The sequence below is a fragment of the Bos indicus x Bos taurus genome, chromosome 5 (genome assembly GCF_003369695.1).
Source record: "Bos indicus x Bos taurus breed Angus x Brahman F1 hybrid chromosome 5, Bos_hybrid_MaternalHap_v2.0, whole genome shotgun sequence".
NCBI lineage: Eukaryota > Metazoa > Chordata > Mammalia > Artiodactyla > Bovidae > Bos > Bos indicus x Bos taurus.
In genome coordinates this window covers 72,264,843-72,553,200 of record NC_040080.1, presented here as the reverse complement: position 1 = coordinate 72,553,200, position 288,358 = coordinate 72,264,843, and the positions used below count along the sequence as shown (strand labels likewise).

The 288,358-nt window shown below is 40.8% G+C and overlaps 1 protein-coding gene, 1 long non-coding RNA gene and 1 pseudogene across 2 annotated transcripts; 1 reads left to right on the top strand and 2 right to left on the bottom strand.

The window, feature by feature from the left end:
• Positions 1-38,698: 38,698 nt before the first annotated feature.
• On the bottom strand, positions 38,699-39,464 carry LOC113893536 (annotated as a pseudogene).
• An 18,008-nt stretch (positions 39,465-57,472) lies between these two features.
• Positions 57,473-206,927, bottom strand: HMGA2 (high mobility group AT-hook 2). The gene is made up of 5 exons (XM_027542455.1): positions 206,068-206,927; positions 203,380-203,466; positions 192,993-193,043; positions 73,577-73,609; positions 57,473-60,483 (listed from the first exon to the last, which is right to left on the bottom strand). The coding sequence occupies exons 1-5, from the start codon at positions 206,176-206,178 to the stop codon at positions 60,436-60,438; spliced, it is 330 nt and encodes a 109-aa protein (XP_027398256.1). The 5' UTR covers positions 206,179-206,927; the 3' UTR covers positions 57,473-60,435.
• On the top strand, positions 141,819-173,002 carry LOC113892940. The gene is made up of 4 exons (XR_003511177.1): positions 141,819-143,070; positions 160,722-160,853; positions 161,500-167,152; positions 170,259-173,002. It is a non-coding gene; the product is annotated as an uncharacterized LOC113892940 (long non-coding RNA).
• Positions 206,928-288,358: the final 81,431 nt, after the last annotated feature.

Below are 288,358 nucleotides of genomic sequence, written 5' to 3'. Positions count from 1 at the left end.
GATACCAAAAGCACAAGCAACAGAAGAAAAATAAGATACACTGGACTTCATAAAAGTGAAAACTTCTGTGTATCCAAGGGGCATTAACAAGAATGTGAAAAGACAACTTAGAGAATAGGAAAAATAATGATAAATCCATTCCTGTTTTTTATCGAGTCTTTATTCTGTGGAAGGCCCTCTGGCAGGTGCTGGGGAGTAGTATATTTTCGTTGCATTGTGAACTCTTTCAGGTAGGTAGTTTTTTACTATTTTATTGTATTAGCATTTATAAGTCAACATCTAGGGACCTTGATCAAAGAACTCAACAGAACTTCCCCTAGTGGGCAAAATCTTGATTTTGCCTGTCTCTCTGTCTCTCTCTGTTTTCTTTCTCACACACATCTACCTATACACACTTCTTCTAATTATTTATTGAGGTTGCAGTCGGAGGAAGAGTAATATAGCTATCCCATTACTTGAGTGAATTTTAAATTATTTTTTTTTGAGACCTCTTCCATTCATGTCCAGAGAAGCAGAAATAATTTGGTGTAGACTTTGTTGAAGTAAAGTTTCAAGGTGGAAACATTGGGTACTCATTTCAGAAGAAGTAATAAGCAACACATTGTGTTTTACTGCTGAGGTGTGTAAGACATAGAATTATAGAAATCTAAAGAAGGAAGGGTCTTTAAGGGAGGCTGTCCATGGAAATGTATCAAGCTCTGAGTTTGAAGAGTACTAAGTGATTTCTGGTAAAGCCACGTCATTGGTGAGGTTTGTCACTGAACAGTGTTAGCACACGGAATGCTGTAATTCTGCGATAGCTGCAGCCAACGACCCCTAGGTTTTCTAGACAGCTGCACAAATGTTTCCTTTTAGTGTGATATTTAGCTTCTTCTATCATAATTCTTAAGGTTTTTCTCACGCCTCTGCATCTGAAACAATTCAGTTCTATCTTTATTTGAAGTCTCTCCTGGTTAGCGAGCTGGCTGTTGGTGACATGTTATCATATATAGTGGTTTCTGTGATGTGGTTTGCTGGCCATGGCAAGATGAATGAAGATCACAGTCACATCAAGCTGAGGACTATGGTCAGACTTAAATCATTATCCTTGAGGTGTATGGCTGTCGATTTATCAATGTCCTCATTTTTAAGAATGAAATCTTCTCAAGGTTACCATACCTTTTGTGGGTGTATCAAATGAGATATAATGTTATACTCGCTCATAACTTCTTAAATAAGAATGTATTGCTTTGAGGATGGAATAAAATGACAAGCTCTATTTGGCATCTTTGTATTAAAAGGGTCTTGAAGAGATTAATGATTGTTGGCAGCCAATCAAATTTCTTTGATGTCCACTGTTTTTTTTCCCACTAGAATTCACCATTTGTCACTCCCTGAATGAGTTGCCCACACATTTACATACATAAATTACGGTGCCTTTATTACATCACTTCCAACCTATCTGGATAAAAACATGGTGGGATTTTTTCCCTGTGTGCAATTTCCATTTTGGTGGCATTTCCGCCTCTTAATAAATTCCAGACAAAGCAAATACCCAAAGCCTGTTTTTCTTTTTTTTATGTATTTCAGCTTTCTGTTTTCAGTCATACTTTGTTTGGGAGATGTCCTGCTAGGAAGTTACTTAGATTTATGAATATTTGGGAAGTTATTTGCAGACATGGGGGATCTGAAGATTCATATAATCTCATTGTATATTGTATCTCTTTTCTTTTTAAGCTCTGTATTTCGGTTTTTAATAATTTGGATCTGATATTTAATAACTTCTTGGCTTAATTACTTACTTAGTTTTAACTTTGATCTCTTTCTAAACTGTTATCAGAAGGATGTAAAAAAAATTCCAGAATGAACTCTGACAGATATATAAGATGCCTCCTCTATTCATATGGTTTTCTGGTCTTCAGAGACAGGCCAGCTTTTTAACTTCCACCACTTCTCTAGCATAAAATGTATAGGTGCCCTCAAGTGGTCTCCATCCATGCTCATTTTTCTGTTACTTCTTTTCTTCATTTCTCTGCTTTTAAGTGTGGAAGTTGGCTTTTCCTATTACTTGAAAGTAATGTCTCAAGGTGGAGTGTTTATATATTGTTATTTTGGTTTTATAATGTTTTAATATTAACATTACAAAAATGAAAAAGTGAAAAAGCTGGCTTAAAACTCAACATTCAAAAAACCAAGACCATGGCATTTGGTCCTATCACTTCATGTCAAATAGATGGGGAAAATGCGGGAAGAGTGTCCGATTTCATTCTCTTAGGCTCCAAAATCTATGTGGATGGTGACTGCAGCCACAAAATTAAAAGACACTTGCTTCTTAGAAAAATAGCTGGGACAAACCTAGACAGTGTATTAAAAAGCAGAGACATCACTTTGCTGACAAAAGTCCATATAGTCAAAACTGTGTCTTCCAGTAGTCATGTATGGATGTGAGAGTTGGACTATGAAGAAGGTTGAGTGCTAAAGAATTGACACTTTGGAAATGTGGTGCTGGGGAAGACTTGAGAGTCCCTTGAACTACAAGGAGATCAACCAGTCAATCCTAAAGGAAATGAACCCTGAATATTCACTGGAAGGACTGATCCTGAAGCTGAAGCTCCAATACTTTGTTCACCTGATACAAAGAGTTGACTCATTGAAAAAGATCCTGATGCCAGGAAAGATTGAGGGCAAGAGGAGAAGGGGGCAACAGAGGATGAGATGATTGGATGGCATCACTGACTCAATGGAGGTGAGTTTGAGAAAACTCAGGGAGATAGTGAAGGACAGAGAAGACTGGTGTGCTGCAGTTCATGATGTCACAAAGAGTTGGACATGACTTAGTTACCGAACAACAACAACAATATTAACAGATCACTGAGTAAATGCTTCTGGAGCAAATAAAAAGTCCAATACCTAATCGACAAAATCAGTTTGTTGATTTTGCTTAAACCATGAACAAAACAAGAAACATATTACTATCTAAACCTTCAAACTCCCAAAGTAAAAAAATATAAAATTGTTATATTTGTCATATAATTCTACTAGATATACTGAGAAAACACTCTACCTTCTGCAAAGATGTGTATAATAATATGACTCAATTATCCAGCTCAATGGGTTAGAGTTCCAGGCTCATGGTAATCCACAGAAAAATATCAGAGCACGAAATTTCTGGTCAGCATTTTTGACTGCCAGTCTCTATACTTTTTCCTTACCTGGACTTGTGGTGACCTGTTGCATCACTCTCCAGTGAGACACTCAGGAACATACTCGAAGTTGGCAATGCATAGGGTTTGCAGATAGGTGTGGAGAGAATGGAAACCCCTAAACCAACAGATGAGCAATTACCGGCAAGCTGACTATGATGTATCCCACAAAGCCAACTCCAATGTTAAAGTCTCTACTCTAAAGAAAATCACTTAAGGTGTATTTCACATCTATTAGAATGGCAGTTGGGGCTCCCTGGTGGCTCAGAGGTTAAAGCGTCTGCTTGGAATGCAGGAGACCTGGGTTCGATCCCTGGGTCAGGGAAGATCCCCTGGAGAAGGAAATGGCAACCCACTCCAGTATTCTTGCCTGGAGAATTGCATGGAGGGAGGAGCCTGGTAGGCTACAGTCCATGGGGTCGCAAAGAGTCAGACAGGACTGAGCAACTTCACTTTCACTTTCACTTATCAAAGAGGCAAAAAATAACAAGTGTGGGTAAGGATGTGGAGAAAAGAAAATATTTGTACACTGTTAGGATGTAAATTGATGCAGCTACTATGGAAACCACTAAGAAGGCTCCTCAAAAAATTCAAATAGAACTACCATATGATCTAGCAACTCCACTTCTGGGTATATATCTGAAGGAAAAGTAATTACTAACGTGAAAAGATAGCTGCACTCCCATATTCATTGCAGCATTATTTATGAAAACCAAGACAAGAGAAACAGCTAACTATCTATCAATGGATGAATGGATAAAGAAAATGTGGAATGGACAATTACTCAGCCATACAATGGAAAGATATCATTTGTGACAATTGCAGGGACTTTGAGGGCCTTATACTTAATGAAATATGTCAGATAAGAAAGGCAAAACTGTGTAGTCTTAAAAAAACTATATGTGGAATTGTAAACAAACCCAAACTGACTCATAGGTACAGGAAAAAGATTAGAGGTTGTCAGAGGTGGGGGATGGGCAAAATGGGTGAAGGTTGTCAAAGGGTACAAACTTCCAGTTATAAAGAAGTCCCAGGGATATGACGTACAGCTTGATGGCCAGAGTTAACAATTATATTCTATTATTATTATTTACATTAAGCTGATTTTTACTTTTTTCTTTTTGCTCCTGGCAGTTATTTTAAATTGAAGTTTAAAATAATTTAATAATAAAATTCAAAATAAAATAATAATTGATTTATAATGTGTTAGTTTCAGGTAACAGTACTGTATTTTACATTTGATTGCTAAGAAAGTAGATCTTAAAAGTTCTCATTACACACACACACATTTATAGCTATTATGGTGATGGCTGTTAAGTTAACTTGTTGTGGTGATCAATTTGCAGTATCGGTTCAGTTCAGTTCAGTCAGTCATGTCTGACTCTTTGCGACCCTATGGACTGCAGCACGCCAGATCTCCCTGTCCATCACCAACTCCTGGATTTTACTCAAACTCATGTCCATTGTGTCGGTGATGTCATCCAACCATCTCATCCTCTGTCATCCCCTTCTCCTCCTGCCTTCAATCTTTCCCAGTGTCAGGGTCTTTTCAAATGAGTCAGCTCTTTGCATCAGGTGGCCAAAGTATTGGAGTTTCAGCTTCAGCATCAGTCCTTCCAATGAACATTCAGGACTGATTTCTGTTAGGATGGACTGTTGGATCTCCCTGCAGTCCAAGGGACTCTCAAGAGTCTTCTCCAATACCACAGTTCAAAAACATCAATTCTTATATATCTATCTATCTATCTCAGGTTATTACATTGTGCATCTAAAACTAATACAATGTTATATGTTTATCTCAATTAAAAAATCACCTGCATAAGATGACAATGACAACAAAATAAGTCACCAAAAGAAATCTTCCCCAGTCTCAAGGATTAATTAAGGGATGGTTATTTGCAGGTAGAGTTTTTGTTTTAGCCAAAGCTCTTCCCTAATCTTCTTTTCTTTATGTTAAACTCAGTAATCTTTTCTATTGCATTAAAAAATAGTTCACTCAATAAAACTGGAAAAAAACCCATAAATTTTAGTTAAATTTTTTCACTTAAAAAGTTAGGTTTTAGAACAAAGTTTTTGGTAGATGTACTTTGTGTGTCTTGTATGACTTGTGGACTGCTATTACTACATATTGTGGTAATGTTTTCCTCTCTAATCACATAAGATACTGAGTTTTCTTAGCCCGAAACATGGGCTTCCCTGGTAGTTCAGACAGGTAGTTCCCAGGTAGTAAAGAACCTGTCTGCAATGCAGGAGACCTGGGTTTGATCCCTGGGTCAAGAAGATCCCCTGGAGAAGGGAATGGCTACCCACTCCAGTATTCTTGCTTGGAGAATTCCATGGACAGAGAAGCCTGGTGGACTACAGTCCATGGAGGCAAAAAAAGCCGGAGACGATTTATCAACGGGGCATGAGCACGACTAGAATGACTGCAGTCCATGAGGTTGCAAAGAGTCAGACACAGCTTAGTGATTTTCACTCTCAAATCTGAAGATATAGTGTCTTTTGTACTTTAACCTATAACCTCATTTAACCTTAATTATCTCCTTAAAGGATCTATTGCCAACTGCAGTCACACTGGGGATTAGGGCTTCAATATATGAATTTGTTGTCTGGTTGCTAAGTCATGTCTGACTCTTTGCGACCCCACTGACTGTAGCCCTCCAGGCTTCTCTGTCCAAGGGATTTCCCAGGCAAGAATGCTGGAGTGGGTTGCCATTTCCTTCTCCAAGTGATCTTTCTGACCCAGGGATCTAACCGTGTTTCCTGCATTGGCAGGCAGATTCTTCACCACTGAGCCACCAGGGAAGCCCACATATGAATTTGGGTGGGACACAATTCAGTCCGTAACAATCACAGAAAGTTGTCAGAATGAGGTGAGGAGTGGAGGAATGTGATTAGATTTTCTTTTTGAGAGGATCACCTTGGTGGCTGAGAAGCTGGGAGTTCAGTTAGAAGGCTGCCACATAAAATGATGAGAGATGGTGAGTGGAGAACCAGGTGTAGGATCTACTGTGCAGGTGAATTTGAGAATAATATGACTATGACAAAGGACTTCCCTAGTGGCTCAGACAGTATAGCATCTGCCTACAATGCGGGAGACCTGGGTTCAATCCCTGGCTCAGGAAGATCTCCTGGAGAAGGAAATGGCAACCCACTCCCAAGGATGGAGGAGCCTGGTAGGCTACAGTCCATGGGGTTGCAAAGAGTCAGACACGACTGAGTGACTTCACTCACTCACTATGACATTTGTCCTTCCACTGAACTCTTCTGTGAACCTCTCAATTCTTTTGTGCATCAGTCTCTTTGATACAAAATACTGCTGTGGCTTAATCTGTTGTAAACATGTAGGGAATTCCATGCTCATCAAAATGAACATTAATAGTCAAAATATCAAAGCTTGCTAATGAAACTTAAAAATTCAAAATAAAATATTTTGCTTTATTCTTAGTAGGATGACACTTGCAATTACTTGCATTTTTTTTCAAGAGGAGAGTTTTGTTTTTTTGTTTTGATTTAAAAAAAATTTTTTTTTGGCCACACTGCACAGTTTGTGGGATCTTAGTTCCCTGACCAGGGATTGAACTCGTGTCCCTGAATTGGAAGGACAGAGTCCTAACCACTGGATCACCAGGGAGTTCCTACTTGCAATTTGATAAGTTATTTTGGGTAGAAGAAACAAGTAAGCTAAAGAAAAGCATAACTTGGGGGTTCTCTAGGAGAAATTTGGGGTTGAAAATTATGCTTTCCTCCTGTTTTCACATGGGTGGCTTTTTCCTATCATTCATGTCTTGGCGCCAAAGTCTTCTCATCTAGGAGGCCTTCCCTGAATCCCCAGTCTAAGGTGTTTCCCTCTGTCACTTTTCATCCCATCGTGCAACTTTATTTTCTGTGTGGCACGTTCACTCTTGATATTTTGTTTGTTGCCTGCCCCTCCTAAGATCTGCATTCTGGGAAACAAGCTCTTTGTCTTGTTCACGACTGCATTCCTCCATCTAGAACATTGCCTGAATCACAGTAAGCACTCAGTAAATATTTGTCAGATGAATGAAAGGATAAAAGAAAAACTTGAAGGCCCAGCTCACTAAGACTTACAGATTGTGTAAGGGGAAAGAAACCCCTTCTGCATAGTGCAATGCTGGCTCTTGACAGAGGACCACACAGCAGACAAAGGGCTATGTAGATTTCAGGGCTAGAAGGTTTGTATTTTTGATGGTTTATGTGCAAATCTGGGAATCAAGAGATTGGGGGTTCACATCTGCTGTATCTCCAACTCACTGAGGGACTATGGTACAAATCATGGAACTTCCGCAAGCGTTAGTTTCTCCATCTGGGTGGCATTACTGGCTAGTTTAAACATTTAGAAACCTTCATTGGCAAATATGACTCTATTTATGCTGTTTCTTTCAGGAGATTGAGTGCTGTGTGGAAGTGAGCCCTGTTTTTCCCTTTGGTTTCTGAGTTGCCCCTCCTCAGCAAGCAAGGTGATTAATTGCCTTGGATTCCTCTTCTGCTATTCCCTTTCCCAGCCTCGCCAGTAAGGCTGCATAGCTTTGATGGGAAAGACAAGGCCCTGGTCATATTAAGACTGCCCTGGGTTGTCATTCCCAGACTTCATTCCTCTTCACTGGCCTCCCCTCGCTCAATCAATCCACCAGCCCTCCACCCCCCAGGCTCAGTGCCAGAGGAGGTTGGTAGCTTTGATTCATCTTCCATGTGATCAACTGCAGAAATTAAGTCCTGTGAGGGGATTCAAGGGGCTGTTCATGAATCCATCACCCATTTATTCTTCCCTGCCAAGCAGACCTGCTCTACAGCAGGAGGCCTTGTCCCTGTGAACGACTATGGAGTGATTTCCATCTTGACTCTGGGGCATTCTTACCTCCTAAGAGTCAGGCGTCTCTCTAGATAGGGCTCTGCTTTCTGTCCTCTGGCCATACCTAACTCGGAAGCAGGAGAAAAATTAGGCATGGCAATAAAGGCCATAAACTTTGGATTTGGTCAGACTTGGATTAAAATCCCAGCTACATGACTAACTCTGTGAGCTTAGGCAAGTTACTCAACCTCTCTGAGCCTCAGTTTTCTTATCTGTCAAATGAAGATGAGAAAGGGTGATAAGAATTAAAAGAGGTAATATGGGCCAAAAATTCAGTGTAGAGGCTGGCATGCCAGTCTGGGAGTTGCCACTCTCAATGACTAGTGCCCTCTTTACCAAGTCTAGGGAACACACCCGAGAATGCTATGCTCCCTCTCTTTCTTAGTTCCCAGGGTTGTTTTAGAAGGTGTACATGTTGAGGTTTAAAAAAGTTGGTCTCCACTTTTTTGAGACCTCCTTTGTACAGTTAGATAGTCAAATGACTTTCACCCTCGGGGTTATATGTTCATCAGCTCACCTCTGACGGTTAGTATTGCTGGTGCTCAGAAATGTTTCACTTCATCCTTTAAATAACAACCCTGAAAAAAGGAGGTGTTCCATCTAATGCACTGTCTACACAGACAAAACCCAGCAGGAGTTCATGTAATTTCCAGAGAACAAGACTGTGGAGACAAACTGGATTATTCCACTTGAATTATAACATGTTAATATTTTATAGACAACTTCACTTTTCTTTGGACTTCCCTGGTGGCTCAGACAATAAAAAAGATCTGCCCAAAATGTGGGAGACCCAGGTTCAATCCCTAGGATGGGAAGATCCCCTGGAGAAGGGAATGGCTACCCACTCCAGTATTACTTGCCTAGAGAATTTCATGGACAGAGGAGCCTGGCAGGCTACAGTCCATGGGTCACAAAGAGTTGGACACAACTGAATGACTAACTTTTCTTTAAATGTTTGATATGATCAATATTTTTTTTAAATGTCTGTATTCTGAAACCGACCTGATCTAATCTTTTCCAGGCAGTGAATGGTGTATTGGTTTCCCACATGAACCAGATTGATGAAATATTTGCTTAGTCCCATGAATGGAATTTGTTTCCTCTTAAAAAAAAGGGAATATCTCAATAGGGGCATTTGTTATACATTTTCCAACTTATCAAGTGGTGCAGCAGGTTTTCTTGAGTGGCATGTAATGTTACTTTCTGGTTTAAAGTTCTGATTTATCCTATAGGTTAGAACAGTGAGTGGGGGTGGAATCGGCTGGTGTTAAGAAGTCAGCCTCAGCACTAGAAGAAAGAAAGAAGAAAGAAAGACTGAAAGAAAGAAAGGGAACAATGGAAGCATTGTAAGAAATATTTATAAGTCAAATGTTACAGAGAAAAACCCCAAACCAAAACCTATTTCAAAAAATGTTGGAGGAAATGGTATATCTTTTTATGTGCTTAAGAAAACAGTTAAAAAGAACTTCACAGCATTGGGTCTATTAAGTTCATTTATTCCAGTGATTTCCCAGATATTTCCAAGTTCCATTTAAAACAGAAGTCTTCTATCAAGCAATCCTTTGAAATTATTTACTCTTTTATGGTTGTAAAGTATAGAAACATAATACTTTTAATGGAAACCCTAATAAACGGCACATGCTACAAAGTGTCTACTGATGTGCTTTATAGGTTGGGATTCTTACATCACACAAACTTGCCAGTCTATGTTTCTGATCCCAATAAATGTCCCAGGCTGTGGAAGAGGATGGCTGGAAGGGCGCGGCCATGCAGTCAGGGCATACTCATCAGAAAGATATGGCAGCCAGAGTCCTTCTGGAAGCACACCCTGCCAGCAAGGAAGAAACAGAATTATTTGAATTAAGGGCTTCATTTTGTTTGAGGGATGGTGACTTGGTGGGCACCATAACTTGCAAAAAGCTTTTTCTCATATTCTATATAAAGGAATTTTTGTACGAACCTGGTTGTGAATCCCCAGAATAAAATAGTATGTAGTATTTTTAGCACATATTTAATTGGCAACAGAAAAATTAAAACCACTTGACTTATAATGTTAAAATGGTACTCTGGTTAAAGTCAACTCCCAATCAAGAAAATTTAATGCACTTCACCAAATGCATATTTTCATACAAAATAAATATATTTTAAAGTTATATAGCCTTAATTTTATGCTGAAATAGTACCAGCAGTTCACAGATGGATTTTTCCCCCCCGGCAAATTATTTTTCATTGAAATGTTTTCAAAGCGTTCTCACTTGGGTATGCTTCCATTTAACAATTCAGGCATTCTACATTAACTAGTAATTGATTTATTGACATTTGATGGATTCATACTCACGTTCCTTGGTTTAAAAATCTTGTTAAAATGTTGTTAATAATCTGTGGGTATATATTTCAAATAACTGTCATTAAATTTAGAATAACTGTCATTAAATAGAGAGAATTAAGTTTAATAGAGTAGTTATTATATATTTAAATACCAATGGATGATTAGAAGCAGATTTATTGAGGGTTTAATCATGGCTAGACAGATTCATGCCTTTCCAGCAAATATATTCATTTGATTTCTTTTGTTTTTATTTTTCTATTTTAAAGTAAATGGTTAGTAGGCATTTAAATTGGTAGTGTATCAAAAGCGAAAGCTTCAATTAATGAGCATTCAAAATACACAGAATACATTTTACTGCTTGAGATAATTTAAGCCTGTATATTAATTCTTCGTGAACCTAGAAAACTCTGCCTTTTGTAGGAAGACTCAGAGAAGCCCAGAGAAGAATGGCTATTAGGAAAAGAGAGTTAGGAAATTCACCTGATTGTGTTCATTTTTGCCACTTGGTAAAACAGTTATCTAACCTCTTTTAAAATGTCTTTAATGCTGTGGGTAAAATATCAAAGACTGATGCTTTTAACAACTCTGTTCAAAAATGTCAGTTTGATACAGTCAAACTATCATGTTTTAGTTTTGCTTTTATTTTTAAATAACAAGAGATATCTCCCAAACTATCTGGAGAGGTTGGTTTCGATTCACGGGCCTTCAGCCCACCCTATCCCAGGTTTGAAGCATTTTGTTAGATCTCTTTGATCTGTTTGACTTCTGCTTCATGGAAAAATGCTCATAAACCTTCAGAGAAAGCCTTTCTTTACTTTTAGCTTTATTCAAGAATTATAAACAGTGCACAGATCTATAGCAAAATGATTTTAAGAGCACTTAGGACCCTCATGCTAACTTATTTGCTCCCTAGCGGGAAAAAAAAGGGGGGGAGGGGACTTGTTTGGTAAAAAAGAAGTTTAAAAAGTTCAACTTTGCTTAGTGAAAAGGAACTCCACTTTTAAGTGGCTAAAAGTATTGCATTTCATTTTTTTTTTAAATATTAAGATCTCTAAAGCAACAATCTTTTTAAACATGTTATGCACAAGGATTGGCATGACGTTTGAAACAGCTTCAAGAGTCCTGTTACTCTTGACATGCTGGCAAACGCTTCACAGATGTGCGTTCTCGCTGCAGCCACGCCGGGAGAATGCAAAAGCTGCCTCTGCCACCAGTACCTGCCTGTGGTGGTGCTCCAGTGAAACAGGCCAGAAGCCCAGAAGGTGAAAGTCCCCTATTCTCTGTAATCCCTCCTTACTCCAGCCTTGCTATAGCTTCTCGATTAGTTTTGGGATCTACCAGCTGAGCTCTACACTCTTAGATGTGGGATAACAACTGTTGAGTCAGAAAAAAACATACTAACAAAGTTAGCAATCTTTGGCATTTCTCAAAGTATCCTCAGTATAGAAGTGAGAGAGGGTTAAAGATTATTTCTGCTACTGCTTTTTAAAAATGGAGTCTCCTAGAAATACCGTGTTGTTGCCATTGTTTAGTCACTAAGTCCTGTCAGACTGTTTGCGACCCCATGGACTGTAGCCCACCAGGCTCCTCTGTCCATGGGATTTCCCAGGCAAGAATACTGCTAGAGTGTGTTACCAGTTCCTCCTCCAAGGGAATCTGCCCAACTCAGGGACTGAACTCGCTTCTTCTGTGTTGGCTGGCAGATTTTTTACCGCTGAGCCAACAGGAAAACCCAGAAATATTATATGACATCCCTTATATGTGGAATCTAGAAAGAAATGATACGAATGAACGTAACTTTCAGAACAGAGACTCACAGATTTAGAGAAGGAACTTATAGTTCTTGGCAGGGGATGAAGGGTGGGAGGCAAGGGATGGTGGGTGGAAAGGATGGTTAGGGAGTTTGGGATGGACGCGTACATACACATTGCTGTATTTAAAATGGGTAACCAATAAGGTCCTACTGTATAACACAGGGAACTTCACTCAATGTTATGTGGCAGCCTGGATGGGAAGGGAATTTGGGGGAGAATGGATACATGTATATGTGTGGCTAAGTCCCTTGCTGTTCACATGAAACTATCACAACATCGTTTGATAATTGGCTATACTCCAATACAAAATTAAAAGTTTAAAAAAATTAAATATAAATGGGGTCTCCTAAAGCTCCACGGGAGTTGCAAAATGACATCTCCTGGACAGAACCAGTACTGCTAAGGAATTTTATTTGGAAAATTCACTTATTAATACTTTCAGGTAAAGACTCAGATTTCAGTTTATCTTGAAAAAAATAAAGTCTGACCACATTGGCATTTTCTCCAGCAAACTGGAAATAGTAGTGAATGCACATTTTATAGAGACAGTTTAAATTTTGATCATTTTCCCCACTCTTTAACCATGTCACTGTAGCATAAGATTACTCTGAAATACCAACAATGTTACCCATGTATAGGCCCTGTCCAAAAGACACCAAAACACCTTTTCAGTTGCTGGTATCATCAATTCAATCAACAGATTTGGCTTTCTAATTCCACAAAATCAACTGTGAGGCTGAGCTGACTAATCAGTTCTGGATCTTTCGGGGTGGGAGGACATGGTGTGTAAAGTAAGCACAAAAGAGTTAATCTGTGAACCTGGACCAGAAAGGGCATGAGATACCCCAAGTTAAACTGGGTTTTCAGCCTCAGGCTCTCTCCTCACCTGGCATTTGGCCTCCTTGACCCCATCCTTTCTCAGCTAGAAAGTCTAAAGGATTGAATTTTCTCTGGGTGTCCCCTTTGACCTCTAGTGTGTTCCCTCCATGGCTTGAAAGCCTGGTTAAACTCCCAAAGCTGTTGGCCTTCCTTGCTTCCTGTTGGCTGTGTCTGCCTTGTCTCAGATTTTTCATCTTTGTATACCTAGCCTTGTAATCTTACTCCAACTCCTGATTTCTCCTCTAGCCTGGCAGTTTGGTGAAAAATTGAACAACTTCTGGAAATGGGATCTTTACTTTTTTAGATAACATTTTTATCTATGTCGCTCTTCGTAATTCTTTCATTAAAAAAGTTAGTGTAGTTTAGATAGGACCAAATTTACTTTTTTTTAGTGTAAAGATCTATGAGTTGTATCAGCGATATAATTGCTGTTGTTGTTCAGTTACTAAGTAGTGTCCAGCTCTTTGTGAACCCAAGGACTGTAGCACACCAGCTCCTCTGTCCTCCACTATTTCCTGAAATTTGCTGAAATTTATGTCCACTGAGTTGGTGATGCTATCTAACCATCTCATCCTCTGCCTCCTCCTTCTTCTTTTGCCTTCACTCATTCCTAGCATCAGGAAATGGGTCAGCTCTTTGCATCAGGTAGCCAAAGTATTGAAGTTTCAGCTTCAGCAACAGTTCTTACAATGAATATTCAGGGTTGATTTCCTTTAGGATCGATTGATTTGATCTCCTTGCAGTCCAAGTGACTCTCACAATTCTTCAAAACATAGAACATTTCCACCACACCAGAAAATTTTCTGTGCCTCCTTGAAATCAAATTCTCCCTTCAACCTCAGTTTCTGGAAATCAGTGACAACCAGTATAAAATATTTAGGTTTCCTAACCATTTACAGATATCCTCCAGCCCTCATCAGGCTGCCCTGTGAGAACTGGGGTTAGAGGTACTAGCACAAGAAAATATTGATATTTTGGTGACTGCTATTGTTGTAAGTAATTAAGTCCTTTTCTCTGACCCAGGAATCTTGTGCCTCTGCCAGCATCTATGAACGGGGGCAGGCTAACTTGTTATTTTGCAAGTAGCATAAAATTTCAGACCCTTTATATGTCTCTCAACCAGTTTATTTCTTCCTTTCCAATCCATTTCATCTCTCTCTCTCTCTCTCTATTTTTGCCTTATTGCATTGGCTAGGATTTCTAAGTGAAACTGAAAGTTGCTCAGTCGTGTCTGACTCTTTGCAACCCAATGGACTATATACAGTCCGTGGAAATCTCCAGGCCAGAATACTGGAGTGGGTAGCCTTTCCTTTATCCAGGGGATCTTCCCAACCCAGGGATCAACCCAAGTATCCCGCAATCCAAGCAGATTCTTTACCAGCTGAGCTACAAGGGAAGCCCAAGAATACTGGAGTGGGTAGCCTATGCCTTCTCCAGAGGATCTTCCCAACCTAGGGTCTCCTGCATTGCAGGTGGATTCTTTACCAACTGAGCTATCAGGGAAGCCCAAAGAATTTCTTATGGTGTTAAATAAGATCGCCTTGTTTCCGATCTTATGGGGAAATCTTCCAAACGGATCCAATTTCTTACCGTTAGTTATGCTATAAGCTGTTAAGTTTTTGATAAATATCCTGTGTCAGATTGTAGATGTTCCTTGTTATTCATAGTTTTCTATTTTTGTTGAGGATATTTCTTTTCATCTTTACTTTCAGAGGCGTATTGGTCTGTACTTTACTCACAACATCTTTGGTTTTGGTATCAGAAAAATGAGCTGGGAATTTTTGTCATCTCTTTTATATTTTGAAAGAGTTTGTACAGTGTTGTTATTACTTCTTTCTTAAATAGTTAGTAGAATTTGTCTTGAAGTCCTCTGGGCCTGGAATTTTCTTTTCTTTTCCTTTATTTTTTTAAGAAGATTTTAAATTAGAAATTAAATTTTTTTAAAAACATATGGGACTAGTCAGGTTACCTATGTCTTCCTGAGGGAGCTTAAAGTCCCTGTCTAATAGTCCCAATATCTCTCTATTATTTGTGATTCTGTTGATTGTTTTGTCTTTTAAAATAATGTACTAATTTAATTTACTGCTTGGTATGTCTTGCCCTGGACATCTTATGTACAGCAATATAGACCAAGGTAACTATTTATTCTTGATAATGGGCATGTCTCCTACTTTTGCTAGTGTCTGGGGTTGTCATCCTAAAGGGTGGGGCTGGGTTGGGTTATTTTCTTGCTGTGATCGCCTTCATTGTAGCACAGAGTTCCAGCTTCTAGCATTACCTTGTGTTTAGGGTCGGGAATGGTCTGCTAGAAGGTTTTCCTCAATGTCTACTTCACTCTCAGGTTTAGGTCTTCCCTTTTTTGCCTACACTTCAGAAACTTATCTCGCCATACTTTTAAAAAAATAATTATTATCCAGTATCGTGCATCGAACCTGGACTGGCGACTCGTTTCCTATATGATATTATACATGTTTCAATGCCATTCTCCCAAATCTCCCCACCCCCTCCCTCTCCCACAGAGTCCATAAGACTGATCTATACATCAGTGTCTCTTTTGCTGTCTCGTACAGGGTTATTGTTACCATCTTTCTAAACTCCATATATATGCATTAGTATACTGTATTGGTGTTTTTCTTTCTGGCTTACTTCACTCTGTATAATAGGTTCCAGTTTCATCCATCTCATTAGAACTGATTCAAATGTATTCTTTTTAATGGCTGAGTAATACTCCATTGTGTATATGTACCACAGCTTTCTTATCCATTCATCTGCTGATGGGCATCTAGGTTGCTTCCATGTCCTGGCTATTATAAATGGTGCTGCGATGAACATTGGGGTACATGTGTCTCTTTCCCTTCTGGTTTCCTCAGTGTGTATGCCCAGCAGTGGGATTGCTGGATCATAAGGCAGTTCTATTTCCAGTTTTTTAAGGAATCTCCCCAGAGGGAGGGTATGGGGAGGGAGGAGGGAGGAGGGTTCAGGATGGGGAACACGGGTATACCTGTGGCGGATTCATTTCAATATTTGGCAAAACTAATACAATATTGTAAAGTTTAAAAATAAAATAAAATTTTAAAAAATTTATTTATTTATTTATTATTTATTTTTGGTTGTGCTGGCTCTTCATTGCTGTGCAGCAAGTGGGGGCTACTCTTTGTTGAGGTGCTTGGCCTTCTTATTTGGTGGCTTTTCTTGTTGCAGAGTGCAGGCTCTAGGTGCACGGGCTTCAGTAGTTGTGGCCCAGGGGCTTTAGTTGCCCCGTGGCATGTGGAATCTTCCTGGATCAGGGATCAAACCCATGTCTTCTGCATTGGCAGCTGGATTCAATCCACTGGGCCATCATGAAAGTCCTCTCCATTCTTTTAAAGACTGCTGTTGCTTGTTTTTTGAGTTTGCTAGCCTGATGTTGGGGAGTGGAATGGAGGTGTTTTCCATTGTTCTGCTTCAGTCCCAGTCTTAAATAGGTGCTTCAACCCCAGGTCTTACAGGTGGAGCCTTCTCAGTGGTTCTTCTGCTTGCTCAGCAATAGGAGATCTCTTATATTCTGGGTCTTGGAAGTATTCCTGACCTTTGTCAGAGGATATTTCTGTTCCTGCACCCACCTGCAATATATCTTCATCTGTACTCTGAGGGTGACAAGGTTTAATGTCTTTTCTCCAGTGGGATAAGGCTTTTGTTCTGTAGGAAATATAGAAGAGAAGGAATGGGCAGATCTTCATACCTTCACCTCAGTGGTTTCTCTTCCTTTCCCCAGGTCTTCACCATAAAGGATGCTTCTCTAGACTCTTATTCTGTCTCCAGTTTTCTTAGGCACACTCAGTGAGGTCTCTGTTGTAAACAGGTGTGAATTCTTCTACACCTGTGACTCTCAGTAATTCTAAATGCTCACTCTAAACTCTATACCCTATACTCTACACTTGTCTTTTAAGGATTTGTTAAATATTTAAGTCAATTTTTTTCTTACCAGTGCATATAACATTTGGTGTTTGCTGCAGCTAAGTGCTCTCCTTGGAGGCATCTGTTGTTCTTAAGTTCTGTTGTTTAACCTGTGACCCTATCTCTGTGACAGAGTCAAGAAAAGTTGTAATTTCCTAAGTTATCTAGCTTTTTTGGGGGGTTGTGAGTGTGGGGTGATGTTCTTTCCTGTTTCCCATACCCCATAGTGAAACCTGAAACCCTGTTTATTGACTTATTAAAGAGTTCATTTCTTGGTGTTCAAACCATCTATGGGCAAATCTCATATTATTGGCCAAATGTCAATCAGGTCATCTTGAACCTCAAGTATCAGTAACAGAAAATCCAACTTCAAATATTGAAACCAGAAAGTATTTATTATCTCATTTGAAGAGAAAAACTGAGATAAAAGGTTTAGTTAAGTCAGGTCAATAATTTTATTAGGGTTCTAGGGTCTTTCTCTTTTCTCCTCTGCTATTCTCAGGATACTGCTGTGTCCTTTTAGGGTAACTTCCTCCAGTGTCCCAAGATGGTCACCAAAGTTACCAAAGAAGAAAAAAAAAAAACTACATAAAACTATACATAAAATCAATAGCCTTTTTGTATTATTAGTTGTTCAGAGAAAGAAAATTATCCCAGGAAGATTCCCATTAAGACTTCCTATATGTCTTATTTGGGCTTCCCTGGTGGCTCAGAGGGTAAAGCATCTGCTTACAATGCAGGAAACCTGGGTTTGATCCCTGGGTTGGGAAGATCCCCTGGAGAAGGAAATGGCATCCCACTCCAGTACTGTTGCCTGAAAAATCCCATGGATGGAGAAGCCTGGCAGGCTACAGTCCATGGGGTTGCAAAGAGTCGGATACGGCTGAGCAATGTCACTATATGTCTTATTTAACAGGATTGGATCACATGCCTATTGCTCAATTAGTTGCTAGAAAAAGAATGGGACTACTGTGTTTGATATAACATCAAGATTCACCTTTGGTCTGGGAAGGGGACAAATTCTTCTGAAGCAGATGGCCACCTGATAGCTGAGCAAAATCAGGATTCTATTACTAGCAAATAAAAATGTGAGGACTAGCTGTTAAATGGGTGACTAATTGTGCCTGGTAGAGTCTATAAGTTGTAAAGAAGGACAAGCTTTGCAGTCAGATATATCTGTTCTGGCTCTTTGAATTTTGGAAAGTACAAAATGAATAATATTTTGTAAATATTAAACATTTTATATTTATCTCTCTCCCTTGTGAAATCATATTCTTTGGAATTCATTTCGTTATTGTAGCTGAGGAAGAGGGCATGGATAATGCCACCTAAGGAGGATAGAGGAAGTGATTCTGGACTTGGTAGATGCTCAGAATATGGTAGCTGTTGTTAACCCACAAGTAAATTGTTATAACACATTTAGCTAATGGCTTTTTCTAATGATAAGTCCTTTATTACAGCTGCATTTTCCATTTTGAGGGAAGATAGACAAGTATTTTCTAGCTTAAACGCAGAGTGACAGGCCTTTAGCTGACCACCTCTTCTGTGGTAGCAAAAGACAGGGTTATATGGCAGAAATGTCAATTTCAGCCTCTCCCATTAGAGAGGATAAGGACTTCCCTGTAGCTCAAACGGTAAAGAATCTGCCTGCAATGCAGGAGACCCGAGTTCAATCCCTGGTTCAGGAAGATCCTCTGGAGAAGGGAATGGCAGATACTTCAGTATTCTTCCTTGGAGAATTCCATAGACAGAGAAACCTGGAGGGTTACAGTTCATGGGGTCGCAAAGAGTCAGACACGCTGAGCGACTAACACTTATCCACTTATCCATTAGAGAGGAAGGTCCTATATTCCTGTCTGATTGACATGAGCCCTTGCTGTGGAGTATGGAAAGCCTAGGAAGCGCAAGGAAGTAAGAGAACTCTTCACGGATTGGTGTTTGTCTTTCCATCCACAACTGTGGAACTCTGCAATGAGCAAGGAAAGTTATAGCACCAAACAAGAAATAGTTTAAGCTCCCATTTCTCTTTAGCCACCGCAGAAGAATGAGACATTGCTCAGGTTAAAGTGCAATGCATTTAATTATACCAAAATACAAATGAGTCTTTTTGTTTGCACATCACTGATGCTTTAGTTGAGCAAACTCTGGGAGATAGTGAAGTTCAGGGAAGCCTGGACTGCTACAGTCATGGGGTTGCAAAGAGTCAGACATGAGTTAGCAACTGAACAACAGCAACATGCTTTAGTTATTCTAAAACTTATGCTTAGTCTTGTTAGTTTCTCAACATATTTATTTCCCCAAGGCCCATCAATCATATTAATTCCTTTTTAATCCTGAAATAATTTTTCTAAATTGAAAGTGCCATAGCCATTCTGAAAAATAAGATGGCCCCCCACCCAACCACAATTTGGTTCCAATATAGAAACACACCAAGAGGGTATGAAAAGGTTTATTATTTACCAAACTGAGGATTTTCCAGAGAAGTCAGGGCAGAAACCCTAAGCAGGTCTGAAAATGGCTTGAGAGAGCAAGGAAAGGAGACAGGCCTGGGGTTTTAATGGTGCTTAAGGGAGAGTCCAGGCTGAGGGTTCTTGCCTATGAGTGGAGACTTGTGTGTCTTGAACTCCCACCAGTGCTAACGCAGCAAACACCCAGATTTTATCATCTTGCCCAGACGTGAGGCAAAGGGAAAGAGAGATGTGAAGCTTACAAGCTGTCAGCAGTTAAGCTGAAAAATGGAGTCAGAATCCTTATTAAAATAAGATATCTTTGGGAAGTCCTATTGAAGATGATATTTCAGCTGTTTGGACCTCTTGAGAGCTGGGTGGGAAAGTTGCAAGAAACAGGATGAAGAAAGGATGAAGAAAAAAGAACAAATGACCTTGCAAAATCTTTTGCTAGTACTAGTTACTTATTCTAGTTCTCAGTGAAATTCAAACAAATTTCTTTTGACTCAAGCTCCTTTATAACCACACTCCCGCCTGCCTCCTTCAGCCTCTCTGTAATTCACTGTTTGAGCCTCACTGACATTTTTTTTTTAATGCTTTACAACTGTGAACTATTTCTAACACACAGAGAAAGTCATGTGCTTTTCATAAACTGTTTTAAAAGTATGTTCACATACCCATAACTCAGATTTAAAATACACAGTTAGTTCTCATTGTTCACGGTAGTTATGCTCTATAAAGTTCCTGGGCTTCCCTGGTGGTTCAAATGGTAAAGAATTTGCCTGCATTGCAGGAGAGCCGGGTTCAATCCTTAGGTCGGGAAGATCCCCTGGAGAAGGGAATGGCAACCCACTCAAGTATTCTTGCCTGGAGAATTCCATGGACAGAGGAACCTTGCAGGCTACAGTCCATGGGGTCACAAAGAGTCATGCGACAAACACTTTCACTTTTCACATGCTCTATAAAATTCCTGGAAACACTGATAGTGAATATTGAACCATTACTCCTAGAAGAAATATAGGGTTAAGTTCTTGTGAGCCTCTGGTCACAACATTTCTATCAACTGATCAACACATAACCTGTCTTATTTGTTTCTGTTTAAACACATCTTATTTAAGGTATATTGGTGATAGTGAATCACCAACGTTGAGCTCATGACAACATTACAACTCATGCCTGATCAGAGCTTATATGACATGTGTTGTCGGACTTCTTAATTTTTGCCAAATTACTTAGCATAAAGTGCTATCTCACTTTCTTTTTTTTCTAGTTTTATTGAGATATAGGTTATGTACAGCATTGTGTAAGCTGTAAAATGTACAGCATAATGATTTGATTTATATATATCATTAAATGTATTATCACAATAAGTTTAGTGAACATCCATTGTCTCACATAGATACAAATGAAAGAAAAAGAAAATAAATATTTTTCTTTGTGATGAGAACTCTTAGGTTTAACTCTTTCTACTTTCTTTTAATTTGCATTTTCCTAATTACCAAGGAAGTTGAAAATCTTTCTGTGCAATTATTTGCCAGTTGGTTTCCTTTTATTGTACACTGCTTTTTGAGATAGTTTACCCACCATTATATTTGATGATTTTTTCCTTATTAATTTAGAGATTTTTAAAATGTACATTCTGTATATTAGTATTTTCTTGATTGTATCATCAACATCTTCCTACAGTAGCATGTCTTTGTATTTTAGATGATCTTTGTCATACAGAAATTTCAGTTGCTTTCATGAGGCAAATTTTGTGTTTTATTTAAGAAAATTTCTCTTGCATATTACAAGGTCATAAAGATATTTCTATATATATTGATACTCTCCACATTATCTTCTCATGATTTTAAAGTTTTGCATTTCATAGTGAGACTTTTAATAAGCCTTGAATTCATTTTTATATGTGGAATAAACTTTTAAACATAGAGAGTCAATTTTCTCAGCTTCATTTATTAGATAGCCCATTCTTTCCCCACTATTTATTGTGTCACTTTCAGGGGCCCCCTGACCCCAGAAATAAATATACTGAGTTCCCAACATGTGAGTGTCTGTTTTGTGATTTTCTATCCTATTGTATTAGTCTATTTGTCCTCCAGCTAATATCACACTGTTTTAAGGACCCAAGCTCTATAAGAAATCTTGATATTTGGAAAGACAAGATGTCCCCCTCCTTATTTTTATTTTTCAAAATCTTCTTGATTACTTTTGGTACTTTATTCTTCCATATGTATTTTAGGATTAGCTTGTCAAATTTAGTCCAAAACCCTGTTAAGAGTGAGATTAGAATGGCAATAAATTTATAAATTAATTTGGGGAAAATGTATAGATGTGAGAGTTAGACTATAAAGAAAGCTGAGCGTCGAAGAATTGATGCTTTTGAACTGTGGTGTTAGAGAAGACTGTTGAGAGTCCCTTGGACTGCAAGGAGATTCAACCAGTCCATCTTAAAGGAGATCAGTCCTGAATATTCATTGAAAGGACTCATGCTGAAGCTGAAACTCCAATACTTTGGCCACTTGATGTGAAGAACTGACTCACTGGAAAAGACCCTGGGAAAGATTGAAGGTGAGAGGAGAAGGGGATGACAGAGGATGAGGTGGTTGGATGGCATCACCGACTCAATGGACATGAGTTTGAGCAAGCTCCGGGAATTGGTGATGGACAGGGAAGCCTGGTGTGCTGCAATCCATGGGGTCAAAAAGAATCAGACATGACTGAGCGACTGAACTGAACTAAACATTCTTACAACATGAGTCTTTCCATCTACTGACAGTCTGTACATCTCCATTTATTGGTTTTATAATTGGTCCTTAAGTACATTTTACTATTTCCATTAAGAAATGTGCATCTTTGGTTAAATTCATTGTCTGCCTTATGTCTTTTTTTGCTGTCACTGTGAATGGGATTCTTAGTTACATTTTCTAAATGGTGGTTTATTAGGTATAATGAAGTTACTAGTTTTATATATTGCTTCTCGATCTAGCAACTGATGAACTCTTACTGATTTTATTAAACCAATTATGGATTATCTTCAGTTTCATATCATTGGCTCACATGGACCATCCTGTTTCACTTTTCCAGTTCCTCTTTCTCTCTCTCTTTTTCTGTTCTGGATTCCATCCTGAATACAAATGGTAATGGTGAGCATCCTTCCCCTGTCCCTGACTTTAAAGATAATGTTCCTGTGATGTTGTACACTTGAAACTTTTACAATGTTACATGTCAATTGCATCTCAATTAAAAAAAAATTGAAACATGCCTCTAATGTTTCCAATTTAGTTTGATATTTGCTTTAGATGATTGGCAGGTAACTGTATCAGGTTAAGAACATTTCTTTTTAGTTCACATTTATAATCATTTTTTGTCTTTTTTCTTTCCCTCCCTTCTCTCTTTTTTTCTCTTCCTCCTCTCTCTCCTTCTCTTCCTTACTTTTCCTTGTAAAAAAAGTTAATGAGAAAATGTTCAATTTTACCAAATGCTTGTACAACTATGTTCATAGCTATGTTTAGCATACAATTTGCCTCATTGTATATTGTCCATGTGGCATTTTAATATCAAATTTTTGCCAGTTTCTTAAAAGAAATTGGGGCGCTTATCCTTTTTTTCATCTTTTAGAGCTGTTGTTATATGATCTAAGAAAGTTTGGTGATATCTGAACCAATACTTTAATATATATTAAACATATGTTTGGTAAATTTAATGTTAATAATTATTAAATTAATACATACTTAATATAAAGATTATATTATAGCAATTAATGCAAATAATGATTTAGCATAATTATTAAAACAAAATGTTAATAGTGATATACTAATATGCAGTTATTAATGGACTGTATTTCTTATATTAAATGAATGTAGAGTAAGGCTTGATGTTTGATCTTTCCCTTTTATCTCAAGGTTGAGGCAGCAACTGTACTGCAGCTACTCTGACAATTGTACTCTAGTTTTCCATTTAGCATTTCTTGGACTTATCTTCCTTCTCTGGGAACTTAAAAACATCCAAATTATCTCAGTGCGTTGAGAAACACAGGCCTAGCCTTCCGACCAGTTCTCAGAGGGATTGTCCCCTGGGTTTCTCCTGCTTCCCCAGTGCTTACTGGGGTGACCTGGAAATTACCCTTCCTGTGAGGTTAGGACCTTATTTCAAACACTGAGAGCAACAGGGCTCTATGTGAACACAAGCTTGTCCACCTTTCCAACTGAATCTTCCCAGTGGTGTCTGAATAAGCCTCACCCATAGCAAAAATTCAAGGGAAACTTGTTCTGGTTTTAATAAAGCCCTGTCAAACAATATCATGAGCCATTAATCCATGCCAAAATGAGGAAGTAAAGAGGATGTCAGGTGCTAGGTCATTGACGTTTGAAGGCTCTTTGTTGATTTTTTTTCGGCCACCGTCAGGCATCTAATTGAAGAGACCTGCGTGGACACAGCCAGGCCTCCCCTTCCTTCTGTGAGATTTAGACCTAGACGTGCCATCTCTGATCTGCTTAGGTGCCCTTCCTTCCATCCGGGGACCCGAGAGCTCCTTTTACCATCTAGGTATGAAGCCACCATGGACAGCACAGCTCAAAAGCCCTACACTGGATCTTCTTCGCAACAAACGGTAAGTAATAGCCTTAATCGGGCCATTGAAAAGGAGCATCCCTTGATCCTTCATTCTCATTTCTCAGCTTTGTTTTCTCTTCACTTCCACCTTTATTCCCTGAAATCAGTATTGCCTAGAAATTCTTCCTACCACAATTACGCTTTCCCAGAAACTCTGGAGCTGGCAGGCCAGAGCCGACCCAGCCCACACCCAGGGCTCTGCGTGCCGCCATCCTTACTCATAGCTCCTGTGGGTTTTTCCAAGACAGAGAAGATTCAAAACACACTCTCTGAGGCAAAATGGCCCCAGGAGGAGATTCACGCTAATATAACAAAGTCTGACAAGGAGTGTAACTCATTCCGACCCCTCACTCAAATCGGGATGCATGTTTAAGAAGAATTGCCAAGTATTCAATAAAAAAAGCACACAACTTCATTCTTGTGGTTTTTGTACCCCCATCTCAGACAGGCTTGGACAAATTCTACTAACGCTATTGCTTAGTGATGGCTCCGGAGGCATTTCCAGCAACTTGAGAGAGAAAGGAGACAAGAAAGAAGGGGGAGTGGGTTAGATAAAGCCGGTGGGCTCCAGCGGGGCCACCCAAACTATTGAGGGAAGCTGCTGCCACTCACCTCACTAATCTTTTGAAATTTTGCTCCTATTGAGGTAGAGGTTGGCTGGGGTAAGGGGTACACAGTGAAGAAGAAGGGAGGTGTATCCCCTTCTGCAAGGAGAGGTCAGCTCATTCAGCCACCCTGCATGGAACTGCTGTTGTGTAGAGAGGTAAGCGATGCCCACTTGCTGGCTGAACTAGGGGTAGGACCCTGGATTTAGTGGTTATCCAAGCACCAGGATTGACCCAAGCAGGCCTAAGGCTGTAAGTTTTTGGTGTTCAAAGCAAAGTCTGGAGCTGGCAATGTGAATTACAATAAACCATTAAGCCCAAAGCAGATCACAAAGAATAAAACCAAGAGTTGGAAGCAGAATGAGCGGCTGGGTCCAGAAAAGGTATAGGAAACGAAGCCTGCAAAAATTCCAGGAAGGAGACCCCTTGGTGCGGACAGAGCTGTACATGGTCCAGCCCTAATCAGAGGAGTGAATCCCAAGATTCATCCTCAAAGAAGGAACCATCCCAGAAGAAGAGACAGTCACATAAACAGATAAACCTACCCAACATTCTAGGGGCATTGTGGATATAATCTCCCAGATGTTAAAATAGAAAGGACCCTCATTGGTCCATGGTAGGTGCAGTGTCGTAGAGAGTTTTGCAGAGGAGGTAATGTTTAAGCAGGATTTTGGGGTTTTGTCAGGATTTTGACAATAAGGATGTGGGGAAGGCATGAGAATGGCTGTGTAAAGACACTGAGGTTTGAAACAGCACGGTGCGTGGAGAGCCCTAAGGAGTGAGGTCATTCTGGAGGGGAGGAAGAGAGGGCGAGGGTAAGCATCAAGACTGGAAAGGAGGACCTATGGGCTGGCATAACGCTGGAGGGCTTCAAATCCATGCTGAGGAGTTGCCTCTGATGTGTTTTAACCAGCCTGTGTGACTTCATCTTTTTTGAGTTTTTCAAGAATAAATTTCTGGAGGCTGAAGCATAGAATATTCATTTTGGCTATAACAATGAAAAGACTTAGCTGGTTAGAAAGCTGCTGCAGTGGTTCACGTCAAGGCTAAGAAAGCTGGAACCACAGTGTCGACTGTGGGGTTAGTGTTGGGCATGGAGAACAGATCCAAGATGCAATTGAGTTGATCATGAGTTAGATACGAAGTGAGGTGGAGATAAGAGTCAAAGATGACTGGATCAAGTGCCATTCATCCATCTGCTGTCATCTTCCTTTGCACCTAACGTTTACGTATAATCCACGTGGACCACAAAGTCTTCCTCACCTGCAACCTCCAGTAAACTTTCTAAGCTCACTTCCTACCACTCTCCCCTTGCTCACTGTGCTTCGGCCACACCGGCCACAGCAGACACTCCAAGCATGCTCCTGTCTCAGGACTTTGCACGTACCTGTTCTGCCTGCCTGTAATGCTCTGCACCCAGATATTCTCATGGCTGGCACTCTGATTTCTTTCAGGTGTCTGACCAAATATCAATCGATCAGAAAAGACTCCTGTATGACTCGATCTAAAAGAGAAACCATTTCCTCCCATATAATTTTAAAAATACTCTTAATTGTGCTTGATTTTTCCACAGAATACTTAGCCACTTCCTTTTCCCTGAAAATTTCTGATTATTCTCTGGTAATGAACATTCCCAAACGTAATCGTCTAAACACGCATCTGACTCAGGCAACATGTTCACTGCAGACCAGCAGGGGGCTCCACTTGTGCCAATCACGCAGGGTGTCAGAAAGATGAGGCTTCGTATACCGTGTTGCTACCACAATGACCGCAGCAGTGGTAAGGGAATGTGCTGTGTTTGTGCCTGGACTCCTGAAGCTTCTGCCGGCAAGTGACACAAATAATTACTGCTCCTGTGTCACTGCTGGCAGTAACAAGTCATATTGTTGTTGTGTTTAGTTGCTTCAGTCGTGTCCGACTCTTTGCAGAGTGTAGCCCGCCAGGCTCCTCTGTCCTTGGGATTTCCCGGGCGAGAATAATGGAGTGGATTGCCATTCGCTTCTGTAGGCGATCTTCCCGACCCAGGAATCGAACACTCATCTCCTGAGTTGGCAGGCAGATTCTTTACCACCAAGCCACCGGGGAAGCCCCAAGTCATATGACCACACCTCAGTCCAAAAAGGGAAGGCAAGTTTGTTGTCACAGTGCGCACAGCAGGCAGACAACCAACAATATCTGAGAAATAGTATCCTTGGTACCATAATAACAGACGCATTGAAGAGTTCTTTCTTCCTTGTCCATCTCCCTCCTCCAGAATATAAGCATGATAGCAATGTCTTTACTTTGTTCCCTCCGGTTTTCCCGACACTGAGGACTTACTTGGCATCTAGTAAGCACTTAATAAATATTTGTTCAATGATTAATACCCTTCTAAGTTCCTACTCTTGGCTGAAACTCCGTGAGGACACATTCAAGGTTCCTGCATCTTTGTATATCCTTTGATTTCTGGACAGTGTCTCGGACCTGTTAAACATTCATTAAACAGTTTCTGAGGGGAAAACAACCTATGGCTTAAGGCCGTGCCACTCTGTTTTATCAGAACCCCCAAATAAAATATTTTTATTTGACAGTATAGGAGAAACAGATTGGGAAAATGAAGGGAGAGACAGATGGAGGAACAGGCAGAACCCTTTTGACTAGGCCCCTGTATTAGATAATTCCAGAACCCTCAAAGATTGAGGGGGTCAACTGAGTCCAGATTTCTTAAAATAAATTATATATGCTACCTGTCTTTTATCTGAAGCCACTTGTCCCCCTCAAAATACACAGTTTCACACAATTCTCTCTTATTTGGATTAGAAAATTTTAGAACTTAGAATGTCACCTGGCTGTCTGAGTGTAGATCCAGTCAGCAGATACTGACTTAAAAAAAAAAATTGCTATCCTCTTTATCAGTTCATTTTGAGTACAGATCTTTATTGTGGGAAACTCTGCAGTTGTGGCTTTCCAGGGACAAGCCTGGAAGGGACAGTGAACTGAACAAACTACTTGAGGCATCTGAGGCTGTGACTGAGAGAAAAGTGATGTGTGTGACACAGGTAACTGACTCAAGTTCCCACTTGTTCCCACTCCTGGATATTGGGTGTTAACTCTGCAGAAACGTGGAGGGAGCAGACAGACAGTCTTGTTCAGAAGCTGAGCATTCACGGGAACACATCTGTCCTAGTTTTCTAATTTATGAATAACAACATTGTAAATGTACACACCAGGAAGCATGTCTAGACCAAGACAGAAAACTTTTGGAGGCCTTTTCAAAAATGGAAAATATGAATGTTTCCTCCTACTTTCACCTGCCTGAGTAAAAGCTGAATGTGAGCCGAGCAGAGAGTGCTGTGGTTGTGGATGAGCTGGGCAAGCTTCGCTTGTTCCTTTCTATTTTCCTGAAAGAGCAGTCTGTTGATGGTAAGAAGAGTAGTGCTGATGGAAACACATACCTATGAATAAGCGCCGAAGAAGACCCTGGGGGAGGGAGTTGGTCTGCATCTTGGTCTGAGCACCTCATCGTTGGAGTATGATGTGGGCAGGTGGCACCAGACATCGTGGCAAGAATGGTGCCTTACTGTTAGCAGGCTTCTTGGAAACAAAGGCAGGATTTCCGAAAAATGATGATGATGCTCAAAGGTAAGGTCCTTTGCCAGGTCTTTCTGCAGCTCAATCTGGCACCCACTTCTGCCTGTTCTTTGGAATGCTGGGATACTCACCTGCCTCTCAAATGCTCTGGATTGTAGGAGAGCTCAGAAGAGTGCAGGTGAACATCCAACGTCACCACTAGCATCCTTAAAGTTGGGGGAGCCTAGGGCAGGACTACCACAAGTACATTTAGAGAATATATATGCTGCTGCTGCTGCTAAGTCACTTCAGTCGTGTCCGACTCTGTAGATGCAAGTAAATTTCCCTTTCTTCTGAGCAGACACAATCCGGTACCACTGTGCATGATTTGGCAGGCAGAGTGCTCGCTTGATTTTAGTCTCACTTGCCACCTCAGCTGTGTACTTTTGCAATGAACAACCTGGACAGCTATGCATGGTGGCCTAGCTCCTTCAACTTTCCTCAGCAAACTCTCTCATCATCTTCCGGTGCTCAGTGACTAAGAATCATCAGTGGAGAAATCTCTTTATTAAGTTTTTGTAGGCTGGGAAGTGATTCTTTCCCTTCTCTGAATATTTACATTCTTCCAAACACATTTTTTAATTAATTAATTTTTTTATTGAAGGATAATTGCTTTACAGGATTTTGTTGTTTTCTGTCAAACCTCAGCATGAATCAGCCATAGGTATACATACATCCCCTCCCTTTTGAACTTCTCTCCCATCTCCCTCCCACCTCTCTAGGTTGATACAGAGCCCCTGTTTGAGTTTCCTTAGCCATACAGCAAATTCCCGTTGGCTATCTATGTGAACCGTGAACTTCCTGATGTTCAAGCTGGTTTTAGAAAAGGCAGAGGAACCAGAGATCAAATTGCCAACATCCACTGGATCATGGAAAAAGCAAGAGAGTTCCAGAAAAGCATCTATTTCTGCTTTATTGACTATGCCAAAGCCTTTGACTGTGTGGATCACAATAAACTGTGGAAAATCCTGAAAGAGATGGGAATACCAGACCACCTGATCTGCCTCTTGAGAAATTTGTATGCAGGTCAGGAAGCAACAGTTAGAACGACATGGAACAACAGACTGGTTCCAAATAGGAAAAGGAGTACGTCAAGGCTGTATATTGTCACCCTGCTTATTTAACTTCTATGCAGAGTACATCATGAGAAACGCTGGACTGGAAGAAACACAAGCTGGAATCAAGATTGCCGGGAGAAATATCAATCACCTCAGATATGCAGATGACACCACCCTTATGGCAGAAAGTGAAGAGGAACTCAAAAGCCTCTTGATGAAAGTGAAAGTGGAGAGTGAAAAAGTTGGCTTAAAGCTCAATATTCAGAAAACAAAGATCATGGCATCCGGTCCCACCACTTCATGGGAAATAGATGGGGAAACAGTGGAAACAGTGTCAGACTTTATTTTTCTGGGCTCCAAAATCACTGAAGATGGTGACTGCAGCCATGAAATTAAAAGATGCTTACTCCTTGGAAGGAAAGTTATGACCAACCTAGATAGTATATTCAAAAGCAAAGACATTACTTTGCCAACAAAGGTTCATCTAGTCAAGGCTATGATTTTTCCTGTGGTCATGTATGAATGTGAGAGTTGGACTGTGAAGAAGGCTGAGCGCCGAAGAATTGATGCTTTTGAACTGTGGTGTTGGAGAAGACTCTTGAGAGTCCCTTGGACTGCAAGGAGATCCAACCAGTCCATTCTGAAGGAGATCAGCCCTGGGATTTCTTTGGAAGGAATGATGCTGAAGCTGAAACTCCAGTACTTTGGCCACCTCACGCGAAGAGTTGACTCATTGGAAAAGACTCTGATGCTGGGAGGGATTGGGGGCAAGAGGAGAAGGGGACGACAGAGGATGAGATGGCTGGATGGCATCACTGACTCTATGGATGTGAGTCTGAGTGAAGTTGTGAGTTGTGATGGACAGGGAGTTGGTGATGGACAGGGAGGCCTGGCGTGCTGTGATTCATGGGGTCGCAAAGAGTCGGACACGACTGAGCGACCTGATCTGATCTGATCTGATCTATTTTACATATGGTAATGTAAGTTTCCATGTTACTCTCTCCATACATCTCACACTACCTCCCCTCTCACCATGTCCAAAAATCTATTCTCTATGTTTGTTTCTCCATTGCTGCCCTGTAAGTAAATTCTTCAGTACCATTTTTCTAGATTCCATATATATGCATTAGAATATGATATTTATCTTTCTCTTTCTGACTTACTTCACTCTGTATAATAGGTTCTAGGTTCATCCACCTCATTAGAACTGACTCAAAGGCATTCCTTTTTATGGCTGAGTAATATTTCATTGTGTATATGTACCACAACTTCTTTATCCATTTATCTGTTAATGGACATCTAGGTTGCTTCCATGTTCTAGCTATTGTAAATTGTGCTGCAATGAACAATGGGATGCATGTGTCTTTTTCAATTTTGGTTTCCTCAGTGTATATGCCTAGGAGTGGGATTGCTGGGTCATACGGTGGTTTTATTTATAGTTTTTTAAGGAATCTCCATACCGTCTTCCATAGTGGCTGTATCAATTTACATTCCCACCAACAGTACAAGAGCGTTCCCTTTTCTCCATACCCTCTCCAGCATTTATCGTGTGTAGACTTTTTGATGATGGCCATTCTGACTGGTGTAAGGTGATATCTCATTGAAGTTTTGATTTGCATTTCTCTAATAATGAGTGATGTTGAGCATCTTTTCATGTGTTTGTTAGCCATCTGTATGTCTTCTTTGGAGAAATGTCTGTTTAGGTCTTTTTCCCACTTTTTCATTGGGTTGTTTGTTTTTCTGGTATTGAGTTGTATGAGCTTCTTGTATATTTTGGAAATTAATCCTTTGTCAATTGTTTCATTTGCTATTATTTTTTCCCATTCTGAGGGTTGTCTTTTCACCTTGCTTATAGTTTCCTTTGCTGTGCAAAAGCTTTTAAGTTTAATCAGGTCCCACTTGTTTACTTTTGTTTTTATTTCCATTACTCTAGGAGATGGGTTATAGGAGATCTTGCTTTGATTTATGTCATCGAGTGTTCTGCCTATGTTTTCCTCTAAGAGTTTTATAGTTTCTGATCTTACATTTAGGTCTTTAATCCATTTTGAGCCAAACACTTTTAATAGAAGCAAATGCTTCTAATTTGGGGGAAAAAAAAATTCTGTCTCTCAACTGATTTCTTGGTGGGGCAAATAGACTCACACTAACAAGACTTAAGAACTCTACAGAAGGAAACCCTTATCTCTTAGCTCTGTCAGTTGAGCAACTGTGTTTCCCTATTGGCTGAAGAGTCCCTTAACTCACCACAGAAACCCCAGCACCAATCCATTGAGATGAGTGTGTTTTAGAGATGGGCCAAATGGAAAGAGCCCAGATTCCATCTGTTCGTTATACAGATGTGGCCATTGTCCAAATCCTGTAAAATTGCCAGGAGAGAAAAAACCACAAGGAGGCACATTTTGAGGTTGATCACAGTTCTTTCCCAGGTGGCTCAGTGGTTAAAGACTCTGCCTGCAATGCAAGAGACACAGGCGCTGCGGGTTCAATCCCTGGGTCAGCAAGATCCCCTGGAGAAGGGCATGGCAACCCACTCCAGTATTCTTTTCTAGAGAATCCCATTGACAGAGGAACCTAGTGGGCTATAGTTCATGGAGTCGCAAAGAGTTAGACGCAACTGAAGTGACTGAACACACACGCATAGTTCTTTGGATTATTTTAAATCCCAAAATAAATAGTGTTCCGTGTGTATATGTGTGTATGTATATATGTAAAGGACACCTTCTAGCTCTCTCTAGATCCAGGCAGACCTAGATTTGAACATCAGATCTATTGCTTATTAGCTATATCAGGGCAGGTTATTTCATGCTGTTATGCTTCAGTATCTCCATCTATGTCAAAGGGTTGGTGTGAGAACCAAGAGTTTGTAGATATCCTTCATTTCTGTGTTTTCAAGAAAGTTATTTCTTCTAAACAGTTGAAATTGTCTGCAAGATTTGAAGGGAAAAATACATGGGATAATTATTAACAGTGCATATCAAAATTTTAAATCAAACTTAGTCCATTTTCAAAAAATGCTCATACCAATGGATTGGTGCTGGGATATCCATGGCAGGTTGACTGTGGATAAAGAAATACAGCTGATCACTTTACAGAGCTGAAGTTCATGGCTTACCTCCGCAAGACCCTGTGCCTAATTTACATATATTTAAATTTTTTAAAAAGTTAAATTTCATTATTTTCATAAAAGTAAAATCATTTGCAAATCTAAGCTTTAATGTTCATCTAATTACTAGTATAAACAACCAGTATTATAGTTCATGCATTAGTTATCTCTAGGTCTATACATATAAATTTAAGAGTAATATTAATTTTTTAAATGTTGCATATTTTCTTTTCCAGAAATTATATGCAACGGTTTCAAATAAAGATAGTTGATAGGTATCTCCCAAGTTGGAATATCAAGAGAAGCAAGAAAATTGATGTTCAGGACTGCTGGGAAATGATGCTATTTATGTAAGAGGAAAGATGTGACAATGTCTTTTGTCTCTCTTACCTGAGAACTTGCACTGTTCCAATCCTCTTCTCACTCACAGCAGTATTTTTACCCCAAGCATTGGTAATAGCATAACCTGTACACATCAGGACAGTCATATGCTTGTAGTTCAAGTATAGGAGGCAAGAGGTGTTTCCCTGTGGGCCTGAAGTATGTTAGACTTGAGAGCAGTGTTTGGGATTGCCAGACATGTGCAGGCATTGAATGCCAGATTGTAAGTAACAGAGTTCATTAGCTCTTCAATAAAACGTGTGTGTGTGTGTGTGTGTGTGTGATGTTGGGACATGCTGCCAGTATTCTTTACATATTGTTACCTCCATGGAACTCTTGCTTTCTCCAGCAAGAAACTTTGAATTCATCCTGGATCCCTTTCTTTCTCGCACATCCTCTATCAAATCCATCTCCTAATACTATTGGCATTGACTTCAAAGATAGTTCTTGAATATGACCATGTATGCAACTTCTACCACCACCATTGTAACACAAGTCGCTGTTATCTTTCATCTTGTGTTGACGCTTTGTGCCTCCTCGCTCATCTGGTTCCTCTCTCCCCTCCCCTGATTCCTCCTAAAGTCTGTAACAATAGGCAGTCATCCTCTTAAAGTGAAAGTAACAGCATGGTGATCCTGGGCTCAAATTACTTCAATGCCTTCCTATTGTATTTAGAGTAAAGGCTATGGTCTTTGTCGTGATCTACAAGGCAGTCTCCATTTGCTTCCTCTCTACCTCTCTTCCTTCAGTGCCTACCATTCACTCCTTGCTTGCTGTATTCCAGCCACAGGGGCCCTTCCCTGTCTGTCAGATCCTCCCAGCACTTGTCACCCCTTGCAGCTTTTGCCCTTCTCTTTGCCCACACCTGGAACCCTCTACGCCAGAGTCAACTACTAGCCCTGACCTCACTCCCTGCTGACCCTTTCTAAGAAGCAAACTTTTTCTTCCTCTATTTTTATGCTTCAGTGATTTGTTAAAAACTTGAAGTATAGCTGATTTACAATGTTGGGTTAATTACTGGTATACAGCAAAGCAATTCAGTTATACATATATACACACTTTTTTATTCTTTTCTATTATGGTTTATCATAAGATATCGAGGATGGTCCTCTGCGCTATACAGTAGGACCGTGTTATTTATCCATTCTCTATATAAGTGACCGCATCTGCTAAGCCCAGCTTCCCAGTTCATCCCTCCCCAACCTTCCTTACCTTGGCAACCACTTGCCTGTCCTGTACATCCGTGCTTCTGTTTTGTCTATAGATCCATTTATGTCATAGTTTAGATTCCACATATAAGTGCCAGCATATATGTAGGATTTGTATGTATGTATGTGACATACATGTAAGTGCCAGCATATATGTAGTATTTGTCTTTCTGACTCACATAACTTGGTATGATAATCTCTAGTTGTATCCATGTTGCTACAAATGGCAGTATTTTGTTCCTTTTTATGCCTGAGTAGTATTCCATTGTGTATATGCACCACATCTTCTTTAACCATTCATCTCTCAGCAAACATTTAGGTTGTTTCCATGTCTTGGCTATTGTGAATAGTGCTGTTATGAACACGGGGTGCATGTATCTTTGTGAATTAGAGTTTTATCTGGATATAGGCCCAGGAGGGAGATTGCTGGATCACTCCTCTATTCTTTCACTTTGCTATATATTTACTTAGAAAATAAATTTAAAATATAAGGTTTTATTTAGAGGACTTATCAGTACATATCTATTTTTAAATGCTATGTGTCTTTCATCCAGATTTGTCATTTCAGATTTGGTTTATGTGGTCCGAGGACCTGACTTTCCTCCCTCTGGAGATGGGCATTTTACCCAGGTTTGTCCATTCGCATCCACAATGACTGGTTTGAGATTTTACAAGAGGAGCAAAAGGTATCTGCTTAATACTGTTTACGAAACATTTTGGAGATAGAAGCTCTGATTCTGTCGGATTTGTTAAGTTGAAGCTTCTAGTAGCCATTTCACCCATCGATGGGAGCACCTGCTTGAAAATAAAAAGACAACACAGAAGAAATTGCACTTACAAGAAGGAAAGAGAGTTTCTTGAATGTTTAGTTTGAGCACCTGGATTTTCAGTTCAATAATCCAATGAGTTCATCTTTTCACTTGAGCCAATTGGATCTGCAGCCACCAAAAGATTCTGATGAATATAATTATACTGCATTACATCTATATTTACCTTAACATTCTCATACAATGATTTATGGGTACATCAGATTTTATTGGAGGTTTGGTGTATCTAAGAAGAATTACCATATGGAGGGTTATAGTACTAATATTATATAGCGTATTAATATTATTATGTTAATATAACATACCAGTTATATAGTAATGATATAGCATAATAATAAATAGTCTATAACATAATAATAGTATATAATATAAAAGTAAATTATCTAAATGTTGTACACTAAATACAGCATTTCCAACAGTCTAAGAGAAAATAATCCAAGAAGTTGAACAATTTACAGGGTGTTTCCTTATGAATGTTCCATATCCTTTCTCCTAGAAAATGCCTCTTCTTTTTAAACTCCCACGAAAGAAACTCCATCTACCTTTTGGGAAATCTTACCCTTACACACAGGATTAAAAAAATTTTTTTCTCATTCTTTTTTATTTTTTAAATTATAGAAATATGATTACACATTTACAGGAGACTTAGAAAACACAGAACAAAATTACATATGGTTATACTATATATTACAATTATTTTTTAAGTAGATAAGCTAAGATTTTTAATTGGAGTTTCAATATCAGACTCTCAAAAATTAATAGAATGGATATACAGAAAAGTAGAAGGATATAGTAGACCTGAAAAACACCATGAACCAATTCAACATAATTAAGATTTATACAATTTTCACACAATAATAGGATACAAATTCTATTCAAGTTCCCATAGAGTGTAAACTAGGAGACATTGGAACATATCCAGGGGCATAAAAACAAGGTGCAAGAATTTCATGGTCTAAAGGTATTGAAATCCTACAGAGTCTGCTCTCTTATCACCATGGAATTATGTCAGAAATCACTATCAAGAGATATTTGAAAGTAGCCCACATATTTTCAAGTGCAATATGACATTTACCAAGAGAGATCTATGACTTAGGCATTGAAAGCTTCAGTCAAGTTAGAAGACTGAAAAAACACAAACGGTGATTGCAGAGAAGAAAGCATTTAAATGAGAAATTAATATCGAAATGAGAAAGTAATATCCAAGATACTTTCAAAACCCCATGTATTTGAAATTAAATATCCACTTTTAAAGGATAGGTGTATCTAAAGAAGCCATGACAAGGAAAATGAGAAAATATGGCACAGGATTCGGTTTTATTCCTGGGTCCATCCCTCTTCCCTAGCATTACATTTCCCCAAGTCTGAGTTTTTCAGCCTCTTAAAATACGCAGGAGTGAGAGTGGAATGAGGAATGGTGGTGGGAAGAGGTGGCCTAAGCAGGTCAACGCGAGTGGCCTCTGGCATTCTGAGTGCCTCAGAGTAGCCCAGGGTAGATGCGAGTGTTCCAAACCCTGACTACTTTTCAGGTCTCCCTGTTAGGGTGAGTGGTAGATACTCTGTCCAGCAAGTGTTTCCTTTGGCCTCACGATTAACTGTCAATCACACATGTACAAGCACTGACGATTCTCAAAGGTAGTGTCATCTAGGCCTCCAAGATAGATATGGTTTTTAAAACATTTCCCTGAAAACGTAGAGTACTCTTAGCTCTTTTTCTTGATCCTACCTCTAATCTTTATTAGAAATGCCCCTCTTTCAGGCGTGATGGAAATATGAAAAGGTCTTTTATGTGCCGTAATGGGTATGTGCCTGGGTGCTTAGTCATGTCTGACTTTGGACTGTAGCCTGTCAGACTCTTCTGTCCATGGAATTCTCCAGGCAGGAATACTGGAGTGGGTTGCCATTCCCTTCTCCAGGAGATCTTCCCGACTCGAGGATCAAACCTGGGTTTCTTGCATTGAAGGTGGATTCTTTACTATTGGGGAAGCCCATGCCAATGTGGCTCCTGCCAGTAATGTAGGAGACAGTTTCGATCCCTGGATCAGGAAGATCCCCTGGAGAAGGAAATGGCTACCCTCTCCAGTATTCTTGCCTGGAAAATTCCATGGACAGAGGAGCCTGGCTGGCTACAGTCCATGGGGTCGCAGAGAGTTGGACATGACTGAGCAACTAACATCACACATACACGTGCCGTAGTGTATAGGAGCTGATGAAAATTTTAACCCAGGCTCATCCTCCTCCCCTGGAGGAAATGAGATGGGGATGATCTACAGAAGGGACAGTTTCATTAATTTACTTACAGTATCTTTCTCCACTGTTGGGTCCGAGGCTCCTTGAAGAGTTCTAAGTTTCACAGCCAGTGTAGATAGTTAATAAATAAGTGTTGAACTGATAGATGACATTTGCTATGGTTATATTTAGGAATTCATCATTCACGAATTTGATAACAGACTTGAATTTATACCCATTATTAAATAGAAATGGATTTGGGGTCTTTATTTTGCGTCAAGCTCTTGGTGTTCCAGAGGTTGCTGATTAAGATAAAAATACCTGAGAAGGAAAATAAATCCTCAAGCGCCATTGAAATGGAGTCAGTTCCCATATTGGCCAGAAGAGGGCAGAGTCCCTGTGGGAATGTGACAGGATAGACGTATTTTGATGCTGCAGGAAGATTTAGGAGCACTGGCTAGGGAAGGGAGGAGGAAGTGGCAAAGAGAATCTAATGGGGGACAGAGGAAGAAATAATTTCTAGAAGATGACAGAAGAGGTTTTTTTCTTTTTTCCTTTTGGCTGCACTGGGACTTCGCTGTGGTGCGCAGGCTCAGCAGTTGTGACGCAGGAGCTTCCTTGTTCTACAGTATGTGGGATCTTAATTCCCCAACCAGGGATTGAACCCGCGTCCCTTGCATCGCAAGGCAGATTCTTAACCACTGGACCACTAAGGAAGTACCAGGATACGAGAGTTTAAAAACTCTGTCAACTTCATCCAAGTTCATCCTTCATTCATTCATTTATTCTTTTATCAAACATTACTGTGCAAGGAGATCCAACCAGTCAATCCTAAAGGAAATCAGTCCTGAATATTCATTGGAAGGACTGATGCTGAAGCTGAAACTCCAATACTTTGGCCATTTGATGCGAAGAACCAACTCATTGGAAAAGACCCTGATGCTAGAAAAGATTGAAGGCAGGAGGAGACGGGGATGACAGAGGATGAGGTGGTTGGATGGCATCACCAATGCGATGGACATTCGTTTGAGCAGGCTCGGGGAGCTGGTAATGGACAGGGAAACCTGGTGTGCTGCAGTCCATGGGGTTGCAAAGAGTTGAACACGACTGAGCGAGTGAACTGAACTGAACTGAGCACTTACTATGTGTGAGACACTGTGCCTGGGGTGAGTCAGGCAGAGATGAGCACAGTAGACATGATCTGGGGAACGTCTAGACCAGTAGGGGTTACCGGAATTAAATAGTTAAGTGTATGTATAATTAATGATTTTGCTCAGAACAATGGAAGAAAATAACAGATGTTATGAGAACTTCTTCAAGTAGGAGGAGATCTCTCTGATAAGATGCAACCTGAAGGCTGAAGAGTCATGTGGAAGGTTGGGAGACATGCTCCAGACAGAAGGAACAGCTTGTATGAAGGCCCTGAGGTTGGAGGTGGGTGGCGGGGTTGGAAGATTCAAGGAATTAGAAGAAGGTCAGTGTGGCTCCATGGGGTAGTGGCATAAGATAAATTTTGAAAAATGGGGGAAGATCACGTAGGGCCTTTTAAGCCATGCTCAGGGTTTGGATTTTCCTTTGTCTTTCAGTTTGCAAGAAGTATCTGTTTATTAACAGGCCAGATTACAAACTAATTTCAATAAGCCTATTGATCTTGTGCAAGCATCTCCATCTTCAAGAGAATGGGTGGTCTTTTTCTTCATTCCACCTTGTGGAGAAGATAATTTGAAGGGTCATGGGAAGTTGTTTGCTTCTTTGAAATATTTTTCAACAGAATAGATCTCATGAATCAGATCCTCCATGCAGACGATGCCACATTTACCAAGAAATTGAGTGATCCACGTGTTACCCGTCAGGGCAATTCACTTTCTGTTGATTTTGCCATAGGCAAGCTGGTAGATCAGTTCATTTGCTGACTTCAGGCTTGGGTACCCCCGTGCATTCTGGGTTCCACAGTCCTCAGCATGTTGACTAAAGCCTCCCTGAACTTCACAAAAGTGCCAATGAAGATCGGGAGGAGGTGAAGAAGCTGCAGTTTCTTCGGACCTTTGAGCTCACACCACTGCTACCTTTGATCCTAATGACAAGTGCCAATTTGGATTGGCACATAGGAATGTAGAAGTCACCAGCCTTTCCTGCCATCCTAAAAATTTTACTTCTGTACATCTGCCTATACGCCTTGTAATAGTGCTTAGCTTTATCATTGATAAATTTTCTACTTGCTTTTCAAAGCATGTTTTGCACAAACTTCTTTCCCAGGCTCTTGGTCTTCAGTTCTGTGAATTTCCTTTGCTTTTTCTTATGGGTTTCTAGTATAGCAGGAACCTTCTTTTTCTTCTCTCCTTTTTCTCCATGATTCCAGCCAGAAAAGAACATGTTTTGATACTCTTGCATGAGCCATAAAAAGATCTTAAGCAGAGGCATGGATTGTCTCATTCATATTTTAGAAGATCACTCTGGGGAGTTCCCTGGCAGTCCAGTGGTTAGGACTCTGAGCTTTCACTGCTGAGGACCTGGGTTTGATCCCTGGATGGGGAAATAAGATCCCACAAGCGGCTCAAGCTGTGCAGTGCAGAAAAAAAAAAAGTCACTTTGGGCTGCCGTATGGAGAATTCTCTGAGGGAAGAGGGAAGCAGGGGTTTTAGGAGGCTGATACAGTAGTTCAGGGAAGATATGATGATAGCTTGGACTAGGGTGGTGACAAACAGTGGCAAGAATTGGATGAATTAGAGACGTATTTGAAGACAGGCTTGATGAGACGTGGTAATCAGAGGCTGAGTGTGTGTGCGTGCGTGCTCAGTTGTGTCTGATTCTTTGCAAGGTTGAGAAAAGGTGTCAAATGTTTTTTGATGAGTTTCTATCATGAGCAATTGGGGAAATCTAGGGAAAAGTGGGCTGGGGATGTGAGGATGGGGAGTGGAGAATAGAAAAAGAAAAAACTCAGTGTTGGACCCACGAAGCTTGAGATCCTTGTGAGATCCCAAACAGAGATATTCTGGCCTGGAGCTCTGCAAGGAGGGCTGAGTGAGAGACACAACCTTGTGGATCAGCCCTGTATAAAAACAGCATCGAAAGCCACGAATGTGGATGAAGTTATAGAGTCAGAACACACAGGAATGAGATGTCCCAAGGCTGAATCCTGAGAAACTGTCACCAACGCAGGGATCACAAACGTAGTCAGGATTTTGTGGATGAAAGGGGAGAAAGGCCTTTCAGAAATGTATCTAGTGAGTGGCCACCGTCTCTTTCTTTCCTTGTAAGGAACTCTTATGTACTCATTTCCTACTACCGTTGCAACCAATTATCTCAAACTCAGTGGCTTAAAACAATACAAACTTATTTGCTTAAGTTTCTGGAGGTCAGAAGTCTATAATTGGTCTCACTAAAATGAGGGCAGTGGCAAGACTTGAGTTCCTTCTGAAGGCTTAGGAGAAAATCTGTTCCCTTTTTTTTTTCTGGTTTCTCGAGGTTGCCCACATTCCTTGGTGTGTAACCTGCTTCCTTCTTCAAAGCCAGCAAATGGTAGGTGGAGATTTTCTCAGGCTGCATCACTCTGACACTGAGTCTTCTCTCTCTCACATTTATTTCTAGAGATGTTTTATGATTACAGTGGGCTTACTGGGATAATCAAGGATACTGTCCCCATCTCAGGACTTGCTGATCAGCAACTTTAATTCCATTTACATTAAATCCCCATTGCAGTGAAACCTGACATATTGTAACTTATCCACAGGTCCAGTAGATTATGACATGGGCTTCTTTGGGAGTTATTATTCTGTCTATTAAACCTTACAAGTCTGCTTATTCCTCTTTGGAAAAGTGTGAAAAAGTACACACCATTCCTCAAGTCCTAGAAGAAACTCTTCCATGATAGTCCAAAAGGGGAAAAATAACAAAAGTGTGAGATTTACTTGTGTGTCTGTCTGTGTCATAACTATATTTCAGCAATACACTCAGTTGGATAAGAAAGAAAAAAATAGCCAAGTTATTGATTAGGGATTTGTTTATACTTCCTTTGTCCACTGGAACAGCTGTTTGTCTGGATAAGGAATGCTTGAGTTTTTATCATAAATAACATCTCTGTCTTGGTTCACGGTCCATTATAACTTAATACCACGGACAGTGCTATGCTAAGTAACTTCAGTCTTGTCCAGCTCTTTGCAAACCTATGGACTGTAACCCACCAGGCTTCTCTGTCCATGGGATTCCCCAGGCAAGAATACTGGAGTGGGGTGCCATGCCCTCCTCCAGAGGATCTTCCTGACCCAGGGATCAAATCCGTGTCTCTTATGTCTCCTGCATTGGCAGGCAGGCTCTTTACCAATAACGCCTAGCTTGTAAACAGCAATTTATTTCTCACAGGTCACACACCAAGGAACATGGGCAGCCTCAAGAAACCAGAAAAAACCCAAGGGAACAGATTTTTCCCTAAGCCTTCAGAAGGAACTCATACAACCTTCAGTCTATAGCAGTCTCTTGGTAAAACTCAATGTCACTATTAGAATGACGAAACAAAGACGAGTGTCTCTACCCAATGCCAGCACTGTGTGTTCAGTAACTTGTAGCTGTCATTTGTGGCTGGCACCAGCGTCACAGTAATTCTAGTCTACAGAGAAGGAAATTGAAGTTTTCAGAAATTTGCCAAAGTCGCTCAGGTAATACAAGGTTAAAGTGGAGACAGAATTCAATGCTGTCTGACCCTGGGACCATGTCTGTATTCATTCCTTCATCCTGCTTCTCTCAGAGCTGTTTTCTATTTAGAGGCAAAATGTCAAATTAGACTGTGATATATACATACAATCATATTGCATATACATATAGATATTATATACACATAATTTTTATGACAAAGCTGAATATCTGTTAATACTAACCCATTGATGTTTTTGATCAGTATAGATATAAAAAAGCAAAGAGGGCAGATTGAATGAAATTAGCATTTTTATTACTTGGTTGATAAAAATTTTACTTGGGAAAATAAGTGTTTGTTTATTTACCCAATAATGTTCCTCTGTCCCCCACCCCACTTTTTATTCTAGTAAAATATACCTAATAATGTTTTGTATTAAAGAAAGATGAGATCTTACTTTGGTGCCTAATTTTTTTGAGTGATTTTATGCACTTCCTTGAAGGAAATGCTTATTCATTTCAATACTTTTAAAGAAATATTTGAAGCTATAAATTGATATCTAAGAACCACCATATATTCTGATACTTTGATGGTTGTTCATGTCTAAATATTTTGTAATTTCCATCATCATTTCCATTTCAATTCATGAATTGTTTGGAGGTGCTTCCAATCACAATGTAATATTTCTCCTTTTCTATATGATTATTGTCATTGTCTAATTTAGTAATGATGTGGTTAAAATGTAATCTCTAAGGCATCACATTTTTGAAAAATTCTGTGCTGTCTTTTGTGACTAGTGTGGGATTGATTTGGATAAGTGTTGTATGTGTGCTTGACTAGAATGTGTATCTTCAATTTGGGGAGTACAGTTGCATGTAGCTGTAATTAGCATGTTGAATCTGCCATGTGAGGCCTGTAACAAAGATACAATTTTAAAGGTTTATGGTAGGAGTAACTTTCTCTGTCCCTGGAGATAAATTGTGGAAATGGTGGTGTCTTTTCAGTGAACTGTGACGTAATAGACAGTCCTGTTCTTGCTCTGGTCCCCAGATCACCGTCTCTGATCAGTGACCAGCAGGAGATATCAGTTAGTGCTTCAGTCTGTATTTAGGGTAGACTGAGTCTCCCTCTCCATGTGGTTGGCTGTGGTCTGCCTCAGTGGATAGAGCTGGCTTCTGGATCCTACTCTCTTCTCTCTTCCCACATCACCTTCTTCTTCACCTGCTGCTCCATCTGTGCTTCCGATCTTAGCAAATGGCACCAGCATCCTCTGCCTTGGTCAGAACTGGCAATTATCCCTGACTCCTCTTCCCGTTTCCACTCTTATTTCTAACCAACACCAAGAGTCATCAACTCTCCTTTCGAAGTATCTCTCAAATTGGTCAAATTCTTTCTGTCTCTGCTGCCACTGACTTTGTTCAAGCCTTTATCACTCAATCATTGCAACCACCTGTAAGCTGATCTTCATCTCCATTTTGCCCCCTACTCAATTATTTCTGCTATAGCCAGTAATTTTTCTAAAGTATAAATCTGATTACATCATGCTCTGCTCATTCAGTGGTTCTCTATCAGTCACAGAATAAACTTCAGACTTCTTAACTTTGCTTACATGGCTCTTCTGGCTCTATTTTTAAAAAAATTCTCTCCAGAGTCTTCTGTGATCATTTCCCTCTTCTGAAAATAAACATACACTCTAGCCATTCTTGCAGGTCCTCAAATATGCTATGCTATTCACCTTGAAACATAATGTATAGGATTTTACGTCTTTGAGATAGAAGATATTTCTTAAGTTTATGTATCTCAACTCTGAAACACTGGAATGATGGAAAAAAGATTAACACACACAAATACACGTACATATATACACACATATGTACATACATTTGTGTATACACAGCCATATATAATGTATATTTGGGATAAATTTATGGAAACTGTACATAAATGTATGCATGTATATGATGTAAATTAGCAATCAATAAATACTTTTAAAAATAGTACATGGATATCCAATTATAGACAACAGGTTAGACAATACATTAATATTATCTTCTTCCCTAGATTCCACCAGAATCATAGTAAAAGCATGTGAAACCTATACATCCATGAGGACAAAAAGAATGATTGGAGTCAGTAAAAAATTAGGTTTCCACACATTTCTGGAATACAGATTTAGCAAATTTAACAGAACAGAAGAAGCAGCCTCTCACTGAACACAGAGGGCCATATAGACAAGAAAAATCAGATTTGCTCAGAGGAATCCAGAAAGACTTAGGATTCTCGAATTCCCAGTAGAGCAGTGGGTGGTATTTAGGCTTAGGGCTGAAAACAGGGTGATTGTGTGGGTCAGTGGACTGTCATCCACTTGTTTGGGCATAAAATGTCAGCAATTTAGTTTCTATACTGAGGCTGGAAGTCAGAGATGACTTCCCAGGAGACCTCAGGAGTCTCAAAAAAAGATATATATATATATATACCATATATCTGCAGTATGAAGAGTTAAAAAGATAAAATCAAGAAAATCTCCCAGAAAACAAAACCTTTAAAAAATACATTTAAAATATCCAAGCAGTGTACAGAATTAAACCTGTAGGACCAACATGTGATCAATAGGGCATCCAAAAGTAAAGAATAGAGAAAACAAAGGTGAAGAGCGTGTCAACAATATAAGAAAATTTTCCAAGGATTAGAGTCAAATAATCAACTTCTTGGGCTTCCCAAGTGGTGCTAGTGGTAAAGGATCTGTGCTAGAGAGGCAGGTTCGATCCCTGGGTCAGGAAAAATCCCCTGGAGGAGGAAATGGCAACCTGCGCCAGTATTATTGGCTGGAGAATCCCATGGACAGAGAAGCCTGGCGAGCTACACAGTCCATTGAGTCTCAGAAAAGTTGGACACGACTGAGTGACTGAGAACGCATGCCTGTGCATACACAGTTCTTCAGTGAGGCATTCCTGGACCAACTGTTTAAAACTGTAGCCCCTCCACTTAGCCCTACCTTACTTAACTATTCTCCTTTGAATTTTTAACCACCTGGCATACAATATATTTAATTGTTTGTTCAGTGTCTCTTCTCTTAGAATGTAAGCTACCCACAGGGAAGATGTTTTGTTCACAGTGGCACCCTCGGCACGTGCCTACTCAGTGTTTGGCATACAGTCAGTATTCAATAATTCTTTCTTTCTTTTTCTTTTTTTCAATAATTATTTCTTGAGTGAATGAATAAGAGGATCAGTTCAGAGTCGTGTCTGACTCTTTGCGACCCCATGTATTGCAGCACACCAGGCCTGGACACATCACCAACTCGATTTAAGTCCTCCTTGTGGAAAGAAGTTAGTTAATAACGCCTCAAACTGGTTTCACAATAAAATGATAGGTAAGCCTATAATTTACTAATATGAGACAGCCATCTGAAGCAGTAACTAAAAGAATTAAAGGCACTCAACTGCATCTGAGGAAAGGATGGGAGAGCAAGAAGGAGAAGAGGCAAATCTTTGTTGATCTTCATTACAAGTTTTTGAAAATTATTTGCTTTTCTCACCATGTGTCTGTACTGTTTGTTTTTTAAAAGAGTGTATATATCTTAGGAAATATTTTTTTATTTATTTACTGTAAACATATATCAACACTAATAATAGCTACATTTATTGAGCGCTTATTATATGCTAGGCATTGTGCAGAGATTTATATGAATTATTGAAGAAGGCATTACACATATCTGTTGTCATTTTATGCAAACTGAAAACATCTGGATTCAACATAAAAATAGAAAAAAAACCCCTCAGTTCCCAAATATAAATATTTAGTAACCTAATCTCAATCGAATAAATTCTGCTTCTCAATCTTCATAACAAAGACATGAATTTGATATGCCTCATGTCTTTAAAATGCAAGAAAAAAGCATCATGCAATAATTTTTAAAAGTTTTTATTTAGTAGGAAATCCTTGTAGAACTAAAAAAGCACCTGTCAACAGGAACTGTAGAAATTGAAAGAAAAATTGTGCATAAGCTCTTTTAGAGACATCTGTCTGTATTATCTGCTGGCTTTCCCTCCACCCTTCTTTCCATTCCTCATTTCTCTTTCAGTCTGTTCATCTGAAATGTAAGTGAGCTTTGTTTCAGGAAATTTATGAGATTTTCGCAACATGAAATGGCTTCTGACAGAGTCATTTCTGGGCCTCAGCTGCGATCTGCTTCCTCCCATCTGTGCCCGATATTCTGCTGTGATGCCATCCATCACTAGCTCAGGAACACACAGAGCCGTCACCTCTGCAAATCATGCTTCATCATTCCAGATGTGAAATCGAAACTTTGGTAGTTGTTTAACAAAGACTATTTTAGCACGGTGCTGTCATTTGGCTGTTTCTGGTGTTTAGACTGTGCTCTGGATCTTTTGAGGGCTTCCTTGGTGGCTCCTGGATCTTGTGGGAGCAGCCCCCTCCCACCCTTTCCCTCTTTTGCTTGGCTAAACTCCCTTCCACCTCTCAGGCTTCATTTGAGTGGTGCCCCTGGAGAAGCCTGTCTCAATAGTGACCCCACCCAATGGGGATCCTATACCTCCCGTGGATCCTGGAGGATCCCTCTGACTTTGACTTCATAGATTGCATTGTTGCTGTCATTTACTTTCAGTCTCCACTGGTGGCCCTCAGGTCCCTAGACACAGAGACTGAACTCTGTCTTGCCAGCCCCGCCACACGGTGCAGTGCCCTGGTACACAGAAGGTGCTCAATAACCGCTTGATGAATGTAAGAGTAAATGAAGGGATGAAAGCCACTGTCACTGCGTACAGTTCCACTTTAGTTTGCACATACTGTTTATGTATGAAAAATAATAACCAAAACAACTACACAGCTGGGCTTAACAATTACTGAGTCAAAGGCTAACGAGTTAAATAATCTTGGCCCAAATCCAGAAGTTAAGGGAACAAGAGATAGCGAGAAGCCTGTGCATATTTCCTGTGTTCTGTAGGAAATGAATATTTCCTAAGCTCTTTTCCTCTAGCAAGTTCCGAAGTTGAGAATGCACTATATAATTTTATAGCCCCATGAAAGAAAAAAAAGTAAAAAACTTTCAAAATGGTTTGTGCTACACGCTATAACCTAGCCTCTTATTTATGGCTTGACAAATAGATGAGAGACGGTTGTTCTTTTTTCCTGTTTCTTCAGAGGCTTTGAATAATAGTTAACAAAGATCACATTGAAAATTGAACTTACCTTATCACTCATGAGACCTGTTTCTGAATTATTTGACGTGAAAATGTCTTCAATACAGTCCCATCCCACTCATATTCTCTCATCTCCTCATCTGAGCTTAAGATCCTCTAGAGGCATCATAGTTACATCATGCCTTTTCTATGGCTCTTTACTGGACCAGACCTAATATGTGTGGAATGCCCTTTCAAATGACAGGAAAAAGTTGAAAGGAACTTTAAAGGTGGTTCTAAAATTTTAATCTAAGGCTATTTGAAAGATAATTGTTTAAGATCATTATCTATTGAGAAATTAGACAAGATTTCATTTTTTAGTTCCAGTATGTGATGGGTAAAGAAATATCAAATCAAAGAGAAAAACAGAAGACCAAAATTTTTCTACTTTGATGGCTTATGTGTTTTATCTGCGATGCTAGATTTTCAGTTTATGTAACTCTGAGGGGAAATGATAAATTAAGATACTATTAATAATACTTATGGGAGAATTTTCATTGATTTATATGAGATTAGCCTCTGGCTCAGTTTCTCTTTTCACATAGCAATTGTTTCTTTTGTAAGAAAAGTGCTTTTGTTAAACAGAGTATATCTTTGACTTGAATGGTGTTCCAGAGACATATTTAGTTACAAGTTAAAACACAATTTTTTCCAAATCTATAATCAGAATAATAGCCACATTATCTTTCATTCATCTCTGGGTGATAATAAGTGATGTTTCATTTACTTTCTTTGCTCGCTCTACTTTGTTTGAAATGAAGTGAAAGCTGCTCAGTTGTGTCCGACTCTTTGCGACCCCATGGACTATAACCCCATGGACTGTACAGTCCATGGAATTCTCCAGGCCAGGATACTGGAGTGGGTAGCCTACCCCTTCTCCGGAGGATCTTCCCAATCCAGGAATCGAACCAGGGTCTCCTGGATGGCAAGCAGATTCTTTACCAGCTGAGCTATCAGGGAAGGCCTTCTATTTTGTTTACTAGACCCTAATAGGAATTGTATATTATTATTATTATTTATGTTTAATTATGAATGACTTTATTTTTATATTATCTTAAATTTAAGGAAGGACATATCTCCCACAATGTTTAACTTAAATGTATATTTATGTATATTATTTATGTATGTATGTTATACATACACACACACCTGCAGTGACTGTGAAATAAAGAAGCTATCTCACGACTCTCCACCGCTATGAGGTTGCTATTTTCCTATTTATTGGCTTCAGACTCTAGTAGGTTCTGTTATCAGTACAGGAAGTTCCTTGTTTCTCTAACCTGGAAGCATAGCAGGAAGCCGTGCACACATGAACCGCGGGAGGACCAGGAAGAGTCTGTCCTGATCCCGCACTGTTCTCTTTACGGGCTCTTATTCCCAATTCTCAGCACTTGGAACTAATTCTTTTGCGTTTAGATTCTATGGACATCTTGCTATCACAGAATCCTAGAATTTTAAACTTAGAAAGAATATTAAAGATCTAGTCCAACCAGCTTCTTCAGTCTGTAGATAAAGAAACTGAAATTCAGAATTTCGTCCAAGGTTTCACACTCTGAGGGTGGTAGAACCACAAGAATCAAGGCCTTCTGCAGGTCATGTCTGCTGACTTTCACTGTGTTCATTCATTTCTTCATTTTTTAATTATATACATATATATATACACACACACACATTATTGTAGTATAATTGCTTTACCATTTCTTTACTCTTTAATTTATGTCATAGTCAGGATTCTCCTGGGTAAAAGTGAGAAAAAACCAAATCTGATATTCTTCAAGTAAAGAAGAAACTTTATTAGCCTTTAGGCACAACTAGGCTCAAATGATGTCTTCCACACTTGAACTTCCTCCAGATCTGGCCTCTGGTGTCCTCTGCATGGGTTTCATCCTCAGACAAGCCCATCCCATGCTGCGGCAACATGCCTTCCTGCTCCCCACCCTGTCCTTAGAAGTTACAGGCATGCATCCTACCAGCTTTAATCCCACCAGAGAAAGAGACTCATTTTACTAGTTAGTCTCAGAAAAGTGTTGACATGAAATCTCATGGGTTTGCCTTGGATCATGTGTCTGCACCAATCAGAGGGTCAAAATATATCAACTGGCCTAGCCTAAGTCACATGCTCTCCCCTGCCACCAGGGGAATCTCAGAGGCTGAGAGTGAAAGAGAGGAATTTCCTCCCCTCAAATTTAAAAATAAATAAAAAATAGAGTCTTGTTGCCAGAGGAAAGTAAAATAGAGACTGAGTAGTTTAAGCAACCCCTGTCTGCTTCAAGTTCGTCCTGTGTCTGAGACATGGTGTTTGGTGTTTGGGAAGCAGCCGTTGTTAATTCACTTGCTTACCAGTTGGTGTTTTCAAAATGAACACACTGGCCCAAAGTTGAGCTGACAGAAATGGAGTGGAGGAAAGACTATATTGGATGTGTTGAGGAAGAGATGGGGAGACCACAGGGGAGGGGCATGGGGTGCAGAACCCTGGGTAGGGGAGGAAAATGAGGTCTGAATGATGGTCAGCAGTGGCCCAGAGGACAGGAGAGAGCCGGGAAAGGCTCTGAGGGAGCTGTGGGTCTCTACTGAGTTGTCTGCTCAGAGTCAGTTCTACTCACGGAACAGATGCCCAGTGGAGACACCCTGTGGCTGATTCATCATGCAAATCAGTGGGAGGGGCTGCTGTGCCAGGGGCTAGCATGCAAATATGCTGAGACAGACCTTCCCTCACCCTCCGCCTGGGGCAAGTTACACAAAGCTTACTGACAGTTGCAGGAATTGCTACCGGGGAGAAGTCCAGAGTGTTCCAAGAGAATATACAGAAGACCTGACTGAGTAGAGAATGTGGGCAGGGAGAAAGGCCGCTAGAATAATATTTCAACTGAGACTTGGGCTAATTCACTTTGCTATATAGCAGAAACTACCATAACATTGTAAAGGAACTATACTCCAAAAAATAAAAATAAATCAATAAACTGAGACTTGAAGAACAAGGAGGAGGTTCGTCAGGGTGGAAGAGGGTCCAGGAGAAAAGAATTCCAGGCAGAGGATACCGGAGCCTGTGAGAGGGGTCTCAAAGTGATAGAAAAGAGAATGGTGCATCCCAAGCCTCCTAGGAAGGCTGGTGGAGTGGGGATGGGGGCACTAGGTGGGGAAAGCTGGTGAGAGCTCAGGCTGGGGAAGGAAGCAGGAGCCAGACCATGTCACTTGATTCTGTCCATTGGAGAGAGACTTTGAATTTTAGCTGCAAGCATTAGATTTGTGACGAGATTTGTGTTTTTAGAAAGATCACACTTACTGAGGATGGAAAAGAATTGAGGCAGGCAGTGAGACTACACAGAGCATAAAAAGGGGTTCAGGGCTTGGACAGTAGAAGTGGCAACAGAGATGGAGAGAAAGCAGACACATTTAAGATGTATTTGAGGGACTTCCCTGGTGGTCTAGTGGTAAGGGGCTTCTTCCCTCGTGTCTCAGCGGTAAAGAACCTGCCTACAATGCAGAAGTCAGGAAGATCCCCTGGAGGAGGACGTGGAAACCCACTCCAGTATTCTTGCCTAGGGAATCCCCATGGACAGAGGAGCCTGCTGGGCTGCAGTCACAGGGTCACAGAGTCAAACATGACTGCAGTGACAATTCTGCACTTTCACTGTGAAGGCCTGGGTTCAATCCCTGGTAGGAATTAAGATCCCTCAAGCCACAAGTCATCGTCAAAAAACAAAAGAGGTATTTGAATTTTTTTGTACTAGCAAGGTTTCTTCAGCAGTTGTTGGACAGGCAGTGCAATATACCTGTGGATTTGTGAAAGTTTTAGATTTTCATTAGCTGGTTGAATTGCAGGTTTTATTTTCCATGACAGTATTAAATTGGCTGGGGATTGGGCTGAATATAATTGTTTTATGGCCAAATGTATCCCATTGTAATAAATAATGACTATACATCAGCCTGCCAACTGCCTGATTTAAGAGTACAAGGCCACAGGAAAATTCTTTGAGTCTACAGATTTGGTGACCAAAGATAAAGGAATGGGACTTTAAACTCTGGTGGCCCCACAGAATGTCCTGGGTCTCACAGCCAGCTTGCTTACTACAGTTTAGAAAATCCTTGAAATCTGTTAGAGTTCATATACATAGACCCCAGAACTATATTCTTGGATTGATGGATGGGATGAATAGTTAAGTTCAGATAATCTTCAATGCTCAGTCATGTCCAATTCTTTGTGACCACATGGACTGTAGCCTGCCAAGCTCTTTTGTCCATCGGGATTCTCCAGGCAAGAATCCTGGAGTGGGCTGCTATGCCCTCCTTCAGAGGATCTTCCCAACCCAGGGATTGAACCCAGGTCTGCTGCATTGCAGGCGGATTCTTTACCAGTTGAGCCACAAGGTAGGTCAAACTAAGGCGTGATCAGAAATAGCAATATCTCAGTGCCTTGAAACAAGTTTTCTTTCTTGTTCCTTCTGGCAAAACCCACCGCCTGACTGGCAACTCTAAGGGTATCTCTCTTCCATTCATGCTGATAATAAAGTATGAGACTTCAGAGACCTTTACTCACATTGACCTCACCTCACTTTCTGGTTTTTCAGTGAGCACTGCTGGCTGTACCACGGAAACAAGCAGCTGCTGTTTTCCCCTCTCCTGGATCTGTTTTCCCTTCTGGAAGTTCATTTGGACTTTTCTTTGGGCCATCACAAATTTCATGTTTCACATGGGGCTGGCTCTTCTCACTACCACCTACAGTTCAGTCATCAGGGAAAATTGCAAACAAGGGAAATCTCCTTGTTTCCTCTTTCTCTCTTCTAGTATTCCACTAAGCCGTCAGTTATTCTCAACTGGACAAGGAGAATAGTATCCTCAGGCAAAGGGGAATCTAAGTGGAGACAGAGGTCTGTGGAAGAGGACTGGGCAGAGGAACACAGTGAGGTGGCCCGAAGAATGCAGATGAGCAGGCAAGGGGCAAAGACCGGCTGCAGAAGTGCATTTAGTGTAGTCTCATTAAGTAGGCAGTCCTAAAGGAAATCCATCCTGAAAATTCACTGGAAGGACTGATGCTGGAGAAGGCAATGGCACCCCACTCCAGTACTCTTGCCTGGAAAATCCCATGGACGGAGGAGCCTGGTAGGCTGCAGTCCCTGGGGTTGCTAGGAGTCAGACATGACTGAGCGACTTCACTTTCACTTTTCCCTTTCATGCACTGGAGAAGGAAATGGCAACCCACTCCAGTGTTCTTGCCTGGAGAATCCCAGGGATGGGGGAGCCTGGTGGGTTGCTGTCTCTGGGGTCGCACAGTCAGACACGACTGAAGCAACTTAGCAGCAGCAGCAGCAGGACTGATGCAGAAGCTGAAGCTCCAATATTTTGGCCACCTGATGGGAAGAGCCAGCTCACTGGAAAAGACCCTGATTTTGTGAGAGACTGAGGGCAAGAGGAGAAGGGAACGACAGAGGGTGAGATGGTTGGATGGCATCACCAACTCACTGAACGTGAGTTTGAGCAAACCCTGGGAGATAGTGAAGGACAGGGAAGCCTGGCATGCTGCAGTCCATGGCGTTGCAGCGTCAGACATGACTGAGCGGCTGAACAACATTAAGCAGGGAGCTACAGCTGGAGGCTGGGATCTGGAGGAATAACTGGAGTTGGGTGCTAAGATCTTGAAGGAGGAAGACCCCCACAAAAGTACCTCCTCCAACACTGTGATCCTTCCAACCAAGAACAATGTCAGGAGTCTGGAGCAGCCAGGCCTGAGGGCTGGACTGAATGGCAGAAAGTGAGTAACCCCATGAGCCAATGAAGCTGCAGGGCATCAGGGACCCCTAAAGTGAAAGTGAAAGTTGCTCATTTGTGTCCGATTCTTTGTGACCCCGTGGACTATACAGTCCATGGGATTCTCTAGGCCAGAATACTGGAGTGAGTAGCCATTCCCTTCTCCAGGGCATCTTCCCAAGCCAGGAATCAAACCCAGGTCTCTTGCATTGCAGGTGTATTCTTTACCAGCTGATCCACAAGGGTAGCCCTAAGACCATTGCTGTAATGCAGCCAATTTGCATCTTGCTGATTTTTCAGGGGATGATTCCTTTAAGTAACCAAATCCATTGAGATCAAATACAATGCAAATTGCAATGGGGAAAAAGGAGTCTGTAGTTATATTAATGATTTCTATGCATGGAATATACAACCAAAATGGGGTTGAAGACTTTGATATATTTTGGACAATGTCTGTGGATATTCTTGTGTGCAAAGATCAAATAGCCCCCTTGCAAAGGTGGTGATGACCAGGGACACAGGATGACAAGATATCCTGTTTGTTTTCCTCTAAGTTCTGGAGGAAAACATGCTAGTATTATGCCCACCCTGCAGCCAGAGGCTGGGTAACAGAAATAAGAACCAATCCTGTATAGCATCTTTTATGTGCTGAGTGCTGTTCAGCATTTCACCTGTATTGGCTTATTTAATCCTTACAATGATGCCTCTTTTTTTTTTTTTTTTTGACCATGCTGCATAGCTTGTGAGATCTCTGTTCCCCAATCAGGGACTGAACCCAGGCCACGGCAATGAAAGCACCAAGTCCTAACCAGGGCATCAGGGAACTTCCCCAACAAATGTTTTTAGGTGTATGCTGTTACTATTTCTGTTTAAAAATGAAAAAATTGATCCCCAAATAGTTATGTGACTTGCAAATTAGTGACAGAGACAGGATTCAAACCCAGGCAGTCTAACTCCAGAGTCTGCAGCTCTTGCCTCATATGGGGCAACGGGATGTCTTGTCCTGTGTCCCTGGTCAGCACCACCTTTGCAAGTGGGTTGGACTACCTGCATCTTTTGGAGTTAAAGTGTTAGTCGCTCAGTTGTGTCTGACTCTTTGTGACCCCATGGATTCTAGCCCACCAGGCTCCTTTGTCCATGGAATTCTCCAGGCAAGAATACTGGAGTGGGTTGCCATTCCCTTCTCTAGGGGATCTTCCTGACCCAAGGATCGAACCTGGGTCTCCTGCACTTCGGGCAGAATCCTTACAGTCTGAGCCACCAGGGAAGCCCTCTTTTGGAGTGGTGCTGTCTAAATGGCAACTCCCTTCCCTAGATTCCTCTATGACATAGCTGACATGGCCTGCAGACCAGCAAATGCCAGTCAGTGCCATGGCTCGGGAGGTCACTGGAGCTTCCGGGATTTGGAATATTCAGGGAGACGTTGTGGCTGTGTCACAGGGCTCTTCTTTGCTCTATCTCTCCAGATTCTCAGAGGAAGCAGACCTCTAGGGCTAGATCTGCATCTACTATTTTTCCTCCTATAGAAAGTCTCTTTGTATGTATTTACCCGCCTCTCCCCGCAGCCAGGTTCTGACATGGAAGCATTTTCAAATGTCGTTGCTCCATGTTTCTCAGAATATATGCCTAATCTAGGGTTGGGGCAGCCACAATACAGGTGGAATCCAAAAGTGAGAAAATAATTAATCAGATGAGAGAAGGAAAGATGGGATTAACAGATCACAAGGGGTTGGTTCAAGTACAGTGGGAGGATTGGGGTGCTGGGAGGCTTGCAGGAGTGAGGCAGGGACGACTCCTGGATGACTGGGGTGGAGGCGGTTATTAAGGTTGTGACTCAGGCCTGGAGGCAGAGGACACGAATCACCTATTGTAAACCGGAGATGCTGTTTACTGACATGGGGGTTTTTCCATAGGCTCTACTGGGACTTGGCTGCCTTAGTGTGAATGGAGTCCCGAATGTACAGAATGAAGGGTGTGGGGACGGGATTTTACCTCAGCCATTTCCCACCTCCTTGAGGAAGAGAGCAGAGAGCAAAGTATTATAGATGGCGAAACTACCTCTGTTGTTGCCTTTTGATTGTGGTCGTTGGCCATGTGTGTTTCCTATTTCACAAGTAGTTTTGATTTTTCAATTTCTCTTCCCCTTTTAGACCAGATCTCTTAAATCTGAGAGTAACTGCTCACGGATGACCTTGACTAACTTTAAGAATTACTCCTGTTCAAGAAAAAAATTAATCATACATAAATAAAACTTGATAAGGAGCACATTCATGCTGCCCTGGTCTCCTCTCTTGGGCTTCCCTTTTCTGAAGCTTCATTCACTAACCTATAGTCTCAGCTTGCATCACATCCCACTGACCAGATTGTTACTTATTCTGTAGTACTGTTTTTATTGCTTCCCAGGCAGCTCAGACAGTAAAGAATCTGTCTGCAGTGCAAGAGACCCAGGATCTCTGAGTCAGGAAGATCCCCTGGAGAAGGGAATAGCAACCCACTCCAGTATCCTTGCCTGGAGAATTTCATGGGCAGAGGAGCCTGGTGAGCTCCAGTCCATGGGGTCGCAAAGTGTCAGACACGACTGAGCAAATATATTTTTCTTAAAAAAAGAAAACCTAAACCACTTACCATCCCCGAAATCACCAGAGTGGAGCACACCCAGACCTGTTAGAACATTCCCCTCCCCCTGTTTATGAAATGCTACCCCAGCTGAGACTCACTGTCCGTGAAGTCCCGGGATCCGTCTCTAATGGTGGCGCTACAGCCCTTTTGTGGGAGGACCTACGATTTGTCCCTAACATTGGCAGCAAGTTCAAGATGCTTCCAGCCACTTTCAGGGTAACTTAGTAAGGTTCTATTTACACAGCTCTCCCTGAGTCTAGCCCCCTCATGAGAAGTTTTGACTCTTTGTAGGCAGGAATGGGGCTTCCCAGGTGGCTCAGTGGTAAAGAATCTGCCTGCCAGTGCAGGAAACACGGATTCGATTCTTGGAAGATCTCCTGGAGAAGGAAATGGCCACCCACTCGAGTATTCTTGCCTGGAGAATCCCATAGTCAGAGGAGCCTGGCAGGCTACAGCCCATAGGTCGCAGAGAGTCGGACACGCTTGTGTGACAAACACTTTCACATACTAGATGCTCCTCTGATGTTTGAATACGTTGATATTTTTGGATACCCTCCTTGAACTTCTATTTAAACTTATGAGCTTTCACAGGAGTACAACTTATTTTTTTTTTAACTTATTTTGTAAATGCAATACTTTAAACTTTTCTAGCAAGAAATCTAAATAAGAGATCATTAACGAACATCATCTCTAAAATACGGGAAATTTTTTTATCTCGTTTTTCTACTTATCCTATTCTGGACATGATATGTCCTTTTTTAGTCTTCCTTTTTAAAGTCAAAGATTCTCTCTTGGCTTATTTTTGTTTTCAAGAATTAATTTTTTCTTATCTGCTTTTCTATATTAATAAAAACGAGACTAAATATGGGTTCATTAAATACATTTGTCCTATTATTAGGTTTAATTAATGATCCACTCCAGCAGGAAACAGCTTTCCCTCCTCTAAATTCTTGCAACTTGTTGCCTAAGCAATTTACTTGGGTCTTTTTGCATGCTGCCTGTCATTTCTGCACCTGCATAATTTTTTTTTCCAAGGAAATAATATTTTGAAAGGCCTCTTGGTCTGGGATTTAAGCACAAAATAGGCACTCACAAAATATAGGCTGTGAAAATAAATAAATGAAGGAATGAAGTAGTAAGTTTGACAATACATTTCCTGATAGGTTTCTTAAACTGAGCAAGCGCTTCCTAAAAAGCTAAGCAAAGAGGGCTGTAGTGACAACGGGGGCAGCACAACCCAGAGGACTTAGCTTTTAAAAAACTGTTGGATTTACTTCTAAAAGGCAACAGAGGTGTAAAGATGAACTTGGTGGAATAAGTTCATGGGTGTTCACTGCTTATGGGTGTTACAGAATAAAAAGATTCCTGTTCAGCAGACACTCTGTGACTTGCAATTTTTTATTCTTTTCACCAAACTGTTGGACCTCTACAGATACCAATTCAAAGAGAACTGACAGATCAGTTACAAACTTTGCAGACGCAAGCCTTCAGTGAAAACCCTCTGGTTTTAAACTATGATTATTCTTCCTTTACATTTCTTTGAAGATTGTCTTTGTGGAGTTAAATGTCAGATTATGAAATGTAAATTTAGGACAACTGATTCAAGAAGTTTGACATAGCCTTCCCTCAGAATCCTGGGGGCACGGGTTTGATCCCTGTGCTGTGCTTAGTGGCTCAGTCATGTCTGACTCTTTGCAACCCCATGGACTGTAGCCTGCCAGGCTCCTCTGTCCATGGGGATTCTCCAGGCCAGAATACTGGAGTGGGCTGCCATGCCCTCCTCCAGGGGATTTTCTCAATCCGGGGATTGAATCCAGGTCTCTTGCACTGCAGGCAGATTCTGTACCATCTGAGCCACCAGGAAAGCCCATGAACACTGGAGTGGGTAGCCTATCCCTTCTCCAAGGGATCTTCCCGACCCAGGACTTGAAACTGGGTCTCTTGCATTGCAAGATTCTTTACCAGCTGAGTTACCAAGAAAGCCCCAATACCAAAATCCAAGAATGCTCAAGTTCCTTATACAAAATCACTTTATGCAGTCGGCTCTAGGGAATCCGTGGTTGGTTGAATCTGTGATTGGGAACCCTCGGAGAGCTGTGCTTGAAAACTTTACACTGGTGTGTGCAGAGGTGTGGGTGCACAGTGTGTAGGAGGTGCAACAAAATGACTTGTGACTGTCTCTCTCCTTCACCTGTTTTGACCAAACTTTATTACTCATTTAATGGAGTCATGACAAAGAGGAGGAATCAAAACACAGGGGGATCACAGAGGCTGTTATGTTTATTGTGCAGAACAGACAGTGATAATCCACTAGAGAAATATTTTCAACAAGCAAGCGATTCAAAGTACAATCATAGACAGCAACTCTACATGAAGAACAAAGTTAGAAGACACTCATAGAAACAGGAAGAAAGTCAACTGCAGTTCAACGTCTTGATACTTTTCTCCTGGAAACATACCTAACTTCAGAAATGGTAGAAAAGTTAAATGTCCAGTCTTATTTAGCCTGAGACCAACAACAGCAAAGAACAGTCCTATAAAATTTATCTCCCACAAAAATAAACTATATATATAAAAATTTTATGATGTTCTTACTGTTCCATTGGCCACAAGCTTTTTTTCAGTATGAAAAATGAGGTATACTGGGGCTTAAGAGGTAGTAGTGTGTTTTGATTGTACAACGTATAGGAAATAAGAGAGTAACTTCATCAGAGATGGAAATTGCTGTGTGTTCTGAGTTTGGCCAACATGAGCAACTGCTTCAGTTGCTGGCCAGTGAGGTTTCAAAAGACCCAACCCAAGATAAGGAGTGGGACTTTCATTTTTATGAGCCACTGTTTATTTGCTTATTAAATGCATAGTTAACAGTACTGTTGGGTTTTAATTCTCTCCACAGCTCCTTTGGTGATTCACAACAGTGAGCCCGTCTCAGAGAGGTACGTGGTCTTTGAAACGACCTCCCTGAAGCGGCTGGAAGAGAGATGGTTTTGAATTTCATTTGGCATCAGTGCTAAAAGCCAGACTGACACAAGCCGTCATGAGAAGCTACCTCTTGGCCCAGTTGATAATACCATGTTAAAAAGTCAGCACACTCACTAGGAGAGAAAGGAATACAAACTCTACATAAGAAGCGTTTAAAATAAATCTGGTTGAGACATATTACAAAAATCACATTTGTGTAAAATACATGAAAATATCTGTCAAGCATTTTTTCATAGTCAACTAATCTTCAAAACATATTTTTGATTGCATCATGCAAAAGCTGAGCTTGTTGCATCTCACCTACAAAGCTTCAAGTTTCTTTGAAGGTTGGCTTTATTTTATTTGCAAAAAGTATGTAAAAACGTGTTTCTTTCTATCAAAAAAGCCTTTTACAAAAATAGTTTTGATGAGGGTTAGCTGCAGTCTGAAATATTTCAAACATTGACAAAAATGAAGGCTGCAAGTAACAAGTTCATTCCTTTTGAAGTCTGGAGGTAGGTCTTTGCAAGTCAATTAGTCCATTTCCTTAAACAATTCATGTGAGGTACAAACTTGGAAGGTAATATTTAAACATTACAGTCAAATTTTGTGTGATGTGTAGTGTGATGGAGGAAAATTATCCTTAAGAACCTAGGAGCGACTTGGTTAAAAACAAAAATTCAAGTTACTGTAGAAAATCTAGCAGAGAAGCTGAAACAAGTATTTGTAAAATTTTAATAAAAAAAAAATCCCATAGAAAAATACATAGCCATGCTGAAACACAGTAAGGAGACTGCTTCTTTAACTGTAAATAAGTGGACAAAAAAGAACCGTAGATGATTTGTATCATCTACCCATGGCGTTTTCTTTTCTTGCATTGCTTGTGTATAGCAGCATGTAATAAGTACTAAACTGTAAATTAATTGTAACATTCAGAGGTAGTATTGAGCAGTGGGTTTGTATTGCATCTCTGGCTAAAAGTGCAGTTTGAATGAAGAGATGGTGAGCTGAGGTCAAGCACCTCATCCAACCATCCTATGTCAAAACGTATTACTTGACGTAACACATAAGCTTCATTTGAGGTAAGTGGTATTTAGGTCTTTCACGGAAACTGATAAACAATGAAGAGAGAGAAAGAGGAGAGAGAGAGCCTGCTTTTTTTTTCTGTCCTTTAAATTGTAGTATAAACTATAGCAAAAGAAATTTGGATTTCGCTCCTCCCACCTCATAATCCAGGTTAAATTCTTCATGCATTATTCTGTTGTACCTTTTCATTAAATTACAAAGAGGATAATTTTACTTGTCTAGGTTCCTTAAAAATGCTTTGAGGCTGACAAGTGTGATTTATTGCTAAATGGCATTTGGCTCTGTAGGAAGTAGATTCTACCCGGATGAGGGTTCCTGAAAATAAAAAAACAAGGGCTGTGAGTAAATTTATTACTCCTGCAGATATGCGGTGGCATCCATAAATAAAGGAGTTGGCAATCAGAGTTTGCGTACTTCCCTTTTTGAAAAGTGAACATCACCTTTTCTGGTTTGTTAAGCTCGATGAACGGATACATCAGCATTTCGTCTCATTTAGAAATAAAAGTAAAAATTAAAAAAAAAATCATCAAGTAAGTGTCTACAAGGTTATATGAAAAAGAGAGAAGTAGTAGCTAGTCCTATCTTTGGTGTTCTACACAGAAGCTTCACTACTGAGCGGGCTGGGTGGCGTCTGAGGTGGCCAGTGTTTCCCACCACGCCTGGCCTGGAGGAATGCCCAGTGTCACGTGGGTGACACGTTTCTGGTTTGGATGCAGTGCAGTGATTGACTAAACCCGATTCAGAGGTTTTTTTCTCATCCACCCACTCCTGCTTATCAGATCCACAAACTATTAGTAGGTTAAGGAAAAAGAAAACAGTAATTAAAAGTTGCATTGTTAAAACTGTGTCCCCTGTGTTTACAGCAGTTTCTCACTAAACCTGGGACTGTGAAGGGATTACAAAGAAGGTGATTAATATAGTCCTTTTTAAGGTTACGTGACTTCTCCCGCCCCCACCCCCGCCCCGCCCCCGCCCCACCCCCTCACCCCCGACCCCAGATGAAAGTGGAAAGACCATGGCGATAGAGAGTAAGTGGTCACTGCAGTGTCTTCTCCCTTCAAAAGATTCAACTGCTGCTGAGGTAGAAATTGAATGTTGGTGCCCCCTAATCCTCTTCCGCAGACTCTTGTGAGGATGTCTCTTCAGTCTCCTCCTGGAACACACAAAGGGCGCAACCGTTACATTGTGTGGCTGCTCTGACAAATGGTTCAGAAGTGACCTGTTTCTACAGCACATTATGCTGGCTTCAAAAGAGGATGCGGATGACTGGCAAGCCCCTCGTTCCCAGGGCTTCTTAAACCATAATTGAGGAATCAAGGTGTTGTTTTTTCCCAGAGCCGTCATTAGCCACTGTTGACTTAAGGCTTGACATCATGGCGGCTGCTCAGCAGATTCAATTGTCTGCCATCCAGAGAATGTCAGGCCCGTGTGAGCTTACTCACCAACGAGAGGGAAAAAAGACATGGATAAATTTTTTCCCGATGGCTCACCAGTCATCAGTTTTAAAAACTAGCAAATCAAGTGGAGGGGATCCATTCCTGGGGCACAAAGGAAACATGTCCTGCAGATATTGGAAATCATAGCTGATGCTCTTAGGGTGCTTACTTGATGCTTTTAGGGACTGGCTGGTATTATTCCCATTCTACAGGTGAGAAAATCAAGGCACAAGAACTCATATACCCAAAGCTGCAGGGCCAGGACAGCCAGGCTTTGGGCAGAGTCAGATGGGTGTTGGCACTCCTGTGTGACCAAGATGCCACCACCACCATGAGGGAGGCAGCATGAAGGCAGAGCCTGAGAAAGGGCTGCAAGAGCTGAGGACTCACTTCCTTTCCAAATGGATTTCCTCCTTGTATTTATTAAAGCACATTGTAAGACAATGACCACAGTCTGCCATTAACAGCTCAATCTCAGTACTAAATCCACACCAACCAAACATTTAATGGTGGGCTGACCAAACAGAGAAAATCTAATATATATGTTTTTGCAGGGCCTTCTCTTCATAAATCTAATTCTCCCTTCTCTTTCCCTTTTTTGATTCCTTATGGCTCTGGAATTTGTTGGAGTTTCTGCAAGCCGGCTTGAGCTGTAAAGTTCTCTTTCCTTTTGCTTATTTAACAAATGTGCAGTACCTTTCAGGACATGGGTGGTAAAGCGGAGACAATAAACATTTCTGATAAAAGCGTCCTTAGTGACAGGATGATTTTTATCAAATGCTGTACACTGTCTCATAAGACGGCATGTGAAAAAGATCTGGGAGAAGAAGCAAACATTTACTCCTGCAGCAAACTTTAGGAACGGCCAGCTTCAAACAGCTTATAACAGTCTTCATACTTTAATAGATTTGATTTTCCACATGGCTTCATTTTGTCTGGGTGGCTAACTGACACAATTTATACCTCTCTTCCTTTCCCAGGTCACTACAGTACACCATTCAGTAACGCATGCCTTAAAGCTTGTCTGCATTATATGACCAAACTTCCATTCATTAGTGTTTGAAGCACTTCAGCTGTGAAGGAACTCCTAAATGCTACCATGTGTGACGCTTTTGCGTAAAAGCAGCAAAAGGGAGGGGGAAAAAAAAGCCCACATGAACGGGCACTCACAGGCTCACATGAATGCACACGCACTCACACACTGTATCCTGAGCTTTAATAGGCCACTGCTTATTGCAAACCCTTTGCCAAAGGTTTCAAACATTCTCTTCCCTCTACCCAAGACTGAGGGAGCTGTAAATCCTGCGAATAAACACACATACAAATGAATGGATTACAGCTTAAAAAATATAACCACTGCAGCATCAAGTCATGAGATTTCACACTGGTTTTGTTTAGTCTGCTTTGGGTTATATAGGAAACGTGGAACGTTCGCAGCCACCTCCCCTCTGCTCCCAACGCCCAAACTGGGCTTCACATATTTAAGCAGTAGGTTTATACCTCTTGATAGGCAACAGGCCAGGATCCTGAGATTCTCCATGTATGGAGTCCTGGCCACAAAGGAGGATGGGAGGGGACGGACGCAAGAGTTGAGCCAATGTTCAGCCGCCCTTTGACCTTGTCTTTACATTTAATATTTAAATTCCAGAAAGTCACTTAAGTTGTTCGGCAGATACACTCTTCAACCATCCCCAAAGGACTCATTTCTCATTAGGACAGGAGGTATGGACTTAGGTGACTACCCTGAAACAGACTACGGCATACAAGCTGGCAGATAGATTTGATTGCTTCTTCCCCTGGTTAACAAATTAACAGAAGGCTGTCAAGTTGGAAGGCCCCTGGGGCCCCAGATCAACCTGTAATTATTCCATTCCTAACTGCTCAATTTTTCTAGACTATCTGGAAAAAGGTCTTCCAAATCCAGAAGGACATTGAATTTTTAGGCCATGAACTTACAAAGATCTTGCAGTAGATGGGATGTGATCAGCTTTTCAAAACATTCCCAGAAATGTTGCTTGATTTGAGCTCTTGTAGCTCCTGATATGGAAGTGGTTTATTTAGATCCCTTAGACACAATTCAGCCGAAAATGACAGTCCCTCATCCTCATATTGTTTCCTTTACTTAATGGTTCTTAACACAAGATGGAGAGTTGTTTTATTTCCATGGACACTGAAATGCCTCTGCTAGTACTGGCTTTCTAACCAGGATGCCAGAGGGCGGGAGCCTCACTGGGTCAAACCTTGGGAGGTCATGTAGCTCTCACATGCTCAGGATGAAGGTTTTCACAAGTGTTTGGTCTGTGGAGAGTTCTCTCTTCTTGGCATAGCCCTGACTGGCCAACCTCTAAAGGATGACACGGCTGCCAAGGGGATCATGTTGGAGGTGCACGTGAAAGGTGGCAGCTCTCACTTCTGCAAACCCCAGTTCTCACCCTTCCAGTAACCTGGCCTTTTGCTGTGACAGAAAGTATGTGTGTAATTAAGAGAAGAAAAATCTTCAATTTTTTTTTTCTTTTTGGTTCCACAGTTCATTGACTGAATTGGGGCAGGTGATTCAATAGCAGATTGCAAAGTAAGGCTGGGAGAGAAGAGTTCTTGCTTTCCTTCTCAAGAACCATCTGGGTCGTGGATGCATGATGATAGAGTCAGAAGACTTCCCCGGTGGCACAGTGGATAAGAATCCGCCTGCCAATACAGGGTACATGGGTTCAATCCCTAGTCCAGGGAGATTCCACATGCTTCGGAGCAACTACTGAGCCCAAGCTCTAGACTCACAACTCCTGAGCCTGTGTGTCATAACTACTGAAGCCTGTGTGTCTCAGAGCCAGTGTTCTGCAACAAGAGAAGCTGCCACAATGAGAAGCCCTCACACTGCAACTAGAGGAGCCCATGCTTGCCACAAGTAGAGAAAGCCTGAGCTAAGCAATGGACACCCAGTATAGCCAAAAAAAAAGGATGGGGTCAGAAAATCCATGTTCAGCTGCTGACCAGACTTAACACAGGGCCCTTCTGTGGTGCAAAGAGTGGACAGACAGGAACCAGTGATGAAAGGAAGATGCATCTGGTCCTGACATCCCCCAGGAATCTTATTTTCACAGCAGAGTAGCTGGTAGGAACCCCTGAGATTCAATCCTAAGTAACTTAAAAGACACTGTCATTTGCTGTAGGCAATAGATTGGAACTTGAGGTATTATGTTCGCTACATATGGCCAAAGGATCTTTGAGCTTGGGTAGCCCCCCAACGGCAGCTCTGAGGCAATACTGAGTCGTTGAAAGACTGTCGCCAAGCACTCTCCACATCTCATTAGGGGCTAGTTGGCGAGGTGGGAAAGCCAGGCAGCCGCAGTCTGGTCAAGGAGGCTTACTGTTGGAATGGCGCTTCAGGAATGTAGGATAAAAGGACTTTTCAAAGTGAAAGTGCACAGTGACATTTTTATGAGCACCAGCCACTAAGGCCTCTAAACACTGAACAGCCCCCAGCCATCCACTCAGTTACCTTACAAAGACCACTGAGGCTGCACCACACGGGGTGAAACACGTGGATTTTTTTGGCAGAAAACCGAAGAGAGGGAGAAGAAAGTAGGCAGAGTTGGAGAACTATATTTTTATTATGACTGCTGGAAAAATTGCACTCATTTTGCCTAAAGTTTTTCTTTTGTTCCCCCCGAAAGGAATTTAATAAGTGTAACTCTTTCATTGCTTTCATTACGCTTGGGGGAAAAAACCCACTAAAACCTAGAAAGACAGTTCTCACCTCTCCCCATTCTTTTGATTTTGTTCAGCATGATGCATTTGGCATATACCCTTGGATGCACTTTTGCTCACTGATTCAAAAGGAGGAAGAAGACATCCCAATATACATCCTGATCCCCTCATGCTGGATGGAATTTTTCAATGTCTTAGGCGTTTAACCATAGGTCTTACCACCACAGGCAAGGGTGAGGGTGTGCACTGGAGGAAGGTTTAAGGCAAGAGCCGAAGCTCTGGGTTTAATTTTCAGATGCAGACTAAACAGAAGATCTGCAGTGGAAAGGAGGCCAGCGAATTTTCAATGGAACTGAGAAATGGAAATACTCTCCCTGCAAATTATAGGGGTGCTGTCATCATCATGCCCCTCTTTGTGTGTAGTAAGGAGGGCTAGTCACAGAAGTCCATGTCGCCTAATAAACCCTTATTTGTTTTCCCCATGGTTGCAAAGAATTCTGTGACTCTCTCATTAGAAAGCGCTACAGGCTACAAATGCATCTGTAATTTAAGCTATGTTGCTAGTAAACCAAACAATACCTAGTCTTCTAGAGAGAGTAGTTATGGTTTAGTGACATTCTTTTTGTCATCTTAGTATGTTCAGTTCCTTAAGGACTTGGAATGACACACTCAAGAGTTTTTCATGTTCGTGAATATCTCAAGCCAGTCCTGCTAGAACAAAAATTATGGGTTCCCCTCCTCTGCAGCAGAGACCAGAAACCAAGTTTTCAAGTTCCATCTGCAGCTAAGTGACCCATGAGACCACAAATCGGACATTTTCTATCTCTTGGTCAGATATTTTAATTTAAAATGGATTGGGGCTGTTTAACTTCATGGAAAGTGATTCTTTCCTTCAACTAGGAAAACTTTATATCACATTTTTAAAAAACATGTTCAATGGAACCTATATAAACCCTATGATCTGGCAAGTGCAAGGCATTCTGGTGGAAATGTTTTTCAAAAGGATGCTTTAGAAGTTGGGATATTTATGGTACCTTATCTTTTTATTAATTTTAGTCTTATGTATGTAAAAATATACAAGCGTCTACCTTGCATGTGTTACCATCAACTTAATAAAAGTCAGTTTTAAGATCTTATTGTGTGTTCAGGTGCTCAGTCGTGTCTGCCTCTTTTCAACACTATGGACTGTAGCCCCCCAGGCTCCTCTGTCCATGGGGTTTCTCAGGCAAGATACTGGAGTGGGTTGTCATTTCCTTCTCCAGGGAATCTTCCTGACTCACGGATTGACCCGTCTCCTGCATTGCAGGTGGATTCTTTACCACTGAGCCACCAGGGGAGCCTTTTAAGGTCTTACTGGAGGATGTTTGAGGTAAAGAAGGTTGATCCTAGAGATCAATGAACACGGGCACCAGCCCTAGCATTAATGTGTGTATAACTTGTGCCTGGTTCTCACTGTGTCACACAATAATGATAATACCCATCAGCAGGGTGTGAGAAAAAAATGTGACAACGAAATGGGAAAACTTTGAAAAAAGAGTAAAAATTCTGTAAGACTACAGTGTGGAGCTATGATGAGTCATTATAGCCACTCATTTTGTGTTTATTTCTTTATCTGTAGTTCAATGATAGATAGCTGTGAAAGAAAGGGAAAAAACCCTGTTACTAAAGAATGCCTCCCGAAGAAAACAAAATATGACATCTTAGATTTTAACACACTGCTGTTTGTCTTGGGCATGCCTCTGATCAGAGTTTCATCCCTGAAAATACTGCAAAGAGAGGTAACATTCATCTCTGGGATACTACAAATTCTTTTCTGGGATGGAAGACTATTTAAAAATATCTTCAGAAGGGAATCACATTTTTCAGATAGACAATTCATTTTATATATAAACTAAATGCAAATTTGGGGGGCTTCCTTTGTGGCTCAGCTGGTAAAAATCTGCCTGCAATGGAGGAGACCCCGGTTTGAGTCCTGGGTCGGGAAGATCCCCTGGAGAAGGGAAAGGCTACCCACTCCAGTATTCTGGCCTAGAGAATTCCACGGACTGTATAGTCCATGGAATTGCAAGAGTCGGATACGACTGAGCGACTTTCACACTCATTAACTGCAGATTTCAGGATCCTGCAAGTCATGATTTCTGAGGATCACAAACTTCATCAGTTTTCCACGCATACCTCCCAAGTTGCTTCAGTTGTGCCTGGCTCTTTGCGCCCCTACGGACTGCAGCCTTCCAGGCTCCTGTGTCCGGCAGTTTCTAATTCTTACTGAAGGAATATCATGTTTAAAAAATAGTTAAAGATGCAGCAAAAAGATTTTTATATGAAGGAACCACTCAGGAAAAGGAAATTCATTTCAACATTTCCAAAACTATTGAGGAATGTTCTTCTTTTTACAAAGTAGTTTTAAAATGGATAGATTAAAGGCTGCTTAATGGTTTTATTCAGGATGTGTTTATTGATGGCTCAGATTAGCAGAAACATTTTCTCTTTGTTTTCTATGTATATAAAATTGTTCATAATTTGTATTTGTTGCCAGGAAACAACATTTCTGAGTTTTAATCATTATTGCACCAAACATTGTTTATTATCCTGAGACAAGGACTTTTGAAGATGATTATTAAAATATCAATAATAACAGTAAGTTAAATAATTCTTCAATAGAAACATTTCCGTGTCCAGCAAACATTCCCTCAAAGTTAAAAAAGTTTCTTGGACAAACCAACATACTTCTATTCAAACATTAAGGATTTTCTTAGAAAGACAGTGTTTTAAAGCCAGTCATTATTTATTCATATTAATTTGGGTTTGGATAGTAAGAAGAAATCTTACATATTGAATAAATAATAGCTTTTTATATGACTCACATCAAAATGCATAGGAAAAGCACTGCAATATGCAAAGGAAAGCAGACAGACATGGCCATTTAATTTTAGCCTAATCCACAGGCTTTACCACACAGTTAAAGGCAATCATATTAAAAAAAAAAAACAAAAAAACTCTTATAGGAAATCTGTCAAGTTCAGAAACACTATATTTTGCCTTTTGGAGTTTTATGTTGTGCCCCAAACTGAGTAATGTTCTTTCACTTCTGTTAGATGTTTATGTCATCTCTGTAAGACATCCCATGCCAAGAAACAGCTGACTTCATCTCGCCAATATTCCTTTATTAAAACTAAGCTAATGACTTCATATGTTTACAGTTGATGATCATTTTGATATGCTTCCTCTGCCCTACCCATGTGCTGTATCTCCTTGAGCTACTTTATTATAAGAGTTAAATGCTGCCTTCTACTTGGATCTCTTCTTTTTCCTTGACCTTTGCAATGTCAGAGGTCAGAGGTTAAATAAAAAATGTATTTCCTATACACAAAACAGTCCCACTCGAGGTGGGCTTTGATATAATTCTTTATGTTTTGCCAGTCTGTACCAAACATTTACTGGCCCACAAACTGTTTCACCAGCTTGAAAGAGCATAAGTTGGAAAACAAATAAATCAGTACTCTTTATGACTTAAGCAGCATAAATCACTATTCTCCCTGAGTGAGTAGAGAGTGACTCTTTTTTGCAAGTCTGATTTATGATGAACTATTTACTGCACTGGCCAAGATACCACGTAAAAGATGAGTGTTAGAGAACTCTCCCTTTTTCCTCCTTCCTCCTTTGTATGTCTAGACTAAAAGCCCCCAGTAAAAATGCCTTCTTTGAGAACAAGATGCTGACTGCAATTCATCAACCTGCTTGTCCCAAAGTGAAATCTCTCATTTTGCTCCAAACAATGTTTAGGTTGTCTGAAATATAAACATCCTTAAAACTGCCCTTGAAGTCTCTGTAAAAGCATTCAACTTCTTTTTTTTTTTTTAAGGGGGGGAAAATCCCATGATAACCAAGGCTTAGATTTCTTTGCCCCAACACACACCACCCACAAATGATGTTACTTGCAGGTAAAAGCTCTGTTTCGAAACAGAAAGCTTTGTTTCCAGTCTCTTAGAAACTGAAAACTTTCCAGTTCTCTCACCGGGAAGCTGAAAAGGAGCAGGTTTCTACCTGTCTTAATTGCTAGAGGTGTAGCTTGCCAGGGCGCTACAACAATGAGGAAACTGGGTTGAAAGGAAGGAGAACTTAGGATTGTTTAAAGCTGTTTTTACCTTCTGAGTAGGGCTCACGTGAGAAAAAAAAAAATCTGAATTATATATAAGGACTCACTTCTAATTTCAGTTTAAAATTTTAAAAGGCGGAAATCAAGAAACAATAAGATAGCTAATAAATCAACAAAATCTTTTTAGAACTCTGAGATGGAGTGAGATTTTTCTTCTTATGAAAATTAACACTTGAGAAGCAAAGCCCCCTCTATCAATAATAATAACCCTATATCTTATAAGGTTTCTTTTATAAAAAGAACAACAGCAGCAACAAAATGTACCAATTTCCTACTCAAATTGAGAATGTAATCTGTGTGGCTGAGAAATCAACTGCTTTTTTAGCAATCAATGGCTAAAAAACTAGGAAATTAGCTAACTTCTTACTTTATCACTTTAAATGAAAATATAGAATTCTCTAGTAAGCTTAGTTTTCACTGGTTTTGGAACTTATAAATTTAATGTTAAATATTAGAGATTTTCCCCTTTAGATTTTTAAGGTTATTAACTTTCCCATCAGGGTTACGTGACACACATTGAGGTTTGCAGCTGATGGCACCTGGTGGACTTCCCAAGCACACCTCTGCAGAATGGTTTTCCTTAAATTTTTATTCCTCTCTTGATGTATGTACTTATATACACATATGCACATCTAAATTCTGAGATTTAGCCTAATTCTGAATTTGGCTTCTTGGAATGAATTATGACTTTCTTTAATCCATTTTCAAAAAGTTGCATCCCCAAAGTTCTGAGGAAATTTAAGAAGAAGCAACAGTTAGAATCGGACACAAACAACGGACTGGTTCAAAATTGGGAAGGAGTACGACAAGGCTGTATATTGTCAGCCTGTTTATTTAACTTGAAACACAGAGTACATCATGTGAAATGCCGGGCTCGATGAATAACAAGCTAGAATCAAGATTGCCAGGAAAAAAATCAACAATCTCAGATATGCAGATAATACTACTCTAATGGTAGAAAGCGAAGACGAACTAAAGAGCGTCTTGATGACAGTGAAAGAGGAGAGTGAAAAAGCTTAAAACTCAACATGAAAAAAACTAAGTCATGGCATCTGGTCCCATCACTTCATGGCAAATAGATAGGAAAAAGTAGAAACAGTGACATTTGTTTCTTGGGCTCCAAACTCACTGCGGATGGTAATTGCAGCCAGGAAATTAAAAGACGTTTGCTCTTTGGAAGAAAAGCTATGACAAACCTAGTCAGCATATTAAAAAACAGAGACATCATTTTTCCACCAAAGGTCCCTCTAGTCAAAGCCATGGTTTTTCCACTAGTCACGCACGTATGTGAGAGTCAGACCATGAGGAAGGCTGAGCGCCGAAGAATTGATGCTTTTGAACTGTGGCTTGAGAAGACTCTTGAGAGTCCCTTAGACTGAAAGAAGATCAAACCACTCAATCCTAAAAGAAATCAACCCCGAATATTCATTGGAAGGACTGAAGCTGAAGCTCCAATGCTTTGGCTACCTAATGTGAAGGGCTGACTCATTGGAAAGGACCCTGATGTTGGGAAAAAGTGAGGGCAGGAGGAGAAGGGGGTGACAGCAGATGAGATGGTTGGATGGCATCACCAACTCAATGCACTTGAGTTTGAGCAAACTCCAGGAGATAGTGAAGGACAGGGAAGCCTGCCGTGCTGCAGTCCATGGGGTCGCAAAGACTTGGACATGACTTAGTGACTGAACAATGACAACAAGCATTTGATGGCATTAGATACTATAGATGACAGTCTTTGTAACTCCATACACATGGAATTACATTCAAGGCAAGTGCTTTAGTCCTAATGATAATATGTAGAAATCACCATAAAATTTTCCCTTTGTTAAAAAAATCCTTTATTTTAAAAAGATGCAGTGAAAACACTTAAGGTAAAAAAAGATAGTAGTTTTGAACTAATTAGACCTTGGATATTTTTGAGAATACAAATCTCTAGAAATGAAAAGCCAAGCATCCAAAAATAAGTCAGAATGTAATAATATTCCCTGGAATTTATACAACTCTTAAAATGTCTTTTGGAGTACATGAAGATGCACTGTTATTTTCCCAGTTCATAGATGGATATATAGGGACTAGAGAGATTAATTCATCCATTGACAGGGCCAGAAAGCAAAACCTAGGCCACCTTATACACTGCTGAGTTCTTTTCTTGGATGTAAAATATTTAATTGTCCTAAAATTTTTGTGACCTCAAAACAGGATCTGAATGTAACCCCTCAAAGTAGTGTGGATAGAAAGGATACAAGCCTGAGTTAATCCAGACTGCCACATGTTAAAGCCATCCAGGAGGGTATTTTGACAGAAACAGATGGAAAAGAAAGAGATTCTTTTGAATGTGCTGTAAAATTTACATTATCCTCCACAAACTTCTGTGTAGTCCCCATGTTTATATAATTCATCACTGTGTCCTTAAGACAATACAGATTAGGAAGCCCAGTGAGCCCATGTTCTTTTTTTCTGAGTCTAAACTCTCTTTTCAAGGGCAAATCTGGAACATGGTCTGTAAGACAGCAAGACTGATCAGTGAGGACCAACCCAATCCATCTGTGATTTCTTTGATATTCCTGATTCTCTTGGGACAAAAATGTCTGATGTCACTTACATCATTTCTTGGTGTATTATTGCCCAATTTGTAATCAGTTTCAGCCATGTGGATAACCTCCACCAGTGATTTACCTGTCTCTGCCTCTTTACTTTTGAATATGCCATTCATCTCATCTAAAACATCTTCTATTCTTTCCCTAAAGAATAATCTATGTCTTCATTTTCCCTTCTGCAACTCAACAATAACAAGATCAAAATTCTTCCGAGGATCATCCCCCTTAGGCGACACAGGGCATCCCACTCATTCATCTGTATCACGCTGTGCCTCATATAGACTCTCATTGCACATTCATTTGCTCAACAAATATTCAAATGTCTTCTCAAATGTGTTCACTGGGTATCTTCATCCATGGCTTTACGTTACTCACTTGAGGAGTTCATAAAATACTAATGCGTGTGTTTCCAGACCAAATAATCAGTATCACTGAAGGGTGGGGGCCAGTGGTATGCAGGTAAAAGTTCAACAACTTGCCTCTCCCATAAAATAAAGTCCTGACTTGTAGTATATATCAATTTTCATGGTGTAACTACTCCCACCAAAATGGATTTCAAGTCACCTACTTGACATCACTAAATATAGAGTCTGGAAGAGATACAACTGCCTCACAAGGGCTGGCTCCAGCATACAGCACTGGGTAGGGTTCAGGATGTACACACATTTATAGTTGTCTGTTTTTCAGTATCCGAGGTGGGCTGATTCCAGGATTTGCCTTAGATACTCAAGTCCTATAGTTGGTCCTCACTCCATATCTGTGATTTTGCATCCACCAATTAAACCAACTATGGATCCTGTGGTACTGTAGTAGTTAGTGAAAAAAAATCCCCATTTAAGTTGACCATCACAGTTAAAACCCATGTTGTTCAAGGGTCAACTGTATATATTAATATATACAACTGGATATACATAATTATATTAATAGTATCTGCAGTTGATTCCAATATGCAGCCAAGGCTAAGAACCTCTGAACTAGATTACACATTTCTCATATGCAGTGACTGTGTTTTTGTTTGCCTTATCTTCCCTACAACCCCAAGAATAGAGACTGAATCAAAGCTTTAACAGACCACCTAAGATGATGAACCTGTCATTCACAGCCCATGATGTAACAGTGAACACTGCAATATACTTTGACCCCAATGCACAGAATTATAAATTCATTTTCTCTTGATTTCCCTACTAATGAAGGATGAGAGGATAATATATTTGGGATCTCCTACTTAAAAATGTCAAGTTTTTGTTTATATTTTGCTCTGTTTAATATTGCTTAGAAACATCGTGTGCTTATTTTTAGTGTCCCCTACCACTCTTGGCTTTTAGGAAAGGGAAGAGCTATGATTACGATTTTTTTTTGACGGAAACTCTGTTTTTATTTTAAAGCACGTGTGTAATTATTCAGATACATTTTTCCTGTATGTTTATGTTTGATTAGAAGCTTCAATTCTCTTTCAAGCTGCATTTGCAAAGAATAGTAGATACAGGAGATTGTCTTTCCCGTGCAAACCAACACTGTCTCAAGAGAACAGGGTGAGAGGTACAGTTTTAGAGAACTCTAGGGAAAAGATCCTACAGATAAATTATATGAAAGATCAACAAAGAACTTGGTAACCTGTGATACTGCTTAATAATTTACTTCGGTAGGTTTTGCATGATACACCTAGGTCTCCTGTGCATCTCTTTCAACCCCAAAAGGGAGAACAGCAAGACATTTTTATATTTTATTATTCAAGACATACTTTCTCAATAAACATGATTCTTATGCTTCTAAGTACAGATTATAATTGGAACAAGAGGAACCATAAAGACGGTTCCTAATTTTGATGTTGCCAAAGACTTCAGAGACTCATTCAGCTAAGATCGGAGGGTTCATCAATAGCAAAATTAGTATAAAAAGTTTTCAATTTCCAATTCTTCTTTGGGGGGAATAAGTCAATGAACAAATATGTTTCTAGTCATGGATCATGATATACTTTGCAGCTATTAAGTCCTGTATTGAGTCAATGGGATGTGGATCGTTAGAAGGAAATGACAAAATTTGATGTTTAAGTATGGGCGAAACACCTCAGAAGATTAAGCATTTGTTTTATATGAGGCACTAAAAGGGTTTATTTTTAGAAGTATTTTTATTTGCTTTGTATACTTTAGGTCTTGACGTCTTTCAGAATTTTTGAAAACCTCAGACTATTTATTCTTGACTATGTCTGAAGGATACAACCAGTTTTCAAGAACACTACAATGCTGACATAATCAAAACTAGAGAAAGACTAAATAAAGGTTATTTGGGGTCATAATTTTTTTGTCTTACTTTTTACATTAATTGGGAGAAAAAATCACAATGACTGTCTCTTACCTGAGCAGGCTTCTTCTGAACAACTTGTTGTGGCTGAGAAAGAAAAAAAAAAAAATTGTTATAATTTAAAAAGAAACACACACAATGAGAATAATTAAGTATACATGTTTTAAATATTGATACTTGTTTGCGAAGACGAAAGTTTCTTCAAAGTTCAAATGGTTTCTTTCAGGTTAAAGGATGTTTAAAACAATTCCCAACTAAGGTCTGTAATCCATAGCAGTTACATCTAAATAAACTTGCTATTCTATTCACTTTGTTTTAACTAGCGTATCACAAAACTTAGGAAGTGAAAGGGCTTAATTTGTTACAATTTTGTTTAAAAAAACTCAGCTTTATTGAGATATAATTTATATACCATAAAAGTCACCCATATGAAGTGTATACATCTAAGCTTTTCAGTATAGTCTGAAGGTAGTATAAATATCACCACTATCCAATTTTAGAAGATTTCACCTCTTGGGAAAGAAACCTGTCCATTATCACCCACTCCCATCCCCTCTTCCCTCTTTAGCCAACCTCCAGTCCCCAATCAATTACTAATCTACTTTCTGTCTCTACATGTGTGTTGTGTTCAGTCACGTCTGACTCTTGCTGCAACCCTATGGACTGTAGCCCACCAGGCTCTTCTGTCCATGGGATTTCCCAGGCAAGAATACAGGAGTAGGTTGCCATTTCCTTCTCCAGGACATCTTCCTGACCCAGGGAAGGAACCTGCATCTCTGCACTGGCAGGCGGATTCTTTATCATTAGTGCCACCTGTAACTTTGCCTATTCTGGACATGTCACGTAAATATACAGTCTTTTGTATCTTTTGTAATCATACAATATATGGTCTTCTTTCATTTAAAATGTTTTCTAGGATTATTCATGCTATAGCATGTATCAGTAATGCATTCCTTTTAAATAATTTTATTTATTTACCTATCTTTTGGTGGTGTAGCATGTGGGATCTTAGTTCCCTGACCAGGGAGTGAACCTGTGCCCCCTGCATTAGAATCACGGAGTCTTAACCACTGGTCCACCAGGGAAGCCCCAGTAATTCATTTCTTTTTATTGACAAATAATATTCCCTTGTATGGATATATTTTGTTTACACATCCATCATTTCATGGACATCTGGGTTGTTTCCAACTTTTGGCTATCATGAATGATGCTACTATGAACATTCATGTATGAGTTTTCGTGTGTACACGAAATTTTGCTTAGGTATACAGCTAGGAGTGGCATTTCTGGGTCATAGAGGTTAACTGTTAAACTTTTTAAAGAGCTGTCAGATAGTTTTCCAAAGCGGCCTCATTATTTTATAGTCTCACCAGCAATGTAGGAGGATTCCAATTGCTCCCCAACATGCCCACACTTGCTACTGTCTTTTTACATCCTGCTGGTGTGAAGGCGAATGTCATTGTGGTTCTGATTTGAATATTCCAAATGGCTGATAATGTTGACCATCTTTTCATGTACCTTTTGGCCATTTGTATATCTTCTTTCGGAGAAGGCAATGGCACCCCACTCCAGTACTCTTGCCTGGGAAATCCCATGGATGGAGGAGCCTGGTGGGCTGCAGTCCATGGGGTGGCTATTCGAATCTTTAAAAACTGTATTTGTCTATTCATTATTGAGTTATAAGAGTTCTTTATATGTTCTGGATGCAAATTCCTTATCAGAATCTGATGTGCAATTTTTTTTTCCCATTCTGTGGGTTCATTCACTTTCTTGATGGTACCATTTGCAGAATATTTTGTCATATCTGTATCTGCATATCTCTATCATCTCTATTTAATTCTGGATATAATGCAAAGTCCCCCTTTTTGAGTGAACTATCTGAGCAAACTGTTTTCTGTCCAGCCTGAGTTAGCTGTCCAATATTTAGCATATTAGAAAAACAATTAAGCTATTCTTTGTTGCTATAAAAGGTGGATCTGAAGCCCAGTTTTCTTGTGGGGTGCACCTTGGAGCATGCAGGATCTTAGTTCTCTGACCAGGGATTGAACCTGTGCCCCCTGCATTGAGAACATGGAGTCTGAACCACTGCAACACCAGGGAAGTCCCATAAAGCCGCAAATTTTTAATGAATTACTTCCAGTACTCACTCTCATGTTTGAATATAAGCCTTATTTATTTATTTTATCTAGACTTCCCAGGTGGTGCTAGTGGTAAAGAACTCGCCTGCCATTGTAGAAGACATAAGAGATGTGGGTTCCATCCCTAGGTCAGGAAGATCCCCTGGAGGAGGGCATGGCAACCCACTCCAGTATTCTTGCTTGGAGAATCCCATGGACAGAGGAGCCTGGCAGGCTTCAGTCCACAGGGTCTCAAAGAGTAGGACATGACTGAAGCGACTTGGCATGCACACACACACATCATTGAGATTTGCAAATACAACTGAACCACCACCCTGATGTGGGCAATGACATGCTTTTGTGGTACAAATGAAAGAAAGAAACTTGCTACAGTTCTCCCAGATAACAGAAGTTAAGGTAAATTCACTCTTATCGTGAAGGGGTAGAACTTCTATTCATTCTCCTTCCCTTCAGTGATGGTGTGATGTCTTACTGCTGCTGTAGTAGACATGTTTTATTAAAAAAAAAAATCAGAGCTTTTATTTTTGTAGATGAACAAGATAAAAACAAAAGAAAGGCAAAATACTTTTGTTTACTGAAAAAAAAACCGAAAAAAAACCCACCAAAAGTTCTTCCCTCTGACTTTAAATCACAGTAGAGATGACATCATAAAGGCCCAGGCTCTGAGATGATGTTTTCTCCAGGTGGAATCCAACTGAGAATGATTAGGACTTCTTTGCCTCTTAGGATTCAAGAATACTCTGAGCGCTCAGAGAGTATTCATTTCAAAAGAGTCATTTGTAAGAACAGACCACTTTTCTTCCTCCCCCTTTTTTTTCCCTGCCGATTACACCTGTACACATGTTTACTCCCAAATCGTTTCAAATCCCCACACATTCTTCCAGGCTGACTGGTTCCTCCTGCTCAGAAGTCCCCCTCCCTTTTTGGCTGAGGAGCCCGCATTCATGTGACTCCTGCACACTGTGGGGCTCAATGAAATCCTCTGAAAGGGCTGCCAGCTCGCCCAATTTTCCATGAATTAGGTCCTGACACTTCAATGAGGGGAAAGACAATGTCTGAAACCCTGCCAGCCCTGGCTCCCGGCCTAGTCTGTGTCACAGAACTTCTTCCAGCTGCCCTTCCACACAGCACTTCATACTTTTCAGACCACCAAACAAACAGACCCTTGAGGACTTTCAATGGTGGTTGGGGCTATGGCTGCCGGGATGTCTGCCCAGCCTCTGGCACCCAGTGGCTCCAGACTGCGCCGACGACGTTTTCCGTTGTTGTTATTTTGTTTTGTTTTTTATTTTTATGAATGGCTTTGGTAGAAAATGCAGACGGAAGCACAATACTACGGCCATTCATAAAAAGTGAGAGGAAACAAACTGCTGTCTGGAAATCTTCGGGGACACCAAACAAACTGCAAATCTCTTATCTTCCTACTAGCTTAAATACCTAGAAACCAGTTGCCCCTTAGGGTTCTTGTCATTGAAACCACAGTCGACCACTATATTTTAATAAAAACTGACTAATATCAACTGAGCACACGGACCTGGAGTGTGGTTGGCAGTATATTTCCCTGCACCTTAATAAGTGAGTAATATTTTGCACGTGCATTTCCTGTATAGCAACTAAAATCCTGTTTTAAACATCAGCATCATTGTGACTGGAAGGTCCCAGGACTTGTTATTTTCATTTGCTTAGAGGGAAACTAAGGCAGAGGGAATTTAATTAACTCCCCTGAGATCATCTTCTAAAGCTACAACAACCGGGGTTTCCTAATTCTCTTAATCCCCTATATAATGCTCTGAGGAAACTTGTTCTCAACCTTTTCTTTAAAAAAAGAAAAGTCAAATCTGATTCAACCCTGGAGGAGAAGCTATTATTTGACGACTTTGGTTCCCACCTCCAGATTCACTCTGCTCTTTGGGATCTCTCGGGATTCCACACGCCACCACAGCTGGGAAGGCCCCTGGTTTTGTCAGCAGGGCCAGCTCTGACTCTCCTAGGCTACTGATGGAGAGTGAACCCTGGGGAAGACTCAGTCCCACAAGGTCCAGCTGCTCCCCCTCCCCACTTGGAGATTCTTCCATCATTACCTACTGTGGAGGGTCTGAGGACTTCTCTCTTATAGGCGTGTGCTATTGAACAGATAGCAAAGCCCTCCAAGTTGCTGATTTAGACAGTTCTGATGGTTCCACTTCTAGTTAAGTCTGTCCATGGGGGGAAGTTTACATGGTTTAGGCGCTCTGCAGACCTGGCATGTCAACCGCGCCTTGCACTGAGATTCTGAGTTCCTTATAAGATGGTTACACCTTTCAAATGGCTAGTAATGAAACTCTCTCATTCCACAGTGGCATTTTAACTTCTGAAATACAATTGGTGGAAGAGAGCTTCCTCGCAGAACAAAAGAATATCAACAACAAAGGACTTTGAAGAAATGCTTTGAATTAAGTTAATGTTAAATAAAACTGTGAAGACAATTAAAAAACCCATCGACTGAATGAATCATAAAAAGATTAAGCAAGGCCCTCTCTAACCACTGGTACGTCAATATGCAGTTTTCTGCAGATTAAACCTTAAATCTGACTAGCGCAGCCAAATTGAAAGTACAACCTTTAAGCAAATAAATAGTATTGTTAAAGTCTGTAAATAGCTTAGGAGACAGCATGCTAAACTAGATTGTGCAAAGAATGTGAAAAAGGAAAGAACCTATTTTTGGATTTCTGAGATCATACAGCAAACCAGTATTTCTCCAAATGAAAGGGGAAAAATGATTGAATTCTTAATGTCCATAGAGTATTTTGGCTTTTAACATTTTGTTAAAAGACACTGGTATAGGAAATTTATTTCAGCATAATTAAGGGGCTCCCAGGTCCTCCTGTGAATCCAGCCTATGGTTCCAGGGAGTCTAGGTATTTTAAAGCTGATGCCTAGGCTGCTAAGGCCACCCCTTCTAGTAGGTATTGAAAGAAAATCCTTCATAATAAAGAACCTGAACATTAGTAGTTCATCTCAATACTAACCTAAACATTAAATGAAAAGAAGCTTGAACTGGGCTTAACATCTTGATGTTTTAAAAAATGAGGTACAATGTTTAGTAAAGTAAGGATGATCTTTATGCAAAGGGTTTTAAGTTGACCCTTGGAAGAAAACAGTCCTTTACTGGATCTCCATGCAGATGGGTCTTTTGGTTTTATGTAAGTAGCAAACTTTTAATCTGATTATATTCTTTGTTTTATTGCCAGCTAGCAATAGATGGTTTTGCCCACTGGCTTTTAAAATCATAAGACCATTGTTCAGTTAAGAGGTACTTCTGTTCCCTAGCACATACTTTTTTTTTTTTTTTCCAAGTTGACCCTTCTTTCATTCTCATAGCAGTACAGGGCAAGACAGATGCATCCCCTAGCTGTGTACTAAAAAAGAATTTTAAAACCCTCATTTCTTTTGTGAGACATGAAAGGCCCCTAAAATATTAACTCTCATTTTTCATTTCTAAATGAAAGTTACATTTTAGGGGCCTTTCACATCTCACAAAATAACAGCTCACAGGATAAGCTCAGTTATTTAAAATTTTTAATTAAATATGGTATCCCGCTAAAAAAGACATTTGTTTTTAAACTTCCCAAAGAGTCCTTTATGGCTTAATTGAAACAGAGGAGCTTATGATTATGTTTGTAACCACACAAGTGCAATCAGATTCATTTTCTGCCTGAGGTGACTTCTTATTGTTGTTTTTCATCACTAAGAAGTCCAATTCTTTTGAGCCCCAAGGACTGTAACCTCCACCCCAACCCCCCACCCCCTGCCCAGCTCTTCTGTCCATGGGATTTCCCAGGCAAAAATACTGGAGTGAATTGCCATTTCCTTCTCCAGGGGGTCTTTACGACCCAAAGATCAAACCCGTGTCTTCTGCATTGGCAGGTTATTTTCTTTACCAATGAGCTGCCGGGGAAGCCCATGGTGGCTTCTAGTTCAATTTATTTTTATTTATTTATTTATTTTCTAATTTTTATTTTATTTTTAAACTTTACAAATTGTATTAGTTTTGCCAAATATCAAAATGAATCCGCCACAGGTGGTCAGGACTTCCCTGGCGGTCCAATGGTTAAGACTCTGCACTTTCATGGTAGGGGGCATGAGCTCAATCTCTGGTTGGGGAACTAATATTCTGAATGTCATGGCCAAAAATAAATAAGTAAATAAAAACAAATTTAAAAATGAATAGTCAACTCTCAGTGACATCTCTATAGGGAAGTTGAGTTCAGAGTATTCTCTAACACCAAGTGGTCAAAAAGTTATTTGATTTACCTAAGGAATCACCTTGGGCTTCCCTGGTGGCTCAAACGGTAAAGAATCTGCCTGCAATGTGGGAGACCTGGGTTTGATCCCTGGGTTGGGAAGATCCCCTGGAGGAGGACATGGCAACCCATTCCTGTATTCTTGCCTGGAGAATCCCCATGGACAGAGGAGCCTGGCGGGCTACAGTCCACGGGGTCACAAAGAGTCAAACACGGCAGAGAGACTAAGCACTCAAGGAATGTTTCTGTTAATTAGATAGGATGATGTGTCTGAAGTTTGAAGAATTTCAGATCAAATGTTGGTTCAACAATGTGAGGATGAAACTCAGCTGTGGCTATGCAAATCCCTCGCCTAATGAATGTGTTAGCCGCTCGGTTGTGTCCAAGCCTTTGTGACCCAATGGAGCCTACTAGGCTCCTCTGTTCATGGAATTCTCCAGGTAAGAATACTAGAGTGCGTTGCCATTCCCTTCTCCAGGGGATGGATCTTCCCGACCCAGGGATTGAACCTTGGTCTACCTGCATTGCAGGTAGGTTCTTTACCATCTGAACCTCCGGGGAAGTCCTGCCTATTGCATATACCACTCTTATTAGGCTGAGAGTCTTTCTGTATTAACAGCTTCTTCAAGCTGAGAAGGATCCTGCCTCCTAGTGGTGGGAGGCCTTTGTAAAGGAGAAAATATCCACCATAATTCAGGAGTTAATGTCAATTTTTCTTCAGCTCAGAAAAAGCCTAGGTTGGATCACAACTTCTATGTCCTGTTCCTCCCGTGTGCACTCAGAGATGACGGTGCAACGTGTATACACATGTAGCCCCGAATGGTTACAATTTGACAGTAACATCTGGCCCTTAGAACGTAAAGGAGATTTTGTAGTTCTCTGTACAAAGTCTCCTAACAAGTGATAAATCTATGGGGAGTTTTGGCAAAATCTCTGGAATTTTTGCTTGGTATTGGGGGGAAGGGGAGGTGTTCTTTATTTTCCACTCTACTTGGCTTTACTCTTGGACTTAATGCAAAAGACAAAAGTAAGCATCATTTCAAAAGTATTTATTGGATTATTATAGCAAAGTGCCCTCACTGCAGCTGGCCTTGTTTAATCTGTTCAAGGATGAGAACAGTCACAATCTGCTCTAGTTAGTGTTTATTAACATCAGCCTGTGTGTGTATGGCAATGAGCCACTGCAGTTCTCATGAAAACAGATTTGGGAGCTAATACTGTGGAGTTTTTGGTACCTTTCTGACTTCTGGTACCTTTCTGGTACCCTCAGAATGGAGGAGAAAGATCAATGAGGAATTCTTTAAAAACCTCAGTGTCCTGATTAGTTGTAAAAGCCAACCTTTTACAATTTGACCTGATGAAGTTATTCACTGGCTATCAAATTTGAATTGATATATGATAAAGTATACATCAGATGGGGACTGGGTGTACAAAATAAATAAGAAATGTTTCCTAGTCTCAAGAATCCTAGAGTCTAACTGGGAGACAAATGAGGAAATAGATATTAAGAGTATAATGTGCATTTTAGGTTAATTTTCTCCTATGTTCAATGCAATCAAACATAGAGAAGCATGTTCATCACATTACAAAAAAAGATAATTATAAGAAAGAAGAGCTATTTTCCCTTCTAATGGGGAACATGAGAAAGCAGAGGTAAGTTCACTGAAGAAAAGAAAACACAAGAAATTTGAAGACTTGATGTAGAGTTAAAATATCATTCATCTCTATCACAAAAAAATACAGATAGAAGTAAATTTTCTTTGCTTTCAGTTTGGAAAGGTAAAGATTAGAATTAAGTTTTAAAAAATCAGAAAACAAAACAAAATGCAGCAATGGCAGGAGTGTTGTTAAAATTATGACTAATTTTTAAATGATACTTTGGTATGCTCCTAAGTTGCAGCATTTAACAAGCACTGTTATCTTAGAGAAGATGGCTGCACTTTGGGGATATAAAGCATTCTGAAGTAGACAGTTACACACAGGTGGGGTAAAGGAATACATCGTCTCAAGAGTCAACTTTTCATTTCCATTTTTACAATTCTCCAAGATTTGGGGGGAAGAATTCATCCTTACACAAAGGAGCTGAGTAAAAATTGCAAGGTTAGTGTTGCTTCATGGGAAAAGAATTACTCTTGTTTCGGATCTATTTCTTCATCACACAATATTTTTAGACAGAAACACTAACTACGTGTTTTTTAAAGACGCAAATTATTTATTTATTGTCTTTACATATTTCTTGTTTTCTCTCTATAACCATTCACAAAGCTAGTTCATTTTGCAAATGCACACATGGCTAACAGCAACAAAGGAGAATGAATAAATATGTGAAACATTATGCTGTTGGGTTTTGACAAATCAAACACATGTGCGTAGATGCTATGGACTAAATTCAAACTTTAGTTAATGTCAACTTTATCCTGACAGTTCAAGACTAATGTTCAATAATGGATAACGTAGACATCTATGAGATAATGGAAATTAAACTGTATACTATAGGATTCTATTGTGTGTTTGTGTTAGTTGCTCAGTCATGTCTGACTCCTCGCGAGGAGATGATCAATAATCAATACTCCAAATCTGTTGGAGACATACTTGAAAGTCTACTTAAGACACAACGTCTTCTTAACATTTGACAGATTATTCAGTCTGATTACATGAAATTGGATTTGGACTTGATGAACTAGAGACACAATTTTTCATATCACATGTAATACCTTTTCTTGTGTGTTTGTCCATGTGCACAGGACAGAATGGAGAAGGAAATGGCAACCCACTCCAGTATTCTCGCCTAGAAAATCCCAGGGACAGAGGAGCCTGGTGGGCTGCTGTCTGTGGGGTCGCACGGAGTCGGACACGACAGATGTGACTTAGCAGCAGCAGCAGCAGCATAGGATAGAAATCATGTGACTTTTAAGTAGTTCTAATTACTTTTATTTTAATGAGCGAGATTTAGAATCAATACTCAGAAACCTTCTTTGATACTGAGAACATCTGTTGGGATTGTAGGATAAAACATTTAAAAATGGTTTACCACTACTATACATAAAATAGGTAACTAATAAGGACCTACTATGTGGCACAGGGAACTCTTCTCAATATTCTGTGATGACCTATATGGGAAAAGAATCTACAAAACACTGGATATATGTCTATGCATAACTGATTCACTTTGCTGTACAGCAGAAACTGACACAACATTGTAAATCAACCACACTCCAATAAAATTTTTTTTAAATGGTTTTACAAAATGATTTGAGGAGCCAGCATTTCCCAGCAGCTATACTACTTACACATGGAAACCGAATTTAAAAAGCTGAATCATGATTTTAGGCATTTCCTTTCTTTAAGGAAAGAGTCAGTAAATTTATTTGTAATCTCTTATGCTCTCAAGGACTACAAAGGGATAGTTTATGGGTTGAGAGCTCTACGATACTTAACTGAGTCATATCTCTCCTAGAACCCTAATTTAGCAGTATTTTCTTGGCATTAGCCTGGGGCTGACTTTAGCAGTTGAGTTGTTTTCCTTGGAGGAAGTTTCATATTCAGTCCGAGAAATGTTAACTATTCCCGAACATTAGCTTAAATCCTTTAACGTTTTAAACAGTTGTAGAAGTGAGCTCTCTTTCTTTCACATTCTCACACTTCCAGAGTGTACCCAGCACACCCGTCTTTCCAGAGAATACCTTCTTCCTGGATCCTCCCTGGAGGTTTTCTCTGGATTAATGTTCCTTTCTTCAGAATCTGTAAATTAAAATGTCTCCCTTCCTTCTTCAGAAAAACCTCACATTTCATTGGGCTTGTCTCCAAAGTCTCTATTTGAAACTTAAGGGAGTTTCAGGCAACCGACCCCCTAAACTACCTAACTCAGCCCAACTGCTCTACAACGGATGACCCTAGCATCGGTATATTCATTCTAAAAACTATGTATTTGTTTTGACCATTCCAGAAATGTCTCTCCGAACTTTACTTCATGATCATACCCACTGAATCAAACTTTCTTTCATTACAATTCAGGGTAAGGTGATTTGATGCTGCACTTTCTATTTTGGTTGATCACAGAGGAACAATAACAAAAATAATACATTTTACAAAGTGATTTAATGTGTACTTTCTGATGTACTCCACAACAGCCATCTGCGGAAAAGTGCCCCTGTTCAGATTTATACATGAGGAAGTAGAACCCTAAAGACACTCAGTGACTTACAAAGGATTACAAAGCCAGTACATAACGAAGCCACAACTGTAAGGCAGGTCACGTGGTTCCAGATCTTTTGCTCTTTCTATCATCCCACACTGCTGCAGCAATCTGCTTATTCTGTGCTTCTTTTCTTATTAAAAATTAGTGCTATAAGCAACCATCATCCATAAAAAGAGCACACATTTAAAAAGATCATAAAGACCTAGCTTTCTGGGGCTATGACTTCACTGAGAAGAAAAATGATCAAACAAGAGGAAAAACTGAATTTTAATGTAACAATATTAAAAGATCTTAGTTCAAAAGAAGGCTTCTAATGTTCTTAAAGGAGAAGTCAGTATCAGAAAACTACTTTCAGTTCTGAAAAGTTTTGTTAAAAGTCTCAATATGTTTTAGAAATATAAATAGCAGCTTGTTTTTCACTAGATTTCTATAAAAGTTGAAATCCTGCCCTGCTATATATATATATATATGTGTGTGTGTGTCTGTGTGTGTACATAAATATATATACCTATATATGTATATATACACACACTTTCCTTTACCCTTTTATTTCCTTTATTCTCTTTGAAAAGTTTATGGAAAAAAATTTCAGGCAGAACTGTGAAAGCTAAGATTTCTGTGATAAATGCTAATAAATTGCTTTTCTACCCCATTTATCACATGCTCTATTATGTGATGGTGTTAAAAACGTTAGCTATAAATTCCATGGTGTCTACGATATAGGAAATAATAGACACAGTTCCTGTCTCTATGGTGTTAACAACTTCATGTATTATTGTCTGTGAGCAAAATGTGAGGAAGAATAAAGATGCCTGGTTCTCATCAGATGCTAGGTCCTTCCATCCAGCTTCTCATCTATATCATCAAACAGCTCTCCTCATTCCTTATGGCTTTCTTTCTCTTTTTAATATTTACATTTATTTAATTGGAGTATAATTGCTTTCAATATTGTGTTTCTGCCATACAGCAACATGAATCAGCCATAGGTATATGTATGTCTCTTCTCTCTTGAACCTCCTCCCTGTGGCTTTCTGCTCAAGAAATCTCCCTTTAATCCCCTGTCCTGTATGGTCTCTGCATTCACTGGTGGGTGATTTTGTGCATGTGTTCATTTCTTTGGAATGTGACCACCCGTGGCATGAATTTTTTACCCATGATATATGTAAATACACATTGCCATACAGAAGGAGTCATTTAAAACACTCCATTTAAAGCCGCATATAAATGTATAATATTTATATATATTTACATTAAGGCACAATTACTAGTCAAAGCTATGGTGACCATCCATGCTCCAACCTGAGATGTGTATCCGCAAACGCTAAGCAGATCACGCCACCAATGGAAAATTCCCAGGGAAATTGCCCACCCACCTGACTCAGCTCCTAGCATACTTCCTGTCTTCTGCATGGAGTAAACCTTCAACAAAGGTTTTCGACTGACTTCTATGCCTTCTCTTTGCCTGAAGGAGGTCCTCCTCCTCTTCTAGCTTCTCTTCCTCAGGTGGTGGTAATAACCTTTCATAGATCTCATAAAAGAATGCTAGAGAAATGCAGATTCCTGACTCCACTCCTAGATTCAGGACAGATTCAGTAACCTGTTTCGTAAATAAGCAACATGGTCCTCTGGCTGGTACTCTGAGAAATATCATCATAGGAAAACAATGGTTAAACTACAATGCTTCCCTCCAACAAGGCTCCTACAAGGTAGTTGACATGAGAGAGGTTTTTTTTTTCACGGATCCAAGGAAAAGGAGGAGAGGGACATGCTTTAGAATACAATAGGGGATTAACCTGCTGAATTAACTCAACTGTCTTTTTAAGGATTAAAAAAAATTTTTGAGGAGCACCAGTTTTAAAGTCTTTATTAAATTTGTTGCAATATTTATTCTGCTTTTACACTTTGCTATCTTGGCCCTGAGGCTTGGGGGATCCTAGCTCCCTGATCAGGGATTGAACCCGTGTCCCCTGCATTGGAAGGTGAAGTCTTAACCGCTGGACCACCAGGGAAGTCCCAAGGATGTTCTGATGATGAACAGAAAGCCTGGAGATGATGCCTCTTCAGAACTGGTTAATTTAGCAGGTTAAATTCAGTTGGTAAAATCCTTGGGCCATCAGGTTCTTTCTAACCTTCTGCTCTGCCACCTTATGTTTGTTCTCAGTGTATCTCCCCCAGAGTTACAAGACCAGTATGACTGCTCCTGGTGGCACTTGCAGGAAAGTCAATGTCTCCAGGAGGAGAGACAGTCTCTTTCCTATGGTCCCAAGCAGACTGCTCTTCTCTCCTCCTGCCAGAGGAATGGAATTGCCCACAAGCTCTGACAAATCAGACTTACCCCTGAGCAAGGAAAGGGTCACTGTGAACAAAGGAAAAGAGGGACTGGATCTATAACAGCAATCAGTTGGCTTTGAGTATTTTACTCTTCCCCGTGCTTTTCGCTCTGTCTCTGAGCGCTGGCAAGAAGTGCCCTCTTAACTCCGAAATCAGTTGCACAAGAGTTTTCTTTGCCCTGTTTGTCCTACTCTAGTGCATAAAAAGCTTTTGTCTTTGTCAAGCCTTTTCACAGGAGATAGAAGAAGAACAGGCCTCTTTGTAGACTGTACACATTGCAGTTTTACGATTATTATAAAGACGGTCATAGGTGGTTTTTGCTTTCCCAGCCTGTTTGGAATCTGTGTTTGGCGAATCCAGATCTGAGTTCATTTCATCGTGGATCGAAGGGTGTAAGCTGTTCCTGACGGCCAATTAATGAGTATGCCGCGCTGCCTAAAAACCAGCTGCAACTCATTGGTCATGTCCAAAAGGGATTCCAGAGATGGGGAGGAAATAACTCACAGGAGCTTCTGCCCATATTCTGGAAGCTGACTAAATGTGGACTTTTAACGAGAGTCAACCGGAGTACTGCCCGGCTGAACTGAAGGGAGCAGGACGTGGGCTGGTGCTCTGGTGGGTGTGCTGGGGGCCTTCGGCTGCCTGCTTGTAACTACTCTTTGTTGTATGCTGCTCTTCCAGCTCCCTGTCACTTCAGCAGGGGAGCGTACCTATTCGGGGAATGAGTTGTCTCTATAAATGCTTCTCTCTCTGTCGGACAGTGGGATTCAGGTCTTGGCTCTAGACAATACATGTTTTGATACGTCTGGGCTTATTGCCAGATCCGTGTGTGTATCTCTGATCTTAGGAGGGACTGTTGGTGGTAGTAGCTTTTTTTTTTTTTTAAATAAAGGAAGTATGTTCGTAAGGTGCTATCTTTGATTGTAGTTGCTGTTTTCAGGATGTGGAAGCTGCTTTGGAATACTCCAGAGGCAGCTCTTTGGCCTTGAGAAATTCTCCCCCAGGGAACTCTATTTACTTTGTCAAGGTTTGGAGGTGACGTCTTGGTACCCTACAGAGTTTTAGTCCCTATACACACACACACACACACACTCACTCAGAGACACATGCATGCAAAGGAAGTTTAAGGCAGTGGTGGAGAAGAAACTTTAGCACCACAAAGACCTTTGAAATCAGGTCTAGACCAGTCATGCACAACCCCTGTGACTTGGTAGCAATTTAAACCTCAATTTCCTAACTTGTCTAATGTGGATACCTCCACTGGGTTGCTGCGGTGATTAAAACTGATTAACGTCTCTAAAATGCATGGCACAATTGCTGGCTGTAAAAACTTCATAAACATTATTTAATAGCACTAGGCGGGTAAGGGTGCAGTAGTAGTAATAGTAACAGCAAAGGCAGCAGCAGTAGCAGCCCTCCTGGCTGTGTTTTGAATTGTTCAACATCAAAGAACTGGGTTTCACTCTGGTGAATGATTACCGGATTCTCTGCGATATAAATTTAAAACCCCTCATCTCTGATTTGCCAATGTGTCACTTCTGTGGCCTTCAAGATTCCGGTTTCAGCGGCACAGGAGTATGCATGGCAACCAGAATAGGATTTTTTATGTGCTTTGTTCACCGAACTTGCACAGGACAATGGCAATTTCCTTTGTATTGTGTGATGCAAAGTTCATTGGCATACATTTTACAAAGATGTTATCTAGCCCGATTTCCTTCGTTCAGCTCTCTCCTGGCTATTTAAAGCACTTGATTTGTGGATAGAGATGTCCTCCCCCGACATTCTTATAAAGCCAAAAAAAAAAAAGAATGGAACAAAAGATTTACAGAGAGCAGCAAAGAACACATGTAGTCACAATATTAACTAGTAACCATTACTTAATGGTAAAACAGCTTAATAATAGTGGCTTGCAAGTTGCATCTGATCCCCAGATCCCGTTTGTTGAATGGATCCAGCTATATGGACATTAAAGCTACATGTGTTAGGCATGTATGAGAATTCCCTGTAGCTTTTTTTTCATAATATTACTGTAATATGACGCTGCATCAAGAATGCAGTGCCTAAAGCACTTAACTGCACCCCTGCAAGATGTCACAGCTTAAAGTACTTCCCTTGTTTGCCTGTCTTCAAAACACCCTGGGCTGCTGGGAAAGAGAGCTAGGCTTTAAAATGTACTATTGTCAGAGATTTCTTTTGAGAGGAACCTACATTTTATTAAATTTGATTAATGACTACCAATGAAGCAGGGCAAAGGCTAATACAGTTTTGCCATGAGAACGCACTGGTGAAAGCAAACACCCTCTTCCAACAACACAAGAGAAGACTCTACACATGGATATCACCAGATGGCCAACACTGAAATCAGATTGATTATATTCTTTTTCTTTGCAGCCAAAGACGGAGAAGTTCTAAACAGGTAGCAAAAACAAGACTGGGAGCTGGCTATGGCTCAGATCATGAACTCCTTACTGACAAATTCAAACTTGAAGAAAGTGGGGAAAGACCACTAGAACATTCAGGTATGACCTAAATAAAATCCCTTATGATTATACAGCAGAAGTGAGAAACAGATTTAAGGGACTAGATCTGATAGAGTGCCTGAAGAATTATGGATAGAGGTTCATGACATTGTACAGGAGACAGGAAGCATTTCCCCAAGAAAAAGAAATGCAAAAAAGCAAAATGGCTGTCTGAGGAGGCCTTACAAATAGCTGTGAAAATAAAATGAAAAGCAAAGGAGAAAAGGAAAGATATACCCATTTGAATGCAGAGTTCCAAAGAATAGCAAGGAGAGATAAGAAAGCCTTCCTCAGCGATCAGTGCAAAGAAACAGACGAAAATAATAGAATGGGAAAGACTAGAGATCTCTTCAAGAAAATTAGAGATAGCAAAGAACATTTCATGCAAAGATGGGCTCGATAAAGGACAGAAATGGTATGGACCTAACAGAAGCAGAAGATACTAAGAAGAGGTGGCAAGAATACACAGAAGAACTGTACAAAAAAGATCTTCACGACCCAGATAATCACGATGATGTAATCACTCACCTAGAGACAGACATCCTGGAATGTGAAGTCAGGTGGGCCTTAGGAAGCATCTCTACGAACAAAGCTAGTGGAGGTGATGGAATTCCAGTTGAGTTATTTCAAATCCTAAAAGATGTTGCTGTGAAAGTGCTGCACTCAATATGCCACCAAATTTGGAAAACTCAGCAGTGGTCACGGAACTAGAAAAGGTCAGTTTTCATTCCAATGCCAAAGAATGCTTAAACTACTGCACAATTGTACTCATCTCACATGCTAGTAAAGTAACGCTCAAAATTCTCCAAGCCAGGCTTCAGCAATACGTGAACCGTGAACTTCCAGATGTTCAGCTGGTTTTAGAAAAGGCAGAGGAACCAGAGATCAAATTGCCAACATCAGTTGGATCATCAAAAAAGCAAGAGAGTTCCAGAAAAACATCTATTTCTGCTTTATTGACTATGCCAAAGCCTTTGACTGTGTGGATCACAACAAACTGCGGAAAATTCTGAAAGAGATGGGAATACCAGACCACCTGACCTGCCTCCTGAGAAATCTGTATGCACGTCAGGAAGTAACAGTTAGAACTGGACATGGAACAACAGACTGGTTCCAAATAAGAAAAGGAGTACGTCAAGGCTGTATATTGTCACCCTGCTTATTTAACTTCTATGCAGAGTACATCATGAGACATGCTGGGGTGGAAGAAGCACAAGCTGGAATCAAGATAGCCAGAAGAAATATCAATAACCTCAGATATGCAGATGACACCAACCTTATGGCAGAAAGTGAAGAAGAACTAAAGAGCCTCTGGATGAAAGTAAAAGAGGAGAGTGAAAAAGTTGGCTTAAAGCTCAACATTCAGAAAACTAAGATCATGGCATCTGGTCCCATCACTTCATGGGAAATAGATGGGGAAACAGTGGAAATAGTGGCAGACTTTATGTTTTTTGGGGTCCAAAATCCCTGCAGATGGTGATTACAGTGATGAAATTAAAAGACGCTTACTCCTTGGAAGGAAAGTTATGACCAACCTAGACAGCATATTAAAAAGCAGAGACATTACTTTGCCAACAAAGGTCCGTCTAGTCAAGGCTATGGTTTTTCCAGTAGTCATGTATGGATGTGAGAGTTGGACTATAAAAAAAGCTGAGAGCCGACGAATTGATGCTTTTGAACTGTGGTGTTGGAAAAGACTCTTGAGAGTCCCTTGGACTGCAAGGAGATCCAATCAGTCCATCCTAAAGGAGATCAGTCCTGGGTGTTCATTGGAAGGACTGATGTTGAAGCTGAAACTCCAATACTTTGGCTACCTGATGAGAAGAGCTGACTTATTTGAAAAGACCTGATGCTGGGAAAGACTGAGGGCAGGAGGAGAAAGGGACAACAGAGGATGAGATGGTTGGATGATATCACTGACTGAATGGACATAAATTTGGGTGAACTCCAGGAGTTGGTGATGGACTGGGAGGCCTGGTGTGCTGCAGTCCATGGGATCGCAAAGAGTTGGACATGACTGAGTGACTAAACTGAACTGAACTGAACTGAACCGATTAGGCTGCAGGATTAAAAAAAAAAAAAAAGTATTTTCTTCAAAAATTACCTCCCTCTAATAATAACTTTCAGCAAGTTATGAAGTTAGAATTTCAATAAAAGCAAGCTTAATTCTCCTTTTTCAAAGTTACATGTTGCTTGCAACCTCCATCTAGAATGCTTAGGCTGTTAAAGAGTCAGGAGACAGACTTCTCTTTAAGATACAACAGCATTTATTCACATTATGTCTGCATGAGTGTTGCAGTCAGAAAAAAACCCAAATCAATCAGATGCCCTTAGGCTATAATGATCATGTATCTCACATTGCTGTCATGCAGTTATTTCTATGAAAGAGATTTCCTTTATTCAACAAAATTTCAAGTAGCTTACTTTGAGCTAAGCTATTCCTGGGTCAGGAAGATCCCCAGGAGAAGGGAAAGGCTACCCACTCCAGTATTCTTGGGCTTCCCTTGTGGCTCAGCTGGTAAAAAATCTGCCTATAATGTGGGAAACCTGGGTTCGATCGCTGGGTTGGGAAGATCCCCTGGAGAAAGGAAAGGCCAACCACTCCAGTGTTCTGGCCTGGAGAATTCCATGAACTGTATAGTCCATGGGGATGCAAAGAGACATGACTGAGCGACTTTCACTTTCTACTTTGGGCTATGATGACTACCAGACTATTCTCAAACAACTGTTAAGCAAGGATCCAAAAGATGACGTTCGACTACATGTTGACTCCTCAGCAATGCTTTTAACGGTTCTAATAATTGATAATATTCCCTGTATAAATATAATATTAAAATCAAGATAAGTTTCCAACCCACTGTTTGACATCAACAGAATGCAGAGCTGATGTGAAAGTGTGGCCATGTGCACAATCTAATTTTCCTAACATTTTTCCCCTCAAAGACTCAACAACTACAGTATCTTCAGGATGCTAAGCTGTGCACACTCTTGAGAGGTCCCTGCTACTAGCCAGCAGTCAAGCCTCCACTTCTAGCTGTGGGGACAGGGGTAAATGAAAGCGGAATTCTACAGTACTAATTATGCTTAAAGGACAAACATTAAGGAAACTTTAAAAAAGATGTCTAGCCCAGTATTGTGTCTGGTCAGGTGTTTATCATCTTCTGATACAGGTGATAATAATAAAGGAACGAGATTCTGTGGAGCTCTGCAAAGATGTTTCCTATATATCACTATGTTTATGAGGACTGACCAGTGGACCTTGGGTCCCCAAGGTAACCCACGCAGCTAATAATGGATGAAACAGACACTGAAATCTATGCTATTCTATTCCAAAAGGCACACTTTGCCTCCAGGTTATATAGTGTAGGAGTGTAATGATGACAAAGTATTTGTACAAATAGAATTCATTTCCCAAAATATCCTGGCCCCAATTCTCAAAGTGGTGAGGAATGTTCCTCTGTCACATCCCGAGAGCAGACTTAGCCCACAGGGGACAGAAGCACAGGGAATAACCCGGCATGTTGGTGTCTGAGATGTGTGCTGAGGATGCCAAAACCCCAGATGTTTTGCAGGGCGGTGGCAAAGAAAAGTTCATTATTGACTGTAGCTGTTACAACAACTGTTTTTTAAGAAGTGAGGAAACCGTTGGAGAAGTTGTAGAAACTTTAGGATTCTACAGTCAGTAGCCTTGTCACAGTGCTCAGAGTCTGGTGGATGCACAGATTTCTTCCGATTTCATGAGAAAGTGGTTGCTTTCATGTTCGGAGTACTTTGCAAACATGGAACAGGGCGCCATCAGTCTGGTGGGGAACACAACCACTCCTGCATCCCACTCTTCTCTACCGTCATATAACTATCCCCAGTCTCAGTGAACACTGTGTTGGTCCTACACCCACAATGATGTTTGCTGAACTGAATCTACTCTTCTAACTACCTACTGAGCTTGTTTACTCATCCTTTCTTTTCGTTCCTTCAACACACATTCACTGAGTGCCTTCTAGGACTAGGGTGGCACAGAGTTTGTTTCATACTCAAGAAATGAGAAAGGAAGAAAGGATGAAAGAACATGATCTTTGCCACTTAACAAGTCTAGTGATGCTTATGACAATAACTTAATGGCATCAAGAAACACCTGGAATTTCATCCACTGCATTTATATATGTAGCCAGAGACACATACACCATATCCAATAGCCAGATTTTCATACACGACATTATCAAAATTTCAAGTTAAAAATTTAAAGGTGTTAATATTCAACTGTCTGGAGAATTAACACTTTCTGAGAGTCCAAAGATTAGCTGAACTTTTATTGTCTCTGGTTCTGACTGTAGCTCTCACTTCTTTCTTCTGGGAAACAGTCGGGCAGTAACAATGACTGTGAACCGTCAATGAAATTTAATAAGTCTCTTGCTTCACACTTCTTAGGAAGAAAACAGAGATTTCTGGCAGTCAAAAACCTGGACCATGAAGCCAAACTGTGCCACAAACTGAAGGACAGAGATAACTACTTAAGCCAGCTAAATTTATTAGTTTAAGCTATTCAAACAACTCCAATGTCTTGGACTTGATAAATATCCCAGTCCTCCATTGGTTGCAGTGATTTGGCCTCTAGTCACCAACAGGTCCACCATTCAGAATTTTTAGGAGGAAAAGAATACAAATGCCTGATCAGCAATATATATGCGGAAACTACCGTGCATATTTGGACACACAAAGCTTTGTATATGTATCAGTCTGCCTACACACATGTGTGCACATACATACATGTATCTATAAACTTTGTTAGCTCCTGGATTTCATTCTTTTGTGCTTGATAAACAAAGAAGTTATAACCATATAAAGGATATTTATAGGAGCGAGAACCTCTTAAGTCTTTCAACACTGGATCGCTTTACGTGGTTGTAAGATGATGGTTTCAGGAGGGAGTAAAGAAGGAAATTCCAAAATGTGAATGGTATTTAAACCTCTTAAATTTTTTTCTTCAAAGGCAAAGAAAAAAAAATAAAATTAAGTTTTCCTTATTCTACAAGATGGGACACAGAAGGGCTGCTGGGCAGCAAAATAACTAAAAGGAATATAAAGATCTAGTGACTTGAATCCCTTTCATGAAATATGTGAGTTAAAAAAAATCCAATAACCATAAAACAACTTTGTCTTTGATGCTGAACAAAACACAAGCTTGAAATTTAGTGCTGCTGAGCAAATGAATGAAAAATACAGATGTCTTTACCTTCAGTTCAACTCAGATTCGTCATCGGAACAGTTCCACGCCTAACTCTTTGTACTGACTAAATGTATCACAGCGTTAGTTAACAGCAAAGGTTTAAAGCAAAACTTAAAAGCACATATTTTCCCTTCTTAAAAAAAAAATCTCAATGAGTTAGTAAATTCAGCTCTGCCATAGCCCTTCTCTTGTCCTCCATGAATTCAAACCTTAAAATAACCCATAAAAGTGAAACACGTTATGCCTTTTCCTGGTGAATTATTCCAGTCTCATGTTTTCAAATTAACTAAGATGCTGTTTTATTTAAAATGGAGGACTTCGATGCTATTTTAATTTTCCAAAGTCAGCACATAATACCAATTTCCCTGAAGGTCAAAAACAATATATTAAGGAAATACCACCTGCTACTTAGAGCTTCCATAGGAAATTTGCATTTCCACTTTGTAATGTATTATTTAGGGGAGGAAATGACAACCTACTTCATGGTCTCCCAGGCGGTTCATGGTCTCCCAAAGCACAGTCTCCCATCCCTGCAAAGCGGCAGACAAAAAGGAACAAGTCCAGTGTCCCTTTTCCCACTGACTCTCTATGGAAATTAAAAATTCAGTAGGCGAAAGCAAAAAGCATGTGTTGAAAGATGTCAGGCCCACCCAAACTCTCTCTTCTGTTTCTATTAAAGCCAGGCTTGCTTTGCCAGCCCACTTGAATGAGGCTAGTTCTGCAGAGGGGGAGGGGATGGGCCCTGGGCACATTTTTCAGTCTTCTGTAAACAATTCTTGAAGGAATAAGGTGGTGGTCATGGCTGTGCCCTTTAAATGGCCTCTGAGAGTGAGAGGGAGCACATGGAGAAGGTCTTTTCAAAGTGCAACAGACCTTTTCTACCGTGTTATTTACAAGCCAAACAAGGTTGAAGATAGATTACTTCCTACTGTCCAGCTCAGAGAGAAAAAGCATTTTGCTTAGGTACATGATATGCATTACAGAACAAAGACACTGCAGAAAGTATCTCCCCTTAATTTATTGGTCACACTGTGAGGCATATAGGAACCTAGTTCCCCGACCAGGGATCGAACCTTCGTCCCCTGCACTGGAAGCACCGAGTCCTAACCACTGGACCGCCAGGGAAGTCTCAAAAGCATCTCCACTTAAAAGCATTCAAATATATTGAGGTGTCCAATATATTTTACTCTGAAAGTACTTCATAACTTTTCAGCTTTTCTTGAGGTTATCATTTCTTTCCTCTTCCTTCTCATTCTTTTGTATCTTTTACGGCTTCCCTCCCTATATGGTTCTTATCATCATTTACAAAATCCTGCTATTCCCTGCCGTATACCCCATACTTATGTTTATGGTAGTTAAAGAAAACTGTATCTTGATGCATTAGACAAATTTGTTAAATGGATCATCAGTGATTGGATCTGGGCAAGGGCAAGAAACTGGCTTGATCAATTGTTTTTCCCCACTGAGTTTACTATCCTCTTTAAAGTACAATTATTTTCAGTTGAATTTAGTTAAAATTGAGTAAAGGGGTATTCTTTGAAGTTACTGATGTATGGTACTTGAAGAACTGATGTAAGGTTTATTGGGTTGTCTACCTGTGAAAATTAACTACTTAAATATGTATATCTTCAGAAAAGATCAAGTTGTTAAGTTTTTTTAAACTTTTAAAGCAAAGGTGAGCTTATAGAGGTCTTTAAAATTAGCAAGAGCTTCCTTTGATCTTCAGAAATGAAATTATTTAAATTGTGTGGTCACAATGCATACAGCTCAAAAAATCACATGTGTTAAAGATACAAAGCTGCAATATAAGAATGTTTTGCTGTTGAGAGAAATGGTTCAACACACTGGCTGAAAGGATACCTAGTCTTTATCTAAGAAGTGGTTTTGAGAGCAGAGAAAGGCAGAATTCACTTACATGAACATAGATACAATATCCAAACACCTATACAAAACCTTGGTCAATTCCTTGAATATTTTAGTTCTGAATCTGAGAGTCTGTTGTGCACAGACTGTGATAAAATGGTGAAAAGGTTATATATAAAATGGAACTCTCAAAGGAAATGAAAAAAAGAAAACTGGATTGTTTAGTTCGAAGGGGATGAGGATGTTGTCTTGGGGATGCGTACACAGGATAGGGACAAATAAGTCTCTCTCTTCCGTGAGCGCAAACCAGGAAATACTGGCTTCTAACTTCTAACTGGCTATAAGATCTTGGATCAGTCTCTTGAACGTCCTAGATTTCCACTGTCTCCATCTTAAATGTCAAATGTCACAATTCTATAAAACAAAGAACTGCTCGTGTCTTTGCCTTCTTTGAAGCTGAAATAATGACCATGTTGGTCTATAACCCCGGCACTTAAAAGTGAAGGAATGTCTTTTCCAGCGTGGTTAATACATTTGGCAGCAAAAAGGAACCCCCAACAGAGGTAGAATGAGAAGTCAAAAGGCAGATGGTTTCTGGTGAAGGAGCAATTCATCTTTTCAGAAAGTTGTGATTTCTTCTTAGAGCCTGGCGTGATTGCGGATTGCAGCTCAGAGAATTACATTTCAGAAAACGCTCTTGGTTTGCCTATCACAAAGGGAAAACACTCAGTTCCTACAAGTAAAGCGATTAATAGGCACCTGTGACCATCCTGCTTGGAGAAAGAAAGGGGCCATTTTGAGCAAACCATGCAGGGCTGAAACTCAGGCTAGTTTGAAAATGGTGTTAAGTTGTGCCTTTAAAATGAGTGATAAAACTCCCATGTGTTGAAAGAAGGCTACAAAACACTGTAACTCTTCCCTTTACCAAAAAAGGAGAAGGAAAACTAGGCCTTTGCCTAGAAGGATGCCATAGCACACTCTCCCCTTAGACACTTCAGCAGCAAGAAGAACCCTGTGTAACTCACAGTTAACCATGATCCACAGAGCCAGGAAGAAGATTAAATATAAGAACACTCTTTTTTTTCTTTTGTTGAATGAACACAGGGATTTCTAGAATTGGAGGCTGTATTTTTCTTGCCACACAGCTCCCTGGGAGCTGCATGTGTGTTGGGAAACAGCTGAAGGGGAGCCTCTTACTGAATGTTTCGTGGGACAAGGGGGGCATTTCAGAGCTTCCTGCTGCTGCTGGTGATCCTGCTAACCTTGCCTTCATGATCTCAGCAGTTAACGAGACTGTAAACTGGCTTCTGAACTGATTGAATGCAGGTTTAAAGGGCAAAAGAAAATGGTAGTTGTCTAATGATCGAAAAAAAAAAAAAATGAAAGAATACAGGATTTTAAAAGAAAATTGCTGAACATCAAAGTTGTTTTATTTTCATGTTTAAATCAACATACATGTTGATGTACACGGCGTTCAGGCTGAAATAGAACTTCACTGCACTGCTGTGCTCAGGGGGAAAATATTACTTTAAAAACTCAACTTTGTAAACCGGCCTTGAAACCCTCTGCTCCACCCCTCCTCCTCCCAGGAATTAATTCCACAGAGACAAAGTTCAACACATAATTTGTAAAACTATTGAGAAGTACACTTCTGATTGCTCAGTAACTGAGAGTAGTTGCCAGATACAGATATATCTTCACCCGGAGTAGAAGCCCCACACTGACTGTTTAGAGAACAATTCCTCCTTTTGCCACTGTTGAAACTGACTGAAGGCTCAAACCACCACAGGCACCACTGTGCTTGTTTTCACACATGGCTTTTAGGGGTGGAGTTCACACGTTTTCAAAAATCAGTGGCATCCCTAATAAATACAGTGATGTGGTGGAAATTCTGATTGTCTTGGGTCTGTGTCCCTGAGAGCAGACGCTTTCATTTATTTTGCTCTAAGCAGGTGTGTAATGAGAAGAGAGGCAGTGTTGATAAGAGAACCCTGGGAGCTGGTAATATATTATCCTCTGTAATTTCTTCCCAAAATAGACTTAATGGAAAGAGGATGCATAATATAACCGTTTCTCAAGGAAGCGTTCCCCAATACAACAGAAGCAGTCATTCTAAAAACAGCTTTATGGCTCTTCAGTCAATAGCTCTATTTTCTCCCCTTTCACAACTTCCTTCCTTCTGCTATGTAAGGATGCATGGGTGGATATAATACACTTTCATCCCTGAACATGCCACCGAGAATGCCCCCAAGATCCGCATCCTCCCACTCACTGAAAATTTAAATCATTATTTGAGGTGATTTAACCTGAGAACTTTCAAATGCTTTTGATTTAATTTCACTTTTTTGCTCCAAATCTGATGGTGAAGAACCGTTTATCAGCTTCGGATGAAATTCAGTTCAAGGAGCAATTACTAAGTGCTCAACTATGAAGCCTTGTGCGGGACTCAAAGGCCAGGAAATAAGATGAGCTGCAAGCCGTACAGTTCCCTAGAGATAAAGACAGCCCGAGGAACAGAACTCCGGCATCCAGAGAGCTGATTCTCCATCCTAATCACACCCCTAATTGCGAGTCGGACTACTTTCCAAGGTCTCAGAAATGAAATTTCCTTGCTCTACCTGCGATGTTTTCCTTAGCTGTACTTCATAAGCTAGAGGACTATTTCTTCCTGCTCATTTGAGCCAATCAAATCCTCATTAGGATAGAAGCAGTCCAACAGCTGAGTTGCATGTCAAATTTTTTTCATATTTGGAAGATGTTTCCCCTTCAGTGAAAAAAGGTATTAAGTGGTGGTAAGACTCTCAGGCTATCACTTGGGCAACAGAAGTCTACAACCTAGCATGTAGCAGATTTGTAATAGAAATGATAGAAAGAAATACGTTTGAGCTATTCATAATTAATTGAAAGAGTTAAGCAACAGTTCCTAAGAAAGAATTCTGAAATTCGTCTTGGAACCTGACATTCGAGGAATACCAGACTTTAATAAAAGACAGTGGATGGAAACTTTTGAGGAGGGTCTGAATGGGAGCTTCTAGGCATTTTCAAGGGTTGGAGATTAATGGCATTCTTTCTTTATTCTATTAAATTTTACCTCAAAACATATGGTTGCTCTCTCTTTCTTCTTTGATACATGTATTGCCTGGGCCACTCTAGCCATATGACAAAATGGTAGAAGAGACACGGGAGAAAGTGGGAAGGCATCCTTTGAAAGAACTTGGAAGAGGTGGAAGAGAGAAGAAAAGGGAAAGTAAATTGATTACTTGTGTGCATGAAAAAATATATATGAGGACATTATCTTGAGATGTGAAGAACCTCTGAACCCCACATTATTCCAGTGCACAGCAAAGTCCTCTTCAGGAGACCTCACAGATATTGTTACTTCGAGTGACCTTCAAGGGGTACGTGTGTGTGTGTGTGTGTGTGTGTGTGTGTGTTTTGGGAGGCTGAACCAAGACAGAGAACAACTGGGATCTGTAACCACAAGCCATTTACAAAATTTGAGTCCCTGCCTTACATCCAATCTACAGCCCAGAAATTAACATGTTGGAGAAGTTGGAGAGTATCTTCAGAGACAACAAAGAGAACAATGAGTTCAGAATCAGGTTAGATGAAGTATGAAAATAATTTTATTTGATTTGAAGTGAAGGATCTAAAGCCTCGCTTCAGTAACACTCAGGAGAGTAGGAAGTAGGCAAAGCTTTTCCCCAAATAAACCATGACAAAAGAAACAGGAGAAATTTTAGTTACTATCGAGTAGTACGTTCCCAGGCAGGCTGAGGTTGCCACGCGGGAAAGATTTCTTAGGGGTGTGAAAGTTTGGCATCTTTGATCAGACAGCCTCCAGAGCTCCCATTTGATGCCATAAAACGGCACTTCTATTGGTGTCGTAACACACTTATTCTCAGTTCTCCCTGGCTCTGGGAACCTACGGAGCTTAAGTTATTCACTAGTGATAAGTCACACAGTCTTCAGTATGGTAACACATCTTGTTTGCCTAGTACAGGGCTAGGAGCGGGCACCGGGAGCCCACCATGGTGCCAGCTTATTCCTTGAAAGCAAGGAACTGAGGGTGACCTGTCTAATACAGGGAAGCCCATTGTGGGTGACAAGTTTTCCTTTATCAAAGAATCCTTCGTCCCACACACAGTCTTGGAACATCAGTCTGTATAAATGATAAGGACAGAGGCGCTCTGGTTGTGGAGAAAGCACCCAGAATCTTGTCCTCTTATTCCCCGAGCTTTCCTATAAATATGGCTGTAGGGAATTTTTCCTTCTTTTTTACTGGATCCAGATTTATAATTAAGTCAGCCAGAGGAGCAAGCCACCCTTCTTCAGGGCACACCAGTTACTGAGGAGGAGCAGTTTCCTTTTGATCTATAGCTATGGTCAGACCTTTCCCAAGCCCACGTGGTTAGCAAGAGGGGCACTGGATCTAAAATACACATTTTGCAAAATCTTTTACATTTTGCTTGTGTTTTTCCCTTTTCTCTATCATTTCCTATTATATTTTAGTAGACCCTTGATGTTTTTGAGGATTTGGCAAACCCCCAAATTCAGTCTCTAAATTTGGGAATCCAGGAAATATTGTGTTCAGGTTTGGAGATTGTTCCTAAATCTAGATTTCTATTGAGAGGCAAGCCTTTCCTGTGGGAGAGGTGAACTCCCTTTCTAACTTTTACCCAGGAGTAATCCCTCACATGATGGTTATTTTCTCAAAGAAACAAACAATTGCTTAGTCTTCCTAAAGAGAATGACCAGGCTTCCTTTGTGGCTCAGATGGTAATGAATATGCCTACAATGCAGGAGACCTGGGTTCGATCCCAGAGTCAAGAAGATCCCTAGGAGAAGGGAATGGCAACCCATTCCAGTATTCTTGTCTGGAGAATTCCATGGACAGAGAAGCCTGGTGGGCCACAGTCCACGGAGTCACAAAGAGCTGAACGTGACTGAACAACTAACACTTTAAAAGAGAATGACTACATAAATCCCAATTAGGGAATAACCAGGTTGCATTGCCATGGAGCTCTTGGCGATGTATTGGCTCCCTTCATCCATAAACTGAGTGGTTTTCTCCCAAACACCAGCTTCCAGGAGGCAGACTTTAACTCTGTGCCTAAGAAAAATGGCAAACCACTCAGAATCATGGATCTCACAGACCACCTCTGGTCACAGAAAACTCAGGTTGTCTGAGGTCCATCGTGTTCCTTTTACAGCTGATTGAAGTAAAACAGGGTCATGTTAAATAAGGCCATAAATAAACAGAGCAGATCTGAACACCACCTGATGAAAATGTTTGGTCCTATGTTGTCATTTATGTACATATTCCAGCACTTATCTGATTTTACGGCATGTCTTTCACTGGTGTTGATGAAGTCTCAGACATTTTAATTCTCATCAATTTAATGTAAAGTAGTAAAACATGTCACACCTTTCCACATTGGTCTCTGTCTTTCCAGGATTGGGAAAACAGCGAATTCACATAAATGTGGAAGAATTATTGCATTAGCTTTTGATATCATGTTTAGTTTCTGTTTTGTACATTTTATTTCACCTGCAAAGTTCTGCACTCAAGATGCCTGCCCTTATCCATGAAAGCACCTCCAGAGCTGTCAACTTCCTCTTGCTTCCAAAGCTGGGAATTAACTGACTATAGGCACCTGTCTCTTGCAGTGCAGCTCAAGACTCCTCCACAGTCTTAAGAAAGTCTGACAAAAGTGGAAATAGAAAATCGGATCGGCACATATTTGGCTTTCCAATATGTGGACCACTACCATCTTCTTATCTGATATCTAGCCTAATTTACCTGAACTTCCTTTGGGGCCAGGAGTCCACGGGCTACTACTGTACTTTCATTAGTCATACTGTCTTACGAGTCACTTAACAAGCATACCACAACCCCGAGTGTTCATATCTTTGTGACTAACGAAGACTGGCTATTGTTCTTCTCAGGGCACCAGTCTATATTTTTATAGTGCTGTCTGTCTTCCATGTTTGGGATTTAGCAAGTCTGCACTGCATGCTGTTCCCACAGAGACGTGGACTGTAAAATTCATGAGGTTTGATAAACGTTCTTATCTGATATTCATCCATTTTCTGTGGGAACGTTCTATCAGATGAACCAAGACTGTCTAGACCTCCTTTTTCTTTCTTATCCTGAGAGATTTACCAGAGCAGTACCCCTTCCCTGCTACAGACACATTTTTTTAAAGTGAAAGATTCTTTAAATTCTGAGGTACTCATAATTTTCAAAAGTTTCACACATGATTTCATACAATCCCACAATAACCCTTTAAAAAAACCCCTACCCCTACCTTGCATCTCTCCTCTCCCGTCTTCACTGGTAACCATCAGTTTCTTCTCCATATCTTTGAGTTTAACTTTTTTGTTTTATTCACTAGCTTGTTGTATTTTTTAGATTCCACATGTAAGTGATACCATGTGTCTTTGTCTGTCTGATTTATTTCACTTAGCACAATACCCTCCATGTCCATCTATGTTGCTTCAAATGACAAATTTTCATTCTTTTTAATGGTTCAATAGTATTCCACTGTGTGTGTGTGTGTGTGTGTGTGTGTGTGTATCTCTATATATACATCACATCTTCTTTATCCATTCCTCTGTTGATAGGCACTCGGATTGCTTCCATATTTTGGCTATTGTAAGTGCTCCTATGAACACTGGGGTGCATGTATCTTTTCAAAGCAGTGTTTTCATTTTTTCCAGATATATCCTCAGAAGTGGAATTGCTGGGTCATACAGTAGTTCTCCCCTTTTTTACATCTAGAGGCACTTTGTTACGGTTGACCCACTGGTATTTCTTGCTCCACAGTATCACCGACATCACCCCAAAAAGCCAGAATGACTTCCAGGAAATAAGTGCCAACAACCCTTACAGATTTAATAAAAAATGTAACATCAGAGCATTTTTCAACAGTCTCTTCTTTGGCCTTATAGGAGCACTGGTGATACAGCACTCTCAAGTTACATACAGATGCCATTCCCAAGACTATTTCTAGACTCTCCAGCCTTCTGATATTTGTCAACACTTTCATCTTGATCTCCACCAAAAGGCAAATTTTATTTCTTTTTTTTTTTAAGTTTGAGAAAAATATATGCAGATATTTTTGAATGACAAGAAAACCACATTTTTGATGCTTTCAAACCCACTTTCTCATTCAGATCCTTGCTGCACACAAATTGGTAGAAAATTAAAAAGCTGATGTTTTCCAGGTGTTGGGATTCTTTAAAGGAGATCTTGTGGACTAACTACAGAGGCATTTCCCAGGTTCAAAATTAATTAACCACCTCCACCGAATTTTCTCACCAGCCCCTGCTTATGTTTCCCACGTGTACACTCCACCTCAACATGCCTGAGCTCTCTTTGTAAGTCTTCCTATCACAGACTTACATGGACACTTCATTTCCCTCCAGAACAACACAGTCTTTAAAATTCATCTGCAAATGCTTAGAGTTATTCTTATGGAAACAGAACAAAAATTGGAATGAGGGAGGAGAGAAGCATATTTCAAATCCTTTAGGCAGGTGTGTCCCCATTTTTCTAAGATTCAGAAGGAAGCTTGTATGGTGGGCTCGGAAGGTCATTTCACAAGCAATGTACATTCTTTTAGAGGAAGAAGTTGGAGTAAATGGTTTAGAAAATCCAAGTTAAAAAGTCAACTGTGAATGGAGAAGGGGTGTTTTAGTTTATCAGAATTGGAGGTTTCATGTGTAAAATAGATAACAGACAAAGACCTACTGTATAGCACAGACAACTATACTCAATATTTCATCATAACCTACAAGGGAAAAGGGGCTTCCCAGGTGGCATTAGTGGTAAAGAACCTGTCCACCAATGCAAGAGACATAAGAGACGTGAGTTCAATCTCTGGGTCGGGAAGACCCCCTGAAGGAGGCACGGCAACCCACTCCAGTATTCTTGCCTGGAGAATCCCATGGACAGAAGAACCTGGCCAGCTATGGTTTATAGAGTCACAAAGAGTCAGACATGACTGAAGTGACTTAACACAAAGGAAAAGAATGTGAAAAAGAGAGAGAGAAAAAAAAAAAAAAAAGCTCAGTCGTGTCTGACTCTTAGTGACCCCATGGACTGCGGCCCACCAGGCTCCTCCATCCGTGGGATTTTCCAGGCAGGGTGCTGGAGTGGGGTGCCATTGCCTTCTCCAATATATATATACACACACATATATAAAACTAAATCACTTTGCTGTACACCTGAAACTAACACAACATTGTAAATCAACTATATTTCAAAAAAGGGTTTCCCTTGATTAAATTTCTCAATAATTACACACTTGTAGGAATGACTGAAAATATGCCTTTCTTTCAATCCGTCATTAAGTGTAGAATAAATATACTGTATTAGGTACCAGACAGACAGACAAAAGAAGTTTCTATCTCTGCCAAGAGGCTTAAATTTCCATCCGAGGGACAAGATGAATGTTTGGGAAACAGCTAGAGATAAAAATTAAAGGCCAAATCCCTACATTTAAGTTGTTGACCTCTCCAACTTCACACTCCAGGAATCCCCTGGTCGTCTCTGCTCACCACCCATGTCTTCTCTTCTCCTCGGTGATACCTCTCTTTTCTCAACTCCTCTCCTCCCTTCTGCCTATGTGTTAGGCCTGTCAGTGACTTTATAGGCACTGTTGAGTACTATGCTATTATCTTCTTTTATGGGGAAAAACCCATGATTACCTGTATCTGTTTCTTTGACTGATTCATTTGTTCACTCACTCCCTTATTCACTCAAGATGATCAGACTCAGATTCTGCCCCAAGTTTGCCTCTTCCAGCAGTCTGAGCTTTTGTTCATCCCATTTATGAGCCATCAAACACCGAGGCACTTGACTGAGCTTCTTACCAGTGTCCCAGTTCTAGGGGTCCAGTCAACTAGTCAACTTCCAGAGTAGACTTCCCAACCTCCTCGTGGAGTCAGCAGCATAGGATCCAGGCCATGGGACTCTCAAATATCTCCACTTGCTTCTTCTTTCTTCCCTGACTCCCACCTCCTCCCTCTACCCAGAATTACTTAGTGCCCCCAGAGTTCAGCCCCAGGGTTCCTGGGTCTTCTCTTTCTTCTCTGCTCACTCCCTTGAGCACCCACATGGCTGCAATTAGGACCTATACTCAGAGGAGCCCCAGATCTCCATCTCTGGCCCTCACCTTTCACTTTCTCTTTAGTCCCTTATTTCCCAATGAATACAAAATACACAGACTAGATAGTTCATGGCTATCTAAAGCCAACATGTAAAAACCAGACTGCATGATCTCTTTTCCCAAAGCCTGGCTGCTGGCCACCTTCCCATCAGCAAGAAAAGCAGTGGTGTCCCCAGCTCCTCAGATCTATCTTCCACCAGCCTGCTCTGCATTCATGGTCTCCTCTGCCCAGCTCTCTTCCCTCAAGTCTTCTACTGAGTGCTACTAACTCTTTTTCTGTAGTATTTCCTCAGATCCCATCTCTCACCATTTTCCCCACCAAAGAACTATTCCAGACCTTAACTATCTCAAAGTAAAAATATGTATGTATTAACACACTTGGAGAAGTAATAAACAGGCAAACTTCTCAGGGTACTCTGTACAGCCTAAAACAGATCAGGAATGGTTTCTATCCCATGTTTTCTGGTGATTTACAGAGCATGACAGAAATGCTTCCAGCTGAAGGTATATGAATATCTATTAGATTTTTCTATTTACTTAACTTAATGGTGGTTTTATTGTTATGTTCCCAGGCAAGCACTGGCCAAACAGGCATGTTAGAAATAAATGAAGAAAGATGAAGGCAAGGCAAATTTAATAATGGCATTCCCCAGCATATCCATCACAGGACTTATCTGCAGTACAGTACATCAAGCTGTCAGGAAAGTGTGTCTCTGGTTTCTCATTTCTTAATTTGATCCCCCCCTTTTTGAAGAAAACGAAAGTTTTCTTCTACCTTCTTGAGATGAATTTAAAAAGAACCAATAGTTACTGGATATGAGAACAAGCTGGCTGAGACTTATAACTTCACCAGAACTGGTTTGAGTAAACTTTGGAAAATTTAATTGTTTACTGCATCTCCTTACTGTTCTATGCAGCACTTACACAAAGGTGTAAACTTGACGGAAAAGGATCTTCTTTCCTGCTAAGGGAGAGAACAGAGGACTCCTCTCAGAACCTCTGAACTCCCATTCCTGTGAAAGTTACCAGTGTGTGGATTATGAAGTCTCTTGGTGAGCCCTCCTCTTTGCCTTCCCATTAATTTGGTTTAGGCCATTTTAGATGCTCATAACAGTCCTCTCCAGAAGAGGAATGGAGAAGAGGCAGAAGCAACACTGAAAGGAATGAACTATATTGATTTCACCAATTTGCTTTTAAAAAGAATCATGCGAAGAGTTGACTCATCGGAAAAGACCCTGATGCTGGGAGGGATTGGGGGCAGGAGGAGAAGGGGACGACAGAGGATGAGATGGCTGGATGGCATCACTGACTCAATGGACGTGAGTCTGAGTGAACTCTGGGAGTTGGTGATGGACAGGGAGGCCTGGCGTGCTGCGATTCATGGGGTCGCAAAGAGTCGGACACGACTGAGCAACTGAACTGAACTGAACTGATGAATAGAGTGTTGAAAATGTTAGGAACATCTATTTGGCTTAATCCCAAACTGCCTATGATTTAAACACAAAGAGTAACTCCACATGAAGTAAAGGCCGCGCAGGTATTCAAAAATGCATGTAAAGAAGCAGCTAGAACCAGTAGAAGTAACTGGGGCAAATCTGAAGCAGGGAATGAAATGTTATTATACACTGTATCAAGAATAATAGCTATAGGAAAAGAGGAAGGCCAATGGAATGAGAAAGGAAGGTTAATGTTGGATGACATCAAAGAGACAAAGCCAGTATGTCGTGAGCGTCTGCCCTCTGACACTAAGCCACACGAGAGCCAGCACTCTGGTTTCGACAAAAAGGTTAAATCTGTACTAGTGTGCCCAAAGTTCAGTCCGCCCTCCACCCCTCAGGCCATGCTTCCAGGCATGGCGTTGTTGCACCTGCTGAGAACGGATGCCTTTTCATAATCTGCACAAGGACCACACGGATCAGCTGTGAAACTGCATCCTGGGATTCATCCAGACCTCAGGTGGAAACCCAGGAATGAGTAACTCAGTTCTGAAACGAGCTGAAGGACATCTGACAGGCCCTGTGTTGGAGAGGGCTGCCAAGAAGCCACATAGAGCCAACCTGGGAAACTCTTCAAGGTGAAATGAAGTCAAGAGCTATCCTAGACTCCCCCAACAGATTAAAGGCAGGAGGAGAAGTGGATGACAGAGGACAGGAAGGTTGGATGGCATCACCGACTCAATGGAGGTGAGTTTGCGCAAGCTCCGGGAGATGGCGAAGGACAGGGAAGCCTGGCGTGCTGCAGTCCATGAGGTCGCAGAGTTGGACACGACTGAGCAACTGAATGACAAAAATGCCAATTCAGTCACTTTTGAGGGTATTGTTTCCTTGGGATGTTCTCTTTTCAGAGCTGATTCTTGGATGTAATTGTCCATGTGGACACAGTATCAAAGGGCATATGGAAATGGCATGAATACCTCAGAGGAAATCTAGTGATGAAACAGTATAACGGGAGGAAAATGAATGTCGTGGGGGATGAATAAGTAGAATTATTTTGAATTCTATTTAATCCCAGGCTCCAAAGTAGCAGGAAATAAGTGTACTGATATAGAGGAGAGTCACAGGGAAAGGGAACTCATATTTATCAGAGGACTGATTATACACTAGAAACATTATTTGCATCATCAATTCTGACAGGCATTGTGTAACACAGGCCCGTTAACCCTCTTGATAAATGAGAAAACTGCAGTTCAGACAAGGTAGGCGCTCCAAGTCACACGGCCCAGATTCAAACCCAGGTCTAACTACAAAGCCCATATTCTTTCTCTTCTTTTTAAACATTTATTTGGCTGCACTGGGTCTTAGTTGTGGCACGTGGGCTTAGTTGCCCTGTGGCATGTAGGATCTGAGGTCCCTGACCAGGGACGGAGCCCACATCTCCTGCATTGCAAGGCAAGACTCTTAACCTCTGGACCACCAGGGAAGCCCCAAAGCCCATATTCTTTCAATCACACCACGATACTTACTAAAAGGCTGAACAATATACCTGATGAGAAAAAGTGAAAGGAAGCTCTAGAACTCATGCTTGACAAAAAACACTGAAAAGTGAGATCACTTTACTGAAGTAACGTCTAGGAAGGGTGGACCTAAGGGATGGTAGTCAGCTCCTTTGAAACTTACTCTGAAGAAATAAGAATAGGAAATGGGCTTCCACTGCAACACAAAGGAAAGTTTCCTTCTCAGATGGTTGCATGTAATGGAGTTTAGTGGCTAAGGAACACTGTGGAATCTTCTTCCTGTGCAGAAGTCAAGATGACTGACTCCAGGGAGAAGATGAAAAGTGAGGTTTGCTTAAAATAAAGGAAACCATTGAAGGAACTCACCAGGGAGAAGGAAGAGAAGAAAAGCTGCCACTGAATCAGTTCAGTTCAGTTCAGTTGCTAAGTCGTGTCCGACTCTTTGCGACCCCATGAATCACAGCACGCCAGGCCTCCCTGTCCATCACCAACTCCCAGAGTTCACTCAAACTCATGTCCATCGAGTCAGTGATGCCATCCAGCCATCTTATCCTCTGTCGTCCCCTTCTCCTCCTGCCCCCAATCCCTCCCAGCATCAGGGTCTTTTCCAATGAGTCAGTCAACTCTTCTCATGAGGTGGCCAAAGTATTGGAGTTTCAGCTTTAGCATCAGTCCTTCCAATGAACACCCAGAACTGATCTCTTTTAGGATGGACTGGTTGGATCTCCTTGCAGTCCAAGGGAGTCTCAAGAGTCTTCTCCAACACCACAGTTCAAAAGCATCAATTCTTCGGCGCTCAGCCTTCTTCACAGTCCAACTCTCACATCCATACATGACCATTGGAAAAACCATAGCCTTGACTAGACGGACCTTTGTTGGCAAAGTAATGTCTCTGCTTTTGAATATGCTATCTAGGTTGGTCATAACTTTCCTTCCAAGGAGTAAGCGTCTTTTAATTTCATGGCTGCAATCACCATCTGCAGTGATTTTGGAGCCCCCCAAAAATAAAGTCTGACACTGTTTCCCTGTTTCCCCATCTATTTCCCATGAAATGATGGGACCAGATGCCATGATCTTAGTTTTCTGAATGTTGAGCTTTAAGCCAACTTTAGCATGCTACAAAACAGCACAAAATGGTAGAAGGAATGGAGGAAGAAATGTTGGATGTAGAACAAACAGAAAACAAAACAATCATGCTGACAAATAGTGAAAACACTTTAGTTTCAATAAGGTCTTTGTGGAACCATGTCCTATAGCCTCCCCTTCTCTGAAAGTGTTTCAAGCAATATAGGTTTTAATGTGAATGGAAGAATTTAAGTGTGGTCCTGCCTCAGAGTAGAAATACATAAGTGCTAAATGACCACATTAGGGGCTTTGTCAATCCTCAAAGCAGCTTATTCTTTTTTTTTTTTTTTTAACCTTATATTTATATGGATCTAATGGGACTTACCTGGTGGCTCAGATGGTAAAACATCTGCCTACAACGCGGGAGATCCCGGTTCAATCCCTGGGTCGGGAAGATCTCCTGGAGAAGGAAATGGCAACCCACTCCAGTATTCTTGTCTGGAGAATCCCATGGATGGAGGAGCCTGGCAGGCTACAGTCCATGGGGTCACAAAGAGTTGGACACGACTGAGCGACTTCACTCACTCAGTGGCGGTGCTAGTGGTAAAGAACCCCCCTGCCAATGTAAGAGATGTAAAAGACAAGGTTTCGATTCCAGGGTTGCGAAGATCCCCTGGAGGAGGAAATAGCAACCCACTCTAGTATTCTTGCCTGGAGAATCCCATGGACAGAAGAGCCTGGAGGGCTACAGTCCATAGGGTTGCACAGAGTTGGACACAACTGAAGGGACTGGCAATGGCACCCCGCTTCAGTACTCTTGCCTGGAAAATCCCATGGACGGAGGAGCCTGGTAGGCTGCAGTCCATGGGGTCGCTAAGAGTTGGACACGACTGAGCGACTTCACTTTCACTTTTTACTTTCATGCATTGGAGAAGGAAATGGCAACCCACTCCAGTGTTCTTGCCTGGAGAATCCCAGGGCCGGGGGAGCCTGGTGAGCTACGGTCTATGGGGTCGCACAGAGTCGGACAGGACTGAAGCGACTTAGCAGCAGCAGCAGCAGAAGGGACTTAGCACACACGCAATAGTAATCTCATTTTAGAAAATAGAATGCTCCACTTACTTTTCAAATTCAAGTCTATTAGGCTTTATCATTCTATGACAATTTTTATTTTTAGAGTTGTGAAAACTGTGGCCCAGAGGGTTAAGGGACTTATCTAGTTTATAACCGACAGAGCTAAGACTGGACTTAAAGTCTCTGAATGAACCCCCGATCCAGGATTCTTTCCAGAATCTTAACCTGCATTTTCAACCACATTCTGAGGGCTGGCTGTCAACTATACCACCTCAGGCTGTTCCCTTAACTTTGATGTAAATCACTTGTAAACTCTAGAGGTTGCTTGCAAGGGTGGCAGGAGAATTGCTGCAAAGTGTTTTAAGTGTCAAATTCAGAGAACAATAAAAAGGACTCATGTGTCTTGGATACCCACGTCCTTCTACAGACATGTTGAGGAAACCAGATTCCTCATGGTTCTAGAGAATGGGAAGCATTAAGGTTTTGTTCTTCTCTTTTTTTTCCTTTGAAAAGGAGAAAGGAATCCCACCATACACTGCGTGGTATGTGGGATCCTAGTTCCACAACCAAGGATCCAACCTGTGCCCCGACACTGGAAGCTCGGAGTCTTATCTACTGGACTGCCAAGGCAGTCCCTAAGCGTTTGTTCTCTACGTTGTTGGAAGTCCAACCTGAAGTTGGAACCCAGAGAACATTCTTTCCATGTGTTTATTCACCCATTTATTCAAAATTAAAACAGAGGAGGTCATCATTTTTGTTTTATCGCAGCTCTGAAAAATTTCATAGTATGTTCTCTGGAGAAGTAAATAACAAAATATAAAAAATACGTCAAGTTCACGTTAACATTTAGAAAGGTTTTCATTGTTTAGTTACCAAAATAATATGGAGAAATTTAAAGAAATTTAAAAATATTTATTATTTAAGAATTATTTTGGGAAATGTGCTAATAAGAATTGCAATTATTGTTTTGAGATTATAAAGAGAAGATAAACAGGAAAGCTAATGGGAAGAAAACATAGTTATAGATAATGAATTTGAAGAGAGCTATGGTTTCTAAGTCAGGAAGCATGGTCTGAAGCCCTGATTTATACTAGATACTTCATATAACATAGTATCTATTACTGGAAATATACCCAGATCCACAGAGAACAGAATTTGGCATAGAGATGCTACCATAATATAGCCTCATTCCCATTGGGACATGCTTGTAAAACAATTTCAAGCATGAAATCACTGATAAATAAAGAGCTCAATGTGATCCCATGTCTTGGATATTTAGCAAGACGGAGCCTTCACCATGTACGGTGTTATTTCTATAAAGATGCCCTGGGTTTTAAGGAAGACGGAGAAGCTACAGCATAAGGGATCCACATACTACAAGTATGACAGACGGAAAAGGTCTCAAGTGAAACCGTCTGATATCATGAAAATTCAAATGACCCAGCGCTCATTAGGAGGTTCAGCATTAGGCATAAGATGTGCTGGTGGAACTGACCATGCTACAGAGAAAGAGACAACTTAGAGCCTCTCACCCAGCCCTGCTTCCTGTGTCCTAATCTCACTGTCATCACACAGCTTTCCTTGGAGCTCTGCCAAGCAGTGTGCCAACAGAGAAGCTGCTCTGCGGAGCAGACGATGTGGACAGTAACTACTCAGTCACCTGCTTCCGGGAAAGGCTGAAAGCATATTAAGGTTTTTAGAAGCCTGATCCTCCCAACAGCCAGCCCCATTATTAAGCTCTCCTTTCATCTAAAACTGACTTTAGAGTCAAGTGATAGTGTGTCTGCTATTCCAAGCTTTGAATATCCGTTTTTCGAACAACAAAACCCAGCTCTTTCCCAGACTCAACATATGAGCACAGAGGCATTTTCTAAACTTGCTCATGCCTTAAACTTGTTAATATAACTTATCATAGTATTCCAAGTGGTCTGGAGTCTTCCAAGATCGTAGAGTCTTATGTTGAAATAAAGAGTTGAGTTTCTATTAGATATACATCAGCTTTTAGGACTAGCCAATGTCTGTAATTGGTGTCATTCCCTGGTGGCTCAGATGGTGAAGAATCTGCCTGCAATGTGGGAGACCTGGGTTTGATCCCTGGGTGGAGATGATCCCCTGGAGGAGGGCATGACAACCCACTCCAGTATTCTTGCCCGGAGAAACCCATGGACAGAGGAGCCTGGCGGGCTACAGTCCATGGGGTCGCAAAGAGTCCGACACAACTGAGAGACTAAGTACACAATATCTGCATACTTCTGAAGCCTTGTTTCTTGATGCTATTATTTATAAGGTTATTATTCATAAGGATCCATGGTTGCAGAGTCTGGCGGGGGGATCGTACGGAATAAACTTCAGTGGGATAAACAAAAGACGGAAAATCAGATCTCTTAACCAGTGACGTTCAGTGACTACTAACTGCTAGTTGTTCAAGTCTATACAGTTCAAAACTTGAATTGATTTTGCCTTCTGAATTCAGTCAACTCATGGAACAAAGGGCACTTAGTTTTTTTTTGTTAAGGAAAGGGGAAGCATGTAAGAAAATCAAAAGAAATGGAGGTGTGCATTTCTGTTTGAGTTGGAAAGTGTTCTGAGAACTCATAAGGAACTACTGTAAAAAGGAAAAAAGGAGGGAACTGTAAAAAAGTGTCCCAGGATCCAGCACCCCATGTTCCTATCTGAAGACAGCCATGGAAAATCAGTGTCTGCAGAAGAGGGGCAGAGACAGAAGCATATAGCTACAAAGGAAAAACAACAGGCTTTATGTAGAATTATCAATACACGTGTTTATATCCATGCCTATCTTACTGAGTAATCATTTAAGTTGCAATGACAGTATCTATTTTACAGGAGTAAAGACTGAGTAAGATATCAAGATTGTTAAGTAAGATATAAAAGATTTAACACAGTACTTAAGTAAGTGGTAACTATTGTTCATAATTGTAATATCTGACATCTAGAAAGAATATGTGGATTACTGGACAAAAAAGAAAAAGATTGGAAGAAAGTAGCTCTTCCTAGTAATGGAGATCCGTTTTATGTGAATGGTAAGACAATGACTGAATTAAGAGATTACACAGAGCCCCCTCCTCCCCCTGGGGGCAGGAAAGGAGCATTTTTTCAGCTGTGGTATCCCACGGATAAGTGCTCAAGGCCAGACTGTGAGCTGAGTATGACTGAATGTAAGAACCATCTGGGGCGCAAAAAAGGGAGGCGCTAGGAGCCAATCTTTAGAGCTTTGCTCTTAGCTTCTCTAATCTTCTCTTCCTCCTTCTTTCTCTGTTTTTCTCTCTCCTTTCTGCCTCTCTACATCTTCTCGGTATATCCTCTTTTGTACTATTAACTTTAACCCATCTCTTCTTTTTTTGTTCTAGTGAAAGTGTTTCTTCTACACATTCAACATCCAAGACAATATGCATACAGCAATCTCACATCCTGAGCTTCCCAGGTCGTGCTAGTGGTAAAGAACCCACCTGCCAACGCAGGGGCATAAGAGACATGGGTTCGATCTCTGGGTTGGGAAGATCCCCTGAAGGAGGAAAATGGCAGTCCACTCCAGTATTCTTGCCTGAAAAATCCCATAGACAGAGAAATCTGGTAAGCTACAGTCCATGCAGTTGCAGAGATTAGGACAGGACTGAAGTGACTTAGCACACATGCACACAGTCTCACATATTAGGACCAAATGGTCCCACAGGGCTGACCACAGGACACCAGAGAGGCCAGTCAGGGAGTCAGTGAAGATGTGAATGTAACAGGAAGGGCAGAGTGCTCTACTGGCATATCTGGGTGGGTACATGTTCCTGCCACGTGGTGTAGTCTAACATCTTGGTCCTGTAAGCAGAATATAAAATTATATGCAATGGATTTATGAATATGGGGTTTATGTTTCCATAACCCTGCCCATGGATGTTCTACTCCTAAATTCATGTCTATGTAGGCAAAATAGAGACATGACATCAGGCTTGAAGCATGGTGATTTGGTTAAGTTAGGTCTAGGGCTCCTAATTTCATCATTATTCATTTTTTTGGTAGGGCAGGGGCTGTTTCTAAATAGGCGTATTCAGATAACGGCATCTCTTCCCTAGATCACCAAGTCAGGCACAGCTTCAGTGCCACTGGCTTTAGACAGTTATCATTTTCAAGTTAACCTGAGAAAATAAAAGGATTTTTGAACTTGTTTTCCACATGAATGCAAAATTCAAGATATGCTTATAAAAAGATTAAACAGAAATTAGGGATGCTAAGTATCCCATATTACAGGAACAAACAAAAGTTTTTGTTTTTTTTTAAGGCAATCCATAGTTTAAATTTCTTGCCTGCTGGGCATGTTACACCTTACATCCTCTTAAATTCCACAGGTAATATAATTTATATTAAATGGGACAGGTCCCAGCAGAAATTTGTACAGGCGCCAGGCAAAACAATTACTTTGATGTGCTCTTTTGAAAGTAGTGCAGCTCTTAGGTACAGGGTTTACATGCAAACAAATACTAGGAGACTTAGATGTACTCTCTGCTATTAAAATTATTAAACTGCTAACATGTAATTATTGACTATAATACACAAACAAAGCTAATCTATTCACATTAAAAAAAAATTAATCAATGGTTAAAAGTAAGAAAAATTAAAGTCAGACAGTCTAATAGTTTGCTAAGCTACAGTTTCCTAGAAAAGAAAAGCAAAACAAATCCTCTGCCAGCGGATGTGTTCAGAACTAAACCTTTTTAAGATGATGGCAGGATATATGTTGTAAAGGCAATTACAGTGGAATTCAGGTGGGGCCAAAGTACATCAAGATTACAGTTCTGTAACAAAAAGCCTTTTGCTGTAGTTTGACCACAATGCAGGAAGTCCTCAACCTACACAACAGTTGAGTTTCAAAAGTCTGTTTGTAAATCGACTATCTGGAAAGCAGAATAAACTTTCTTACTGAAATTATGGTGGGTAAAAACGGGAGCATTTATTAAGTTCCCATAAGATGCCAAGGGAACTGCTAAAGATGAAAGTCTCTTCAAGGCAGAGACAGATGCATAATCAAACAACTGCATGTAGTGACCCTGAGCTGTAGGAAAAGCTGTGGATGAGCCAAGAGAAGACCATCTAATGCCACTTCCCAGAAACAATGGAGATCAGAGTCACCTCACAGTGCAAATGCAAAGAGGGAAAGAGTAAAGAGGACAATGGACAGGAAAGAAGAGATGTGGAGTAGGGAAATATGTAGAAGCCAAGAGAATAAGACTTTAACAAGATAAGTATAGGAATATATGAGCAAGAAGTTACACAGAATAGAACAGACTTAAGAACAATACTACAATGATGTGTGAGATAACCCAAGTTGAGAGGATGAGTTCATAGCCCAGGCCAACAGTTTTCTGGGCCTGTTCTTGAGCAAGGTGAGGAAGGCCAGGTCATATATAGCTGTCATTGGTATGCAAAGACTGTTTCAAAGTCAGGCATGAGCAAGTCAGAGTGCCTTTTATACCGGACCATAATTCATCATAAAAATCAGGTAAGATCTCACAATGTATTTATACCAAGTCTTAGTCAAATTCTTGGTCAACTTGATTGTCTAATTGACCTTTCTCCTCCACAAGGAGAGAATGTAGTTTCTTCTAAATGCTTAATCTTAAGACTATATAGTTATCGCTATGGTCTGAATGTGTGTCCCCAAATACATATACTGAAATCCCAACCCTCAGAGTAATGGTTTTAGGAGGGAGGCCTTTGTGAGGTGAGTAGGTCATGAGCAGAGCCCTCAGGAATTAGTGCTTAGAGGCCCCAGGGACTTGCCTGGTGGTCCAGTGGTTAAGAATCCACCTTGTAATGCAGGATGTGGGTTCAATCCCTGATTGGGGAACTAAGATCCGATTGGCTATGAAGCAACTAAGCCTGAGCACCACAATTAGAGAACCTGGGAGCTGCAACTAGAGAGTTGGTGCACTGCAACGAAGATTCTGTGTGCTGCAACTAAGATGTGACACAGTCAAATAAATTTATAATGTAAATCAATAAAAAATAAAAGAGGCCCCAGATTTGGCTTGCCTCTTCCACCAGGGGAATACACAGAGGGCTCTCACCCAACCACACTGGCACCCTGATCTGAGACTTCCAACCTCTGGATCTGTGAGAAAGAAATGTCTGATGTTTATAATTGACCCAGTCTGTGGGACTGTGTCGTATCAGTACAAACAGGATTAAGACAGACACAGTGTCCATTTAATTTAAAGGAGTAAAAACTGAGAAATTTAGTGTCAAGAGGCAGTCAAGCTACATTTGTAAAGACTGACAAGCCGTGGTAGAAGCTGAAAGGGAATGCCAAAATGGAACTTAGGTCACAGCGGTAGTCCATACCACTCAGGCGCAGTAGGAGGGCTGGAAATGATGTCGGAAACCCAATGACATCATGGCTCTCCAGTGCAGCTGCCTAATCCCATGTCTACCACGTCCCAGAACCACTTAGCCACAACAGGATTGTTACCTAGAAACATCCCTACTGGAAAAATTAAGCGCTTGTCCAATAATTTCCCGTTAATGACCAATTTCCCTAAATGTTGGCTTGTGTATCTCCCCAGGGGCCACTCTATCTTTCAGCTCCCTATTCCCAAACTGCTGTCATTAACCAAGAACTCCCCAAAGGACAGGCCTTCCAGGTGCTTCCAAAGAGGGGCACAGACTCCTCTTTGAATCTCTCCATCATTTTCCCTCCTGCTCGTTAATCGTTGAGTGATCTAACATTACACAAATGCTGAGAGGCCCAGAACACTCAGCACAAGACTCCACCAGAGGACTTCATTGAAGTGAACAGTTCACATGCTTGGTTTCCATCGTCTTCAGCCTCAGAGACTGCCCATTCAATACTGGAACAAGTTGCTTACGTGGCATGGGTGTGGCACGTTGTAGATGAGCAGTAATTGTGAATGAAACCCAGCTTAAAAAGGTACTGATCTTTAATGCTTGTAGCAATTATACCACTATATTTAATGGTAAGCCTCTAGTATGACTAGGGCTTCCCGGTGGCTCTCAGTAGTAAAGAATTCGCCAGCAATGCAAGAGACCCATGTTCGACCCTTGGGTCAGGAAGATCCACTGGAGAAGGAAATGGCAACCCACTCCAGTGTTCTTGCCTGGGAAATCCCATGGGCCGAGGAGTCTGGTGGGCTACAGTCCATGGGGGCAAAAAGAGTTGGAGATGATTTAGCAACTGAGAATGAGCATGACTAGAATGACTACTAAGACTCTCACAGCAGCTCCTAAGCATATAAAACCTTATAGGCATGCTATTCTGCCCTCAAAGAACTTACAATCTAAAGAATAACAAAAGAAAACTCAAAATCCTTCCCCCATAGGACTTAGTGTTCAGCATCATTTATTCTTAACCTCTTTCATTTGGATCCTCCTCTTTAATGGCCTCCACCACTCTGACCAGTACCACCAATTCTGATCAGCGTGAAAACAAAGATATCCCCGCCCCCAACATTCTGCGACAGTTTGAATTCTAAATGTTGAGGGTGGGGAAGACTCCAGAATATCCTTTTTGAGCTATTCCAAATCCTGAAAGATGATGCTGTCGAAGTGCTGCACAAAATATGCCAGCAAATTTGGAAAACTCAGCAGTGGCCACAGGACTGGAAAAGGTCAGTTTTCATTCCAATCCCAAAGAAAGGCAATACCAAAGAATGCTCAAACTACCGCACAATTGCACTCATCTCACATGCTAGTAAAGTCATGCTCAAAATTCTCCAAGCCAGGCTTCAACAATATGTGAACTGTGAACTTCCTAATGTTCAAGCTGGTTTTAAAAAAGGCAGAGGAACCAGAGATCAAATTGCCAACATCCACTGGATCATGGAAAAAGCAAGAGAGTTCCAGAAAAACATCTATTTCTGCTTTATTGACTATGCCAAAGCCTTTGAATGTGTGGATCACAATAAACTGTGGAAAATTCTGAAAGAGATGGGAATACCAGACCACCTGACCTGCCTCTTGAGAAATTTGTATGTGGGTCAGGAAGCAACAGTTAGAACTGGACATGGAACAACAGACTGGTTCCAAATAGGAAAAGGAGTTCGTCAAGGCTGTATATTGTCACCCTGCTTATTTAACTTCTATGCAGAGTACATCATGAGAAACACTGGGCTGGAAGAAGCACAAGCTGGAATCAAGATTGCCGGGAGAAATATCAATCACCTCAGATATGCAGATGACACCACCCTTATGGCAGAAAGTGAAGAGGAACTCAAAAGCCTCTTGATGAAAGTGAAAGTGGAGAGTGAAAAAGTTGGCTTAAAGCTCAACATTCAGAAAATGAAGATCATGGCATCCGGTCCCACCACTTCATGGGAAATAGATGGGAAACAGTGGAAACAGTGTCAGACTTTATTTTTCTGGGCTCCAAAATCACTGCAGATGGTGACTGCAGCCATGAAATTAAAAGACGCTTACTCCTTGGAAGGAAAGTTATGACCAACCTAGACAGCATATTCAAAAGCAGAGACATTACTTTGCCAACAAAGGTCCGTCTAGTCAAGGCTATGGTTTTTCCTGTGGTCATGTATGGATGTGAGAGTTGGACTGTGAAGAAGGCTGAGTGTCGAAGAATTGATGCTTTTGAACTGTGGTGTTGGAAAAGACTCTTGAGAGTCCCTTGGACTGGAAGGAGATCCAACCAGTCCATTCTGAAGGAGATCAGCCCTGGGATTTCTTTGGAAGAAATGATGCTAAAGCTGAAACTCCAGTACTTTGGCCACCTCATGCAAAGAGTTGACTCATTGGAAAAGCCTCTGATGCTGGGAGGGATTGGGGGCAGGAGGAGAAGGGGACGACAGAGGATGAGATGGCTGGATGGCATCACTGACTTGATGGACGTGAGTCCGAGTGAACTCTGGGAGTTGGTGATGGACAGGGAGGCCTGGCGTGCTGCGATCCTGGGGTCGCAAAGAGTTGGACACGACTGAGCGACTAATCTGATCTAATCTGAGGGGAAGCAAAAACCACGTACCACTGAGGCTTCTGCTTAGCTTTTCCCTCTTAAAGCCATGGAGCCCACAGAGAAACACAAAGATGTACTTAAACACTTATTAATGAATATTGCTGGGCTACTGAATCCATTTCTGTAGATATCACCCTTCAAGGGCTCTCGTGTAAAATGGCAACACATCTGTATGCCTACAAGATGCTGGCGCACAGGCACTGACCCCCCGCAGTGACCCCTCCCAGTCCCCCTCACCTCTCTCACAAGACTTCCAGAGAACCTCCCCCTCCGGCCATTGTTCCATGTGACCTCATGGCAACTTCCCGACAAGAGTTTAGCTGTAGGCTGATGTCTAAAAGTTCAGGCACTATAAAAACTGGTTTATTGGATGCAAAAGAGAATTAGGACTTCAAAGACTCTTACTCTGTCAAATTAAATTAACATATGGAACAGCAACTAAGCTATGATTGGTATTCATAGCATCAGCTCTTTAGTAAGGCTCTGGCTGGCTCTTAATGCAGCCTGCTCACTTGTTTTACATGAACTATTGCTGATCTACTCTGGTTACTCTGAAGAGTATTTAATGACGTGGGAAATGCTCACAGTATACTGTGAAGTGTAAAAAGCCGAATACAAATTATAGGTAAAGTATTATCCAAATTTTCTAAGTGAGATTGTCTCCATATTACATTTGGTTTTTTAAAAACAATTCTTTCCTTTGTCTCTGGAAGAATTATACCAAAATATTAATGCTGACTGCCTCTGGAGAGTTAAGATTAAGGGCAATTTTTATTTGATTTCTTGTACTTTTATGAATTATCCAAAATTTCTTAAAAAATGCTACTTTAAACAGAAAAAAGAATATATGTGTTCAAAATACATGTTTAAAGAAAAATATTCCTTATGTAAGAAGAAACATGCAAAAAACAGTGACATGTACAGAGACAAGCATTTACATGCACATTATTGCTTTGTGTGGCTATTTTCAGAGCAAGTGCAGTTGAGGACTCATCCGACTGTGATAACAGCAGCATCCAGGTGCAGGACAAGTTTTGATATGAAGTATTTTATTTACTTTTTTGTTAATTTTTCTTCTATTCCTCAACCTAGAAAAAAGTAATGATGAACAAGCAAAGTGATAGACGAGTGGTAAGATTTTTCTTTTTCTTTTCCACTGAAAAGGAATTAGTTTCAAAAGCTAGTGAAAGGACACGGAAGAAGCTTGATAAAAAGCCTGATAAAGAATCAGTGGGCTGAAGCTGAAGAAACAGAAAATATCCAACCATTTTTGTCTTATAAAAACATCAGTTTCATTTGGCTTAACTGAAAATATCAACATCACTAATCCTACATAATAATAAATACTCTTTTAGTATTTACCCTTATTCCCCAGTCATAAAAACACACGTATGTATTTAAGAGATAAAGTCAATTTGTTAGAACCTCCCCAACTAATCAGAAAGCCAAAACTCTAAGAAGAAAAAGAGGACATGTGCTGTAGAATCTGATGTAAATGATTTTCTATTTAACTGCAAATTTTAATTTTTGTAAAAAATGCTGTCTCACTCCTCAGTTTGCCTAATCAAAAACTCACTAAGCTATAGAATTATACATACAGTACATGCTTAAGAGTTTTAAAGTAAGTAGTCAAACTAGCAGGCAATGTAATCCCCCAAATATCCAAACAATTGTTTGAATTGATTAATAACCAATATTATTCTGAATCATCAGACAAACCAATGATTCTTGGGCATATAGGGATCATTCTCTGTGCACCTTGCTTTATTCATTTACAAAATAGCAAAACTTTACCTGCAAGACCGCAACAAAAAATGCAGTGAAGGAACTATTGTTAAGGAACTGAGGGTCAGGAGTGGCTTGCACTGTCATCTTAATTTGGGATGCTTTCTACTGTGGAAAAATAGGATATGCCACAATTATTTGAAAGAGATTACCTGATAATTGTACCATGCTTGATATCAGAAGCAGTTTTAAAATGAATTGCTCTGCAGCTTGCAACTGTTAGGTAAGTTTATAATCTAGAAGCAGATATAGTGATTCCAAAGCTTTGATCACTCAGCCAAAGGACAGTAATGCGTGGAAGCAGTAAATCCAGATTCTAGTCCCAGACAGTGACCTTGGAAAAAATCTCCCCAACCTCCCCAGCCCAGAGTTCCCTATAACATGAAACGAGTGATTTATCTGTTGGATTAAGCAGTGCTTTGCAAATTACCCGACACATTCAAGATATTATAATTACTACTCATGATAATCACAATGGGATATGTTTGGTTTTGTTATTTACTCTTCCTGGCAAATCTAACACCACCTCCCTCAAGTGAAACATGTTCCCTTTTCTTCTACCAGGAAATCAAGCAGTTATTGTGAATGTCAGTTTGTCAGCGTGCGTTTTGTCTCACTCCAGCCATAGAAATGAATGTTATCTGTTTTCTGCTAATTATGCACAGAAGTCCGCATCGCACCAATCTAGCAGCCAGAGGATGTGGCTGAACTTTGGGTTCAGAAAATTCTGTGATTTAATCCCTAGTCATTTTCAAGGTGAAGAAGCACTGTGCTCGGAACACAAACAGCCTCTCTTGGCCCACCGATGCAGTGTTTGACAGGGCTGTCAGAAACATTTTGCTAACATTTGACCTATATAAATATTCACTGTGACACTTCGAACCTGTTCTATTCGCTCCTTTTTACAGGGACTGCTCCGACCCCCCCCCACCCCCACCCCATGTCTCAATCTGCTCCTGTGACCGTAGGCTTTCCAACTTTCACCAGAAAGAATCCTTTCCCACCCACACAGATTACTTTTCTGTGTTCTTCAGTATTTCTCCAAAGTTTCCGAATAGACTGTAATTTATATCGCCTCCAACTGATGACTTAAATCAATTAATAATCATAATTTAAAAGACCAACAATCCTACTGTTTCATTTCCTAGGGTACACTATTTCTACATTCAACAGTTTCCCAGGCATTTCTTTAGTGAAGTGTCCCAAGTTTCAGCCTTTCTCATCAGCAAAGCCACGGTTCCAAATTGTGTGTTTTGTGGAAAAGATATAAAGAAAAAAATCCAGACCAATATACAGGGAGATATAAAGCAACTACAGGGAGACAGTATTTCCAGTAACATCTCATGTCCTGATGTTTATTTCTTTAAAAAAAAAAAAATATATATATATATATATATATCTTGGATCGGTATTTATAAATAACATATTCTCTATTCTTTTATATCACACCTCAGTGTGGTGTATTTTCTAACTACACAACCTGGTTTATCTGATCATTTTACTTTAAACAACTGAGATATAAAATACTGGGTTAATGCTTGGTAAGTAGCACATTGATGGAGAGTGAGCGGAGGAGAAACTGCATTAGACCATACTGTGAGGGGAGTGACTGTATCCTGTGGCATCAGTGGGGCAAACACTTGGTTGTTATCAGCAATAAACAGCAAGATCAAAATATGGTTCCCCACTTTCCTCTCCACCAAAAAGAGATCTCAAGACTCTGTCTCCTGTTCCATGCTCTCATTCCTGGGAGGCTGTTTTCTCATGCTGTGCTATCTAAGGCAGAAAATGGATCTGGTCATCCAGAAGTCACTTGGTTTTATCCTCTCACTTGTCGAAAAGCATTTCCCCAGGCTCTGTGGGTGTTCAGGAATGGTGTAAGAAAGAATATATTTTGTATTTGTTTTGTGTTATTTCTGAGGGCCTCAGGGTAAAAACCTTTTCAGAAAAGATAGAGAATTTTTGTATCAGGAAGACCCGAACTCAAATCCCATCTCCAGCAAAAGCGAAGTGAAGTTGCTCAGTTGTGTCTGACTCTTTGCGACCCTGTAGCCTACAAGGCTCCTCTGTCCATGGAATTTTCCAGGCAAGAGTACTGGAGTGGGTTGCCATTTCCTTCTCCAGGGGATCTTCCCAACCCAGGGATCAAACCCAGGTCTCCCGCATTGCAGGCAGACGCTTGTGTAAAATGTCTCATTTTGGTGTAAAATGGAGATATCAAAACCTAGATCATAGAATTTATTAAAATATTAGTTTTGAGGAATGTGCCTGCTACAGAATACCACACAAAACCAATGGTCAATAGTGTTGACTTAGTGTTACCAGTCTATGGAAAACAAATTCAGATGAACATCAGCCTTCACAAATTCACATCAATTCTCCTTAAGACACTGAGACTGGTTTTTTAATTTTCCTATGTATTTGGAATGGAAGAAATATCTTTCAAGTGGGATGATCCGTATTGTGAACACACATTTGAGCCTGACCTAGAGAACAAGGACCAAGTCTCCGTGGACAGAGTCTGGCACCTAATTGGTTCTCAAAAAAGAAACTGAAATTTAAAAAAAAGTTCATATAATCATTAATTTTTACTATTCTTGAAACACTCTTCTATGGGCCTAACATAAAAGACTTAGTTTTCTGAAATAGTTAAGTGCATTTCAGATATAAGTATTGATTAGATTTTCAAAGATTAAATAGGTTCATGGTAATAGCTTTATTCCAAGGTGCAAGTGTGCGTGAGTGTATGTGTGTGCGTGCGTATGTGACTTTTCATTCCATTTGAAAGTTCCACAGGCGTCCTCGAAATGACAAGGACCTAAAAATAGGACTCAAGAGAAATTTGTGGAGGATTTATGGATTCGCGTCATAAAGCTTCTATTGTCTTCCATTATCTAGTAAATGGTTAACACCAGGCCCTCCAGGTGAAAAAACTGTGCACTTTTACATTTACACAAGTTGACTGTAAATTTTGTGATATGAAAAATGTATGGCAAACAATCTCAAATAATAATAATGAGACATATAATACTCTATTTGTTAATTCTAAACATCTGTAACTGTGGTTTGACTTGCTATTTCTTACAAAATTCATAATCACTTTTAATAATTCTACCACCAAATATAGTGTCACAAAATCAGGCTACAAAGGCATGCTTGATTCCTATTCAATTTAGCGAAGAAAGCGCCATGCTGTTAACAAATGCAGTTCCAATACAAATATAGGTTGATATTTTCATTTATACTAACAAGTAAGACCAAAGTGAAATAATGAACTTCGCTCAGTCATCAATAATGTGAGTAATTTCTTTGCTGAATTACATAATAGTTTCTGAAGAGTTGAAGAACATTTCCTCATTTTTTTTTCTCTATTTACAATGAAGACTACAGACACAGCATGCTTAAATTTAACCTGAACTGTTAAAATGTTGTCAGTGATCATATCTGAAATCTGGACAATCATCAAAACAATATGTCAAGCTCTATTTGTAGCATTTTTCAGTTTCTGTAACATAAATGTTCCCACTGTGGTCAGTTTCAAGCTACCACACTGTGTCATCACTTAATGTAGGGCTGGAAGAAAAGCATGCGTTACATACTGTTTTCTCCTGATGAACACAATAAACATAAATAACCTCAAGCGCATAAATAATAGTAAAGTCCAGTAAAAACTTGGAAATAATGATCTTTGTGTATTAACTTTCTTTTTAATATATTTCATTATATGTGTACATACCTTAACTTTTTAATAACTGTTGTGTGTAACAACCAGCTCACAAAATTCCTGATAATTTAATAATCTGGTTCAACTGAGCACATCACAAAATCTCCCTTAATTGCTCTGGCTAGTGTGTGGATTTATCCAGCTTTATCTGTGAGCCCGTGGAATTTAGTGAGTCTCCAGAAATGACTGGAGCTTCTGATACAAAAATGGGGCGGATTTTGAAAGCCACAAAATCGTGGCCATGTTCTCTGTGGCCTGCTCTGGGCACTCACTACAGTTCACAGAGTCGTCAGTCTCCTTTGACCTGCTGGCCCTTGACTGGCAGCTGATGTGATTTCACTGCGGTAGCGTTAATGCCATGCATCTGGTTTCTACCTGAACCCTGCATGAGATTCTTGTCTGATAAGCTCTGATCTCCAGTGTTTGGCTATGCTCTGAACAAGGAACAGATTCTATCCAGTTTGATAACACCCTGAGAAGGAATCTTGAGGAGAAGAACTGGAGCCTATCTTGGGCACAGAAATGAATCCCTGGAATCGCAGTGTGAGAAATGCTAAGCCATTTCACATCCGAAGATCTAGTATTTTCACAGCAAAATCTCACTATATAAAATGTGGAATACAGTAAAGCTCTACTAAAGAATGTAGAGACTGACATTTACCGTTCTTCCTATCATATTCAGAGGTAGCAATGACTGAAATAATCCAAAGGGAATTCAATTCAAATTATTTTCATTGTCAATAGAGCAAGTATGACCTGATTTGCTACCAGGAATTAGTAAAATAATCTAAATTGCATATACAACAAAATCTACAATGGTGAAATAATTATTTTGTAAGTTGGAGTTTTGAAAAACTCAAAATAGCCAGATGACTGAGACAAACGTTTTCCCCTTTCCTTGGATTGTAATCTTATATATTTATCATTTTATTGAGGTCCCCACATAGCTGCCTCAATGTCTGACTTTGTGAGAAGCTGAAAAACCCAAGTATCAGGAAATGAGCTACTTTGATGGCAGAAATGTTGAAGGGAGATGTGATCATTCATGATGGAACTAGAAATGCCAGCTTTCCTAAGATTCAGTGAGGTGTTTATAAATTACAATGAAAACTATCCAGAGATTAAAAAGTCTCCAATTCTCATCATAAAAATAACACGATCTGGGAAATAATCACTTTCCTCCCCAGAATTACAGAATCCTAAAGGCTACAGACCGTGGTAAAATGTCTAGAATGTAGAGAATTTGCTATAGATAGTGAATTAGGCTTTTCCTCAATAAGCATTCAAAACTTGGCCAGAACGCTTTCATTTAATTCCCCAGACCAGAATTCTTCTCATCCAGAGATAAAGTTGATTCAAGCCCTCACCCCCCTCTACTTAAACCTTTTGCAATTCAGAAAATATCTTGCGATTATCACATCATAAGGCAGATTTTCCCAAGTGTGCATGTCTTGTGATGATAAGGAAGAAAGCCAATGAAGTAATGGGGTGAATTCTGAAGCAGGGGAAAGAAGGATATGAGCCATTAGTTGGGGGAGGGGACAGTTAAATGTAGGTGCTATAGAGAATAAATAAACATTGAAAAGGACTTGCTCCCCAACGTGTCATAAACTAAAATCTATGAAACACAGATATTTGGAAACATTTGGATATTTGACCAAATTGTTAGGTTTTCATCTGTTTGGAAGCATGAGTTATAAATGAATGGACAAGAGGGCAGACGGGGAAGAATATAGCCACTGCAGTTTGCCTGAGGTAGTTGGAATCTGGCTCCATTACCCTCTAACACTGTTGCCACACTCAGCCTCAGGTTCCTCACCTGTAAAGTGGGACTCAGAGGATTAAGGATAATGTGAAGCAAGTGCTTGACACAGTTGGTGCTCAAAATATAGCCATTATGGCTGGGACCCTAGTAGATATAAATGAAATTTATGCCCTTAAAGTACATTGAATATATTCAATAACCATATATGTAAAACCACAGAATATTAAATAAGATAAAAAAGTGAAAGTGAAGTCATTCAGTCGTGTCCGACTCTTTGCAACCCCATGGACAGTAGCCTGCACCAGGCTCCTCCGTCCATGGGATTTTCTAGGCAAGAGTACTAGAGTGGGTTGCCATTTCCTTCTCCAGGGAATCTTCCCGACCCAGGGATAGAACCCAGGTCTCCTGCATTGTAGACAGATGCTTTATCTGAGCCACCAGGGAAGTCCTTTTAAAAACAAAACAAAACAACAACTTTTTGGCTATACCATATGGCATGCTGGATCTTAGTTCCTCGACCAGGGATTGAACCTGTGCCCCATGCAGTGGAAGTGCGCAGTCTTAACTACTGGACTGTGAAAGAAGCCTCTCATGAAGCTTTCCTTATGGAAAAAAATGAAAACTCCAAGTTAGCCTTTTGGGAACTGGTGTGATGGGGCTCAGCAGGCAACACCAGCCATTGTAGGTTTCTATTGAAACTTGGAAGCTCCACTTTGGAACAGTTGCAAAAGTCGTTGAAAACAGATTTGAACACTGGTTTATGATTTCCATAGATTATATTGAACTGATTGTAACAAATACATGCATGCTCAGTTGTGTCCGACTCTTTGCAACCCCATGGACTGCAGCCCGCCAGACTCCTCTGTCCACGGGATTCTCCAGGCAAGAATACTGGAGTGGGCTGCCATATCCTTCTGCAGGAGATCTTCCCAACCCAGGGATCAAACCTGTGTCTCCTGGCCTGCATTGGCAGGTGGATCCTTTAACACTACGCCACTTGAGAAGCCCAAATAGTGGTACTTAAAAAACACAACCTGAAAGAAAATGAATAAAACACTGATCTACCACAGATAATGATTCTCCATCCTGTTGTGCAGGCTAGCAAACTTTCCCCACTTGAACTACAGCTGCTGCTGCTGCTAAGTCACTTCAGTCGTGTCTGACTCTTCACGACCCCATAGACGGCAGCACACCAGGCTCCTCCGTCCATGGGATTTTCTAGGCAAGGGTACTGGAGTAGGGTGCCATTGCCTTCTCTATGAACTACAGCACCTGTATATTAAAAAGCTTACTAAGGGAGGGATCTTTGGGGGCTATGAAACAGCATGACCATATCTTAGTTAGAAAGCAGCCTAATATGTTTGTTTCCTAGTAGGAACTGAGGTTCATAATGGAACACCCAGGACACATCAGAATTAAAGAATTGACACAAATGGCTTGTGGAAACATGTAACCACTGTGCTGTTCTTTTCTATGGATGAATCATTTAACTTTCTTATTTCTTTAGGAGAAGTGGTAAGCATCGTTCCTTACCTACCAAACCAGGTCCTAACTTCCCTTTTTAATTTTATTTTTTTGGCCTTATCACATGGCATGGAGAATCTTAGTTCCCCGACCAGGGATTGAACCCAGGCCCCCTGCAGGGGTAGTGCAGAGTCATAACTAGTGGACTACATCTCTCCTTCTGAATTTTAAAACACTGTTCAATGCACTTCTTATTCTTTTTTGGTCCTTTTTCCTGGGCCCCAGTATGAAGCCAGAATATAAGACAATGTGTTGAAAATAAACAAGATATCTCTATTAGGATGCCTAAAATTCTACTTATTCCTGAGTTATATCACAAAGATTCCCATTCAAAATAAGACAGTTTTTTTTTTCCCGAAAGCTTATAAAATGATGTAGATAACATCACTGCACGTTCTCTAGCTCATGATGTCAGTCTCTTTTCATCAAAAAGCAGTGTCGTGTCACCTAAAACAAATCTGATCCGCGCTTTTCACTTCTGTACTATTGCAAGGATCAGGTTTCGACAAACCAGTTCTACATTCCTCTCAGAAGCAAACAGGAACTGCCCTAAAAAGCATGACACTGACAACAGGTTAGAGGTATAACGTGTATCAGGCAGAGCAGCCACATGGAGTCAGATTCTCACTCTAAGTGTTGGTTCCCATAGCCTCATTCATCACAAATCCCAGGACTTAAATGCCAGCACGTAAGAAAGATCTCTAAACCGTATTCTTCATGCAGTGTTCCTCCAATGTTTTATCAATTAGGAAAACACAGACCTCCCCGCAGGCTACGGGGCTACTGCAGATCAGTTTATAGAACCATCTTACATCCAACAAAGACCTGTAGCTGGCCACTGACTGGTGAGCAACGGCGAAGGTCAGAAGATCTGCTTCTGGAAATGGCCCTGCTGCACACAGACAGAAATGTACATTCATAAAAAGAAAGGAAAGGAAAAGACCGAGAGGAAGGAGGAAAAAAAGAGAAAGAGAACGAGGGAGAAAGCAGTACACCTCCGACAAGAGCGGCTTTGTGACCCCTCTGGTAATGTTACCCAGTTTTGTTTATCATGAAAAGATCCCATTAATGCCTCAGCCCCATCAAACAGCAGATCAAGTCCATGAATGGCACCTATCAGAGCCCAGGGTAAATCCAATGATTAGAGGGAATTCGCCAAAGGGCCTTTGTAGCTGAGAAAAATGCCTACTCCAGGGAGGAATGCAGAAAATTCCTGGGAGTACAGGCCTTCCTTTGTTGGCAGTCTGGCGGTATTCTGGAGCAAATAAAAGGACAAAAATGGGACCTTAGATGCAATGAACATTTGAAGAAAATGTTTTTCAAAGACTTCCTTGAAACATTCCTTTAAAAAAAAAAACACCCTCAAACTATCACTCTGATAAAGATGAACTACAGAACTTCTTCCCAAACCACCAATTTATAGGATTGCATAACCTTGGAGATTCTCAACAGGAATAGTGTTTTCGTTAGATCTCCTTTGTCCTGCTGAGTTTCCTGGTTAAACAGTAAGTCCCAGTTAAAACTTGACAGATAAGAAAACACACACATTCCCTCACTCCCCCTCAAATTGACTGACAGAATCCACTGAGATTTAGCATAACATAAAAGCACTGGGCAAGGAAAGAGGAGAACACAGAATACTGAATCAAGGGTATTAACCAAACTCAGACCGCAGCAAAACATACAGGATAATGCTGAGTTATCACGATTATCAAAACATGCGGACAACCAACCAGAAAGAAAATCCACCAGGAAGGCTAAACAGGATGAAGAAGGGACACCAAGGCACGAGTACCCGGACATCAGTAATTCTCCTTTACTCTGTACACAGCGGCAACATTTTACTGAAAACCTCCTAATGAACTAAAGGATACAAAAATTACAGCCTTACGTTGTTGCTACTCTTCAATAGCCTGGATCTACCAGAGCGGACAGAAGGAACGCAAAGCCAACAATACTTCTCTGAGCAAATTTTCCTGAGGAAAACAGAATCTTAGGGTTTTGTTTGGTGCAAGGAAGCTGGCCTAACAGAAAATGGACCTGAACCTTAGGTACACTTGAGGTAGGCATCAGGCAGGCATTTGGTGCAGCTGAATTTCTCATTTTTCTAAGACGGTTTTTCCTCTGCTTCTTCAGGCCCAAACAATTTTAATGACTTTTCTGCACAATGTGCCCCTAAGTGTAATACCTTTCCTCATAAATCTTGTTATGGACTTATTTTATGCTCCATTTTAACATTTTCTGGGTTGAGGGAGGAGCAAAGTAATAATCATGTAATTCTAGTTGAAGGTTTTCCTCCCCTTTCTCCTGGGCTGAGATCTAATAAAATATTATTTATTTGCATCTTTAGAGAGCCATTTACTAACATTTTTCAAAACTGTAGTAAAGTGGTTGCAAAGGTGGTATCTTTATTGCTTTGCAAATGTTATTCATTTTATTATTTGTTTTAAATGCCATTTTACTGGTACCAGTGGATTTGCATTATAAAGCTTGTATCAGGATGCTATTTGGTGTGGACACAACAAATCCGAGCCTTTGGATTGTGGTTTTCCATCCTCACTTCTGTTTGTCTATGTAACCATATAAAACACTTTCCCCAGACTTCCCCTCCAAATAATTGAGCATACATAATTGTAGGATTATTGCATCACTGTTTATGACCAACTCTGTGCTTTCTAAGAGTTACTCCAAAAAGTCTCTACCTTAGGGTGTACTCCCATAAAGTTTATACATCTGTGCACCAAAGGGGAGAGGTCAATTTTACTTTTGCATCATTAAATATATAGTTTTGCAAGCACTAATGAATACAATAATTTCTCAATGTACATGATAGCTTGAAAAACAACTGGCATACTCTCCTGATACATTTTGCAAATTTCCTCCTACGTCTGGACTGAAAAAGCTCTATTATTAGAGTTCTTATGAATACAATGCTTCATCTCGCCAATAAAGAAAAAAAAAGATCCATTTGAAGAAATATCCAGAGCAGAAATAAATTTAAGCACAGAACCAGATAAACTCTCTCAACGACCCTGATTCAGGATTCCCTATAAATGCGGTGTACCTCTGCACCATCGTAGAGTTCTCTGAAATCTTGCCAAATGCATAAATCCTGGAAACATCTTCTAAAAGATAAGAATGAGCTTGGAAAATAGATCATCAAAGAAGTATGCAGTGCCTATAAAATAAACCACACACATACACACACAATTTTCATTTACCAGATCCTCTTTCACAAATCTAGCAGATGGTGGAGTGCTAAAACTCAGTTTTTCAAAAGGCAATCTGACTTTCTATTTAAACCATAATCTTCAGTATGTTAAAAAAAAATGCAGTGGATATAATACAAACACCAGGAGCACATAACTATGCTCACGTTAAGTTGGCCAAAGGCAAAGAAGCAAAATGAATAAGATCTGGAAGTTCAAAAACATCACAATTGTTGGCTCTGTAACTTTATACTCTTCTATATCATTTCTTCATGGTATTACAATTTTTTAAAAAAGTGAATTAAAGGACTTCCCTGGTGGCTCAGTGGTACAGAATCCGCCTGCCAATGCAGGAGACACAGGTTCGATCCCTGATCCAGGAAGATCCCACATGCCGGGAGCAACTAGGCTTGTCATGCACCACAGCTACTGAGCCCACATGCCCAGAGCCCATGTTCCACAACAAGAGGAGCCAGTGCAGTGCGAAGCCGGAGTACCGCAACTAGAGCAACGAAGACCCAGCACGGTAAAACATAAATAAAATTTTTAAAAAGTAAAATAAAAATATCTGTAGCAACTTTCAACTTCAGCGAGTGGTGTATTTGAGTACTCTGGGCAAAAACAATAACACAATGCTGAGGAAGGGCACTCTAGACTCTAAATGGAGTCAGAAAGACAGACATCAATCAGTCTTGCTTTTTAGATTTCTTGCTTAGAAGGCTCAAACCGTTCTAACATCTTTCCCTATTGATCCCAGTCCCCCCACCGAAATCCAACCAATTAAACTGTCTGCCACTTAGTTGCTTAACACTTGAAATCATAGCTCTGGTTCAGTTCTTTGTCAGCAGGGACTGTCGTTAAGCTGTAAACCATGAAGGTGCAGATAGAACAGAAGCGGGTTCTAACAAGCCGTTGCTCTGAGATCTACAATGTTCAAAGGACAAACAGCTCAGAGAAGGAGGTAGTTGCAAAAACAAATTCTGTTCTGTATCTGTTTGTAAATACTAATATACAGAACCTAAGTGGACTCAATCCTCCTCTTTTTCTTTCACACTTAACACGTGCTCTCTGGAAGAAAACGTCACGTCGGAGATATTAAAAAATGATAACAGAAGAGGTTATTTCTTCTTTGCAAAGGTACGTCTGGCCAGTCCTCAGACAACGTGAGGTTCTGAAGTGCCCTGTCCTGGCAGATCTCATGGTGAGAGTAAATGCCTGGGCTCTCAGGCTTAACCACACAGGGCGGGAAGAGATGGTGGATGGGGCTATGAAGAGAATGCAGCCCTTAAAGGTCCTCCTGTACTAACAGCAATTAGAAAGTGAAGCTGTAATTTCAGCCCTCCTTCCTTCACATTGGACCTTGTCTCTCCGTCTCCAGGAAATGGGGGCCAAGTTAGTGGGGCATGACTATAATAGGGATCTGTGACTACAGCGGGGTAGCCATCAGTATAAATCTGTCATAGACACACTCGCAGAGGAAGAGGGACTTCCATACACTGCAGCCTTCACACTTTTTGATGCAGATACAGATTTATGGCACACGGGAAGCAGAAAGCCTTTGAGCCAAAGGGGCCCTGTGAATCAAGGCCATTTTGTAGGTTTCCGCCGCCTGAAAAAGCTACACATTTATAATTGTGCTTGGAGTCAGCCCCCTTCCAGCCCCAGGAGGCAGCAGCATTTGGTTGAAATAAAACGGAGGACTTTTCCCAACAGCTGGCCAGCTCCAGTTTTAAGTTTTAACAACAGGATGAATGAATTGAGGACAGCTGAAGGGATCAAAAAGCATTATGCCAGACCTTTTTTTTTTCCTTAAAGACCCTTCCCCACCACAACCCCCCTGCCCTGACTACGCTGTTCCCATGTATCAGATTCATTCAGAGATGATGAACTCTACTTTGAAGAGTTCCCTCCCATTGTTCAGCTGACACAGATGACTCTTTCACCAACATACTCAGAAATGATCCAGCGGAGACCTTCAGGAAATGTCTTAAAAAAAAAAAAAAGTTTCCGGCAAGAAAAAGAGGGGGAAAAAAAAAAAAGAGAGAGCTAGAAGTAAATTAAAAACCAGCCCGGAGTTGGTGTTAATTAATTAAAAACACAATTTCAAAGCATCCTTAATAGAAGACTTCCTCCCTGCAGCCAGTATCTGATTCAGGGAGTGACTCAAGTAATAAAATCACAGTTGGGACGACTCTCGTGGTGCTGGCAGGCCAAGTTCAATATTTTCCCTATGAGGCATGCCTGTACTATAAAAAGAATGCGATGTTTGAAAATGAGTGTCTCTGCTCTCTGTACGCTGGCATTAAAAGCCTCTCCTAGCCCTCTTGCCACACTTCGCGAGTACAGTATGAATCACAATCATGTGGCGAGCACCTCCTTGCCAAATTCTTTCCTGCTGCTACCACGGTGCGTTCCCTCTCAGGCTCCTGCCAGCAGCCCCTGTCTCCCGGCCAAGAGCATCAGGGCGAGAGCCGATGGAGAGCCAGGGCACTCTACTCTGCAACCAGGACACAAGGAGGCACATTCTTGTACAACTCGGGATTGCTGAATGGAACGAGTGGGCAGGAGGGTACAAAAGTCAGCAAAGGGACACAAAGCGAAGAAGCTGGAGAGAACGGATGCCTCAAGAGTACAGCCTCTGTGCCAGGTGTGGGGCTGGGCACTTTAAATTCACGCTCTCAAGGAATACTCCTGAGATAGGACTGCCCGTTATCAGGGGTGAGGAAGCAAGAGACCCACGGGGATCAGAGAAGTGGCTTCCAGGGTTTCATAGCCAAGGAAGGTCATGCTTAGGCTGGAGCCCAGCCTAGCGGTCTTCCCTCTCTACTCTGATTCTGCAGCCCAAACGTGGAGGAGCCAGAAACTACTCTTCTGTCGTCTTGGGCTTTTTAATGTTTAAGCCACTCTCTTAACTATACAGTCCCTAGTTTCTATAGTGTTAGTTGCTCAGTTGTGTCCGACTCTTTGTGACCCCATAGACTGTAGTCTACCACTGTTCCCTAAATAAACACAGTGCCACTTTCAACCCCATGTTTATTAAAGTATGCATCAGCCAGATTAACATCCACTGAACCAACCTTCACAGCTATGGCCACAGAACCACCACCCCCTCAAGCCCAACAGTCATCTCCAAATTCTGTTCTAGGGTCACAGAGGGAACTGGGAGAGAACATGAAGAAAAACATTATTATAGTTCAACATCATGAATCACTACTGATGGAACCACCTAAAGTTTATCCCCTACTTACATCTGCATTTCTTTGTGTTCATTCATTGTTGTGGTTAACTACAGATTAATTGCCTTGCCAGTTTTCTGGCTAAATCTCCCACGAACCCAGCAAGGCTTGGCCTCTAAGAGGCAGAAACAGATTGTGAAACCAGGAAACTCCCTGCTGTAACAGGGCTTCTAAATAGGCTATTAGGTGTAAGGGTGAGCAGCTCAGTGCTGTGATGACCTAGATGGGTGGGATTGGGGGTTGAGTGGAAGGTCCAGGAGTGAGGGGGTATATATATATATATATATGTGGCTGATTGGCTTCACTGTACAGCAGAAACTGACAACATTGAAAACTAACTACTAAACGAAACAAAACAGGGTTGGAAGAAGTTTCTATGCTTTGCATTAAAGACAAATTTGTCCCAATGGCTGGGAAGAGGAAGACATGGAAGAAGCAGCAGAGGAAGGAGAGAAAGGCCCAATTCACATCCAAGAGTCTACAGGAGAAGCAGAAAGTGGTCCTTTCAATCTCATCCTAATCCAAGAAGGGACAGCCCTCCCTGGAGTTACGGTCTACCCGAAAGAACAGTGGGAGTGGCCCAACTAGCTAGCTAGCTTGAGTAGGTAGTATAATAAGGCTGTTAAAGAAAGATTTTCATCTTAAGAAATATAATATTTAGAATAATGCCAGGTGACAGTCTTACTCTTTGTGGCACTGGCCAAATTCCAAGAATCTATTAATGAAAGATTAAGTAGGAATTTTAAAGGACTCCAAACCAAGACCTATTAATCAGTCCATTCCTTATTTACTATTAATTAATTATGTAGATATTATGTCTCAGGCATTGTGTTAAGGCCTGGACATACAAAGATAAAATAAACATGCTCTCTGTCCTACTGGAGTTGAACAGAGTGGAATAATACAATGTGTTAAGTGCTACACTTCAACAGAGGCCTGTACTTAGGAACTACTAACTTCACAGCATGATAATTTCCAAGATCTGGCCGACTCTCACCTTGCTTAGTGTTTTTGCCGATAAAATTAACCTAGAGGAATTTGTATGATTTTGTGCTAATTACTCTATGAGTTGGTAATGTTGTTGTATGGATCCACTTTCATAGTAATTGTGGAAGAAATAAAATGAGTAAGAATTGGGGAGAAAGAGCCTGGATTTTCTCCAGTGGAGAAGACAGAAGAATTTTTCAGAGTGATAGAAGAAAATAGGTGATCAAATAGGACAGCTCTGAAGCCATCCTGTTTTGCCTGGCTCTATCACTTATTCAACTGTTGAATTCTCCAGTAGGTTACTTTACCAATCTGTGCCTTGATTTCTTCATCAGCAAAAAGGGGATGATAAGAGTACCACTTCATTGAATTGTACTATTATCTGAACGGATGGTGGTTCATAGGGTAAAGTATCTGCTTGCAATGCAGGAGACACAGGTTTGATCCTAGGTCGGGAAGATCCCTTGGAGAAGGGAGAGGCTACCCACTCCAGTAGAATCCCATGAACAAAGGAGTCTGGCAGGCTATATAGTCCATGGGGTTGCAAAGTCAGACATGCCTGAGTGACTAAGCACACACACACACAATCACCTACCTATCTACCTATTTAAAGTCCTACCATTCTGCAAAGCTAAAATATCCTGTCCTACACTTTTTTGGCTTTGTGTACTGGGTTTTAAGGTAGCGTTCTTGGAATGGAAACTCTTTATAGTATTCATCTCTTTTTATCTGTGTGTATTGATAGTTATTTACTACTCATGTTTTGGGTTGGTGAAAAGTTACAGCTTATGAAAAAACCCAAACAAACTTTTTGGCCAACCCAATAGGTATAGATCAGGTTGTCTGACCATCTATAGTGCATCTAAGATTATTGTGTTGGGAAAGAGAAGGAAAAAAATGCCAGTTAACAAGGCAGCTTGTAGTACACTGAGGATTGTTTGATCTGTTGAAAGAAAAGCCCTTTTTCTTTCTTGGAACTTGAGGGGGAAAAGAAAAAAACAATGGTGATACTGTATTAATTACAACAATAAATCTTACCAAAATCCAAATTAAAGAAGCCTTAAATATCTAATTGAGATCCTGGAGTTTATATAACAAGAATAATAAAAGTTCAGGAGATTAAAATGGGCACATTTAATATTTTTTTTAAGAAATGTTTAACACTTTGCTATTTTGGTGTAGACTAGAGTAGGGTGCCCATAGAATTCAGTAGTATAATAAAACAAGATATCAGGTGTGTTGTCCTTGCACGTGGAGGGCAGCTCACCACTGGTAGAAAGAACACAGACTCTGAAGTCAGATAAGCTGGGCTGAGTGCAGCTCTAAAGGGATGTTGGTCCGTGGTTCCTTGAGTCATCTTTGCTAAAAATTGTGCAAGATAATTTGATCAAAATGTCTAGTGCTCTGAGACACTGTATATATACTAGCGAAGGAATCAGTAAGTGAAAGATGTAAACAACATATTATTCAGTGTTTTCTTTTGATGAAAATAATCTGTGCCTCCCTTACTCACACATGACATCTTATGCCCCTAAACCACTACGGAAAAGGTTATTAACGACCTCAGAAAAAACAACTACTGTTTCTAGTAGTCTTTGTGAAGGGGTGTGTGCATGTGTCTGTGTAAGTGGGAGAGATCAAGAAGCAGCCATCCAAAAGTCAAAAAATGCCTTGTGGGGGTCAAATGCAAGGAAGGCACAATTAAAATAATAAATTAAAAAAAATTTTTTTAAAAGCTTATCTGTGTCACGTTGTACTGTGTACAGATATCTTACCATAGAGGTCCTAGGGATTAAACTCCAGGAAATCTTCACTGTTCAATTATTTTAATTATAAAAGTTAAGATCTGACTATGGTTCTTTAAAACTTTTAGAACTGAACAGAGTCCAAGTATAAAATACCTTTCTTAATATTCTTCCATAGGGTGATTCACTGGAATGCCACCTTTGAAAAGAAAAGTTAAAATTTTCATTGCTTTCATCGAGCTGGCCTTAGAAGATCAAACTTCCGTCTTTGGAACTCCCCACTAAAATAACACTGATTGCATAGGGACCATTTGTGTAATGAGCTCTTTATAGAAAAGGCATCACTTAAATCGCCAAATAAATAGCGTGAGGTAATTGGCCTTCTATAATTCTGGGCCATGAGAAACAGGCATTACTTTCTAAATGAGCTCAAAGTCATTAAAAATCACAAGAATTGCATAATCTAACCTTTTGGTCAAGAGAGTCTTTGCTTACTTATTAAGGGGTACAAGAGGAAGGCAGTGCCTGAAACAGGAAATGAGGAATTCAATGGACTGTGCCTTCAAAAAGTGAGAGTGTGCTCCAGATAAGGCAGAGAGTGAAAGTGACCACTGCCAGTTGGTTTTTGGTTGGCAAACTGAGAAGCTTTGTCTGGAAATATCACTAGAATTCAATGGTATGCCCTGGTTGGATATCTGCCTCCTTCCCCAAATACCTCTGTGTTGTCTTCTAGCCAACGAACTTCTCAGTAATTCCCTGCAAGAATGATGACTCAAACGTAACCCCCCATCAGGAGGAGGAAACAGGGACTAAGGATGCCAGAGAATCTTTAACCTTCAGTGAACCATCAGCTTGAAAACAGTTTGAATTCCTTGCAGCACTGTAACTCATAAAAAACGGCACTCGTTCTAGTCAATGAATCATTTTTAAGAATGGTAACAACAGAGTAACAAAGATATTTGCATAAGCCAAGTTTAAGTTGTCTGATCTTTTAACCTAGTAATTCGTTTTTTTTACAAGACATTTTCATAGTATAGATACTTGATATCATCAGGTCAAATTTTAAGATAATTTTGAAAATGTGGCTCTCAGTTTATAATCAATAGTTATAATAAAAATCTTTACATATCATTGTCGTGATTATTATTATTTGAAGCAAGAAATATAGAGAGGCGGTGGCCTTGACATTACTTTTTAACAAGGAAATTGGGTTATTTAAAGTGTACTGTGTGTGTGTGTGTGTGTGTGTGCGCTCGCGTGCGCACCTGTGTACGTGCATGCTCAGTCGTGTCTGACTCTTTGTGACTCCATGGACTGTAGCCCATCAGGCTCCTCTGTCCATAGGATCTTTCCAGGCAAGAATACTGGAGTGGGTTGCCATTTCCTCCTTCAGGGGACCTTCCGGACTCAGGGATTGAACCTACATCTCCTCTGCTGGCAGGAGGATTCTCTACCACTGAGCCACCTGGGAAGCCCAGAGTGTACTGTAAGGTGCATGAATGCTTCTGCTGCCTCAAAGAAAACTTTGTTCCAACATGTTATTTATTCCCAGGGACTGTGCACATTCCAGATGACATCACCAGGGCTGCTAGTGCACAAGAAAATAAGCAAATGAGACACACATTGGCTCATGTGGCAAATCACCGGGTTTGCCAAATGGAAAAGAACAAAAACGGGGAGGGAAAACATTTTGTTTTCAATCTACAAGGATATTAATAAAACTCAAACCCAGCATTCTGTGGCTACATTTCCCAGGAAGAGGAGTCTTTTCTGGCCAAAAGAACATAACAACAAACTTTTGTATCTGAGAAATATGTATCTCAAGATGTCATTTAAAAACCCACTATTTACCATGAGTAGGACCAAAAACATGTTTCTTTGAAACTTGGACACCAAGAAAAAAAATGAGGGCAAATTCTACCTATAATAATCTGCAGTTCAGAGTAAATCAATTCAATGAGTGTAATTTGATGCATTATATGTCACAGTTTAAAGTCAAAAGCTGCTCTAGATAAAATTCGAAGGATAAAATAAACAGTAAGTCACCACTTACTAAAGTAAAAGAAATGATGAAGTAAAAGAAATATGAAAGTTTCTTCAGAGCCTTTCTAAGTAAATGCAATTTATAGACATCAGTGAGAAATGAAAAAAGCAAACTTTATAACGCTGAATACCAATAAAAACAGAATAAGCTGAAGGCTCATTATGACTGAAAACTTAATGGATACAATTCTTAGCAAATTTGTTTGAAAACCATCAGTGATTAAAAATATTAGTTAATACTGTGTGTCAGGAACAATCTGGAGCACTTTACAAAATTAACTCATTTAATGCTCTTAACAATCCTTTATAATAATATGATGATCCCATTATAAATCCCATTTTGTGGCTGAAGTAACTAAGGCTCAGAGAGCTTAAGAAAATTGTCCAAGGCCACACAGCTAGTGATTATTAGCACACAGTAATCTTGATGAGGATGCTGCTGCTGCTGCTAAGTCGCTTCAGTCGTGTCCGACTCTGTGCGACCCCATAGACGGAAGCCCACCAGGCTCCCCCATCCCTGGGATTCTCCAGGCAAGAACACTGGAGTGGGTTGCCATTTCCTTCTCCAAGGCATGAAAGTGAAAAGTGAAAGGGAAGTCGCTCAGTCATGTCCGACTCTTAGCGACCCCATGGACTGCAGCCCTCCAGGCTCCTCCGCCCATGGGATTTTCCAGGCAAGAGTAGTAGAGTGGGGTGCCATTGGCTAACTAACAAAATTTCAAAGACACTGATAAATATTGAGAACTTAGAGGCATAATTCCACTAGAACATAAAAATTTTTGATAGAGAAATTTCCCTTAGTAAAGTAATAATGCTGAGATATCTAGATGGCTTACCTTGGGGATATAAATTATTATAATATGCATGAACACACAGTCTTTCTTGAAATAAAGGCCAGCACAAATAAAGTTTACCGTTTGCTTCTGACAACAAAAGGAGATACACCTGTGCATTCATATACTTATCAGGATTAAACAATTAAACTTATTAGGATCAACTGGGCAGGCGTAATTTCGTAAAAATGTTCCTTTTTCATTAGAGTCATTGGGCTTGCACATATATCAAAATACCACATGATGGTTTTTCCCAGTTTTTAATCCCTTTCTGAATTCTGTAACTTGAATGACACATACATACCAAAAAAGAGGGAAAAAAAAGAAAGGCAACTGGTCCTTTGATTTTAATAGGGTAGAATTTATTTGGAAAGTAAGATTCCTTATTATAAACTGTACCTCTTTCTGGAAACATTTAGAATTTTGAAAAAAGTAGCCTTGGCAAGAATGTAGCGCAGTCTTAAATTTACAGGGGAAAAAAAAAAAGGGCGGGCCACAGAGATTCAGGTTAGAAGAAAGGTTACCATTAAGAGGAAAGCAGGGCATGGCACACTGGCTAAGGTAAGAGCACAGGAGTGTCTACTAGCTGCATGATCTTGGGTGAGTTATTTAACTTCTTCAAGCTTCACTTTTCTCATCGCAAAACAGGGAAATATTTCATGGGGCTGTTGTGGAAATGAAGTGGGATTACAAATACACTGTGCTTTTGCACAATACCTGAGACTCCAATGAGGGCTCAGTACATGGTCACTGTTCTTGTATTGTGATCTCTAACTGATTCCCAACCAGCTGGTGTCAGAACTTGATGTAAAGCACTTTGGGAATTAAGTGTTAGAAGTGAAGTGAAGGGAAGCTGGTTCCTAATTCCTTCCTTACACCTGGGCCTAAGAGGGCAAAATCATCTATCATTAGCCTTTTCTGCAAAATGCAGTATTATTCACCACTTCCTCCCTTCTTTTACCCCTAGAGCAATTCCTCAGCTTGTAGGAAGCATTTTTCAGTCAGAATGTAACTTCGAAGCCGACTATTCTAAACTCTCAGTCAGGAAGGTTCAGAATTGGCTTTCACAAAGGGGATAAACCCTGCATTCAGGAAGTCTGACCGGCAACAATTCCAGGGCTCTCACATTACCGGCTTCCTCCTCGTTATTACAGTTGGGCTCTTCCTGGAAGGGGGAGTCTGCTGCTTGATTAAACATTCCAATCACATCAACACTGAGCAAAATCACAAAATCAGCCTGGTCTTAATCAAATGTGCTTACCTCTCCTTGGGAAAGGCCTTCAAAATTAGAAAACGTTTCACAGATCAGATATGTAGGAACAATTCCCTATCTCTCTTTCTTGCTTCAGTGGCATCTCAAGTCCCTGATCATAGGATACCAGCCAACGTGTACCGAGCACTTCCTAACGGCCAGGCACGCCACCAAGTGCTTTTGCTTACACTTCCTCATTTAATTTTCAGAGCAACTCGGAGGAGGAGGGAGGATCTAGTCTGATCCCCATTTTATAGATGAGATGACTGAGGTCCGGAAGACTAAGTTGTCCAGGGCTGCACTGTCAACCCCAGAGCTATTAAAATCCAACAGCAGTGTGGATAGGTCCTCAGCAGACCTGGTTCAGCCACTGCCCAGATATTGCTACTTTCTCTCTGGCCTCAGTTTCCCTTCTTGGAGACGATGTGGCCACTCTGAAAGTTCCCTTTTAGCCTGACATTCCACAGCCTGCTGCTGCTGCTGGCGGGCTTCTTTGTTTCCACGCTCAGCTGCTCTGGCCGGGGCCTCCCCCGGCTCTGCCCTGTTTTGTTTTTGCTGCTGGACCTACTACAGACGCACTCCTGGCAGAGCAGCCCGGAGCATAGCCGAGGAGGCTTCCTCTTTCGCTCAGTTCCTGGCCGCTTTAGTATGAACAGAAAAGGTGGGCAGGGGCCAACTGGCAGAAGCCACAGAAATAGCAGCACATGATTCTCCTACGAGCAGCAGAAAGGTCGGCACGCAGGACCCCGCCATCTGCTGAGCTTTCTCATTGACTAAGGTTGCTCTTGGCACGCAGAGCCACCTGGGGTTTCCACGCTCGTTTCCCTCCGGTCAGAGTAGACAGCTCTGCTGATAGACAACTTGGAGGGGGATGCTTCGTGGTCCCGTGCTAGCAACCGGCCAGGGACAGGAGATGGACAGCTTTAACTGCAAAGCCACACAGGAACACCCCCCTGCCACAGGCACACACATCTGAATCTCTCTTTCTGCAGACTGCAACCTCCTGGGGAGGTCCTCCCTGGGTCCAGGCCACCTCTGAGCACACAGGAAAAGGTGTGCAGTTCAAGGATGTGTAAGCGGCGGTGACTCAGTCATTCCAGTATGGGTGGGAAAGGCGGGTTCCCCGAATTAGCAGGCTCCCTCCACCGGCTCCGCGTCCTCATTAGCAATTGCCTGCAGGGATCGCATGCTGGGGCTGTCTGCAGCACAGTTTCTCCTCTCCCTGTCATCCTCCCCCACTCTCTCTCCCTCTCTCTCTCTCTTTCTGAGTCTAGGACAATACTCAGGCCAGGACAGTTCCAGTCATAACTGGATCTTTCCATGACTTAGTAGCACACACGAGGATTTGCTGGAGTGGTGTTTTGTTTTGTTTCACTACTATTAAGCAAGATTGCTTCATAATCCTTTAAGTGTTTTGTAGCCAAGTTTTATTTACATATCCTGGCCAGCAAGCACGTGATTAACCCAAGGATGTCACGGAGGGAAGGCAAATGCTACATCTGAATAAAATCGGATGCTGTTTCGGTGAGGAGACAGACACAGCTGAGCTGTCCAAAGGACAACCGTCTCTCGGGCCAACACTACACAAAACTCTCCGAGCCTGGAGACCCTCAGGGACCAGAAGGAGCTGCTGAGGTAGGGGCTCAGATGCACGTGATTCTGATTCCAATTCCTCTCTTTTTCTTTCACTCTCTCCACTCTGGGGGCACAGTGTTAGGAAAGCTGGATGCCCAAAGCGTCTAATACGTGTGAATGGTGGTAAGCTGTCTGTCCGTTTTTCACAAGGATACTCTTATGACGTGGGGTCTTCCTACAACGCACACCACCCAGAAAACAAGCTGCAATGGCGTAGACAGGAAGGAATTCTTTCAATTAATGTTTATGGAGTGGCTTGATGTGAAAGAATCATGCTAGGAACTATCAAAGAGCTTTTCATATCTTATCTTTCACCCTTTCTAATTATAAAGATAATTAGAGCTGGTTATGACCATTCTCATTTCTCAAAAATATATCTGGTGATCAATCTACCAGAAGGTTAAGTGGATGCTGATTTACCAGTGAATTTTTTTAAAAGAAACTTAAACCCTGGGACCTAGATTCCTTGGTCCCTTCACTAATGAGAAATCCTTAAACATTAAAATAAGCATTTCCCAGGAAGTATTAATGAGGTCTTCACTCTGTATAGTCTGTGTGTGCGAGCATGCTCAGTCGCATTAGATTTTTTGTGACCTCCATGGACTGAAGCCCACCAGGCTCCACTGACCATGGCATTTTCCAGGGAAGAATCCTGGAGTGGGTTACCATTTCCTACTCCAGTGGGTCTTTCTGACCCAAGGATCAATCCACATCTGCTGCGTCTCTTGCATTGGCAGGAGGATTCTTCACCACTGAGCCATCTCAGAAACAGCAACCTCCTATTTCTAACTCTCATCCCTCCACACTGCCTAGCCAATGCAACTTTAAAACAAGTAATTTATCTTCTCTGATTATACATTTTATTATCTTTAATACAAAGGGACTGTGTTAAGGATTTTTAATTTCTTATCTAGCTTAAAAATCATGTATTTGTTTAATGAAAGACTATTAACACTGTCAACGGCAGTTTTTATTTTAACCTTTAAATACAAAGGCTGCACAGCACAAAAATAGATCATGTTGCCATAACCTCCTAGAGAAATATTTTTGCAAAAATTTCCTTGCTCTTCTTGGAAGAAAAACATATCATGCCAGCAGGCTCTGTGATAAGATGCCAGTGATACAGGATAGAAGATAGTTGTTTTATTTGTTTACTCTGAATGAGCAAGGCTCTGAAAGCGCTAGTATCTTCCCCATGGAAAATGTGTTTGCCTCTAATATTATCTCTCGTGATCGTGATCGGGAGTCAGTGTCAAAGGTTTGTGAATGGATTTCAGAATGTGCAAGTGGCACCTCCCATCGTTAGCTGTCTACATTTTTTTATAACCACTTGCATACTTTTGGTCAACCACTGTAAAATAAACAGTCCTTCCCAAATGTTTTTGTTTTCTTTGACAGCACAGCAATAATTCACTTGGAATGCTGTAGAATAGAAGAGCACTTTAATGCTGTTCTAACATGGCTTTTTATGATTTCTATTCATCAAGTTGTTTTTAAGTTAAAAGATGCCAGACTGAAAAGAGCCTAAAAGAGCATAGTCCACTCTGGAGATGTACTAGGCTTATCCCTTCAAAACATACATATGTACAATATACACGATAATCACACATGCACACATGCATAAATTGATGTGTATACACATACTCAAAATGGATATGAAAAACAATATTCATCAAAAGCGTTGGCTGTTTTTCTTTCTGCACTTGTACTTTTGTTTCATGCTTGAGAAGTGTAACATTTCAGTGAAGGTATGGATTTGTGTTCATGAAAATGAAGGTGGAAATTAATATTTATTCCTGCCTAGAAAATATTTTAGGAAAAAATGTCCCTAACACACTCTTGGTTTATTTGATTAAATACTTTTGATGTCTTTTCTCCAGACACACACATACTAAAGAAAGAGTTTAGAAGAAATAGCTTGGCCAAGAGAGCTTTCTTTTCTTTTTTGAGGGGCTGGGGGATGATCATCTCAGACGTATGTAGCAGAATAAGGTATATATCTGTGTGTCAAAATGGAAGGATGGGAGTTAACTTGAGAGTGGTGCACATTTCTCTGTACCACCACATGGATTAGCTTTATATGGGACAACTTTGGAGGTAACAAATTGGAGGTTGGGCAGCGATCTATTTTCATCTTACCCATCTTCTTCTCTGAGAAACCCGTTCCTAGTCTGCACACCACGGCTTTTCAACTGTGATCTATGACAAGGACGGGTAAGTCTTGTGTTAAGGTGAATTTCAGAGGTGGGGAGTTTATCAGCTGAGCCATCTTACCTGCATTCCTTGCAAACGATTTGAGCCCTGGAAGCCAGGCCTAGCTTTGGGCTTCTCCAGCAGAGAGCAGTGAAACACTGTCAATAAACTTAATTCTGGAAGCCAGAGTAGCTTCTGAGCTAAGAGAAAAGGCAGAAGCAGAACTGGCAGGCTCATCAGCATTGTAAGGAATGGGAGGATCTGGGCTTGTAGATTTTCAAAGCTGGATGTGTGTTAGAGGTTTGATGCCGATGCGGACAGCATTGCATATATTTAGACATTTAAATATTAGTCAAAAAACAGCAGTTCAGAGCAAGACAGATGACCCACACACAAAGTATATGCCTTCCAAAACTAGTCTCTCACTTTAATCATGCAATCACTGTATTATCATACATATATTAGGTCACTTTCATTTGCATTCAATATTATCACAATGTCAACTCTTCAGTCTTATTCTCCGACCACCTACCTTGGCAGTTCTTCCAGCATTCCTTGTTCGCAGCACAGTAACTGCTTGGCAAATCAAGTGCCAGAAGGAGTTTGTACACATGCATTCTACAGGAAACGTGGTTGCAAGAGCCGTTTTAAGAAGCTGTGGCTCCAGTTCAACATGAGGTTCCTAGCGGGGATGTGTGAATGATGCTTCCAGGTGAAGGGATTTACGACAGGACACATGAACTTGTTAACAGTACAACACAAAAATGCTAAACTCCCTGGACACCAGCCCTTGGCTGGGGTGCGAATCGGTTCTTCTCCTTCCAATCAACAAAAGCTGATGACAGAGAATATTAGTGAATGGACTGTGTTTGTGCTAAGCTGCTCTCAAAGAAAACCTCTTGTTTTCACACAGGAAGTATGAGCACTAAGGATCCCATGAGGTGGTTTATATGATCTGACCTGTTACTTTTCTTGGATAAAAAGAAGTTTAATCCATTCTGTTTTCTGAAGCAAAGTTATCAGAGAGATTATTCTGCAAAGATCTTTAAAAAAAATAAAAAAAGCAGCAGGCAGATCATGCATTTGCTCTGTGGAAACAGGAGGTAATATCCTCTGTATACATCAGTGGCTCTATGAGTTGCTATTCTGAAAAGTTCTACTCTCTTCAAGTGCTGGCCTCAGATGGCAGCCTGTGTAGGCTGCCAAAATACTAAGTGAGGCATGGGGCGCTACACATCAAAGGGGAGAGGTCAGCATGGCAGCATGCCCGAAAAGCACGCTCTACAAAGGATGAACTTCGAACAGACCGGCTCACATCAAAAGTCACCGCGTGCTTTACATTCCCCAGTGCCCAGGGTCATTTTACCTTCCACTGGCAGCTCTTCTTAGCCAGTGTAGCTCCCATTTCTGGAAGGAAAACTCCCTCCTCTTCTTTACTCCTCCTGAAGCCCCTCTCCCGTCCCATCTCAGCAAAAAAGAGACACCTCACAACCAGAAAACGACTTCCGGGGTGCACCCAGAGCTGCACACCTCAGGGTGAGGCTTCCTGGGGCAGGAGAAGGTGGCGAAGCTGCTCTGCTTGGGAAAGTACAGCCTCGCTGCTCCACGTCAACGTTCCACCCCCTCGGCCTTTCCCAAGGTCTCAGTGAGAAAATTTTTTTTATTCATTTTCTTTTTTTTTGGGTTCTTATCGGTTCAAACAAGAACAATGAATTCCTCAAGCCCACAAGAATGTGACAAGGTGTCAACAAAGCCGACCAGGAAGGTGATGTATGGCCCGTGAGCTGCAGCTCCCATAAATCACATCACAAACCAGAGCTACAAAGAACGAGCCTTGCAAGTGGAGTGCAAAGGGCCAACTCCCTGCACCCTCCAACAGGCACCCCACACTCCACCTCTCCCAGTGGCCTCGCTGGAGCACACCTGTCACCCCCACACCAACAAACTGGCCTACGCAAGAGTTAAGTTCTTTTCCTTCAGTGGCCAACACAGCTCGTACATGGGGAGCACTGTATAATTTAATGTGCTTCAGAGACATGGGTTGATATGGCTTTGTTGATGGCTGTCTGGAAAGTTCGACGTGAACCCCCAACTTCAAAGGTTTATAAATGACAAAAGTATTTGTTCTTCAGTCAAAATTTGATTTAGAAAGTTTGGGCTTTGGTGGTGAAATGATTTTATGGTTTTCAAAAATCAAATGTCAGGAGTGGTTTTGCCTGCTTTGTAAATGATACAAAGAGAAATTGAGAATTACCCAGATAGAATCCTTTTCTGGGTTCCTAGGATGTGGCTTTCTTGAAAGAAAAACTAGATGTATAGTTGTATACAGGTCAAAATTAGGAGACGAATGGGACTATTTTACATTGCCTTCTGCAAAGTAACTTATTGGCAAATAAAGAATTATCAAAGAAGATATTTTCCATCACTTTTTAAACATATCTGATTTATATTTGACACCATGATTTGGGAGTGAGTGTAATAATGGGCTTCCCTGGTGGCTCAGACTGTAAAGAATCTGCCTGTAATGCAGTGGGAGACCTGGGTTCAATCCCTGGGTTGGGAATATCCCCTGGAGGAGGGCATGGCGATCCACTCCACTATTTTGCCTAGAGAATCCCCATGGAAAGAGGAGGCTGGCGGGCTACAGCCCATGGGTCGAAAAGAATTGGACACAGCTGAGCGACTAAGCACAGCAAGGCACATCTCCTGAAAATATTGAAATGCAATATTTTATGAATTTTGAGGAAATTAGAATTCATTCTATGAAAAACATTATACAGAACTGCTGTTTTATAGGGGGAAAAAGTGTCTTTAATACATACTTAATCAACAGACCAGCTCAGCTAAGGTAATTATTTATAAACATGTATTAAAATGATCTCTAGTTGCTACATTCTTATATAGCAAGTAGTTTAGGGAAAAAAGAAAGATTTTCTAAAGAAACAGTGTTATTGAAAAACATGAAGCAACAATAAAAGAATAAACAGAGGCCAGGGGCAGCCTAGTTGAATCATAGTTCTATTGTTTCCATCTAACCATTTTTAAAAAATCAAAGTCTTTAAAAATAGCTGGAGTGGCGATGAGCTCTTTCTCTACTGACTAACCTTGCTCGTTTCTTAAGACAGTGAAGATAATTCAAACGAAAAGCAAATTTAAAAAAGGAAAGTCACTGCTATCACATTGGTAGTTCCACCTCATAGAGAATGGACTTATGACTGAAATAAGCCTTGGAATTAAAAAAAAAAATAAAATGTACAGTGATTTAAATAAGGAATTCTCTGCAAGCCAGTGTGATGGTTGAAATAATAAACTGAGGTGTTATAAATGACATGGTCTTCGAGATTATGTCAATAGGTCAACTTGGAATAATACTATTTACTTATTTAAGAACATACAGGTACTCAATTAAATAAGGTCCATCTGATATTACTGTCAATAAGATAACCAAAGAAAGCATGGGCTGAGCCACTGTCAATGTGTCTTCCAAGATGAGAATGGAGAAGTGAAAATTCAGTTTGGAGCTACTTTGGAATAATTACCTGCTGCATGAACCCTAATAAGATATAACTGTTCCTTTTTATTTTTACACATGTATAGTTTTGAAAAGTGAAATTCACTATGGCAATAGCATCAAGCTCCAAGATGGTACTTCTACAAGACTATTACTGGGGAAAATCTTCTTTCTGGTTGAGTAAAGAGGGAAGAGAAGACAGGAGTACATGCAGACCTGTGAGATTCCAATTTGCTTGCACTGGAGAAACTTGCAGGAAGAGCTACACCTGCTTCAAAACGTGGCTATTTCCATAAGATGGAGTTCCAAACTGGAAACGGCGAAGAAGAGGGCCTTGGGGATGACCATTTGAAATCCCTAATAGTTAAGCATACTTGTGAAAATATTAGGGGCTTCCCAGGTGGCATCAGTAGTAATGAACCTGCCTGCCAATGCAGGAGATGTAAGGACTGGGGTTCAGTCCCTGGGTTGAGAAGATCCCCTGTTGGAGGAAATGGCAATCCACTCCACAGTTCTTGCCTGGAGAATCCCATGGACAGAGGAGCCTGGTGGTCTATAGACTACGGGGTTGCAAAGAGTCCGAAATGACTGAGGGGACTTAGCATGCATGCACATGAAAATATTAACCTTTCTATACAGATACAGAAAAATAGATGAATTAGAACATGACCATCCATTCTTTTTTTTTAAGATACTTTGCTAAGCCATAAGGAGGTTCCATGGGTAAATCTGGGCTGCCTGGTAGGTTTCACAAATTGGCAAAGATCGAGTGTACACAGGTTACCTGTATTCCACTCCAATGAAGCTGGTGAGGCACCTGGAATCACCCCAAACCTCTTTCTGAAAAAGACTAAAACAACTTCTAGAAGGAACCATATGTTTAGTTGGTTTCCTTCCTATTGGAAACCTACAATTTGTTGTCTGAAACAATTTGCTCCCATTGAAAAGACAACGGTTAAAATTTCCTGAATATTTGCCTCAGGTCATTAAAGACTTTACATGTTCACCCAAAGTGTCTCAGCAAAACTGACAAAGCCTTCAGTGAAGCAGCAGACTTTACAGAGCTTTAAATTATATACATTTTTATATATTTGTTACTTTTATGCTTTATGTATACACTTATTATTCACATTATATATTTATTAATTTTGATTTCTAACTTGTAAAACAAAAATAAGCTTTATCTGAGATCTATGAAAAGTATTAAGGATAAATTCTTACTCTTATGCACAATTAGCTAGTGTCAAAAATAGAGCAAGACCCAACTCCAGGTAAATGCAAAAAGTGAAGGAAGGACAATTGAAAAATTATTACAAATTTGGTCTGTCCCATTGTCACTTCATTCACTAAGCAAATACTTATTAAACACCCACTGTGTGCACAGAGCTATAGTAAGGTGTTATTGGTGTTTAGTCACTAAGTTGTGTGTGGCTCTGTTGAGAACCCATGGACTATAGCTTGTCAGGCTCCTCTGGCCATGGAATTTCCCTAGGCAAGAATACTGGAGTGGGTTGGCATTTCCTCCTCCAGGATACAAAATGGAATCTCATTTATTATTTGCCATTAATTGGCTTACTTTAAACAGCTTTATTACTTATCTTTTTATGTATATGATTTTTGAGTTCTATAAAGCAGGGACGATATATTTAACCCCACAGGTTAACCCCATGAAGTCCCTTGTCTTTTTTTGTTCCTGTTTTTGGCTGCCCTGCTTGGCATGTGGGATCTTAGTCCCCTGACCAGGGATTGAACCCGTCCCCCCTACACTGAGAGCTCAGAATCTTAACCACTGGACCACTAGGGAAGCCCCTAAAGTCCCCTGTGTTTATTATGGGGCTTACAATGATAATTTCCTGAGGATGACGATAATAAATTATAACTTATGTGAAGTTGCTCAGTCATGTCCGACTCTTTGCAACCCCATGGACTGTAGCCCACCAGGCTCTTCTGTCCATGAGATTTTTCCAGGCAAGAATACTGGAGTGGGTTGCCATTTCCTTCTCCAGGAGATCTTCCCCACCCAGGGATAGAACCTGGGTCTCCCACACTGTAGACAGATGCTTTACCATCAACTTAGTAATGTTTTAAAGCTGACATTTAAATATATATGTACATATACATATATTTAATATTACACATATTCACATACTTTATATGACTAATTAGACACTAAGCTTTCTACCAAGCTCTCTCTTTATCAGTACGAGAAATTAAACTTTAATGTATGTGACTCACTAATAACTACATTAGAAGTCTCTCTTTTTCTCTTTTACTCTGGTCTATTAAAATAAATACCAATCTTCCCACACCTGACTTCTAGACTGACTATATATAGCCACATACACTCAGCCTAGATTCAACACAAATTAAATATTAAGAGAAGGAAATAAACCTTTTCTGCTGATAACTGGCCTACTTGGATTTCCTAGCGCCATTCATTTCTAACATGCCTGGCAACATAACTGCACCCAGAGGACATGGTGTAGATACTGACATGCAGGTTGGACACATTCGTTTCTTGGATGCTTTTCCTGAGATAGACTGTGTGCTATGAACTGAAAATACAGTGAGGGAGGAGACAGAGTCCTCTGTGTGAAAAAGGGTAAACAAACAATTATAGTACACTGTGAACTGTGTTCTCCTCAGGGAGTGTGCAAAACTCCAATGATGGCAAAGAGGAGGGGGTGGTCATTTCGGGAGACGGAGAACCATATTTGAACTGGGGTTTGGGAGGTGTGCGAGATTTGTCCAGATGGAGACGAAGGTCAAGAATACAACAATCAGAGCGGAGGCGTGAAATAACCAATAGAGGTTTCAGAAAGACTAGGCTTTCCGTGCTAACGGAGCGAAGATTACAACCAGAAGACGATAAGAGGCAAGATGCGAAACTAAGCCTAATGCCAGAAGCGACATAAGAAATGTAGACTTCTGCCCTTGGGTGAATGGAAGCCATTGGAGGCATTTGGTCTTGGAGACCGCGCTTGCAGGAGTATTGAGGGTGGTTGGAGACAGAGGACTAGAGTCAGCGGGGGAAACTAGCAGGAGACCAGTGCAAAGAGTTCAAGGGAGGGATGATGAGGGCCTGAACAAAGGAAGCAGCAGTGAGAACAGAGGAAAAGAAAACTCAAAACATATGGTACAGTAAATAAATGACAGGACTCTGTGCGTGTTGAAAATGCAGAAAGAAGGGAGTTCAGGGTGATCGGATGAGTGACGGCACACTCACGATAGCTATGGGTACAGTGCTCGAAATGGAGATAACAGCCGAAACACAGATGTCAGGAGTCTACTCAGAACGGACACATCTAGTGAAACATAGTGGGTTCCACTTGTCTCCCTGGAGACAAGATATGTGGGAAGGGCAGGTGAAAAGAGAAGCACCTAGCAGCTCCGAGGAGCTTTCGGGAAAAAAGAGAGCAAATGTCAGGACTAGATTTTGTTCTGGGAACCAAGGAGAGAGAGAGTGAAACAGGGAAGAATGGTTTCCTGTTTGAATAATTCTTCAAAAAAGACATCAGGATGAGGACCGAGACGCGTCCCTAGGATTTGGCAGCCAGCAAGTTCCTGATGAAGTCGAGTGCTTTCCGTGGGATGAAGGGGATGGAAGCCAGATCACATTTGCCTCAGGGGTGAATCACAAACCTGACGAGGTGGGAATATTTTTCACTTTGGGTCCTGTTGCCTCCTTGATATTTCAGAATGGCTGCAGCTTTAGGCCCTGAAAGCTCCGAAAGTGATGATGCTGAGAAGTGCAAACAAAACCGCAGTGCACAGACGGCATTAACACACCAAACAGGAAGGTGAAATATACTGATCATCATCCAAGGTTATTCCACTATCCCTGAGCCTTTTTGAAGAAAACTCCCCGGGTAAGACACTGGCAGAGGCTGCTGGAAGAGGTTTTCAAGAGATCCTAAAGGGCTTCCCCAGTGGTTCAGTGGTAAAGAATTTGCCTGCCCACGCAGGAGACATGGGTTTGATCCCTGATCTGGGAAGATCCCACATGCTGTGGAGCGACTAAGCCCGTGTGTCACAACTATTGAGCCTGTGCTCGAGAGCCCGCAAGCCGCAACTACTAAGTCCATGTGCTCTAACTACTGAAGCCTGTGTGCCCTCGAGCCTATGCTCTACAACCAAAGAGGCCACCGCAGTGAGAAGCCAGCACACCATTACTAGAGAGTAGCCCCCGCTTCCTGCAACTAGAGAAAAGCTCGTGCAGCAACAAAGACCCAGTAGAGCCAAAAAATAAAAATTAAAAACAAAGAGATCCTAAGCTCATTTGACATTGTTCTGTGGAACTGACAGCCTGAGTGTGAACTAAAAATGGGATATGATTAGAAAAGGAATGCGGCTCTTTAACCTAAAGAGAAAACCATACTTGCAGGATCCCCATAGAAAAGGGATATACTAATGGATAAAACATATTCTACCTCATTATTCTTTAGCTTTGCAAATCTAGATATATATAGAACATTCAAGATTCTCAAGAGAAGGAGGGGGAAAAAAACCTGAAGGCAAAGCTACAAGTTTCTTGCTTCTAATGAAGTTAAACTCATTTTCCATTTGCACAGAAAAGGAAGAAAGCCATATAAATGGATTAAGAAGGCCAGAAAGACACAGTCCAGCCAGGGTGAGCAAACTTTTTCGTGAAGGGCCAGAGAATAAATATTTTAGACTTTGTAGGCCAGGTGGTCTCTGCAACAACTGTTGAACTCTGCCACCGTAGTGAGAAAGTAGTCAGACAGGACACAGGATGTGAACAAGTAAGAGTAACTGTATCCCAGTAAAACTTGGTTTCTGCATAATGAAACTTGGTTTCTGCATCTTACTTGATTTTCACATCTCAACATATTACTATTATTCCTTTTTTCAATTATTTAAAAATATATAAACCATTCTTTAAAAAAAATTAATTTGACCACACCAGGTCTTAGGGCTTCCCAGGTGGCACTTGTGGTATAGAATCTGACTGTCAGTGCAGGAGACGCAAGAGACATGGGTTCAATCTTTGGGTTGGGAAGCTCCCCTGGGGATGGAAATGACAACCTGCTCCAGTATTATTGCCTGGGAAATGCCATGGATAGAGAAGACTGGTGGGCTATACTCCATGGTGTTGCAAAGAGTCGGACACGACTGAGAGACTGAGAAAATGGGTCTTAGGTGCTGTGTGGGGGGTCTAGTTTCCAGACTAGGGATCGAACCTGGGCCCCCTGCACTGGGAGCTTGGGAACTTAGCAACTGGACCACCAGGGGAGTCTTAAACCAGTCTTAGACTGCAGGTCATGCAAAAACAGGCAATGGGCTGGATCTGGACCGTGATTCACTGTTGACTCCTGTGCTAGAAAACCCTCATCCAGGTCAACCTCTTCCATCAGCCTAGATTTAGTGAATTCAAATTTATGTGTGTGGAACCCACTGATCTGTAGATACCATGGAATTTATCTATTTGACAATTTACAGAAACCTGGTTTTCAGAAGTCCCAAAGGCTTTCTCACTGTGGCCCTGGGTTAAGCATTCACCTTGATGCTGAGTGCAAATTACAGTGAAGCTAGGGGCTCTCCATTCAATTCTTCATCCATCCACCAAGTATTCATGAAGTAATAATGGTTTATGCAGAGCTTGGGAGATATTAAAGAAAGCAAAAACCGCAGTCCAAATCCTCCAAAGTCTACATCTATTGGTGACAATAGACTCATGTATCAAAACAGTGATACAATAAATTCTATCAAGTTTACAAGAAGTAAAGGGAGAGGACTCATTGCTAATACTTAGACCAGACGGCTAGAAGGAGGAAAATCCTTTCAAGATAGTCAAAGCATGTGATTACCAGCTCTTGGCATTAGAAAACTATACAAATCATCTTATAAAATGCTGTGTGTGTGCTTAGTCGTTCAGTCGTGTCCAACTCTTTGCGACCCCATGGACTATAGCCTGCCAGGCTCCTCTGTCCATGGGGATTCTCCAGGCAAGAATACTGGAGTGGGTTGCCATGCCCTCCTCCAAGGGATCTTCCCAACTCAGGGATCAAACCCAGGTCTCCTGCATTGCAGGTGGATTCTTTACCATCTGATCCACCAGGGAAGCCCTTATAAAATGTTAATTACCTGTATTTTAAATACTTCTTTTTAAAAATGATGTTTTAAAGGAAATGATTATAGCAAATAATTCTAATGCATTGGTCATGAGACAATCTATGGTTATTGATATAGGCTTCTGACTGACTTTTTTTCTGAATCAAATCAGATGTATCATTCTGTTATGACAAAGTCTTTAATAGCTTCCCATTTCCTATGATGCCTGATCTCTGTGAGCATGCAGGGCATGGTCTTCATGACCTATATTATCACTTCCTTCCCACACTATGGGCCTAATTTATACTATCCCATACAAACTATCTGTTCTCACTTGAACACGCCCTACACTTCCTTGCCCTCATTGATTTGTTCCTTCTTTTCACATAGCATGGAAGGCTTTCTCCAGGAACTTCATCTTCCAGCCATCCTATTTAAATCCCAGATACTCTTTAGGGCTCAGCTTGAAGTGCCATTTATCTTCTTGATAAAACTTTCCTTATTTTACCTAGTTGGAATACTGGCCTAATTGATCTTTGTTTACGATTTACATCTTGGCAAAAATATTTATAAAATACCTACTTTGTAAGACTCTTAGAAAGATATAATAGTAAAGCAAGATAATGTTTGCAATGCACCTAGCATAGCTCCTGGCTCATAACTGGAGTTCCAAATAGAAGTTTCAAGTGTATGCATATCTACCCTTAGATTTTAAGTTCTTAATGCTAAGAACCATATTTTATTTACTTACGAACCTATTAAGTGCTCAATAAATGTTTATTAAATCTAATTGGAATATTGAGCACCACATTTTTGCAAAGTATAACCAATACTTTTAATCTGAAAGCCAAGTACAAGAAAGACTGAAAAGTATAAGATTTTCAGATTTTTCTAATTGGATTGGCCACATAGTATTGAAAAATCATGGGTTTGTGAGTATGATAGATCTGGACTCTAGACTTATTTTGTTACTCCCTAACTTTTGCCAACATTCATTGGATCACAGAAAAAGCAAGAGAATTCCAGAAAACTATCTACTTCTGCTTTATTGACTATGCCAAAGCCTTTGACTGTGTGGATCACAACAAACTGTGGGAAATTCTTAAAGAGACGGGAATACCAGACCACCTTACCTGCCTCCTGAGAAACCTATATGCAGGTCAAGAAGCAACACTTAGAATAGGACATGGAACAATGGACTGGTTCCAAATCCGGAAAGGAGTACATCAAGACTATATATTGTCACCCTGCTTATGTAATTTATATGCAGAGTGTAGTGTTAGTCAGTGTTGTCCAACTCTTTGCGACCCCATGGATTGTAGCCCACCAGGCTCCTCTGTCCATGGAATTCTCCAGGCAAGGATACTGAAGTGGGTTGCCATTTCCTTCTCCATTATATGCAGAGTACATCATGCAAAATGTCAGGTTGGATGAAGCACAAGGTGAAATCAAGATTGCTGGGAGAAATATCAATAACCTCAGATATGCAGATGACACCACCCTTGTGGCAGAAAGTGAAGAGGAACTAAAGAGCCTCTTGATGAACCTAAAAGAGGAAAGTGAAAAAGCTGGCTTAAAAACTCAACATTCAAAAAACCAAGATCATGGCCTCCGGTACCATCACTTCATGGCAAACAGATGGGGAAACGATAGAAACAGTGACAGACTTTATTTTCCTGGGCTCCAAAATCACTGCAGATGGTGACTGCAGCCATGAAATTCAAAGATGCTTGCTCCTTAGAAGAAAAGCTATGACCAACCTAAAAAGTAAAGTAAATAAAGTGAAGTCACTCAGTTGTGTCCAACTCTTTGTAACCCCATGGACTGTAGCCTACTAGGCTTCTCTGTCCATGGGCTTTCCAGGCAAGAGTACTGGAGTGGGTTGCCATTTCCTTCTCCAACCTTCTCTTTATATTAAAAAGCAAACACATTACTTTGCTGACAAAGGTCTGTCTAGTTAAAGCTATGGTTTTTCTAGTAGTCATGTATGGATGTGAGAGTTGGACCTTAAAGAAAGCTGAGAGCCGAAGAATAGATGCTTTTGAACTGTGATGTTGGAGAAGACTCTTGAGTGTCCCTTGGACTGCCAGGAGATCCAGTCAGTCCATCCTAAAGGAGATCAGTCTGAATGTTCATTGGAAGGACTGATGCTGAAGCTAAAACTCCAATACTTCGGCCACCTGACGTGAAGAGCTGACTCCTTAGAAAAGACCCTGATGCTGGGAAAGATTGAGGGCAGGAGGAGAAGGGGACAACAGAGGATGAGATGGTTGGATGGCATCACTGACTCAATGGACATGAGTTTGAGCAAGCTCCGGGAATTGGTGATGGACAGGGAAGGCCTGGCGTGCTGCAGTCCATGGGTTGCAAAGAGTTGGACACGACTGAGCGACAGAACTGAACTGTGTATTTGTACAAATTACTTCAGTTTTCCGAAACTCAGTTTCATTTATAAAATTATGTCAATAAGGTACCCTTTAAAGGTTTATTCTGAGGCTTCTAGAATATACCCTGATATTTGGGAGTCACTTAATAAGTATTGATTATGAATATTAAGTGGGACTATGTTTAGATGCCCCATTTACATTACTTACATTGAGAAAAGACGCTCAAATAGTATATACCAGAATGAAATGTGCACTGTATTTCTTGACCATTCTTGTTTTTAAATTGAATTATAGTTGATTCACGAAGTTGTTAGTTTCTGGTGTACAGCAGAATTATATATATATATATATATATAATATACGATGTATATGCATATATAAAATAATAAATGTATTTCATATATATTCATATATATGAAAATTCATTTCCATGTTCTTTTCCATTATGGTGTATTACAGGACACTGAATATAGTTCCCTGTGCTATACAGTAGGGCCTTGTTGTTTATCTGTTTTCTATATAGTAGCTTGTATCTGCTAATCCCAAACACCTAATTTATCCCACTCTGACCCCTTTCCCCTTTAGTAACCATAAGTATGTTGTTATGTCTATGAGTCTGTTCCTATTTTGTAAACAAGTTCATTTGTATCATATTTTAGATTCCGCATATAAGTGATATCATATGGTATTTGTCTTTCCTTCTCTGACTTACTTCACTTCATATGATATTCTCTAGTGAAAATTGCTCGATTGTATCCGACTCCTCGTGACCCCCATGGACTTGTAGCCTGCCAGGCTCCTTTGTCCATGGGATTATCCAGGCAAGAATACTGACGTGGATAGCCTTTCTCTTCTCCAGGGAATCTTCCCAACCCAGGGATCAAACCCAGGTCTACCGCATTGTGGGCAGACTCTTTACCGTCTGAGCCACCAGGGAAGCCCATGATAATCTCTAGGTCCATCCATATTGCTACAGATGGCATCATTTCATTTTTTTTCATGGCTGAATGGCTAACATCCCATTGTATATACACACCACATCTTCTTTATCCATTTGTCTGTAAATGAACATTTAGGTTGCTTCCATGTCTTGGTTATTGTAAGTAGTGCTGCTATAAACATTGGGGGTATGTGTATCCTTTCGAAATAAAAGAGTTTGATCATTCTTTCTTAAATACAGAAATGGAACAGGAATCTCTAGCCCATTTTATAGGGAGGAGTGGTACAATGGAGGGTAGTTTACTATGTTTGCTGAGGAGTTACCCCATTGACAGAAGGTAACTTCAACTTCTCCCCAATTATGTCAGCAGATAGCAAGAGAGGAGTGTGGACTACAATGTCAGGTTAGACTTGAGGATCAATCAACCTATCAGTTCAGTTCAGTTCAGTCGCTCAGTCATGTCCAACTCTTTGAACTGCAGCACGCCAGGCCTCCCTGTCCATCACCAACTCCCAGAGTCCACCCAAACCCATGTCCATTGAGTCGGTGATGCCATCCAACCATCTCATCCTCTGTCATCCCCTTCTCCTCCTGCCCTCAATCTTTCCCAGCATCAGGGTCTTTTCAAATGAGTCAGCTCTTCGCATCAGGTGGCCAAGGTATTGGAGGTTCAGCTTCAACATCAGTCCTTCTAATGAACACCCAGGACTGATCTCCTTTAGGATGGACTGGTTGGATCTCCTTGCAGTCCAAGGGACTCTCAAGAATCTTCTCCAACACCACAGTTCAAAAGCATCAATTCTTCTGTGCTCAGCTTTCTTTATAGTCCAACTCTCACATCCATACATGACCACTGGAAACACCATAGCCTTGACTAGATGGACCTTTGTTGGCAAAGTAATCAGATGAAACTTCAAAAGCTATGATAACTACCATCTGTTGGGTAGGGTCCCTGAAATACAACCATTATGTTTTATTTTCTAGTCACTGCTGTCATCTTTCTCAGTTGCTCTGTGATCTACCATGTTCCTCCTCTGGCCTTGCTCTGATTTATGTATAGATACATGATGACAATAGCAGCAGTACCCTATTTCAACTGATAAATATATATATATAGCCAAGCTAACCTGGCCTAGGGAACTCTACACACAAATGAATCAAAGTCTACTTGGTAGTGAGTTGAGTTCAGCAGGAGTGTTAGAAAACAGTTAACAGTTTTCTAGACTCATTTTAGTGAGCCATTTCATCAGCTGAGTGTTTTGCAAAGGTTCCTGCCTCTTTGATTAAGGAAGTGTAGCAGCTTACTGGGCTTCCCTAGTGGTTCAGTGGTAAAGAATCCACCTGCCAGTGCAGGAGATGAGGGTTCGATCCCTGGGTCGGGAAAATCCCCTGGAGAAGGAAATGGCAACCCACTCAGGTACTCTTGCCTGGGAAATCCCATGGACAGAGGAACCTGGTGGACTACAGTCCACAGGGTCACAAAAGTCGGATACGACTTAGCAACTAAACAACAACAACAATAAAGCAGCTTACTAACGTCAATCTCTTAAAATATATGGAACAGGAAATCAATGGTAATCTATTAGACTAACTGGTACACAATGTGTTGGTGGTTTGGGACAGCACTGGCACTTAAAATACAATAGTATCTGTAATTTGAGTTTTGGCACAAATTCTTGAGTTAATTTTTAATTTCCAAATGCCACGATTCCATTAGTTTATCAAGAATAACCAAAAAAGGGGGACTTCCCTGGCGGTCCAGTGGTTAAGACTCTGTGCTTCCAATGCAGGAGTGGGGAACTAAGAGCCCACATGCCTCATGGTGCGGTCAAATTAAAAAAAAAGAATAACCAATAAAACCCACGAATCACCTAGCTGATAGCATTAAGACTAATATAGATTAATTAAAACTAATCTATGGGAATGATGCTAACATTCCCATAGATTGTAATGAGGATTCAGGTAAAAGAGCTAGGTGAGAACATGCAAGACCAGTACAACCTGGGGTTTTTTCCTGATGTATCAGCATTCTATAAACTATCATTTAAGATGTACTGAATTAGATAAGAACCATGGAGAAAATAGTTAAAAAAAAAATCTTGCCTCGATTTTTCTCCATATTCAAGGTAAAGGGGGCTTTGGGCCCAATTGATGCAACATTGCCTCCGTCCTCCCTTTCCTGTTTCACATTCTGACACAGCCAAGCCTGGAACGTAATCTGACACCTCCCTGATGCTAGTGGACTGCTTCCAGGATGATAATTTAGTTTTCATTCTTCATGTGCTCTGTAAAACCACCTACTGCTAGAAAGGCTCTTTGACGTGTTCTTCACTCTAAGAACAAATGAAAATGGCATTTTGAAAAAAAAAAAAAACGAAGCCAGAACAAAGAAGTCAGAAACATGATACTGAGAGGTCAGGCACTTATCTGCACTGCAAGTGCCTCAAAGAACTTAGCAATTTAACCACTAGTTTCCTCCTGAGACTTGACTGTCACAAGAGATCCTTACATTTCCAATGGCATTCAACAGAATTCTCTCCCCTTTCAGTGAGGCCAGCGGCAGAAGGTTACTGGATATTTGTTCTTTCTCAGACTCAGAGATTCCTTTGTGAGCAATGTTGGACGGAGAAAGAGCTCGAAAGCGAGTGGACATAGGAAGACAAAAGGGACAGGACTACAGGTACCTGTGACACTTGTTTCCATTTTGAGCTGTGGCCGGTGGCAGAGTAGAAGGCCAGTCTTTCATGGATGTAGCAACATGGCGCCCAAGTCCCTCATTCCAGCTCTTGGTAAACACTGCTATAGAGTAACAAGGGACCTCAGGGAACATATAAGAAAGAGATACTGCATTCTCAACCTCCAGGTGGTTCCAGTCTTCTTCAGGTGACAAGTTTTACGTATGTTAACTCCAGTCTTGTCCTCACTTCCTCCAAAACTCCGCCCAAAATTCTCCTGCAGGCAGCCTTACTGACCAATTACTCATGCCTCAACTCTGTGTTCCCTACAAGACTCATATCCTCCCCTTTTACACAACTGGAACTTGGCAGAAGTGTTCTTTGGTTAATTCCTGTGTGCTCAGGCCAACTGATTTGTCAGTATCACGAGGATAGGGTTTTGGTCTTCTCTTTCCTTTGTGTCTGCTCACAGTAATTAGCTCTGTAGCTTAAGCATAATAAACACTCACTGGCCAGCCAATTCCAACTCCTCCTGCTCAGATACCATTCCAAGTGTTCTGAGTCCTGGCTCTCCCCAGAAGAATAAGTTCCTAGAGGTTCCTCTTCCTGAGAAGATCTCAAGGTTTTCATGCTACCTTTGTTTCCCAACAGAGGAACATGTTCTCAACCTACAAAATATACAACCAACGATGAAGTCCATAACATCACAGAAGATGTCAAAGGAAGATCTCAGAGGAAGAAGTTGGAAAAGAATTCAGTGCCTTGGGGGCTAGACCTCTGTTTATCATCAAAACAGCACAAGTCACTTCTTCACAGTTCATGCCATCCACTACCTCATGAGCACCAGCTAAGAACAACAGCAGGTCCTAATTCACAGTGTCCACATTTTGTTGTTGTTATATGAGCTGGTAATTCAACCCACAACTAAGGAATCTGCTGCACCGCATTCTACATCTTTCTTCACATATTCTGTTTCCCCCTCTACTATGCACTTTTGCAGTGCGTAGAAACCGGAAAACCAGAAGTGAGTTCTCCTTTCCCATCCCTACACACATACTTTCTGTCTCTCTCATTTCTACAGGAAAAACAGCAGCAGAAAGAACAATCTGACTCAGATGGGTTTAAGGGGCACAAGGCCAAGCAGTGCTGATACATGTGGTCTACATCTCAGCTAAGTGCCAGTGATTTTATTTTCTGAGTTAGCACTGCTAAGAAGAATGACTATTTTTAATAATGACTGCTTTGATCGCTTTCTTAAATCTGTGCTGAAAAATAAAAGGTGGGCTAAGGTGGGAGAGGTAACCTTTATTATATTTTAAAGCTTACAAACACTCACATAGGTATCACAAGAATAGACAGAGTGAATCCTGTCACCTTTTTCCTGCCTCTTATAATATCTCCAACAAATCCTTGGGTATTCTGACTATTGCATTCTTCATAATCCAAGGGATAAGAAAAATAAAGCTGAATGCTCAGCAAGCCCCTTCTAACCCCCCACCCCTCGTCCCCATCTGCTGTTAATGTCAGCCAGACCACCAGATCTACCAGCTATGAGGCTGGCTTAGTCTCACTCGGGGCTCTCAGTTCACATGGCACCTCCTCCACAATGCCCACCCAGATTGCCCTATCTAAAGCAGCCTCCCCGACTCCTCTATTACATGAACATGGTTCACCTCTATCCACAGCTCTCATCACGGCAAGAAATGATCATCTTTATTCTTGAGTAACTAGGCCGCTGTTCATAGTCCCTCTTTAGAATGTAAGATCCATGAGAGCAGGGGCCTTGAAGTGCTCACCAGTGTATCCTCAATATCTGGTCGGTGCCCAGGATTAGCACTGATAGGAGAAAGGTGAGCTGAATGAGCAAATAGCTCTCCTTAGGGATGATTCTTGGTTTCCATTCTTTCTTACACATTTCAGAACTTTTTTTCTCTCCAACATAGAGGCCTGCCCTCCTTGCACACAAATCAATTATAAGTAAATCTGATGTGATTCCCTAGAATTCACACATTTGATGCTCCATCATCTTAGCCATAGTGACAGTGTGAATATTAGTGAAAAAGATGTGGATTCAGATGCTTAGTGCAAGTGTCTTCCCATCTTGGCAATGGGGAAATGGAAAAATGTCACTCTGGTGCATTCCACATTGTATTTCCATTCAAATAGGAAAACTTTAGAAAGTCTGAGGACTAACTTAGATTTAAATTTAATATAACTATTTTAAAACAGCAGCTATAATATTTTCAGTGCATTCACACTTCATTTATATACAGTGCTTTCATTTCTACTTATAAATGTTTAGTATGAAATAAATTGACATGTACACACTGCTATATTTAAAATAAAATGCCTTTCCATGGAAAAAAAAAAAAAAGTTCACCATCAGAAAATCAAGCAAAAATACACTAATGTTCAAAAAAACTGAAGTGAGTAAAATACATCCCACTATTTCTGATCCCAGTTAAATGAGCTAGGAAATAAAGGCCACTGGCAATTGTATGCTGGGGCTCAAGTGGCCAGTGCACATGCGAACAAAAGCACATCTACTACGTGTGTTAAATGCAGACACCATAGAACATTTGCAGGGTATCCTAGGGGAAAAAAAGGATATACAACATTATAATATTAATGTCATTATTTTAAAGCATTTTTCCAGTATGTCAAATATTTCCCTGTACTTAAAAAAATGAACATTGCTATTAAGGTAACAAATCTAGCGATCTCTGCCAAGTGCAGGGTGAACACGAGCTACCTACAAAATATACAACCAACGATGAAGTCCATAACATCGCAGAAAATTTCAGAGGTGAGAGAAAAAGCTATTATTTTCCTAATAATCATAATTCTGTTGCTAGCTATGGAATTGTTGACTTTGGAGCACTCCTCAATTAAATTAACCCGTGAGTCAAAAAGTATCATCTTGGTAGCTATGTGGTATTCTTCAAATCTCAAATCCCTTGCTTAAGGTTGCTTTTCTGAAAAGCACTTACCTACCTCTCTGGGTTGTTATAAGAATTAGGAATCCTGGAGCCCAAAGAGTCAAAGTATGGCCAGCTAACAGCACAATGGAAATGGGCTCGACTTAGTTACCATGGATACCTCAGACATAAAGGATTCCTATTGGAGGTATTCATCAGCAACCACTAGCACAAAATCCCACATGCTGCCTGGACCTAAATATGGTCATAAATGTTTACTGCGCATACATAAGACCCATGGAACTAAGACTGCAGAGCTGTGGTGGGGGAAACCGTGTTTCTTTCCTTCAGTGGATTTGAGTATCCCATTTTCCATCTGGAGAAGTGAGTTTTGTTTTGCAATTAGCTCTACAGAATAGAGCCTTTCTGTTGCATTACTGAAACTGTTCAGCCAGTCTTAGATGCGAAGTCTACTACAGGTCAGAGAGACTGTGGTGGGCACAGATCCTGGCATTCTGACCCTTATGATCCTATTCATGTGAAAACCCTTCAGACCTTTTCTTGTGAATGAGTCCCAAATTACAACTCAGTTCCTCATCATCTGATCCGTGCAAAGGATATCATCTTGGCGGGCCCTTTTTTTTTTGTCTTTGAAATCTAATGATCCTGAAAGCTAAGGCTGTCAGTTTAATCAACAACACCCCAGGGACATTTCTCTCTTCTTTACATTCACATCTGCCTCAGAAAGGAAGGTGCAATCAACTGCTGGCGCCAGGACTTGCACTTGTGCCCATTTTGCTCACCAGTATCAGTAAACCAACAAAACTGCTCCATTCTGCAAAGCTAATTGCACAAGAGAATTTAACTTTTCCAGATGGAAAAAGGGATGTCATAGATAGGAGTTAATGATCTGGCCTCCAAAAGGATTCTCCTTGGTCTCATTCCCTTGCTGTCTTTGAGCACTGATGGTATCACCAGGATGCAGGGCTCACTGCTGTCTGCGGTGTGCTTATTTCAGTGAGTCTGTGGAGAACTTAAAGACCATGAGCTGAGCTTGGGTGAGGAAGGGGCCAGGGAGTCATACAGACGTCCTGTTCATGGTGCAACCACTGGGCCATAAACCATCCCTAGCAGCCTATTTCATCTCCTTTGTGTGTAATGCTCCCATATTCCCTTTCTTCTCCACTTTCTGCACCACCTCCTTTTTTTCCATCACTTTTCTTTTTCCACGTTTTCTAGTGATCTTTATCCACAGCCATGGCTTCACTTACTACCACAAATAGCCCTCGTATCTTTATCTGTGGCTCAGCTTCCTTTCTCAAACGTCATCCATACATGACAAGGATATGATTATTTCATCTCTACTTGGAACTTATCTAAACCCACTCTTCTCCTTCCTGGGTTTTTTGTCTCTTAGCTATGGGCATATGGCCACCCTCCAAGAAGCACTAGACTCATGCTTCTAGTCCTTTACACTTACCGCCTTCTAAATGTTTGAAGCACATGAGATTTCTAACAACCGGCTTCTGTTTTGTACAACCAGAAGATTAACTATTTGAAAACAGTATTTTAAATGCACTTTCAGGAATAGTTTTTCTTCACTTCTTATGTAACATAAAAATGTGAAAGTACTTCAAATACTTAAGCCTATTGGTAGTCATGGTGGTGGTGGGCTCCCCAGGTGGCCCAGTGGTAAAGAATTTGCCTGCCAATGCAAGAGATGCAAGTTCAATCCCTGAGTCAGGAAGATCCCCTGGAGTAGGAAATGGCAACCTGCCCCAGTAATCTTGCCTGGAAAATTCCATGGACAGAGGAGCCTGGCAGGCTACAGACCATGGGGTTGTAAAGAGTTGGACATGACCAACTTGGATACCACATGGTCATGATAGGGATTGTGGGAAGCAGGGAGACAAGTGGGTAGAGAAAAAGCTATTTTCTGTTGTTTGAAGTTGTATAGGGTGTGCATATGTGTTTTGGTAAGTTTCTTGCAAGAGTCTGAGAAAAAGTAAACATATCCAATGCTTATTCTTTTGTTACCACCCTTTACAATCTAAAGTCTCATTGTGCAGTTAGGAACATGCCCATGCAAAATTTTTAAATGTCAATTAATTAAATTTTAAAGAATTGTCTATTCAGAAAATAGTTGCAATATTTCTTTACTGAATTTACTCTTAAGATTTTACCATTTTGTTTACCATGGACATATAAGATGCTTAAATCAAATATACAGAAATCTAGAAGACAGTCAAAAGGTACAAACTTCCAGTGATAAGTCATGAGCATGTACTTACAGCATAGCAATTATAGTTAATGATAGATGTTAACTAGATTTATTATGGTGATCCTTTTGCAATATACACCAACACTGAATCATTATGCAATACACCTGAAACTAATATAATGTTATATGTCAGTTGTACCTTTTAAAATTAGAATATAATTTTTAAAAAGAAAACTAATTTATTTTCTAAATTCAGTGTACCATATATACACAGAAAAAGGATTAAAAACAATAAGTATATTCACATATAAATTTTGCCACATGCAACTTTCTTTTGTCCATCCCAATCAACAAGTGTTACTTCTTTAAATGATCTTTTAAAAGTCACTCAAACACATTTTTTTTGGTTTTTATTTGGAGGAAAATTCCCCCAAACAGACACAGCTCTCTCCAGAAGTGCAGAAGAGTAGGCTACCATGTTATCAATCTTGTTTGGCAGTTTCATCTTAGACTGTGTCCCTGAACTAAACTTATAAACTTAGCAAGATTTTCTACATTTTGTTATCTTTGCAGGTATTTTTCTGACATCTGCTTCTAAGTCTACTCTCTATTTTGTAATCTCACTGAATGTAGTGGTGGAGCTAATGTCACTTATATTTATGTCTCTAAGTATTGGATCCAAGAGATTAATAGCAGCGGTAATTCCTCTGAGTACTATAATTAATGGCATAAACTGTGGAAATACTTGGGAAAAAAAAGCTTCCAATTACACAGTTTTAAGAAATCATCTTTGGGGAATGACCTAAGTTGCCCAGCCATAGGCATTTTAAATTTTATTCAACAAATATGTATTAAGCAACTACTGTATACCCCTGTCCTGGGTTTTAAAGAAAATGCAAAACACGTGGTAGCTCTTCTCAAAGAGTATAAAACTGCTAAACAGAGATGGGAACTATTCAAAAAGTCTCAGTACAAAGGAAAATGGATCATGCTTTAAGCAAGGCACTAACAATGTATGTTCATATTCAGGGGTGAGACAGTCCACTTTTGACCAGGAGAGTCAGGGGTTACTTCATAAAAGAGTCGTGTCTAGACTGGACGTGGAAGGCTGGAGAAGATTTTCAGCAGCTGGACATGCGAGAAAGAGATTCCAGTCAAAGTGAAGGTGAGAAAGTGTCTGCCTTGTTCGTGGAATAGGAAGCTTATTCACTTGGCTACATGTATGTGAGGAAAAAAACAGAGCTCAATAGTTCTATTTATGAGACTTGAAAAATTTATAATTGATTCAGGAGCTATTGGCAGTTCCCAAACAGAGGAATGACCCGATAGAGAAGTGACATGAAAGAAAAATCTGGAAGTAACTGAAGAGCACAAATGCAACAAGATTAGGAGAGGCACAAACTGCGTGTGTGTGTGTGTGTGTGTGTGTGTGTGTGTGTATAAAATTTAGGCAGACTGTAGGCAAGGGGATTATAGGATTTACCCTCCCAAGCTGGACACCTTGGAGACTGGCAGGGGTCCTACTGGTAGTTACACTGGAACAGGCAGCATAAACTGAAACTGTACTGAAAAAAACCATGACATACAATCACCTTAATTCTGAGGCACTAGTGTGGTATTTTAAGAGGTAATGGTGTTATACCTTATAAACTACCCCATTTAAAACAGTTTGAAAGTTTCCAACCCTTTTCTAAATAAAATCACACTCTTTTGTAATACCTCCCATCTCAAAGCCATAAAGTCCTTCAGGAAAATCCGTAAATGGCTTACTCCTGGTTAATGCTGGATCGTGAGCGGTCTGTTCCCTATAACACAGAAAACTCTGGTTCTTTCTACTCTGTAAGCCCTTAGAGGAGATGAAATGGACTGTTCTCTTTTTTTAAAAAATGTTTGGCTGCACCACAAGGCATGTGGGATCTTAGTTCTTCAACCAGGGATTGAACCAGCACCGCTTATAGTGGAAGAGTAGTGTCTCAGCCACTGGTACAATCAAGGAAGTCCCAGGACTACGCTTTCTTGGTCTCTATACTTTCTCCAGGTCTATGCACAGAGGCCTCTCGATTTTGTCATATCGAACTAGGCAAGAGACCAAAGGCAGAATATGGCAAAGTTGAGGTTGGAGGGCATTAAGGTCCCCTCCAGGGGAAAAAGACACAACAGAATTGATATGCAGAGTACATCATGAGAAACGATGGACTGGATGAAGCACAAGCTGGAATCAAGATTGCTGGGAGAAATACCAATAACCTCAGATATGCAGATGACACCACCCTTATGGCAGAAAGTGAAGATGAACTAAAGAGTCTCTTGATGAAAGTGAAAGAGAAGAGTGAAAAAGTTGGCTTGAAGCTCAACATTCAGAAAACTAAGATCATGGCATCTGATCCCATGACTTCATGGCAAACAGATGGGGAAACAATGGAAACAGTGACAGATTTTATTTTGGGGGGCTCCAAAATCACTGTAGATGGTAACTGCAGCCATGAAATTAAAAGATGCTTCTTCCTTGGAAGAAATGTTATGACCAACCTAGACAGCATATTAAAAAGTAGAGACATTACTTTGCCAACAAAGGTCTGTCTAGTCAAAGCTATGGTTTTTCCAGTAGTCACATATGGATGTGAGAGTTGGACTACAAAGAAAGCTGAGTGCTGACGAATTGATGCTTTTGAACTGAGGTGTTGGAGAAGACTCTTGAGAGTCCCTCAGACTGCAAGGAGATCCAACCAGTCCATCCTAAAGGAAATCAATCCCGAATATTCATTGGAAGGACAGATACTGAAGCTAAAGCTCCAATACTCTGGCCATCTGATGTAAAGAACTGACTCATTGGAAAAGACCCTGATGCTGCGAAAGACTGAAGGTGGGAGGAGAAGGGGATGACAGAGGATGAGATGGTTGGATGGCATCACCAACTCAATGAGCATGAGTTTGAGTAAGCTCTGGGAGTTGGTGATGGACAGGGAAGCCTGGTGTGCTGCAGTCCATGGAGTCGCAAAAAGTTGGACATGACTGAGCAACTGAACTAAACTGCACTAAAGTTAAAAAGGACAGATAATGGAGGCAAGGCAAAGATATAATGGATCCAAGATGACTGCACTGACCAATACAGTAGTCACTAGCCATGTGAAGCTATCTAAACTTCAATTAGTTAAAATGAAATAAAACCAAATATTTAGTTCTTCAAATGCACCAGCTACATTTCAATTGTTCAAGCAGCCACATGTGGCTAGTGACTTCCATATTGGATGGCACAGATACAGAACATTAACAGTTCCATCAACGCAGAATATTCTATTCGGCATTGCTGCTCCAGAAGAACTGGGAGAATCCTAGCACCTTCAACAAAAGTGAAAGAAAGCAAAGGAATAGTCAAAGAGGCAAAGCGGCATCTATGCTTTCTGTAGATGGCAAAAGTTGAGGAGATGGAGAGAGAAGCAGAATGGGGAGATGTAAAGACCTCTGACAAAGTAGGCTCAAGAAAATCTGAGCACAAATGAGTCTACCAACATGAACAATGACTTGTAGGCTACAAGCAAATTTGAAGAAGTGGGACAGGAAATTGCGGGCCAAATAGGACAGGACTTCTTAGCTTGATTCCTATTGCTTTTAGTGCACATCTGTGTCCTGCAATATTTCAAATTCCCCACTGAGTCTGGCCTACATCGGAGGTTTGACAAACACAGAGAGTCACTAACAGGTGAGACAGGTAAAAACGGCCCACAGGCTCACGCCTGCATGATGCTGACCACATTTCTCCATCAGGGCAAGGATGGCAATATTCCAGGATTGTTCAGGTTCTCCCTTTTATAACTTTTAAGAATGTTTCTAGGTTGGCTCTGCTAATAACTGAGATGAAAAACAGTGCCAGATGATTAAGATCAGAAGGAAAAATACAAAAAAAGGCTACTTTTTAAAAAGAGAAAGGAGCATGGAAAGCGGCATTTTGACACTTTGGCTTCATTTTTAAGAGTTTTTTGTGTGTTTTTTGTATTAAAGGGTTTCCCATAGTTGCAATATTTAATATAGATTTTTTAAAAACCCTGCAGTGCTGAAAAACTAAGTTGTGCATTGTTGTCTCATGGATTCACTATGGAAAAGTATAAATATAAGCCTGTCTCTTATACAAATGACAGTAAAAAAAAAAAAAAATCAAAGCAGCACAGCAATTTATTACAGGGCTTAAAATGTTTTCTTTCAGTGTTTCATTCTAAAAGAAAAAGTATTATCACAAAAATGGAAAATGAACTCTTATTTTTTTTTCCTTTCAGCCCATGTGTGAAACCTGAATATTATTCGAGGTTGATAACAGAAACTGATGTTTTCAAATATGTCAGTGGAACACAATACTTTGAAGGCTTGAACCAACGTAGAAATTAATGAGTCAATTTTTTTTTTTTGAGCAGGAAAGGTAGAGAACTGTGTAACTCCAGTTATAAAACATATGGAATACTAAAGGATGATTCAAACAGTCTGACTTACAATTGTATGTATACACAGTCATTTTCTCGAATTAGTACATACCATTGGAAACTGCATCAACCCATAAAAGTAACTCATACGCCTATTATGTTTTTCCATTTTAAGCTTGTAATAGCAGTAACGACCTCAGCAAAAGACATTTCCTCGGAATTAATGGCTGGCTGGGAGGCAGAGCCAAGGGCCACTGGTTCCTCCCAGCTGGTCATTAATCCTCAGGAAATGCCTGCACCTCCATCATTATTGCTAAAGCACCATTATAGAAAATTCTCACAGTTCTAATATATGGAAATTTGAGGCTATTTTGCAAGCCCATGGTATTCATGTTAGTTAATAGGCCACCACTGAGCACAGAGGACGTAATTATCAAAACGACAGAAGGGAAAATGTTGTTCTCCTAGGTCTGTAAGATTATAGGAAATGGGGACTAGCCTTATGGGAAGAAGTCAATTTGAAGCTAAAAGACATTAATTTAAAGAGAGATTTGGAATCACATATATAAAAGTTAATAAAAGACACAGCATAAAAAACAGCATACATTCCCATTACTTGCTTTAAAAAAGACTTTTAAAAAAAATGTACAAATTAAGGTTATATGGACATTTCCTCCAAGATCGATCAAATAGTGCTAGAGAATGAGGTCAGGAAGAATGTTTATGAACACAAATGACTGTATTCAACAAGGGAAGTTCAGGGGAATGCAAACAGTGGAGAGTGCTGACTGCAGGTAGGATTTCTTTCTTTTTAATTTCTACTTAAAAATTGTACACACACCATGAAATATTTTGAGCATACATTCTGTTCTAGATTTATTACCACAAAATAATTTTTGAAAAATTTGTTTTTTGTTTTTATTTTTTTAAATCTTAGCTAGAGGCTTTAGCACATGCAAACAAGCATCTAACAACTGAAGGTAAGACTAAAGTACTACACAAATACAGTGCTAATGTTCTGTGACACAGTTTTCAATTCTTTACAAAAAACTTTTATTGGCTTCCAGGCTAAACTGAAAATTAGGTGTTTTCAGGTCTATTCATTCCCTCCTTTAAATAAACAGGACCCAACAAATGGTTTCAAAGTGGGGAATTAATCCAATAATCACACCCAAAACAGTCTATAAATCTTTTTAATGTATTATTGTAACAAACTACAAATATTGGATATGATGCTTTACACTTAATGAAACTCACTACAGTTCTCATGGTGTGTTACAAAGCCCGCCTAGTTCTAAATATGGTTTGGAAGCTAAGTAGACCTATTATGGATTGAACTGTGATCCCCTTCAAAGATGCTGAAGTTCTAACTCTTTGTGCATCTATGGGGAAACAGGGTCTTTGTATATGTGATCAAGTTAAGCTGGGGTCATTAGGGTGGGCCGTAATCAAAGATGGGGCTCCCCCAGTGGCGCCTTTTCATTTGTAGTGGTAAAGAAACCACCTGCCAATGCAGGAGACCTCAGAGACTTGGGTTCGATCCCTGGGTTGGGAAGATTCCCTGGAGGAGGGTATGGCAACCCACTTCAGTATTCTTGCCCGGAGAATCCCATGGACAGAGGAGTCTGGCGGGCTACAGTCCCTAGGGCTGCAAAGAGTTGGACATGGCTGAAGCAACTTAAACACAACACAATCAAAGATGACTGGTGTTCCTTCAAGAGAAGAGACATGAGAACACACAGGAAGACAACAGAAGGAGAGACTGGAGCGATGCAGCTAGAAGTCAAGAACATCAAGAGTTCCCAGTAGCACCAGAAGCCAAGGAAATGGCATGGAACACAGTGTCTCCTAGAGCCTTCAGATAGAGCATGGCTCTACTTTTTTTGGACGTTTGGTTGCCAGAACCATTAGAGAATAAATCTGTGTTGTGTTAAGGCACCGAGGTTCACGCTCCTTTGTCACGGCAGCCCTAGGAAACGAACACAGGACCTGAAGGAAGAGGTGGTGCCACAGGACTGTCAACACTACAAATGGAAAACCAAGACAAGACTGGTGGGGTGACAGGAAGCTGCTCCCTGCAGTGAAAAAGCAATGGACTAGGAATCAGGAAACCTGGTTCTCGTCCCAGCTAACGAGGTTGTGTGACCCTGAGCTGGACACTTAATTGTTCTCAGCTTTCATACTGTCACCTGCAGAACATGAGAGAATTCAATTATTTAATCTCGAAGTCTAGGGTTACTGACGCGCAGATAAAGCAGCAGACAGACCAACATTTTCATACTTACAAAAATCACTCTTCGGGCATTGCTTTGACAAGGTCTCAGTGACAGACAACAGGACACAGGACCGCTGGCTCTCGTTTGCCACTTCCATGGTCACACCAGCGGTTTCTACCACATTTATTTGGTTCAAGTCAGGTCCAAAGAACTTTGCTATGGAAGTAAGAGTAGCCTGTCCTGATACTCTTTTATAGCACTTTCTTTTTAATACATAGTTTTTCTGCCTGTCCAAGATTTTCAAAATGTCTCCATCTGATTCAAAAGTAAGCCTGTGTTTAGACAAGATGATTGTTACCACCCAAAATAAAGGATGTCACTTGCAAACCATGATTTTTTAATTTCACTTTGCCAATAGGAAAAGTACTCATCCAGAGAAGAAAACAAGCACTTTATATGCTGTGACTTAGTTGGGATTTAGGATCCAATAGGACAGTGGCAATAAATATAGTACATGTGTTCTCTAAATGGTTGCCATAGTGATCAGATTTACAGCTTTTTGCTCATTGGTTTTCATGTCCAAACATCAGCATCATCACCATAAATTCTGGTCATCTAATCAAACACTCAGATTCCAGGAGTGACTAGTGTAACATAACAGACCTTCATCATTCAGAAATTTTCATATTTACAGTTGGAGCTATTTACAAATCCAGTTTTTCTCAGATTGGAGTATAGGATACTTAGCTGGTGAGGCATCCTGTCCATCTGCCTACTGTTTGCATCTCAGTTTAGCTTTGCTCTGTGTGTGTGTGTGTGACAGGTCCAATCTGTTTTAGAATTAGGGAATGTAATGCTATTGTGAGGCTTCTTAGGTGGGCACAGTGGTAAAGAATCTGCCTGCAATGCAAAAGACCCGGGTTCGATCCCTGGGTTGGGAAGATCCCCTGGAGAAGGAAATAGCTACCCACTCCAGTATTCTTGCTTGGAGAATTCCATGGACAGAGGAGCCTGGTGGGCTATCCGTGGGGTCACAAGCAGTTGGACACGACTGAGCACACAAGCGCACACACACATACACACCTTATTGTGGCATTCTCAAGTGTATATATTCCTACAGGTCTCACGATAATGGGATTCTACTATAGTTCATTGTGGAGACTGGGCCAGATAGGCAAAGTGCAATTAACAGGACATCTCCCCCAGTGAATATCTGTGTGAAGCAAGGTTCTGGGGGTGGGTGGGGGGAAGTATTTATCCACAACCTCAGGTCTCTGGAGACATGTTTCAGTATAACTTACTAGGGCAAACAGGTACTCACGTCAGCCTGTTGTTTGTGGCCTGGGGAAAAGCAGGTGTGTTACACTTCTAGGCCAACTCTTTGCTTCCTGGCCTCTGAAATTGGCAGAACTCTTAATACAGTACAAAAGTGTAAGTTACTCCAGGCAAGTAGTTAGCTGTGTGCCAAGCCCACCTATGATTCTGTCTGGGCCAGCCAGCCCTTTCTAATGAGGGAATGTGAAAGAGTAACTACACAGCCACAGACAGGAGCCACGGGCCAGATTTCCACTCTCCACCTCCCTACAGTCACACAGAGTTCCTGTGTGTTTAGGAGAGAAGACACATCTCCATGTCTGTCATCACCGGATGTGCTGAAAACTCTCAAGCAACTGACAGTCTTCAGAAAGAATACCTCTGGTGGTGGATACAGGAATCCGCACAGGTGGTAAAACTGTACAAAGCTGAAAACACACACATACACACACAACTGTGTTCACACAGAGCTGGAGGAATCTGGGGGGAATGTACTCATACAATATCCTAGCTGGGACATTGTACTACAGTTTCACAAAATGCCACTGTTGAGGGGGAAATGCGACAACCTGAGAAAGGAATTTTTCTGTATAATTTCTTGTAACTGCATGTGAATCTGAAATTAAAAAGTTAAAAAGAAAAATAAGAATATATTTTCTAAAATTTAAGGTTAAGGAGGAAAAAAAGAAGAAAAGGGGTCTAATTTTTCTACCCAGAGAAAGAGCAAGAAAGAAATTTTTTATTTTAAAAATATCTGTAAATGTGTAAAGCTGTCAAAAGCTTCCTTTCCAGTTTGATATTTTCCCTATTTAGAAATTTGGAAGCAAATGAGGGGGGCCTTCCTTCTGATCTTTTTTTGGGGGGCACAGAGTGAGGTCAGTAAAATGTAGAACACCAAGAGTCTCAAAACATGTACCCCCATCAGCTATTTTTCATTCTGAATGCTTTCAAATGTCACAATATTATACATAGTTTATCAATTTTGCATTAAGCTAAAACTCATTAATCCCGTAAGAGGTCTTTTTATGATTCATGAGAAGCCGTGCTGTAAACCAGTGCAGCCATCTTCTTAGACTTACATTCCCTCACGACTGCCTCAGCTTTCTCCATGGATTTTAACTGGGGAGTCAGATGCTATGGTGGTGTTCTCAAATTTGGATATTCCTATTTGAGAACCAGGGAGAGACAGGAAAAGTAGCTAAATTTATTGAGCGCTCACGATGTGCCAAGCACTGTGTATTGAGCTGCCGAGACCAGGAAGGGTGGGACCTGTGTGTGGTGAGGGTACAGGCTCATGCCCCAGACATGACATCACACCACCACTCTGCCCACTCAGAATCTCTGACTTTGGAGGCCAGAAACGATTACATGATTCAATGGCTAAGGTCACAGACAGCCATGGGAGAAAGGACTCCAGGAAGGCAGCATGTACAAATCCGAAAAGGACAGCTGGATCACTGTGGCTAGTTTTCTTAGACTCTCGAGTCATTTAAGTAATCAACAGGGATATTTAACCAAATTCCACTCTCTAGTACCCAAACTTAAGCACATTCCGTTCCGTAATTAAACCTGACACCAAATTGAATTGAGGTAACAAAACAAAAAGATGAATCCAAATACAAATATGGGGAAAAGCTTTTGATTAACTACAAACTCTTAACTGTATATTCGATAGATTTAAACAATGAAACCAACAAAACATGTAAATATTTACTTAAATGTGGCTATCTCCTCTACTGCCCAGGTTCCCTCTAACTTCCAAGGTCACTTAGATTCTGAGCAGTCCCAGAAGTCCTAAAGTTCTCTTCTTACTCAGATGTGTTTGACCACACTGTTCTTCCATTCGGAGCTTCGAAGTGGCTATCTTAAGTCTCAGAATCCTCTCCATAATTGTCCATCGCTGCAGAGATCTCTGCTGCTCATTTCCCCCCTCCTGGGTCATGTCATCTCTTTATTACACCTGGCCCTGTCTTTATGCACCTAACTCTGCTTATTAATTCAGCCTCTCTGTACACAAACTCAAGCCCTGTAATGTTGGAACTGTTTTAATATGTGTCTGTCATACATCTTTGAAAGTTGTCAGTTTTAGCCTTCCAACCCTAAGAGCTGATGAAAGTGGAAACAGAAAAAGAGTAAATGTCCTGTAATTGCTCTGCAGGATAAGGGTGAGGCTGAGTTCAGAGACCTATGTTTTAAAAGTTACATAAGTAACAAGACCAATTTCTTTCACCCTATTGTAAAGTATTAAATTTCTTACTTGCTGATTACACTTACGGCTATCATTTTATGATTGTGTGGTGCTTGGTGACTCATAAATGACTTTTTTAATCCTCACTCCAATCCAGTGAGGAAGGTAGAGAAGATAGAATTATCATCCCCATCTTACATATGGGCAAATGGACTCAAGGATGTTAAGTGACTTGTCCAAGGTCATACAGCTAGAAATTCATTAAGTTGGAAAAGAAGTCTGAGAGGCTTTTCATTGCAGACCTTGCTCTACTACCATACCATCTGAAGTCTTGTTTAGAACCATGGTTGTGTGTGTGCATGCTTAGTCATGTCTGCCCATGTCTATCTCTTTGTGACCCCAAGGTCTACAGCCTGCCAGGCTTCTCTGTCCATGGAATTTTTCAGGCAAGAAATACTGGAGGGGGTTGCCATTACCTCCTCCAGAGCATCTTCCCAACAAGGCATCAAAGCCCCCACTCCTGTGTCTCTTGCATTGGCAGGCAGATTCTTTACCACCAAGCCACCTGATCACCAGAACCATGATCAATGGGTTGGAAAAAAGAACACTGTCAGAAAGACCCGGGAATGTTATTACACAAAATGAAAAAGCTGACAATAAAATTTTACAGATTTTAACAATAACAATACAAGATACCACATTTTGAGGCTTTACCAGGAATCGGACATGTTAGCTAAAACTGCAAGAGAAGGATGATCAGCCTCACTTTACAAAAGAAGAAATTCAGGATCAGAGAGGTAACAACGGCCTAAGGTTAGTAAGAGATAAGACCCAGACTCAAACCCAAATCTGTTAGGACCCAACGTGTGCACACTTTCTGCTACTCCAAGTAGGAAGGTTTATTTTGAAAAAGGACATACCAGATGTTCTCTATCACCATTAGGAACAAGACAAGAGGAAATGAACTGAAAACCGTATAAGGAGAAATTTAGGTTGAACGTCTTAAGACCTTCCTGTCACAGGCGGAGTGATTAAACTTGCACGCCATTACCAAGGGTCCTCAAGAAATCTCCTTTCTAGATGGCTTTTTCACATACGTAAGTTCTCCCAAAGAGACTTTCATGACTGTAAGGAAATCAGTCTAAACATTTTCTCAAAAAATTCATGAGAAGATAAAACCATAAAATAGGACACCTAAACTTTCACGCAGATTCAAAAAGCTGTGTTTGCCTTATGGATATAAAACGTCAGCTTCTCACATGGGGGTCTAAAATCTTATCATAACATATTACTTAAAACAATAGCAAATAGTGCTGAATACACACCATATTTTAATAATCTCAGGCAGAAAATTCTTTATTCATTAAAAAAAAAATTGTCAGTCACAAGGGAATTCTTCATACTGTGACCATGTATGGCCAAGTTCTCTCACACTATACAATCTATATATTAATATGATGTATGCAATTAATAGGAAACCATGTGTTGCCAAAGAGTATGATATGAATGAGTTCTCTGTGAATACTAAGGAATCCTTGAGAAGTTTTGACAATGCAAGTAAGGTAACAGATATTTTGTTTCTATAATTTCTAAAAAGGGTCCCAATTGATCAACACTGAGATTAGGGATTTAACAGCAAAGCAGACTGGTTATGCATTAGACAAAGTTGCCATTTTTCTGCTTATAATATTATAGAGTTCAAACAATTCTGTGTAGCTCATCAGCTGCCTGAATATCATGCAAACAATACACAAAATCCTAAGCCTGGCTGATTCATTGGTCAATTTTAATGCCTACAAAAGAAGTAGATTACCACTGGAGGAAGAGCATGACCAAATAAAAATACAGACTCAATAAATCATTGTTTTGGTTTGATAGCCTGGAAATGAGCACTCTAAATGGCAAATCCAAATGGAAAGTCAGTAAACTCTATACCACTTCTCTGAAAAGAATTATAGGGATGTGAATTAGGGTAGGGAATGAGTTCATTTTCATCCAATCCATATGGACAATATATGGTCCAAAGATAAGAAAGGAGATGGAAGGATGTAAAAATTAAACATAACCTACTCCTAGAAGAGAAACGGAAAGTTGAGTAAGAGCGCAGGAGAATGAAATGTTATGGGATTTCATAAGTGGTACGAAAAGTCCAGTGGTATGAGAAGCACTACTCACCAAATGCCAGTCTCTCAAGAGAATGGGGGGGCCACAGAGATGGTCATTTGTACTTGCAGTTCCACCCCAGATCTACCAACTGAGAGTGAGCCAGGTCTGCAAATTATGCTTCATCAAAAGGCATTAGGGAATTTGTGTGTGTGTGCTCAGCCGTGTCTGATTCTTTGCAACCCTGCAGACTGTAGCTCACCAGGCTCCTCTTTCCATGGGATTTCCTAGGCAAGATAGTGGAGTGGGTTACCATTTTCTACTCCAGGGTATCTTCCCGACCCAGGGATGGAACCTAAGTTTCTTCTGTCCCCTGTATTGGTGGGTGGATTCTTTACTACTATGCCACCTGGGAAGTCCATTAGGGAATTTAAAGACCATTAAAGTTGGGCCATCTGAGAGGACAATGGCAGGAAAGAAAATGTATTTTCTTACTGAGATTCTGTAATGAAGAAATTAGATTCTGGGATCAACTTCAGACACACACTGGGGGATATACGTCTTCTCTGATGGCAGAATCATTTGAAACAGAGAATGATAAAAGACTGCAAAACAAATGGTATTTGATATAGAATAGTATCAGCTATAATCTTTACAATTCCCTGCTCCTCCATACCTCCCTGGGTGTTGGTGCTTCCTGCAATAGGGTGCTCCCTCAAGACTGAAAATATTTGGATTGTCTAGAAACTTGGCCGACCTGCACTTCCTTTATTGGTAATGTTAATGCTTAAACTTCTAAGTTATGTGATATTGCTACCTATGTTATTCCAACTGTGAAGTCCTTATGCCCACGGTGATGTAAACCTAGGGCATTAGATTTCCCCCCAGTGAATCCCTAGCTATAAACCCCACTGCTATATGTGTCACTTTAAGTGCTTCAAAACAGCCTTAAAAGAATTCAAAGAAACAGTTATCAACTGATTCTCCTCATCTTTATTTGCAGGTTAGTACTAAAAATCAGGAGGGAAGGAAATGGGAGACAGACAATGAAAATGAGTTCATGTAGAAAAAAAATCCGAAACTATCTTTGAAAATTATCTTGTGACGTTTTGCCAATAAAGCTCTTTTCTGTTTTTCTGATGATCCAAAGCTGTGACAAAAAATTCTTTTAAGGTAGAGTGCCAGAGTCTATTTTGGAAAGCAGAATGCTATTTCCAGGGGTGAGCGAATGGAAACATTAATATAGAGCAAGGCGTTCAAAGTCTGCATTGGGCCTGGCTGATAGTGGCTCACAGCGTACTTCTTAAGTGGAAAGGCATAGGCTGGAATTCAAAATCATGATAAACACTGCTTTGATGCCTACAGGTTGTACTTTTAACCCTTGTGTGGGCTCTCCAAAAATACAAATCCTCTGATTAAAGAAGGAACTCAATTCAGATCCACACTTATTACTGGAAACAAAAACTGAAAGGCCATGCTTTATGCACACTAATGAAATACTATCATTCTGTTCACCAGACATTTATTCAGTCTTGCTATGGACCTGAAACTATACTAACATCTATGCTTATGATCTATTGAGTGCTTGTCTCTTGACGAATACAAATTTTTGAAGGCTTCTCATTTAATTCTTACGAAACAATCCTAAGGGATGAGAACTATTATTAACCTCTGTTTTGCACCCAGGGAGACTGGGCTGGTGACAATGAGCAACTTGCCTTGATAAGCTGATAAGGGAACCAGGCAGTCTGAGCTCTTAATCACTTTGCTGAATTCCTTCCTATGTCCTAGGTGCTGAGGGTAAAAAGATAACTACAATGTGCTCGCTACCCTCCCAGAGCTAATTTTTAAATACAAATGGTAGCACGATTCTGAAACATTAAAATATATAATCAAGTCTTTTACCACCTAGTGATCTTTAAATTATTTGATAAATATAAATTAAATTCTTTTTGCAAGAACAAAGAGAGAAAACTAGATGAATGTATGCTAGAATGGCAGCTCAAGAGGATTACTCTGGTCTTTCTGTTTCCCTTTCTCATTTTCTTTTTGGAGCCTGTATCTGACTATTTAATACCTATCTTTTTATTGTTGTTGTTTAGTTTGTAAGTCGTGTCTGACTTTTTTGCGACCCCATGGACTGAAGCCTGCCAGGCTCCTCTGTCCATGGGATTTCCCAGGCAAGAATACTGAAGTGGGCTGTCATTTTCTTTTCCAGGGAATCCTCCCAACCCACAGACTGAACCCGAGTCTCCTTGCAATAGCACGTGAATTCTTTACCACTGAGCCACCAGGGAAGCCCACCTAATTATTTTAAGTCTAACTTAACTACATATAGGCTTCTCAGCTATTAGCTTCTCAGCTAATCCCACTCCAGTATTCTTTTCTGGAAAATCCCATGGACAGAGGAGCCTGGAGACTACAGTCCAAGGGGTCGTAAAGAGTCAGACATGACTGAGCACACATGTAACTAAATATAATTGAACTATTTTAATAAATCATACATCTGACATTAGCCTGGATATGTGCTGTGGTGATAATGAGAATATAACTCTGAGCCCACCAGTACAACTAATTCACAAATTATATATATATATATATATATATAGTTAAATTCAAAGCAACATAATCACTTCTATGGAAGGTCTCTTTAATTTGAAAGAGCTCAAAATATTTGAAACCTGGGCTTTCATTTACCCGCACGACATCTGAAGCACAGAGCAGTGATCTAATGAGCTGGCATCAGGTTTCCTATTTGGTTGCGAGCACCCCAAAGGCAGCCTCCACCGATTTTGTTAGCCTCTACATTCCCAGGACCTAGCACAAGCCCTGATCCATAATATTGCCAGAAGACTTTGTTAGACAAACGGAAAGTCATAAAGTCAACAGGTCTCAGAACTGAAGCCCTAGAGTTTAAATGGTCAAGCCAAGAAAGACAAAAGCAAACAAACAAGTGAACCAAAGTGTTTAAGTTTCTTCTCTATTCACACTGTTTGTCTTACATGCTGAGCCTTCTGCACAATATTATGTTCAAAGAGACACTCGAAGTGCATTTTTTGGCTTAATACAGTGAAACCACAGCACAATGTGACGACATGGCTTCCCCTGGTCATAGAGGTAGGGTGAGCTCTATGATCTTCTAACACCCCAACAGGGTGCCTGCTGCTTCATAAGGCAGTCTCCATTTGCCAGAATTTAAACAACTGTCATTTCCCAACCTGCCTCTAATCCAAGACTGCACTCAGCAGGTGGTGCTAGTGGTAAAGAACCTGCCTGCCAATGCAAGAGACGTAACAGACACAGGTTCGATTCCTGAGTCGGGAAGATCCCCTGGAGAAGGAAATGGCAACCCGCTCCAGTATTCTTGTCTGAGAAACCCCATGGAGAGAGGAGCCTGGCGGGATTCAGTCCATACGGTCGCAAAATCCAAGAGTAGACAGTGCAATTCCTCTGTCTTTGAACAGGGACAAAGCCTTGCTAAACCAAGCCTGATCTGCAGCCACTCATCAGTACTAAGGAAAAACAAAAAAAGAGACTTCACTTCCAACAGCATTCTGAAAAAGATATTTTACTTCGAAAATTATAAGAACGAAAATTACAAAGTTTTATAAATGTATTATAAGAATGAATAATGAATAAAAAATAAATTTCAATGTCATAGCTGCACTGAATTTACCCCTGAGGACAGGGTTTGGGGGTGGCTTGGATGTATCAAATCGACAGGTAATCTGAAAACCCTATGTCTGTCATTACTCCCAGCCTCCTTCCCTCCAAGCCTTTTACCAGAGTTGAACCCTGTTCCCAGGCCTGCCCTGCATCTGGTGGAGGCGCTAATGAGCAGTGAAATGGCCAAAGGGCAGGCAGCAGAGGGGAGCAGGAAAAAACACCCCAAAAAAGGGAACAGGAGGCTGAACCTTCTACAAAATCAACAATCAGTCCCTGGATAATAGTGCTGGTAGTAGTAATAAAGGTTTTTATATTTTGCAACTCAAAATGCTTGACAGTCATTAATTATGGATAGACCATTCCTAGTTAAATGGGAGAAAAAGGATTGAGTACATTGAGCAACCTGCCCAAAGGTACATAGCTCATGAAAACCATCTTTACCTATGTCCAGAAAAGAAACAGTAGGTTTGATTAAATACCACTAGACTGACATTTTGCCAAAAATAGTGAAATATTTGTGTCAAGTATGGAAGAGTTTAGAATCAAGAACTCCTTGGTTAAAAAAAAAAAAAAACCAACCCTGAAAAACAGATTCCACTCTTTAACAGAGAACAAAAACATTCTCTTGACATATGGAGTAATATTTTTACCTATATCTTACCTTGTTGAAAATATATATATGGCATGTTAGTGTCATTTATACATGACAGGAGGGTTTCCAGTGTTTTAGAAATATTTACTGCCATCCATAAAAACTCAGATTTGGGGAAACATAAGTAAATAAGTGTATGATAGTAGAGATAAAGTCTTTAATACATTTACTGTCATATAAAATGATCACTGAATTTCATAGCACCTGCCATTTAATTAGAGTGAAACTGAGATAACTACCTTGGCCAAGATTTCACTGATCTGATTATTTGGGTGGAGAAATGGGACATTTATTTTAACTGCCTCCTGTCTATAATCTGCCACTCAGCCACAAGTGGATAACATATTCTTCCTGGATCATAGTTTAATAAAACCGCATGACCGCTGTGGTAGAATCATTTGAGCAGTGGACCCAAAGGTCAATGTCTGAATAATCCTGAATGGTCAGCGGCTGGTAGAAGCCAGTCATGCCAAAATGAACTGGATGACCAAGAAGAGCTAGTTATCAATCTCTTTGTTAAAAATATCATTAACTGAAAAATTAAGAACAGGACTTCAGTACTGAAACAAGCAAAAAAGAGACTGGATCAGAATACTAATGATCAAATTCAATTCTTCCATTCTGAGCATGATTTATTTATTAGTGTTTTCATTATTTCTGGAGAAGGAAATGGCAATCCACTCCAGTACCATTGCCTGGAAAATCCCATGGACAGAAGAGCCTGGTAGGCTACCGTCCATGGGGTCGCAAAGAGTCGGACACGACTGAGCGACTTCATTCATAAAAAACCACATGGCCACTGTGGTAGAATCATTTGAGCAGTGGACCCGAAGGTCAATGTCTGAATAATCCTGAATGGTCAGCATCTGGTAGAAGCCAGTCATGCCAAAATGAACTGGATGACCAAGAAGAGCTAGTTATCAATCTCTTTGTTAAAAATATCATTAACTGAAAAATTAAGAACAGGACTTCAATACTGAAACAAGCAAAAAAGAGACTGGATCAGAATACTAATGATCAAATCCAATTCTTCCATTCTGAGCATGATTTATTTATTAGTGTTTTCATTATTTAATCTTGTAATTTAAAATAAGCATTTTAGGGAATTTTGCAATAAGTTATTTAAAAAGAAAGTTATATACACAATGGAGTATTACTCAGCCATTAAAAAGAATACATTTGAATCAGTTCTAATGAGGTGGATGAAACTGGAGCCTATTATACAGAGTGAAGTAAGCCAGAAGGAAAAACATAAATACAGTATACTAACGCATATATATGGAATTTAGAAAGATGGTAACAATAACCCGGTGTACGAGACAGCAAGGGAGACACTGATGTATAGAACGGTCTTATGGACTCTGTGGGAGAGGGAGAGGGTAGGAAGATTTGGGAGAATGGCAATGAAACATGTAAAATATCATGTAGGAAACGAGTTGCCAGTCCAGGTTCGATGCACGATGCTGGATGCTTGGGGCTGGTGCACTGGGACGGCCCAGAGGGATGGTATGGGGAGGGAGGAGGGAGGAGGGTTCGGGATGGGGAACACATGTATACCTGTGGCGGATTCATTTTGATATTTGGCAAAACTAATACAATTATGTAAAGTTTAAAAATAAAATAAAATTAGAAAAAAAACAAAAAAACAACAACAACAAAAAAGAAAGTTAATTTAAATCACTTTGCCCCACAGAGTTCTGTTATGGTTTGCCAAAAAAAACTAAACTCCAATTTTATTACAAAATACTGCAAAGAAGGTAGTTTCAGAAAATATAGTTTACCAATACTGAACACCTTATAAGCATCAGAAAATTTGTATTATAATTATTGAGCATATGTCAAAAACTCATGTGTTTTAGAGGAAGCATCTCTAGGTTTTTAAAGCATGTTGTTTTTACATGTTCAAATGAAAAATGGTTTTATCTTCACGTACTCCATTAATAGATGGTTTTTGATGTTCTATCAAAGTCATTTCTTTCCCTCAGTAAAATGTTACAATTATTTGCAATATGCATTATTGGATATTTCTTTCTAATCATAGAAGAAATATTTTCAGTTTAAACAAGCAAGTATTAAATTACAAGTGGCTAAAAGTTTAAAAAAAAGTAAGAAACATCTGGAGGGAAAAAATAATGGAAATGAAAACCCAATGTTTTCAACAGTAGATTTCCAGGTTCTTCAATACATCAATGCTTGGAATATTTAGAAGAAACCCAAAGAGTTTCAATCAGTCTAGTTGTAATAGGTTTTACTCTGATTTAGTTCCTCCCACTTGATTTTAAAATCATAATTTAAGTTTCTAGATTTCTACAAACTCAGAAAAACAAAACCTCTTGCCACCTATCTAGAATGTTTGACTAACAAATGAAATTACATCACTTTCTCGTGATTACAAGTTCTTTTATAAAAGAAAGACAACTGTCTCTCAAAAGAGATGGAATGGAAATGCATATTTTTAAATCAACATACCGCACACCCCATTACCAAAAGAAGAGAATCAGCAATCTGAGAAAACAGCTGGGGTTTGTTAGTAACTTTCTAGTGACCAATTGAAGTTAAGCTTCAGCATCTGGTACTTGGGTCAATTTCTAGGTCAATTTCAGTATCTCCAGAATGATTTTTTTTTTCCCTTTACAAACCATTAATTCATATTGGGGAGTATTTCCCTCCCGTTGTTAATTTCCTTTCTCATAAAGATACTCTGAAAACAAAACACCTAAAAACATCCCTGGTTCCCACTGATTTATTCTTTATTATTTTGTCCTTGCTTCTTTTCCTCCAGAAGCACTAGCTGCTTCACAAAGCAACATCTGGATGGAGCATTTCATACACAAGGTTAACATCTTTATTATTGCCATGTATTCTTGAGCCTTAGCTCCACTCTCTAAAACTTTTGCCAAATATTTTCCATCAGTAAATCAATTGTGTGATGGGCTCCTTTCTAAGGCCAAAATGAAGAAATACAAATAAACACGAAATGCCTAGTTTCACCTGGCAAAAGGATTGACTAACAGATACCTAAATAGGTTCTAAGAAGCCAGAACAGCTCTGCATGTGCCTATTGAGGCAAACAGCAGAAATTCTACTTTCTGAATTGATGAACAACATATGACATCAAACCTCTAGATTAGCAGGCTTATAAGCTGCAATTTAAATTATTTTCCCTAACTATAAGTAGATTTAAAATGTAATTTAGTATTATTTATAAGCTATTCTTAAACTTGATGATATTCAGCAGCTATATTAAAGACACCACAAAGGGTCCCTGGTGAGTTTGATACATAATTGTCACCTCAGTCCATGTGTAACTATAGGCAGCTATAAGTAATTAGGGTTTAGGCTGTCTGTAATATCTACATGAAAGTGTAGAGTGGAATTAATTATAATGTTGAACATTTATTGAGTACTTACTATATGCCAGACCTTCTATTAAGCCCTTTACATCAAGACCCTATTTAATCCTCACACAACTCTATAAGAAATGTACCACTCTTGCAATCTTTTTAAAGAGGAGGAAACTGGACCTTTCAAACTGAAAACAGAACTACTATATGACCCAGCAATCCCACTCCTGGGTATTTTTCAAAAATATAAAAAATAAATGAAAACACTAATTCAAAAAGATACATGTACCCCAATGTTCACAGCAGCATTATTTATAATAGTCAAGATATGGAAGCAACCTAAGTGCCCATCAACAGACAAATGGATTAAGATGTGTGATATATATAAAATGATGGAATATTACTCAGCCCTAAAATAGAAAGAAAATTTTGCAGGTTATTGCATTAAGTGGAATAGGGAAAGAGACAAAAGACAAACACTGTATGATATCACTTACACGTGGAATCTAAAAAATAAAACTAGTGATTGTAACAAAAAAGAATTAGACCAATACACATAGAGAATAGGGGCTCCTAGTGGGGAGAAGGTACGCGGGAGGGGCCAAAGAAAGGTAGGTGATTAAGAGGGGCAAAATACTGTGACTAAAACAACCTACAGAGATAGACAGTACAACACAGGGAATACAGCCAATATTTTATGATAACTGTAAGTGAAATATAATCTTTAAAAATTGTGAATCAGCATGTTATATACCTGAAACAATGACCTAAAATTAAATAATCTTTTAAATTAGAAGATTAGTTAATCACATATTTAAAATAATCTTTAAAGTGTTTTTTAAAAGGTCATGTAATTTGCTCCAAATTCCAGTGAATCAAGTGATGGACCAGAATTTGAACCCAAGCCACCTGAATCCAAATCCTGAGCTCCTGGCTCAAGAGACCAGTAGAAAAGTCAGGTCCCACTTCTCTCTCCTTCCTTTACCTCTCACTTCCTCCATACCCAAAAGATGTGAAAGTCCGAAACAGCTCATCAGAATAATGGATCTGAAATCTGATTCAAACTTACAAAAAAAAAAAGAAGGCAAAGGGGAATAAAATAAACAGAATAAGTGAGCTTAAACAAAGTCTAGCTAGTTGTCACTGGATTAGTCAACACTCCATCCCCTAAAGAGCCAAGACTGGCACAAATTCTGCTTCTACAGCCACGTACTTTCGGTTAATCGACTTTGGAGTAACCTACCAAGTACTGATTCCAATCATATTGGATGAGAGGGTTACACTGTACATATCTTCTTCCAGGCCTGTTACAGGACACTATAAAATGTACAAGATTTCTTTTTAAAAGCAAAAGAACTTTTAAAACAAAACAAATGAGGAGAATAAAAGGGGAGCAATTTGTCTTTTAGGTCCTGTACCTAGTAAATCCTGTCAGTTCAAAAACATAGCTCTAATACAGGGAAATCAGTGAATGACACTGTTGGAAAAAATTGAGCTTACTATAAAGTACAAGGCTTATTTCCTATGGAAAATGCAATAATTTATTTCTTTAGTACAAGCTCTCCAGTAAAGAATGCCCTTGAACTCAATGCCTTGCTGTGACCGGCCATGCACACTCTACCCAACAGAATATATATGAGCAAAGAGGAAACACGCTGTCAAGAAAAAAAAATACACAATTTCCTTCTATTTCCTTTTCTAAGTAGAACAACTCTTCTTTGGGGAACAAATCAGGGTCTTGTAACAATTCACTACACAATATTTTCCATTCTCACAGCCAGTAAAAATCAGAAACCAGGAAGGGTCAATGAGGATGGCCCAATTATTCCCAGAAAGGCAGGGGCTTTTGTGGTGGGCACTTCACATGGGGTCCTTATCCAGCCTGAATATCAGGTGCCTGGAATCCAGATCTCCCTCAAATAAGCAAGAATCCATTGAGAAAATAAAAACATGTAGGTCCTTTAATTATTACATATTTTATTCCAGCTTGGCTGAAACACTGGCTGTGTGAGAATGAGTAGTGGGAAATAAAGGCATAAAGGGAGGTGGGTATAGACTGTGGGGACTTCAAAGAGCTAGGGAAGGTTGTAATCAGTTCAGTGGCCAGCTCTGGATCCAGGGGGAGTTTCCATGAAGATCAGTGATGTGAGTATACCCTATGCAGGTTAACTGGAAAACACAGGAGAGCCGAAGGTAGAAAAGGTAGGAAGGCCACTCAAGAGGCAGGATATGGAACTTAAGAGTCCATCGACAGATGAGTGCCTGAAGGAGACGTGGTAGACACAGACAATGGAATATTATTCAGCCAGAGAAAGAAGTCCTGCTATCTGTATGGATGGACCTTGAATACATTAATGCTAAGTGAAGAAAGTCTGATATTGTTTGTGTGGAATCCAAAAATGCTAAATTTATCAAAGGCAGCAGAACAGTGGTTGCCAGGGGCTGGGAGAAGGTACAGGGGTAATGAGGAAATATTGGTCAAAGGGTGCAAACATCCAGTAATAAGTTCAGGAGATTTAGCGTTGTGATTAGAGTTCACAGTACAGTATTATGGGCTTCCCTGGTGGCTCAATGAGAAAGAACCCACCTGCTAATGCAGGAGATGCTGGTTCGACCCCTGGGTTGGGAAGATCCCCTGGAGAAGGAAATGGCAACCCACTCCAGTATTCTTGCCTGGAGAATCCCCATGGACAGAGGAGCCTGGAGGGCTACTGTCCATGAGGTGAGAAAAGAGTCAGATAAGACTGAGCAACTAAATAACAACAATGACAATATAGTATTATATACTTGAAAGTTGCTAAGAGAATAGATCTTAGACGTTCTTACCACAAAAAAAGAAATGGTAATTATGTAAGAGGATGGAGGTGTTAACTAATGCCACTGGGGTAATTATTTTGCAAAAGATAAGTCAAATTAACATGCTGTATTCCTTAAACTTACAAAAGGTCAAGTGTCAATTGTTGTTGTTCAGTTGCTCAGTCTTGTCTGACTCTTTGCTACCCCATAAACAGCAGCACACCAGGCTTGCTTCCCTGTCCTGTACATATTTTATTCCATAAAATATGTTTTGTTTATTCCTGTACCATATTTTATATATCTCTTGGAGTCTGCTCAAACTCATGTCCATTGAGTCTGTGATGCCATCCAAATATCTCATAATCCTCTGTGGTCCCCATTTCCTCCTGCCTTCAATCTCTCCCAGCATCAGGGTCTTTTCTAGTGAGTTACCTCTTTGCATCAGGTGGCCAAAGTATTGGAGATTCAGCTTTAGCACCAGTCCTTCCAATAAATATTCAGGGTTGATTTCACTTAGGATTGACTGGTTTGATCTCCTTTCTGTCCATAGGATTCTCAAGAGTCTTTTCCAGCACCACAGTTTGAAAGCATCAATTATATCTAAATAAAGCTGGGTTAGGGCTTTATTTAGATAGAAGCTTGTTGTATTTGCTTACAATGCATTTCATTTCGGGAGAAGGCAATGGCAACCCACTCCAGTGCTCTTGCCTGGAAAGTCCCATGGACGGAGGAGCCTGGTGGGCTGCCGCCTATGGGGTCGCACAGAGTCATACACGACTGAAGTGACTTAGCAGCAGCGGCATTTCATTTCATTTTAGCAACATTAATCTCATTATTTCAAACAACTTATCTATTTCCTATCTTGTTGCCTATAAGAAAGTTTATACAGGTTTTCCTTATTGATGAGTTCAATCGGATATATTCCATTGATGCCATTTTAGTTCTGATGCTTAGAAAAAGGAGAAACCTATATTCTCCTTGCTATAGCCAAGGCATCTTTTTGAAACACAATCTGGTCATTTCACCTCCATGAGCAAAATCATTCAAGCAAATAAATAAAATGTATATGATTTTTTAAACCCTTCCTTAACTTGGTGAGCAAAGTTTCCATCTACCTGTCCAGTCTCATCTCCCACCTGCACCCTTTGATCCCTCTGACCCAGTCACACTGGCTTTTCATCCCTATTCAATGTATTCCCTCCAGCCACAGGGCCTTTGCAAGTATTACTTCTTTTGTCTAAGGTATATTTCAGCTGGTTAGTCACTACAGATCCCCAAGACCACAGCCAAGGATCACCTCAGAAAAGTGTTTACTGGTCTCCCTGATAGCGATCACATCGTCACTGCAAGCCCTGAGAGCACCCTTCTTGCTCCTTCCCAGCACTGAACACAGATGGGAAAGTTACAGTTGTGTGCATAACTTTTCAACTAATCACATCTTCCTCCATCAGGGACAGAGTCTGTTGTTCTTACCATTGCATCCCCTGGAAGAAAGTCAGCGAATACTTGTTGAATGAAAGAAAAAATAAAAAATAAAACAGCAGATCTATATTTGGTGTGTATGCCAACACCAGCTTACTCAATAGTGTGCTCACTAGTGTAATGGAATAGCACTTTTTGACATCTAGGTAAAAAAAGGCTTGGGATTTCCTGGGTGGTCTGGTGGTAAAGACTTTGCCTTCCAATGCAGGGGGTGTGGGTTCGATCCCTAGATGGGAAACTAAGATCCCACATGCCTTGTGGCCAAAAAACCAAAACTTAAAAACAGAAGCAATATTGTTACAAATTCAGTAAGACTCTAAAAATGGTCCATATCCAAAAAAAAAAAAAAAAAATCTTAAAAGGAAAAAAGAGGCCTTGCTTGCAGCTTTCTCCTCACTGGGGAGAACATGGAAGGCCAGAGTGCATGCTAGAAGATTGACTACCTACCCTGAGACCACCAAGGTGCAAAGGCTATGTGTGTGGATGCTCCAGAGGACACTCTCAGACGCATCCAGACTTTAAGCCAATCCTGCAAAAGCACCAGCCCTGTGAGTGAAGATACTTCCAGATTCTGCCCCAAGCATGAAAGGTACCCCCGCCTGCCCCACACACACATCCAGAGTCTCTTGAATCCTCCCAGCTGAAGCCCCAGACATCCTGAATTAGAAACAAGCCTTTCTGTTTCTGTTGTGCCCTATCCATATTCCTGACACAAAGAATCCATGAGAGTTTTGTTTTTTTTCCTTTCTACATTATTAAGTTTTGGGGTGGTTGATGAAACAGTAATAGGTAACTGGAACCATATGTCTAACAAGAGAGGTAATAAACCCACTGGTTATGGAGCCCACACCTGGAATATGATACTAAGTTCTGGGTGACATATTACAAGAGACAAAGAAAACAAGCACACTCAGAGGAGAATAAGAATGTTTCTTTATGGGGAAGAGCTAAAAGGTTTAGAGATATTCAAACCAGGAAAGAGAACAAAGAGTATATATGTTAATTGCCTTCAACTATCTGAGGAGCAATCACAAGTAAAAGTAACAACAATTACTCTGTATATTCCTAGGAGGGAGGCCTAGCAACAGTGAATGGAAGTTACAGGGAGTCAGATGGAAGTATTTTCTAATGTCCAGAGCTTTCCAGGAAAGAAGAGGCAGCCTTAAGAGGACATGAGTTTCTTAACATAAAAAGTAATCAAGCAGAGTCTAGATGATCACCACCTGGTGGGTTGGTTTGGAGAGAATTCATATCTGGACCAGAAGGTTCTGAATGAAATGCTCTTACTTTAAGTCTACCCTGCAACACTGAGATGTTTTTAATCTAAAGATCATCCCCATTTCCTTGTGCTAAGAAATCTAATCCTAATACATGTTGAGCAGAGGGGAAAAAAATACAAGAAGATGAATAAACTGAATGAAAGGCAATACCAAAGTATAAATAGAAAGGGATGCAGAATTCTTGATGGGAGAGGAATGGCAAACTAATAGGAAAATGCAATCCAGCAGAGCAGCAAAGGAACTTTGGAAAAAGATGAAGCATGAAGACGGAACCACAGAAGAGAGAAAAGGAAGGCTAAAGATCCCATCATAGATGATCCTGGGTAGGGAAGATGCCTTCATCTTTCTTGAGAAATGGTTTTATTCATTTTGAGACTTGTCTCCTCTGTCACTGGGAAAGACAGACCAGAAGAGCATGGTAATGTAGCAGTATAAACAACAAGTTTCAAGTGGTAAAATTAGCAAAGCCATCCCATGTGGCTTAACCAGTAAAGAATCTGCCTGCTAATGCAGGAGACACGATTTCAACCCCTGGGTCAAGAACAGAGTTGTCATTTAGAATGACATCACTCCAAACGAGGGCTTCCCTGGTGGCTCAACAGTAAAGAATGCAGGAGACCTGGGTTCTATCTAAAATCCCATGAACAGAGGAGCCTGGCGAGTTATAGTCCATGGAGTCGCAAAGCATTGAACACAGCTTAGCGACTGAGCATGCACTTTCAGCAACCAGTGAATTTCTGACCTCAGAAAGAGTCAGGATCTGTGTGCCTATGCAGTCAAGTAAGCTTGCATGGAAGCCACTGTCAGTATGTAAAAATGACCACTAAGGGAAGCAAGAAAATCTGGAGATTAAAACCTGGTTTCCTAACAAAGGCAATGTGAAGAGGAAAACACAAACCACCTAGAAAATGAGATATGTCCAAAGCCAAGTCATCCAGGAAATAGTAACAATAAGAAATGAAAAGAAAGAGGTAAAAAGTTATCTCAGACACACATTTCATCTGAATTTTATCACCATTTGTAATCAACTTCCAACATTTCATAAAACCCTTTAACCTTAGTTACTCAACCCACGGAACAAGTCATCTCATTGTTACTGCATTTGAAGGAAGAGTGGAGACTCTTTTCATGTTGATAAGAGGTAGAAAAAGGAGACACTCCCAGGAAAGAAAAGTGTTTTGAGTAAACTCCTGGAGCCTGAGGGTAAGGAATGGTGGTAATCTGCCTTAACCCTTTCAAAGATTCATCAAACCAGAAGTTAGAAATTAATGTAATTGATAAAATGAAATTTACTGTACAATGCAGGGAGCTCAAATCTGGTGCTCTGTGATAACCTAGAGGGGTGGGATGGGGTGGGAGGTGGGAGGGAGCTTCAGGAGGGAGGGAACATGTATATAGATAAGGTTGATTCATGTTATGGTAGAAATCAACACAATATTATAAAGCAATTATTCTCCAATTGAAAATAAATAAATTAACAACAACAACAACAACAAAAACCCAGAAATTTTTCATTACAAAAAAAGGACACAAATTTTATCTTATTACTCACCCATTTCCTAGGTCTGCCTCTTGGCCGTTTTTCTCCAGTGGCTTCTGCTTTCTGCAAAATGAAAAAGGAAGTCATATCATTTCCTACCTGACATTTCTTGTAAGTGCTGCACCAAGGACCCATTCCAAGTAAGAATGTTCTGGTTTGCAGACGAGGAATTGACATTGCTTTAACAATCTCAGTCTTCCTGAAGGCTCATCTTCTTCATTTTTCATTCCATGATGCAAAGAGAGATCTAGGCAACCCTCACCCTAATAGACTCCTGGAATGATCTCTGAAATGCATGAAAATGCTTTTAAAAGGCCATTTTGCAGTAGTTTCCTGGTGGTCTAGTGGTTGGGACTCCAGGCTTTCACTGCCTGGGCCTGGGTTCAATCCCTGGTAAGACACAACAAAAGATCAAGAGAACAAGGATGGAACAAGACAGAGATCCCATAAGTTGCATGGTGCAGGCCCCGCCCCCCCCCCCCCAAAGAAAGCCATTTTATCCTTATTTCTGACTGTAATAAAAACAGGAATTCCCATATATCCATAATTATGTAAAGTAAGATTTTTAAAAAATGTTTCTTAAATGATTTTCTTTCCATAGCCAAACTAAAATTATGAAAATTAGCACTATATATTACTGCACAATTTACAAAGTGCACTGTTAATCAGAAGCAAATCTAAATGTGAGTGAAAATATATAGGCTTCCAAATCAAAGAAACAAATATTAGCACACCTCTACATAGTTCATTTCCTATTCTTTGCCTCAAACAATCACCTATCAGTTCACCCAAATCCGAGAAAGCAAAATAAGCTGGCAGAAATCATCAATGTTTATCTCTGAGATAGAAACTAGGGATGCTAAAAATAATAATTAATAAAGAATGTATATTATTAACAATTTCATACTCAACATAGACCTGACATGAATATATTTCTAACTCCCTTGAGAGTTTGTTTCATTGCTTTGCTTCACAGAAGATTTTTCTGGTATCACAGCTATTTCTTCCCTTTGAGTAAGATTTTAATACCATAAAGTAATTTCTCTGTTTATCACCCCCTACTGTAATCCCCAAATTCACCAACACACACCATCATACACTCCTATAAAAATACGTTTACAATTTTCATTTCCAGAGCAAAAAAAACTTAGTACATACTCTTCTGTGTATGAGAATCTTCTCAAGGCTCTATAAACACCAAAATACAGGGAACCTGAGCCAGGATAACTTGTTTTACATTTTACTTCTGTCACCTGCGTCAGCAGACAGTGTATTTGGTACAATGATACTACAATTTCCTATTGTATAGTATCTGTCTACACTGTCGGATGACTCTCTCCTCAATCAGCCTGGTAAAAACAGATGGAGGTAGATGATAGATACAAAGATCCACAGATACATAGGCAAAGTAAGACTTCTACATCACAAGATTTTTCACCAAATCGTCTTGACCTGGCATTAATCTAACAGGTTCCGTGAATTATCCGAAACTTCGTCTGATTATAATCCTAGTGCATATTTATCAAGTATTTTAAGTACCCTAGGCACTGGGCCAAGTCATTCGCATGTGTTACTTTAATCTTTACAACAGCTGTGTAGGCAGCTATTGTTATTTTTCTTATTTTGCAATAAGCAATTAAGTCTTAAATAGACAAGGTGAATAATCCAGTTTGCACACGAAGCAGATTTGAACCCAGTTCTGCTGGACTCTAAAGTCCAGACTCTTATTCTCCTAACAATGCTACCTTCCTTTAGCATTCATATATTTGCTACTATAAAAAGACATCTTAGTTAACTGAAATTATCACTGATTCAGCTCCAGCTAAGCATCAGATTTGGGCACTCTGAATCACAGTAGTAGGGGTTACTACTTTGAATGGTTCCACAAAGGAATCATTTCTTCTCAGGGATTGGTAGCCTTGTCTTAACCTTCAGTCAGAAGGGCATGAGTTAAGTGAAAACTAGAAGTGCCCAGCAAATCACATCTTCTTTCTGAGTGTTGTCTCCAAGAGAGAGAGAGGAACACAGACCACACTCTGGAAAGCTAAGGCTCAAATCTCTGCTCTGCCATGTTGGCTTTACGACTTTGGGCAGGTCCCTGAAAACCTTAATTTGGGTTCAGGTGTGAAATGGAGATAATGCCTCCAGTGAGAAGTGATGTGGCCGCCATAAAGGAGGTGTTCAATAAATGTTCTTTCACTTCTAATGCAATCGAACTCTTAAAGGGAAAGTTTCCCTTCAAGTTAGTCCAATCTCATAGAAGGTTCAGTCAACGCAAATATTCCATTACACCCATCTGTCACCTTAAGAATGAAGCTTTTAAGAAACCCTCTGGTTGGTACATTGTGAGTTATAGGAGTACAAAATTCCCTAATACAGAAGCAGTGTCTGATTTAATCTTTAGGAGTGACTGTAAGATTGCACAGTTTACTCAGTAGTAAATTATACAAACATGGAAGATAGAAATCCTTTTTAATGGGCCTGGGGATGGTAGGTGTGGTTGAGAACAGGAGTCTGCTTGAGATCTTAAAGGCTAATGGCACGTCTATGCTAGGCTTTTCTGTATGGTGGTTATGCTCCCAGATCCATGATGTGATCGGGAGTACCTAAAATCTGTTGAAGAGGGCTGTTTTCTAAAAGAGGGTTGTTTCACTACATTTCAGAGTTAGAGAAAGCAAATCTCTCATAGAGCGAGAAAGCCCAGCAAAGGAGAAGACTTTAAACCGAGCTTCCCATTTACAAAAAGTCTCTTCAAAAATAAAATTTGCACCATTAACTGAAGGGCAAAGTATCCTGATTATCACTTGAACTTGTTAAAAGTGAACTTGCTCCTTGGTCTTGGGGCCAGTATTACATGTAAGCTGAAACCCTCTTCTGAGACGACATCTAGAAGAAGCACATTAGCTGTGCTGTGTGGCAGCGATCTGGGAGGTTTTCATTGTTCCTTAAAACCCACATTATTTAATCATTCTGATCAAACTTCACAAAGCCTGTAAAACCAGTTAGGATTTTCATTTGTAAACCAGCATAGATCCAGGAATTTTACATATTGGAAAACACTGGCTTTAACATTTTTTTTCCTGTGTTTAATGCTCTTCAGGATATTATTTTTCAATAGAAAACAAACAAAACATTTCGGAGGCCTGTTTTGTTTTTAATATAACAACATATGCAATACTGTGGAAGCGTATATTTGGTTTTCCTTTGCCAGACTGGAATTTGGTTCCACGCTACAAACCCATGTATAATTCAGACAATAACTTACTCTAAATACTTAACTGCTTATCTCAGGGTGGGTGAGTAGGGAGAGACGGTGGGAATTCTGCATTTGTAAGAACTGAATTTCAGACTATTATCAGCACCGTTACATTAACATTTCCAACTGTCATTATTTTAGAAACGTTATTCGGTCTTGACTTGTCTTCATTCATATTTTTGCCTTTTTAAAGAAGTTCAGATTCAGAACTGTAGATTCATGAGGGTTGGGAAGAATTTTAAGTAGGAAATGTAATTATTTCTGCCCCTAAGAAGTTCTGGTACTCCAGGCTCTTAAATGTATTAGCACTAAAAAATTAATTAAGAAAGGAAACTCATCTAGCAAATAGAACTCTTGAACTTGGAAAGGGTTATAGCATTAGTGTTTGGTGCATAAGATGTGCTCACTCCATATTTATTGCATGAAGGAAGGACGGAAAATCACTCTGGTATTTATATCACCTGTGTGTCGTTTCCCTCTTGCCATCAGAATCTACAGCTTGGGAGGGCTTTAGAAGACATTTCATCCAGCCCCTTCATTTAACAAATAAAAAAACTTCTGGCTGTGCCATGATCTTCAAAGGTACAGCCTTCTGGTTTACTTGGGGGCCAGAAATTTGTGAGGATGGGTTGCAGTGGGCCCACACTTCCAATCCCTTTATAAGCTTGTATAGAACTGCCCAGCAAAGGTTTCTCAAAACCTAACTTCCAACCTCTCTTTCTGGTTATTGGAGAAAACATAATCTACCTTGTAGCAAATATTTCACAAGGTATTTGACAGCACATAATATGGAACGATCCTAAGTTTTAAGAACTGGATTTGAACTCAAATCCAGATGCTCCCATTTAGGACAGCTGAACGTTAGACATGTCACAGTCCACGTCTCTGAATCAGTTTTCTCATTTGTGGAATGAAGACCACAAAGCCTACATCAGAAGATTAACAGAGCTAAGGTACATGTAAGATAAGGCTGATAAAAGTTAAAGCACTAGGTAGAAAAGTGTGAGTTGCTCAGTCGTGTCCAACGCTGCGACCCTGTGGACTGTAGCTGCCAGGCTCCTCTATCATGGGATTCTCCAGGCAAGAATACTAGAGTAGGTAAACCAGTGTAATTTCTTAATTCCCTCCATATTTTAAAATGTTACTCTTAAAAAAAATACCTCCCTGGGGGTCCAGTTTTAAGACCCTGTGCTCCAACTGCAGGGAGCACAGGTTCAATTTTTGGTGAGGAACTAAGATCAAGATCTCACACACCCAAATGAAAGGCCAAAAAGTAGAAAACAACAACAACAACAAGACCACCCTCCCAATTCTGTAAGTTTTCAAAGAAATGAGTGATTTTCTGAGCATTGTCTTACTTATGTAGGGCAGCTATTACTAACCCCCCAACCTGGCGATTAAGCAATCTATCCATGTGTTTAAGTGGTGGAATTGAGACCTCATCTGATTTTAAGGCAATAAAAGGTCTGTTCTTCTGGGAGACAGTCCCATATAAAGTAGCCATGGGGAAATGTAGGGCTTTCCTGGTGGCTCAGATGGTAAAGAATCTGTCTGCAATGCAGGAGGACCCAGGTTTGATCCCTGGGGGAAATTATATTAAAAAAAAAACAAACGTCCAGGGTGAAAATCAAATGAGTAGTTAAGACTAAAATATTTCTGAGTTTCCTATAAAGACATAGGCAAAAGCTGAGACTGGGAACCAAGAGCAATATCTACTTCTGACTTCTGGGTCAAATTTAGATAGCTATTAATCTTTTTGTTATTCTAAATGCTCACAGCATACTGTGATAAATGCATGGAAGTCAAAATGCCCCTACTCTAAATCAGTCAGCAAGTCTATACACAAACACACAAAAGAGCCAGAGAAACGATCAGCTTAGTGGTACCCTGCTTTGTTTTCATGTATTTTTACAAATATATGTATATATGACTAAGACCGACAGACTTAAGAGCAAATGGAGCCACCTAAAAAAGTATAGAAAGTCACATTTATTTCTTTTCGTAGTTCTTTCAAAAACACAGTGTAAATCAATGTGCTTGGTAATCAAAATCCACTGAACTGACTGTCACACTAAATGATAAGTAATTCTCACTTAACTTTTATGCTAATCTAGTTTCGATGAGTTTCCAAACTGTACGTGCAACCATTTTCAGTCTTTAAAAAAAATTACAATCTTTCCATCAGGACATATTTTCGAAGAGGAAATAAAAGTGAATTCTATCATCCATTGTAGTTCATGCTCATTTTCCCCAAGGAAGTCCTTGTTGTCAACTCCCATGTCATTATTTACACATGCCTGTCTTCACTTATACAAATACAAAATTAAAGCCAAGGCCAAAATGACAGGAAAAGCTATTTTCAAAGTTTAGGATTCTCCTCTTTAAATGGTTCTTTCTTTCTCTTTTGTAATCAGAGAAATCAATAGCAACGATATGAGAGTTCACAGGGGTGACCTTCCAAGCAAACTGTTCCCTACGTTATCCTGGAGAAAAAAAAATGGCTGTGACTGCTCCTTGCTGAATCAATTAGAAGATGCCATTCAGCAATGTTCAGTAGATTAAAGCAATATCGAATAATAAAGCAGCAGCCTAAAATGGAATCTGTTCTCCATTTACCTTTTTCTCCTGGTTGGCAGAACAAAAACTCAAGAGCTGAAAATTTCAGAATTAAGGATAGTAAAATTCATTGTTCTACCCTTGTGCCAAACTATATGGTTCCCAAGTGAGTTCTGGAAACTGCAGAAATTCAGGTAACAAGATAAGATAGGTCTGAATGATTTAACTAACATAAAATGTTCTTCAGCACCCATCTAGTCTTTAAAAAGAACTGAAAAGGAAACAGAATACCAATCTGGAGTGTTCTCTTGAGCAAAATGATCTGTTGAGACCTTGAGATAAAAATGAGCCAGAGTTGGAGGTCAGTCAAAGTAATGAGAGGCTTTCGATGAAAAAGTTCAGAATGATAACTGCCAAAGAAAGAGATTTCTGGGTCCCCTAAAGTAAAGGGACTTCAGAAAATAACTCAAATGCATTTCAATCTTCCATATTTGGATCATAATCTACGATGACTCAAAGGCATTGTGAAAGAGAATTTACTGATACATTAAGGCTCCGTCCTCTCTGGCAAAGAGAAGTGAAAAAAAAAGGAGGCAACTGTTTAGGTAGAACAGCCTAAAATACCAAGATAATGGAGAAACAACTGGGCTTTATGTAACTCCACCTGACTGGACTCATCTGTATCCTTGAGCCCTGAGTCCCAGTGGAAATTGCTTGCCTATAAAAACACAAAGGAGTTCAAACTAAGTCATATTAGTAACATAGAAGCTATAAGCTGGAATTGTACCACAACTTCCAATACAATCTTTCCCTGACTTACCTATAATGATGCTTTTGGTTCCTGTCTTCAGTTGGACCTACTATATCCTGCAAAAAAATCATGCCCTCACTCAGCATCTGTGCTTGAACATTTGTCTGAAATGATGAGGAAACCCCATTCTTTCCTCCTAAAATATCTGTGCATAGTGTTATTAATCATTTGTGAAAAATCAACCACTTTTCGAGGAAGGAACATGATTAGAAAAGGAACAATTTCTTTATTTCTTTACAGTATCCAATTCATATCAGGTTTTCTTTGTATAGGCAAATGGAAAATATAAATCAAGTGTTTGTCTGAATACATTATTTGAAGTACACTTTACCTAAACCCTATTTTTATTTTGTGCCTTTTCTCTTTACTACACCTAAAGTCCAAAGGAAGTTTAGGAACGTCTATGATATGAAGGAAGGCTATCTCACACCTGAGATCTATTTTATGTGCAGTTCTTTCAATTAAATTTAATTCAATCCCAGAATTTTTTTTTTCCTAAAAGTACCTGAAAGACAATTGGCTTGAGACTTACAGATGACTTTGACTTCTAAGAAACCCTGCCAGTGTTCTTTTATGATTAAAAAGCCACAACAAAAACCCTAAAGATTATATCTTTCTACTTTCCAAACATGAGAAATATGAAAATACAAAATATTTTCATCCAGCACAAACAGGAGAGGAAAACAAAATAAAACAAAAAGGAAATTAAGAGGCAACTGGTCACAGGTATATCTCAAACTAACACATAAATAAAAAGGTCAAGACACACACATATGCATACTCAACATGAATAAATTATTTATTCAGGAAAACATTAACTTCTGATCTTTTATTAAGATAACAATATGACTCTGGTTCAGGGATGAATTTTGAGCACTCAGACTGGTGCTCTTGGGAATAACTAGAATTTCTACATAATGGTTATCCATGAGAACTTGTCATAATGGACTAGAAGCAAAGTCAAGAATAGTTACATTCTCTTCCAAAAGTTCCAAGCATAACAAATTGTGTTTTCATAAATGTTTGTTTTTTGTATTACACAAATCAATTTTATATTGAATGTGGCCTGAAATTAAAGTGATAGCTAATTTAGTAGTCCTCCATTTGGTCTTTCAACTTTCCACACGCATTGTCAAGTTTCACATTGCTAATTTTCCAACAAGCAGTTTTGTTTTCAAATGCCCCAAGGCCAGTTACTGAGTCCAAACACTTACTTTTCTTTGTAAGTAAAGAAATTTTGAGCAGCAAGAAAATTTAAACATACAGCATCATCAGGATCCCATGTACATTGCATCTTCTCTAATTTTAGAGCTCTGTTCTCTTATATACTTACCAGTTTTTGTTATATATTTTCCATTATGATGAGCTTTGGTTTGCAGGAGAATTCCCAATTTATTAATCACAGAAGACTTCTCATCCCTACCCTGGTCAGTCTAGCAGGGTATGTTTATCTTACATGATATGAACAATGTAACTTTTTCAAAAAAAATTGCTTTTCAAAGTCCTAACAAAAATATGCTTTGTTAGAATACAATATATGTTTGACAAAAAATATGTTTGATAATCATGTTTATATAAGGTAAAAGCAAACTCAATAAATACTGATCTGAAACTGAAAATACCTTAAGTTTACTCATGCCATGAATAATTCATCAATGTCATTCATTATTTTGTGAAGTATTATCTTTTCCAAATGAAGCGTAATTTATAAAACTGAAGAACTATAACAGTCATGTTCTGAGCAAAAATATTTATCCAGTTTTATTAGAAAGGGAACTTTTATAACAGAAGTGTGTGAAATAATTTTGTCTGGAAGAATGGAAGATTTCAGAGAAAACTTTGCTTGGGAAAAAGAAAGCCTACTTCTCGTTTGGAAGTTGTAATGTTATGTGCACACACATGAAGAATTATCAGAAAGATGAGTAGCCTAAGGGTCATTTATAAACACCTATCACCAAAGTAACTAAAAATAAGTTACACCTTACTTGGGAAGAGACCAACTTTCTGTTATTTTGCTTTAAGTGGTAAATTAGGTACAAGTCTCATCTTTCCTTTTGTCAACATAAGATTTTGTTAGTGGCAAACTTTTCAAAATGAAGAAAAGGTGATAGAAGCATATCTTGAACTCATTCAGAAAATGTAATACAGTTAAATCTGAGAGATAATTTTCCCTCTTTTGTATTAAATTTTAAATAATTTATGATGAGATTTACAGATTTTTTTCCTGGCAAATGTTATAATGATGCATTTTTCAGGGCAATTACATCATAGTTTAAATGTCTGTCAGCTAGCTACCAAGATATTCCTTTGGCATTTCATTAGAGTCAAATTAAGATAAAATTAACTTCCGCAACAACAACAAAAAAACTTCTTTGGTAAATTAGCCCTTTTTATTTAATTTAATAAAGCAGGTTAAAAAAAAAGGTATTCATGTTAGTAATACCAGATTACATATTGTCATTTTTAAATGACAAGATAATTTAGAACTACTTCAAAGTGTATTGATTAAATATAAGTATGATTAAATCTTCACTCTGAGAAGCAATTACATTTAAGTATATTAGAAATCTGCTCTTTCAGCTCTGTTCAAGACTTAAAACAGACAAGAACTCACAGTTGCTCCCTAAATAACTTTATATGTATCCCTGGTTGCTATGGTAGTTTACAACACTGAAAACTATCAAATATAATATGGTTAGTGCTCACAGTCATAGAGAAAACCACACAAAACATTAATTCCCCAAAGATGAGCATATAGTTATTCTTAACAAACACTGTACATAGTATACTCAAATCTACTGTAAAGATACATCAAAATTGACTTCAGAATTTTGAACCTTTGTTTTTAACGAGTATACAAACCTACAAATAAAATACAGAAACGTTTTTCTGATTTATTTGTAAAGCTTAAAAACTGTGATTTTTGTCTTCACCTTCACTTCTCTGTGTATGCACTGATCCTGAGATATTTCTTCTTTGCGAGTTCAAATACCATCAAACATGAAGTTTTTAAACTGCAATTTAAAATTTATAAAGAAAAATACTGGAAGTTACACTTGGTTGGGTTCTATTCTGCCCCAAAATGTACAATAAATAAGTCAAACATTTGTTTTAAAACTTTCTCATTGTCCTATTCAGAACATTTCTGTATCACCTGAGATGGAAAGGCTTTTGAGAGACGATGATGTATTATATTGCAGGTTGATGGCAAACAAGCAAAATACTTTATCAGCACATTTAAAGCTGTAAAATTCGTGAATTTTTCCCCCAGAATCCTATAATTGAATTTACTTCTAATTATCACCTATTTGGCAAAGTCCTTAACTTGAAGAGTGGGATTTGGTTTTCCAGTAATCATGTAAATAAGCACAAAGTAAATTAATCTTTATTATTTTTTAAGGAAATTGCAAAAACTTCACTGCCAAACAAAATCTATTCTTTTTTTTTTTTTTAACTATTTCACAACTGGTGCAAATCTTTTTTTTTTTTTGGTGCAAATCTTATTTGTTTATTCTCTACTCGCTTACCTCCCCCCAATCCCCATCTCTGCTTTAAGTTTCTTATTATTTGGTGATTGTTTGAAAACAACCCCAAGCAGCTTCATGAACTTTTTATTCTAAGTATATGCTTGGAAATCTCACCAATAGTAAATGTAGGAAATGAGTCTGGGGTTACCCACTTGGGAGAAATCCTTAGGTGTGGATCTAGAATGGGAAAATTACAGGGAGGTTCCTGTGGGTGTTGAGAAAGTTGGGAAGACTTAAGAAATCTCTCACCTTTTGAGCTGCTTTGGAGGGACTCTTGTTTTTGCTGCCTTTGGGTCTTCCCCTTGGTCTCTTAGGAGAGGGCTCACCGGTTGGCTCCTAGTTTCGAGGGAAAAAAAAATTCTGTTGTGGCAAGAATGTCTGAAAGAAATTGACCCTGACTCTATAGATACATTTTCTGCCTGTGCTGCTCAACAGAACCGTTGGAACACATTCAGTTCAAGCACAAATGGATGATGCTGGTACAGAGTTTACAGAAAGGGGAAATAACTAGACTTTTAATCCAGGGATTAAAAGAGGAAATTCTATTTTGCATATGAAAACTAGATTCTATTTCAACCAGAGAAAGGTAACAAAGGCTGACAAGGTTGCATGTTCCAGAAAGAAAGTTGTATATCCTTAAAGTGCAAAATATGCAAGGTTGTGTATTTGGCAACTGAGAGAAATAATAAGCATTGTACACAAATACTACACTCCACTGTACTACCATTTTAAACAACAGAAATATGAAGCTAACATCATAAATATTTCAACAATCTCCCATATTGAAAAGGTGGCTTTTGATCATTCTGTATATCTGCATTGTAAGTCAATTATGACTCAATCAACACATTGAGTAAAATATTGGAACAATTATCCAACTTCTTCAACTTAAAATAACTCCATTCTTCCTAAAATTTCCAAATAATTAGGGTAACTCCGTTGTGGAAGGCTTTGCTTGAATTATCTAGATAATTGCTTCAATTCTTCACTTCCCTTTGGAGATGCAGGCATGGTCTCCAGTCTACATTTAAATATCTTTTGATAAAAATAAGCACTTTTTCCAAAACTTTCTTTTGGGAAAACCCTTATGGGGGTGGACCGAAGGAAACTAAAAGGGGTAGAGGTGGGGCGGGTGGTAGTGAGAAGGAATGCAAGAGTCTGGGATGGAGAAATTGAAACTATCAATAGGTTTAGCAAAACTTTAAATGGCTTCTATGCCAAGTAGTAAATACTCAAGTGGTTAAGAGAATGCGATGATTAATATTCCAGATCCTAAATATTTATCCAGTGAATCATCAATTTACATTTCATTCAGATTCAGTGATTAAATGAGACTAATTAGCTTAAAATGCATTAAAGTCTTCAATGAAAATTCGCATTCTATTTAGACAATCTGGGAAAGGTTTCCTGCAAGCTTCTGTGGGACCACTAGCGCCAGTGGGCACATCCGGAGAAACATCGGAGACACATTTTTCTTTCTTTGTGAACTCTGCCTTAACTCAAAGGTAAAACCTTCAATCACCTCCAGACCCCGCTGCAATTTTATTTGGATTATTTTTCGGAGGTGGGGGGCAATTAGCAGAGTTTGAGAAAGCTGGGTGGCGGGTGGGAAACAAGGGCGGGGGGAAGGGCAGTGACTTCCTGGGAGGTGTAAAACAGGATCCTAACGCGGTGTAAAGTGTCGCTCGGGCAGAGCGGGAAAACTCTGGGGCCTCTAGATTGGCTTGTTTCCTTTGATGATTTCAAAAAGGTACAACAAACGCAATGGCAAGCAAACATTGTTCGGTTTCCCCACCTTGCTCTAGGTAGCTTTGGGACTCCAGGATTATTTTCTACTCGGCCTATTTGCCCTGAAAGAAGCGCTTTAAAGCTAAAGAACGCAGAAGTAGTTTTAAAGCCCGCGGAAGCGGAGTTTAAATGTTCTCAATAGACAAGTCCCGCTCGAGCCCTACCCGCGAAGGCTTGGAAATTGCCGCGAACAAAACCCCTCCGCCCTGGGCGCTGCGCGCAGCTCTGCAAGCGCCTGCTGCACGCTTAATTGGTTGCATCCGCAGACAAAACCCTCCACTCGGCGGGGTCCCGGGCGCCCCTCGATCGTCCCCTCCCAGACCCCAGCCACTCGTTCTGGAAGGGTACATTTAATGTCTGTAGCGCTGAGGCGCGGGATCCGGAGGCAAAAGGGGGACTGGGCGCCTGGCGAGGAAGTGACCCTAGCTACCGTGCACCCTCTTGGACACTACTTTCCACTGCGCCCTTAGCCAAACTAGTTAATCTTGTCCCGTGGGGACGCAGGATCTCCTGCAGCCCCTTTCCTGGGACACCCTCAGCAGCGGCCGCCGCAAATCGGACGCCGCGCCGCATTTAAAGAGCCCTAACAGAACCGGGCGGGCCCACGAGTTCTTTGTCGGGAGGGCGCGAGTCTCAGGCCACCGAGAACTTGGGGAGGGCGCCAAGGGGGCGGCTGCGGCGCGCCAGTTCCCGGCCAGCGAGCAGCCCGGGTTGGCGGGAGAAAGAGCCTCCGGGTCCCCAAGACTTCAGCCCCTCCAACCCTGAACCGCCAGAGGACCCCTGCCTCCTGGGCCACTGTGAAGCGACTAGGAAAGTGCTTGTCGAGTCCCGGTTTGTCGGACCCGGCCGTTTCCCGTCACCAGGAGACAACGCGCCACTCGGGCCGGGCACAATAGCGAAAGTCCGAGGACGCTTCGCCCGACCCCACCTCCTGCTCGCACCCGGCCGGCCGCCGCTGCTCCCACCTCCCGGCCCGGAGCGGAGCGGGGCTCAGCCGCGCACTCGCGCCGAGGACTCCGCAGCCCGCCCCCGCGGCGGCGTGCGGCGGCCGCGGCGCCTGGACTCCCGCGCTAGGGTGGCCGCGCGTCTCGGGGCCCTCGCGGAGGTAGCGGAGGTGGGCTACTGCCCCCACCCCGCCCGCGTACTGACTTGCTGCTGCTTCCTGGGTCGGCCGCGTCCTCTCTTCTGAGGCGCCGGGGCGGCAGGTTGTCCCTGGGCTGAAGTGGACGGCTGCCCGGCGCCTTCACCGCGTGCGCTCATCCTGCCTCCCGCCGCCGCTACCGCTGCCGCCGCCGCTCCTACCGCCGCTGCAGCCGCTTCGCCTCTGCCGCCCGGAATCAGCCCGGCACCTTTCGGGAGATTGCGAGGTAGGGCTGGAGAATGAGGCGGGGTGGGCGAGAGCTGGCGTGCGGCGAGGGCTGCTGCTGCTTAGGCTGCCGCCGCTGCCACCATCAACACCGGACGTCCAGCGGCTGCCAAAAAGAGAGAAGAGGGGAGGAGGAGGAGGAGAGAAGGAGGCGCTGCTGGTGGCGGCGGCAGCGGTGGGTGGGTGCCGGAGGTGGAGGTGGCGGTGGAGGTGGAGGTAGTGAGAGGAGGAGGAAAGCGAAGAAGGAAAAGAGGAACTGAAGTTGGGAGGCTCCCCTCTCAGTTTGGGATCAGAAGTTGCGGTCACCGGGAGCACTTCGGAAGCGGCTTGGAAAGGGAAGAGACTTGGAGTGAATTGTGTCCCTTGAAATGTTAGGCGGGGAAAGAATTCCTCCTCCTCTTCCCCCCCGCTCCGCGCTCGCAGAGCAAGAAAGAGAAAGAGAGAGAAAACAAATAACGCCTTGGGCAGTCGGAAAGCGAAGGGAGGATGGGGAGATTCTGCGGGGATCCGGTCGGGCACTGGGCGCAGGCAGGGGACGGAGCGGTGGGTGGCACCGTTCCTTCTCGGGTGGCGGGAGCGGGCGGCAGCGGCACCGGAGAGTTGGAGGGGGACGGGCTGATTACTCCTGCGTCCTGCACCAAGCGCGCGCTGCCCAGGCTGGAAGTTTTCTGAGTTTCTACCCCAGAATTCGAGCGCGTTGAGTGTGTGTGTGCTTGGGGAGGGGGCGGCGAGATGGGGGGAGTGCCCACCTCTAATCGTGGGCGGATAAAGGGGAGGGGGCTGCGCTGGAGGAAAAGTATGAGGAGGAGGGAGGCCAGGCAGACCGCCGAGCCAAGGCGCCTGGCCGCGGGCCAGAGGCAGTGTTCGAAATACAACTGCCTCCGCGGCGGCGGCGCCCGGGTGCCACCCGGAGCCCCGCTCACGTGCTCCCGCCTCACGGCGGGGTTAAAGGGACAGGCCGGGAATCCCGGGCCGGCTTGCCGCCGGCCTAGCCCCGCCCGCCGCCCGAGGTCGCTCCTGGGCGGCTGTCCTAGAAAGGCGCGGGAATGTGGCTGCCCCGGAGCCGCGTTTAGGGGCTTGGCCTTTACCTGCACCTCTACGATGCGGAGCCAACACTCTGCAGGAAGCGTCTGGCTGCACGCGCGGCAGAGTTCTAGTTTCCTGGGAGTGGGATCAAATGAAGGGGAGTAGGAACAAGCCCCCACAGTCCTGCTCTGTGTCGGAATACCCTCCTGGCAGATTGCACGACCCATCGAGAACGCGCACGCGTACACACACACACACACACACACACAGACTTGCTCGCAAATCCACACACGTGCACTTAGATACACGTGCACACTCCCACAGACACATGCAGGCATAAACACATGTAAACAAACAGGCGCGCACTTGTATGCACACATGCACGCAGAAACACATGCACATTCGCACACATGCACACTTGCAAACAATGTGCACACAGGCACACGAGCGCACCAGCCTTCACTGAGCGTTTTTCTCCGGGTAGGGCTAAAGGCGAGCGAAACCTCCCTTCGACTGGCTCTATGCATCCGGCTTCCAGCGCTCGCAGGGTAGAAGAGTTGCCTAACGAGGGGACCTCATGCTTCCTAACTCCACAATTGCGCCAACTGTCCAACTCTCCCTTCAGTTTACCTCGATTTAACCTTCTCCCTAGGAACTCCCTTTCTGCCAAGTCCTAATTTTATAGCCTGGGCTGTTTCTGAGTTATGTGAACACCATAATGACCCCAGTCCGTTTTGAAAAAGGTGGAGTACATTTTAAAATGTACCTCTTTTCATCCTTGAATAACAAAAACTCTGAAAAAATTAGGTTCAGATTTTCACACATCACACCCAAAATTATTTTGGGCCAATTCCAAAATAAAAACTTTTACTCAAGGAAGATTTTTTTCTTTCCCTCAAATACAGACCACCGTGGAATTAAAAAACGCCTACTTTACAGCCCTAAGTAGGGAGTTAGGCACCGCCAGGTTCCTCTGTGCCTGTGGAGGAGGCGCGTGTAAATGTCTGCTTCTGGCGCGGCGGCGCTGATTGGTCCGCGTTGCCATTTTAAATCCATTTCCAGCTGCCCTTTACAGAGCTGGGACACTTAGCTGCATATTGAGTGCCCTGCAGAAACCCAAGGTTTCTCCTGAGTCTGGGAACGCTTAACTGTGATGGAAAAGGAGAGCCCCCATCCCTCCGGATGGAGCCCGGCAGCTGACTGGGGAGGGAGGGGTCTAACAGGAACCTAAGATTTTCTGCCAGGGCTTGGCTGAAAGATGGTATCTTCATCAAAGAGATTGAAATTTCACGTCCTAACGATTGCAGTGACATTTCCTAACTGCCAAGTTTGCACGTATTTTAATGTGATCACATTTACACAGTGGTGTGCAGTTTACATACTCATACAAAATGGGCTTCTGGGGTTTTTTTGCTTGGACTAGAGAGAAAATTCTGAGGATGAATGTAGGAGAAATCACCGAAGATTTGAGCCAGCCAGGTATAAAGTTGGGTACATCATATTCTTGAATTAAAAAATAAATAAATAAACAGAGCGGGCAAGGAAGGGATTCCAGAATTTTATTTTTGCATTAATCCTTGACTCTAAGAACAGCACAGAAAAAAAATGGGGGTGAGAACCACTTATTTTTGGATCATTGTCGCTTTACTATCAGATTGTTTGACCCTTTTTGAATTTATAATCAGAAGGATAGGAAACAAATATTGCATGTAGCCGTTTTATATATTTTCATTCCTGGAAGCTATACTTATCTTTTTTCCAGTTTCTATATGTTTTCTGTACTCAATTCTCAACTGAGAAGATTTTAGGATAAATCTGAGATTTTAGGATAAAATCTCTGAGGGTTCTTCCAACTCTAATAGACTTTTTAAATGCATCATATCTTGTTCTTTAATTGTGTCTTGTCTGTAAATTGGAAGTAAATTTCATGGGGATTGGTGGTATGTCTAACACCTGTTTTTTCCACCATTTGTATGTATGTAGTATTTAGTTCATAATAGACTTTTGTTTATAATAGACATACTAATTTACTGTTTTACAAATGTACCACAGAATGAGAAAAGCATTGCATATATTAAAATATCTTCAAAATTATTCTGATTAAAAGAAAGTGCATCTGTGATGAAGGTATTGAAGTTCTCACATTGTACTTTATCAAATATTTATCCTTTAACATATTCATAAGTTAAAGAATGATTAAAGGATTTTCTCAGATTATAACTGATTGAATTAATCCTGTGTGTATTTTGTACATAATTAACCAGAGATTTATTAAAGCAAGATACTTTGGAAGTAAATCTATTTAGGGTCACAGAAAAAATTGTAATTAATATTTATTGAATATGATGTATAGCATATATTCACACACATACATGCACACACATATATATACACACACATATACATATGTTCAGTATATAGAAGATCAGTATAGCACAGGGCAAACACATATTTCTTTCTTTCTTTTTTTTTAGCTCACGCACACATGCTCAGTCATGTAACCCCATGGGCTGCAGCCCGCCAGGCTCCTCTGTCCATGGACTTTTCCAGGCAAGAATACTGGAGTGGCTTGCCATTTCCTTCTCCACAAACACATATTTCTGAAAAACACTCCCAGTGTTTTAACATGAACTTATTTGCACTGCTCAAACTCACAGTTTGAATTTCAGTGATGGTGCCTTTTAAAAGATGTTTAGTATTTAATGAAATGTAAGAATGATAATCTCTAAGAGTTTTCCTACAGTATCACCAAGAAAGAATATACACTACTAAGTTAGCATTTTGATGGGGTGGGTGAGGTGGTGGTTTGGATAGGCTTTCAAGTCCTGTAGACAGAGGATCACCGAACAAAATTAACTTGTTTCCTCGTTCACTTAACAAATATATGTTGAATTGGTTTGGCAGTAATCTTACCTCTTATTCTCTCAGGACCCAGGAATGTAATTCATTCAGAACTGGAGAGACACTTTGAAAACAGCTAGGTGCTCATTTAAAATCTATTTACCTGTTGGTGAGTCTCTCATTTACTGTTATAAATACTTATTCTCTTCTGTCCAATACATAGGTCCTTCAACAAACATTTATTGAATACCTAAAAGTGTGAGGATTCTCAGAGCATTCTTTTTGTCAAAAGTCATAGAAGTGGAACAGAGGTGGCATAGTTTCATTTCCATGGCTCATCTGTTAACATTATAGCGTCAGCCCCAGTCTTGGTCTTGGTATACTATCCAGCAGCTCTTAAATCAGATATAGGAATGTTTACCACCCTGGGGTGGGCTTTCCCAGTGGCTCAGCCATAAAGAATCTGTCTGCAATGCTGGAGGTGCAGGAGATGCGGCTTCAGTCGCTGGGTTGGGAAAATCCACCGGAGGAGGAAATGGCAACCCATTCCAGGATTCTTGCTGGGAAGATCACATGCATAGAGGAGCCTGGTGGGTTACAGTCCATAGGGTCACAAAGAGTTGGACCCTGGTAAATGTGCTGTGTATAATTGATGTATAATTTGATGGCTTTTACTCCCAAGATTAGATTTTGTTAGATGGTACAGTTGACCAGTGGGAATTTGCTGTATGAGGCAGGGAGTTCAAATCTAGTGCTCAGTGACAGCTTAGATAGAAGGGTGGGATATGGTGTAAAATGGGAGGGAGATTAAAGAGGGAGAGGATACATGTATTCCTATGGCTGATTCATGTTGATAGATGACAGAAACTAACAATATTGTAAAGCAATTGTCCTGCAATTTAAAAAAATATATAAATTATCCTAATGAGCATGACCTTATTGTATGTGTACTTTCAAAGCAGAGCATGTTCTCTAGCTAATTTTAGGAAAGGAAGTTAGAGATTTAGAGCTCAAGAATGATTTGACTGTCCATTACCTGTTCACATATGGAGAGGACACATCACAAGACAAGCAGGGGATCTCTAAGAGCTGAGGGCAGCCTCAAGCTAACAGCCAGCCAAGAAACGGAGACCTCCTTTGTAAAACCACTAGGAGCTGAATTCTGCCAGCAAGAATGAGCTTGGAAGTGAATCTTCTCCAGAGCCTTCAGTGAAAACTCAGGGGTCACCTTGGTTCCATCCTTGTGATACCCGCCCCCCAGCAGATAACCTAGCTCTACCTGCTTTCTGACCTATAAAACTATGAGCTAATAAGTGGGTATTTTAATGATCATTAAGTTCGTGGTGAATTATTGTGCAGTAACAGAAAACCAATATAGGAGGGATCAGGTCAGGTAAACGTCCCTTTCCTTCCTCCATCCCATGGATTGCTTCAAAAAACACACAATTACTCATACAGTTGTCTGGAGACCACAACCCAAGTAGTTGCAACACACCTACCAAGCCACCCAACCACATGCTGTACGTCTTTGGGCTTGTAGTGAAGCAAGGGCTAGCATGGAACCACATGATCTGTGCTGCTTGCCATCCTTTCTTCTTGCCCTCTCTCTGCCTCCCCTGCCCCCACCTCAGTCTCAGTACCTTGGAATTCCTGAAGCCACCGTACTGGTGAGACATGGGGAGAGGTCATACATTCATATAATACCCGATCCCTGCAAGCCCGGCCCTAAAACTCCCCAAACTAATGAGAGCAAATCAGAGAGGAGAGACCTCTGCTGAGCACTGCCCCAGATGCACTTTTATGAGTATAAGAAAAATGTTTTTATTTTTAAGCCACTAAATTTTGAGGTGGTTGGTTACGTAACCATAGAAAGTAGCCCATCATATTTTCCTCCAAAGCTGATTTTTTTAGTTAACCAATTAATAAGCTCAAATGAGTGATTTTCTTAGCTAGAAATCACTCTTTAGTTGGGGATCACTCTAATCCCTCCTCTTCCCACATCAAGTGATCACCAAGTCTGTCCAGTTCTACCTTACATTTTGAAAATCCTTTCTCTACAATGCTTCCAGAAGAATTTGTTCCTTTTTGGGATCAGTTATATTTATTACACTAGAAAATGCATTGTAGAAAATGCCTGGGACAGAAAAGCAAAGAAAAAAATTTACCAATTGTCCCATCACTCACAGATAACCCTGTAACATCTGAAGCCTTCTAGACCTTAAATGAACTTAAATGAACTACTATAGGTTCATACTGCACATTCTGTTTCATAACCTATTTTTATGTAAATAATATGAATATTTTTTTCATGTCAATAGGATGTCCTACATGGTCTTGTAGAACAACAGTATATATAGGACATGGAGAAGGCAATGGCACCCCACTCCAGTACTCTTGCCTGGCAAATCCCATGGACGGAGGAGCCTGGTGGCCTACAGTCCACGGGGTCACGAAGAGTCGGACACGACTGAGAGACTTCACTTTCACTTTTCACTTTCATGCATTGGAGAAGGAAATGGCAACCCACTCCAGTGTTCTTGCCTGGAGAATCCCAGGGACGGGGGAGCCTGGTGGGCTGCTGTCTATGGGGTCGCAGAGAGTCGGACACGACTGAGCGACTTAGTAGCAGTAGCAGCAGCATACCATGGAAATACAGTGGAATTAGAACACTTGGAATTAAATAAGCGATTAATAAAAAATTTTTATGACATCTTTGTGAAAAGATGGAGAAATGTGGCTTGAATGTTGTGCATTCTTTTGTGCTGACATCAACTTCAAAGGTGGTCTCTTCTATGAGCATTCTGGCATAATACACAAATTTTCAGATACATTAAAGGTAGAAGGAATAGTTAATCCTGTTAATGCCCAAATTAAGATAGAAAACCAACGCAAAAAGCCAAACTATGATTTAAGACAATGAATATGAAGTATTCATACGGGGGAATTAGTTTCAAAAGGAGGAAAAAAATCAACCATTTTCAGGAAGTAACTTTAGATATATTCCTTACTACTTCAAGCGGAAGAAAGATGGGTCATCAGGTTTCAGCCAAATATAATATAGAACTTTGTAAACTTAGAGTTTAAAAACACATTGTTTAATCTTATTGCATAGTCAGTGAATTTCCAGATATGGAGATATTTAGGCAAGAGACTTAGCAGCTAAGCAGAGACACTGTAATGGTGTTTGGAGTAGGAGGTGAGATTAGAGAAATTGTTTTTACGCCTTCTGAAGATCAGAACCCTTCTTCAAGTAAAAGCCTACTGAGGGCTTTTCAGTATATCCCCATTCCTGGCAAGACTGGATAGCACTCCCCAGGACACAGCTTTAAAATACTGGCTTAGAAGATAACTGTCACTTCTATTCCAACTCATAATGTTAAAAAACCTGTTACAAATGAATATTTGCCCATGCAGGATTTGTGTCTTTGATACCCAAGAAAAAGTATTGGGAGAAAACAAGACTTAACCATCAGAAAACTTTTAAATAAAAACAAAGTCCCCTATTATATATGTATCATATATGAATTGCATATTTTCATATGCATTTATCATACATGCATATTATATAGACGAATTTGCATATTTTAAATGTAACAACCATGTTATCACCAAAGGGAAATTTTAGTCTATGCCATCACTTTCATAAATTTTTATAAAGTGTACAATTAAATTAGTAACTGGTGTCTGTTATAATAGTAATCAGTAGTAATAAATGGTAACAAAAATGAGGGATAGAACACCCATTTGGCACCAAGCTTTATTTCAGGTGCTTTGGGGAGGGAGGTAGAGTTCAAGGAGGAATATTAAGGAGAGAGAGAAAAACAAATCAGACGTAGGTGTACATTCAGACTTCAAAGAATTTACAAACTGGCCAGAGTTACATGTACGTAAGTCACTATAATTTAAAGCAAAATAAAGATAATAACTCTCAAGTATGTGCTGAGTAAGTTTCAGGGAAGACGAGATTTCCATGGTGTGGGAATTAAGGGAGGCTACTTAGAAGCAGGGGTGTTTGAGAGGGCTTGGAAGGACAGCTAGACACAGAAGTGGGAGGAAAGGGATTTCAAGCAAAGGGAAGATTATGAGAAATGTAACTGAAATGCAAACCTGAAGCATGTATACCAAGAGAGGTTTTACTGCATTAGTCAGGGGCCAGCTGGAAACAATTCATTGCAGATGGTTTATTTGAAGGCACTGGACTGCAGGGGCCACATACAGAGACTGGGCAGAGTTATAGGAGCAGACAAGGAATGCTGAGGCTGCCAGACACCAACAATGTTCGGGAGCCATTATCACCCGAGGAAGTAGCATTAAAGACCCTACAGAGAGCTGGAGCCCTGGGAGAAGGCTATCCCATGGGAGCTGAGGTTGGGAGGCTTGTGACCACTGCCAGAGAAGAAGCACTAAAGCAGAGAGTGGACAGGAAGAAATACCCTGACTTCTTTTTCCTTCTGCTCTGCTTATGCCAGTGCCTCCATGGCCAAACTCAACAAAAAGCCAACAAGCAAGGGACCCGGGATGACAAGTCACCAACATCAGCTTCCAGGTAGGTGGGACACAAACAGCTGAGAAGGACAAAGAATGGAAACTGGGTGCATAGGTAGTTGAGATGAGATGAAACTGAGATGAAAGATTAGAAGTTTATAGAGCATTTCAGTTCAGTTCAGTCGCTCAGTCGTGTCCAGTTCTTTGGGACCCCGTGAATTGCAGCATGCCAGGCCTCCCTGTCCATCACCAACTCCCGGAGTCTACTGAAACTCAAGTCCGTTGAGTCGGTGATGCCAGCCAGCCATCTCATCCTCTGTCGTCCCCTTTTCCTCCTGCCCCCATTCCCTCCCAGCATCAGTCTTTTCCAATGAATCAGTTCTTCACATGAGGTGGCCAAAGTGCTGGAGTTTCAGCTTTAGCATCATTCCTTCCAAAGAACACCCAGGACTGATCTCCTTTAGAATGGACTGGTTAGATCTCCTTGCAGTCCAAGGGACTCTCAAGAGTCTTCTCCAACACCACAGTTCAAAAGCATCAATTTTTCGGCACTCAGCTTTCTTCACATTCCAACACTCACATCCATACATGACTACTGGAAAAACCATAGCCTTGACTAAACGGACCTTTGTTGGCAAAGTAGTGTCTCTGCTTTTGAATATGCTGTTTAGGTTGGTCATAACTTTCCTTCCAAGGAGTAAGCGTCTTTTAATTTCATGGCTGCAATCACCATCTGCAGTGATTTTGGAGCCCCCCCCAAATTTAGGATATCTTCATTACCACATTGGCTCAGACGGTAAAAGCATCTGCCTACAATGCGGGAGACCCGGTTCGATCCCTGGATCAGGAAGATCCCCCTGGAGAAGGAAATGGCAACCCACTCCAGTACTCTTGCCTGGAAAATCCCATGGACGGACGGAGGAGCCTGGTAGGCTACAGTCCATGGGGTCACAAAGAATCGGACACGATTGAGAGACTTCACTTTCACTTTCAATTACCACATTAAAAAATTTCTAAATTATTTGGCAGTCCATGTGGACACTGATGCCTGATTATCAGAGGGTGACATAATATTCCAGAAGCGGGCAGGCCAGGTGGGGCCAAACTTCATGATGGTATCAGTGTTCCATGTTCCTCCCTCCATTCTGCGCCCCGAGTCTCAGCAAGTGGCTTTCATCTATACATGGTTAAAATATAGCCATTTCACCTCTAGTCTCACATCCTTGTCCTAGGTAACAGCAATGAGAAGAAAATGACAAAGAAACCAAAGTTTTCCAGAAATTCACAGTAGACTTTTATCCCAGGGTGAACCTCAGCTACAAAATGAGAGAGGCTGGGGAAAAAGCACATTGCTACTCTGAATCAAATCAGTTTTTTTTTCCTTTTCTAAGAAGAAATATTGGGTGGAAGCTAGCAGCATTTGATACAAAAGAGAAGAAAGCATGATGGCAGATGGACGCTCTAATTCGTAATTATTTGAGCTTCTGGTAATTCCTATTTGGGTGTTGTTGTCTAGATGGAGAGGTTGGGAGGAGCAGTTATTTGGTTAACAAAAAGGGTTTCTTCGATTTGAGACATAGTAAAATTTAATGACAGCAACATATTACACGTAATAGCTAAGCCATGTTAGAAAACAAGAAAGAGGATAGAACTGGAGATAGAGAATTGAGTGGTAGGGTAGACTGGATTATTGTTCCCAGCTTTTTACTTCTATACTTAGTAAACTTAGACACTTGTACCTTTTGCCATTGCAAGCAAGTTTACTCACCAGCTCCACTAAAGTTGGGTTTGGAGACATGAATTTTTTGATAATGGTTTGAGAGAAGTGACTTGTGCCTGTTTTAGGTCACAGGGTATTTCTGTTTGCTGCTTGAGATTCTGAGCTCCCTTATGAGAAGAGAATTCCCTGGTCCTAGGATAAGGACACATGAAATGGATCAGAACCAATGCCCAGCCAAGCCCAACGGAGCCACAGTCAATGCACACATGTTAAAGGGAGAAATAGATGCTTGTAGTTAAAGCCACAGAAGTTTGAGGTTGTTTTTATTATGTGATGCTATTGTAGTAGAAGCCTAACTAATACATGTAGTCATTCTCAAATACACAAGAACATAATGGGAACTGCTGCTTCTTTCCTAAGACCATGATCAAAAAGACAGACAAAACGAGTTTTGGCAAGGATATAGGCACTCATACATTGCTTGGGATGTAAATAGGTAGAACCTCATTGGAAAAGCCTGGCAATTCCTCAAAATGTTAAAAAGTAGTATTATCATATGACCTAGTAATTCCACTCCTAGATATATTACCAGGAGAAAGGAAAACGTAGGTACATACGAAAACTTATGTGCAAATGTGGAGAGCAACATTGAAAACGTAGGTACATACGAAAACTTATGTGCAAATGTAGAGAGCAACATTATTCACAAACCAAAAAGCAGAAACAGCACAAATGTCCATCAGCTAATAAATGGATAAATAAAATGTGGTATATCCATCTAAAGGAATATTACTTAGCAATAAAAATGAATGACATACTGATACATGCAATGGTATCCTTGAAAAAATTTTGTTCACTGAAAGAAGCTAGAGCCAAAAGGTCACATGTTGTATAAGTTCATTTATATTAAACTTCCAGAATAGGTAAATCTATTGAGACGGAAAATAGATCTGTGGATTGTAGAGGATGGGGAGGAGCATGAGGAATGACTGCTAATGGGTAAGGGCTATCTTCTGGGAGTGATAAAAATACTCTAAAATCAACTGTGATGATGGTTTTGCGACTCTGAACATACTAAATAGTGCTGAATTGGGTACTGTTAATGGATGAATTGTATAATATGGTTTAAAACAAAGAACAAAGAGCAGAGCCACAAACCTGCCAATAAGACGCATGCTGAGCTGAAAACCACAAACCAGTGACACTCTCTCACCTGATCTGACTGTAACAGTGGTATCTGTGGTTGAGAAGACTGGTCTGGGATTAGTAGGTTCAGTCTTTTCCAGAAAAACAGAGATACTCCATCTGTGGCACTAACTTGATAATGTAGGGAAAAAGCAGATATTCATGGTTTCATTAGCACCATCATGATCTCAAGCTCTGTAAAAAATATTTTCTATAATAATGTGCATAAGCTATAATTGGATAAAATCTGAGTGTAGAACATTCAAACAACTCAGGAAGATTTGGAAGAAAATGTGAAAGTGTGACAGTCCTTCTTTACCAGCCTACCAACCTTACATGCTCTCCTCCTAGAGGGAAGCCCTAGAAACAGTTGATATACTATACCTTTCTAGTCCCTTGTTCTAAGCATTTATTAAATATATAGGTAAGTATGCACTTCCCTAGTGACTCAGTGCTAACAAATCTGCCTCCCAATGCAGGAGACACAGGTTTGATCCCTGGGCTGGGTGATCCCCTGGAAAAGGAAATGGCAGGCCATTCCAGTGTTCTTGCCTGGATAATCCCATGGACAGAGCAGCTTGGTGGGCTACAGTCCATGAGGTCACAAAGTGTCAGACTTGATTTAACTATTAAACAAAAACAACAGTAGGCAAGTGTATAGCCTTATTTTTTCATAAATTGGACCATACTAAGCACATTTTACTGAAATTTTCTTTTAAAAAACTTAAATGTGTCCTAAAGATCTTTCCATGCATTTTGATCAGCTGTATAGTATTTTTCTATATAGAATGACTATACCCTAGCTTGATTATCTATTCCCCTATTGGAAAGTGTTAGGTTGTTAGTGTTAGGTTGTTCCCAATGTACTGCTGTTACAAAGTAATGATAACAGAGTTCTTGATATATAAATCTTGATTATGAGTTCAATTTTTTTTTCTGCAGTGTAATTTTTTTTTTAAGTTACATTTCTGAGTTGAAGAGAATACACATTTTAAATTTCAAGTCACTTTGAAAAAAATTAACAGAAACTTTTTTTCCAAATAAGCCTTTACATGGAAGCCCAGTATGTAGAAAGTTAGGAGAGAGAATGGGTTGATCTTGGGCAGGAAAGCAGCACTCTGAATCTTTCACCCCTCAGCCTCACTCTCAGTCTCTGACTTTCTCTGCCCAAAGGCACCTTCATGGAACCCTAGGGTTCCACAGACAACAGATTGCAAACAGTTACTTTGGTCTACTGAGTTGAAATATAATATTTCAGAATGTAAGGGTGGATTTCAAATGTGATTCTTTTTATAATGAGTTAATTCCAAATCAAAAGAGTGTTAGCTACCTATAAGAGTAGTGTATGATTTTATGTCAGCCAACTGGACCATTGTCAACCAGGATGACTTTTAAAAGCAGTGGAGTTTCAGAGTTTCTAGAGAGGAGAGACTTGGGGGAGATACGCTGGTTGGTAAAAGTAGCTGGCTCCTGCTGCTGAATTCACATTGCAAGCTGCTTCCCTAGGGTGGCTTTGGGGAGCTGAGGGTATTGTTCAGTCACTCAGTTGTGTCCAACTCTGCAACCCCATGGACGGCAGCACACAGGCTCCCCTGTCCTTCACTGTCTCCCAGAGCTTGCTCAAACCCATGTCCATTGAGTGAGTTGATGCCATCCAACCATCCCGTTCTCTGTCGTCCCCTTCTCTTCCTGCCTTCAATCTGTCCCAGCATCAGTGTCTTTTCTAATGAGTCTGCTCTTTGCATCAGGTGGCCAAAATATTGGAGCTTCAGCTTCAACATCAGTCCTTCTAATGAATATTCAGGACTGATTTCCTTTAGGATTGACTGGTTTGATCTCCGTGAAGTCCAATGGACCCTCAAGAGTCGTCTCCAACACCAAAGTTCAAAAGCATCAATTCTTCAGTGTACAGCCTTCTTTATGGTCCAACTCTCACGTCCATACATGACTACTGGAAAAACCATAGCTTTGACTATATGGACCTTTGGGGAGTTGAGGGTGAGTGGTAGAATAAAGTAACTCCTTTCAAGCTACAACTTGGCTTGACCATATCATTAAATGTTTCATAAATCAAAATGAGATGTCAGGAAGATGGGATGATTCAGACGCTAGATTTTATACATCTTTATTACCTATGGTTTTGTGTTAAATCCCAGGCTTAGAAATATGAGCTTTGAGAATGCTTATATTACCATCAGCTAAAGGAATACATCTGGATAGCAATAAGTCTTTTGCAGTCCGACACAAAACACGAGGTAATGTTACCTAATTCTAATGAAATCTTTAAAAAATGAAATTCAAGAGCATACAATACTTTCATAGCAACTTCCTTTCAAATACACCAACGTCATTTAGCTTGGAAATCATCAGGAAGATCTACAACTTACAGTCTTCAATTCCATTTTATAGGGAAGAAAAGGAGAGCTAGTTAAAGCTGCCTAGTTGAGGCACTTACTCTCTGAAGCTAAAGTCTGGCTGGTATTTGAGAAAGCAAAATAAAGTAAAACCCACAAATTCAAAAGCATCTTATTCCCAATCCTTGTCATAACCTCATTGAGAGCGGAAGCTGTGTCTTTTTACATTGTGTGGCCCTTGCACAAGATTCAATACATGTTCAATAAATGAATGAAAAAAATGCTTGATCACCACCAAATCTGAAAGGAGAAAGTACATAATTTAATTAAAACATTCTGACCTCCTAAAAGCTGTTCTTAATAAAGGCACAGATCTTTTAAGAAGTAAACCAGTTCTTCAACATGAAAAAAAATAAGCCCCTTATAAAATTCTCAAATACTACAGAAAGATATAAAATTCCACTCTCCAGAGGTAATGTCTGTTAGTAGTGTCTGGATAATTCTTAAATGTTTTATGTATTTGTGAGTATGTGTCAAGAACACCTCTTGCCCTTCTTGGCCACACAAGGTGAGCATCCTCTCCCAGTGCTTTGGGAATCCCCACTTAATACTTAATGATGCACAGCTTGCCTCTTAATATAGAAGCTAAAAATGCCAGATATTCTTTTTTTCTGGCATCTCTTACAGCAGAAGTATAAACACACATTCTCACCTCCATCACCTAGTCCCCTGTGGGCTGTGCTGTACTTAGTCACTCAGTCGTGTCCTTGAACCCCTGGATGTAGCATGCCAGGCTTCTCTATCCATGGGGATTCTCCAGACAAGAATATTGGAGTGGGTTGCCATGCTCTCCTCCAGGGGATCTTCCCAACCCAGGGAGTGAACCCGGGTCTCCCGCATTGCAGGAGGATCCTTTCCCATCTGAGTCACCAGGAAAGCCCAGTTTCTAGACTTTAGAAATTAGGGACTCAAAGAGCAAGAACCACAAGGAATCCCCGCTGATGAGGGCAGTGGTGGTGGCCACAGTCAGCAGTGGGAAGTGGCACTGAGTTCATGGACACCAGCCCCACGCAGGATTTCCCAGGGCAGCTGCACAGTGTGGTCACTGTGTTTAACTGGGCCCCGTAGTTCAAAGCTGGTTCTGCTAAATGAGTGCATCGTGTTTGTGCCTTGCCCAGATCTCACCAGATCCCCTTTTACTGTTTCGTGTGCTTCATTTTCCCAGCATCTTAAGGTGCTTTCATTCTGAAAGCAACACCTACATCCCACATGGCTCCTGGATTAGCTTTTGCCAAGGGGCACAGAAAGCTAGAAGTCCTCCGAAGTTGCCTTCCTGGGTAACAGCCCTTATCCAGTTACTTGGAGGTGCAGAGTTGGAAAGGCCAGCCCCTAGACCTTGGGTTGGGGCCATACTGAGGTGTAACTTCTGCTACGGTGTTTGTGGAATCAGGCTGTAGCTACCCTGGGGACCATCACTGGAGACCGCACCTTTGCTGGGCTTTCTCCTCTTCCCAGTCCTGCTTCCCCCACTGCCTAGCAGGCATCTCCCGGCATCATTTAATAAGTCACTAGTGTACAAATCTTTCAGGGTCCTCTTTTTAGCAGTCTGACACAAGATAGCCAACTTCCTGGAGATTCCAAACCAGTAAAAACCTTTTTAAAATATTTTTCCTTTCCGCCTGAATCATCCTGGGATGGCTTCTCTTGCTGCAATTCAGTACAGATAGATACAGGCACATGCATATATACATATGTTAAAATACATGTAAAGTGTTAGTCACTGAGTGACTATAGCTCACCAGGCTCCTCTGTCCATGGAATTCTCCAGGCAAGAATACTGGAGTGGGTCGCCATGGCCCCCCTCCAGGGGATCTTCCTGACCCAGAGATTGAACCCGGGTCCCCTGCACTGCAGGCAGATTCTTTACCCTCTGAGCCACCAGGGAAGCTTTTAACAAAAATTGAATCATAAAAATATTTTACATTTGGAGTCTTTGCTTTATTTAATAGCTACTTATTTATTTTTATGTTCATTTTTACCATCTCTGCAGTCTACCTTTATAAAGATTTCATTCTTGCCCCCTTTCTAATGGTTCCTTGAGTTTCTCATCAATCTAGTTTGGGTGGAATTGCACCCCCCACCTAAGTTTCAGGGTTAATCTATACTTGGCTTAAAACAGTCAGCAAATTCCTCAGAACTGAGTTTGGTTCATGGGATAATCACAAGACAAAACCTGGCAAATCAGGACAACAAATTCTGGAACTTTTGTCTGGGACTTTTGTTCCAACTGTATTTCCCCCACCCTGAATTGAGCAAGAAATAAGTACCTCAACTCACAGCTATAGGCAGCTTTTTGAGGATTAGAAAGGGACAGCCTGCTAGGACCTGAGGTCAATAAAATGGCAAGAGAGTGAAGAAATGGAGAGAGGGACACATTTTTTGAGCCTTGGATAACAGCTGAATGTTCATTTGTACAACCCAATATATTTCCTGTTTTGTTTGAGATGGTTTAGGTCAGGCTTTCTATGCTTTTCACCCTGTAGGTCTGTCATGAGCTTAAATGATTTAATACAGTGGTTCCTAGCATTTTTGCCACCAGGGACTGGTTTCATGGAAGACAGTTTTTCCACAGACAAGGTGTGGGGTGGGGATTTCAGGATGATTCGAGGGTATAGTACTTATATTCCACCACAGATCTGACAGGAGGCGGAGCTCAGGCAATAATGCAAGCGATGGGGAGCGGCTGTAAATACAAGTGAAACTTTGCTCACTCACCCACCACTCACCTCCTACTGTGCAGCCCGATTCCTAACAGGCCACAGACCAGTGCTGGTCCATGGCCTGGGGGCTGGGGACCCCTGATTTAGTATAGGTAAAATGCTTAGGATCGTGCCTGTACATGGCATCCACTAGATTATGGTTGCAGAATTATTAGGCATAGTCTGTCGTGCATGATTCAGAAATCTTCAGTTTATCTTGTTTGTCTCTGGGCTCAGTGCAGCTTTTATTCCATTCCCCATTTCTGTGTAACTCTAAATGCTCTTTAGTAGTCCCACTACTTCCTCACCTCCACTTTGTTCCCATTTTCCTGTCCTCCCCCTCATCATTTTGTCTTTCTCATCTTCTCTCCCTTCTCAAAACATGAAGTGGTTTGGGGATGCAGAGTTTAGAATCAGAGAGAGAAACTCTGGAAGGTGATGAGAATGCTTTCTGTGCTTGTTTAAGCTGGATCTCTTTGTCTTGTACTCAAGTTAATTTATCCCTCTTCCCTCTTGGTACCTAGAATCATGATACTCCAAAGCCTTTGTTTTTAATAAACAAAGAAGCATCAAAAGTTAACTTCATGTTTTACCACACTATCTGGGAAAGCATGCAAGGGCTCCCATACTCCCTGAAAAGACATCTAGTAGAAAGGCAGATCACTTTTCCTTTTATTAAAAAAAATTTTTTTAACTTGAATTATTATTATTATTTTACTTTTTGGCCATGCTGCATGGCATGTGGGATCTTAGTTCCTCGGCCAGGGACCAAACCCACAGTCCCTGCAGTGAAAGCCCAGAGTCATAACCACTGGACCGCCAGGGAAGTCCTGTTCACTCATTCTCTTAATCCAGTCATTTACCAAGGACTCTATATTACACTATTTTACACTTTATTCTGTATCTTCTGTTTCCGATCAATCTTCCCATCAAGTATTTATAATGTGTAAGTCTTCCTCTTTGTTCAGATGAGCAGCCATGTAGTACAAGGGGATAAAAAATTCATTGAGGTGTTTGGATGGCTTCACAGTATAGACAACTGAATTTTTAGTGGCTTGGCATCAGAAGTTTAGGATAGAATTTCTTTTGTGGCGAAGTCTTAGCCTTAAAATGTACATTTCTCCAAGAAAGACCAAAAAAATGACATTAATACTGATATGGCAAAACATCCTTTTATGAATACAGTACAGTCATGATTATGAATTTGACTTCTCTTGGAACATGTAATGTACACAGACATTTTAAGTGGGAACATTCCAGTTTAAATTTTAATGCAGGATAAAGATATAGAATGATTCACAGGACAAGTATTTTTCTCATGAAGAACTAACTACTTATGATTCGAATTTATTTTTCCCTGTTCATTTTTCCAGATCATTATTTCAATTATTTAATATTTGGCTTCTGACTTTTAATCTACTCATCATTTATTTGCTCGTCTATGCAGTCAAAAATTAACTGTGGAGTGTCTGCTATGTGCAAGCAGTGTACCAGGGGCTGATCAGGATGTAAGAAGGGAACAAAAGTGAGTAAGTTCCCTCCACTCAAGGGCTTTCAGTTGATTAGGAGCAGATCCAACGTACAAATAACTCTAAAAAAATAATAGAAAGAGACTCAACATGGGGCAGGGAGAGAGAAGATGCCTAGGCCAAATAAGGAATGGTTCATCAAAGGGGAATGTGGGGAAGCATGGTGCCTATGTTTGATCTGCATTCTTCATCTAGAAGGCTCTCCGAAAAGGAGCGGTGGCAGGTGAGGGCAGAGACCTAGACTGGACCACACCTGAGCATTTAATGGTTGACAAAAGCCTAAGGTTACGTGTGGAGACTCAAAGGATCCAGTCTTGGGGGGGGGTTAATTTGGGGGGGGGGGTTCATCTTGCAGATCTGTTCAGAATGGAACACAAATGCTTACAAATCAGAGGCACTATAATTGATGACGTTGTGTCAGATATTTCATTTTCCTTAGCTAACCTACAGTTTTCACCAATGTTGGTGCGCCACTACCTTACATTCTTGCTTATGTAAATTTTGGGGCTGACAGAGAACGAGGAGAGGGAGCCTGAAGCCCAGGTTAATAGCCACAAATTTAGACCCTCTGTGGAACCAGGGATTCTAAACATTTTTCTGAAAATGCTTCAATGGCTCGCTCTATAAGGAACAGGGTTTTCACCACTCCTGGGACATTGTGGATGGAGATGACAAATTGGATCCACCATTCTTTTAATCCTATCAAGTTGCACCATATGTTTATAAATAGTGTTTTTGTTATGACCCTAATTGAGGGAGATTTAGTGCTGTAACTGGCCTATTTCTGAGTCGCTATTGTCTAAGATCTTGCATTCTTTAAAAAGTTGAAACAGAAAACTAGAGTAAATTACACATATCTGCTGCCTAAAGGATTTATATTTTCCTTTTGTTTGTTCTTAAATACCACCACTGGACTCATCTGCTGACTGTTCAATTGCAGGACACAGTGGCATAAAGCCAGATATCCTGTCCTGTGGTTACCCTTCCCCCACTCATGAGATTAAGAGGGAAGGGGGCGGCGTGGAGGGAAAGGAGGAAAAAGGCAGAGGAAGTTCTGTTTTACTAAAGACCTCATCCAAAAATAAAAGAAAAATATGTTAGTGTAAATACCACTACAAAGACAATTTCAGATTAGCCAGAAGCTTTCAGTGTAGTCGCTGGCACTAGTTCACTTCTATACAATGAGAAATATAGACTGCGTGAATTTCAGCAGCACGTTTAAGCACTTTGTGATGGCACTAAATCTCAGCCTAATGTGCTGATGGAAGGGGCCCACCTGCCTTGCTACCCAGGACTGAGTCTGAGTTAAAGCCTGGGATGACTTGCTGCTGCTTTTAAGAGGCTGGGCTGCCGGCCTCCCTCGCCAATGCTGTCTTAGGGGCTTTTGTATCTTGCATTGGCCAACTGTACCAATTCATTCTGCAGTCAACTAAGAAGACAGCAGAGGTTTGGTTTAACAACATATTCAAGGCAATGTGATTTTTAAAAAAAGTGTTTTTTTTTTGTTTGCACTGGATCTTTGTATCTGCACCCAGGCTTTTATCTAGTTGCTGTGAATGGAGGTTACCCTTCATTTCGTTGGGTGGGCTTCTCACTGCCGTGGCTTCTCTTGCTGTAGACTGAGCACAGATCAAGGCACACAGTCTTCAGTAGTCGCCACTTGCAGGCTTAGTTGCTCTGTCGCATGTGGGATCTCAGTTCACCAACCAGGAATCAAACCCATGTACCCTGCATTGGAAGGTGGATTCTTAACCATTGGACTGCCAGGGAAGTCCCCGGAACTATCGTTTTGGGGACATTCAACCCACTACACACTGGTGTGTGTGTGCTAGGTTGTGTCTGACTCTTTGCAATCCTGTGACTGTAGCCCACCAAACTCCTCTGTCCAAGGGATTCTCCAGGCAACAATACTGGAGTGGGATGCCATGCCTTTCTCCAGGGTATCTTCCCAACCCAGGGATTGAACCAGCATCTCCTGCACCTCCTGCATTACAGCCTGATTCTTTACCACTGAGCCACTGTGGAAGCCCCCACAGTGAACTGGTTCAGTTCAGTTCAGTCGCTCAGTTGTGTCCGACTCTTTGCGACCCTATGGACTGCAGCATGCCAGGCCTCCCTGTCCAACACCAACTCCCGGAGTTTACTCAGACTCTTGTCCATTGAGTGGATGGGTGATGCCATCCAACCATCTCATCTTCTGTCATCCCTTTCTCCCGTCCTCAATCTTTCCCAGCATCAGGGTCTTTTCCAGTGAGTCAGTTCTTTTCATCAGGTGGCCAAAGTATTGGAGTTTCAGCTTCAGCATCAATCCTTCGAATGAATAGTCATTCATTTGAATGGAAATCAAGGAAATAATAAAAGACTGATTTCCTTTAGGATGGACTGGTTGTATCTCTTTGTTGTCCAAGGGACTCTCAAGAGTCTTCTCCAACACCACAGTTCAAAAGCATCAATTCTTCCGCACTCAGCTTTCTTTATAGTTCAACTCTCACATCCATACATGACTACTGGAAAAACAATAGCCTTAACTAGACGGACCTTTGTTCGCAAAGTAATGTTTCTGCTTTTTAATATGCTGTCTAGGTTGGTCATAACTTTTCTTCCAAGGAGCAAGCGTCTTTAATTTCATGGCTGCGGTCACCATCTGCAACCATGCATTTCATCACCATGTCACTGCATTTCATCACCATGCAGTGATTTTAGAGCCTCCCAAAATAAAGCCTGTTACTGTTTCCATTGCTTCCCCATTTATTTGCCATAAAGTGATCGGACCAGATGCCATGATCTTAATTTTCTGAATGTTGAGCTTTAAGCCAACTTTTTTACTCTCCTCTTTAGCTTTCATCAAGAGTCTCTTTAGTTCTTCTTTGCTTTCTGCCATAAGGGTGTTGTCATCTGCATATCTGAGGTTATTGATATTTCTCCTGGCAATCTTGATTCCAGCTTGTGCTTCATGCAGCCCAGCATTTCTCACGATGTTCTCTGCATATAAGTTAAATAAGCAGGGTGACAGTATACAGCCTTGACGTACTCCTTTCCTGATTTGGAAGCAGTCTGTTGTTCCATGTCCAGTTCTAACTGTTGCTTCCTGACATGCATACAGATTTCTCAGGAGGCAGGTCAGGTGGTCTGGTATTCCCATCTCTTTAAGAACACACTGGTACCTTAAAACAAAAATATCAAAGATACCACAAACCAAATCAACATTTAAGTCAGTAGAAAAGGATCTTTGAGCTTCAGGATTAATCTGAGACTCGTTACTGAACAAAAGAAAAATTTTTTTGTCTAGGAGGATTTCCACTGAGTTTTGTAAAGGGTGTTCTCCCTAAACACTGATGTCAAGTTTACAATCATTTCAGAAACCAAATAAAAGAAAACAAGGTTGCTGTGTCACTTCCAAAAGTTTTACTAAAAAAATAAAATTAAAAATGACGGCAAGGAGAGAAACCATGTGGGTGGCTTCACTAAAGATTATCTTGGGGTTAAGAACTGTGTTCCATTAGCTGAGGCTTGATCTCTCAGGAGACACCATTCAGAGGAAAGTCAAGAATATTACTGATTACATCAATTTAGCTGTTTTAATACACAAAAGTCAGATGGTCAATTTGAATAAAAAAAAACAAAACAACCCTGTCAACTTTATTGTTTTAATCCTAAAATAAATTCACATGGTAGGTTTTAGTCAATCCTTTGCTACCATAAGTTTTTCATGCTTCTAATATTATGATCATGCAATCCCCCTGCCTTAGAGTAAGAAAAAAAAAATAATCCAGTAGCACTAGTAGATTAAACATTTCTGTGGACAGACCAGCCAGCACCCTCTTCTGACTGGATAACTCTGTCTTTGCATACTTCTCTGTTGTGTTGACATTTCTGTTCACTCACCCAGTGAAACACATGTGCTACTTTCAAGTGAAAACTCACACCTACCTCCCAGTATTTTTGTCATCTATTGACTTTGCATGCAAAGAAGTCCTTTGAAAAGCAAATACTTAAGGAATTTGATTGAGTGAACAGAAGACTAAAACTTGGGGACTTTGGGCAACTAACTCAAGTTCCTGGGCCAAGTAGTATTATTAGAACCTTAACTTGGAATTTAATTCTTAGAGTCCATATTCAAATATGACAACAACAAATCCTGCTACGGGGGAAGTGGTTTTCCCACTCTCTGTCGTTTGGGACAGCCCATACCTCTGTGTCTCTCCAACAAAGTGGGTCATTAAGAGCTGATTTTCTCTCTCTCTGCATTTAGTTCTAGGAGCATTTCGACCTGCAGTTATTAACCAGAAAATGGTTAAATCGATGCTATAGTGTTAGTTCTTTTTTAAATTGCCATGTAGTTGCTTTATAGTGTTATGTTAATTTCTGGTATACAGCAAAGTGATCCCGTTATATATATATATATACATATATATAAGTATATATGGGGCTTCCATGGCAGCTCAGATGGTAAATGTCTGCCTGCAATGCAGGAGACCCAGGTTTGATCCCTGGGTCGGGAAGATCCCCTGTAGAAGGAAATGGCAACCCATTCCAGTATTCTTGCCTGGACAATCCCATGGATAGAGGAGCTTTGCAGGTTACAGCCCATGGGTCACAAAGAGTCAGACACGACTAAGCGACCAAGCACACACACACACACACACACACACACACACATATGAACTTTTTTTCGTATAGTTTTTCATTATAGGCTATTACAAGTTACTGAATATAGTTCCCCGTGCTTTATTGTAGGTCCTTGTTTATTGCTCCTCCACTTTCCCTTCGGTAACCATGTTTGTTTTCTAATCTGTAAGTCTGGTTCTGTTTTGTAAATAAGTTCATTTGTATCACATTTGAGACTCCACATATAAGTGACATCATATGATATTTGTCTTTCGGATTTGGTTCACTTAGTCCATCCGTGTTGTTGCAAGTGGCATTTCATTCTTTTTTATGCCTGAGTAGTATTGTATTGTATATACGTACCACATCTTCTTTATCCATTCCTCTGTTGAGGGACGTTTTGATTGTTTCCGTGTCTTGGCTATTGTAAATGGTGCTACTGTGAATATTGGGGTGCATGTATCTTTTCGGATTATAGTTTTCTCTGGATATATGCCCAGGAATGGATTTTTAATGTCAATTCTTATGTAAAGGTGACTTTTAAGTTGAGGCAGATTATTAGATTTTTGGACTGGAGAACTTGGCAGCAGTTTGACAAGAACATATAGTAGTTTGGCATTATCTTGACATGACTTCAACAAGAAATACTTGTCCATTGTAACTGCTGGCTCTGTAGACATTTGGGGTTACATATACGCACCATCAGAAACAAAGAATGGGACCCTCTTTTACAGTTGTGTGACTCTTGAGTATATTTATGGTGGTAGGCATTAACACCTGTAAAAATATGTATGAAATATAAACCTTAATTGAAATATGCTCATCGTGCTTAATTGAAACATGTTCCCAGGAAAGCAGAGGAGGTTTTGCCTATGTAAAAATCTGTAGAATAGGAACCAAAGGTAACATGATATTCTTCTATTAGTAGGGGTTTTTATTTAATAAAACTGTAAGACAAATATCTCATGTGCTTGGCTCATTAGCAATACTTATTTTTTATCAGAATTAATATTCTTCCATATTTTCTTTGGAAAAAGCAATATTGATGTTTATATAAAATGCAAACAAATGATGCAATGTTTCACATTTTCCAGTTTTTCACTGTGATATATTTATTCTCTAAAATTTTATGTTAGTGCAACAAAAAAAAAGTGCTTCCACAGTTCATTTCAAGATAATATATTGCTCCATTATAGCAAATGTGGTACAGCTTGGGCTTAGGAACTGGAAGCTAAAGCAATTTTGGTACATGTGTTTATTATATCTTGAACAAGGCTCTTTTGGTAGGTCTTGGACCACTGATAAGTTATTAAAAGACATAATTTCCATACAAGTGACAAAAACCTTTAAAATACATGGATGTAAATTTCAGTGCCCTAACTACTAAAATATCTTTGAAGAGAACATCCTTCTCAGCAAAGAGAAAATTATAAATTAAAAAAAAAAAGCATAATTCTAAAAAGTTCAGTTCTTGTTAGAAGAAAAAGGAATATTGATTTGACTTTTTGTGTTTTAATGATTTTGGGAATGATAGAGCTCACTTCACATAATCACATATCTCTAACTTCTACTTGTTTACTTTGACACTAGAGTATGTGAATGTATGCTTTTATATGTAATTATCTATGTAATATTTCATAAATATTAAACAAATTTAAAAAGATAAGCCTAGTTGGGAAACTCTTAATAAATCAACTTCTTGGAAATTTTTGAAAGGAAAAATGGAGCATGGGCATAAAATTGTAAGTAGCTGGATTGAAACAGACAACACCAGTGTGTAATATATCCTTAAATTTTATTGACTTCTTGGTGTATGCCAAGTATACATACATAAGCTCATTAATCCTCATGAAAATCCTTTGAAATAGTTATCTTCTACATTTCAAACAAACAAGCCTGAGACTCAGAGAAGTTAGCTTACCCAACATCACATCTTTAGTAAGTGGAAGAATCTGCACTCTTATTCATAGCCATCTAAAGATGATTCAAGTTATTCACTATGCATTTCCCAAGGAGATCACTTGCATTCTTAAATAATATGTACTCTATTTTTTATATTTCATTGAACAAAATGACTTTCTCTCCAGTTTGAATGCGAAGTGAGAATATTAGTTTCTTAAAATATCTGAACAATGTACACTGAAGCCAGGTACTAAATAGTGAGAATGACATGACATACTTTCTTAGCAATAAGATCTTTCTGAGAGATCATAAATCTTTAAGCATAAACATACCATAGAGTAGCAACCAGGACAATTCTTGATTTAATATGGAATTTTCCAAACCCTGAGATTGCAAACTATGTAATCTGAATTTCTCATTAATTGACAAATATCCACTTTGCTTTGGAACGTGCAGATCTTTAAGTTAGATCTTAACTTTCAAGATAATTCAACCTCTAAGACCTTGAAAAAGAAACAGATAAAAGGAAATAGCCCACAATCATAGGTTTTTTTGTGTTCTGACTTAATGCAATTTGAATATCTCAGTCCACCGCTCCTTCTCATTTTTTGTAATCACTATGACTCAATGGACATACATTTGAGCAAACTCTGGGAGACTGGAGGACAGGGAAGCCTGGCATGCTGCAGTCCATGGGATCGCAAAGAGTTGGGCACAGCTTAGTGACTGGAAAACAGCAAAATAACTTACTCTTTTATCAATTAATCACAGTTTTACTTCAAATACGCATGCTTCCCTTCTTCTCACAAAGGGAAGTCCTGAGTCTTAGTTGGACACGTATCTTTCTAGAATAAGAGCTACATTTCTTAGCTTCCCTTGCAATCAGGCGAGACCATGTGAATTCTAGCCTGTGTGTTTTAAGTGGAAGAAAGGAGACAGTGCATGTACCTTCCTCATTCTTTCTTCCGTAGACTGAAATGGAGATATGATGTCTGAAGCTTCAGCCACCATCTTTGAACATGAACTAATCTTGGAATGGAAGCTTCACATAACCAGGCAACCACCCGGAAGGAGTCCCTGTCACTGGGGAATGCCATTCCAACCAAGATCAGTTGTCTTGAGACTTTTTAACCACAGAGAAATATTTCTACCTTGTTTAATCCACTTTTGGAGGGTTCAGTTTAGTTCAGTCACTCAGTCGTGTCCGACTCTTTGCGGAACCGCAGCATTCCAGGCCTCCCTGTCCATCACCAGCTCCCGGAGTCCACCCAAACCCATTGAGCCAGTGATGCCATCCAACCATCTCCTCCTCTGTCTTCCCCTTCTCCTCCTGCCCTCAATCTTTCCCAGCATCAGGGTCTTTTCAAATGAGTCAGCTCTTTGCATCAGGTGGCCAAAGTATTGGAGCTTTAGCTTCAATATCAGTCCTTCCACTGAACACCCAGGACTGATCTCCCTTAGGATGGACTGGTTGGATCCCTCCTTGCAGTCCAAGGGACTCTCGAGTCTTCTCCAATACCACAGTTCAAAAGCATCAATTCTTCGGCACTCAGCTTTCTTCACAGTCCAACTCTCACATCCATACATGACCACTGGAAAAACAATAGCCCTGACTAGACGGACCTTTGTTGGCAAAGTAATGTCTCTGCTTTTGAATATGCTGTCTAGGTTGGTCATAACTTTCCTTCCAAGGAGTAGGTGTCTTTTAATTTCATGGCTGCAATCACCATCTGCAGTGATTTTGGAGCCCCAAAAAAATAAAGTCTGACACTGTTTCCCCATCTATTTCCCATGAAATGATGGGACCAGATGCCATGATCTTCGTTTTCTGAGTGTTGAGCTTTAAGCCAACTTTTTCACTCTCCTTTTTCACTTTCCTCAAGAGGCTCTTTTGTTCTTCTTCACTTTCTGCCATAAGGGTGGTGTCATCTGCATATCTGAGGTTATTGATATTTCTCCTGGCAATCTTGATTCCAGCTTGTGCTTCCTCCAGCCCAGTGTTTCTCATGATGTACTCTGCATATAAGTTAAATAAGCAGGGTGACAATATACAGCCTTGACGTACTCCTTTTCCTATTTGGAGGGTAACTTGCTGCTAAACCAATCTATCTAAAATAACATGCCATTCACAGTCCCATTTGTTATTTACTGCTTATAAGATGTCACAACAATGGCAGCTCAGCTTAGTTTTAGAGTTCTGATAGCAGGCACCAACAAACAGCTCAGGTGATCAGGACTTTGCTGAGTTCTGATTATTTGCAAATTTGCTGGCTGGTTAACACCTCTTTTATTTTACATATTACAAAGTGAGTTGTTTGGTTTTTTTTAACTTTGTTCTGAATAATAGCTGACAATGTACAGTTCAACAGAATTTGCAGGTGACATGCTTTTTGAAATAACTGCATGTGTGCACTTACCTTACAGAGTTTTCTGAAATGCTATTTGGGAATTAATTCACATGTAGAGGCCTAGTGTTCTGCACTCCCTGGTTAGGTAGGTGGGTTTCACTGGTGAAGCAGAAGACCCGAAGGAGACCTTGACATCTGAGTTCCTAGGCAGCTGCTGAACTCACCTTTAAAAGACCCTTCTTACTCAATAGAGGCAAATCGCCAAAGGCAGAAGGAAATACTACAGAAGTAGCTTTGCCAGCCTTGTCACAGGCCTTAATGGCATTTGAACAGGACTTCCCTGTAGCTCAAACGGTAAAGAATCTGCCTGCAACACAGGAGACCAGGGTTCGGTCCCTGGGTTGGGAAGATCTTCTGGAGAAGGGAATGGCAACCCATTCCAGTATTCTTGCCTGGAGAATCCCATGGGCACTGGAGAATTCCATGGACAGAGAAGCCTGGCAGGCTACAGTCCGTGGGGTGGCGAAGAGTCAGACACGACTGAACAGCTAACACACACACACAGGCTGTGAAGCGTTATCTTGGCTCCATGACTTTGTATAGATAAAACACTGTGAATGAAATTTCAGTCAAATGTTTAGTCAACTTCAATCCAACTGTAGCTCTTTAAAACCAGTCCTGCTTTTACTCCAGATTTGATATAGCAAATAACATCAAACTTTGTAAAATTCTCAGTGAATTTTGTCCCTAATTTTTCATGTGTTTATTAATACCAAAAAGAATAATTGAGTGCTACCTAATTTTACAGAAAATCTTAAGTATTTAAAAGTTTGAGTTTTGAGGTATTTATACTTAAAAACCTTTGAAAAAAGTGGTTGAATAACTATTTCCTTCTTGGATGGAGAAACAAATTTTCCTTTAACTTAAAAAAAAAAAAAATCACATTTGGGAGGCAGCCACCAGGGACAGTTTCACTTGGAAAGAGACTTTTTGAGAAAGTTCCAAGTGACTGAGAAAAGAGAATTATAATGGAATTTGCTCCACAACTTTTATTCTGACAGAGGGGCTATTCATCCTATGGAATTCTTTTAAAATCACTGACCTGAACAATATGCTTCTGAGAATGTTTTCCTGCTTAGCTTATAAAGATATTATTATGTATCTATGATATAATCACTAGAAAATGCTCCCTCTGGGACATTTGTTGTTTCTCTAGTTATCACAGTTGATTGTAGAACTGATATACCTGACATGCTTAAGGGTATAACAGGAAAACAGATACAATCTTTAATGCCAACTGCACCTTCTGCCTTTATATTGGAGTCTGTGATTATAGGTAACAGTTGGATTAAAAGATATCCTATAAACAGATTCTTTTTAAATTTAAGGGACAAGAATTATTGTAACAAAGTTAAAATAATAGTTCCTATAGTTATTTGTGATTTCGATGTCAAGATAAACCTATTTTTAACTATAAGCTGTGATGCAGTCTACTTCTCTGAGCCTGTTTTTTCCTGTAAAACAGAACTAGAAATACCTCTCATTTCCTAGGACTGTAATGAGGATAAAGACATGATATATGTAAATGGTCTAACACAGTGCTTAACTCACTGCTTTCTGTTTTTTAAAATATTTATTTGGCTGAGCCAGGTCTTAGCTGTGCCATATGGAGCTTTTTTTTTTCCTTTTAGTTGAGGCATGTGGGATCTAGTTCCCTGATCAGGGATTGAACTCCGGCCCCCGGCATTGGGAGCTTGAAGTCTTAGCCACTGGACAAACAGGGAAGTCCCTCATTGCCGTTTATTAATAGCACCATTCTGTGCTACACAGTAATGTTCTTATTTATACCAGATATAAAAAATATATATAGCAGTGTGTATATGCCAATCCCAGTCTCCCAGTTTATTTTTTTAATTGAAATATTTGATTCTTACATTGACTCCACTATCATTCCATTTTCCTTATTCCTCAATAATCGTACTAATATGAACAGTAAGAGTCAAAACTTACAGAGACATGTGACTTGTGCAAGGACTGTTCTAAATGCTTTACATTTATTAGCTCATTTGCTTTGTGTATATTAACTAATGTAATTCTCACCGTAATTCTGTAGGATCAGCGCTGCTATTTCCCCCACTTTGCAGATGATAAAATCACATATATTATAACTTGCCCAACATCTCACAGGCTTACCAGGTGGTACAGCGGTAAAGAATCCACCTTCCACTGCAAGAGATGCAAGAGACGTGGATTCCATCCCTGGGTTGGGAAGATCCCTTGGAGTATGAAATGGCAACCCATTCCAGTATTCTAGCCTGGAAAATTCCATAGCCTGGTGAGCTATAGTCCATGGGATCACAAAGAATCAGATACAAGTAGGCAACTGAGCAAATCGTTGATTTACAGTGTTTCAGATGTACCGCAAAGTGATTCGGTTATGTACTTATATTCTTTTTCAGATTCTTTTCCATTATAGGTTATTCTTGTTGTTTAGTCACTAAGTCGTGTCCAGCTCTGTGTGACCTCATGGACTGCAGCATGCCAGGCTTCCCTGTCCTCTATCTTCCGGAGTTTGCTCAAATTCATGTCCATTGAGTCAGTGATGCTATAAGATATTATAGCTCCCTGTGCTATACAGTAGGTGTCTGTTGTTTATCTATTTTATATAAGTGCATGTGTGCTAAGTTGCTTCAGTTGTGTCCGACTCTTTGTGACCTTATGGACATAGACTGCCAGGCTCCTCTGTCCATGGGGATTTTCCAGGCAAGAATACTGGAGTGGGTTGCCATGCCCTCCTCCAGAGGACCTTCCCAACCCATGGATCGAACCCGTGTCTCTTATGTCTCCTGCATTAGCAGGTGGTTCTTTTAACGCTAGCTCCATCTCAGAAGCCATTTTATATATAGTGTGTATCCATTAATCCCCAGTTCCCAGTTTATCTCTCCCCACTGAGAATCCATACAATTCTAAAGCCCATGGCCATAGATAATAGAAATACATATTGTCATTAGTTTCACCGTGGAACTGAAGAAGAGTAGCTCAATATAGTTAACCAACTATGAAGAAATTGTACCCTTTAACTGTCATTTACATGCATGCTAAGTCACTTGATGCTTTTGAACTGTGGTGTTGGAGAAGACTCTTGAGAGTCCCTTGGACTGCAAGGAGATCCAACCAGTCCATTCTAAAGGAGATCAGCCCTGGGGTTTCTTTGGAAGGAATGATGCTAAAGCTGAAACTCCAGTACTTTGGCCACCTCATGCGAAGAGTTGACTCATTGGAAAAGACTCTGATGCTGGGAAGGATTGGGGGCAAGAGGAGAAGGGGATGACAGAGGATGAGATGGCTGGATGGCATCACTGACTCGATGGACATGAGTTTGAATGAACTCCAGGAGTTGGTGATGGACAGGGAGGCCTGGCGTGCTGTGATTCATGGGGTCGCAAAGAGTCGGACACGACTGAGCGACTGATCTGATCTGATCTGAAGTCACTTCAGTCGTGTCCAACTCTTTGCGACTCTATGGGCCATAGTCCTCCAGGCTCCTCTGTCCATGGTATTTTCCAGACAGGAATGCTGGAGTGGGTTGCCATTTCCTTCGCCAGGGGATCTTCTCAACCCAGGGACTGAACCCACGTCTCTTCTGTCTCGCACTGGCAGGAGAGTTCTTTTCCACCAGCGCCACCTTTGGATCCTCTCAAGTATTCAGACTATTTGGGAAGATCAGAGATTAAGTTAATATAAAACAAGATCAGAGATTAGGTAGTAAAACTAAAAAGTCTTTACATTTAGCTTTGGAATGTGTTTGGTTATTACATTTGAAAACCAATGCATCTGGTGTTCTAGAGATTCACTTCAAAGAAAACAATGAAGATGAATTGAGACGTGGTTCAGGCACAGAGAAAGATGCTTGGTCTCCCTACTCAGCCTCTCTATCCAGCTATTCCCTTACTGCAATGGCAGAAAATGTCTGCTTTCCCTTAATGGGTGACAATCTGTGCTTTTTCAAAACTTTTTTGTAAAGTAGGGAGGTGGCTAAGTATTTGAGCTTCAAGGGCTTCTCTTCATGCAAAGTAAGTAGAGGAAATTGAAATGTCTAAAAAGCTATAATTAAGCAAATGCCACACTGACTTCATTGAACTTGAAAGCAAGTTTATATGGAGAACCTAAAACTTTGATAAACCACCCAAGGACAATACTGATTAACCTCAGGGTCTTTTGAATATTTATGAGACATAGATCTGAATATACTGAAAGGAAACCTGCACTGTTAATTGTATTATTTATTTAGAGGTATTAATTCTTTTTTATGTGAACATCTAAAAAGCTGATATAGTAACAACATTAAACTGGAAAGATTTTTTGGTTTGTTTTTGAGAAGGAATTACTCCTAGGATGACTCAGTGGTAGAGAATCCACCTGCCAATGCAGGAGACACGGGTTCAATCCCTGGGTATGGAAGATCCCTTGGAGAAGGAAATGGCAAGCCATTCCAATATTCTTGCCTGGAGAATCCCATGGACAGAGGAGCCTGGCAGGCTACAGTTCATGGGGTCCAAAGAGTCGGACATGACTTGGTGACTAAACAACAGCAGCAACACTTCTAGGAAATGCTTGGATTCTTTTCTTTAGTTAAAATAGTTAATACTTAATTTGAATCTGGTAGAAAATAATTTAAGTAAGACACATTAAAATAATTTAAGTAAGGCACATTCAAACTTCAATACACACTTCAGTAATAAAACTTGCAATGTATTTTTAAAGCCACACATGAATTTATGGTTAATGAAAATAGACTATTCTTATAAGGAAAAGGTGGCATGTTAGCAAAGCAAAGATGTTAAGACTGACCTTTAAAAAACCCAGAGAGAATAGCGTGAGTATGGATTTTTAAAATTGATGTATTTATTTTTGGCTGCACTGGGTCTTTGTTGCTGTGCACGGGCTTTCTCTAGCTGTGGTGAGTGGGGACTGCTCCCTAGTTGTCGTGTCGTGGGCTTGGCACTGCGTTGGTGCCTCTTGTTGCGGAGCATGGACTCTAGGGTGCATGGGCTTCAGCCACTGTGGCATGTGGGCTCTAGAACTCCGCCTCAATGGTTGTGGTGCACAGGCTTAGTTGCCCTGCAGCATGTGGCATCTTCCCAAACTAGAGATCGAATCCTTGTCCTCTGCATTAGCAGGTAGATTCTTAACCTCGGGACAAGCAGGGAAGTCCTGACAGTGGAGTTTTTAAAAGTTATCAATTGTAGGATAATTGAAAAAGGGAAAGAAAGTTTATTTCTAAAAGATTTAAAACCAGCTTCAGAGAAACTTGACAGTATATAATTGTAAAGCGATTTTTCACATTCTAATAAGAGTATGGGCTGCAGTGTTGATGAGTACTGCATGGAACAGAGTCCAGGGTCAAACACTGGATTGTATACAGTGAAACAAGTTTTATTATCCTTTAGTTTTCTATTGCTGCATAACAAACTTCCACCAAATTTAGCAGCTTTACTGGGTGGTTCTGGCTCAGAGTATCTCACAGATTGTAGTCCAGATGCAGCCCGGGGCTGCAGTCATCTGAAGGATTGACTGGGGCTGGAAAACTCACTTCAATAAGGCTCACTCATGTGGCTGTGGAGAGAGGCATTCCTTCCTTGCTGCATGGGCTTTTCTTTGACACACAGCCACTGGCTTCTCCCAGAGTAACTGACCCAAGAGAGAAAACAAGGAGGAGATGGCAAAACCTTTTATGACCACATCTTAGGCCTAGGTCACTTCTGTAATCTGCTCATTAGAATTTGGTCACTCAGTTCAATCTTCATGCAGCATGAAGGGAACTAAACCCTAATTCTTAAAAGGAGAGGTACCAAAGAACTTGTGCCTAGCTATTAAACTCCACATCTCTATAGAACTTTTCAGAGTCTTTAATACTCTGATGTAAATCCAACTGTGTGTGTACCATTTCCCAAGCTTATTTGCTCTGGGATTCATTTTTTGTAAATTATTTTGCAGGACTGGTGTTTCATTAAAGACACTTTAGGAAACACTGCTTTAATACTGCCATCACAAGGGAGAATGTATATATTTCTTTAAGATTGCAACGTATGGTATTGTTAGCTTTTCATAATGGGAATTCATTATCATCCTGGTGCTAGATACAGATTTCTAGGCGTTACAGTAATAGCTGTAGTCAGCAAGTGTTTATTGCTATCTTCTGCATGTGCCAGGCACTATCTAATAGTTGGCTCAGTTCAGTTCAGTTCAGTCGCTCAGTCGTGTCCGACTCTTTGAAACCCCATGAACCACAGCACGCCAGGCCTCCCTGTCCATCACCAACTCCCAGAGTCTACTCAGACTCATGTCCATCGACTCGGTGATGCCATCCAGCCATCTCATCCTCTGTCCTCCCCTTCTCTTCCTGCCCCCAATCTCTCCCAGCATCAGGGTCTTTTCCAATGAGTCAACTCTTCGCATGAGGTGGCCAAAGTATTGGAGTTTCAGCTTTAGCATCAGTCCTTCCAATGAACACCTAGGACTGATCTCCTTTAGAATGGACTGGTTGGATCTCCTTGCAGTCCAAGGAACTCTCAAGAGTCTTCTCCAACACCACAGTTCAAAGGCATCCATTCTTTGGTGCTCAGCTTTCTTCACAGTCCAACTCTCACATCCATACATGACCACTGGAAAAACCACAGCCTTGACTAGACAGACCTTTGTTGACAAAGTAATGTCTCTGCTTTTTAATATGCTGTCTAGGTTGGTCATGACTTTCCTTCCAAGGAGTAAGCGTCTTTTAATTTCATGGCTTCAGTCACCATCTATAGTGATTTTGGAGCCCAAAAAAATAAAGTCTGACACTGTTTCCACTGTTTCCCCATCTATTTCCCATGAAGTGATGGGACCGGATGCCATGATCTTCATTTTCTGAATGTTGAGCTTTAAGTCAACTTTTTCACTCTCCTCTTTCACTTTCAACAAGAGTAAGAGTAGTGTCATCTGCATATCTGAGGTTATTGATATTTCTCCCGGCAATCTTGATTCCAGCTTGTGCTTCTTCCAGCCCACCGTTTCTCATGATGTACTCAGTGTATAAGTTAAATAAGCAGAGTGATAATATACAGCCTTGACGTACTCCTTTTCCTATTTGGAAGCAGTCTGTTGTTCCATGTCCAATTCTAACTGTTGCTTCCTGACTTGCATGTAGGTTTCTCAAGAGGCAGGTCAAGTGGTCTGGTATTCCCATCTCTTTCGGAATTTTCCACAGTTTATTGTGATCCACACAGTCAAAGGCTTTGGCATAGTCAATAAAGCAAAAATAGACATTTTTCCGGAACTCTCTTGCTTTTTCAACGATCCAGCGGATGTTGGCAATTTGATCTCTGGTTCCTCTTCCTTTTCTAAAACCAGCTTGAACATCTGGAAGTTCATGGTTTACGTATTGCTGAAGCCTGGCTTGGAGAATTTTGAGCATTACTTTACTAGCGTGTGAGATGAGTGCAATTGTGCAGTAGTTTGAGCATTCTTTGGCATTGCCTTTCTTTGGGATTGGAATGAAAACAGACCTTCTCCAGTCCTGTGGCCACTGCTGAGTTTTCCAAATTTGTTGGCATATTGAGTGCAGCACTTGCACAGCATCATCTTTTAGGATTTGAAATAGTTCAACTGGAATCCCATCATCTCCACTAGCTTTGTTCGTAGTGAGGCTTTTTAAGGCCCACTTGACTTCACATTCCAGGATGTCTGGCTCTAGGTGAGTGATCACACCATCGTGATTATCTTGGTCATGAAGGTCTTTTTTGTACAGTTCTCCTGTGTATTCTTGCCACCTCTTCTTAATATCTTCTGCTTCTATTGGCTACTAAAGGGCAAATAAATGGTAGTGAGCCCCGATGAGCCAATAAATGAAGCACAATCTAGAATAGTTACAATGAGGTAATAGCAGAGACATAAAGAATTAATTATGTGCCTTGCAAAGTCCTATGTGCTTTGGGCATATACCTCATTCAACTCCACAATAACCCTATCGGGTGCATGAGTATGGCTAAGTCACTTCAGTCATGTCTAACTCTGCGACCCTATGGGCTGTAGCCCGCCAGGCTTCTCTGTCTGTGAGATTCTCCAGGCAAGAGCACTGGAGTGGACTGCCACGTCCTCCTCCAGGGGATCTCCAAGACCCAGGGATTGAACTTGAGTCTCTTACATCTCGTGCACTGACAGGTAGGTTCTTTACCACTAGAGCCACCTGGAAAGCCCAACCCTATCAGGTAGAGCCCTCTTTTACAGATGAGAAAACTGAGACAGGGAAAGGTTAAATAACTTACTCAGTGTTACACAGCTATTAAATATCAGAGCTAGGACTTAGGTCAAGTTTAGCTCTTTGGATTATGAATATGGCCTGCTAAGTACTATACTACCACGCACTTGTAGAGAAGAAAAGAAGATTGCAAATGGCTCTAGTGTAGGGGACTAGAGGAAAGTGTCACCATGGAGGTAACATTTGAACTAGGTCTTAAAGAGTAAACAGATGGAGAAAGAAGAAAGACAGTTTCAGCCTTAGTACCTAGTGTCCCCAAAGGCATGGAGTTCTGACCCGGAATTGTGGGTTTAGAGAATGCTGGTGTGAATTAAGAGCACATGGATGATAGAGGATTCTGGTACATGAAGCTGTGAAGTGAATGGCAGTTACCTGGAAAGTAAAATTCAGAGCCACAGTGTTATTTGGCTTCTCTCTGCAGATGTTTAAAATGAATAGCCACCTTTGCAAAGAGTGATCCACTGAGCCAGGAATATCTGTCTAAGATAGACTCAAATATGGGGTGTGGTGGACACTTGGATGCACCACCCAGAACCCCTTTCAAGGATGAAGGACTTAACTCTCCCAGATACTGGGAGTTCCTCCAGCAGGGAGCCCTCCATGGTCAGCCCTCTGTGGGGATTGCATGGGCTGAAGACAGCTGCCTCACCCAGGGTCATGACCCTTTTGGGATGCCTGCATGCAATGACTGATCAGTGTTGGGTATAAAGGCTGGCCTTTTCCCCAACTCAAGACAACATAGAAAGGGCATCCTAGCCTTAGAGAGCCCTATAGAGTCGGTTGCAGACTTGGTTGAAACTGCAACACAGCTTGACTTATGTCTCTGCTCAGGCCTGCTTTCATCTCTCCTTTTCTGTGGGAAGTGATCCCATGAGGCTCCGTAATACTATAAAACTCTCCAGCTCTAATCTCCACCTCAGAGTCTGCCTCCTGGGGAACCCCACTAGGAGTACCGGGAATGGTTGAGAAAGCAGATGCTGGGATGGAATTTTGGAACTCTTGGCCGGCAATTTGAATTCCATGAGTGGGGTTGCCCAGGTAACCGCTGGTCAAGGCAGCAGTGCAGTTGTTAACACCTTTGACAGTGGTGAACTGGGTTCATATGCTGGTGACCCGTGGGACAAAAATCGCTAATTGGTGTGGTGCTGCAGGAATTTGAGAAATGTGTGAGAAGGGGTTAACTATGAGGATGGTGGAATTGGTTGGCTATACCCAAACTCACTGGGCACTCTCAAAAATACAATTAGGACAAAAACACCAATTCTTTAAATTTAAAAGCTAAGACTGAAAGCCAGAGACCGCCTCCTTGGCTACATAAAGAGGCTCTCATCTTTTGGAGGGAGAGCAGAGAAAGCTGAGGACCAGAGGACTTAATCATGACAGTAGCAGAGCTCAAAAGGAGGTTTTGCTCCCAAACAAGACAGATCTGTTATGCCAAGGTCAGAGTCCTGGATGGAGGAGGAAGGAGGGGAGTGACCTTGGCACATGGACAGGACATCTGGATTGGTGTTCATGAGAATCATGAATTCCCAGATTCCCCCTGAACCCACTGAGCCTGCCTGCACAAGGGCCCACCCTTCTTTAAGAGTAGCCCTTCCCCTGGCTTGCTAACAAGGTCAGTAACTAGAATTCAGTCCCAACGTAACCCAGCCAAGGACATATCGGACCTGATGAGGGAGAGAAGGAACTAGATCTCCCAAGGCAGATGGATAGGCAGGGGCCGAAGCAGGTGGGCGTGTCTGGATGCTGTGAGCGCTTGATGAAGGGTAGTGGAAAGTTGAATAAGAGAGTGTTTATCCAGGATCTAGGATGCAGGCCCCCGTACAAGCACAGTACCAAGATGCCTCCTGGAAAAGGCAGTGCATCACAATAAGTAAGGTAGTTGCGCCAGAATTGTTGTGATGGGAGGAGAAACTCTTTCTCCTGCAGTGGGTGTGTGGTATAAGACCAGGAAGCCACGACAAGCCTTTCTTCTACAGCAACAAGGGAGGAGCATCATTTGCCAAGCAACAGGGATATGATGGTGAGAGGGGCCATTCACCAACCCTGCTAAGAAGTTCAGTGGTGCTTGTCCCCTGAATGCTGGGCGGGATGGCAGGAGAGGCCATTTCTGGTAGCAGTGGGGGTGATAGAACCCCTAAATAAACACAGTTACCCTAATGAGAGGCAAAGTCATAAAGGCAGACAGAATGGTCTATGCTCAGTGTATTATGTACACTATTAGAATACAGTATCTCTAAGGGCAAAATAGATGGGCAGCCAAGGAAGATGCTACTCGGACTTCCCTGGTGGTCCAGTGGTTAAGAATCCACTTGCCAATGCAAGGGACACGAGGTAGATCCCTGGTCCAAGAAGATCCCACATGCCGAGCAGCAATTAAGCCTGTGAGCCCTCCAGCCTTAATTACTGAGGCTGTGTTCCACTCAAGAGAAGCCACTGCAATGAGAAGCCTGTGTACCACAACTAGAGAGGAGCCCCCGCTTGCTGCAGCTAAAGAAAGCCCGCTCACAGCAATGAAGACGCAGAGCAGTCAAAAATAAATAAAAAAGTTAATTACTTAAAAAAAAATTTTTAAAGGAGGATACTACTCAATCCATGAAGTCAAAAGCACTCAAGCGGGGATGATCAGGAAGCTAAGGGCAGTCATCCCAATAAAAGGTTTCTGAACCTGAGCCAGTTTTCGAACCTGGAACCCAGTAGTTAAAGAGGCTGGGTCCCCAGGAAGAAGAACCCTACAATACTATAGGAAATGAACACAGTAATGATTCCCCCATCCCTCCCTAAAGAAATCTGTGACCGATTACTAGGGAAAAGGAACACTGATACCCTGGGACCAAAGCGTACCTTAGCTTACTGTTAGCATGTGGTCACAGAGGGGCCAGGTAATAGATGGAGTCCTGGCCACTCAGCGGTGAGCCCACTGGGACTGTGGACCCTTCCAGTGGTCATTTCCTGGTCCCCAAATATAGCTGAACTAGATAACTTGATAGCTGACTAATTTCTGCGTTGGCTGGTGTGGTCAGAGCTATCAAAATCCAGAGAAAGTCCAAGTAGAAGTCTCTGAAAGTGCCCCTCTCCCCAGCCAAAACAGTAAATCAAAAGCAATATTGCATCCTGGAGAAATGACAGAAATTAGAGAGGGCAAGAATGTTTGAATTCACTGTATGTTTCCTACTGAGATCAATACACTTCCCAGCTATCTCACTTCAGGAATTGGATATCGAGTCTAATTCATCTCCAAAGCCTTGAAATTGAAAACAGTTATTTCTAGTGATGATTTCACTTTAGCCATTATAACCCAATTCCATTATAACTAAATGATTTGGAAAATCTACAGAAACTTTTAAAATGAAATCTTGCCTCTATGTGCTGTCTCTGTAGGTACCCTTAAAAAGCACATTCAGTTAAAGAGTTCTAAAATTGTTTGCTGGGAAACAAAAGCTTTTTAAAAAAAAATATTTATTTGGCTGCATCAAGTCTCAGAGAAGGCGATGGCACCCCAACTCCAATATTCTTGCCTGGAAAATCCCATGGACAGAGGAGCCTGATAGGCTGCAGTCCATGGGATCACGAAGAGTCGGACATGACTGAGCAACTTCACTTTCACTTTTCACTTGCATGCATTGGAGAAGGAAATGGCAACCCACTCCAGTGTTCTTGCCTGGAGAATTCCAGGGATGGGGGAGCCTGGTGGGCTGCCATCTATGGGGTCGCACAGAGTCAGACACGACTGACCGACTTAGCAGCAGCAGCAGCTGCATGCAGATTCTTTAGTTGGGGCATGTGGGATCTAGTTCCCTGATCAAGGATAAAACCCAGGCCCCCTGCATTGGGAACATAGAGTCTTAGCCACTGGACCAGGAGGGAGGTCCCTAAAGCTTTTCATTAAAAAAAAAGAAAACTATTTTCATTATATCTTTATGTGTGTTTATTCATTTTTTGACCCATAATAATCTCAGTTCCTAAAATATGAAACCTTAAGGTTGACTTTCCAGAAATAGTAAAATACGTATTTTCGATCTTCACCCTTCTCTTTCTCTTCTTCACTTCTTCAGCCTTTTCCTTTTCTCAGAATAACTTGCTTTCACTAACTTTATGTGAATGTTTTAAATATCTCAGAGAATTAAAAAAACTGAGACCATAGTATAATATTCAGCATTTGATATACTCTTTCAAAGAAAATTTACTTTTTTTCATTGTTATTATTTAAAAAGTTTTCAGTTCAGTTCAGTTGCTCAGTCATGTCCAGCTCTTTGCAACCCCATGAATCACAGCACGCCAGGCCTCCCTGTCCATCACCAATTCCGAGAGTCTACTCAAACTCATGTCCATCGAGTCAGTGATGCCATCCAGCCATCTCATCCTTTCTCTTCCCCTTCTCCTCCTGCCCCCAATCGCTCCCAGCATCAGGGTCTTTTCCAATGAGTCAACTCTTCGCATGAGGTGGCCAAAGTATTGGAGTTTCAGCTTCAGCATCAGTCCTTACAAAGAACACCCAGGACTGATCTCCTTTAGGATGGACTGATTGGACTTACTTGCAGTCCAAGGGACTCTCAAGAGTCTTCTCCAACACCACAGTTCAAAAGCACCAATTCTTGTGGCGCTCAGCTTTCTTCACAGTTCAACTCTCGCATCCATACATGACCACTGAAAAAACCATAGCCTTGACTAGACAGACCTTTGTTGGCAAAGTAATGTCTCTGCTTTTGAATATGCTATCTAGGTTGGTCATAACTTTCCTTCCAAGGAATAGGCGCCTTTTAATTTCATGGCTGCAATCACCATCTGCAGTGATTTTGGAGCCCCAAAAATAAAGTCTGACACTGTTTCCATTGTTTCCCCATCTATTTGCCATGAAATGATGGGACCAGATGCCATGATCTTCATTTTCTGAATGTTGAGCTTTAAGCCAACTCTTTCACTCTCCTCTTTCACTTTCATCAAGAGGCTTTTTAGTTCCTCTTCACTTTGTGCCATAAGGGTGGTGCCATCTGCATATCTAAGGTTATTGATATTTCTCCTGGCAATCTTGATTCCAGCTTGTGCTTCTTCCAGATCTGCGTTTCTCATGATGAACTCTGCATATAAGTTAAATAAGCAGGGTGACAATATACAGCCTTGACGTACCTTTTTGGAACCAGTCTTTTAAATGGGCACAATTTAAGGAAAAATGACTTTCTAGGACATTTCAGTCATCACTGGATACAGATTTTTGATATTTCAGTGAAGTAGCCTCCATAGATCTTTTCTACAAGAGTAAACTTGGTTCCTTAGAGTTTTTGTTTCACATACCAAGATAGCAATACTGCATTTAAAAAGATTCTCAGAAATTACAGATTGTATCTTTCTTCTATCCCTATGTGCTTCCTACAACAAATACAGTGTTTGGTAGAAGGTGATGAAAGGCACACGGCTCTGACAGCTAATAAATAGGTCTGATTTCTGCAATATTTTCATAAATGTTCTCCAGTTCTCTAAATTCATCTTATCAGGGTAGACCATGCACTGTTTGACCTACTCTCCATTCCAGGTGCCTCCTCACATGGTTAAGGATATGATTAGCAGTAATCAAGAGCAGTTATTTAGAATTATTTATGCGTCAATTATTTTTGCATATAAAAAAAAAAGCATGACATTTACATTTGACACTTTTGTTACTTGTGTGGTGCTATATATTAATTTGAATGAAAAAGATTAATGTGTGTGAAGCACAGTTCTAGGCACTAGTAAGCACTCTACTAGAATCTGAATAACACCAAATTATTATTTTCAAAAAAATATTTTGATCACATACCATGGATCATAGAACATCCCTTTTTTATCTGCTCAACAGTATTTTCAACTTTAAAAAAACTGGTTGGTAATATTGAAAAAATTCAGGGCATTGCAGTCAGGGGCATTGAGTGTCTTGGCTGTTGGATCCACTTTCTCCGAAGGCTCAGTCACCACGTGTCCCCCTGCCGTGGAGTCTCCAGTTCCCAACACTTGTCTCTGCTCCTTCCTGCCCTTGCTCCTGAAGCAGAGTGTCAGTTGCCATTTTCTGCAGCATTTGTCCTGTTGTCTTTTCTCAGAGCTGCTTGCTTTTCTTTCTCTTAATGTTCCTAGTCCCTGTAGGCATTTCAGTTTGCGGACCCATCAATTTGCAAATTGAAAGGGACCTTAGAGTGTTGTTATTATCACTTTTTCTCCTTCCACTTTTGTCTTCTGTCACTATTCAATTGTTACTACCAACCTGCTTCCTTCTTTAGACAGCAGGGCCTGAATGAAAGCTTTCACCTGGGAACACATCTCTCCTGGGAAGATCATGTGTGTGGCCTCTGTGCCCAGTAACCTCACAGAAGTTTCTGGGTTTAGTCATTGTTGCAAATATAATTCCTGCTGGTGAGTGGAACAGACATAAGACTGTTTCATGGAACCTGGGAGCTTATATGTTTGCTCCCAGCCCATCCCCCCCAAATAACTCTTTTATCCTAAAATGACATTTACATTCATGAGGTTGAGTAAATAAACGTTGAAATTCCTTTTAGCAAGAATTTTCTGGCTGTGTATTCTGTACATTCCCAAAGAAATTGTAATCTAGGCAATTCAGAAGGAATTAGTTATTTAGTGTTCTGTAATGGAAAATAATTTTTATTTTCACTTTTTAACTCTTTGTAGTGTTTAGACAATTTATGGAAAATTATATGTACTCCAATTTTTATAATGCGGTTTATCTTTTCCTATTATCCTTTTGGGATTATGATTTACCAATTAGAATTGAGGATGATAAACACCCATTTTTGTGAATTACTTCAGTGTTTAATTTCAAAAGTTACTCAACTTTTTTTATTTTCTGTTCTCAAAAAGGCTCCATACCAACAAATGTGACTTAACTTGTCATTCTGTTAAGTAGCAATTGTTTATAGTATCGCATTAACATATTTTTAAAAATCTTCAAAAATATAGCTGTAATTGGTTGACAGACTGATGTCACATATATAGGTTATAAGGAGAAACTAAACTAGCTTTGTTCTTCCACTCCTCTTACCTATCTGGGGAGGACCCCTTCTAAGGCAGTTCCAGGTTGGCTCCCTTTTACATGGTCCACATCTGAGCTCCAGGAGACACTCACTATTTGCCAGCATCATTTGAAGTTTGTCCCATTGCAGCCCTCCTTATTCTGTGACCAGACACAGCAGTGTGTCCACCACCATAGCCTTACCGTTCTTCACTTCAGTTCAGTTCATTCACTCAGTTGTGTCCAGCTCTTTGTGACCCTCTGGACTGCAGCACACCAAGCTTCCCTGTCCATGACCAACTCCTGGAGCTTACTCAAACCCATGTCCATTGAGTTGGTGATGCCATCCAACCATCTCACCCTCCATCGTCCCCTTCTCCTGCCTTCAATCTTTCCCAGCATCAATGTGTTTTCCAGTGAGTCAGTTCTTCTTATCAGGTGGCCAGAGTATCGGAGCTTCAGTGTCAGCATCAGTCCTTCCAATGGATATTCATGACTGATTTCCTTTAGGATGGACTGGTTGGATCTCCTTGCAGTCCAAGGAACTCTCAAGAGTCTCCTCCAACACCACAGCTCAAAAGCATCCATTCTTTGGCACTCAGATTTCTTTATAGTCCAACTCTCACATCCATACATGAGTACTGGAAAAACCATCGCTTTGACTAGACGGACCTTTGTTTGCAAAGTAATGTCTCTGCTTTTTAATATGCTGTCTAGGTTGGTCATAGCTTGCCTGCTATAGGGTCAGGGGCACTGAATGTGGCAGTGTGTGCACAGGAGCTTTTGAAGGAGGTCGCCATTATCTTCACTTCCTCTACCATAGTTTGGCCTCAGGTCAAACAACAGGGAGGGAACACAGTCCCACCCATCAACAGAAAATTGGATTAAAGATATGCTGAGCGTGGCCCTGCAGCATCAGAACAAGACCCAGTTTCCCCCTCAGTCAATCTCTCCCATCAGAAAGCTTCCATAAGCCTCTTATCTTTATCCATCAGAGAGCAGACAGAATGAAAGCCACAATCACTGAAAACTGATCAAACTGATCACATGCATCACAACTTGGTCTAACTCAATGAAACTATGAGCCATGCATTGTAGGGCCACTCAAGACCATGGGTCATAGTGGAGAGTTCTGACAAAATGTGGTCCACTGGAGAAGGGAATGGCCGACCACTTCAGTATTCTTGCCTTGAGAACCCCATGAACAGTATGAAAAGGCAAAAAGATGGGACACTGAAAGATGAACTCCCCAGGACGGTAGGTGCCCAATATGCTACTGGAGATCAGTGGAGAAATAACTCCAGAAAGAATGCAGAGACGGAGCCAAAGCAAAAACAACACCCCGTTGTGGATGTGACTGGTGATGAAAGTAAAGTCTGATGCTGTAAAGAACAATATTGCACAGGAACCTGGAATGTTAGGTCCGTGAATCAAGGTGAATTGGAAGTGGTCAAACAGGAGATGGCAAGAGTGAACATTGACATTTTAGGAATCAGTGAACTAAAATGGACTGGAATGGGTGAATTTAACTCAGATGCCCATTACCATTCTTAGTGGGGGTAACTGGTAAGATAGCAGGTGCAGTCCTAGTTAAGGCAGCTCATTTCTATATAAAAAGACTGCTTTTTAAGTGCTAACACTTCCTAGGATCAGTAGATTCAGCATGTTCAGGCAAAGTGTGTCTTTCTCGCCAGTGCTTTTAGCTCTTGGGAGATCAAATTGGTTCCTCTTCACAGGTATCCACCCTTAATACATTTTCAAGTAAAAGTCTGAGATTAGAGAAAGAAGCTCCTGCAGCTGCACATTCCTTGGCAGCCCACATCATAAATGCTTTTGCAAAAATGCCTCACCCAATTTTTTAAACTGTTCTGGGCTGCATTTAATAGATGATGAAAATAATGACTTTTAAATATGCCACTGCACAATTAGGCCACTAAAACAACTGAGATACTTTGGGAATCTTGAGCCTAGGAAAGAAGACAAAAATACCTGCAGGAAAAAAAGCAAAGTATCTACAGGGAAAAGGTGGAACTTAGAGATCAAAATTTGCATCAACACAGTCAAATTGAATAAATGTGAATGACACTGTAAAGAAGCAACCTCTCATTTCTCATTCAATAGTATACATCTGAGCATTAAATAATCTTTCCATTTTGTTCTGCTTGAGCAGACTCAGGGAAGAGCTAATGACACCACTGTTTCTCAGAAGTATGGAGAGGATGAAGGATGCTCATTCTCTAATAGCGGAGTCTATTTTAGAAAGAATATGTTGACATGATAGTTGTTGAAAATATGAGAAACTTTAAAGAAAATAACGGGAAAGCCAAACTATGAGATACCCAGAACAGAGAGTTTCTGAATGGAGGTCTCTCCCTCTCTGTCTCTCTATTTTTTTGGCTGTGCCCCATGGCTTCCTTGTGGCTCACACGGTAAAGAATATGCCCACAATTCAGGAGACCTGGGTTCAGTCCCTGCTTCAGGAAGATCCCCTGGAGAAGGGAATGGCAACCCACTCCAGTATTCTTGCCTGGAGACTTCCATGGACAGAGGAGCCTGGTGGGCTACAATCCACAGGGTTACAAAAAGTTGGACACGAGTGATTTTGACTCACTCCTGTGGCTTGTGGGATCTTAGTTCCCTGACCAGGGATGGAACCTGTGCCCCCTGTAATGAAAGTGCGGAGTCTTAATCACTGGACCACCAGGGAAGTCCTAGATCTCTCCTTTATGAGCTCAAATTCCCTCCTGGTGACATTGTCCTGGGCTCCCACACATCAATATCTGAACCTGGAGATACCTTTCCCACCTGCCCTCTGAGATATGTTTCCCAGCATGTACAAGTGTGAGTCTATTGCTTCCGGCCAGCATCCTTTCTGACTGGTTGTTAAACATTTCAAATATCACTTAAGGTAGCCCTCTATATCCCCCCAAGAACATTAAAGTCCACCTTTTTAGATAAGCTTCACAGCCACTCTATCAAGGAGAAAAGACAAGTATGATTGGGCTCCTCTTTAAAAAATGAAATGACCTAGCTATCTGGTGCTAAGTGTTAAGTTTCTTCAGTCATGTCCAATTCTTTGTGACCCCATGGACTGTAACCCACCAAGTTCCTCTGTCCTTGGGATTTTCCAGTCAAGAATACTTGAAATGGCAAGTGGGTTGCCATTTCCTTCAACAGGGGATCTTCCCAACCCAGGGATCGAATCTGTATCTCTCTCTCTCTCTTTTTAAAATTAATGTACTTATTATTTATTATTAAATCATATATAGTTGAATAAAAATATAAATCACATAGAATTTGAGCCATGGGGAGCTCTTACATGATAATAAGAAAGAAAGAGTAGATACATCAAAATAAAACGTGAGAGATACAGAAAAAAAAATTTGAGGGGGATTTTGAGGAAAGAGTTTTACTCTAAGACCTTCTGATTTGTAATGCAATGAATTTTTACCATATCACAGTCAATAAACATTTTTTGGCATCTAGGATGTAGGAGGTGTCCCTTGGGCTGAATTTTAAAAGGATAAGAGAAGTGAAGCAGGGAAGCTGAGAGGCAGGGAGGAGACCCCACGCAGAAAGAACAGTCTCTGCTATCAATCTGCATCTCTTATGTCTCCTGTGTTGGCAGGTGAGTTCTTTACCACTAATGCCATCTGGGAAGCTCCTAGCTCTCTGGGCTGGTAGGCAAAGAAGGTGCAGGTAGAATCTAAAACTTCTATCTCCTGACTGTGGGTCTGGCCGAGCCTAGTAGAAAGAGTGTGTGTTCATCTTCTGTTGCCGTGTAACAGAGTCCCATGAACTTGGGTTCACTTGGTTTCTGTACGTCAGAAGTGCTGATGTGGAAGGTCTGGCTTCCCTACTTGGTGTGTCTGTCTCACAGGTGGGAGTCAAGGTGTTGTCAGCACTGCACTTCTCATCTGGACCCTCTTCCAAGCTTGTTCAGATTGTTGGCAAAACTCAGTAACGCAGGTTGTAGGACTGAAATTCCTTTTCTTGGTAGATGTTGGCAAGGAGAAGGGAGCCAGCTAAAAATGCTCCTGAAGATTGCCGTCAGGTCTTAACCTACTGCCCCCTCATGACATGGCTGCCTACTTCTTCAAAGTCATCAGGAGAATCTTCCTGACTTCTGCCAAGATGGAGTCTTAAAGGCTATAGTGTAATCACAGCATCAACTCTCCCCTCTGACTCACAGTCCCACCCAGACTCTAGGGGAGGGGATTATATGAAATATGGATGACAGAGGAGTGAAATTTGGGGCCTTCTTAGAAATCTACCTAACACAAGGCATGAGTCTCTGACACACAAAGAGGACATTTACTGTCAACTCTGTACTAACCAACTTTGTGACTTAAGTTCTCAGAGTCTCTTGTTCCTCAAAATTAGGGCAATGCTAACTCATCGATTGGGCTTTCTTGGTGGCTCAGTTCAGTTCAGTTGAGTCGCTCATCATGTCCAACTCTTTGCGACCCCATGAATCACAGCACACCAGGCCTCCCTGTCCATCACCATCTCCCGGAATTCACTCGAACTCACATCCATCAAGTCGGTGATGCCATCCAGCCATCTCATCCTCTGTCATCCCCTTCTCCTCTTGCCCCCAATCCCTCCCAGCATCAGAGTCTTTTCCAATGAGTCAACTCTTTGCATGAGGTGGCCAAAGTTCTGGAGTTTCAGCTTTAGCATCAGTCCTTCCAAGGAACACCCAGGACCGATCTCCTTTAGAATGGACTGGTTGAATCTCCTTGCAGTCCAAGGGACTCTCAAGAGTCTTCTCCAACACCACAGTTCAAAAGCATCACTTCTTCGTGCTCAGCTTTCTTCACAGTCCAACTCTCGCATCCATACACGACCACTGGAAAAACCATAACATTGACTAGACGGACCTTTGTTGGCAAAGTAATGTCTCTGCTTTTGAATATTCTATCTAGGTTGGTCATAACTTTCCTTCCAAGGAGTAAGCGTCTTTTAATTTCATGGCTGCAGTCACCATCTGCAGTGATTTTGGAGCCCCCAAAAATAAAGTCTGACACTGTTTCCACTGTTTCCCCATCTATTTGCCATGAAGTGATGGGACCAGATGCTACGATCTTCATTTTCTGAATGTTGAGCTTTAAGCCAACTTTTTCACTCTCCTCTTTCACTTTCATCAAGAGGCTTTTTAGTTCCTCTTCACTCTCTGCCATAAGGGTGGTGTCATCTGCATATCTGAGGTTATTGATATTTCTCCTGGCAATCTTGATTCCAGCTTGTGCTTCTTCCAGCCCAGTGTTTCTCATGATGTACTCTGCATATAAGTTAAATAAGCAGGGTGACAATATACAGCCTTGGTGGCTCAGTGGTAAAGAATCTGTGTGCCAAGCAGGAGACGTGGAAGATCCCCTGGAGAAGGAAATGGCAACCTGTTCCAGTATTCTTGCCTGAAGAATCCCGTGGACAGAGGAGCCTGGTGGGCTATGGTCCATGGTGTCGCAAAAGTGTCGGATGCAACTTAGCGACTAAATGACAGTGACAACCACTCTTATATTGTTGAGAGAAGTTAACTGTCTAGACAGTGTTTGAGATGAAGCTCATTCAGTGAAAGCTGTCTGCTGCTCTTTCTGCCTCTGGCCAGTGCATGCGCAGCACAGGCAGGTACACCATGTCAACTGTGTATTTCTCATGTTCTAATAGGTAAAAAGCAGTGTGTTGCAGACTACAGTGTTCAACCTGGTGCACTGACAATGGAACATGGAAAGGAAAAAAAAAAAAAAAAAAGAGGACTAGCTCATCTTTTATTATTTTATTTTAGAGGCTTCCTGTGTTATCTCATTAACCACAAGAACCCTGCTCAGTAGGTATCGCCATCCCCATTGAACAGGCAAGGAAACTAAAGCCCAGAATGTTTTCCTGTGCGCCCCAGTGACACAGTGAATAAGTGGCAGAGTTCGTGACTGGAGGTCTCAGCCTGTAACAGGGTATCCCACCAAAGGGCCACTGAGAAACCATGCTGTGTGTGTGTGTGTGTGTGTGTGTGTGTGTGTGTGATTCATCAGGAAGGAATGCAAAGAATTTCCCCTCCCCTCAGGGAGAAGGCTGGGCCCCTTTACCCTCAACAGAGAGTACACAGATTTTCAAACGTTGCAAAGGGCCATCAGTTCCTATTGTGAGAGGAAAGGAGCTGAAAGAATATTTTGGAAATAAGGACTCAAGAGAGAGGGTCTGGAATTAGTGATTGCAGTGTTTTTCCTACTGTTTGGTGCTGTTTATAAGGTTCAAAATAATCCATTTGGTTTTGTTGTTGTTACAGTGTCATTATTTCTATTTCTTAGAAAAGCCTCAAAATATGAAACAAGATCAATTACATAATTATTAACTCTCATTTAAAAAGGGAAAAAATAAAAAAGAAACAACTTTCTACCCAGAGGATTATTTACTGAACTAAAATTTCTAATTAAAAAAAAAAAAAAGATATACTCATTTAGATTATGCCAAAGCTCTCAAAAAGGAGCAGAAACTTGATCATTGACCAGGCAAAGTTTATGCTGCAAAAATAGTTTTTGCTTTAGTTTAAAAGTTTTCTGAAAAGGTGGGGTGGTGGAGTGGTAAGAACAGAGCAGTACTGAGGTCGATGCTGGTAACACTTTAATAACGTAGCGATCTACATTTGGTAAAATGAAAGAAGGGAAAGATGAACTAAAAAAAGTTTTCTTTGAAATAATAATTACATCTCCCTAGCAATAAAAAGTTTCTGCAAAAAGAAAAAGCAAAATTGTTCAAAAAGATCTCAGAGTTCTGGAATAGAGATGGAAGTCTTTGAAGCTGAGGCATCAGAGAAAAATTTTGGGAGATAGATTATTACCATCTCTTCATCATTTCACCAACTGGTATAAAGTCAGAAAGAACATTTCAACAGCTGGCTCACTTAAATTTCTTTAAAGATGATTTACTTTTGAAGAATAATGAGTATATTGGATCTAAAGATTTTCATAGGCTGAAACAAGCACTTTTTAGTAAGATAAGGTTTAGGGTCCTCTGCTTGGGTCCAAATATCTAACTGTAGGTATGAGACAGAACAGATACATGAGTTAGCAGTAACATGCAGAGACTATGTGTTGATTACCCATTTCTATTTTCTCCTCTTCCTTAATAATAAAACTTTAATTTTATTTGGAGCAACACAGTACCTAGCTAGGACTTATTTTCCAGCCTGCCCCCTAAAAAAAGTTTTGTCCAATGAGATATAAATGGGAATCTTTGCAAATGTTTTTTAAGATAGCTATTTAAAGGTATTGATTCATGTAGGATGGATATCTTTTTTGCCTCGTGCTCTTCCCTTTCCTCCTGCCTAGAATATAGATATAATGGCTGGAGCTCTAGCAGCCACATTGTGTCATTGATGATGGACACAAGTAAGGGTTTCAGAGAAAAACAACAAGGTAGCACTGAGTTCCTGATGGCATTTTGGAACCTTTATGTCAGCTCTGAAGTATATGACCTCTCAACTCCCTTTATGTGAAAGAATAAACCCTTAATTAGTTATCGTGCCACTTGGATATCTGCTACTAGCAGAGAATCTCAATTCCTGATACTGGTTAGTAGTTCAATGTGATTATGAAAATGGTCCCGATGATCTAAGACTGCGTTCGTATTTTGTGCCTGGGTTCATCAAGACTATGTTCATTGAAGAAGAACATGAACTTGGGCAAACTTCGGGAGCTGGTAAGGGACAGGGAGGCCTGGTGTGCTGCAGTCCATGGGATAGCAAAGAGTTAGACATGACTGGGTGACTGAAAAATGACAACAAGGCTACAAAAGCAAGACAACAACAGAACATCAGCAACAAAAATTGATGCCTCAATTTCCTTCTACCACAAGCCCACCAAACAAGGCAAATATTATTTTCCTGAAGGCCCCTGGTGGGCATATGATGCTGGCCTGATCCAGAAGTGAGGAAATCAAAGAATATGCTTGGATAATAAAGGCAGAAATGCTTGACTCTGCCAGCTTTGTACTTCATGAATAACAGGAAACAAAGGGATGGTATGCTAAATACAACTGGTTATCCCCAGTACCCATTACCCCCTTTCCTAAAGCAGCAGTACCTCCAAGGTTTAGCAGGGCATATGGCTCCCTAGAAAACATTGCATTTCCCAGCCTCTCTTCCTTAGATGTGCAGGCATGCAACTAAATTTGAATCAACGAAGTATAGTCAAGATTGGCAATTTCTGGATGTCCTTGCTAAGGGACAGCACATAGGCACACTCAGATCTTTCTGCCCCTCCCCTGTCCTGTTGCTTAGAACTTGGATGCTAACACTCAGACCTTGAGATGTAAGCCATGTACAAAAAGAACAAGATGGAAATCTGTGGTGTTGTACAGGGCCATACTAGTCATAGCTCACCTCCCTGAAATTTTAGACAGAAAACCATACATCTTGTCTAAACCATTATTGGTTAGGTTCTTAGTCATTTGTACCATCGCCTTATAGTACAAAGGCTTGGGGAATTCATATTCATGTCAGGGGGTTGAAAGAGCTGAGTCTGTTTAGCCTAAAGGAGAGATCACTCAGAAGGAGAAGGTGGCTGTTTTTAAAAAACCTGCAACTTCTTGCAGAAGAGGCTTAAGCCTTATTTGGTGTGGCTTTAACAAAGAAAACTCTAGGAAGACAAATATGGATAAAATATAGGACAAATTGAGGCTTCCCCAATGGTTCAGTGGGTAAAGATTATGCCTGCTAATGCAGAAGGCATGAGTTCGATCCTTGGGTTGGGAAGATCCTCTGAAGGAGGAAATGACAACCGACTCCAGTATTCTTGCCATGGACAAGGATAGGGGAATCTCATGGACAGAGGAGCCTGGTGGGTCTGGAGTCCAAAGACAGAGGAGTCCAAAGCCTCTGACCTGGATCCTGTCATGGGCTCTATTATCTGAGTGGTTCATTTAATCAAACATTCCTTGGACTGTAAGCTCAGTGAGGGCAGGGACAGCATCCCCCTCCCCCACTCAGACTGGCCACAGTGCCCCCTACCCCAGCCTCTTGTGGGTGCTGGATAAAGGTTTGCTCTGTGGGCCAGAAGACAAAGCAAACCTGAATGGTGGAATGAGAGGCCTCTGTAGGACCAAAGGGGTGAGATTTGAGGACAGGCCCTCTCCCAGTAGCCAGCAGACTTACACTGCTTTTTAAATTCAATCCTTTTTCTTGTTTGGTAAAGTTAAAGCAAAATCTACTTTAAAAAGGGAATGCTGGCAAGAGTGGCCATTATCACATAACAGAAGAATGTATGGGACAGTAATGATTCTAGGGAAGAGACAGGGAAATTCTCCACTAGGTCTCTCCAATGTGTGTGTACGTATGTGGATATATCTAAGGAGAAATACACCAGGAAATACGGTATAAGACCTTCGCCACTACCACTCTCAGATATGTAGACATTTACCATAGTTCTTTTATTCCCTTCAGCCACATTTCAAGCCTTGCCATCTTGATCCCATTCAGAAAATTTAAACTTTGCAAGTAAAACTGTATCAGATGTTTTGCTTACAATTTTCTCTGTATTCCTTTTATCCCCAAAGCTAATTCAGGTGTGCCATGCTTTAAGAAATTCAAGTACAGTATACTAGAACCCCAACTTGACAACATATAAATTAGGGGTTGAGAATTTGCATTACAAAAAGAGTCTAAATGTATCTTCTTAAGAGAATGACACATATATTAAAACTAAAGCCACATCATTATAATAAAAGTAAATTCTCCCTGAGATTATAATGCAAACCAAAGGAAAAATGCTATTTTAAGGACACGAATCCAATTGGCAAATCCCTGTGATTAGGGCATTCATTGTAATAGGATTGATTAGATATCCTTGGAGTCCGGCAAATAACAAAGGTCTATGACACACAGAAGTGTTGTACAAAGAGAGTTCTCCCTATGTTGTATTGGGGGAATTATTACTTAAAATCAAATGGACTTGCAGAGAATGATCACAATAATGACACTGTGTTTTCACTGATGCATTTTATATAGGAGCCCTTTGAATGAAATGTTTGGTCCTGGATCATTCGTTCACTGAATGTTTTTGTTTGTTGTTTAGTCGTTCAGTCATAACTGACTCTTTGCAACCCCATGAACTGTGCCAGGCCCCTCCATTCATGAGATTTTCAAGGCAAGAATACTGGAGTGCATGGCCATTTCCTTCTCCAGGGGATCTTCCCGACCTAGGGATTGACCCCATGTCTCCTACAAGTCTCCTGCCTTGCAGGCAGATTCTTTACCACTGAGCCACAATTACTTAAAGACCACTGCTCCCTGCCCTAGGCTAGCTGCTATTCCTTTAAAGAATAAGCCATAGAGGTACCTGCATGTTGTCCATTCACAGACAAGTACTCATAATGGTTTAGCTTTACAGAGAGAAGTTACGGCATAAGCTGCTTCTTGTTCTTTGAGAACAGAGTGAATTGATGTATGGTCCACTAGTTCCCACCAGGTTATATCAAGGTCAGCAGATGGGGCTTGGAATAACAATCATAGCCCCTAAGGACTTCCATTGTCTTCTACAGCAGCCATATTGACTATTGGCTTTGAGACAGTTTTGGTCTTTGGGTTATGCGGGCTTCCCTTGTGGCTCAGCTGGTGAAGAATGCGCTCACAATGTGGGAGACCTGAGTTTGATCCCTGGGTTGGGAAGATCCCCTGGAGAAGGGAAGTGGGAACCCACTCCAGGATCCTTGCCTGGGAAATCCCATAGGCTGGGATTGCAGAGTCAGACACGACTGAGCAACTTTCACTCACTAGCTTCAGTAGTGCTCTGTGAAGGGAAAACAAGGAATAGCTTTTTCTTTTTTTAAACTTAGGATGTGTGATTTCTTTAGAGAGGAAAGGAAAGATTTATCCAAAAGCTAGATGGACCAAAAGACTACCATAAAGCTCTCTGAGAGAAACTTCCCTTACATTAGAGACAGGAAATGACAACCATTATTTCTCTTTTGTAGTTGAAGTATAGTTTTTTATATTGTTGTATGATATTTTATTAGTTTCAGGTGTACAAAGAAACCATTACTTCTTGATTACCTCCTATGTGTTTGGTATATCATTCCTGAAAAAATTTACAAAAAGTATTCTGTAAGGCAGCTATGCTGGGGCTTCCAAGTGATGCTGGTGGTAAAGGACCCACCTGCCAATGCAGGAAATGTAAGAGACAAGGGTTTGATTCCTGGGTCAGGAAGACCTCCTGGAGGAGGGCATGGTAACCCATTCTAGTATTCTTGCCGGGAGAATCCCATGGACAGAGGAGGCTGGCATGCTACAGTCCATGGAGTTGCAGAGTCAGATGTGACTGAAGTGACTTAGCGCACTTGCACACAAGGTAGCCATGCTATGACTAACACTCCAATCTTACAGACAAAGAAACCAGGTCTTAGGTTACGCTAAAGAGTTGAGGTCTCAGAGCAAGAAAATGGCAAAACCAGATTGAAAACTCTGGTGTTTCCCCAAAGCTGAAAGTAAATTTCTGTTTCCAAAACGATAGAACAAGACTGATTTTTTTCCTCTGTGATTCTGAAAGTCAGAGCTGGCTGAAGGGACTCCATATGTGTTTTCATATGTTCCTAATCCAGAGAGTATTTCTCCAGAGTCAGATCTTCAGATGGAGACCCAAATGATGCAAAGAGTATATAGATGAATGGGTAAAGCTGGAAGAGATTAAACCTCTGCCCAAGGAAGAGTGGGAAGGAGAGTTAGAGTATCTGACACCCTAACCAGACACCACTTTTGGGTGAACTTCCTGTAGGGAGCAGGAGCTAGACGTGTGGGGGTGACGTTGTCTATTGATGAGGTGGGGGAAGAAGGGGGCACACTGACCTTGCCCTTGGTGGAGTGTGAGAGAGAAGGAGTGAGCTAAGCAAGCTCCTTGAACAGGAGAAAGAGGACCTTGGTCTCCTTGATGAGTTTGGAAAGAGAAGCTGAGCATGCCTTGGCCAGCCTTTCCTCTGCGTTTTATTTTTGGGAGCCACCTATCTATGAGAATACAGCTTTACTTTTTCATGTTATAGTTTTACAAGAGCAGGGCCCCTCTTGAGGGAGGAGTTAGGATTGCCAGATGCAAACCGTGACTGGGTTGGCAAATCTGTCTCATTCTGGAAGCTAACTTGCTGATAGAGGAAACATTCACCAACACCAGCTTTATCTGTAAAAGTACATTTTGTATTCTTTTCTGCCTTGCTCTTTTGACTTGTTTCTGACTTGGTCCGGAATTCAAGTGAGAGAAAGAAAGCAGATCTATTGTTCCTTAGACCCCCTTAAATTTCAACCAGATGAATATGAAGAGGAAGGGGGGCCCAGGAGATGTAATAGCTTAAGGACCACAAGCAGAAGAATTTGGAGCCACACAACTGAGCTGTGATGCTGCTGCTGCTGCTAAGTCACTTCAGTCGTGTCCGACTCTGTGACCCCATAGACGGCAGCCCACCAGGCTCCCCTGTCCCTGGGATTCTCCAGGCAACAACACTGGAGTGGGTTGCCATTTCCCTCTCCAATGCATGGAAGTGAAAAGTGAAAGGGAAGTCACTCAGTCATGTCTGACTCTTTTTGACCCCATGGACCACGGCCCACCAGGCTCCTCCGTCCATGGGATTTTCCAGGCAAGAGTACTGGAGTTGGGTGCCATTGTCTTCTCCGAGCTGCGATGCTGGCAAGAGAAATATCAGTGGGAGGAGCAGAGAGCTATGCAGACTATGCTATTGTCAGAAACTCTTCTGTTTTGGAGGGATGAATTCTGTCTGAGGACCTCCCTTAAGACAAGCAGCAGTGAGGCTCAGCGTTTTGCTCAGGCATAAGCGGGGCAGGGGACTTTCAGACTGGCCCCCGTTTGGGTCCAAGGTCCCCCTGAGATTGCAGCACTAACTGCTGACCAAATATTTGGAGCTGCCTCTGTGTGTGCTACAAGGTGACATAAAGGAAGGTGCAGGAATTCAGGATCTGGTTCTTCTTCGTTGGGTAAGTGGACCAGGGAACAAAAAGCAATTTCTGTTTCACGTTTAGAGTACATATTTTCTCCATAGCCATTCTCAAGTATATACACACACATACATATACATATTGCTTTTTTCTAATTATATAAATAGCATATGTTTATTGTAAAAAAATGGTAAATTGAAAGAAGAAAGTAAAAACTGCTTAGAAATCAGACTTGTGGTTACCAAGGGGGTGGGAGAAGAATGCACTGGGAATTTGGGATTGGTAGATGCAAACTGTTATATATAGAATAAGTAAACACCAAGGTCCTGCTGTATAGCACAGGGAACTATATCCAATCTCCAATTTTCCCTTATGGGATAAACCAAAATGGAAAAGAATATTAAAAAAGAATGTATATATGCGTATAATTGAGTCACTTTGTACAGCGGAGATTGGCACAACTTTGTAAATTAACTATGTTTCAATAAAAAAAGTATAAAACTCCTAAAAATTCTAAATCACATTTGGCTGCAAAAATTAGAAGTCCAGAGAAAGCACTTTTGAGATAGAACCACAGCTACCAGATTCCTTTAGGAATCAGACTCTTTCTGCCCTTCTATTTCACCATGCTTATCATAAAAGTGTTTGCCTCATATCTGGTACCTCATGGCTACAAGATGGCTGCTGTGGCTCTAAGTCTCATATCCTTCTGAGGCAAAGAGAAGGGAAAGCAAGAAAGGTCACTACCTATATAAGAAAAATAAAAGCTTTTTAGAAATTCTCAGTTCAGTTCTCATTGGGCAGTACATTTCATGTAGTAGTCTCCTAACTGCAGGGAAATTCAAGACAGTGAGTATTTTAGGTTGGTCCCAAGGTTTCCCCAAATGAACTACCATATGACCCAGCCATCCAGCTACCATGCATATACCCTGAGAAAATCATAATTCAAAAAGACACATGTACTGCAGTGTTTATTGCAGCACTATTTACGATAGCCAGGACATGGAAGCAACCTAGATGTCCACTGACAGATGAATAGACAAAGAACTTGTAGTTCATATCTATAATGGAATATTTCTCAGCCATAAAAAGGAATGAAATTGGGTCATTTGTAATGATGTGGATTACCTAGAGTCTGTCATATAGAGTGAAGTAAGACAGAAAGAGAAAAACAAATATTGTATATTGACATATATATATGGAATCTAGAAGAATCGTACAGATTGTACCTATTTGTGGGGCAGGAATAGGGATGCAGAGGTATAGAATGGATTTGTGGACACAGGGCAGGGAAGGAGAGGGTGGAATGAATTGAGAGAGTAGCGTCGACATATGTACCCTACCATGTGTAAAATAAAGCTGCGGAGAAGGAAATGGCAACCCACTCCAGTGTTCTTGCCTGGAGAATCCCAGGGACAGGGGAGCCTGGTGGGCTGCCATCTATGGGGTCGCACAGAGTCGGACACGACTGAAGCGACTTAGCAGCAGCAGCAGCAGCAGTGGGAAGCTGCTGTATAACACAGGAAGCTCAGCTTGATGTTCTGTGATGACCTAGAGGGGTTGGCTGAGGGGAGGGTGGGAGGACGGCTAAGAGAGAGGGGATATATGTATACTGATAGCTGATTCTGAGACAAACTAACAGAACATTGTAAAGCAATTATACTCCAATTAAAATGTAATTTATTAATTAATTTAAAAAATCAAGGTTTTGTTGGTAAGGAAGGGGAAGCTGTAAGTGCTGCGTGGGCAGGCTAGTGCTTTCTTCAGTTCTGGCTCACCCCATGTTCTGCCTCCTGTGCCTTTCCTGAATCATCCTTCCATTCTCTTGGTACCTCCTGTGCTGTTCGTTCACCCAGGTTGGAGCACCAAGCCTTCCTCGAATTTTACATCTGACTGGCAAAATGAGACCCTTCATCTCTCCTAGTTATTATGCATTGAGTTGAGGCTATTACACCTTTTGAAAGCATGTGTATAAACTCCCCATACCATTTCATGACCCGTTCTTTTCTCTTGATGATGTGTGTGTTGTCAGTCGTCTGACAGTAGTCAAAGTAAGAACACAATAGATCAGATGGAGATAAATATTAAGGAGAAAAATATAGCTGGATGAGGGGGATAGGGAGTGTCAAGAAGGAAAGAGTCCTATGTTATACATATAATAGTCAGGTAAGGTTACATTGATAAGCGGAGCTTGAAATAAGAGAGAGCACGTGTTGTGGGCATTTTTTGAAATTTTCTAGGAAGAAGGAATAGCACATGCAAAAGCTCTGATGTGTGAGCGTACATGATAATTTTGAGGAACAGTATCAGGGCCTTGGTAATTAGATCAGGGTCAGCAAGATAAGAGTATTCAGAAATGAGGCAAAGATAGCCCTGGAAATTCTGATATAATCAGAAGAGCATTTTTTTAAGTTAGTTGCATAGTATTTAACCATTTTGTTAGACATTTGAGTTCTTTCCAATTGTTCATATTTATAATTAACAAGATTTTTTAGTAATATGTTACTATATAATTATATATTTTTTAAAAATGCTTATTTATTTATTTGGCTGTGCTGGGTCCTAGCTGCAGCATGCAAACTTTCAGTTGCTGCATGCGGGATCCAGCTTCCTGACCAGAGATGGAACCTGGGCCCTCCACATCGGGACTGTGCAGTCCCAGCCACTGGACTGCAGAGAAATACCTACAATTAACTTTTTTTTTTAAAGGTTCTGGGCCACTGGAAAGAATTCATTGATGCCTACATTGAAATAATAATCACCTTGTTTTTTGAGAGAGTTTTACGTATAGCTCACCTTCTTCTAAAATAATGAACAAGGAGGAAAAACAGTACCAAAATCGGAGTTCATTTACAAGCAAACAAACATAAAAATGTCTCTAATTATCTTCATGTAGTGGGCTGTAAGAAAACAGTGAGGAATAGAGGGAGAAAAAAGGAAAGAGCAAAAAGGAAGAAACATAGAAAGGGAAAAGAGTAAAGCTTCCTGAAGTAGAAAGGGGGAGCTGCTAGTTCTGTCTCTTGCTATGTCACAAAGCATCCTTAGTGGGTGATGTGAAGTAACAACCCTTCTCTTAAGCTCATGGTTCTGTGGGTCAGGAGCTTGGGCTTCCATACAACATGGGCAGCCTTAGAGCAATTCAACTTGTCAAGGCTGTCAAGAAGCCAAGATGGAAACCTTAAGGGCTAGGCTTGAACTGGTATATATAGTGTTCTGCCAGACTCTGTTGGTCAGGGCAGTTATAGGCCAGCCAGACCCAAAAGGAGGGGAAATAAACCCCAACATCCAGTGAGAGGGATGTCAAAGAATTTGAAGTCACTTTTTAATTTACCACAGTATTCAACAATGAGATAGTCAGATCCCTACCTTTGGCCCATCTGAGGTTCATGGCTGAGGTTACACAGCCACATGATCAATCTCATCAGAATCAGGGTCATTCTGGTTTCCAGTCCTGGTTAGGACCCCAGCTACATCTCATATATGATTTATCCTTTTCTAGATCTTAAAAAGCCACCCTTAGGAGATAATAAACTGCAGATTTCCTCTATAATCTTTATTTTTTAATATAAATTGATTCATTTTAATTTCTATCATCTTTAGAAAAATACCATTCTTTTTGTTTTTCATTCTTTCTTGGTGACATGCTCCTTTTTTATTTTTCCTTCTAGTGATCAAGTAAGCTCATATGTGTGGCCTTGTAAATGGTAACTTGTCCAAGGTAGCAATTTATGCCAGGGGAGTCTAAGGCAAAGTTGATTGTATTTATGTTACTACCTGTGTACTTCCTGAGGGAGGGCGGTATGATAAAGTATTACTGTGAAGCTGCTCTGTTTGGGGGTACTTATTTGCAAGGCTACATTAGCTAATTCCCTCCAGACTTCAGTATTCATGTCATCTGGACTCCCTGATTTGTGTACGTTCAGATTTTTCAAGTATTCCTTTACCTGCGTTGACAGAGCATATATTTGACAGAATAATATTAAAAAATATAAGATGGCAAGCAGATGGTCCGAGTCTTGACTGAAAAGAGATCTTACTGAAAATGGTTTGTGAATGCAGACCGTGCTTTTGTTTACACAAATGTCCTTTTAAATATTTGGTTTGATCACCAATAGAGGTCTTGAAAGAGCCAATGCCTGCAGAAATATGTTAGCTGATATCCTCTACCTGAAGTAATGGCTCCCTTAAAAAGAAGAAAAAAAAGGAGAGAGAAGTTTTCTGTAACTCCTTGCTGCCAGATGTCTGCATTGCTACCTAAATCATGGAGATGAAAAAAACCTCTTCCTGATCCCCTATGCTCGATGCAGCTCCTTTTTCAGTGAAGAAAGACATAAATTCCATCCAGTGAAAGCAAGAGGAGGCAAAAGAAAAAAAGAAATGGAAAGACAAAGACTCATACCAAGAATTTCCAGGGATCTCAAGTTTAGTTTCTTTGTATGGGAAGACAGGTTGGTGAGAAATCCGGATTCTGCACTGATATCCGAAATAAGAAAGCTAACACTTTTATATGTAAAGAATAGAGATCTGTATTAAAAATCCTAGACACCTCACACATGATGCAATGGGAAACTTGGTAATGTAATATTTGAGTTCTTTTCTGCAGACCTTTTTTCCCATGGATGCCAGTATCCGAATAACAGAGAAAAGAATGTAGATCAGTCTTTCAACAATGACACCTAGTACCTTTCATTATTCAAGCAGTCAATTCTAGTACCTTTTCGCCATCAGTCTCTGGCTGTCACCACTGGAAACATCAGTGGAGTGGTTTGTCCAATGGTCAGAATCCACGTACTGTTTCATAGTCCTTGGATCCCCATTTCAGTTGCTAAGGTATATGGACAACATGAAGCCCACAAAGCAAGCCTGGAAATTGCTTACATCTGTTACCAACTGTTTGTTGCCGAGTGTTTTGGGAAGGTTGACTATTTGGGGGAGGATGAATCTTCTATCTTCAATACATATAACCTTCTTTGTCTCATACTAGGACTCAACACCTATGTATGGAAGCACCCACCAAAGTCTGATGGCTGTGTACCATTTTGTTTCCTCAGGCATATTTCCTCTGTTCCTGACAGCCTTAAGCATTGTTACTCTTTTTTCTACAAATAGTCTACTTCTCTATCCCTTCTTGTTATGTGTATCCAAGTTTTCCTCTCTTTCACTTCCTAGCCCATACCTCCACTGGAAGTTGTGACAAAGCCATTTTTATGATTAAAAGGCAATCTTATTTCTAATGCTATCACATTGAAATGTTCAATAACTAAAGACACTTGATGAGAATGTTTCCTTTACCTGGAGTGCAGTGATTTATTTTTCTAAAGCTATATGGCTGGAAAATATGGCAGAAGCTTCCTCCACCCGCTTCTAGATGAGACTGTTTTTGGCAATCCGCACAAGTGGGTCTCTCTTGGGAGAGAGATGATTTTATAAGAAGTAGACCAGTGTGCAGAAAATCAATCAAATAAGTAAGTCATTGACTATCAATCCATCAAAGAACTAGTTCGCCAAAAGACCATTTTTTCAATGTTATTGACTCATCAAGAATGTGTTGCTTTAGAGTTATTAGCATAATTGCTTGAAAAAATTCCAAACTTAACCGTTGGGTATCTTCACACTGGTGTCTTCCCACTTGCCTTATATCAGTGCATACACCTGCGATCACATACACCCAAGGATCCCTCCCCATCCATGTATAAAAACATTCCCAGTGAATTGCTTGTCATTCAACTCCTTCCTCTCTCAGTCAAGAAAGAAAATCTGTAAGTTATGATGAGTAGGAAAAGCAATAGAATCGGTTGAAAATATATTGGAAGGTTAAAAACTCACCATACAATTTTGAGGTATCATTGAGATTGCTGACAGCATCTTGCCTGATACCAGAATTTTTAAAGACCTGAGAAATTGTCTCTTCCTAAAGTAAGCTGTATATTGAGCAGCCTGACGGAAACACACACCCCTGTTGCTTTATTACTTGTTAAAAAATTATGAATCATTAAGTGGACAGATTGATTACTGGGACCAACTGATTTTTTGACAAATTGTTATTATGTGAAAGAAATGTTAATGATTCATGTAGCACATTATAGAAATTCTCTTTTAAACATTTCTAGAAGCTATAAATTTTCTCTCCAGAATTTTTTTGGCTTTTGAGCCTAAGTTTGTGCAGTTTTTTTGATTCTCAGTAGATATGCCGATGAGCTGATTGAAACAGTGAAGACATTCATCAATAAATACTTTTTAAGTACCTAACATAGAATATTTTATTAGACACTTACAGGTGAAGAAAAGAGAGGAAATACTAAAGAAATAGGTGATGAAAATGCTGTTCCTTACTGACTCAGAAGACAAAAGCTTCATATATTGGCTGACTTGAGAACAATTACAAAATATCCTATCAACGAGTTCACAATGGCACTGTACAAGAGTAATGTGAAGACAGCTCTGACCTGTTGCTGGGTCATGCCCACAATCCCCAATGTCCACACTTGAAAAGAAATCGTCTTTCCTCTGGCAGGATATCTTTTTTCCACCCAAGATAGGACCTCTTTCCAATTTTCAAATCCTAAGATATTTTTTCCCCATGCAAATCACTCGAAACTCAATAGGTATTTTCACATTGTCTGCTGTTTTACTCACATAAATCTGTCTTGATTTTAAATTCAATGGAAAGAAATTGACTTCAGTCTTTATATTTCCAAGTATAGACTCTTGAAAATAGACCAAGATAATATTTTTTTAAGATAGTTGTGCATAATGATTTGAAGCTGCACATCAGTGATCAGGTGTCTGTAAAAATCTACTTTTGACATCCTTCTCACAGGCAGAGAAAGTTTGGCACAGCTTAAAGGACCAGGTGACTAACTAGTGAGTCAAATGATGAGCTACAGAGAATACAGGAGCCTTAAAAAAACCTGTAATTTCAAAAGATGGGTTTTCTGATGAAAATACACCCAAAGTTCCCAGGGATGCAAAAAGACATCTAGTCGCATTAGGTCCCAAGGATTTGGGCCTCTGACATTATACATAATTTTTCAGACATGCGTCTTATTTGGCACTATCTTAAAAAATAACCAAAACATTATAACAGGTCCTAAGGCATGAGAAGAGAGTCCAAGGATTGAGCAGTGCTGTCTGTCCCAGGGCAGAGGCTGCATTTCCTCTATTGTTTCATGTAGCAGTATATATAAGGTTCCTGGTCAATAAATAAACTAATAAAACATCCTCATAATTACAAGCTTCCATGACTGGAGGGAGTTTTCATCGAAGATACAAATAACATTTTACAAATACCGACAAGCAAAATGGTACAATTATGTAGATGGCTTTCTCCCAGATACTTGATGTCAGTGTAATCAGACATGGCTCACTTCAGCCTTAACTGTCTTTAGAGACTCTTCAAGGTTTAACTAATGTGCTGGATACATAGTTTGCTGGAGTATCAGCATGGTAAGAATTAGCAAAATTGAAATGCCTGTTTTTAACATACTTATTGTCCTCCAAGTCTACATCTGCTATCTTGGTCCTACTTTATATACTTTGTGAGAAAATATTTTATAGATACACATGTATATATGGCTGAATTTTTAAAGCCTCAAAGTGCAGGTTTGGAAGAGCCTTTAAAGATGCTGTAGTCCAGCCATCCAAGTCCAAATTCCTCCACATTCTAGTCTAGACACCGAGATTCCTTACTGGACTGCAACATCCATACATTTTTGTTCTGCCTAAAGCAGGGGTAGGCAAATTGTTTCTGTAAAGGGCCAGAAAGTAAATATTTTCGGTTTTGTGGGCCACGCAGTCTCTGCTGCAACCACTTCCCTCTGCCTTTGTAGTGCAAAAGCAGCCACAGACAATATGTAAGCGAGTGAGCGTGGCTGTATTCCATTAAAACTCTATTTACAAAACAGGCAGTGGGTCAGATTTGGTCAGGCCCTCATCTAAATAATTTGCTGTGAAGCATGGAGCATGGCGATGGATGAAAAAAAAAAAAAGCCTAAATAACATGAATAAAATATCCATGATGAATACTAACAAAAGCTCTCCCCTGAATTCGCAGTCCAGATGACTCAAAACTTTTAAAAGAAATTGATCTTCTTACTAAATACTTCTATTGGGCCCTCTTGAGTAAGGATCACCTCCTTCTACCCCTTCTATCTTGCCAGCTCAGAGTTGAGGTAGATGAGAGAAGCCAGCAGACATTCACGAAGTCACCTTCATATAGCCTGGATATTCTTAAGAGTAACATTATTTAAAAACAAAATTAGATATACTCTGGTTGTTAATCCAAGGATGTTATCACTTTGATGGGGTGCACCCACATGCAGATGAAAGGGTTGATTCAGGAACACTGGATCAGGAAGTGAGCACAGCTCAACTGCCAATGGAAGATTGTGCAGGGAAGCTTATTCAAAATGAAAGCCTGCATGGCCTGATATAAAGCCTATGGGCTTTTGAGTCAGAACCATCTGGATTTGAATTGTTTCTGCAACTTAGTAATTCTGGACCTTAAGACATTACCACTGGACATACTTCATAATTTTTAAGCCTCCAGTGCCTCATCTATGGAGAAGGCAATGGCACCCCACTCCAGTACTCTTGCCTGGAAAATCCCATGGATGGAGGAGCCTGGTGGGCTACAGTCCATGGGGTCGCTAAGAGTCGGACACGACTGAGCAACTTCACTTTCACTTTTCACTTTCATGTATTGGAGAAGGAAATGGCAACCCACTCCAGTGTTCTTGCCTGGAGAATCCCAGGGATGGGGGAGCCTGGTGGGCTGCCGTCTATGGGGTCGCACAGAGTCAGACACAAATGAAGCAATTAGCAGCAGCAGCAGCAGCCGCCTCATCTATAAAGTGGGGATAATAGTATTTATTTTTCAGTCTAGTCACAAGGCTTCCATCAGGTAAGGTCTGTGACATTCCTAGCACATTGCCTGACTCACAAGAAGAACTTTATTTTATACTGAGAGAATAAAGAATGAGCTGTTATGAAATATTGCCAACTGATCACCATTTTGAAAATATCTACCACTGGCAGGATGAAAGCCTAAATTTTAAGGAAATGTTTTTCTTTCATATTTTTCAGGGGCAAATGTCAATTGCTCCAACCATACTAAGTGACAATTATGATCCAGAACTGATAGAAAGGCATTGAACTTTGCTTGGAAGTTACCGGTTTCTTCCAGTTGTATTTTCCCTGTCACTCTTTGGTTATTCAGACAAGTTTGGGGCCAGATTGAATCACTGAGGTTTCTCCTTAGGTGTGAATGTAGGGACTCAAGAAATAGATTCCAGAATACAGTCTAGCTCTGTGCTAACCAGGTCCTCAAATGATTAGCAAGGAGAGAAAATCCAACTTGTTTCCCTTTGAAGGCGGCCAGAAGACCACCCAGGAGCTTGCAATGCTCAAGAAAGTGGCAGCGTGTTTACATAGGAATGTGAGCTGTATAGAACATGGAACACCTGTGCTCTGTGGTCTTCACAGACCCAATTAGCTTCTGGAAAGAATTCAGGGTAGAAATCCTTAATGGGATGCCTCAGAAAGTGCCTCAATTCTGAGCACTGAAATAATTTCTTCAGCTCTGCTAGCTGCATGTATAACATATTCACTAATAACTGTTTAGTTACCCAAGTGAGTGCCATAAAAGAATCCTTGACATGCAGAGAAGAGACTCGACTTATTCATAATGAGAACTTATAGTGTTGGTACAGGAAACTGACTTGGGGCTTAATATGAGAAAAGTCTTTCAAAATCCAGAACCATTCATATAAGTAATGGGTTGTCCTGTGGGGTAGCAAATCTCTGTGGTTAGAAGTGATGATCTATTAGAGGTGTTGTGGAAAGTGTTCCTGTAATGAAAGGAAGGAAGATTTGACTGAATTGTTTTATTCTTACATCTTTATTTAACTAGCACTTTTGAGCACCTAATATGAACTAGCAGTTTTTAAGTTCTGGCACACTGATAAAGACTAAGAATGCAAAGATAGATATGAGAACATTTTGCCATTGAAAGACTTAAAAGATGAGGGGCATGGGGAAAATAGGGAGTTCCATGCTGGTCCAGTGGTTAGGACTTGGTGTTTTTACTGCCGTGGTCCGGGTTCAACCCCTAGTCGGGGGGCAAAGATCCCACAAACCAGCAATGTGGCCAAAAAATAAATAAATAAATGAGAGGGAAGATGGACAAGTTGCCAATGATTGCAGTGGAGCAAGGTGTTCTAGTAGAGAAATGTGCAAAGGTGGGGCACCTAACTTAGCAGTAATGATGTGAAGTTTCTAGAGTAGGGGACACTGGGTCTTAAAGGGTCAATTATATAAGTTAGTCAGATGGAAGAAGGAAGGAAGAAGCAATTCCAGGCAGGAGGAACAGTATAAACAAAGGCATGCTGTCATAGAAACACAATAATGCTTCAGCCATTCTAGAGGATTGTCCCTAGTGTGGGTCCCAGGTCTCTGTCATCAACCCTATCCCATTTAGTATTGTAATAAATGCATATGAAGCACCCCCAATCAAATTTGTGAATAATGTGAAGCTGAGATAATATATAATACACTCGAATAGCATGTGTGTATTCGAGTATTAACACCCCCAAAATGACACAGTAGGGATTTAATAAATAATTGTGAAACAGTAATTTTTGATGGTGTGGTTAATGTGGCTGCAGAGCTAGAGTATGTGGGAGATGAAGATAAATACAACAGACATAGGGACTTTACTGGTGGCCCAGTGGTTAAGACTTGATACTCCCAGCGCAGGGGGCCTGGGTTCAATCCTTGGTCAGGGAACTAAATCCCACATGCTGCAACTAAGAGTTCGCGTGCCACAACTAAAGATCTTGCACGCAGCAATAAAGATCAAAGATATAGCATGCTGCTACTAAGACCTAGCACAGCCAAATACACAAATAAATAAATATTAAAATAAACACACAGAAAGAAAAAGATAAATAACGCAAGCTAACATCATGTATATTGGAGAAGGAAATGGCAACCCACTCCAGTGTTCTTGCCTGCAGAATCCCAGGGACGGGGGAGCCTGGTGGGCTGCCATCTCTGGGATCGCACAGAGTCAGACACGACTGAAGCGACTTAGCAGCAACATCATGTATGGATGTGAGAGTTGGACTGTGAAGAAAGCTGACTGCAGAAGAATTGATGCTTTTGAACTGTGGTGTTGGAGAAGACTCTTGAGAGTTCCTTGAACTGCAAGGAGATCCAACCAGTCCATTCTGAAGGAGATCAGCCCTGGGATTTCTTTGGAATGACTGATGCTAAAGCTGAAACTCCAGTGCTTTGGCCACCTCATGTGAAGAGTTGACTCATTGGCAAAGCCTCTGATGCTGGGAGGGATTGGAGGCAGGAGGAGAAGGGGACGACAGAGGATGAGATGGCTGGATGGCATCACTGACTTGATGGATGTGACTCTGAGTGAACTCCAGGAGTTGGTGATGGACAAGGAGGCCTGGTGTGCTGTGATTCGTGGGGTTGCAAAGAGTCGGACATGACTGAGCGACTGAACTGAACTGAACTGAACATCTGTTGATCTTGGTGATGACTTTGTGGGTATCTGTTTTATTTTCTACATCTTTCAATATTTCATGATTTTAAAAAACACAGGACTCTGGTAACTATAATTCAACAATTGGACATAATTGCCAAAAACTCAAATGCAATTTTCAGCTAGAGTAACAAAAGTCCATATTGAAAACAGTAAATTGTGTCTGTCTCTTCTATTCTATGCTGACCTGATTACACGTGGACAACCTAATCGATACTAGGGGCTTATACTTAAAAGAACACATGCTCAGATCTGTTCAGAGGAGAAATACAAAAGAATGAGGGGCTGAAAACCATGTTCTATGAGAAACATTTAAAGGAAGATGATGTTTCATGTGGAGCAGTTTAAAGAGTCCTAATAACTGTCTTCAAAGGCTTTCATTAAACAGATATGGGCTTCCCTTGTGGCTCAGCTGGTAAAGAATCCACCTGCAATGTGAGAGAATTGGGTTTGATCCCTGGGTTGGGAAGATCCTCTGGAGAAAAGAAAGGCTACCCACTCCAGTATTCTGGCCTGGAGAATTCCATGGGCTGTGTAGTCCATGGGGTTGCAAAGAGTCGGACCCCACTGAGTGACTTTCACTTCACTTCACTTCATGTAGCTTTAAAAGGCTACAGTAATATGTCATGTATGTGTTTGTGCTGTGCTTGGTTGCTCAGTCGTGTCTGACTCTTTTTGACCCCATGGCCCACGGCCCACCAGGCTCCTCCGTCCATGGGATTCTCCAGGCAAGAATATTGGAGTGGGTTGCCATGCCCTCCTCCAGGGGATCTTCCCTACCCAGGGATCAAACCCAGGTCTCCTCGAATTGTAGGTGGATTCTTTACCATCTGAGCCACCAGGGAAGCCCCGTGTATTGTTTAAAGGATGCAAATTCAATTACATGGCTCTGCAAAAATAATCATATTTTAAAGGGAATAACACAGTCTAAGCAGTGTGGCAGGCTCCTCCAGCTATCCACTTAATGAGTGCATGTGTGCAGGAGACAAAAGGTGTGAACCCCCCATCTCAGGACCATTTTGCTTCTCAGAGCATGAACATCTCCCCAGAGTGTACCTCTAGCCTTGAAAGGTATTGATACATTTTTTTAAAATCCATATATGTCCTATATGCAAATCAACTATATACTTTCCTTGGTTCTCAATGAAAGAGTGATCAGGACTTCCCTGGTGGTTCAGTGGCTAAGACTCTGTGCTCCTAATGCAGGGAGCCCAGGTTCAATCCTTGTCAGGAAGCTAGATCCCATAAGCCTCAACTAAAAGATCCCAAGTGCCACAACTAAGACCCGCCACAGCAAATAAATGTATAAAAAGAAAAAACCAGGAATCAGTTCCAACACTGGAGGAAATTGTGGCTGAGGACTCAGACTGATGACTATTGGGGTACTTTCCAGAGGAACGTTCAAGACCGAGTTTAGCTATATGCAATTGTTGCCATGTGTTTACTTTAAAACCAAACTCCCCGAAAAATATGCAACTTCACAACAGAACCACAAGTTAAAAACTTCAGCAAGATGATTTTAGTTTAGCCAAAGGAAAAGGTCTCTAATAGCTAACTTCTTTAGGAAGTTAAGAGAGCTCTTTCTGGCATCAAAGATATTTAATCAGAAACTAGATGATAACTTTTCAGTATATTACAGATTGGACTCAGAGATTTGACAAGAGTAATGAATTAGACCAAGTCGAGTTAGCCTCAAGTAATCTTGAGATTTTGAAATTCTGTGATACAAAGATCAGATTCATCCCAAGTACATGCTTAACTCATGTTCCCTTCTGCTAGCCTGTCCATCCTTTCTTCAGATTCCTCTTTTTCTGATCTTTTGAAACCAACCATCTCTTTCAAGAAGCATTTCTCAGTTCATCTCTGCTGCAATATAATGGATGATGAATCCTAGGTGCCCAGGAATGGTCATCATTACTGCATTCTTAGTGATGGCTGCATTGACTCTTAAACTTCTTTTTCTTAAACCATGGTAACTCATTTTGCATAGAGCTTTCACTTTTTCCTTGGGTTAAGTCTTAGGAACTTAAGATCCTGGGTTACATGACTTCGTTACATGTGGATATTTATATGTTGTGATATTTATAGGACCAACAACAAACTCCCAGAAGGAGGGGAAAGTTCAGGGTTGGAGTTACCTATTGGTTCATAAGAAAAACGCCTAACTTAGTGGCTTAAAACAAGTCTTTTTTATTTGCCTGTGCTAAGTCACTTCAGTTGTGTCCAACTCTTTTTGAGCCTATGGACTGTAGCCCTTCAGGTTCCTCTGCTCATGGGATTCTCCAGACAGGGATACTGGAGTGGATTGCCATGCCCTCCTCCAGGGGGTCTTCCTGACTCAGGGTTCGAACCCATATCTCTTAGGTCTCCTGCATTGGTAGGCAGGTTCTTTACCACTAGTGCCACCTGGGAAGCCCCTTTATCTGCTCACAGACCTGCAATTTGAGCAGGACTCTTCAAGGACAGCTCCACGAAGCGTGAGCTGGGGTGGCTCAAATTCTGGGGTTGGCTTCTGGGGGCCGGAGTCATCTGAAGACTTGTTCACACACAGACTGATAACTGATGTCAGCTGACAGGTGGGACCCCAACTGAGTTGTCAGCCAGAACACATACATGTGGCCTGTCTCTGCTGCTGCCTGGCTTCTTCACAGCGCTGTGGCAGGGTTCCAAGAGCAAGTGGATCAAGAGAACTAGATAGAAACTGGATCCACTTTTATGGCATAGCCTTTAGAAGTCACATAGTGTCACCTCTGCCATAGTCACAGGCCTCTCCTATTTGAGAGGAGTGGACACAAACTCTACTCCTCTGTCAGAGAAATGTCCAGCTCAGGTTGTAAGGAGCCCACGTGTAATGGGAGATCTTACTGATCCACCAAGATCCACCATCTTGGGAAGTACAGCCTGCCAGGAAATAAATGAGTCATTTGGAAACAAGAAGACCTGAAACCTGCTCAGTTTGATTTTTTGCATCCTCCAGTATGTTAGGAAAAATTGCATATGCTTCATTCTTTGCTTCTTTACTTTGACATTACCTTTGAATGCAGGGTTTCAAAAATCTATAGGTTTTTTTAAGATGACATGGCTACTTTATTAAGCAGATACAAAGACAGTCAAGGTAGGTGTCTGAATTTGAGTAAAGCTACGTTCAGCCATCAATTTGATGAACAGTTCAAGGTGACTACATGATTACATTAGATGACATCATCACTGTCAATAATAGTCTTTTTCTTTTTTTGAAGAATAACTTTTTTTTTTTTTTAGCTGTGCTGTGTCTTCATTGCTGTACTTGGGCTCTCTAGTTGTGGTGCAGACTTAGTTTCTGCGAGGCATGTGGGATCTTAGTTTCCCAACTAGGGATTGAACCTGCAGTCCCCGCTTTGGAAGGTGGGTTCTTAACCCGTGGACCACCAGGGAAGTCCCTGAACACTAGTCTTGGAGAAGACCTCTTCTTCTTCCGTGTGTGGAGATTGTTGGGCATAGGCTGGTGGTTTGTACTCATCCTTAGCAGAGCAAGCAGGCCACAATTTCTTGTGTCAGTTAGCACAGGGGATGCCAGAAAAGAAAATTCAGACTGGTTTTTTTCTACTTCTTCTGGTCCCCTAAAGCTCCTTTCTACCATTAGGAGTAGAATTTCTAGTCATTGCATTGCTTTCAGTGCCACACCCTAAACTACCCAGCCAACAAAATATGAAAAGCAAACCAAACCAAGAACTTACCATCTAATTAAAGCATCTAAACACTGTTTTGAAGGGCATCACAGCTTTGAACGACTGGGCTCCTTGCAATGTATATATATGTGCATGCTGTCTCTGCTCTGCTCTGATCAATCGTTGCCGACTTTTTGTGACCCCGTGGACTGTAGCCCACCAGGCTCCTTTGTCCATGGGATTTTCCAGGCAAGAATACTGGAATGGGTTGCCATTTCCTCCTCCAGGGGATCTTCCTGATCCAGGGATTGAGCCCACATCTCCTGCGTTTCCTGCACTGCAGGCAGGATTCTTTACTGCTGAGCCATCAGGGAACCCGCATATGTAGATGTATGAATATAAATGGACAATAGTTACAAAGCTTTGAAAGGATCTATCAGGGACTAAATGCCTTTTTTTTTTTTTTAATTTTACATTTCGAGGCTTTTAGATAAATGACCATGTGTTGAGTGTGGTAAGGAAAGGAGAAAGCAGAGGAGTGGAGAACAAGGGGACATGGAAGCGGGGCACTGCTCTGTGTTTCTTAGCACTGAACTCTCCCTACATGGACATATTGCTGCTGTTCATTTCTGGTGTTTCTCTGAGTAAAAGTCACAAATGTGTGATTATCATGACACGAATGCAATTCTGCAGCACAAAAGTCAACAAAACTAACATAGAATATGTTCATTCAACTTTCTCTCTGAAAACTATACTGAATTCTTAAAAACTATAATGACCAAAAGTAATTTTTTTGTAAGCAAGAAGCACATAACTCTGCTTCTTCAAAAACTGTGGCGAAATAAGCCAATAAAACTATGATAGTTGGAGGGGCATCTCTAAAGTAAAAGTTGTGCTAGTAGACTGTTCTAGAAGGTTTTCTCTTTCTCCCCTCCTTTCTTCAAGAGGACGTAGCACTTCTTGAGGTCCCTGCGTCCCTAGGCCCGTCTTCCAGGCATCGATGCGAAGGGCATGCTTCTGAGTTCCTGTAAGGGCAGATCCTAGGTGGTGAGTTCAGCGGGGATGAGCAGGCCAGCTCATCTCATCAGTGCCTGAGTTCAGCAACCCCCCCTGGTTAAATCGCCCAAGTTGAGAGATACTGATTCAAAATTAGACCATAATGTGAATCATTCCAGACTGCTAAGAGGGCCTGTCTTTCTTTCAGGGTTCAAAGGTTCAAGGGAGGTTTGTGTATGATAAGAGAGTGTTAAGTTTCCTCTCAGAAATGTTTGAGAAGTTACATTTTTTTTTTTCAGGCTGAAACTGAGAATCAGGAATATGCATACATTTGGTATGAAAAGGGAAGGCGCTTCCCCTCAGGGTAGGATCGTGGCTTCAGAATCCCAGTGGTCAGCTGGAGTCAGACCAAACACACACCTTGGGAAATAGAGACATTAATCTGTCTGGCTTGCGGGTGTGAGATGATTCTTTGGAGGCCAAGGGACAATGAGGTAACCAGGAACGAGGAGGAATAAAGGGGGGTTTGTGAACAGAGGGAGAATCGATAAAACGAGTAAGAATTACGGGTTTCTGCCTATGGAGAATACACAAGGGGTTTCTGCTGAGATGGACTTAGGCGCAGAAGAACCTGAAAGATCAGGTGACATCTCGGGCTACATAGGGACGTCTGTCCTTACCTTTGGTATAGTGTAAAGATTTATTTTATAAGGTGCTAGGTCTGATACTGGGGAGTTGGTGGAATTCTGTCCGAGACATTCCAATGTGGGCTGCATCTGTCTAGGGAGATTTGCTATCAGAACCAGCAAGTATCCCCCCAAATAAATATAACCCAGGGTGGTCTCTGGGCACCCGCCCCCGACTCCCTCCTAAGAGTTGGGGGCTTCTGATGGCTGGCAGGCCTCCCAGCTAAGAGTCATGTGTCCCTGCCACCCTGGCAAATTTACAAGTGAGCTGTGGCAAATTTACAAATTTACAAGAGTGCTGCAGAGCCGGGAAAACACGGGCCTAGTGGGACGACTGAAAGTTCTCCTGTTTCTTCACCACAGAGAGCATGTCCTTTCTCTTTAAGAGTGTTCACTTATTTTTCAGTTCTGCTCAGCCGCTTGAAACAGCCCCTCTCTCCCCGACTCTGATTAAACTGGCCAGTTTTACCAAAAACTCATTTTTCAAAATAAAATTGTGGTACACATGCAGAAAATGAGACTTCTTCAACAGTTGTTTCTCATTAAAATTCTTACCTCTAGGATTCAAAACATGATTTCACAGCCTAACCCCCACCTCTGCAAACCCCCGCCCGCCCCCCCACCTCCAAGGATCCAGAGTCTCAAAATCCACTGGAGGCTTGGATGCCTGACATCATTTTACGTAAAGACAAATACCCTAAATACCCTGTGTTTTCCACGAGCACTGGAAGTGAGAATTGTGCCTGTGTAAGAAGGTGGAGATGAGGCTCCTCAATAAAGAAAAGGTTGTACATGTAGTAGGAGAGAAGAAGGGCCGTTGCTTTGGTTCATTTCTGGAAATCTGACTATTGATCAGAGTCAAGGAATTATCAATACAAAAAAGCATGAAGAGTTCAGAAAGAAACAAAACTTTCCATATCTAGGTCACAGAGACTGTGACATTGCTCCCCCTCTCCAAAATAAGCAGTTTAGATGTCCATGAGCACCAAATTTTGCAGCAAAATAGAAGTTACATGTCTTCCAATGTTCAAAGGCAAGCACGATATTGATGTCTCATATGTTAGTGGGATGGACTGCTAGAGGTTGTTTTGTTTCTCAGTAACAGTGGCCCTAAATGTCCTTCTCACTGATGATGGGTTCTGTGGCATTGGTGACTGCAAGAATCATAACAGAATACCTGGAACGGCACTGTTGTAAGAGGCTTCTGTGTGGACACTATAGAGGATGTAACACTGCCAAGTCTCCTAAGTGCAAGAGAAAGTAGGGGAAGGAAGAGATTTGGGAAATGGTACAGTGCCAAGACTTGTTCTTTTCAGTGGTGCTCTCCGGGGGGTATGATCTCAAAGGCTTTGGGGACCAGCTGGTCCCAGAGGATGCCTCAGGAATAGAGGAGAACTCATGTTTGCCAAGACAGTAACAAGCTTCAGTTTCAGAAAATTTCACTTTACAATCCAAGACAAGAATACGTTCAGCTCTTTTTTTAAAATTGAAGTATAGTTGATTCACAGTGTTTCAGGTGGACAGCAAAGTGATTCAGTTGGAAGGACTGATGCTGAAGCTCCAATATTTTGGCCACCTAATACAAAGAGCCAAGTCATTGGAAAAGACCCTGATGCTGGGAAAGATTGAAGGCAAAAGGAGAAGGAGGCGGCAGAGGATGAGATGATTAGATAGCATCACCAACTCAATGGACATGAATTTGAGCAAACTCCAGAAGATAGTGGAAGACACAGGAGCCAGGTTTGCTGCAGTCCATGCGGTTGTGAAGAGTCGGACGCGACTTAGCGAACAACAACAACCACGTTTTCTAGACCTATGTATCTATTTGTTTTGTAAATAAGTTCATTTCTGTCATCTTTTTGGAATCTACATACAAGTGATATCATATATTTGTCTTTCTCTGTTCAACTCATGATAACATGGAATTTCTCTTGTAGTGTGTTTCACCAGAATCTTGCTAGTTTTTTTCTAGATCATGTGGATGCTTTTGGACAGAATTATTCAATCTATGTAGCTTTGGGAAGCTACATAAAGCAAGCTAACGAAAGTAGTCCTGACCAAAGTCATTGCATCTATTGCAAGAGCATGTATGTTGGTTGCTATCTCTCTCCTATATCTTAAAGAATTTCACATTGCCACATGGTTCTGGTGGAAGAGGCTTGAGAGTCAATGGTAATAGGTTTCCCTTAGACAGGACTAGTTTTTTAATCTGCAAAAGGTACCTTGTCTATCTTCAAAGTCTTGTAGAAATTAATGGTTTGATTTTTGTATATTTATTCCTTTTGTCTCTAAACATTTCCACAAATAAGTTGAATTTATGATTCAGTATAAAACTGACCACTTACTTGGGGCCTAAACATAAAATCAGTTCTCAAAGCCTTGGAATGACTTAAATGCTCATTCAGCTAACAGGATGAGAGTTAAATCTTTAGACTCATGGTTTTATATTCACTCCAGACTCCATGGAGTCCCAGAACCTCACATTTTAATTCACATTTCATCTTAAGTCAATTGTGGCACTTATAGAAACTACCACAAATTCTGATATCATCCAATGGGTAATTGCTATATGGAATGAAATATATTTGAAAAATAGATAAAGTCTCTTATGGCTAGATGGATAGCAGTTGGCTAGACATATGGCAGCTCAAAGTACAAGCTAATCCTATATTGTGGTGGGAATCTGCAAAGTAAGCCCTCTCTGTTGGCCTTTGGATGGTGGATGCCATGAGCTAGGGCTCTTTGCTAAAGACACACAATAGCCTTAAGACAGCTTCTTTGGAAACAGTACTACCAACAATGTGGAACTTGAAAATATTTCCAAGGTTTCCACTAGGACTCTCACATGCAGTTTCAGGTTAGAAAGTATTCATTCAAGGGGGATACTTGTCATCTTCCACAAATGAGTATGAAGTGAAAATGGCCAGTTTTCTCTGTATTGGTCATACCTCTGTGGTGAACAAGCAACTTTTTATAGTAATTGGTCAATCTGACTGTAGTAATTGGTCAATTTTTGCTTTATAATTTTTATTTGCGAAGGTGATAAGACTTTACTTTCTTGCTTAGAGGTGACTTGGTAGGCAATAAATCTAGGTTTATTAGGTGTTCTTCAAGTGATGTTTAAAAATTATATAACTTGACTCAAGCCAAGTTTAAGGTGTCCTGTCTTTAAAGATTTTCTCTCCTGAGATCAAAGTCTTCCACCTCTCCTTCTCCATCTTCAGTGAGATGCCATTGCTTTGCGGAGTGCCTCATTCACACCACCCAAAGCAGCTCGTGACTTACACGTAACAAGGTCACTTTAGATATAGCTTCCATTTTTGTGGTTGACTTCTTACATTGCTTATATCCCAGCTGACTTAAATATACTTTTGCTTCTGTTAATACCACCAATTCCTCTAACAAATATATATATTGGGAACCCAATTTAATAAGACCAGTAAACATTACTGAACATTTACTATATTCCAGGCATTGCTCTAAGAGCTTTATATATATTTGCCTTCAATCCTTGTGACATCCCTATTGTATAGTTTTATTATCCATTTACAGGTGAAGAAATAGAAAAATCCAAGGGGTTAAGTAACTTGCTTTGGTAGCTGGTTTATTAGTGTCAAAGAAATGATTTGAACCCAGGCAGTCTGACTTTAGACCCTCAACATTTCATCCCTAGCCTATACTACCTGTGGCTTCCCAGATGGCACAGCGGTAAAGAATCTGCCTGCCAGTGCAGGAGACACCGGAGACATGGGTTTGATCCCTGGGTCATAAAGATTCCCCAGAGTAGAAAATGGCAAAATCCACTCCAGAATTCTTGCCTGGAAAAATCCCATGGACAGAAGAGCTTGGTGGGCTACAGTCCATGGGGCCGCAAAGAGTTGGACATGACTGAGTGTGCATATACTCTACCTGTAGCCCTGTACAGACAACCAACAAAGGTATGAAAAAATATAAAGCATGATCATCCCTACATGTTCACTCTCTCCACCCACTTCCATCTAGGTGAGACTCCTGAGGGCAGCTCTCCCAGTCCTCCACATGTACTCAAGCGCTGGTCCTGTATGCTGAGTTCCATCTTTATCCAAATCGGACTGCATTCTTCAAGCACTGTTTAATCTCTCCTCCCACCTGTCCCTTCCCAGCTTCCACAGCCACGCTAGATCACTTCTGTCTCTCCTTTGATCTTATTACAGCTAATCAAACACTGTCAGCGACACTGTTAGGTCCTTGAGGGTAGGTTTCATGCATGTTACTTCCTTAATATTTTCTAGATTAGGTAGTGCGGTCCAGCTGCTTCAACAAGGCACCTTCAAGTCCGCTTCTAGCATCAAGCAACTTCTTCTGTTTGGCTGCCGCACTGTTATTCTTTTCTTCCTCTTCCTCATTGGTCTCCTCCTCTCCCCTCAATATTATAAAAGTAATATTCATATACTCATTGCATCTCTCCATTGTTTCTAGTGAGAGGTCAGCCTTCTTTTTTGTCATCATTCCTCTGAATATGATTTGTTTTCTTTATTTCTCTGGCTGTTTTTCCCTTTGTTTTTGGTTTTCAGCAGTTTGACTAAGATGTGCTGGAATGTGGTTTTCCTTGTATTTATCTTATTTGGGGTTTGCAGAGCTTCTTGGATTTGGAGGTCAATTTTTTGTTTGTTTATATGGCTTTTTAAAACCAAATTTGGGAAATACTTCCTCAAATATTTTTTGTCTGCTCCATTCTTTCTCTCCTTTTTCTGAGACTCAACACATACATTAGGCTGCTTGATGTTTTGCTACCACTTAAAAGTGTTTTCCTCTTTGTTCTGTGGATTAAATAATTTCTATTGATCTGTACTTAGGTTTACTGGCCTTTTTTCTGCAGACTCCAGTGTGCTGTTAAGCCCATTCAATGAGTACTTCATAATAGATATTGTATTAATACTTTTCAGTTCTAGAATTTCTGTTTATTTCTTCTTTTTGTTATCAAGTCTCTACTAATAATTCTGATCTATTTGCTCTTTTAGACATATCATTTCCTAAGTTCTTGGACATACTTATTATCACTGCTTTAAAGTCCTTGTCACCTAATTCCATCGTATGAGGAATCTCAGTATCTATTTCTATTGATTGCTTGTTTACTTTGACTATAAGTCACATTTTCCCACTTCTTTGCACACTTTGAATGCTCAGTAAATTTTCAGAATAAGCTGGACAGTTTAGATTATCAGAGGAGCCTGGCAGGCAACAATCCATGGGATTGCAAAGAGTCAGACATGACTGAGCATGCATGTGCATGCATGCACACACACACACACACACACACACACACACACACACACCACAAATAAAGTGAAGAGAAATCCATGAAAGGGAGAACATTGCCATCATCACAGAAAGTTCTATTCAACAATGCTGGTTAAAAGTTTTACAAGTCTTCGATGAGGAATCAGGGAAATGTAAATTCAAATGACATTATATATCATGAGATTGGGGGAAAATGGAAAGTTTGATAATGCTAAGTGTTGTTAGGGATGTCAGAAAGTGGGGGTCTGACACACTGTTAACAAGCCAGCAGACGGTTATGAGAACTTTGAAGAACAATTTGGCACTATCTAAGGCAATGGCACCCCACTCCAGTACTCTTGCCTGGAGAAACCCATGGACGGAGGAGCCTGGTGGGCTGCTGTCTATGGGGTCGCACAGAGTCGGACACGACTGAAGCGACTTAGCAGCAGCAGCAGTAAAGATGAAGCTATGTAACCCTACAACCCAGCAATTTAATTTTTAGGGATAGAAGTGAGAGAAGCATTCTCATGAGCAAACAAGCAGACCACCCAGTATGAAGACATCACTGTAGCATTCTTTCTAATAGCAAAAAAAGGAAAAAAGGGATCCTAAATATCCATTTCGTGAGAATGGATAAGTAAATTCTAGAATATTCATTTAGTAGAAAACTATGCAATAGTTAAAGATCTATGTGTCTCAAAATGAATATATCTCAAAAACTTACTGTTGATTGAACAGTTTTGTCTATGTTGTAAACAATATAGAGGAGGGTATACTGTGTTTATTAATTCCCTGGCATATCCTGCATACTGCCTCTATACAGCCACCATGTTTTCTAAAAAGCTATTAATAATCTTGTTATGTGAACCCTTGACTTTTCTTTAAATAGCATAAAAGCTCTCTCACTGGAAAAAAAAAAATAGGTTGCCATTTTCCAGATTTGAACAATCTCTATCCAGCTAAGTCTTGTGTTCTCAACTCAGCATTTATATAGAGCTTGAATGTGGGTCAGAAAAAATAACACAATGCAAAGTTGGAGAACGTTACATATTAAGGAAGGTTGGCACTGTTAGCCTGGAAAACAATACGAACTTGAGGTGTTTAATGATGGTTTGAGCGCTTCTGTGATATCATTTAGATGTGCAGGATCTATTTGGTTTAGCTCTGAAGATGCAAATCTAACCTGTTTTTTTAATGGATCTGAAATTATTCTGGGATTCTGCACCCCCTCCTCCTTTTCGTTCTTGACTTCTTTCTCTTCTTGGAAAGCTGTATATAACATTTTAAGTGTATCTGATAAAGTGTTAGGTAAGCCTCAGTTAAAAAGATGGTTCCTTCAGCATGACTGAAGGCACAGCTACTATTTATTTACTAGGCCCTGTACTAGGGTCTGAAGTGATCCAACTGAGTAACACACTTTACCCTAAAAAAAAATCTCATAGTCTAGTTGAATACAGATCAATATAAACTAGTCACTGTATCCCTGCAAGATCAATGTCAAAATAAGACTACTTCAGGGTCTTCTGTGCAAAACGGCCTTTATAGAGTCGAGGAGAAGAATGGCTGTAAAGGGAATCACTCGGTCGCGGCGACCACCCAGGTGGTGCCAGAGTTGGAAGCAGCCCTCCTCCCCCCATCCCCTGCCATCAATGCCGCTCAGAACGAATCGGCTTTTCGCGAACGCAGGGAGCAAAGGAAAAGGCGGCCAAATCTTCCAGGCAGAAGCAGTTCAGATCAGAGGATTAGAGCCCATCAATGAGGGGTGACCGAATTGGAGAGAGGAAAGAAGGAAGGAAATAGGGCTTAAGCTCCGAGGGAGACTCTCTCAAGAGACAGGGTCAGGCACCAAGCATCCGCCTTCGTCGGAAAGTTCCCACCCGCGGAGGAAGCAGGCTCCCGCCGCAGGGCTCTAGCGGCTGCGGCCTGGCTGAGCCCCCGCGCCCGGGCCGCCCGCGATCTGCATCGCTCGGAGAAGGACCTCCAGCGGCCAGGTCGCCTTTGAAGCCTTGGTGGCTGACGGGACGGGAGATGGATGACATGGGGGGGACAGACACGGGGGGAGGGCCTCTGCTCGATTCCCACGATCGATCGGCCAGTGTGAGGGGCAGATGCCGGGTGCGGGTTGGTTCTAGTGTGGGACGCGGAGTGAGTGCACACACGTGTGCGGGCGGGACCTGCCGGGGGAGAGGAGGCGGGGGTGAGAGTGTGAGGAGTAGGAGGCCTGGTGAACGCGGGGCCTGGGGCTCCGGGTCATCAACCGGGACCGTGGGCGGGGCCGAAGCCCTACTGGGAGGCAGCGAAGGACTGTGAGCACAAGGCCCCTCGGCTGGGTGGCAAACGCCTTCCCTGCCCCTGCCCTCGCCCCGGCGGCCAGGGGCAGGTCGGTGGAAGGAGACTCGAGCAGGAATGAGGTTCCGTTTAACCTAGGAGCGCTGGGAGAGCTATTAACTTGTCACTGGCATCCGCTCATTCTTAAAAGAAAAAACTCCGCGAGCCAAGGGACCCCTAGGAGGGAGCGCTGGGGGCGTGGCCGCCCCACCCCCCCTCCACCCAGCTCTGTCCCGCCCTGCTCCGCTCTGTGGAGTTAAGTTTCCGAGTGCTCCTGGCCACGCCCTCGGCCACGCCCCTTCGCCCCGGCCCCGCCCACCCAGACTGCTCGGCGTCGGCCCGCGAGCCAATGGGAAGCTCTCGACCTCCAGCCCCGGCTGCAAATCACCGCAGGAAGTGTTAGGCGCGCCGCAGTCCCAGACAAAATCGATTACTTTTCTCCGCTCTATGGTCCGGCTGGGAACCCGAGAAAAACCGGTTGGATTTTTGTCGGTCTGCCTTCGGGCCAAGAGGAAACTAGGGCTGATGGCCCCGGGGGCCCGAGAGACTTGTTTCTTACCTCTTCCTCCTGCCTTGCCGACATGGATAATGACGCGCCCAGTTTGAGGCTGAAAAGAGGTTCATTAACTAGAGTACACAATAAAAGCTCTCCTGGAGAGGAAGGCAGTCTTCTCCCCCGACTTCAGATTATTTCCGATGGGGGTCATCGGATAAATCCACAGGTCACATCTGTTCAAAGGGTCCTATTAAAATATTTGTTGAACTAGAGTGAGAGTTACATCAGAGAGGGTGTGTGTATGTGTGCAAATGTACTGTTGGAAGGGGCACCCCACCCACCCGCCAAAATGAACACAATGGGAGGATGTGAAGAGGTCTTAAATAACAACCAGTTCAAATCCCCACTCTCCCCCATTCTTATTTTTAAATACTGTAGTCTCAACGTGCAAGGTAGAACTTTGGGTTGCGAGGGCGTTTGGAATTCCTAACATTTAGTGGTTAAGGAAAGCTTTTGAGATGGAAATACTGCACAGAAAAAAATTTGACCAGCGAAACCAAAAAGATGGAACGTGGGAACGCGAGAACGAGGGAGAATACAAAATAGATAATAGACACTTAAAAAATAGCATCTGTATTCTTCAATCTCAATAGGGATTCCTAGAGATCTCTGCTTTCTATGGCCAATTCAGAGCTGAAATCTTTGGCCTTAGAAAGCTGCAGGTCAGGGTAGTGGTCTTTGCATTTACATTATATATTTCCGTGCTTTTTTGTTTGTTTTCCCTGGTAAAATATAAACTCCCCCAAAGGTGGGTGGTAATTTTGTTTGTTTGCCCAGTGCCTCTGTGTGTGGACATAGTAAGGACTCAGTGAATGTTTTTCCAATAACAATTCTAGCTTGTCTCTCTGACTTCTTTGTTTCATTCATCCTCTGAGCTGCCATCAGAGTGGTCTGCAAATCCAAATCTGCGTCTGTCCTTTCAGGGGCACCCTCCATCTACACCATGAGATCCAATCTCCTTAGCATGAATCGCATAACTGTCGCACAAGGCCACCCAGCTGTCAAGTGGCAGAGCTGCGATTCAAATCTAGGACCTCCCTGGTGGTCCAGTGGTTAAGACTCTGGGCTCCCAATGCAGGGGAAGCAAATTTCATCCCTTGGGGAAGTAAGATCCCACATGCCATGGGTGGGGGAACAAAAACAATAGCAACAAATCAAATCTGGCCGTGACTGACTTCAAGCATCCAAACTCTTCAAAGCTATATTTTCCTGCTTCTTTATTCCAGAAACACAAGGGACTCTGGGCTTAAAACACAATGGGCTATTTCACACCTCTGTGCTTTGGAATATGCTAATCCATCTACCAACAATGTTCTTTCTTTTCTTCCTTATTCACCTTGTAAGCTCCTACTCATCTTTTAAGACCCAGGCCAGAAGTCACTACCTCTTAAACTTCACTGATCCGTCAATCTGAATGAATCATTTCATTAGCTGTCCAACCAAAATACTTTACACTAGGACCTCGTGGCGCAACAGTAGCGCGTCTGACTCCAAAATACTTTACACTGTCTCTGTTTTTGCGTTATGGCTCCATGTTGCAATTATTTATGTACTTGTTTTTCATCCACACAGTAAGTATTCAATCAATGACTATTGAATATTTTAGATACTTAAGAGTCCAGTTTTGATTTACACTATACTTGAGATGGATGAATATCACATTAGAAGTTACAATTTCTTTAGCAGCCTAATCTTCAGCTTCGTTGCTCCTAAGTCTCTTTAGAGCCATAACTTAATTGTCTAGTTAGAGAATTTAGAAAGTGTAGCATTTAGGAATTATCTTCAGCTGCTAATGTCAGAGACTAGAAATAGCATTAGCCAAATCATGACAGAAGTTTTTTCTCTTGCTAAAGCAGTCAAAGGCTAGTGTGGTAGCTTCACACCCATCAGTGATTCCTTTTACATTTTTATTCCAATTTTGTTCCAAAGTATTATAGATTCTTGATGCCTCTTGGGCTAGGTTCTTCATGCGCCTCTTGCCAAAGCTCAGCTGATTAATATTGATTATAATTGAGTTAGAACATTTTGCTATGTGTAGTGTTTATTTGGCTTCCCTGG

Coding starts and splice junctions, on each gene's coding strand:
- HMGA2 (XM_027542455.1), bottom strand. CDS start 206,178: ATGAGCGCACGCGGTGAAGGCGCCGGGCAGCCGTCCACTTCAGCCCAG. Junction 203,467..206,067: donor GACCCAGGAAGCAGCAGCAA/GTCAGTACGCGG, acceptor CCTCGAAACTAG/GAGCCAACCGGTGAGCCCTC. Junction 193,044..203,379: donor CCTCCAAAGCAGCTCAAAAG/GTGAGAGATTTC, acceptor TTCATTTTGCAG/AAAGCAGAAGCCACTGGAGA.